At 43.1% G+C, this 288,358-nt stretch overlaps 1 protein-coding gene across 1 annotated transcript; it reads left to right on the forward strand.

Annotated features, from left to right (window-relative positions):
• Positions 1-7,980: 7,980 nt before the first annotated feature.
• On the forward strand, positions 7,981-137,862 carry LOC144824901 (uncharacterized protein CXorf65 homolog). The gene is made up of 7 exons (XM_078683873.1): positions 7,981-8,339; positions 9,149-9,186; positions 12,072-12,158; positions 124,858-124,971; positions 126,546-126,620; positions 136,138-136,242; positions 136,339-137,862. Exons 2-7 carry the CDS (start codon positions 9,162-9,164, stop codon positions 136,413-136,415), a joined length of 483 nt encoding a protein of 160 aa, XP_078539999.1. The 5' UTR covers positions 7,981-8,339; positions 9,149-9,161; the 3' UTR covers positions 136,416-137,862.
• The last annotated feature ends 150,496 nt before the right edge of the window (positions 137,863-288,358 follow it).

Below are 288,358 nucleotides of genomic sequence, written 5' to 3' on the forward strand. Positions count from 1 at the left end.
GAGTGTTGGCCCGGCAGCGAATCAGATCCCAGCGTGGTAAGAAGGGCGCTCGCCAGAGTGACTGCCCTAAGTACTGGTCTGGGGTCCCCTGGGCAGGGGGAATGGGCCTAAGTAATCATTGGGAGGCATATCCTGAGACTATTAGCAAGTCTATTAAATGTATAATGGCAATAGATATAGGCTCGAATGGCAGCGAAGGCTATGGGCGAGGCCTAGGTGAGGAGATGGGAAAGATCGTCGCAGTGGCGCCACTTTTTATTAGTCTGTTTTCTTCTCCACAAAATGGCAACGCTCCTATGGAACTCAAACCCCGAGGCAGCGATCGCTCTGGACACCACAGTAACACCACGGTGAATGGTGTTTACCCCTCTGGCCTGTTGCCCATCGCAGTCAGCTACCTGACTGAAACATCACCGAAAGAGCCTTGGAGCCGAGATCTACGCCCTTGCACCACTTTCCAACAGTGTGATTTCGATGAGTGGTGTTTAGGTCCTTTGTGGCTATAATATAATCCTTAGCTTCTACAGTGTAGAACAAAATGGTGCTCAACACATATTAATCTACTGATCTTCACCTACTACCATCATCATTGGCTTCATAAGGGCAGCAGTCTTCAAGGCTACTGAACCAATGACCTAACTCGCATTTCCCCTTTTACAGTGAGGGTCTTTCTCTACTGGCCTGACTGTTCCTAAAATGGCCTCCATAAGTGTGCCCTTGTCCAAAGCTCTTCTACTCCCCTTATTGGGGATGGATCCAGCGTTTATGCCCTGGAGTCTCAGAAACCCCTCTGCAAGAGTCCACAGCGACAAGGGAGTCACACATAGCTGGGGTCTGGGAAAGATCCCCTTACTGCTGGGAGCAGTCTCCTTCCCAGCCGGACGTTGGACACTGTGTTTCCGCTGGGTTTCCTACCCCCTCCCCCACCTCTTCCCTCCTTCATTCTTCAGTGTGCCCATGGCCAAAGCACTCCTCTTCCCTTGTTGGGGAGGGATCCAGCATGTATGCCTTGGAGTGTCAGAGACCCTGCTGAGAGAGTCCACCGCGACAAGGGAATCACACTTAACGGAGGATTGGGAATGATCCCTTTACCGCTGGGAGCCGTCACCTACCCAGCCGGACGTCAGACACTGTTACTTCCTCGTCTCCACGCAGTGTCTCCTTCCCCCTCCTCTACCTCTTCCCTCCTTCATTCTTTGTCTACCTCCCCTATTCCTTTCCTCTCTCCCCTGTATTTCTCTCCCCCTGCCTGCTTTGTTTATCATTATGCCTATGCTATGCTTTTGTAACTCATGTAACTATGCTCCAGCAACTGATGTAACTGTGTAACTATGTTCTGAAACAATGTTCTTTCTCATGTAAAGTGCTCTGATACCTCCGGGTCTAGCCAGCGCTATATAAAACTTCTCACACATATAAATAAAACAAGAGGATGGTAAAAACGGTATGATGTATGGGATGGACAAGCACATGTTGGACAAGGAAGCCATTTTAATAAGAAGCATGCACATTGGAGTGGCAATAAAGGCCCCCAATGGTAAGCATTGCATATCAATTAACCCCTTGAATGTTCTTGGTAAGAACACAATAAGTATTTTCAACTTGCTTGCACTGTCTGATTGGTTCAATGTTAAAATAACTATTCTACATGAAAGTAGAACCTGAACAGAATTCGAGAGATAAACAAAGGAACTCATGAACGTAATACCGGAATTATTAACATAAAGAGTGGTCCTCCGACTCTGAGTAATTAAACTAATGTCTTTGAAACTGATGGACGTTTCATAACTACTAACCCTGGGCGAAGTACTACGCTACGCTCGCGTAGTTTGCGAAGTTTGCGCTACTTTGCACTATGCGAATTGCACGTAGCACAGTACAAACACGCATAGTGCAGCGGTAATTTTTTGCTTGCTCGCGGTCCTCAACGTCAAGTTGGCGACTGCGAGCGAACAAAATGACATCCCGGCGAGACTTTTTCCTCGTTCGCGATCAGCAACATCAAGTTGGCGATCGCGAGCGTGGAAAATAAAACTCCCCGCGAGATTCTCAACGCGGGGAGGTCAGGTCTCTCATTGCGAGTGGTCGCGTATGCTCACGACCGCTTGCAATGAGAAACTACCAGTCCGCGTTGAGACAGCTGCCGCACGATCAGAAATCTACTTGAGCGGCAGAAAACGACCGCTTGCACTGTGCAAGAGGCGGTTTGCACTGATTACTGTCAGAAGCAAAAGTACTCTTACCGCCCAAACTTGCACAGGAACAGAAGTCGAGTAGTTCCCAACTCCCTCCACAGGATCCCTCAGAGCCCGTTAAGGAACTTGACTCTCAGTGACCCCACAGGGGAAAGGGGGCGTGGATAAAATAAGAAAGAACAGAAGAGACTGCACTGGAACTGTTCTTACTGCTTCTCTTGTTTAGTCCGTCTTGTAGACCCAACTTCATAGAAACCTTAAACATACCCAAAAGGAGAGATTAGCATAACACCTAACTACTCTGCAATCTATCTCTACTTATCTCATTGTTTTTACCTAAATTTCCAGTCTTCTTGCTCCTCTTCTTCTGTTAAGCCTTTATTGCCATTTGACCTCTTCTGATGATATATTCCTATTGAATAAGACTGTTATTACTTTGCTATTTACTTTCTATGGGATTTTATGTATTTTGTTACTGTATAGATCCTTACCATCTCTGCTTCTTCTGTTGCTTTAAACTTCTCTTGAATATTTCTCCTAGTACATTCGCTACGCTATTCTGTCCTCTAATCTATACTACACTACCTAAACGATATTCCTATTGAAAACTATCCCTACACTGTATTAGAAAACTTAAATGTACCTAACTATGTGTCCTAAACTCTAATGTATCTTTTTTCCTTTCAGGTTCTCCTTACATCAATATCTCTGGTAAGCAATAGTTAATCTTGTTTTCCTCTTGACATTTCCTTCTGAAATCATGCATTCAAAAATTAATTCTCCTCTACAGTTCAAATATCCAAATCACTTATCTCTCCTTCTTTCTGTCTTCACAGGAACCATGGAGTCATTGGAGGCCTCTGGATGCTGAGGGTAACGAGGGTATGACAGGATCGACAGAAGCGGCACGGACAGCTACAGTCCGCGGTGTTCACCTTGGTAAGTCTCTCACTCGCGCTTAATCTTTTAAATGCAGTAAGAATTCCGCTATTTGCCACCTTAAGAAACTGCAAACAACGGAGCCACTGAGGCACAAGACCGGCTCCGGAGAATCCGTTATTGAAGTGCGCAGTTTGTTTAGGTCGCGCTCCTCACCTAACGCTCTGCACCTGAGGACTGCCTGAAAACTAGACCGCTCAATTAACATTAGCTTTGGCGGCCATCTTGGAGGTCCACTCGTGGCTCCAAAACCGCCAACCATTATTTTGGGAGCAGTTAGCTTTGTCCCAACAGTTGGTTTTATTTGATATGGAAGAGACAATATGCCTTGCTTGCTTAGGGGCTCTGACAATTACACAGTGAGGAGAAGCATCCGGCACTGTGCAATCAGTGCGAAGAACATTTTGCACAGTGCACTACGTAATTCGCTTGGCTACGCGTAGCTCTGCATAGTGTGAAGTGCACTTTGCATAGGGTTAATAACTACCAGTTCACAAAGCTGATTTAAATGTGTGCAAACTGTGCTGGGTGAGCAAATGTGCATCTGCCCTTTTCACAAAATGTTAGTTTGCCCCTCTGCCTATGAGGATAATTGGAACTAAGAAACAATAACACTGCAAGCACACATATGCAGCACTGTTACAAGATGTAAGCCTGGGCAGTGAACTCTGCTCCATTTGCTGAGTTTGCAGAGTTTTCTGCACTCTGCGCTTTGCGGAGCTCGCATGGTGCAGAAAACTCCGCTTCGCGTACTGCAGCAGAGTTTTTCCCCAGCTCACACAGGCGAACAATAAGTTTGCCAGCACGACCTGCCGCTTGGGTAGAATTTCTACGCGATTGGCAGGAAGACCAGTGCATCCGCACTACACTCCACAACTTGTGGAACTTCGCTGAGTTTTTTTGTAACTTCGCAGAGTTCCACATAGCAAAACTCTGCGAACTACACCCAGGCTTAACAAGATGCTGTGCATGATTCCCTGGTGTCTTTGATACAAAGAACCTCGGTGCCACACACGGGCCATGTTGAAGTGAGACATTTGTATTATTATGCAAGAGGCAGACGTGCCTAACTCAAATTAGACTCCAGTATCTTTATTTTAGCTTCATCGATCATACGATCATTGCTTGTGGCAGTATCTTCTTGGTTGTTCTACTCTATTGTTATGTATGAAGGAAGAATTAAACATATAGGCACTTAAGTAAAAAATAAATAAATAAAGGGCAATAGAGGCGTTGCCGCTTTATGTCTAAATCAGAACAGAATTTGCACAGATGTCAGAGAGAGATCGTTATGTGTTGATAGCTAAAGGTGTTCTAATAGGTCAATGGCAGTATAACCCAAGGGACAATGCAAAGGTGATTCAAGCTCTAAATTCAGCGTATCTTTAAGTAATGGACAGGCTAGGACAGAGACGTCTCAATGATTTTGGGGGAAATGAGCCAAATGCATTTTGGGAGCCCCTATTCAGAAGAGCTTTGAATTAAGCTTGGGTGGAGCTGGCGTAGTGCCACTATGCGGAGTTCCACGGAGTTGGATAAAAACTCCATGGAACTCTGCTCACCTCCACCCTCCCTAATTTAATCAAAATAATTTTGAAAAAATGGCACTTACCAGCTGTGGCGTCTTTGGGCTGCCTCCTCCTCTCCATGGTCTCTCTTTCTTCCTCGTCCATGGAAACCCCTATGTTGTACGTCTTGCGTGCGCACGCATGCACGCACTCAAGACGTACAACGTAGGTGTTTCCATGGATGAGGACGGCGAGGACGAGGAGGAAAGAGAGACCATGGCGAGGAGGAGACAGCCCGGAGACACAACAGCAGGTAAGTTCCTTTTTTTTATAATTAAATTAGGGAGGGTGAAGAGGCTGGCTATCTACGCTCCACCACGGAGTAGTCAGAGTTTTGCCTGAACTCCGCGTTCTCAACAGAGCATGGAGTAGGCAAAACTCTGTAAACTCCACTGGCGGAGCAGAGTTCTCCGCCCGGGGTTACTTTGATGTATGATTTAGTTTCAGCTCTTTCATGCCCTCTTTGGCCAGGTCACTGACACTGCACATGTACACACGTCCAAATTTGTAATGTATTTATATATAATATTCACGGATAGTGATGTGTGTTTTCAAAATTGTAACTCAGCAGGAGATCACTAATATTACTGCAAATAATCTCAGTGACACCCTCCCATTTCTCATATGTGAAGTCCTGTTATGATCTAAAAGAAACTTTTGTATGAATATTACAGGAAAGATTAAAAAAATGATATGCAAAATGTCTGTAATAGATTCTCACACATCCACCACATTGAAGATAAATTAAAGGAAACAGTATTTTAAACAATCTGTTTAGGAATTATTAAAGGGCATCAGGGCAAGACTGCGGAACAGAGCTGCCTCTGTTAAGGGGCCCCTGGGCCACAGCCCACATTGCCCATGCCTTAAACCGTCTCTGGGATAGGCAGTGGTGTAGCAAGGTCAGGTGGTACCCAGTGCGGAAAATTTCTTGTCACCCCCCCCCCCCCCCGCGCCGATATTGAAATTATTAAAATAAGCAAAAAAAGATAGTTACACATACTTTTGCCATTTTGTCACCCCCTCAGTGATGACACCCGGGGTGGCCCGCATCCACCGCACCCCCCTTCCTACGCCACTGGGGATAGGAAGCTCATCTCATAGATGAACAGGGATACCTTACGCCCCTATGCTAATACAGAAACTGCTTCAGATTGAGCCTAAACTCGAGCCTGGACACAGAATAGGAGTGATAAAGACTACACCAGATTTACAGGTATGTTTGCAGGAAGCAGAGTCATGATAGGACCGAGCTTCTCATTGAGAGCTTGGTGGGAAGCGTGCTGGGCCATCAGAGGGGTCCGCTCACTCTCTTTAGAATTAGGTGGACCGGCATGTTTTGCCGGCGTTGATGGCTTTGCCAAGGTAGACTTACACCGATGGTCTGACAAACCTTTGGCCATCAGTGTAAGTACCTCAGTCCATCCACCCTATTTAGTGTGGACGTTCACGGGTATTTTATGTTTTGGACAATAAGCGAAAAGCCTGGTAATCACAAACAAATTACAAATAATGTCCAAATCCTTGGAGAAAATATGCACGCGTGATTCATTATTAATTATTTTACAATCGCAGGCTCTCTTTTGAAAACTATTGAAAATGTGTTTCTTTTAATTTGATTATTTTGGTAATTGCGTGCTTTCCTCTATCAAAGGATACTATTAATGATTCTCATTAGCAGGATGTTGAATGTGCTGTGCACTGATTGTCATGTTTACTTTCCTTAATCCTAACTTTTGATGTTAAAATGTTACCTGTTTTCTTATCGTCTCGGTGAAAATCGGGCCATCGGACGTAAGCTGCCACAGAACCGACCCTCACACTGATCAGATCAGCCTCTCTGGCACTACCTCGTAGCCATATAGGCAGGGCCACTGGAATTATGTGGCAGGGCAGGGCAAAATTATGCGGCAGGGTCGAGTAAATTATGCAGCAAGAACAGACAAATTATATGGCGTAATGCAGCACATCTTTGGGTATTATTGCTTCATTGCTTTGTACTTTTTACACGTCTTAACATTGCCTGGACATTGGGTGCACCTCATTAGTAACCAGTTTAATACCCAAATAGAGCAATAAACAACAGAGATGTGGCCAATAATACTTTGAAAAGGGTCTTGCACTGTGCAGCAACCCCCATTGCTGCATTTTTAGTAACTATTGAACTGTTTGAGCAGCAAACTATTTTCTGTTTGTGTAAATCTTCGGAATATGGAGCAGAGGATGGATTATGTGGCAAATGAAACAAATCTATAAGTGTGCGTACATCGCTGCTGCCACCCAATAGCATAATTCCAGTGGCCCTTCCCTTCCTGGGGCTGTACATCATCCCGCACATATGATAACAGCACCAAAATGGTACCCGGTACAGTTCACCAACAATTTATGTTCACGATTCACACAGAAAAAGATTTCGTTTTTGCAATCTTGGTGCATGCAAGGAGTGTGTATGGCATTAAATATCGTGGCGCTTTTCCTGCTGTTTTCATCGTTTCTACTCCTGTCATTCAGTAGCTCTCTATTCCAGCGTCCGGGAGAGGAGAAGCTGTGTCTGTAAGCGTAGCGGTCTGTGGGTGCACAGGTATGCTTTTCTGAAAATGTGCAGAGATGTATGTTGTTTTTTAATGTAATATTCATTCATTATATAAATCACAGGCCTATTGCATTATCAGTACGGGCTAATTTCGGCACCAGTGCTCTTATTTAAAGCATCAGGTGAGTATTTACGACCTACTTTGCAGCATATTTTGCTGTCTTCTCTCTTGCCTGACAGAACTGTTTTCGATCCACTGACTTTTTCTACCTGCCCTTTAAACCTGACTAAGCAGCCAGCTCGTTGCACCCTGATATTGCCTTTGCATGTAAAGAAGCGGCTGCGCCTGCTCTCATCATCTGCCTGTTTCATGCATTCAGCCTGCTGCATGCACTCAGCCTGCTGCACCCCAGTGCACATGTAGCCCCTTTTAACTCAGATCTACCCTGCAGTGAGAGACCAGGCTCGCCCTTTCGGGCCCGGATATTAAAGCAGTGCCCTATGGGAGCCTGGCATTTCATAGCGTCTCGAGACGTGCTTGTGGTGTGGCAACACAGTGGAATGTGATATCAACCGTCTCCAAGGAGCGACTTTCACACCTGTCGGCTCAAGTGCTCGCCTGGCTCTGCATACAGTGCAGGTAAGATCCTTAGCAACGCCTTAGCGACAAAGTGAGTTACAAGCAGGAATTTTCAATAAATAATGAGCCTTATTTACCCAGCAATCACTCAGCATGCCCTGCTGCATGAACACTGAACGGCTCCTTGTCCGAAGGAACTATTGACATCAACAACTATTCGTTGCCCCTCTCTGGGGCTTGCTTCGCCAGGGAGTGAGCAGTACAGATTGATGTACGAAGTTCGATTGCTGGGTGTGCAGATAATCCCAGAAATAGTTTTCTTAGTTTGAACAGAAATTAATCGTGGACACTATTTTGCTTCCGATACACTTTCTTGCTGCCGATTATTGTGACCTGGTGTGCCCGTGGGTGCTCCTCATTTGACAGTCTTGGTCGCCATTTTGAAACCTGTTGAATCATCGGTTTGGTAACACCTGTGCAGAAGGAGCAGATTTTCATCTTCACAGTAACTGAAGGTGGCATTGGTAAGTAAACAAAACTTGGGGTCGTAGAAGGGATCAGTAACATAATGCCACCCTGTAAACTACTCATAATTAGCTCTCCCTCTCAAATTAATTAATGTAATCTTTTCTTTTGGAAATCCCTGTTGATTGGATGATATTGACTTGCACTGATTCCAGTTGATGGCATACATGTTTTTGAATAAATGCTACGATGAAAACTCGACTCTTTTTTAAGTTGTTCCCTGGTGCTGGTTGTTGGTGTCTTCGGCGGCCACTATTGCATACAGCCTGGGTGGGGTAAAGGGTCAGTCCACTTTCGCCATTACCCAGCTTCACTGTGACTGAGGGTATTCTGCTGTTTCACAAGGACAACCCCCCCCCCCCCCCACACACACACATAGCGGATCCCTTAATGTCAGAGGCTACAAGGGTAATATTTCGTTTTGAGACAACAACGTAGTTTTGCCTTTAGACAATTCTAAAAAGGACCTGGTCTCTTCACCAACGACAAATGTTTACAAAAACCATGACAAAACATGTATTGGAGGGGCCAAAATACTCTCAGGCACGCCAGGCCTATTGTCTTAGCCCATGCTTGTTTTTTAATGTTTTAGAAAGCCCTTTTAAGTGTTTATGTGGAATTCTCAACAGTGTAATATTTGTTTCAGGGTATTCATATGTTTTTGGGGGCGGATAATTTTGCCGATTTGCTGGAATAACAGCTTTGCCATGTAAATCAGAGCAACGCCTGATGCTGGTTGTCATTGTGTGCCTGTGAATACAGAGGAACTGTTTGGCATCAGCAGAGATTTCTTTTTTTTCTGTTCCAGATCAGACTCAGAAATGTTTGTGAGGGTGCTTCATGGAGGTGAGTCATCAAGTTGTTTATGTTGCATGTTCGTCCAAAAGCCATTTTCCACATGGTGGTCACGAGGCTGTGTGGTACCTTGGGCTCTCAACCTCAGAAGTGTTACTATGCCCCCACCACCACCTGACTTATGCAGAACCATGTTCAAATATTCAGGAACAGGGATCAAGTGCTCCCAGATTGGGTTCTGTCAGATTCGTAGCAGGAAACTTCGGCCCACATCAGCATACTCACTGTCTCCCCTGATTATCGACCATGATGGCCATCCGAAGCGATTCTTTGTTTAACTGGCTGCCAAATTTCTCACCATTAAAACATGAGGTAGCAGGGGATGTGGAAACAAAGGTGAATAGACCGAAAGAGCACCCAAGAAATCTCTTACAGCAGTAGGAGGCCACCATGCAAACTGTGTAAGACTGATGGCTGAGAACACACCTTCGTTTCATTCTCATATTTATAGCTCAGTCGCGTTCCTGCTAGCTTATTCAGTTCTGAAACTGGGTTTCATATGTCAATTGATTCAAATCCATTAGTGGCCAAAACAGCGCCGCTCCAATATTCCTTGCAGTGGAAAATGTTATGTTATGTTATGATACTGTAGTTTTGTATAGCGCAAATCACCACTGGTCTCTAAGCGCTTTTCCAAAAGAAAGGAACATAACACATAGCTATCGGTAACGCCCCCTCATCCAGTTGGCCATTTACGTTGGGGATGTCGTCTTTTTAAACAGGTACATTTTTAACGCCTTTCTAAAGGGTAGCAGCATTGCCTCCTCTTGCAGGGATGCTGGAAGGTCGTTCCAGATTTGAGGGAGAAGGACCGACAGAGCTCTCCCTCCCTTCGATTTAAGATTGAATCTCAAAGGGGTTAGTTTGCAGGTTTCAGAAGAGCGCATGGTTCTGCCAGGCACGTACTTCCTCAGACGATCTTTGATGTATTTGGAGCCTCTCCATAGATAGCTTTATGGGCTATGCAGAGGCATTTGAATTGCACTCTGTGCTCAATGGGCAGCCAGTGCAGCCTCTGGAGAAGTGGTGTCGCTCGTGTGCTCCGTGGTAATGAGAAAATCAGCCTGGCCGCATCATTCTGGACCACCTGTAATTTCTTCAGGAGCTTTCGAGGGAGCCCCAGATAAAGAGCATTTCCATAGTCCTACCTCGAGATGATTGTGGCAGACACAATAGTTTGTAGAGTCGAGGTGGATAGAATGGAAACAAGTCTTCGCAGCTGCCTTAGTAGACCTACAAACGAGCCTACAACCGCGTGAAAAATTCCCCATTGAGCACTCAGTAATGGCCAACTCATCTGCATCCACTATCCCAAGACAGACTGGTTTCTTATCTTATCTTAGAAGCACTTATAGAGAGCGTGGCTACCCCTAAGAGTCCCAGCGCTAAGTACGCAAAGAGCTGATCAAAACATTAGTGGTGGGAGCAGTCAAGCAACCATGTTTTCAGGACTTTCCTGGTTGATTGTCCCTAGGGTGGGGGGCAAGGAGCTCCATAACTTGGCAACATTGTATCAAAAGGCCTGACCTCCACTTCTGGCTTTGGTTAATGGATGGGATGAGTCCAAATTGGGAATTAGTTAACCACAGATTTCTGGTAGAGGCATAGGGAGAAATCAGGGGTTGGGAAATTAAAGGGCATTTGTCCAAAAATGCCCTGTGAGCTGCTAAGAGGGATTTGAATTTGACCCTTTGGGCCACAGGGAGCCAAAAAGGGACCAAAGAGCTTCTAGGGCTGGCTCATGTCTGGGAACTTTATAGAGCAACCGAGCCACCGAATTCTGCAAAACCTCCAGTTTCCTTACTACAGACTTTGGGGCTTCTAAATACAGGGAATATCCATAGTCCAGGTGAGATAGAATCAAAGTCTGGACTACTATTCTTTTGGAAGATAGAGGGAGCAGATGAAGAATTTTCCTGAGAGTCCTAAGGATGCCATAGCATGCTGCAGCTAGTTTTGTGGCCTGAGTTTCTATGTCAGTGGCTTATCTAACCAGAAACCTAGACATTTTTGTGGCCCACTTGGAAAAAAGAGGAGTGCACAGGAGGCTCAGCCAGCCCAGGTCCAGCTGAAGGTTCGGGGAATTTCTAAGAATCATAAGTTCTGTCTTCTCTCCATTTAATTTCTGGGCAGAATTGTACATCCAATTGACCACAACCAGGGTCGGATTGGGATTGAAAATCGGCCCGGGCACACACAAAAAAATCGGCGCCTATTTGCATAATGCCTTTCCTCAAATCACTGCTTCAGCGTAATTGCATTAAAAAGAAGGGGGGGGGGCTTAAAAAAATGGATGCATTAGTTTACACTAGTGAAACACACCTGAAAACAAGTGAGGCCACTTCTACTGAGGCCTCCTGCCCCGCTCAGTATGTGAATACATTAATGGGCCGGCCAGCGAGACAAAGGGAGTGATAGCTCTGCCTGTTGCTAAACCGGGGGTGGGGTACCGGCGGTGTTGGTGGCGGGGGGTGGTGGTAATGAGCGCCCATCTGTCTGCAGAAAGGCCGCTCAGCCACCCACTGGCTGTATTCCGAAAATAGAGAAACCGCCCAAATCGACCTCAGACTGCTCAAAAAAGCAGTCCACAGTAGGAACTCAGACACCGCCCCCTCGGCATTGCCCGAGTGCCCGCGTTACCAATCTGCGGCTGACCACAACTTCTAAACCGGGGCCTAAGGCCGGGGAGCAGGGATCCTGCTTATGAGTGAGGGCAAAAACCAATTGTTTATCATCTGCATATGACAGTCCCAAATGACAGAATGATATCTTCAAGCTTTTTCATCCCATCTGGAGGTCAGTGTAGGGGCCCAACATCAACTTGATAACCTGTAATATTTCGAGGCTGCCTATGTGTGTCTTTCTCTCTTGAACAGATAACGAAGAGGCGCTTTTCAACATTCAGTGCAGAGTGCAGCTGCTGCTGGAAGGCATCAAGCGAACTTGCCACTGTGAGTCGGAAGGTAAGAGAAAAAAAAGAAAAGTAAGTGTCCCAGCCACACTGTTATCCTTCCCAGCTGGTAAGATAGTTCGATGGCTGGTCTGCTGTGGCTGAGTTATCATTCAACGTACAAGTCACAAGTTTGACTCAAGAGTCTCACTGTAATGTTCTTCTCTCTCAACTTGGATAAAACAACACGAGTACCCGTGTTATTGAATACACATGTTCATAACATCTCTTGAACACTGCAAGCCTGTATTATTTTAAACTCACTGTATCAGTGTCGAAACTTGAGGTAATAGGAAATATTTACACAATGTTAGCAACTGTAATAAGATTCTTTATGCAAGATAGAAATATACCAGTCGTCTAATTTAATTCTATGCCTCACCTCTTCTGCGATAGACTTGAGTGTTCCAGGCGCAGTTAATTACTGTTATGTCAATACAAAAGTATTATAAAAAGCTAGTAATGTGCTTGTCGTGGATTTACACCCATGATTTGACTAGATTTTTGGGTTCTTGGCCATTTACGATAATCTGCAGGGGTGGTCATGCATAATAATCAAAGTTTTTTATATGTGTACTTCCATTACATTCATCCTCACTGTAAGGGAACATTCTACAAGAGTAAATTTGGCAGAAATGTACATTGGTAAATTAGCAGATTTATTTTTTGGTGGCGATATACCTCTAATTGTTACATCCCTATGACATAGAAGAATACTTTTTGAGCTGTTAAACCTTATTGGCACATTGACTCCACAATTATGGGACTAATGTTCAACTTCTAAACGTCGTGGTAGAAACTGGGATTGTTTTCCTTACTACACCATTGGTAAATCCCCACCCGTTTGTCCTTACTCTAAAAACACATTGAAAGTTTATAAAGCAAATATTTAATACCGTCAACTCTAATAGCACACATGACAGAATGCCTGAATATTCCAAAGAGCAACAAAGCAATTGTTCTTCTTTTGGACCATGGACCATTTTTGAGCAGTGAGAACCAATCTAAACCCATCAACGAGCAGCTAACCACTATCAATTAATAAGAGTGCGTCACTGGTCATCCTAGTGTTGAGACGGACTGGACACCGATTTTGCGTAGGCCCATTAAGGCTTACACTTTTGATATCCCACAATTATGCATTTAGGTAGTTCATCTATGTCTCAATATACACCATAATACATGTCACAAAACTGAAGTCTCTGAAAAGGAATCCTAAACTTAAGGAGTCCTCTTATCTGATTCTGTAGGAGACAATAGTTCTCTTCTTAAAACACACAACTTCATTGCCTGATTTTTGTGAGCGGTCTCTCTCTCAACCTATGGGCACTAGTAGTGCATCAGCGACTTGTAGGACATATCATCACCATCATGCCGGTCTTGTGCTTGATGTCAAGCAGTGTTTCATATCAATGTAGCCCACCACAAGGGAATCCATTTCCTTTTCTGTGGCTCCTGAAATGGAGATTTGATAATGTTATGTGATTTCTGTTTTATTTGGCAATGTAATGTGAGCCGGGCAAGTGGAGGGGCAGCTTATGAATATGATGTAGGCGGATCTCGGTGCACCAGGACTCCAAAGAGCATGGCGTGTGATGTAGATTGAGACGTTCACAAGAAGGGGAGAGGAATATTAGGGCACTTAAGGTGAGGTACAGAGAGCAGTTGGAGTGATGTAGAGGAAATAATAGTTATACTATGGTAGGGATGGCTGCCATGTCACCACTTGGAAGAAGTATAGGGAAGCGTGTCAGCATCTTCCTGGGACATTGTATGGCTGAAAATGGAGAGAGTTGGATAAGGAACCTCCCTCGCATCAGAGGACTCACAGTACAGCGTCATAAGAATCTGAAGTGCTACACACTAATTTAAAATAAATGACGTACATGTGCATGTATTTTAGCATACAAATATTTTGACTATCTATTTTTGAGTTAAAAAAATCTTTTTTTACTTTTCCCTATACTTTGCCATAGGAAGGCTTCACAGTCGAAGTGGGAAGCTCCCTATGGTAAAATATAAAATATGAACAAGTTGATTTACCTTCATAATAAATTGGAAAACATATTGTTATGTTAAATATTCATGTATATTAATTTCATACACTTATTTTAAATGTAGAGCAAAGCAGAAAAAAATGCTACAGAACAATCAACTTAATATTGAATTAAAGATATAGTACATCACTTTTAACCTAATTTGGAATAATGTATTTAAATAATTGATATATATACAGTTAAATATAATCTATTTTCTGAAGTTTAATTAAAAATAAACTCCCACCTAAAGTAAAACAAATAATTATATATTATGTATTAATCATCATTGAACTTGATGTATAGAAGTAACTAAACGTTATTGAACCATGTTTCAATAAAAATGAATATTACATTAGTTTATACATTCAATAAAAGTTGTTAAAATATGTTCCAGTTAAATACCAAATGTATTATTTTTAGATGTCTGTAAACATTAAATTATATATATTATTTTATGTATTTTAAAAAAAATAATGTAATGCAATATTATTCCTAATGGGGGTTTGATTTAAAGTCCCAACCTTCATTTGTTTCAATGGGTGGGTGCTGCAGTACCAACCGGGCCGGACTGGGAACCAAAACCGGCCCTGGCAAAGTGCTCAGCCCCCCACCCCCCGGGTGGGTTGGGGTTGCCGCCGAGCTCTTTGCCAGGGCAGGGACGGTTTTCGGCCGAGTTTGTTACAGGGCCGATTTTGCAGCTATGCTGCAAAAACGGCCCTGTAACAAAAACGGCCCCCAGGTGCCCAAAACAGGCCCCCACCTGTGCGGCGCGCCGGGCGGTTGCCCGGTGCCCACTACGGCCCGTCCGGCCCTGAGTACCAATGGCTGGTAAGTAAATTACTCAAACGTGTAAGTTGCCTTTTTGAATACCCCCATGAGTTTTGGGGGAAATGCATGTGTGATTATTTCACAAGTTCCTACATAAGAAAGTTAGTGCATGTGAGATTTAAACAGTTTTGAGGGCAAGGTTTGGTGGTGATAGAACAAAGAACTTTGTCTAGGACAGTGGTCTTAAAATGTTTCTGCTAAGACCCTCCAGCGCGAAAAACAACCACCAGGAGAGAAGAAGCTGAATGTAAGGAAGGCCACGTGCCAGCAATGTGACCAAACGTTTTGCCAGGGCAGAGAAAACTCCACTCCTTTGTTACAGCAACCATGTGAGGACACCTCAAGTAGAGCATGACAAAGAATATGGGAGGTTTCCTCAGGAGCAGAAGTGAAAAGAAACTGAATTATAAGAATCAGAAGATACAGTAACATGAAAAATATTGAGGAATTACAGAAATTTTAACTATGACACACTGATAGACAATTGTTTAGCATAACAGATGAGTACAGCAAAGAACAAAACACCCTTATAGTGATGCTGAATTAGGTAAAAGGACCTAATACTCTCTGGTAATGTACCCCTTTTCCTTCTTTTAGGTTGTCTGATGGATGAAATTCGCTGCACTTTTGTTATCTGTTTAATTTTCTCATACTTTATGCATGTCATTTAAGAATACCATTTGTATGGTCTTCTTTCTAGTATGTACTTGCTGGTTTCATGATGTAGATAGCATTTATGCATCATATTTCGATCAACTATCTATACATAATAGTTGCTACTGTATTAGGTCAGAGTTTTCATAAGAAGAGCATTTTTTGGTTATATCTTTAGCTTCAATTGATGGAGCTGAATGAAACTTTCCAAAATGAATGTTCATCCACCTCAGCTCCTTCCTGAACATTTTTGGGGTGATCCGTCAAGCGACATCCAAGAAAAAGGGAGAGTTCCAAAATTTCTGATGTTAATTCCCACTGGAAATGTTGGGAAGCGATACAGAAAAAACAGCTGAACTGAATTGCTCCAAATTTGACATAAAGTTAGAACTTGATTCAGGAATCGTGCTGTTTATTAGGTTGCTGTAAATCTATTCAGCTCTTTTTGAGAAATTCGCATTCAAAGAGGTTCTTAGAAGAGGGTTAAAAATATTGGTATATCTGGTTGGTATTTTGGATGGTTGGTTGCAAAGGAGTACTGTGGTAGCGTAATTAAAAAGATTGGGGCCTCAGATTGGTTGTTAGAGCTTCTTCTCCCATTGGCCTTTTCAGTACCATCCTGTGGTACCAAAAAGCCAAATGGGTTAAATAGCTCAGTCGACCAATCAAAATTACAGAAAAGATTACGGTACTGTAGTATTGAGAGATCTGATTGGCTGGCTGCAACTCATAGAGAATTGTTGCAGCCGCAATTAGAGGACTTGGGGACTGTAAAATAAAAAGGTATTGGGAAAGGGTAGGGATACACTAACCCCGAGCATCTGTGTGGGGATGTACTGAGGGACCTCCCCGCCCACCGTCCCATGGCCCAATTTCTTTTTTTAAATTGAGTCACCAGTACTGCAATATGGCTTTGGGACCTACCTCAGCCCACGTACCACGGATCTTCATGTCCATGTGCCACGGGACTATGAGATGGCACTTGCATGGCTGTACTGCAAAAGTGTCACTGTGCTGTGAGCAATTCAAATAAATAATTAAAACATGGGGCGGGTGTCTATAGGGGATTGGCATCTGCAAAGGGGTTCGACTCAGGGCCTGTTCGGAGGCAAGGCCCTGTGGCCAACCCCTTTGCTGCTCATTTCCGAAGGGTATGTGTAGTGTGGATTGAATGGGGAAGTTAGCCACATTTAGCTGGGGGTTAGGCACAGAACCAGGCCAGAGACCAGGCCCTGCGGCCAACAACCAAAGGCTGTGCACAGTAGTACATTTACAAAAGAGTACCCTGTGAGCTAAAGGGTAAATTGCACCCTTTGCTCTTAATCAGAACACTCTATGGCATATGTGCAAGGGGAATATGCCACTGGAACGTCTCTCTTAACGACGTTCCAGTGGCGCAATGCCCTGGTCCATATTTACAAGGTGGCATCAAGCCACTTTCTGTGGCTCAATACTGCTTTGTAAATATGGCATCCTTTCATGCAGGTATCTGTTGCTTTTTGACACTGCCCCAGATTTACAAGGATCTATAAATCCAAGGCAGCACCAAAAACTAACACGATGCAAAAGCAGGCTTAGATTGGCGCAACGAGGAGAAATACTTTTGTTTCACCTCATTTTTTATTTTTCTATCTGTGCCGCATTAGCCTGTTTTAGGTGGGTATTACAGCTGTTACAGGTTCACTCCCTTGTTATAGATCTTTGAATTTAGCACAGTTCTATAGCATTTAATATTTAAGGCATTAGGGGGCATATACATACGAACAAGCCCTTTTGTGATTCCTTAATAGCGATTTTTAGCGAATGGCTATTAAGGAATCGCAAAATGCTATGTATGTAGGAATCGCAATAATAAATGCGATTTCTTAATATTCCTTAATTGCAAATCGCAATTCGCAATGAAGGAATACCTTCCCATTCATTCCCATGGGCTAGGAGGCCCATAGGAATGTGAATGGGAAGACATTCTCAATTTGCAATTCGCAATTAGATTACCGCAAATTGAGAATACAATTTCAAAGGTGCCAGGGTGTCAAAAAGACACCCTGTTGCACCCCTGAAATATGTATGTGTACACATGTGGCGCACCTACATGCCCTAAGGGCATGTAGGTGCGCCACATGGCACTTTGAAAAATGCAAAAAAGTGCATTTTTCAAAGAAATCGTAAATTACAACCACCTTGAAGTTGGTGGTAATTTGCAATTTCTTATGGCCAAATTGCACTTTTTCTGTGCTTCATACATTGCATTTAAGGAATTGCAATTTGCGATTCCTTCAATGCCATTGCAAAATAGAGAATCGCATTTTGCGATGCCCTTTTGGGATGGTACTTCCCAAAAGGCCTTTTGGGATGTAATGGGCCGATTCTGAGAATCCGCCCATTTGCGAACGGGAAAAAGGCTTAATACATATGCCCCTACTTAGCTGGAATAGCCTGGCAGGCTGGCTATAAATTTATATTAAAGCATTATGTTCCTGTGGGCCACAATGTTCTAATAATGTTAAAGTGAAAAAAACAGTGGAATCCCTTGGCGGACACAACTCGAACGTTAGCCCATATATTAGCACAGGTTTCTAACACATGTAGTACACAAACAGAAAATTTGTTTCAAAGAAAGAGTTTTCACTTTTTATTTTTTTGTTAAAAACATGTCATAAGCAATACACTTTTTAAAAAAAGATACCACAAAACTATAATTTGATTAAAAACATATACAATGTTGTCACAACAATATTCATCTAAAATTCATAAATCTACTACTAGCAAACAATTTTACAGATACAAACTGGTTTTCATACTTATCAACTAGATATAAAGAAAAGGGGGAGAGACAAACACAGACAGTACTATTTGTCATAAAGATCGCACATCTAGACAGACCAATATTGAAAACTATATCCTGGACCCGCTCAATTTATCTTGTCTGCAGGATAAGCTTGTTCACGTGATTGTGCGGGTGTAGGCGTCGACGCGTTTCGATGGCTTTTAACCATAATATACCATCTTTTTCGAGACTGATTGATGGGTCTCTCTTTATAAAGGACACTGGTTGGTTACCACTTTAGTAAAAGTCCTGTAGATAAACATATCTGTATAAGTATCATACATGGAAGCAATATCTTTATAGTCTTACAAAACACCTAGGTTTTAACTAGAAAGTTGTGTCCATCTTATCCAAGTGCATGAATGGGAGATTCTTATTTCATTGTACATTTCATTTACATGTTCTAAAACAGGTGACTGGCCATAATGAACATGCCTGAAGAATCTATAAAGGTTAGAAACTAGTCACATTTTTCATTTTATACAGTGCAAGCAGTGTTCAATTAATAACATCTCAGCATATCTGTAACCTTTTATTCATCCAGTTCTAATATATGGGCTTATTGGATCATGCTATGAGATCCTAACATGCTCCTTTCAAAATAGTCCCATCTATGAAAGCAAAAATAGGGTACCACCCCCACGAATTCACCGTGGTCTATTCACAATTTTCGCAATATATAGTTAACTAGTGCCTCCAGAGGTATATACACGACAGATTCTTGGTTTTTTACATTATTTCATGTTGCTTTTCTGCATATCTCTGGATTCTGTGTATTTTATATGTGATGGCATCCTAGTGTGCATTCAAGCTGCAACAAAAAAAGGTTTAATTGTTGCTATGATCTGTTTTATATGATGTCCACACTCATTGTGTTGTTTTAACGGCTTTATCAGGTATTTACCTTAAAGTCAGATCCTGATTATATCTGCCAATCACTTCTGCATATGTGATCTCATATTATATTGTACTCTTATCTACAAAGAAATGTACGATTAGCCTTCATCTCTATCGTACATATCTTTTTCATATGGTCTTGCTTTATAATGCTATTGCCATACCTACTTTAAAAAAAAACACTCTCTCGTTATAAAGCAAGACCATATGAAAAAGAAAGGTATATGTACGGTAGAGATGAAGGCTCATCGTACATTTCTTTATAATCAGGATCTGAAAACCAAGAATCTGTTGTGTATATACCTCTGGAGGCACTAGTTAACAATATAAGGCACAAATTGTGAATAGACCACGGTGAATTCGTGGGGGTGGTACCCTATTTTTGCTTTCATAGATGGGACTATTTTGAAAGGAGCATGTTAGGATCTCATAGCATGATCCAATAAGCCCATATATTAGAACTGGATAAATAAAAGGTTACAGATATGCTGAGATGTTATTAATTGAACACTGCTTGCACTGTATAAAATGAAAAATGTGACTAGTTTCTAACCTTTATAGATTCTTCAGGCAGGTTCATTATGGCCAGTTACCTGTTTTAGAACATGTAAATGAAATGTACAATGAAATAGGAATCTCCCATTCATGCACTTGGATAAGATGGACACAACTTTCTAGTTAAAACCTAGGTGTTTTGTAAGACTATAAAGATATTGCTTCCATGTATGATACTTATACAAATATGTTTATCTACAGGACTTTTACTAAAGTGGTAACCAACCAGTGCCCTTTATAAAGAGAGACCCATCAATCAGTCTCGAAAAAGATGGTATATTATGGTTAAAAGCCATCGAAACGCGTCGACGCCTACACCGGCACAATCACGTGACCAAGCTTATCCTGCAGACAAAAGATAAATTGAGCGGGTCCAGGATATAGTTTTCAATATTGGTCTGTCTAGATGTGCGATCTTTATGACAAATAGTACTGTCTGTGTTTGTCTTTCCCCCTTTTCTTTTTATCTAGTCAATAAGTATGAAAACCAGTTTGTATCTGTAAAATTGTTTGCTAGTAGTAGATTTATGAATTTTAGATGAATATTGTTGTAACAACATTGTATATGTTTTAATCCAATTATAATTTTGTGGTATCTTTTTAAAAAAAAGTGTATTGCTTATGACATGTTTTTAACAAAAAAATAAAAAGTGAAAACTCTTTCTTTGAAACAAATTTTCTGTTTGTGCACTACATGTGTTAGAAACCTGTGCTAATATATGGGCTAACGTTCAAGTTGTGTCCGCCAAGGGATTCCCCTGTTTTTTTCACTGTTGCAAGTATCCTATTCCCCTGGTGTGTGAAGGGGTCTCTCTCGATTATTTAACACTAATAATGTTAAAGCCTGCAGTAGGTGGCTGTTGTGGCTGTTAAAGTCCTACTCCCTAGTTATAGTCCTTTGCGGTTCAATGGGGCCTGTAACAGGGGAGTAGGACTTTAATAGTTAGTATATCGAGCTACAGTAGGCTTTAAAGGTATATTAAGATTATGAGACAGACATGACAACGAACATTAGTTCTTTTTTCAGTTTTTTAAATACTAAATTTGTCCTAAAAAGAATATTTTTGAAGTTTTTAAAGTTTTGACTTTTTTGTATTTTTACATGTTTTTCGGATTGAACTAGAAACGGTAAAGGAGGGCATAGAAACTTGGACCCAACAAGAAAAAATACTTTTTGCAGGCATGCTGGTGAGCAGCTAAGAGCTAGTCTCTGGCTTTAATACTTTGCTCTCTAATAGAGAGAAATTTCCTGCATGTTAAGCAGTGTAATACGATGTTTTGATGCAGCAGATTGACATATCGGGTCAGGTCGGCAGAATATCAGGAGAAACAGTGTCCACAGGCTGAGCACTGTGCACTAAAGCTGATGATATGGAGGCTCATTCATCTGCCTGACGTCCCCTTTGGCTGCATTCAGCTTTCTGCTATGCCAAGTAGTGTGATGCTTTAGCATTCCTTCGGTACCGAAGGAATATTTTTTCCAGTACCTCTGGAAAAGTCACACTGCAGGTGATCCTTTGACCAAGACTTTTTGTCTTTTTTCAAAATAGTAAAAATGCCCCAAACAATGGACTGTGGTGCGGTCTATGGCTCCTTCTGCTTGTTGCTGTTCTTTCTGGGACTATTATTCTGGCTGTCTTCTTGAGATCCTATCAGGGGCGTAACACAGGCCCCCGCAGCCCATGTGGTGCAGGGGGGCCCCTAGCTCCAAGGGGCCCCCTCGGCACTGAACTCCGGCCGGGAGAGCTCCTGATTGAGCCCGGAGGGGGCCCCCCTAAGTACCGTGGAGGGAGGCCCCCCATTTTTCGTTACGCCAGTGGATCCTATGTTATTGCTTCAGTCAAAACAAAGTTGACAAATACCATAAACTATTCAGCACAGTGTATAGGGTTTGAATGCTCTGTAGCTCCACTCCCTAAAACAGTAAGAAGGTAGTAACTTCATGAAAACATAAAAAAACTTTGCCTTCGCGAATGAAGAAGCCTCCAGAATTTATGCGCTTATACATGAGGAGGTCACTGATTTCGCCTCCAGTCGCACCAAAGAACATTACACACGACAGCTCCCATACTTATCCAAGAAAGAGATAAACCAGCACTTGCACGCTAGTACTATGATCAGGAACCACAAGGCTCAAAGGATCCCAAGAGGATTAAGGATACCATTAAAACCTTCTTTATGCAAGAACGTACAAACATTTAAGGACCAATGGTTTGCTATTCTAAACAAATGCTCGCTGGATTTAATCCTATTAATCATAGAGGAGCTTTCAAACATTTTGGAAGAATTAGCCAAAGAAATTTACTACGTTAAAACCGAACTCGAGAAAACCATGATGGCAGAAGAGCCTACCAAGACATTGGAAGAGATCAATAATCAACTTGCCAAACACACTGCAGAAGTCAATGAACATAAGGTATGCAAGCTCTGCAGGGACACTATTGATTATAAGATGGGGGAAGTCTACTCATAGGCGGACCTTTACGCCAAACATAGGCAAAACAAACCGTACACCCTTAATACTGATACCTCTTCTTCAGTTAGTGATGCCACTGGTCAGTCAAGAAGAACTGAAAGAACCAACAGAATTCCGACCCTCACAACAACATCAAGCCCACCCCGTGCCGCATCAACATCAGGATCAAGTTCAGTTACTGGAAGACCGCCTTTTTTAGGGGGAGGCCCAGAAGAACGGGACGACCCAGGAGGAACAATAGAAAAAGGAAAGGACAAAGACAAGGATCAACCTCAGACACGCACAGTAACCGCGAAGAAAGGCAAGAAAGGGAATCAATAGACAACTTAGTCATTAACATCTCAGACTACCAGTTCAATGACATTGAATTCAAAACACTACAAAAGGGAACTTCTTTTGTACCCACTACCGGTACCAACACCCTGGAACTTAACATCAGTTTCTTTAAATTAATGAGAAAACTCAGATTACGTCACTTTTTTGAAAACATCATGGAACCCCCCACAAGCAAAGAGGAGGATTTGTTAAAAGGACTACAACTTAAAAGCACATATATGGCGCCCATCAGCCATAAAAGGCTAGATATGTTTGAATCTCTGGTAAAAAATGATACAGCCAATCTTACCTGCCAAAAGAAGTCCAAACACAATAACCTCACGGCCAAAGAATTGGGTATACTGAAGGCAATATTATCAAGGACTGACATAATGTGTACAAAAGCAGACAAAGCGGATGCGCTAGTTATCTTAAACACCAGCTATTAAAATGAACAAGTGACAACATATTTACAAGATCTTGATACCTACATGAAACTGGATTCAAACCCCACGGAACAATTTATGGTAATTTTGCAAACCATTGTCCAAAAACCTGTTGACGAAGGTGTGATTAATAATAAGGTCAAGAAATTTCTAATACAACCCAATCCAAAGAGCCCAACGTTATTCATGGTACCGAAAATACATAAAAATCCGGTCAGACCACCATGCCGACTAATAGTTACCACTCAAGGGAGCCTACACGAACCAGTGGGGAAGTTTCTAGACCGCCATCTACAACTGTGCTTCATAGCCATGAGATCATTCATAAAAGAGACCACTGATTTCCTACATAAGCATAGTCAAGCAACCATAGTAGAGGATGAAGAAATTGTACTGTGCACAGTGGATGTCAATTCATTCTACACATCTATCCCACATCAACAAGGAATAGAAGCGGGTGAACTTGCTTTACTACACACGGATTATGAACAAGATCTAAGATTTTTCTCATGGAGCTTATGGAATTTACCCTACTACATAGTTATTTTAAGTGGAAAGAGGATTGGTTCCAACAAAAAACAGGTACTTCCATGGGAAATTGTGCCGCTCCAGCATACGCTAATATCTTCATGAACCACTTTGAGGAAGACAACTTCCTAACGATACAACCATGGATTACACACTTGAAATTATGTGTAAGATTCATAGATGACATCTTCATCGTTTGGAATGGCCCAGCTAGTTTACTATCAGAGCAACTGCACAAACTTAACCAAATCGACAAACGCATACAATTCACCTTTGAAATACAGCAACAAACAATCACATTTCTGGACGTAAATATAAGAAAGACACCCACGGGTTTTGAAACCGACTTATATGGGAAAGACACGGACAGAAACAATACCCTCCACTATCAAAGTTTCCATCCACAACTCTCAAATAACACCTACCATACTCGCAGTTATTAAGAGTCAAAAAAATAGTATCCAATCCAGTGAAAGCGGCAGAACAACTTGAAGAGATGGCACCGACATTCAAATCTAGAAAGATATCCTGACCAGGTGCTACTACAAGCGAGGGACCATTGTTCATCAAAAGTAGAAAAGAATTGCTTAGAACTCAAAAAAGACCCTCCAAGAACCAATTCACAGTTGTTTCCAAATTCTTCCTAATGAGTGCATCGAATAAATGAATAATCAAAAAGCATTGGCAAATACTCAGGCTGGAGCAGGATTTCATTTTTGAACAAGAACCTATCTTCGCTTACACCAGAAGTAAAAACATTGGCGAAAGACTACAACACTATTAATTGTTAGCATGTGTCACTTTATTGCAAATTTTGCACATGCTTTATAAAGATAAAATTGCACCTTATTATGTATTTGCACTAGTGACACCATGAACTTTAGATCTGTGCTTTAAGTTTACTTCATTATGGGCACATTATTGTAACAGTGATTTTGTATTTTAATCTTTTTAACCTGTGTTCCAATTCCTATGTATTTTATTATTGCTAGTTTTTGCACATAAACTAAAAGATGCACTTTCCAAATGCTAATTATGCACATATTTCTATTAATCGCTAGCATGTGTCACTTTAATGCAAATTTTGCACATGCTTTATAAAGATAAAATTGCTTTTTAACATGTATTTGCATTCGAAGATTTAGGAATTGTTGTTGATTCATGGGCTGAATATACTTCGTATATGTACTACTTTATGTTTTGATGTTCTGTTGCTATATGGTCATATACGTATATATACCGAATAAAGCATTTTTGAATCTGAATCGGACTACAACACTAAAGTCAATTACCAACGGAAATCACATCTGAAGGCACAATACCATGTTGGAATTGCAATAACTGCAACAGTATAATTAAAGGAGCATACATCACTCATCCCGTGAAGGGATTATAAGAACAAAGTAAACGTGACTGCCACATGTGACACGTCCAATGTAATTTACATGTTTAAGTGCCCCTACAGGAAAATCTACATCGGGCAAACCGAAATAAAAATAAAAATACGTTGAATTAACACAAATCCAATATCAGAACCAAACACATGAAATCCACTGTTGCTCAACATTTTTCAGAAGCCGGACACAACATCAGTCAATAAAAATAGTGCACTTTGGAAATAATTCACAAACACGAGGGAAGAGACAATCATAATTTCTTTATTACAACGGGAAAACTATTGGATTCACCGTTTAAATTCCATGAAGCCTTTTGGCATGAATGACCATATGGAGTTTTCGTGTTACCTCTAAAACCACACACCCGGACTGTTTTTTCACCGACATTGCCATGAAGACCTATCTCAGCTTCACTGTTTTCATGTTACCCCTAAACTACATCTCTAGACTATTTCTAGACCATTATTGTCTTCAACTTGACAACACCTCGTAGATTAATAGCTGCATTTCATTCACAGGGCCAATGTGGCATCAACATTGTCACTTTAATTTTTAATTTTATCCAGGTCACCCTTGGAGATGTTAGGGCTGATTGACTGGGTGTGCCTGATCACATGATCCATGGCTGCCCATGAGGGTAGTCAGGAGAAGCTGGAGCCTGCAAGAACTGCCCAGGTGCATGTCAAAAAGAGGACGGGCAAGGAGCGCAGGAAACCCGCTCATGAGACTCCAACGGTCCAGTAGGAGGATAACCCTGAGGGCGATGTCCTAGAGCAAGTAGGTGAGGATGTTCCCACCCTGGGGAACATACCTGGGCTGGCCAACTGGCAGCAGGAAGGGTGTCCCATAAGGGAGGAGTACTGCAAGATCTAGATAGAGTACCCTACTCTTGAAGGCCTTTGGCAGCAGGCCCAGGCAGCTGGGGACACCTCTGGTGAGCACTAGATCTACTGCGAGAATAGTCTCCTATATAGCAAGCCTAAGGTTCCTGAGCCTGTCACAACATGTGTGTTGGTGGTCTCCCAGTGCCAGGGCAGGGTCTTCCTATTGGAGTGGGCCCATGATGTAACCATGGCAGGGAATTGGGGGCAGGACAAGACCTTCGACAGGCTTGTCACCCACTTTCATTGGCCTCAAATTAGGAGGGCATTAGAGGCTTTCTGCAGGTCCTGTCCTACCTGCAGTTAGCAACTGGATATGTTGACCTTGTCCACTAAGGTTTGTGCACACAAATTAAGGTTGTGCAACTTGGTACTAGGTCATCCTACAATGCTGGTACTAATCCAAAAATTAAAACTTGACCATTTACTTAAAAAAATCCTTAAATGTGGGGTATGGTAATAAGATATTATCTTATGGTAAAATAAATCCCAGAATGAAGGGAAATAATACAGTTTGGGGTAAAGTACTTGGAATGCTGCATTAGCAACCCATGATGCAAAATAAAGTCTGAAAGAATGCCCAAAAACTACAAAAATAATTTCATGTGTAGACCGCTGTAGAGCTCTAACTTCTTTTGGCTTCCATGATGACTACAGTAGATAAGAAAAGCGGATACATAATTAAACTGAAGCCACATGCCACTGCTTTCAAATATGGGTGTCTGAAATCACTTTATGAAACAGAGCAGATCAGCACAGGATTCACCTTTGGAAAGTGCACATTGTATAAAGTTAGTATGGTTTCGACATGGGCGAGACTGCTTTAATTTGCTAGTTTACATGCTGAGAAAGAAATTGGAGCTAAATCCATATGGAAGCCTTTGGAAACACCCCTCACAAAGAGTGAGAAACGTAGGCTACTGCTAGGGGTATTGAAGTGGCGAGATTCAACTTCACAAAGTGGAGTGAACAAATACTTTGTACCTTGTCCATTCAACATGAGTAAGGTTCAAAACTGCTACCTTGGAAGAAGTATAAAGAATAGCTCAAGTCTGAGAAAGGTATGTTTAATAGTCGTTTGCTAACCCATGAAACTATGTAAATTAAAGTCTGAAAGTAGGTCAGAACATGTGAAAATTATATAATGCGTAGACAGCTGTAGAGCTTTCAATTCTTGATGTTTCTGGAATGACCACCATCAATAAGAAAGGAGAATCCTGACTGAAACTGAAATCGCTTGCTCATTCTTCCAAACATAGGTGTCTAAAACCTCATCAAACAGGACGTATCAGCACATGGTTGACTGTGGGAAAGTGTGCATTGTAGAGAGTTAGCATGGTTTGGAATTTGGTATTTGGCAGCTGCTAAATATTCCATCTACAGACATCTTTGTCTTCCTCTCTTTTGTCCTGAGAAGGAAATTGGAGCTGAAATCACAGGGAACTCTTTGTAAACACCCTTCGGAAGCCGGCCCGGGTGCAAAAGTGGGTTGCTTCTAGGCCTACCGAAGTGGTGGCATTCAGCTTTATAAAGTAGAGTGAACAGTTGTTTTGCACTTCACTCATCCACTCAATTTGAGTAAGGTGTAAAACTTCTACATATTCAGAAGTAGAAATAGTAATTTAAGTCTCATAAAGCTTGTGGAATAGTTTGTTACTAACCCATGTGAAATGAATTCTGTGTAGAGAAAAGTAGGCCCCGGCCCTCCCTCCGTTCTCCATGTGCAGGCCCCAGCACCTCCATCTTGCACTCAGTGATTTGCCTTCCATGGTTAATGTGTAGAGACAATTATGTTTAGTCCTCCCTGCCTGCTGTTATCCATTTGCATTCCCCTGCACCCTCCCTTCTGCCCTCCTTGGCTTGCTGTGCTGTTACTGCCCCTGCCCAACCTAGTCAGATTGCTACACCTGCCAAACTAGCCCCTGCTGTCTGTTTTTCATGTATATACCCCTACCCACTTTCTGCTGTCCTCTGTGGCCCATCGTGCTGCCACTGTCACTGGTGAATGGCCTCCCTAGAAAGCTTTTTGCCCATGCCGCTGCCCCCTCCTACTGCCCTCCTTTTTCTCTGTGCATGCATGCCCATGCCGCATCATGGTTCATTGTGTTGCCACTACCCCTAACACCTGCCCTCTCTGGTCAGCTTATTGCCTCTTCCTTTGCACCTGCTCCCTCCTCCCTGCCCTCCATTCTCCATGTGCATGCTTGCGCCCCTTCCTCCTGCCCTTTGTGGTCAGGTTGCTGCCCCTGGCCAATCCAGGCTGCTATCTGTGGTAAATCTGCTTCTTCTGCCCTCCGTTCTCCGTGTGCATGTACCTGCCCCCTCCCTTCTGCCATTCATGGTATGTTGTGCTGCTGCTGGCCAGTGTTTCAATGCACTGGTTATACCCTTGCATGCTATATACATTTAAAATCATAGCAGTTATAATAACACATGTCATATGAAATTACATCATTTTGTGGAACACAATGCATGATAGAGTGTTGAGTTATAGTTAATGTAGTGTGGCGATCGATGAGAGAAGAATGTCTATGGAGGTACGGGACATATACGTAATTGAAGGAGATGCGTAAATTATAAATGTATGCTCTATATAGTGGTGCATAAATTAGCAATGTCAATTATAACTAGAACTTTACAATTCCTCCAGTTTGTATAGTTTAAGTTGGGTTTGTATAACTTAGCTTTAACTTTTGCTTTTTTCATTAAATTTAAATGGTTTTTATTTTTTAATGGAATGTATTTAAAATCATAGTGTTCAGTATCACTTCATTTGTGTGGTTAAGTGCAGTGTCATTGAGTATAGTGGAGTAAAGTGTTATACAGTGGAGTGGCATGTTGTGTTGTATGTTGGAGTGCAGTATTGTAGAGTGTAGCGGCATGTTGTACAGTGGGGTGGCACGTAATGCAGTACCGTTTTATTTTATTTTCAAAAACCTTTATTAAAGCTTAGTATACAGGATTCATGTTCGTTACAATTCGTTACCAACATTGTGCAATCGTACAGCATTAAGGTGATCAAAACCGCTCCAAATAACAACCCAAACTCCCCCCTCCCATCCACCCTCACCGCAAAAGTGCAAAGTGTGTGACCGGACAAGTCTTGTACATTTTGGAACGCTGTAGTCCCATGGACATATATACCTACCCCACCCACCTCAGGGTGGGATCCATATCTAATGCCATAAGAGAATGTGCATGACCCGTATCTGCATCATGATAGCGGACAGGTGTAGACCATCTTAGGTTCTTTTCTCTCCATACTATCCCTCGGCCATTCAGTGAGAACACCTAATGACAGTAGCTTTTCCCTTAAGCGCCCGTTCCGTCCATCCCCTCCTCTGCTGCCCACTGTTCTCCTTCATTATCTGTATTCCGTGCAAGGAGGTATGCCACCAAGGGACCCCAGATGTCTTTGGGGCGGGATCTGAGGGGGAGCTGTTCCGCGTAGTTATGTAATTGTTCCTGCCAAGTGGATAAATCCCGTATCCACTCCTTAAATTTAGGTGCCGGCCCTCGCCCACATTTGCATGCCACCCTCCCTTTGGCTATCAGAAGTCCCATTGCAAGGAATTTCTTGTGTACTGTCTGTACCGTGTGTGTCAGACCTAGGAGGTCTATGAGTGGGGATGCTGCAATCTGCACACCCAACATCTCGGACATCCCTTCAAAGACCGCTGTCCAGTAAGCTTCCACTCTAGGGCATTGCCACGCCAAGTGTATGAAGTCTGCACCCTCCTTACCGCACCGCTCGAATCTATCATGCTCCCTTAGTCGGAAACGGTGTAGTTTAACAGGGGTATGGTACAGTCGGTGCAGAAATTTGTAGTGTATGAGTCATAAGCGACTGCTGCCAGTGACCGCCTCAGTCTGTATGCAGCTCCCTTCCCACTGGTCATCGGTCAACGGTTCCTCCAAATCCCTGTCCCACTCCACCCTGGCTCGCAAGGGCCCCTGTGGGGGGCCACTCCTGACCTGTCTGTATAGCAGGGAGATAACATGTGTGGGTGCATCAGTCTGCAGTAGCGTATGCAGTGGTGCAAATATATCGGGTTCTGTTGGGAATGCTTGGGTAACTGCTCTGATGTTCTGCCTAAGTCGGGTGTACAGGAACATGTCCATACTAGTGGGTGTATGGACCCGAAAAACTGCTCAACAGTGCGGAATTGCCCCTCTGTATATGGGTCACTTCAGGTGCTGTACTTCAGTGCTCGTAGCATTCTGCAGCCCAGTCCCTCACACGGTACTTGTAGCAACGGATTGCGCAACAGTGCCAATCAGGGGGAATACATTAGGAAGGTCTCCATCTTGCGCGCCATCCATCTCCATGTCGTCACTGTACAGTCTACCGTGGATGGGTCCCGACCTCGTTCCTTTACCAGCGTGAATAAGTATCCTTCCGGAGGGTGGGGGCCATACAACTGTCCTCCACAGCCAGATGCGCCATGAACGGAGGAGGGTGCAGCCAGTACACAGCAAAATGTGCTTGTGCGCAGTAATAGTATTGCTCGAAATTGGGGACATCATAGCCGCCCTGATGGTAACGCAACATCAGAGTCGCTAAAGTCAGTCTTGGCTGCTTCCCTCCACAATGTAATGCAGTACAGTTGAGTGTCATACAGTGGTGTATCATCAACTGTGATAATGTGGAGCTGATTGTCATGAAAAAGAGTGAATGTAGTCAAGCTTCATTGAGTTGAGTAGAGTGTCATAAAGTGGTATGGAGTGGGGTATAGTGTTGTATAGTGCAGTGCAGGAGCATATTGTGGCATACAGTGGACTAAAGTGTCATACAGTGTAGATGAGTAGAGCGGCATAGAGTGGATTAAAGTGTCATATAGTGGAGTGGTGTCTCGTCTAGTACAGTGCCGTGGAGTGTAGTACACTGTAGGGATATAGCATACAGTAAAGTGTTATACAGTGGAGTGGCATGTTCTACAGTGGAGTGGTATGCCATGTTGCAGAGTGTGTAAAACTGCTGTATAGTGGATTACGGTGTAATGGTATAGAGTGGAGTACAGTGTTGTACAGTGGAGTGAGGTAAAATCGACTAGTGTAGTAGTGTGCTACAGTGGAGTGGTATATAGTGTTTTAGAGTGTAGTGGAATACTGTTTCATAGAGGGGAGTAGCATAGAGGGGAGTGAAATACAGTGGAAAAGTGTAGAGATGAGTGTGGTAGAGTGGACTGGCATTTAATGGAATAGCATGCAGAGGAGTGGTGAACAGTAGAGTGACGTACACTGGAGTGTCATAAAGTGGAGTAGCGTACAGTGGAGTTACATATAGTGGAGTGTCATTGAATAAATTGGAGTACCGTGAAGTGGGAGAGAGTGGAATAATATACAGCGGAGTTGGGTAAGGTGGATTAATGTACAGTGGAGTGGTGTTCCATTTAGTGGCATATATTGGAATAGCATAGATTGGAGTGACTTACAGTGCACTGTCATAGAATAGTGTACAGAGGAGTAGTGTACAATTGAGTGGCGTACACTGTAATGGCATACAGTAGAGAAGGGTAGAATGAAATACCATAGAGTGGAGCGGTATAGAATGGAGTTGCAAATAGTGGAATATCTTAGCGGAGATTAGCAGAGAGTTGAGTGGTTTACAGTGGCATGTCATAGACTGGAGTGGTATACAATGGATTAGCATACAGTGGTGTATACAGCAGAATAGCGTACCCTGGCGTGGTGTAGTGGGGAGTGGCGTAGACTAAAGTGGCATACAGTGAAATAGCATTCAGTAGACTAGCATATATTGAAATAATGTACAGCGGAGTAGCGTACAGTGGAGTGGCATACACTAGAGTGGCAGAGATTGGAATAGGGTACAGTGGGGTGGCGCACATGGAGTAAGGTACAGTGGAGAGGCATACAGTGGAGTGGCGTAGAGTGGAGTGCGAAGAGTTGAATTACATAGATTTGAGTGGGTAGAGTGTTTTTGTGTACAGTGGAATACTGTATAGTGGAGTGAGGTACAGTGGAGCGGAATAGATTGAATTGGCATACAGTGGAGTGGCGTGCAGTAGACTAGCGTACAGTGGAATGTTGGAGAGTGTATGGCATACTGTAGAATAGCATATAGCGTAGTAGCAAAGAGTGGAGTGGAAATAGAATTGAGTGTTGTAGAGTGTCATAGTATACAGAGTATATATATATATATTGTGATGAAGGAGTAGTCTCACTCCGAAACGCGTAGGACGTTGTGTCTGGAAATTAAACCTGCACTTTGACTGAGGCCACGGCTCCTGTGTAATTCTTTCCGCGAATATTGGGAAGGAAAACGCTGGTGTAGACGTGATTGATATATATATATATATATATATATATATATATATATATATATATATATTCACTAAAAAAACATAGGTTTCGCATATGTTATAGTTAGCTGGACATTTCACTCATACGAAACCTTTGAATTTCCCCCGTTATAGGTAGTTCAGCTAACTATAACTTGTGCGCCTGCAATGCAATGCTGATGACGTCACATATTACATCACTCATGACATGGTCATTGATATCACTGATGACATCACTCATGACATCTCAAATGACATCACTGATGACATCATCCAGTGAATGTGTGTTTTTCTGAAAATTAAATATGTTTTATATATGTATATCTTAAGTATGTTTGAAGAATAAATGGGTACATAAGTGTATACATTGATCATGTTTTTGTAAAATTAATTGTTTAGCTGACTGATTAAGTGTATCTTAGTGAATGCATGGGTTAGCGAGTAATTTTTAAATATATAAATATCTGTATCAGTCTCTCACTTTGTGTATAAATGACTGCATGGGTTGGTGAGTACCTACATGAGTGTCTATATGGGTTATTAGTTGGTTTTTGAGTATCAGTATGAGTGTCTGTATAGGGGTATTACTTAGCGCATAGATGCATGAATAAGTAACTCACTGTTTGTATGTGTTTTAAAGACAGCATGTGTGCAGGACTGTATGGGTGGAGGAGTGTGTGTATGGGTGTGTTAGTGAGTGAATGACTGTCTCAATAGTGTCTTTATGAGTAACTACATATGTTTTAATCTAGTATATGTGGGTGTTGATGTATATAAGTGATAATATGTGAGAGTTAGAGATTTGAAGAGTTCCTGTTAAATAAGTATGTGTTTCTATAAGTGATTGTTTAGGAGAGTAAGTATGTGTACGTTTCTGTAAAAGTAAGTGTAGTGGCGTGTGTATAGCCGTGTATGCAAATAAATGGGTGTTTGATAGTGTATTTGCATGTGTGAGTAACTTTATGGATGAGTGTCGGTGTGTAACAGGATTTATAGGTGTATGAGTACATATGATGAGTGAGTACATGTTTGAGTGACTATATAGAACTGTTGGTGTATGAGTGGATGTGTATGTAGATGTTGGAATTACTGAATAGGTTGTTGTAACTGGTATTGGTATGTCTATTTTTTTGAACATTTTAGTTTCTATTTTTGAATGTGTGTATCAAAGGTTATATACTACGCTGAGAGGAGGTCTGCCACTCTTTCACAAGGATGATGTCATCAGTGATGTCATTTGAGATGTCATCAGTGATGTCATGAGTAATGTCACTGACCATGTCATGAGTGTTGTAATATGTGTCGTCATCAGCAGTGAATTGCGGGCGCGCGAGTTATAGTTAGCTGAACTAACTATAACCGGGGTATTTCAAAGGTTTTGTATTAGTGAAATTTCCAGCTAACTATAACATGTTTTTTTTGTGAATTTCTAAGGTTTTTTAAATACTAATTCCTAACTATAACGTGTGTGAAACCTATCGTTTTTTCAGTGAATTTCTAAGGTTTTTTAAATGCTAATTCCTAACTATAACGTGGCTGAAACCTATGTTTTTTTCAGTGAATTTCTAAGGTTTTTTAAATGATAATTCCTAACTATAACGTGGCTGAAACCTAGGGTTTTTTCAGTGAATTTCAAAGGTTTTGTAAATGATAATTTTTAAATGTATTTATTGTTATATTTTTTTATACTGATTTACTACATTATCTTAAATAATGTATTTTTAGATATTTTATTTTTTAAATTACATTACATATTTTTATATAAATTAAAAAATAAATGTTTTTAAAAATATTGAAATTGTAATATATATATATATATATATATTTTTTAATGTATATATATTTTATATCGCAGGCAATGATATTCTATGGAAGGAAATTCAAGTTACTGTTACTACGAATAGAATTACTTTTCAGGATCAGTAGTGGGCTGAAAGATGCATCACTGAGGTCTCTCCTAATAACAGGTGAGTAAATCGGAATTCGTCGTTCGGCTGATTTTTGAGGAATTTTTTAAAGTTCCAAAACTCCACACTTAGAAAAATTTCCAAGTGAAACCAGTCAATGTTAGCCTATAGAAGGAAATTCAAGTTACTGTAACTACGATTAAAATTACTTTTCAGGATCAGTAGTGGGCTGAAAAATGCAGCACCGAGATCTCTCCTGCTAACAGGTGAGTAAATCGGAATTCGTAGTTTGGCTGATTTTTGAGGAATTTTTTAAAGTTTCAAAACTCCACACTTAGAACATTTTCCAAGTGAACCCAGTCAATGTTAGCCTATGGAAGGAAATTCAAGTTACTGTAACTATGATTAGAATTACTTTTTAGGATCAGCAGTGGTGTGAAAGATGCCGCACTGAGGTCTCGCCTGATAACAGTTGAGGAAATCGTAGTTCGGCTGATTTTTGAGGAATTTTTTAAAGTTCCAAAACTCCACATTTAGAAAATTTTCCAAATGAAACCAGTGGAAGGATATTCAAGTTACTGTAACTACGACTAGAATTACTTTTCAGGCTCAGTAGTGGGCTGAAAGATGCATTACTGAGGTCTCTCCTGATAACAGGTGAGTAAATCGTAATTCGTAGTTTGGCTGATTTTTGAGGAATTTTTTAAACTTCAAAAACTCCACACTTTCAAAAATTTCCAAATGAAACCAGTGAATGTTAGCCTATAGAAGGAAATTCAAGTTACTGTAAGTATGGTTACATTTACTTTTCAGGGTCCGTCCTGGGATCAAAGATGCAGCACTGACGTCTCTCATGATTACAGGTGAGGAAATCGGAATTCCTACTTCAGCTGATTTTAGAGGAATATTTCGCTCAATAGTGAAGGAAGGGGGCGAGGTCTGAGGTGACATGTGTGCAAACACGCCCTGTAGCACGTTTTAGGTTGGGGAATATGTTCCTCTTCAATCCTGAGTTCACCTGTGAGTCAACTAGCCCACCAGGTACCTCCAGTATGCGCCAGGGAGCTGCGTTGCAGAGGTGTTCAGAGGGCACGCCCCCTTTTTACAACACTCTGCAGCGCAGCTCCGTGAAGCTTACTGGTGGTACCTGTTGGACTAGTTGGCCCCTAAGGGACCTCTGGATTGAAGAGGAATATATTCCCCAACCTAAAACGCGCCAAAGGGCGTGTTTGCACACATGTCACCTCAAGCACCGCCCCCTACCTTCACCACTGTGCAAACATGCCCCGTAACGCGTTCTAAGTTGGGAGATTAAGTCCCCTTGCATAATGGGTGTCCCTGGGGGCCAACTAGCCCACCAGGAACCTCCAGTATGCGCCAGGGTCTGCGTTGCTGAGAGGTGTAAAAAGGGGCGTTGCCTCAGAACACCTCTCTGCAATGCAGCCCCCTGGCACTTTTTCAGAGGGGGAACTAATTCCCCTTGCATATTGGGGGTCCCTGGGGGCCAACTAGCCCACCAGCAACCTCCAGTATGCGCCAAGGGGCTGCATTGCAGAGAGGTGTAATGAGGCCACGCCCCATTTTACACCTCCCTGCAACGCAGCCACCTGGCGCATTTGCAGAGGGGGAACTAATTCCCCTTCCATACTGGGAGTCCCTGTGGGCCAACTAGTCCACCAGAAACCTCCAGTATGCGCCAGGGGGCTGCATTGCAGAGAGGTGTTATGAGGCCACGCCCCTTTTTACACCCCTCTGCAACGCAGCCCCCTGGCGTGTTTTCAGAGGGGGAACTAATTCCCCTTACATACTGGGGGTCCCTGGGGGCCAACTAGCCCATCAGCAACCTCCAGTATGCGCCAGGGGGCTACGTTGCAGAGAGGTGTAAAGGGGGGGGGCGGCCTCATTACACCTCTCTGCAAGGGAGCCCCCTGGCCCACACTGGAGGCTCCTGGTGGGCTAGTTGGCCCCCAGCCCCCCCAGTATGCAAGTGGAATTAGTTCCACCTCTGCAAACGCGTCAGGGGGCGCGTTTGCAGAGAGGTGCAGGGAGGGGGCGTGGCCTCCTCCTGATCCCGTTTAAAAAAAATACTTTTAAGAAGAGGGGCTGTGTAGCCCCCCTTATTTTACTTTTTTTTTTTGGCCCTGGGGACCCCATCCCCCGGGGCCTGCCCTCAATTCTTTTTCTTTTTTTTCTTTTTTTACGGGAAGGTGCCTCGAGGCCCCCCTTTCCGTGGCCAATTCCGGCCCCGGGGACCCCTTCCCCCGGGGCATGGCCAATTATTTTTTTTGTGGAGGGGGCCCCCCTCCTATGCATACTTAAATCGTTAAGGCCCCGGGGACCCCATCCCCCGGGGCCTGCCTTCTTTTAATTTATTTAATTTTTTTAAATGTTGGTGGGGGGTCGCATGGCCCCCCTCCTGAGCAACTTATGGCCCTGGGGACCCCATCCCCCAGGACCTGCCCTCTCCGTTGGGGACGGTGGGGGGGTCCCTAAGTCCCCCACGGTCCCTGCTGGCTCCCCGCATCCTGCGGGAGCCGGTATTGCTTTTCTGCTTGGGGAGCAGCTAACATGCTAACATCCCGGGGTACGCGTACCTAGGTGTACCCCATGATTTTTTTTAAAACAATAAAACATTTTTGGGGCCTTGGGGGACCTTGTGGGACCCCCTGAGCAGGCCTAGGGGGTCAGGGTGTTTCTACCCTGCCCCCTTTTTGCGTTCTGCACGTTTGTTTTTCTGCTTTCTTGTGCTTCGGTTGTACCGAGGCACAAGATGGCTGCCAACACTTCCTGGTTTGAAGTGTTGACAGTCAATTAGCATTCAGCTCGTGCTCGGGAAGGTACGCGTACTGTAAACGTATGGTAGGCTCCTCAAGATATACTTATGATTTTACTTTTGATTTTCCCAGGAACTACTGAACGGATTTAAACCATTTAACAAAAAGGGTGATCTGCGAACCGAACTCTACCTTTTTGCCAAATTTGGTGTAATTCCGTTCAGCCGTTCGGGCTGTAGCCCCAGCTAAAGGTCCTATGGAAAATTGCATGGGGAAAACATGTTTTGTGACCCCCTTTTTTCTCGGCCCCCACTTGACGGATCAACCCCAAACTTTCAGGGAAGCACCGGTGCGGAGCACGCCATCTTCTGGGAGAATTGCGCAAAGATTCGTCCACCGGCGCCAAAGTTATTCCAAATAGAATGTTGCAGATTTCCTATGGAAACTAGGTCCTAACTATAACTACCTACTGGCGACCGCCAGTAGGTGTTATATATATATATATATATATATATATATATATATATATATATATATTCACTGAAAAAACCATAGGTTATAGACCATATATAGTTAGGAATTAGCATTTACAAAACCTTGAAAATTCACTGAAAAAACCATAGGTTATACACCATATATAGTTAGGAATTAGCATTTAAAAAACCTTATTTTACTCACACAAAACCATTGAAATTCCATATATAGTTAGTTGCACTAACTATATATCGCGCACCCGCAATCCACTGCTGATCATGTCACATATTACATCATTCATGACATGGTCAGTGACATCACTGATGACATCACTGATGACATCTCATTTGACATCAATGACCACATCACTGATGATATCATTCATGTGACAATACAATGCATCTCCTCACGTTTTAATATAACCTCTGTTTCACCCAGTGTTAAATACAGAGTATAATTTTTGAAACCATTGACACACCAATACTAGTTACTACATACGTACTCACTGATTCCTACGTCTACACACACATTCACTCATTCACCCATACAATCATTCATACATACAATCACTCATCTTTACAACACTATCATATGCACTCATACACCTATACAGACACTTACACTCTGCCACTCATCCATGGAGTTACTCACACACCTAGTCAGTCCTGTAAAGAATCAATCACACTTCCATTTTCTTGTCTATACAGTTAAACATAGAGCACCTTACATTTTCAAACATATACTAACACATACTTACTTTCTTATACAATCATTGATACAAGTACACATTGATCTGCACAGAGTCACACACCTCCCAGCCAGCCACACACACACTCAGTCTCCTATACAAATACTTGGACAATCAATCAATAACCCATATAGTTAATCATATAGCTACTGATCAACACATGCAGCAGTTTACAGAACAACAGACATAATGATGCACAAATTAAGACAGTTTAGTCACTAACCCATGCACTCAGTGAGACACATTTAATCACTCACTCATACATTCAGTCATGCACCTACTAAATCCTTCGTCCAGACACTTATACATCTACTCATTCTTCAATATGTAAAACATATTTAAACTTTACAGAAACACACAGTCACTGGATGATGTCATCAGTGATCTCATCAGTGATGTCATTTGAGATGTCATCAGTGATGTCATCAGTGATGTCACTGACCATGTCATGAATGATGTAATATGTGACATGATCAGCAGTGGATTGCGGGTGCGCGATATATAGTTAGTGCAACTAACTATATATGGAATTTCAATGGTTTTGTGTGAGTAAAATAAGGTTTTTTAAATGCTAATTCCTAACTATATATGGTGTATAACCTATGGTTTTTTCAGTGAATTTTCAAGGTTTTGTAAATGCTAATTCCTAACTATATATGGTCTATAACCTATGGTTTTTTCAGTGAATTTCAATGGTTTTTTAATAGCAAATATCATAAGCTGTCGAATGTCAAGTACGTGGTAAGTAAAAACATTTTCGTGTTTATGCACACTGATCTGCTTTGAATGCTGCCCCCCACCCCTCATTTCTATTAGGAGTACTCTCTCTTTGCAGATAGTGAAGGGTAGTTAACGCAGCCCTTTGCCCCCTTTGTAATCCGTCGTGCCTGCTTCTCTCTCCATTTGATTGATTGTTCTCTTTGGTTCATTCTCTATTTACAAACAAGCACAGAGTCGCAATACTCTGTTTAGTCTTTGCAGATAGCGAAAAATCGTGTAAAAAAACAAAAGGAATCGAGCAAAATCAGTAGGCCACTAATGGGATCTCTTTTTGACCTCGCTAAAATAGAAACATTAGGAACAACCTGTTGAAAATAGCAATGCGTATGTACATAAGCGGCGTTCATTTGTGTTCACAGTACCCCTTGTTGATTGTTTCAATCGAGCATTGAATTGTTCGAAGTTAATTCTCTTAAGGATCTTCTCTACCTGCAAACGAGGAAGAATAGGAATATTCTCTCTCCCTTTGCAGATAGTGAAGGGTAGGTAACGCAAGCCTTTAACACGTCGTACCTATTTCATTCCTCATTGATTGATTGATTGTCCGAACATTGACTGTTTGGGAATTAGTTCTTTTTGGAGGTATTCCCTGTTTGCAAATAAACGTAGGAAAATCTTTGCAAGTAGTGAAAGGGTACGTAATGCGGACCTTTCTCCCCCGTTGTAATCTGTCATGCCTATCTACTCCCCACTGATTGATGCACCTTTTTCACCCGGACCATTTACTAGAGATACGTCATCTGGCCCGACCAGAGAGCACCCCTAGTGAAAAGGACATATGCAATAATAACGAAGTGATCACTGTATCCTGTTAACAGAAACTTTACCATGAAACAACCTGGAAAGAAAAAAATAGGAAAACGAAAATCAGTAGGCCACTGATGAACATGAACTTTTATTAAACAACGAACAAAGAAACGATAACATAACGTAATGATAAAACCTATTAATGTCCTAGAAACAAGAAAACGTTAAAATATGCCAGTGGTGAGAGACCAGAAAAACAGTAAGAGAAACCAAATCACCCCTCGCTGTCCCACCGCCTGCCACGCCAAAAAAATCGATAGACTAGGGAAAATGCAAGTCAGTAGAACATCCGCCCCCACTCTGGAAACTTCCAAGGTGGGGCAGGGTTCCGGCTACGCCCAGCCGGGAGCAGCCCATATAAGGCAGGTCCTGCTGCCACGCCTCGGCCAGGAGATCCTAACGTAGGGTGTAGCCGGAGGAGAGGCCGAGGCCAGCGGGACCCGGCCAGGGGATTGCCTTTACAACGCTGAACAGTTGCAGGGGGGGGGGAAATGTCTCCTCGACCCTCCCCTCTCTCTCCCAGTCCGGCCGCGGTGGCCCTTGAGAGTTGCAGGTAGTCCCGCCACATGCTCTTCCGGTCCGGCCACCAACGGTCGGGGGGCCGAGGCCGACGGGATCCGGCTGCAGCCGATAAACCAAGAAACCCGTTCATGGGGCCAGAGCCAGGGGCGTCCGGCCGACATCCACCGGAAGCCCGGCTCGAAGACGGACGGGACACTTCTTTCTTTTATAATGGCTGCGACAACACTGGGGGGGGATGTCTTGCACATGCCTCCGACCCCCCCCCCCCTCGTCCTCATCGCCTGGTCCGGCCATAACAAATCTCAAGCGAGACGCCGTGGGGTGCACTGGGAGGGAGAGACGGTGCGAACAGGCCTCTCCCGCCTCCCCAGGTGGAGGCTTCCCAGCTGCACCCTCAGCGCTCCAGGCGCCCGGAAAAGGGTTCTTCCACTGTGGCCATGCTGCAACGTCTCGCCCGGCAGGGTGGAGCCCGTCCGCTCATGTGACCCCGCGATCGCCGGTAGCTGCCGAACTCTCAAAATGGCGGTCGACCTGGCAAGAGCGGGCCCAGCATAAAGAAATGGCCCGGTCACTGGTTGACTCCACCACCGTAGTCCTCCACGACCTTGAAGATTCTAGAGGAGCCGCGGGAGTCTCCGACCCCCGATGGGGAATGACTGCCATGATCGCCCGTGGAGTGACGAAACTGTATCCGCGGGACGTCGGCGCTCCCATGCTGGCGCCAGCCTCACTTTGAATTACTAGAATCCTGCACACCTCACTTCCGGTGAAAGCACAGTGTGACCCGGTAGGAAAAATTATTGCACCCCCTCCCCTTTTTGACTGATAGTTCAAACCACCGATCCTTTCCTTTGCCCTTTTAACGGAACTTTGGACTGCCTCCCCCTCTTTTACATTTTCTAGAGAAAACAAAACATTAACCACTACATTAGCATAGCAGTTGACACCAGAACTGTTTTCAAATTGAAAACCAACAACATCTTCAACAGAATCCTTTTTGTTTCTGCTGTGACCCTGCTACAGCACAGGCATTGTCCCCAGCAGTAATTCTGCAATGCCGGTAAGAATAGCTGTGGTGCCTACTGGACTCACTCACCCCCGCGTCGCCCCACGCCGTTTTTTGCTGGGCGGCAACTTACTAGACATCACTTTCGTGCCATCTAGATTTCAGCGCGTTCTGCTGCCTTGGAACTATTCGCACAACAGACCGCTACTGACAAGAATATTTCATTATTGGTGCTGTCAATTTCAATAAATCTATTGGATAATTCAAAAGAAATTGCCACGGTCTCTTCGTTGTTTAAATGTTTTTACTGTTTTTGTTTTCTTGTATATATTTATATGTTATTAAAGTTTTATATTCCTACTACTTTGTTGGAGTGCTATATATTTTTAATGTGACACATAATTGTAAAAACTTTGATGTACAAAGAGTCATTCCTGGAATCTTCCGCTTCAGGCTCGGTCCCCTCCCCAATCACAATACAGGATGGTTTTCAGATAGTAGGAACACGTGTGGTGTGACGGATCTCATCGGGTGTGGGCCTTGATCTACTATAACTCCTTTGAAGAGGGGTGATTCTTTACAGCTGGGGCCATAAACTACATCTGCAGGGCTAGCTGATAGCCTGGACAATCGGACACAGAGAAAGAGGAGTGTCAGAGGGTGCGGTAGTGAATAGGGCGAAAGGGAGGTGTCGGGCGGGCACAGAGTGTGATTCTCAGGGAAGAGCAGCGCAGATGGGGGGAGGTTTATTGCCCATGCATAAGACAGAGAGCGGTGGTGACCAGTGCCTAGGGAAGATGCTTGCGTGGGTGAGGAGCCATGCTACGAATCGACAGCGTGCAGAGAGTGGGTCTGGTCAAGACATCTAAAATGGCTGCCGTGCACGACAAAAGTGTGGCATTTCAAAAAAGGCAAGATGGCGCAGACAATGTTTTTCAACACTTCCTCATTTCCTTCGAATCGAACGTTAACAGACGTTGGGGCATATTACCAAAGTTAAGCGATATTTATCGCTAACGATGCTTACCAACCAATTTTTTACCACTAAGCATCGTCAGAAATTATCGAAGATAAACCTTGCTATTATCAAGGTTTATCGCAAATGCGATAATAAGCGGCCGCAATGCATGAATATCGCTAAAAACTCAGCGATATTCATGCATTACCGAGCTAATGCTCTTAGCCATGTTATCCACCTCCCATTGGATAACATGGCTAAGAACTGCTCAGGGCAGGTGTTACTTTTTGGAGATATTCGCGCTTAGCGCGAATATCTCCAAAAGTTGGTAATAGGAGATAGATATCTTGCATGTTGTAATGCAAGTTATTGTGGTATATGGAACTCATACCATAATCTCTCAGGAAAGCAGAAACTGATCCTTTTGGGACCGCCTAAAAAGGCCTAGGGGGTGAGGAGTACTCTACTTTGCCCCCTTTTCACGTTCCGAACTATTTTATTTTACTCTCTTCTGTAATTACACAAAATGGCAGCGATAAGATGCATCGGAGACACACAGTGAGAGAAAGGAGGCCGGAGATGAAGAAGAGATGTCAAATACACATTGGAGATAATATAGTGGCAGAAGGGAAGTAAATATGAGTAAACTTACCATGTAACATAAAAATGTTGCACTCTATACTATAAGTCTCATTTTATACTACAATCACTTCGCTACAACCTCATAAATTAAAAATAAAAATGAATAATGTCTCAAACAATTTTTGATTTCTAAATATAAATTTATTCTTCAGAATTTTCTAAATTTGAAAGAACTAGTAACATGTCCTCATCAGCAATGTCCTCATTAAAAGTCTCCAATGATGATTCTTGTAACTCTATGGTCTCCAAACACTCGATAAATTCGCCATCAAGAGATTGATCAAAAAAATCATTCAAGTCATCTCCTCCTTGTGACAATATTTCATTATTGGTGCTGTCAATTTCAATCAATGTAGTGGAATCATTCAAGTCATCTCCTCGTGACAATATTTCATTATTGGTGCTCTCAATTTCAATCAATGTAGTGGAATCATTCAAGTCATCTCCTCCTTGTGACAATATTTCATTATTGGTGCTGTCCATTTCAATCAATCTAATGGAATCATACAAGTCATCTCCTCCTTGTGACAATATTTCATTATTGGTGCTCTCAATTTCAATCTATGTAGTGGAATCATTCAAGTCATCTCCTTGTGACAATATTTCATTCTTGGTGCTGTCCATTTCAATCAATCTAATGGAATCATACAAGTCATGTCCTCCTTGTGACAATATTTCATTATTGGTGCTCTCAATTTCAATCAATGTAGTGGACAATTCAAAAGAAATTGCCACGGTCTCTTCATTGTGAGCCATTTTATTTTGAAATTGCTTGCTGTAAATTGCAGAAAAAAATAATCACTTTCATTTATCGTTTTTAGTAATACATAATATAAAACTAACTTTATCAAGTATTTAGTATAACAGAAGGACTGCAAATAAATAACAGAAAACATTTTTCAAATTATCTTCAAGTGTACAACATAGTTCCCCTTACAAATTAACAACTCACCTTTTTAAAAGTAGCAGAAGTGTTAGTACTGTGTAAATCAAACACCAGAAATTCACCACCAAAAATTCCTCACAAATGTACCTCAGACAGTAGTATCACAAAATGGCTGTGGTTTCCTCTCATTTGACATATATACATAACCAATTAACTTTCATCACACACAAATACAAAACCAAAGTAACATTTTAATTGGTTCTAAATTTCAACACTTTCAAATGTGTTTTCCCCATGCAATTTTCCATAGGACATTTACATACGTCTACAGCCTGAATGGCTGAACGGAATTACACCAAACTTGACAAAATGGTACATCAAACCTAAGAGGTCAGGAAGGATCTACTATGCCCCCTTATGGTCATTTCCCCCTTCGCTTTGGCCTCCTCTTGTCTCTCAATCCTACCGAGAGACAAGATGGCGGCCGCTACGGACTGTTTGGAATGTTGACAGACGCCCGAGAACCAATCAGCTTCGCAAAGCTCCGTAACGCGAAAAGTACGCGAAGCGGAGCGCTGTTACAGATATATATCTTTTTTTGAACGTTAATTTCTCAAAATCCACTGGAGCACATATATTGAGACCTAGCAAAGGCACATCGGGCTACCAGTCCCTAATATTTTGCCAAGTTTCGTGCAAATCCATTCAGCCGTTCGATTATCATTATTTTTTATTTTTTTTGCCCCGCGGAGCCCTTTTAAAACCTCCACATCAAACGTAGGGGGTCAGTGAGGATCTACTATTCCCCCTTATGGTCATTTGCCCCTTCGCTTTGGCCTCCTCTTGTCTCTCGATCCTACCGAGAGACAAGATGGCGGCCGCTACGGACTGTTTGGAATGTTGACAGACGCCGGAGAACCAATCAGCTTCGCTTCACAAAGCTCCGTTGCGCGAAAAGTACGCGTCCTGGAGCGCTGCCCGGTCCGCTGTTACAGATATATATCTTTTTTTAAACGTTAATTTCTCAAAATCCACTGTAGCACATATATTGAGACCTACAAAAGGCACATCGGGCTACCAGTCCCTACAATTTTGCCAAGTTTCGTGCAAATCCATTCAGCCGTTCGGGCTAAAAGTGAGGCCAACCGCCCTATGGAAAACTCAATGTTAAAAACACGTTTTGGGACCCCCCTTTTTTCTCAGCCCCCCCTTGACGAACCCCCCCCAAATTTTCAAGGGCTGCTCAGAAACAAAATGTTCCATTTTCCTGAAAGTTTCAGCCAATTCCGTCCACAAACGCCAAAGTTATTAGACATAGAATTTTCAAAAAACCCATAGAGAAAAAATCCTAACTATATATACCTACTGGCGACCGCCAGTAGGTAATATATATATATCCAAACCAGTGCAACCTCCCAGGCTCCAACCGTAGCGACCAGGAAAATCACGCAGTTCCAAACAGCTTTGTAATAGGCACAAGTTTATTCACGAGCTGAACCAAACAATCTGACGCGTTTCGGGCATCCGCCCTTGCTCACAGACAGTCAGTGTTGGGAATGGCCACATTTAAATATACTTAGCCCCACAGTGAAAGTGCATTTTTTTCTCTATTCAGTACCACGTGATAACTGACATAGAGGACAAACTATCAATACTGCTTTGTGTGGTCTGTTTTCCAAACATTTGCAAATTATTCAACCTAATTTAAAGGTAAAATACAGGGATAAAATCCATACAAATTGTGACATTTAAAAAGATATATACATATATAAATATATACATATATACAATTCAGAGGAATGATGGAAAAAAATGTAAAGCCTAAAATGCATACATTCCATCATAACCAATACTAGCAGATAATGCCCTAGCAAATATCAATGTGCAAACTACGCAATAGAGAGCTTGATGCATAATTTAAAATATCCATATAAAGACAATACAATAACAGATATATGTGCAACAATATGCATGTGCAAAATACGCAATTTTTGTAAACATTACTCATAGCATTCCGTCATAGTATGTGCAAATAATGCAATATGTAAACATATGACTCATAGCAGCATAATGATAGGGCAAGAACTGCATAGTATAGAAAGTCACAATTCATGATCATTGCAAATGTAGAATATATTATGGATAAACCAAACAGCCTATTGTCTAAGTCCTCAAAAATGGAAAGTGCTAATCCCAAAGAAAAATAAAAATGCAAAAAATAATACAATTATATAATGATCAATCACCATGAAACACACTAAAAAATGAAAAAAGATTTAAGTGCAGAACCCAACTAAGGAGATTTAACATACTGTGTGGGGGTGGGCGGCAGCCCAATGCAGCTCCAATGTAAAATATGTATACGGACAGAAAAAAGTACAGAATTAAATTACAGAAACACATGTAGATCGTCTGTATTATTCAGTCCATTGGGGGATCTGCTATCTAACTCAAGAATATATTGGGATTCCAACCTCCTCAACATCTTATCCCTATCTCCGCCCCTTCTTGGTTTCGCTATTGCAGAGATAACAAAGTAGAACAGGCACTCCAAATTGTTGTTATGAACGGCCTTGAAGTGCCTGGCCACCGGGTAGGCTGGGTCATTATTTACGATCGCTCGTAAATGCTGGAGGATTCTCACATGTACAGGTTGCCGTGTACTCCCGACATATCTCAATGAGCATGTACAAGTGAGAACATAGATAGCAAATTCTGTTTTACAATTGTATTGACCCTTGATCTGAATTGGGTCAGGACTGAAAGGCGTGTAATACTGCCGTGTACTTTTGCCAAATTTGCAAGCCCTGCAGGAGGTACAACGTGTAAAGCCTGATCTTAATTTCATCCATTCCTGTTTTTTCCTAAGTTCAGGAAATTCATGGCAAATATGGGACTTCAGTGAAGGGCCCTTCCTGAAGGTCACCAAAGGGACATCTGCAAGTTGAGGTTTGAGAACAGGATCAGTTTTGAGGACTGGCCATCTCTTGGTTACACTAGATCTAATCTGTCTGGCCTGCCTACTGTATGAGGTTATGAACCTGGGCGTAGTGGCATTGTCGTCCAATATTTCTGAACGTTTCCCAGTGTTGGTTGTCTCCAATAAAGAGACACGGGATCTACATTTGGTCTTATCCACTGCTGCTTTTAACACAGATTCACGATAACCCCTGTCTCGAAACCTATGTAGTGCTTCATCAGTGCAGACTTTGAAATCAGAATCTGTACTGCAGATTCTCTTAATTCTTAAAAGCTCACCCAAAGGAATGTTGTCAACTACATGTCGCGGATGTGCACTGCTGGCATGTAGAATACTGTTCCCAGCAGTGCTTTTCCGATGTAGTTTAGTAGCTAGCTGGCCATTATTAATGAAGACTTTAACATCTAAGAAGTCTGCCTCGCTATTGCTAATAGAACTCGTGAACTTAAGATTTTCCTTGTTGATGTTGATCAAATTAATGAACATTTCTGCACTGTCACGATCACCCTGCCATAACACAAAAACGTCATCAATATAACGCAACCAAAGCAAAACATGATCAGAAAAAACTCCAGCGTGTTGTCCCCTGAGGACCTGCTCCTCCCACCAGCCCACGTGTAAACACGCGTAGCTGGGAGAGAAGCAGGCCCCCATAGCAACTCCACGCTTCTGCAAATATAGATCACTGCCAAATAAAAAGAAATTGTTATTTAGACACCAAGATGTTAGTTCAATGAGGACTTTGTTGTGTTGATAACAGTTCATGGGCCTTTTGCCGAGGAAAAACTCCAGTGCCTTCAGCCCAGAGCTGTGCTCTATGCTCGTGTAGAGCGACTCAATGTCAAGTGTAATCATGAGCATATCATTATTCCATGTGGTATCTTGTATTTTAGCAAGAAAATCACCTGTGTCTCTCACATATGTTGGCAGGTCCTGGACTAAGGCTTGCAGGAAATAGTCTATGTACTCAGTGACGTGTTCAGCCACCCCTGCGATAGCCGAAATAATTGGTCGACCCGGGACCGGTCTTGTCAACTTGTGAATTTTAGGAAGTAAATACAATTTAGGTAACACAGGGAATTCTACATGGAGGAATTCGAATTCCTGTAATGAAATCATGCCCTCCCTTTTGTACTTGAACAGCAATTTTTTCAAAACATCTTTGGAGGTTTCAAAATGTTTGGCATTGGCAATGGAGTAGCAGGTATTATCACTCAATTGTCTCTTTGCTTCCTTAATATAAGCCTCCTGGGGCCAAATGACCACATTGCCACCTTTGTCGGCAGTGGTTACAATAATGTTGTGGTCAGTCCCAAGTTTTTTGACCAATGAGTAGTAATTGGTTTCTTGTTTGCTTTTGTGCCGTTTTTTATTTTCAGTCTGATGATGTAAAAGCTTCAAATCTTCCACCACCACGTCCTGGAAGACGTCAATAGAGTCTCTGGGCATGGTGGGATTAAATTTTGACTTAGGTTTAAAGGGGCTGATCTTGGCCCCTATCTGGGAAATGGATGCTGCTCTTAGTTCCTCTTGTGTGGATGCACAGTCACTGGTTGCTACATCATCAGATGCCAGATTATGTAATGTTAATAACATTCTCGTGTCTCTTGCCGGAAGTGTGGGGGCATTTGGAATAGCGCTAATTGCGCTATCCACTACTTGTATTGGTTTGCTACTCAGACCCTCCTTGATCTCAAAAAACTCTTTTAGTTTCAGTTTTCTGATATACATATATACATCCACGCGTGTCTTGGTATAGTTAAAGTCAGTAGTTGGACAGAATGAAAGTCCAAGACTTAACAGTTGTTTCTCAGCCACGGTTAAATCAATAGTGGACAGGTTGATTATGGTGTTATCACTTACTCCATCAACCCCAAACTTTCAGGGAAGCACCGGTGCGGAGCACGCCATCTTCTGGGAGAATTGCGCAAAGATTCGTCCACCGACGCCAAAGTTATTCCAAATAGAATGTTGCAGATTTCCTATGGAAACTAGGTCCTAACTATAACTACCTACTGGCGACCGCCAGTAGGTGTTATATATATATATATATATATATATATATATATATATATATATATATATATATATATGCGGTATGTAGCGCCATCAGCCAATATCTGTAACAGACGAGACGAGACCCAATTGTTGGTGTTTTCTCAGAGATTTATTTTGCCCAACACCAGTTTGCCACGACGCGTTTCGGCTCTCGAAGAGCCTTGATCACATGACGCAGTACACAGGCCAAATCACCATTTTTAAAGTGCACGAGTGCATAATGAACATAGAAGACATACTGTGTGCGTAAATGCACAACTAGTACTAACACAATTTAAGCATTTAGCAGCACTGTAACAAGAAGATAAAATTCAGTACTCATGTTGTTAAAATGTAGTGAACTTCATAATTACTGTATAAATACATAAAATAAACCTCATTTCTTGCTATAGAGGAACCATTAGTGAAATAGCTGGACACAAAAACGACTAGTCTGCATGCAGGGGGTCACCAGGTACAATATCATGCTAATACCCCAGTTTACGTTGTTCATACATCTATATCAATGACCAGCTTGAACTCATTTTGCATATGAGGGTATAACTCTTGCCTACTGTGGGCACACCTCATAATATTATCAACCGTTTGTTAGGATAAAACAACAATAAGATATGATTTTAAAACACGTATAAAAATATATATATATATTCAATATACTGTATATAAATGAGTTGGTTCAATGATTAAAAGCAATATATAAATATATAGTTTTGTTTTATAATGCCCATGTGGGCAAGACCGTCCTCTGTGCAAAATTGCTAATGGTTTCAGTGCAAATTGGTTAATTGTGCATCTACACGCATTAAAGTGCAAATAACATGAATTAAAAAACAATTGTGCCTAAGGTAAAAAGTGATTAAAAATGTGATCATAATGATCTACCTGATGGAAAATGTGGAGGATAAGGGAATTAAGTTGATCTAATGGTAAAATAGATGGTAAGTATTTGTTCAGTATAGGACTTAGAAACAAGGACCCCATAAAGTGACACAGTTAGAGGTATGTATGCCAGTCTTCACTCTTGTTGAGCCCATTTGGCATCTTACTGTCCAGTAAGATGATGTAGCGGGTCTCAAGTTTGCGTAGCAGGCCTTCCCTGTCGCCTCCCCTGCGTTGTGGTGGCACCCAATCAATAACAAAATAGGTAAGGCCCTGTGGGTTCTTTTCGTGGACCATTTCGAAATGCCTGCCACAGGATATGTGGGATCAGCATTGGTAATGGCCCTCAGGTGTTGCAATATTCTTTTGTGAACCTGGGGCCTGGTGCTGCCCACATACCTGAGCCCGCATGGACATTGCAAAACATAGACAGCAAATTCTGTTTTGCAGTTGAGCTTCTCTCTAATCTTGAGTGGGACCGGAGAGAAAGGTATTGTGTACTCAGATCTGCTGCTGCCATTTTTACAGGCCTTGCAAGTTGCGCATTTCAAAAACCCTCTGCTTCCTGCAAGCCATGTGCCAGTGGGTACCTCGGGGCTGCTGGAAACCAAACTCGTCTCCATGGACCTAGCTTTTCTGTAGGTAATGTTGGGCCTGACTGTCACCAAATTACCAATCACTGGGTCACTTCTGATGAGAAACCAATTATTTTTCACTATATTGCGAATGGTTTTATGTTGGTTGCTGAAAGTCATTATCAGTCTATATATATATATATATCCTCCCAACGTCTCCAAAGAAACAAATTAAGCCGCACTCCAGCAGACTCCTTTTCAAAGTTAATTTATTCTTAAATCCAGTGCATTATTAATTTCGTTTCTGCCAATATTTCATTCACATTTGAGAATGAAATATTGGCAAAAACGAAATTTAGAGCCCAAACAAATTCTGCAATAAACAATGAAATCATTAATAATAATTCACTGGAGCATAGAAAATCACATGCGAAAGAAAAGAACAATATTTGTTTGAAAAATGCAAAATAATGGTACTAATTAAAATTATGTTCCATTATGGTGAGGTTTAAATAATGTGTTAAATGATTGCCATGCAAAGGGTTATTTGTTAATAATGAGTCTTTTCAAGACATAAGAAATGAGTAAAAATATATCTGGTATATAGTTTTTGTAAATATCCTTGTGATAAACTACCATAACCATGATTCAATGGGGCGGGATGTTTCACAGAGAGGAAGTGATGAATGGCAGAACTTCCTGTTAAAGATTTAATAAAAAAAAGAAAATAAATGGAACAAGGGAACCGTGAACAAGGTATATGAGGATACCGGAACGCTTGGGTTGTAACCTGTGCAGTTTTATTACAATGGATTTAAGAATAAATTAACTTTGAAAAGGAGACTGCTGGAGTGCGGATTAATTTGTTTCTTTGGAGACGTTGTGAGGATTGTTGACGGTTTGGTTCAACCACGTAAGCGACGCACCTTCCAAGGCAGCGCCGTACAACCGGTAGAAAGGAACCGCCTTTGTTGATATATATATATTTTATATATATATATATATATATATATATATATATATATATATATATATATATATATATATATATATATATATATATATATATATATATATGCAACTTACTACTCTACTCCATTTAATTCATGTGAGGTACCTATTAGAGGCAACTTCAACTGCAAAACAGAATTTGCTGTATATGTTCTCACATGCACCTGTGGCTTAAATTATGTCGGAAGTACGAAGCTACAGGTGGATGTGAGAATATTATAACATCTAAGAGCCATACTTCATAGTGATCCGGCTTATCCGGTGGCTCGTCACTTCAAAGATTTTCATAACAAAGATGTGACTTGCCTAAAATACTATGTGGTTGGTGCTATTCCAAAACCCAAAAGAGGAGGTAATCGTGAGCGCTTATTAAGACAACTTGAGACCAAAATGATTTTAGAGTTTGATAGCAAATGGCCAAATGGATTGAATAATACAGAGGAAATTCATAGCTTTTTTATAATATTTTAATCTATGCAAATGGAATATCCTAAGCTATTTCGCAAACAGTTATTCACTCAATATATCTGTATACTTGCCCTACTTGTCCTACAATTTAAAACTATATAAAATCCCAATAAATAGGTTCCCTAGTATTGAGGATTAGTAATATGTAGAGACTATAACAGTAGGACAATGTAATATATTATAATTTATCAGTCTGATTTTTACTACTTTTCTAGTGTTAAATATATTTTTATATATATTTATATACTGTGCTCGTGTAATCATAATGTCTTTTTGATACCAACTTGTATATAGTATGAAATGAAATTTTACTTTTTACACTTTTTTACATAAAACATTTTTGTATATATTTATTATTCCTATTTATATTATGATCTCCTCTTCTTTTAGCGCTAATATTGCTGTTTTGATGAATTTTAGAAGGTTATTTATATGATTTTAGCAAATCCATTACAAGGCTCTGATATGGACTATTGTTATGAATATTGATACACTTCTTGAATCAAACAGTTTCTTGCACTTTATCCATACTTCTTCTTTGCACTAAATTTGAACAGCTTTCTGCACTTTAAATTGGTTGCTGCTTTGCTAAGTTTTGCACTTTTCTTGATCATACAACATAATGTATAGATATTATATCTATTATCTTTGTATAAAATACTTAGGGATGCTAGGCGAGATATATACAAATGAGTATATATAGATAAATATATACATGTATATTTTTCTACTTTATCAGGTTCTACTGTACGTATTTATACAGATATAATGAGAGCGAAATACAATGCTAACAAGGTTTGATAATCAATATAACGTTGTAACATACCTGATTAAATTAGCTATACACTATTTGCATTTATGCAGGAAGATATACAATTGTTTGAACATATTTTTTAACAAGCCAGATCACAAAATATAGGGGCCGATTATGATGGCGGACGGACCTGAGTCCGTCCGCCACCATACAGTAGGAGGGACCGTCTGCAGGGGCAGCGGCGGTCCCTCCGTGCAAATTAGGATGTGACCGCCACCCTGGCGGTCACATCCTGTATTTTTAACATTGTGGCGGGTGCTGCTTGAAGCAGCACCCGCCGCAATGTTAAAAATGTAAGTTGTGCATTTGCATGCACAGAGCGGCAGGCACCGCTTTGTGCACGCAAATGCAGGGTGGTACCATGGGTACCCCCCATGTGCATCCCCCACCCCCCCTTCACCCAGGGGGCCCGCAACGGGCCCCCGAAGTGAAGGTCCGTATGCTTTTCCACGACGGAAAAGCCGCCGCGGAAAAGCATACATCCTACGCCATCCTAATATGGCTGGCGGTGTCTGATAGACACCGCCAGCCATGTTAGTGCTTTTCCGCCGCGGACGGGAGGCGACCGCGGCGGAAAAGCTGCGGACTGAAAAACGATCCCCCAGCCATCCTAATCTGGTGGGGGGTCTTTTTCAGTCCGCTGCGGTTTTCCAGCATCCTTCGGGCCGGTGGTGGCTTCCGCCGGCCCGGAGGATGCGGGAAAACCGCCATCATAATCGGGCCCATAGTATGTTGTCTCTTTTTATGATCATGTGATTTGTGATGTAACTGTTGAGGGCGAGCACTTCTATGCATATAAAAAAAAGCAACAAAAACGTTACTGATTTGCAGTGTGAACAAGGGCTCGTGTAGCCTGAAATGCGTAGCTGTTTCTGTTTGTGCTGAATAAATCATCGCACCTGAACCTGAGGTCCGTCTCCTTTCTCGCCGGCGTTGCTGGGTTGCTTGCCGGAGGTTTTGTGGAGTACTCGTGGATATTGCAGCGGAAGTTGGTTTGCTTCGCTAAACGGACCCCCTCGCCGAGAAGCCGGCAGCAGCCATCAAACCTTTCTTCTTGCGTTTCCGTGGCGGAAAATAAAGCGGCTGCCCCCTGATCTGCTGAGACATCACTGAAGCCGAGGAAAGGAATCGTAAGACTAGTCGGGTCGCAGGACCTACGGTTGAATTGTTCCTGATACGCGGTGAGTGACAAAGAGGCATACTATCAGGTTGGGAGGTAACGGACAGGAAACATTTTACAGTCGGCATGATCAACACCGGCTTTACCAGCACAATTGCACAACAGAATGTCAGCAGAAGCTGTAAAAATGCGCGAAGAAGCAGCAGAGGAGCTGTTTAGCAGTATGTCAAGTATTTCTAAAAAAAGTAAAATGCCGAATGAAAACCCAAATGATGGAGGCATAACAAACATTAAGACTTTATTTAAAAATCTGGAAAAGAATAAAAAAAATAGAAATTACTAAATGGTGGGAGCATAGATCGTTAAGCAAATACGCCAAAGTAGGCAGAGTACCTTGTGGGTTACGTATTCTCTTGGATCCCAGCTTTGACAAACCAAACCCGCTATGTTAAAAGAGTGGGGTGAAAGCAATTTATCAGCTTCAATGAACTTGGTGCACATTTTAATAAAGTATGTGGCCATTGATCAGGACAAAATCCTGGAAGAAATTGAGGCTTTAACAACTGAAATTGATAAGAGAGGAGCCAGTGATGAAATAAAAAGGTTATCTGATGCCATGAACGATAGATTACAGAAACATGAGGAAAAAATAAAACTAAGAAAGGCGCATACATTTCCACGAGACGAAGATGACTATAATAATGGTCAAACATTTACTTTTGCATGCAAATATAATGCGACGAAACGCCAAGTATACAGCAGCAAAAAAGCAAAAGTAATGCACCACCAGAGAATGCATCCACAAGCAAAACCGTCAATACTAGAATCGAAGAAAATGAAGACAATGAAGATCCGACTAGTGTTGATTCAATTTCCCTTACAAGTGGATCAAGATGTGAATCGATTCTTTCTAGCCAGCAAACGACAACCAGATTGAATTTAGCAGAGGAGCTTGATTTTTTTAGTGGAGGAGAGACTCCAAACATTAAGACCGATTTTGACAAGGCAACAAACAAAAAAAGAAGAAACAAAAAACTAAAAGAAAGGAGACGCAATTGTAAACAAAAATCGGCCAAAAACGAAGAAAAAAAGCACTTGGGCCAACAGTCAATTGAGGATAAAACTATAATAAATGTATCTATAGTGACCCTCAGCAAAGCCGAAGAACAACTGCTGTCTCTTGGACTAAATTACTGTCCTATCCAAAGCCTCAACTATGCCATGACACGAGTTGATGTCTTTTGTTTCATTCGAAAACTAAAATTAAAGAAATATTTTGCCTTAAAAGATGCTAAGTTCACGATGGAATCTGACATAGATAAAAGTGAGAAACCACGTAAAGCAACTTTTCAATCTTCAGATGCTCAAATCGTATTAACAATGCATGGTTTAAAGATTCCACAGAACCATCTGAATTGGATATTGACTTGGCTGCACAAGCCAGACTGAATAAAATTGACATGTATCAGAAAGGAGCTGGCTTGAGTCCCTTCAAAACGAAATCAAGCTTTATACCAATGATGCCTAAAGATTCCATCAATGTATTTCATGAGTGCGTAACTAATGACATCAAGAAGTTGTATTGATCAATTAACAACAAAAAGATAAAGAAAAATCTTCATATGACGAGAGAATATGCCAAAGTGATGAAAAAACTTGCAGAAAACAACAAAATTGTAGTCAAGAATTCTGACAAAGGCGGCAATTTGGTTATTTGGCCTAAAAAAGAATATCGCGGGTTGCTGGATCTGAAAGTTAAGGCACAGTGGGCCACATACTCTATGGAGAACTATGAGTACGGAGAAAGAGCAGGGACGATCCTGGCCAGTAAGATCAGAGCAGATCGGGTGAAGAATAATATTGATAGATTAATTATTGACGATCAGGGCACTGTGTCTTGTAAACAGGAGGACATGGAAAAATGTCTTCTAACTATGTTTACTGAATTATATAATGAAGAACAATCTCCAAGCTCCACAAATACACTTCGGTGGTTGGAGAGTAAGGCCCTACCTAGATTGACTGACGAAGGTCGTGATATCCTTAATAGACCATTCACGGATGAAGAAGTCAGATTTCACATAAAAAAGATTAAAAATAATAAAGCGGCCGGCCCTGATGCCCTCCCTGGCGAGGTATATAAAGTACTCCAGGATGCCTTATCATCAAGACTATGTGAATTGTTTAATTATGTATATAGCTTGGAGGGTAAGGTCCCGCCATCTTGGAAGGAGTCCACAATTGTCCTTATATTAAAGCCAGGGAAGGCAGACTCCTTCAGGCCAATCTCCCTGCTAAATGCGGACTATAAGATCTTCACTAGTATTTTGGCAGGGAGATTGGCTAAACTGGTTCCCTTGCTCATCAATTCTGACCAGAAGGGCTTTATGCCTGGTAGGTATATCCATGAGCTGACTTCAAAGCTGATTGGCAGTATTGATTTGGCAGTGGCACGGTCAGAGCCCTTGGCAGTGGCGGCATACGATGCTGCGAAGGCCTTCGACCGTGTCAACTGGGGATTTTTGTGGGATGTTCTGAGTATCATGGGGTTTGGGACAATTTTCTCTCATGCACTGAGAAGTTGCTATGAGGGTGCCTCAGCTGCCATTTTGTTAAACGGAATATTGACATCTCGTTTCAGCATTAGGAGGGGGACCAGGCAAGGGTGCTCCATCTCGCCCCTCCTGTTCAACCTCTATATTGAGCCCCTGGCGCAGATGTTGAGGTTCGACGATGAGATAACACCGTTTAAGGTAGATGACTATAGCTGTAAACTTGCGTTATACGCAGACGACCTGATGGTTTATACAAGTAATCCGGTCGACGTATTCCCAAGAGTGGAGGAGATAATGTCTGCCTTTGGTCAGTACTCTGGCTATCAGATTAACACATTAAAAACTGAAACAATGTGTTGGGGGATTAAAAACTGGGAAAGAGCACAAAGTACTCAGTTTAGATATCTGGGTATATTAATAACTTCAGATCTAAATAGTATACCCCAGATTAATATAAAGAGAGTGGCCAAGGATATTGACCAGTTGTTCCTGAGATGGCAGAATCTCCCTCTATTGATCTATGGCCGAGTCAATCTAGTCAAGATGGTGATTTTGCCCAAATTAACATATCTATTTAATACGATACCACTGACTTTTCCGGATAAAATGCTGGGAAGAATTCAGGGGAAAATCGGAAGTTTTGTCTGGGCCAATAAAAATTCAAGGTTATCATGGAAAAAGCTGAAAAGAAGATTGTTAAAGGGCGGTCTTGCCCTTCCAGATGTTCTTTGGTATGCCCTTGCTTTCCAGCTAAAGAATATCCGTAGCCTTCTCTCTAACCCAGATGAATCCAACTGGGGGAAGATTATGGGGATTATGGCTCATCAGGAGGGGGCGGGCCCGGTTTTTTGTATAAGTTTAGGACCCCGAAGTACTATAAGAAGGTCCGCCTTAAGGTTCTGAAACTTGCTCTATTAGTTTGGAGTAGAGTAAAGGCAAGATGGGGCATAAAATATTATTCTGAACTTGCTCCAATCTGGGAATCTCCTGGTCTGCCAATATGCCTTAAAGATAGCCTGTCCATTTCTATTAGGAGAGCAGGAATAACAGTCTGGTCAGACCTGGTAACATCGGAGGGTATTCTTCCCTGGGAGGTGTTGCGGTTAAGGATTGGGGACTCCTTCTCTAGATTAAAATGTATACAACTCTGTTCCTGCCAATATTTCATTCACATTTGAGAATGAAATATTGGCAAAAACAAAATTTAGAGCCCAAACAAATTCTGCAATAAACAATGAAATCATTAATAATGATTCACTGGAGCATAGAAAATAACATGCGAAAGAAAAGAACAATATTTGTTTGAAAAATGCAAAATAATGGTACTAATTAAAATTATGTTCCATTATGGTGAGGTTTAAATATTGTGTAAAATGATTGTCATGCAAAGGGTTATTTGTTAATAATGAGTCTTTTCAAGACATAAGAAATGAGTAAAAATATATCTGGTATATAGTTTTTGTAAATATCCTTGTGATAAACTACCATAACCATGATTCATTGGGGAGGATGCTTCACAGAGAGGAAGTGATGAATGGCAGAACTTCCTGTTAAAGATTTAATAAAAAAAAGAAAAAAAATGGAACAAGGGAACCGTGAACAAGGTATATGAGGATACCGGAACGCGTGGGTTGTAACCTGTGCAGTTTTATTACAATGGATTTAAGAATAAATTAACTTTGAAAAGGAGACTGCTGGAGTGCGGATTAATTTGTTTCTTTGGAGACGTTGTGAGGATTGTTGGCGGTTTGGTTCAACCACGTAAGAGACGCACCTTCCAAGGCAGCGCCGTACAGCCGGTAAAAAGGAACAGCCTTTGTGGATATATATATATATATATATATATATATATATATATATATATATATATATATATATATTACCTACTGGCGGTCGCCAGTAGGTATATATAGTTAGGATTTTTTCTCTATGGGATTTTTGAAAATTCTATGTCTAATAACTTTGGCGTTTGTGGACGGAATTGGCTGAAATTTTCAGGAAAATGGCACATTTTGTTTCTGAGCAGCCCCTGAAAATTGGGGGGGGATCCGTCCAGGGGGGGTCGAGAAAAAAGGGGGGTCCCAAAACGTGTTTTTAACATTGAGTTTTCCATAGGGCGGTTGGCCTCACTTTTAGCCCGAACGGCTGAATGGATTTGCACGAAACTTGGCAAAATTGTAGGGACTGGTAGCCCGATGTGCCTTTTGTAGGTCTCAATATATGTGCTACAGTGGATTTTGAGAAATTAACGTTTAAAAAAAGATATATATCTGTAACAGCGGACCGGGCAGCGCTCCAGTTCGCGTACTTTTCGCGCAACGGAGCTTTGTGAAGCGAAGCTGATTGGTTCTCCGGCGTCTGTAAACATTCCAAACAGTCCGTAGCGGCCGCCATCTTGTCTCTCGGTAGGATCGAGAGACAAGAGGAGGCCAAAGCGAAGGGGCAAATGACCATAAGGGGGCATAGTAGATCCTCCCTGACCTCTTAGGTTTGATGTACCATTTTGCCAAGTTTGGTGTAATTCCGTTCAGCCATTCAGGCTGTAGACGTATCTAAATGTCAATAATCGAACGGCTGAATGGATTTGCACGAAACTTGGCAAAATATTAGGGACTGGTAGCCCGATGTGCCTTTGCTAGGTCTCAATATATGTGCTCCAGTGGATTTTGAGAAATTAACGTTCAAAAAAAGATATATATCTGTAACAGCGCTCCGCTTCGCGTACTTTTCGCGTTACGGAGCTTTGCGAAGCTGATTGGTTCTCCGGCGTCTGTCAACATTACAAACAGTCCGTAGCGGCTGCCATCTTGTCTCTCGGTAGGATCGAGAGACAAGAGGAGGCCAAAGCGAAGGGGCAAATGACCATAAGGGGGCATAGTAGATCCTTCCTGACCTCTTAGGTTTGATGTACCATTTTGCCAAGTTTGGTGTAATTCCGTTCAGCCATTCAGGCTGTAGACGTATGTAAATGTCCTATGGAAAATTGCATGGGGAAAACACATTTGAAAGTGTTGAAATTTAGAACCAATTAAAATGTTACTTTGGTTTTGTATTTGTGTGTGATGAAAGTTAATTGGTTATGTATATATCTCAAATGAGAGGAAACCACAGCCATTTTGTGATACTACTGTCTGAGGTACATTTGTGAGGAATTTTTGGTGGTGAATTTCTGGTGTTTGATTTACACAGTACTAACACTTCTCCTACTTTTAAAAAGGTGAGTTGTTAATTTGTAAGGGGAACTATGTTGTACACTTGAAGATAATTTGAAAAATGTTTTCTGTTATTTATTTGCAGTCCTTCTGTTATACTAAATACTTGATAAAGTTAGTTTTATATTATGTATTACTAAAAACGATAAATGAAAGTGATTATTTTTTTCTGCAATTTACAGCAAGCAATTTCAAAATAAAATGGCTCACAATGAAGAGACCGTGGCAATTTCTTTTGCATTGTCCACTACATTGATTGAAAATGAGAGCACCAATAATGAAATATTGTCACAAGGAGGAAATGACTTGTATGATTTCATTAGATTGATTGAAATTGACAGCACCAATAATGAAATATTGTCACAAGGAGGAGATGACTTGAATGATTCCACTACATTGATTGAAATTGAGAGCACCAATAATGAAATATTGTCACGAGGAGATGACTTGAATGATTCCACTACATTGATTGAAATTGACAGCACCAATAATGAAATATTGTCACAAGGAGGAGATGACTTGAATGATTCCACTACATTGATTGAAATTGACAGCACCAATAATGAAATATTGTCACAAGGAGGAGATGACTTGAATGATTTTTTTGATCAATCTGTTGATGGCGAATTTATCGAATGTTTGGAGACCATAGAGTTACAAGAATCATCATTTAAGGCTTTTAATGAGGAGATTCCAGATGAGATGATTGAAGAGGAAATTGCTGATGAGGACATGTTACTAGTTCTTTCAAATTTAGAAAATTCTGAAGAATAAATTTATATTTAGAAATGAAAAATTGTTTGAGACATTATTCATTTTTATTTTTAATTTATGAGGTTGTAGCGAAGTGATTGTAGTATAAAATGAGACTTATAGTATAGAGTGCAACATTTTTATGTTACATGGTAAGTTTACTCATATTTACTTCCCTTCTCCCACTATATTATCTCCAATGTGTATTTGACATCTCTTCTTCATCTCCGGCCTCCTTTCTCTCACTGTGTGTCTCTGATGCATCTTATCGCTGCTATTTTGTGTAATTACAGAAGAGAGTAAAATAAAATAGTTCGGAACGTGAAAAGGGGGCAAAGTAGAGTACCCCTCACCCCCTAGGCCTTCTCAGGCGGTCCCAAAAGGATCAGTTTCTGCTTTCCTGAGTGATTATGGTATGAGTTCCATATACCACAATAATTTGCATTACAACATGCAAGATATATATCTCCTATTACCAACTTTTGGAGATATTCGCGCTAAGCGCGAATATCTCCAAAAAGTAACACCTGCCCTGAGCAGTTCTTAGCCATGTTATCCAATGGGAGGTGGATAACATGGCTAAGAGCATTAGCTCGGTAATGCATGAATATCGCTGACTTTTTAGCGATATTCATGCATTGCGGCCGTTTTTTATCGCATTTGCGATAAACCTTGATAATAGCAAGGTTTATCTTCGATAATTTCTGACGATGCTTAGCGGTAAAAAATTCGTTGGTAAGCATCGTTAGCGATAAATATTGTTTAACTTTGGTAATATGCACCAACGTCTGTTAACGTTCGATTCGAAGGAAATGAGGAAGTGTTGAAAAACATTGTTTGCGCCATCTTGCCTTTTTTGAAATGCCACACTTTTGTCGTGCACGGCAGCCATTTTAGATGCCTTGACCAGACCCACTCTCTGCACGCTGTCGATTCGTAGCATGGCTCCCCACCCTCGCAAGCATCTTCCCCAGGCACTGGTCACCCCCGCTCTCTGTCTTATGCATGGGCAATAAACCTCCCCCCATCTGCGCTGCTCTTCCCTGAGAATCACACTCTGTGCCCGCCCGACACCTCCCTTTCGCCCTATTCACTACCGCACCCTCTGACACTCCTCTTCCTCTGTGTCCGATTGTCCAGGCTATCAGCTAGCCCTGCAGATGTAGTTTATGGCTCCAGCTGTAAAGAATCACCCCTCTTCAAAGGAGTTATAGTAGATCAAGGCCAACACCCGATGAGAAAATGTAAAAGAGGGGGAGGCAGTCCAAAGTTCCGTTAAAAGGGCAAAGGAAAGGATCGGTGGTTTGAACTATCACTTCAAAAGGGGAGGGGGTGCAACAATTTTTCCTACCGGGTCACACTGTGCTTTCACCGGAACTGAGGTCTGCAGGATTCTAGTAATTCAAAGTGAGGCTGGCGCCAGCATGGGAGCGCCGACGTCCCGCGGATACAGTTTCGTCACTCCACGGGCGATCATGGCAGTCATTCCCCATCGGGGGTCGGAGACTCCCGCGGCTCCTGTAGAATCTTCAAGGTCGTGGAGGACTACGGTGGTGGAGTCAACCAGTGACCGGGCCATTTCTTCATGCTGGGCCCGCTCTTGCCAGGTCGATCGCCATTTTGAGAGTTCGGCAGCTACCGGCGATCGCGGGGTCACATGAGCGGACGGGCTCCACCCTGCCGGGCGAGACGTTGCAGCATCGCCACAGTGGACGAACCCTTTTCGGGGCGCCTGGAGCGCTGAGGGTGCAGCTGGGAAGCCTTCACCTGAGGAGGCGGGAGAGGCCTGTTCGCACCGTCTCTCCCTCCCAGTGCACCCCACGGCGCCCCGCTTGACATTTGTTATGGCCGGTGGCGATGAGGACGGGGGGGGGGTCGGATGCATGTGCAAGACATCCCCCCCAGTGTTGTCAAAGCCATTTTTGAAGAAAGAAGTGGTGCCTGGCGTGTTGTCGCTGCTATTACGAAGGAGAAAAGAAAAAATGTCCCGTCCGTCTTTGGGCCGGGCTTCCGGTGGATGTCGGCCGGACGCCCCTGGCTCTGGCCCCATGAACGGGTTCCTTGGTTTATCGGCTGCAGCCGGATCCCATCGGCCACTGACCGTTGGTGGCCGGACCGGGGGAGCATGTGGCGGGACTACCTGCAACTCTCAAGGGCCACCGCGGCCGGACTGGGAGAGAGAGGGGAGGGTCGAGGAGACATTCCCCCCCCTGCAACTCTTCAGCGTTGTAAAGGCAATCCCCTGGCCGGGTCCCGCTGGCCTCGGCCTCTCCTCCGGCTACACCCTACGTTAGGATCTCCTGGCCGAGGCGTGGCAGCAGGACCCGCCTTATATGGGCTGCTCCCGGCTGGGCGTAGCCGCAACCCTGCCCCACCTTGGAAGTTTCCAGAGTGGGGGCGGATGTTCTACTGACTTGCATTTTCCCTAGTCTATCGATTTTTTTGGCGTGGCAGGCGGTGGGACAGCGAGGGGTGATTTGGTTTCTCTTACTGTTTTTCTGGTCTCTCACCACTGGCATATTTCTAACGTTTTCTTGTTTCTAGGACATTAATAGGTTTTATCATTACGTTATGTTATCGTTTCTTTGTTCGTTGTTTAATAAAAGTTCATGTTCATCAGTGGCCTACTGATTTTCGTTTTCCTATTCTTTTCTTTCCAGGTTGTTTCATGCTAAAGTTTCTGTTAACAGGATACAGTGATCACTTCGTTATTATTGCATATGTCCTTTTCACTAGGGGTGCTCTCTGGTCGGGCCAGATGACGTATCTCTAGTAAATGGTCCGGGTGAAACAGGTGCATCAATCAGTGGGGAGTAGATAGGCATGACAGATTACAACGGGGGAGAAAGGTCCGCATTACGTACCCTTTCACTATTTGCAAAGATTTTCCTACGTATATTTGCAAACAGGGAATACCTCCAAAAAGAACCAATTCCCAAACAGTCAATGTTTGGGGAAACAATCAATCAATGAGGAACGAAATAGGCACGACGTGTTAAAGGTTTGCGTTACCTACCCTTCACTATCTGCAAAGGGAGAGAGAATATTCCTATTCTTCCTCGTTTGCAGGCCGAGAAGATTCTTAAGAGAACCAACTTCGAACAATTCAATGCTCGATTCAAACAATCAACAAGGGGTACTGTGAACACAAATGAACGCCGCTTATGTACATACACATTGGTATTATCAACAGGTTGTTCCTAATGTTTCTATTTTAGGGAGGTCAAAAAGAGATCCCATCAGTGGCCTACTGATTTTGCTCGATTCCTTTTGTTTTTTTACACGATTTTTCGCTATCTGCAAAGACTAAACAGAGTATTGCGACTCTGTGCTTGTTTGTAAATAGAGAATGAACCAAAGAGAACAATCAATCAAATGGAGAGAGAAGCAGGCACGACGGATTACAACGGGGGCAAAGGCCTGCGTTAACTACCCTTCACTATCTGCAAAGAGAGAGTACTCCTAATAGAAATGAGGGGTGGGGGGCAGCATTCAAAGCAGATCAGTGTGCATAAACACGAAAATGTTTTTACTTACCACGTACTTGACATTCGACAGCTTATGATATTTGCTATTAAAAAACCATTGAAATTCACTGAAAAAACCATAGGTTATAGACCATATATAGTTAGGAATTAGCATTTACAAAACCTTGAAAATTCACTGAAAAAACCATAGGTTATAGACCATATATAGTTAGGAATTAGCATTTAAAAAACCTTATTTTACTCACACAAAACCATTGAAATTCCATATATAGTTAGTTGCACTAACTATATATCGCGCACCCGCAATCCACTGCTGATCATGTCACATATTACATCATTCATGACATGGTCAGTGACATCACTGATGACATCACTGATGACATCTCAAATGACATCACTGATGACATCACTGATGACGTCTCATTTGACATCATTCTTGTGCTAATACGATAAACCTCTTCAGACTCTAATATAACCTTAGATACACTCAGTGTATACAGACACTCACACACTGCCACTCATCCATGGAGTTACTCACACACCCATTCAGTCATGCAAAGAAACAATCTCACCTCCATTTCTTCAACTATACAGTTATACACACCTTACTTATTGAAACATATACTAACACATATTTACTCTCTTATACAATCCCTGATACAAGTTCACAATGATCGATACAACCACTCACTCATTCAGTGGCTCTCATGCACAGTTATTTATATATGCCAACTCTCACATGTACTGTGTTTTACATATGTACTTACTATGACATGTAGCATTGAGATATCCATTCACTCATCAATACACTCATGCACACAGTCAACTGCCCATGTAGCTGTTTCCACATGCACTCTTGAACTCATACACCTAGTGAATAAACTGCTCACACATCTATGCACAGAGTCACACACCTTCCAGCCACCCCCACACAAACTCAATCTCCCATAGAAATACTTGGGCAAACAATTAATAACACATATAGCCTCTCGTATAGTTAATGATCAACACATGCAGCAGTTTACATCACAACAGACATAATGATGCACAAATTAAGACAGTTTAGTCACTAACCCATGCATTCAGTGAGACACATTTAATCACTCACTCATACAGTCAGTCACGCACCTACTAAATCCTTCATCCAGACACTTATACATCCACTCATTCTTCAATATGTAAGACATATTTTAACTTTACAGAAACATACAGTCACTGGATGTTGTCATCAGTGATGTCATCAGTGATGTCATTTGAGATGTCATCAGTGATGTCATCAGTGATGTCACTGACCATGTCATGAATGATGTAATATGTGACATGATCAGCAGTGGATTGCGGGTGCGCGATATATAGTTAGTGCAACTAACTATATATGGAATATATTACCTACTGGCGGTCGCCAGTAGGTATATATAGTTAGGATTTTTTCCCTATGGGATTTTTGAAAATTCTATGTCTAATAACTTTGGCGTTTGTGGACGGAATTGGCTGAAATTTTCAGGAAAATGGCACATTTTGTTTCTGAGCAGCCCTTAAAAATTTGGGGGGGGTTCGTCAAGGGGGGGCCGAGAAAAAAGGGGGGTCCCAAAACGTGTTTTTAACATTGAGTTTTCCATAGGGCGGTTGGCCTCACTTTTAGCCCGAACGGCTGAATGGATTTGCACGAAACTTGGCAAAATTGTAGGGACTGGTAGCCCGATGTGCCTTTTGTAGGTCTCAATATATGTGCTTCAGTGGATTTTGAGAAATTAACGTTCAAAAAAAGATATATATCTGTAACAGCGGACCGGGCAGCGCTCCAGTTCGCGTACTTTTCGCGCAACGGAGCTTTGTGAAGCGAAGCTGATTGGTTCTCCGGCGTCTGTAAACATTCCAAACAGTCCGTAGCGGCCGCCATCTTGTCTCTCGGTAGGATCGAGAGACAAGAGGAGGCCAAAGCGAAGGGGCAAATGACCATAAGGGGGCATAGTAGATCCTCGCTGACCCCCTAGGTTTGATGTGTAGGTTTTAAAAGGGCCCCGCGGGGCAAAAAAAAAAAAAAATAATAATAATCGAACGGCTGAATGGATTTGCACGAAACTTGGTAAAATATTAGGGACTGGTAGCCCGATGTGCCTTTGCTAGGTCTCAATATATGTGCTCCAGTGGATTTTGAGAAATTAACGTTCAAAAAAAGATATATATCTGTAACAGCGCTCCGCTTCGCGTAACGGAGGTTTGCGAAGCTGATTGGTTCTCCGGCGTCTGTAAACATTGCAAACAGTCCGTAGCGGCCGCCATCTTGTCTCTCAGTAGGATCGAGAGACAAGAGGAGGCCAAAGCGAAGGGGCAAATGACCATAAGGGGGCATAGTAGATCCTCCTTGACCTCTTAGGTTTGATGTGGAGGTTTTAAAAGGGCCCCGCGAGGCAAAAAAAAAAAAAATAATAATAATCGAACGGCTGAATGGATTTGCACGAAACTTGGCAAAATTGTAGGGACTGGTAGTCCGATGTGCCTTTGCTAGGTCTCAATATATGTGCTCCAGTGGATTTTGAGAAATTAACGTTCAAAAAAAGATATATATCTGTAACAGCGCTCCGCTTCGCGGAGATAAAATTATATCTGTATTACCTAGCTGTTGCTAACACCAGTTAGCGACGGCTAGTAGGAGATAGCGACCATCTTGGGCCCCACTTTGCATGTGAGTGATATTTATCACTAATGACATGCAAAGTGGGCATGCCAAGATGTTAGCGACTGGAAACAGTCGCTAACATCGCTATCTCCTATTATCAACTTTTGGAAATATTCGCGATAAGCGCGAATATCTCCAAAAGCTAGCACCTGCCCTGAGCAGTTCTAAGGCATGTTATCCAATGGGAGGTGGATAACATGGCTAAGAGCATTAGCTCGGTAATGCATGAATATCGCTGAGTTTTCAGCGATATTAATGCATTGCGGTCGTTTTTTATCGTATTTGCGATAAACCTTGATAATAGCAAGGTTTATCTGCGATAATTTCTGACGATGCTTAGCGGTAAAAAAATCGTTGCTAAGCATCGTTAGGGATAAATATCGCTTAACTTTGGTAATATGCCCCAACGTCTGTTAACGTTCGATTCGAAGGAAATCAGGAAGTGTTGAAAAACATTGTCTGCGCCATCTTGCCTTTTTTCAAATGCCACACTTTTGTCGTGCACGGCAGTCATTTTAGATGCCTTGACCAGACCCACTCTGTGCACGCTGTCGATCCTTAGCATGACTCCCCACCCTCGCAAGCATCTCCCCCAGGCAGTGGTCACCCCCGCTCTCTGTCTTATGCATGGGTAATAAACCACCCCCCATCTGCGCTGCTCTTCCCTGAGAATCACACCCTGTGCCCGCCCGACACCTCCCTTTCGCCCTATTCACTACCGCACCCTCTGACACTCCTTTTCCTCTGTGTCCGATTGTCCAGGCCGGTCCTAGGGTATCAGCTAGCCCTGCAGATGTAGTTTATGGCCCCAGCTGTAAAGAATCACCCCTCTTCAAAGGAGTTATAGTAGATCAAGGCCCACACTCGATGAGATCCGTCACAGCAGACGCGTTCCTATTATCTGAAAACCATCCTGTATTGTGATTGGGGAGGGGACCGAGCCTGAAGCGGAAGATTCCAGGGATGACTCTTTGTACATCAAAGTTTTTACAATTATGTGTCACATTAAAAATATATAGCACTCCAACAAAGTAGTAAGATTATAAAACTTTAATAACTTATAAATATATACAAGAAAACAAAAACAGTAATAACATATAAACATTTTTAGGGAAAAACAACGAAGTAGCGGTCGGCTGTGCGAATAGTCCCAACGCAGCACAACGTCCAGATTTCTGGCGTGGGGCGTCGCGGGGGGTGGGTCATCAGTAGCAAACTGTTGTGCGAATAGTTCCAAGGCAGCAGAACGATGGCACCAAGGTGATGTCCAGTAAGTTGCCGCACTGGTTTTGGTATCCTACAATGCTGCTCCGAATAACGGCGTGGGCCGCCCCGGGGGAGGCGGCGTGAACGGGCCTCTCCAGGTGGAGTCTCATCTGTTGTAGTGGGGCGCCCCTTTACCGTTTCAGTTGCCATTCCGTCCGCTTTTGGTCCACTGTGTCAAAAGCCGCAATTCAGCTGAGTTGCGCCCACTCTTGCGGTGCAGCGATAGGCGGCTGTCACAGGACTCTCAAAATGGCGGCAGGCTGTTTCCTTTTTGGGCCTGGTCCACTGAAATGGCCCTGGGACACCTTGGAAATCTGACGCTTGTCTGCTAGGTCTTGGACCCCATTCTCGAAAGCGTCCCCTCCGCCTTGAGGATTCATCAAAAGTTTTGGGGGCCCTCGACTCCTGTACGCTTCTGGTGGGGAGCGGCTGCCATGATTGCTCGCGGAATGACCACGACGGAGCTACGAGATGGTGGTGCTCTCATGCTGACGCCAGCTTCAGTCTGAAACATCCAGAAACAAGGTGGGGCTTTCATCGTTTGGGAAAAAAAAAAGTTTTCATCCAATGAAAAGTGTTGTTTTTAGGTCATATGATCAAGCCTTCCATCATTAGGAAACCAAAAGTAAAATGAACCAATGAAAAGTTTTATAAACAAGTCACATGACCTGTTATGCGGCATAGGGTATAAAATGCGGAGAAAATACGTTGGCACGTGAGGCGGCGTCAGTAGCGGACCGATGTGCGAATAGGCCGAAGGCAGCGCAACAATATTTCCTGAATAGAAGACACCACAAGGCGCTGAGATGCCAAGATCCGGATGGCACCGAGGTGGTGTCTAGTAAGTTGCCGCACTGGTGTGGCAATCCTACAATGGTAAAAGTCGGCGTGGGGCGCCCCGTTGGCCTGTGAGATGGCGTCAGTAGCGGACCGATGTGCGAATGGGGCCAAAGGCAGCGCAACAATATTTTCGGAATAGAAGACACCACAAGGCGCTGAGATGCCAAGATCCGGATGGCACCGAGGTGGTGTCTAGCAAGTTGTGGCACTGGTGTGGCCATCCTACAATGGTAAAAGTCGGCGTGGGGCGCCCTGTTGGCCTGTGAGATGGTGTCAGTAGCGGACCGATGTGCGAATGGGGCCAAAGGCAGCGCAACAATATTTTCTGACTGACACCACAAGGCGCTGAGATGCCAAGATCCGGATGGCACCGAGGTGATGTCTAGCAAGTTGCTGTACTGGTGTGGCCATCCTACAATGGTAAAAGTCGGCGTGGGGCGCCCTGTTGGCCTGTGAGATGGTGTCAGTTGCAGACCGATGTGCGAATGGGGCCAAAGGCAGCGCAACAATATTTTCTGTATGGAAGATACCACAAGGCGCTGAGATGCCAAGATCCGGATGGCACCGAGGTGATGTCTAGCAAGTTGCTGTACTGGTGTGGTCATCCTACAATGCTGAAACTCGGCGTGGGGCGCCCCATTAGCCTGTGAGATGGCGTCAGTAGCGGACCGATGTGTGAATAGGCCGGAACCAGCACAAGGCGCCAAGATCCGGCTGTCACCGTGGTGGTTTCATAGTTGAGAGGTACTTCATCTGCAGTGGGGCGCCGAGATCCGGATGGCACCGAGGTGATGTCTAGCAAGTTGCTGTACTGGTGTGGTCATCCTACAATGCTGAAACTCGGCGTGGGGCGCCCCATTAGCCTGTGAGATGGCGTCAGTAGCGGACCGATGTGTGAATGGGGCAAAGGTAGCGCAAGAATATTTTCTGAAGAGGAGACACCACAAGGGGCTGAGATTCGGTTACCACCGAGGTGATGTCTAGCAAGTTGCCGCACTGGTGTGGCCATCCTACAATACTGCTCCGAATAACGGCGTGGGGTGCCCGAAGGGGGGGGGGGGGAGGCGGCGTGAACGGGCCTTCCTAGGTGGAGGCTCGTCTGCTGTAGTGGGGCGCCCCTTTACCGTTTCAGTTGCCATTCAGCTGAGTTTCGGCTGCTCTTGATGCTACAGCAACAGGCGGCTGCAACAGGACTCTCAAAATGGCGGCCTGTTCTTTGGATTTGGGCCTGGTCCACTAAAATGGCCCTGGGACACCTTAGAACTCGGACGCTCGATTTTTTTTTTCCTTTCCTGTACATGCAAAAAAAGGTAAATGCCCGGTACGTTACACGCTTCATCTGCCACGATGAACTCTCCAGAGGAACCGAAAAAATATATAGTTATGGTAACTATACCATGCATCGTCATATGGAGAGGTGGCACCAATTAATTATAGTGCTGCATAAAAGAGAGATTTGGAGGAGAACCCCATACCTGCTAGTACATTCATCAAAGAAGTGGCACTGACAGCATCAGAGGCAAGGGAAACGGTCCCAAATATTTAGAAGAACTTTGGAAAGATTAAAATGACATGTTTAGATTGTGGCAAATTAATTTCATGTGGACAGATGAGTGTTACTCTAATAAATACAGCATATGAACATCATCATAGTCGATGGTTGGTAGAGACATTTTGACTATATCCTGTACCTGCCCGTCCTCGCCCAAAATGGCGCCGGAATAAATGGGACTCGTAACTCCTTGTTGTGTACTGGTTGCAGAACCTTGAAATCACGAGATACGTATGCAGTTTTGAAGCACATGGCGGGCGGGGACGAGAATTGATTGAATATTTCGACATCCCTATTGATATTAAGTTCTGATGTGTTATTGATTACTGTACTATTGAAAGTTCGAATTAACGTCACCCCTGGTACTTGCCCGCAAATGTATATCTAGATAATTTTATTGTAACTGGCCCTGTCGTATTTTAATTATAAAATGTACGTCCACCGATTCCGTAACTGTTAGACACCTTAGTTCTTGCAACCTAATGGCCCGCCCGTTACGTTCCTCTACAGTGTAAATGTCTACTCATCATATACGATTACAGTTTGCTCCGTGGCCGGCCCACGTGGTTATAGGCTCGTATTTGTATAATGAAATTTTCACAATAAAGGTTTTTAAAAGAAAACATGGTAGTAGTATATACATTGGTAAAGTTTTTAATAATAGTCACTGTTTTAGAATCAGTAAAAGGCAAGTGAAATAAAGCAGACCAATTACATGAAGGGTAAGAGGTATAATTCGAAGGAACGCAGTAAAGATAAATGGTCAAGGGCTGTTGTGTTTTCTACTCCTGCAACATAAAGTGATCGATAAGAATCTCATATTCAGGCGTATCGGCGACTAAGACAGCAGGTCGACCCTCTTTTGCTCAACGGCTCCGTCATGGGACGAAGAAACGCTCTTTTTCTCGAAAAAAGAATATATTTTACTTGCAGGACAGTTGTAAATTTTCCGGGAAAGTACATTAGCCTGGAACATTATAACATATATTTAAGAAAAAATAATGTTCGGAAGTAATAAAAAGCGTAATTTTTAGGTCATATGACCAAGCCTTTCATCATTAGAATAAGAAAAGTAAAATGAACCAATGAAAAGTTTTATTAACAAGTCACATGACCTGTTATGCTTACGTTACGCGCTGCGCGCCCCGGATGACTTCCGCATGCGCTAACGCGGCGCGTCATATGACGCATTACGCGACAACGCAGGTCCAGAATATAGTCAAAATGTCTCCACCAACCAGCGGTTGGAACACAACCCCTTTCAGCAGGCTAAATAGTTCTGTTAAATGACAACAGAAGGGACAGGCAACAAGAACCATCAGTCAAAGAGGGGAGGGCTAGTTCTTCTCTACCGGGTTACATTGGGGCGCTACCGGAACTGATCGAATTGGTAGTCTACAGTGTTTCTGGATATTCAGACTGAAGCTGGGGTTAGCATGAGAGCAGCACCATTTCGTACCTCCGTCGTGGCCATTCCGCAACCAATCATGGCAGCCGCTCTTTATCATTATTTTGGGCGGGGTGGGTGGCGGAGCCAAGCTGTTTTGCAGCCATCATTGTGTGGAGTTCAGTTCATCTCACTAGTTTTGTATTTGTCATGAGGGGTTGTTCCTAATATTTCTATTTTAGCGAGGTCAAAAAGAGATCCCATTAGTGGCCTACTGATTTTGCTCGATTCCTTTTCTTTTTTTTTTACACGATTTTTCGTTATCTGCGAAGACTAAACAGAGTATTGCGACTCTGTGTTTGTTTGTAAATAGAGAATGAACCAAAGAGAACCAATTGTAAAACAGTAAATACTTGGATAACAATCAATCAAATGGAGAGAGAAGCAGGCACGACGTATTACAACGGGGGCAAAGGCCTGCGTTAACTACCCTTCACTATGTGCAAAGAGAGAGTACTCCTAATAGAAATGAGGGGGGGGCACCATTCAAAGCAGATCAGTGTGCATAAACACGAAAATGTTTTCACTTACCACGTACTTGACATTCGACAGCTTATGATATTTGCTATTAAAAAACCATTGAAATTCACTGAAAAAACCATAGGTTATAGATCATATATAGTTAGGAATTAGCATTTACAAAACCTTGAAAATTCACTGAAAAAACCATAGGTTATAGACCATATATAGTTAGGAATTAGCATTTAAAAAACCTTATTTTACTCACACAAAACCATTGAAATTCCATATATAGTTAGTTGCACTAACTATATATCGCGCACCCGCAATCCACTGCTGATGATGTCACATATTACATCATTCATGACATGGTCAGTGACATCACTGATGACATCACTGATGACATCTCAAATGACATCACTGATGACATCACTGATGACATCTGAAATGACATCACTGATAACATCTCAAATGACATCACTGATGACATCTCAAATGACATCACTGATGACATCACTGATGACATCTCATTTGACATCAATGACCACATCACTGATATCATTCATGTGACAATACAATGCATCTCCTCACACTTTAATATAACCTCTGTTACACCCAGTGTTAAATACAGAGTATAATTTTTGAAACCATTGACACACCAATACTAGTTACTACATACGCACTCAGTGATTCCTATGTTTACACACACATTCACTCATTTACCCATACAATCATTCATACATACAATCACTCATCTTTACAACACTATCATATGCACTCATACACCTATACAGACTCTCACACTCTGTCACTCATCCATGGAGTTACTCACACACCTAGTCAGTCCTGTAAATAATCAATCACACTTCCATTTTCTAATCTATACAGTTAAACATAGAGCACCTTACATTTTGAAACATATACTAACACATACTTACTCTCTTATACAATCATTGATACAAGTACACATTGATCTGCACAGAGTCACACACCTCCCAGCCAGCCACACACACACTCAGTCTCCCATACAAATACTTGGGCAATCAATCAATAACCCATATAGTTACTCATATAGCTACTGACCAACACATGCAGCAGTTTACAGAACAACAGACATAATGATGCACAAATTAAGACAGTTTAGTCACTAACCCATGCACTCAGTGAGACACATTTAATCACTCACTCATACAGTCAGTCACGCACCTACTAAATCCTTCATCCAGACACTTCTACATCTACTCATTCTTCAATATGTAAAACATATTTAAACTTTACAGAAACACACAGTCACTGGATGGTGTCATCAGTGATGTCATTTGAGATGTCATCAGTGATGTCATCAGTGATGTCACTGACCATGTCATGAATGATGTAATATGTGACATCATCAGCAGTGGATTGCGGGTGCGCGATATATAGTTAGTGCAACTAACTATATATGGAATTTCAATGGTTTTGTGTGAGTAAAATAAGGTTTTTTAAATGCTAATTCTTAACTATATATGGTCTATAACCTATGGTTTTTTCAGTGAATATATATATATATATATATATATATATATATATATATATATTTATATATGCAACTCACTACTCTACTCCATTTAATTCATGTGAGGTACCTATTAGAGGCAACTTCAACTGCAAAACAGAATTTGCTGTATATGTTCTCACATGCACCTGTGGCTTAAATTATGTCGGAAGTACGAAGCTACAGGTGCATGTGAGAATATTACAACATCTAAGAGCCATACTTCATAGTGATCCGGCTTATCCGGTGGCTCGTCACTTCAAAGATTTTCATAACAAAGATGTGACTTGCCTAAAATACTATGTGGTTGGTGCTATTCCTAAACCCAAAAGAGGAGGTAATCGTGAGCGCTTATTAAGACAACTTGAGACCAAAATGCTTTTAGAGTTTGATAGCAAATGGCCAAATGGATTGAATAATACAGAGGAAATTCATAGCTTTTTTATATTTTAATCTATGCAAATGGAATATCCTAAGCTATTTCGCAAACATTTATTCACTTAATATATCTGTATACTTGCCCTACTTGTCCTACAATTTAAAACTATATACAATTCCAATAAATAGGTTCCCTAGTATTGAGGATTAGTAATATGTAGAGACTATAACAGTAGGACAATGTAATATAATATAATTTATCAGTCTGATTTTTACTACTTTTCTAGTGTTAAATATATTTATATATATATATATATATATATTTATATACTGTGCTCGTGTAATCATAATGTCTTTTTGATACCAACTTGTATATAGTATGAAATGAAATTTAACTTTTTTCACTTTTTTACATAAAACATTTTTGTATATATTTATTATTCCTATTTATATTATGATCTCCTCTTCTTTTAGCACTAATATTGCTGTTTTGATTAATTTTAGAAGGTTATTTATATGATTTTAGAAAATCCATTACAGGGCTCTGATATGGACTATTGTTATGAATATTGATACACTTCTTGAATCAAACAGTTTCTAGCACTTTATCCATACTTCTTCTTTGCACTAAATTTGCACAGCTTTCTGCACTTTAAATTAGTTGCTGCTTTGCTAAGTTTTGCACTTTTCTTGATCATACAACATAATGTATAGATATTATATCTATTATCTTTGTATAAAATACTTAGGGATGCTAGGAGAGATATATACAAATGAGTATATATAGATAAATATATACATGTATATTTTTCTACTTTATCAGGTTCTACTGTACGTATTTATACAGATATAATGAGAGCGAAATACAATGCTAACAAGTTTTGGTAATCAATATAACGTTGTAACGTACCTGATTAAATTAGCTATACACTATTTGCATTTATGCAGGAAGATATAAAATTGTTTGAACATGTTTTTTAACAAGCGAGATCACCAAATATAGTATGTTGTCTCTTTTTATGATCATGTGATTTATGATGTCACTGTTGAGGGTGAGCACTTCTATGCATATAAAAAAAGCAACAAAAACTTTACTGATTTGCAGTGTGAACAAGGGTTCGTGTAGCCTGAAACGCGTAGCTGTTTCTGTTTGTGCTGAATAAATCATCGCACCTGAACCTGTGGTCCGTCTTCTTTCTCTCTGGCGTTGTTGGGTTGCTTGCCGGAGGTTTTGTGGAGTACTCGTGGATATATATATAAAACGCACCACGCTACACTTGAGCGCCGGCACCGACTACTGGGTCAAAACAGAGACATATATATATATATATATGTATATATATATATATATATATATATATAACCTATTTAGTTATAGTTAGGACCTTGTTTCCATAGGAAGAGCTTTTTTTTCATAAGCCAATAACTTTGGCGGAGTTTGACAAATCCTCACAAAATCTTCAGAACTATTATGGCAGTCACTGCAGCTGCTGTCTGGTGGGGTGATGTGTCAGGAGGGGGCCAAGAAAAATGGGGGTCTCCATGTTAATTTCCATATGCAGCTTTAAACATGGATACAGCCCAAACTGCTCAACGGAATTACACCAAATTTAGCAGAAAGTCCAGAAAGCGATCTTTTTGTTAAATGGTGTAAATATACTCATTAGTTGCTGAAAAATCTATAGATTTCTCCGAAATACAATTGTGGCCGCTGTGGATCTGCGACCCTGCCAATCTCATGCCTGAGATCTGATAGTCTGGCAACACTTCAAACCAGGAAGTGTTGGCAGCCATCTTGTGACTCTGTTGAACCGAGTCACAAGAAAAAACATGAAAAAAAGAAATATGGGCAGGGTAGAAATAACCAGTTCCCCTAGGCCTCTTCAGGGTGTCCCACAGGGTCCTCCAGGGCCCCAAAAATATGTTTTCCTGTTAATGCTCGATGGGAGTCGCAGTGGCTTCGTGAATCCCACCAAAAAAGCTCCTGGACTTTGTTTAAGAATGCCAGGTCCTGGGTGCAATTAAAAGTAATGACGGAGGTGTCTGCGTGGGACCCCCATTGCCTGAGCGACCCACACCTCCCTAGGGCTGATGATAAAGGAAATGTGTGTGGCCACTCTGCTGCCCCAGGGACCCCAACCTCCCAAGGGCACAAATAAAATCACTAAGGGGGTCTGTTGCGGGTCCAGGGACCACCATCCCTCCAGGGCAAATGTGATCAAAGGAGGGGGGTTATGTGGCCCCCAACACAAGACCTAGATGGCTCAGGGGACTGCCACCCCCTAAGGCTGGCTCCAGCAATGTCCCGGGATGCCCACCCCTGGGACACTGCAGTTTGATGTGGCTTAGTGGGTCTGGTTTGTGGAATCTAGAAAGCAGAGTAGAATTGCTTTTGGACAGAGGGGGCTGCCTCTGTCCAAAAGCAATTCCGGCTTCTGTAGGAGGCGGTGAGCCGGCAGGGACCACGGGGTCTTTGGAGCTCCGCACGTGGTCTGCAATGGAGAGACCAGGCCTCAGGGGATGAGGTCTCTGGGGCTGAAGTTGGGCCAGGGACTAGGGCCGCGCCGGCCCCCTCCCCATTTGTATTTTAACCGCTTCAGCGCGGCGTGAATTTTCGCGCTGTGCTGAGCGTTCTAATGAGTCAACGGGCTCATGACGGAACGGTTCGTTCATGAGCACAGGCCAACCGACGCTCATGACGGAACCGTTCCATCATGAGCATGGAAGGGGTTAAGAAGAATGAAGGCCTGGCCCTGGGGATGGGGTCCCCAAGGCCGAAATCGGCCATCCTCCCTTTAAGAAAACAAACCCCAAACATATAAAGCTCTGACACCATAGGATGAGGTCCCCAGGTCAAAACTTGGCCGCCAGGGCAGGGGGGCTGCATAGCCTCCCTCCCTTTTTGAAAAGAAAAAAAAGGCCTGGCCCAGGGGATGGGATCCTCAGGGCCAAAATCAGGCCGGAGAAGGGGGGACAAATACAAATATTTTTTTCTCACATGGTTGAAGTTGCAACCCCATTGCAGCATGTGGAGTCGTGGATCTACAAAAAATAAATACAAATTATTCCAATATTAATGTACTCAATAATGTATTGAGTCATAGAGTTATACAAATAGTTACAGATGTGCTTACAGACTAATTGATGTATTTATGTACCCATTCACAGAGCTAATGAGACACTGATACACCCACTTACAGAGCTAATCAGTCAGTGATGCAACCATTTCCACACACTGATTCATCCTTTTAGACTGTTATTGAGTAAGTGACACATGCACTCACTAACCCACACAGACAGTGACAGATGATTCACCAATCCACGCAGATACTAAAACACCTACTGACAAACCCACTCACACACTGATGCACATACTCATAGATCCACACAAACCGTGATGCATCCTTTCACAGGCCCGCTCAGTTACTGATGTTGTGAGTCTGAGTCCCACTCAGATACCAATGTACCCACATACCCACCTATACACTGACACACCCACTTCGACTATAAAGCACCCACTGACAAACCTGCTTAGATATTAATGCACCGACTCACAGATCTACATTGATGCACCCACTCAGAGACTCAGATGGTCACTAATGTACCCTCTCACAGACCCTCTTAGAGATTAACATACTTAGTTTCTGAGTGACACAGACACATGCACTTACACATTCACTTACATAGTGACGCACCCAGTCACAAACCTACGCAGACACTGATGCAATCTCTAACATAACTGGTCAGACACTGAAATTGTCATTCTCTGACCTACACAGACACACACTGATGCATCCACTTAGATATCTAGTCAGACAGTAAGTGACTTAGTTACAGAGTCAGTGAGACACTGAATCATGCACTGAGAGACCCATTTAGACAATGGTTTGTCAACTCACAAAGCCCCTTGGACACTGATGCACCCACACACATTCCCACTGACGCAGCCATTCACAGACCCATTCAGTGACAGACATGGTGAGTCACTGACTCAGTCAGATGGTGTTGCATTCATTTACAATTCCATTTAGACACTGATACACCTAGTCACAGACCCACTCAGAGACTGATGCATTCTGTCAGAGACCCACTAAGACACTTGTGAAGCTTATCATAGAGCTACCCAGAGTGAATAATACACTAATACACAGTTTGAAAACATTTTAATATGAATAGAGTTGAAATGAAAGTTAAAAATATAAAATGTGTTGTTGTTGTTGTTGTTGTTGGTCAATGGATTTCTGATTTTGTTTTGTGAATCCCAAAAACATTTATGGGTAATAAAAAAAAAATCTTCAAAGAAACTTTTCACTGTTGTGTTATAGGGTGGCTCTGAGAAGAGCTTTTCTGTTCATTATGACTGTGTTGCAGCTACATGTAAGTCTGGATGCACAGTTTGAGGTTGCTGAGAAATACCCTGTTCCTTTCATCTGTGAAGTGAATTCCACCATTTCTATAAATGTTATCCATGTAAATAAAACAGGTTGTTGTTTTAGACAGAGCTCATGTTATGGTCTCTGAGATGCTTCCTGGCTTTGTCAATCTTTGGACAGAACTGATTTGACCACTTTCATACAGCCTCAAACAAAGGTAGTCATATTATGACTAAAAGGCAGTGACACAGTCATTGAGGTCTCTAGAAAGACGCTGACACTAATAATAGTAGCATGATAGGAGTCGTCCTTTTGAGTTAGGCGTGGCATGGGAAGCTCTGTCTCAGTAATGAAACTGGTAGAGATATGTGAGGTTGAAAACATGTTCCCAAGTGTATTAGCCACTATCCTAATACATATAACTCTCTCCAAAGGTACACTGCAAGTAGGCCATAGATAGCAATATTTGTGCTCGAAACTGTAAATGTATTCTGGCAGCTTTCGATTTCTGACCTCTTCCTTATTTAGCCATGTCTGTACTTGTAGATGTAGTTTATATTTATGGTGAAGCTGCTTATCCTAATTTGAAAACTATATGGTCTAGAATAACCCTTGGCAAATATTGACAGAGCTACTCCACCTTTCAGTCCCAGACCACATACCTATTTTATAAGCAGGCTTCATGGAAGCACTTGAACACACATCTTCATACCCTTCTGCTCTGTACGATAGCCAGAAAGTGATCCCTGTAGTTTCTCCTACATACATTTACAGCCTATACAGCCTCAAATAGTAGTTTACATGTGTCATCTTATGACTAAAAGGCAGTGACACAGTCATTGATGTCTCTAGAATGATGCTGACATTAATAAGAGAGGCATGACAGGAGTCGTCCTTTGAATGAATAAATTAATGAACATCTTATAAAGCGCACAAATACCCGGAGGCGTTTTGGGGCTGTAAAGATCGTAAGAGAGCAGACAAGGGCCAAGCCTTAGGGGATCATTGGTTGAATAACCAAGTTTTGAGGTTCTTCCTAAATGCCAGGAGCATGGGTGCTAATTTCAATTCCAAACAGTTCCAGAGTAGAGCTGTGGTTCTGAAGAAGCTTCTACCTACCAAGGTAGCACATTTGAACGTTTAAAGGGAACAACTCCCAGCAAGTTAGCTGAGCTAGATCGAAGATTTCTGCTGGGGTTATAGCGCACCAGGTTTGTCTTCAAATAGGCAAGTGCTTTTCCATAAATTGTCTTGTACACTAGCCAGAGAGCCTTAAAAGAAATACGATGACAGAATGGAAGCCAGTGCAATTGTCTGATAGAGGCCCTGGCTGACTGATGTTTGGGGATTCGAAAGAGAAACCGTGCTGCTGCATTTTGAATAGTCTGACGGTTTTTAAGTGAGCCTTTGAAGAGGCCGATGTAAAGGCTATTGCAGTAGTCCAGTCGCAAAAGACCTAAGGCGATGGCCACCGATTTCAGTAAGACAGCCAGTAGACATTTTTAATTTTCTTGACAATTCTGAGCCAATAGAAGGAAGAGGAAGTAATAAGGTTGATTTGTTCTTTAAATGTTTGTTCCCTGTCCAGCATAACTCCCAGGTGTTTTGCTTTGGATGTAGGTGCCATACCCAAGGCTTAGGGCCACCAGTGGGTGAACCAGAGTGCTGGAATGTTGCTGAATTGAATGATCTCTGTTTTAGAGGAGTTAAGCTGTAAGCAATTGCTGGTCATCCAGCTACTTACTGCACTCATACGTTTGTTGAACGTATCGCCATCCCCAATTTCACTTTTAGCCAATGATGCAATGATTTGTGTATCATCGGTGTACGATGCCAAGGATAGACCAAAAGATCTAATCAGAGCTGCAAGTGGTCTACCATAAAGATTGAATAGAGTTGGCGACAGAGAAGATCCCTTAGGCACCCCACAAGGCATGCAGAAAAAAGCTATGTTAAAAGTACTGAGTGACGTGACTTGTTGGTGTCCTGAAAAAAAGGATTTGAGCAGTACCAATGCTGAATTTCTAATTCCTAGTTCCTGCAGATGGTCAACTAGTAATTCATGATTGACCGTATCGAAGGTCGATGAGAGATCAAGCAGGAGAAACACTGAGTTACCTCCCTTATCAAGGGATGATCTAATTTCCTTAGTGGCTGTGAGTAGAGCAGATTTGGTGCTGTGATTATCTCTGAAGCCGACGTGCGTATCATCTAACTGATGATTAGCCTCGAGGAAGGGGGAAAGTTGGATGTTTATACTTTTCCTCTGCTAATTTATCCAGAAAGGTTAATCCTGCAATTGGTCGATAATAATTAGGATTGAGGGGATTGAGAGCGGGTTTTTTTAAAAGAAGAAGCACTGGTCCAGCTTTCCAGCCAACAGGGAAAGTGCCAGTTTGGAACGTGATGGAAAAGGTAGCTGCAAGGTGATGTGCTATAACTTCTGGAAACCATGTGAACCACCTTGGGGGGAATGGTCGTTGGGGGATCCTGCTTTCATCTTAGGTATAAGTTCAACAATCTGCTCTGCAGAAGAGGTAGTAAAGTACCTAAGGCTGGCTGGCTTAGGGCGTGTGTTTATGGATATAGTTGATGAGCCACCGTTGTTAAAATTGTTAAAGATATTTAGGAGTTTCACCTGAAAAGTCCTAGCTAGAGAAATGAAGAACTCTAGATTAGCAGTAACCGTATGAGCTCCCCTCGGGATGGTCATTTAGGGTTAGGCCTGGCACTGGAAGATATCACAGTAATGAAACCGGTGGAGATATGTGAGGTTTGAAACATGTTCCCAAGTGTATTAAAATCTATCCTCATCCTTATAACTCTCTGCAAAGGTACTCTACAATCAAAAATAGTGATGTGTGTGCTTTTGAAAGCGTATTCTGTCTAGTTTGAATGTCTGACTGATACCATGTCTCAGGTATATCTTAATTTCTACTTGAAGTCTGACACATGTAGTGCAGCTGATAACCCTAACCTAACTATATGGTCTATTGTACCCCTGAACAAAGATTAGGAATAATGTTATATGCATAATTTAAGATGATTCATTTATATACAATACTAATAACATTATTAGCTATTTTCAGATATATAGTTTACTTGAAGCAAAGGACTTAAAGATAACAAAAAAACAACAAAAAGAAGAATTTTAAAAAACAGTGTTACATTAAGATGACTGAAAAGAAGAAATTGGGAGATGGACACAATATTAGGAAAAGAAATCTACTGGTAAGAGACCTAAACAGTTTTCTTAAAACAATATTAAGAAAACTGTAAACTGTGGAAAGTTTTGAAAAGACAAACAAAACTTTAACAAGTCACACACGAAAGAGGAACAACTTATTAAAAAACAACTCATCTACCAAAAAGCCAGACACCGTATCAAGATATAAGAAGAATAATGGTTAGAAGTAGAGTAATTCAAAATTTTTGAAAGAATTTAAAACAGTATTAGAGAAAATCTGCAGCTAACCAGCAAAAGCAACAGATAGAAAGTGTAGTAGATAACGCTTTTGAGTTGGAACAAACATTATTTATATAAATATTGAAGAGACTGAGAACAGTGGATAAAATAGTGTTGTTCATGAAGGAAAAAAGTAATGGTAAAAGACTGATAAATAAAACTAACTTTTGTAAAACTTTTCACTAGTGAATGGAAACACACTTCCCGCACTGAGTCTTTCTTTAATGAAGAAAGCTATTTTCAAGAAAGTACATTAGTACATGCAGGCAATGTTATGAGGTGAAACATGCATCTCCTATTGCAAAGGAGAAATGGTTCCTAGGAATGTAGAAGAAGTAATAGCTGAAGAAGTTCAAGGACGGCGTACACAAGCTCCTATATATAAGTGGGAATGTAGCAGTATTCGACAGGAGTCTATTGACATATTACAAATTGTTTTACGTGAATATGCAAATAAAAGTCTTAAAGAGAAGATTAACTTGTTGCAAGGATTAGACCCATGTAAAAGTACAAAATAAACAAAGTTAGAGGAATATTCTCTGGCTTGTCTTTCAAAGAAAGTGATCCAAAGTACTTTTCATAATTTAAAAATGTTAGCTGTCCACTACTCTAAAATGCATACATTAGTAAGGAGCCATTACTATTTAAAAACTCCTGCATTACATTTAAGTGAAATGAATACAGCTTTTTTGCATGGTTCTGTAGCAGATGTACAGAAAGTTTGTGATGATGTAGAGTTTAGTTTTTTTGGTTCTGAAGGGGAGTGTAGGGAAAGTGTCTGCAGGTGTGGTAGAACCGGACAGAGAGATTAGTACTGATGATTGTGCAGAAGGATTTAGAAAGTTTAACATTGTTTCCACTGAAAAATCAAAAAAAATTGTATTTGTTGTCGACACACTCACTTCAAATGTCAAATTAGGAATGTTTATTTATATTTAACAAAGTGAAAAAGAAAACAATTATAAGTGGCACCAATTAGCTGTTTATTTAACTTAGAGTTATGCAAAAAGAACAATTGATGGACAGAATGCAGAACAATGTCATGCATGCACCTCAGTACAGAGATCTGGGCCGAAATCCATATTTTTCTGCTCACCATGCCATTCCAGTTTGTACCTAGCCCTATGCAAATCAGTATTGACCTTGCAGGTCCTCCCTGGACTGGAAACAAGCATCCTAGGACTGGTATTGGGCTTTCAGTCCTCATCAGCTAGGATAGCTTGACTCTAGTGGCATGGAGAGCATGGGACCCACGTCTCGGCATACCTGTCCCACTCAGGGTGACAAATGCAAAAAGAACAATTGATGTTCTGAATGCAAAACAATGTCATACATTCACCCCAGTACAGAGATCAGGGCCTAAATCTATTGTTTTTTGCTCACCATGCCATTCCAGTTTGGACCCAGCCATATGCAAATTAGTCTTGACCCAGCACCCAATAGGAACATTCCAGCACCGAACTTGCAGGCCAGGTCCTCCTTGGATTGCAAACAAGCATCCTAGGACCGGTTTTGGGCTTTCAGCCCTCATCAACCAGGGTAGCTTGACTCCAGTGGCATGGAGAGCACAGGACCCACATCTGGGCATACCCTTCCCACTCGGTATGACAAATGCAAAAAGAACAATTGATGGACAGAATGAAGAACAATGTCATACATTCACCTCAGTAGAGAGATCTGGGCCTAAATCCATAGTTTTTTTTGTTCACCATGCCATTCCAGTTTGGACCCAGCCATATGCAAATCAGTCTTGACCCTGCACCCAATGAGAACTGTTCATCATTTGCTTGTGTAGCACTTTTCACCCTAAGTGGGATGGGTATGCGCAGACGTGGGTCCCTTGCTCACTGTGCCGCTGGATTCAAGCTAGCCTAGCTGATGAAGGGGAATACCAAACTGGCCCCAGGATGCTTGTTTCCGGTCCAGGAAAGGACTTGACCTGGCAGTTCGGTCTGGACTATTCCCATGAGGCACAGGGTCAAGCCTGATTTGCATATGGCTGGGTCTAAACAAGGGTGGCATGGTGAGCAAAAGAACAATGGATTTAACCCAGATCTCTTGACTGGGGGTGAATGTATGATGTATTCAGCCTTCCGTCTATCATCTGTTTGCATAGCACTTAACAACTTAGAGTTGGCACCCATTCCTCAGGAACTGGAAGATTTAAATGTATATCAGTCTATTTTTATACCATCTGTACACCCATTCGAAGCAATAGTTTGTATGGAGTCTACGACAGGTTAGCTGCCACCAACAGATTTACAAAGAGGTCTCAAAGGAAGAATTGTGTACTTACCTTTAGATATTAGGGAAAATATTAAAACTGTTGCTGTAGACATAGAGGAAAATTAGCGAGTAGTTATTCTAGTAAATGGTGTACCAACAAAAAGTAAAATAATCTGTCAAGAGTTTGTAGATATAAATAAACTTCGAAATGCAACATTATACCTGGTACAGAATAATATTTATTATAAGAATGTAATGTTGATGAAGAAGCAAGATGCCTACAAGATTGAAAAATCTGGAAAAATCCAGAAGTGAAGAGATTTATGAACATTATACCACACATCCTCTCCATTCGAAATAAATCATAGGAAACACTCTTGAATTATTTCAAATGAAAAAAGCAAAAGGAGCTCCTATAAGTATATGGGAAAAATGTTTAGAAGCTTGCTGTTTTCCATACCTATTCCCCACTGGAGCAAGTGGACGATTTGATGACTGAGCTCTAAGGATTTCAGCTTCAGAATACCAATCAACAAGATTGCACTCTAAAGATCCAAGATTTCGGCAGTGGATTCCATATTTATTTCATCTTCTATTTGAGACTAATTTATCTGCACATTCATATGCTGTGAGTCATATGTTAAAAACAGGAGTTGATCTTTAACATGTTTCTGCAAAAGAGTTCGTGGAGAAAGTTGAAACAAAGCGTTGAAAATTTGGAATCTCACTTAATCAATTTAATGGCATGCCAACATCGCACCAATGAATATTGGTATCACCGTCATGGTGCACTTAAATTCATGTTAAGAAACCTAGGTTCACCTACTTGGTTTATAACACTTAATTATACTGAATATACATGGAATGATTTACTTTAATTCTTACGAGAAACAAATTCAAATATAAAAAACATTGAACTGAAGACAGATGGAAAACTCTGTTCCTTGGACCCCGCAAATGTCTGCAGGTAGTTTAATCATAGGTTTGAAGCTATGAGGCCATTGATCTACAATAAAAGCATTCCACCTCTTGGAGGGGTAACTGACTTATTTCGCAAAAAGAGTACCAGGCCAGAGGTGCTCTTCATATACACATGCTATTATGGATAAAGGAAACACCAACATTTGGAACAGATAGTGATGAGGCTGTTTTGTCCTTCTTAGATCTGTATGTTGCATGTGCCATTCCAAAAGAAGGAGGAGAAAACATCTTGAGACAACAAGTTTTACAGTTTCAAAGTCATAGATGTGGAAAATACTGCAGACGGAAGTACAAATGTAAAGGAAAATGTTATACAAAATGTTGTTTTGGATTCAAATTGACCTATAATTTGTAAAGGAAGAGCAAACAGCTTTTTTGTCAGCTGTGTGACATACAATAACTAGAAAATCTCCCAAGAATACATACAACTTAAGAAGAATGGAAGCTTCAAACTATATTAATGACTATAATCCAGTCATTTTGAAAATGTGGAATGCAAACATAGATATTCAGTTTGTTGCGGACAACTCAATTGCTGTTGCTCGTTATGTCACATCGTATATTACAAAATCTGAGAAGTCAGAGATGAAAGAAATGTGAGAAGAAATCTCTGTAGAAAAGAGTCTCAGACAATATTGTACAGCTTTAGCTTGAATATGCTTTCCTATAGAGAAATTGGATCTTATGAGTCCTCGTATCTCTTGAATTCAGCTTATTTGTATTCAAAGTCAATAGGAATCATTTGGGTAAGGCTGGGCCTAGCCTCCACATGGAACAGAGTATTGAAATCTTTATCATAAATCCAATACTTAGCAGAGTATGAGTCAGAAAGCACTAATATTGTCAAAACTAATGTGTTGGATAAATACTATCCAAAAATGAGTCCACATCTTGAAAATAATTTGCAGTAATTGGATGTGATCGATGTTTAGTGAAACATGCCAAACCACAGAAAAGTCAATTGCGAAATTCCAGATAAGAGATAATTCTTCTATTTTGCACTTCTACAATTGTTCAAGCCTTGGCGTAGTAAAGCAGAATTACTTGAAGAGTTTGACTGCTACAAAGATTATTTTAATGCAACAAAAGATACAATTAAGTGTACGATATTTCCTACTTATTTAAAAATGATAATTAATGAGATTGCACAAGAAGGAACTATTGCAGCAGAAATAGCTAGAGAAAGTTCACAAAGCAGTCAGAGTGCTGGGTCATTGACTCAAGATCCACTTGGACAACCAATTATTGATAATTAAGCAGCAATAGCCATGAATATGGTAGAAACTGCAATGCAACAACCACAACAGGATATTATTGAGTTTGAACAGTTAGAAGAACTACTAAACATTGAACAAAAAATATCTGTAAGTGAAACAACAAATGGAACAAAGCTTTCTCCATGGAAAAAAAGAATGTCAGTGTTCATCATTTCAACCTATTCTTTTATACATTCATGGTCAAGCTGTGACAGGAAAAAGTTTATAAATTAAAGTTCTGACAAGTTATCTACACAGGACTAGAGAATCACATGTATCTTGATCGTAACAGCGCCAAGTGGATTAGCAGCACACAACACTAGTGGTATTACTTTATTTTGAATACTTATGCAACCTGTTGAACATGATAATACACTGGAATATCAGAACTTATTTGGAGAAGTATGTTATGAAGTCTCAGGAATACAGAAGAAACTGAAACTTTTAATCATTGATGAGGTGATGATGGGCTCAAACTTAATACTTGCCTGGAATGGAACAGATTTTAAAAACAGAGTATGATGTTCTGTTTGAAGAAAAACATTTAATTGTACTTGGGGGCCTACTACAACTTACTCCTGTTAAAGGACAACCTAATTTTAAAACAGTACTTCATGATGAAAAGAGAAAATCTTTGGGAAGTATCGAAAATGTAAATATTTGGTTAAACTTTGAATATAAAGAACTTGTTAAAATATGCGACAAGCAGCTGATGAATATTATGGAAATATTCTTAAAGACATAAGAATTGGCTCGTTGACAAAACATGGTAAACAAGCTTCAGAAAGTAGGCTAATAAGAAATGTGTTTATATCTGGAAAAACACCAGCAGAACTAACGTACAATATGCTTGTAGAAAACAAATCCATAATTTGTCCAGTGCCTACACTGTAAGAGTGTTCTACCTTTAATGAACAACTACTGAAAGTAGAAAAACAACACATTTTAGAAATTAAAGCTGTTGACAAAATGGATCACCAGGGAGTGACAATTCTACTTACTAAAAAACTACAAGCTAAATTTGATTCTTTGGACAATTCTGTATCTAAAACTACGGGATTAGAAAACTGTTTACAACTACAGGATTAGTAAATGGAGCGTTGGGAAAAGTTGTTGATTTCGTGAAATTTCTTAATAGAAATGGAATAGAATTTTGGATTGCAAAATCTGACCATATTAATGAAACAAATAAGACAGATTAGGAATTGTCATGCTTTTTTTGCTTGTAAAGGACTTGTATGTTCAAAGACAACAGTTTCTTATGCCTCCAGCATATGCAGTAACTATTCACAAATCTCAATGTTTAAGTATAAATAACTTTTATAAATATTGGAAATACTCTGTTCAAAGAGAGAATGGCATAGGTTGCATTGTCTTGAGGAAGACCATTGTCCGGTTTGTACTTAATAGAATTTTATGAGAAAAAGGATAGTGCTGATGCAAATTTTGCAAGAGAGGACAAATGCTTAAGAAGACTTTATGCTCCTCTTTTAGACGAATGCCCAATATATGAGAAAAATACACTATGTCCAAAATGGAAATATATGAAACTTTCAACTAAAGTTCAAGATAAGAAAAGCATTGAAGAGAAAGGTGAAGGCATAAAGAAAAAAAGTAGAAACAGATGGTGATAATGTAGGATTCCAGTTAGAGAACAGTTCCGGTATAAACTATTATTCTAATGTAGTTTTAACTATAATCTTTAATTTACCATGTCTTCTTAATGAAATCATGGAAAACCGTAAAAAAATTATTCTGTTCTGCACTACATCATTTACTGGTCAGTGACATTTACTCTCAACCTACAATAAGATGCACAATAATTCATAATGGTCATACTTGGAATATTAGAAAGTGAAGGAATAAATATTGGTAACTTATATGGACTAAGTTACAAATGGGACCATAAGTGAGAAGATTGTTCATTTAATTCTATCACTGAAATACCTGCAGACCGATTCCTATACTTAACAATACCAGACTGCAAAGCAGTGTCTTTTAACAAATTGATTAAAACAGCAAATTAAAAAATGACGTGTTCACATTGTAAATAAGACATGTTGTCTGCATTGCACATACAAAGATTTGGACAATATCTAATTTTAATGCTACAACGTTGTAGATCAAATGGAATAAAATTACAAGCAGTAAAAACAAACTTCAAAGCAGGTCAGATATCTATTTCAGAGAGAACTTATACGACATTGGCTATTAATTTTGATGAACGAGCTACAATAACATCTTGACACTATACTGAGTTTTTGAAATGTAACAGTGGATGGACACATTGCAATGATACCAACCTGAAATTCAAAGCTAGACTGTCTTCTCAGCTAGCTAATTCATATATGTCATTCCTGCAGCCAAAGTTTTGAGGACATCATTTGGCCTGTTAGGGTTGATGTCATTAAAAAACACAATGGATTGGATTCTACCAGCATTCATAATTAGTGTTTTCATTATTATTTTGCCTAATGGAAACATTTTTTGAAGATTAACTTTGAAAAGCAAGTTGAATATATTTTTATTTTCAGTACTGTACTGGGTATAATAGTACTAGTGAATGTTTTAAAATCTATTTATTTTAAGTAGTAGAGTTAATATAGGTGAAACAAGTGATTAGGAAATTGTAGTGAGTATAAAGCATAGTTACACATATTTATAATGAGGTACTATGCACATCTTTTGTTATAAAATCCATTTGGTTGTTTTTTCCCCACTGTTCAATGATGATGCCATGTTCAAACCACCATAAATAGTGAAGGTATATGAAATCTGGGAACAGTAAAAAAAAAAGGGAAACTGATACTGGTATCTAATTATAATACAATGACAGAAATTTTAAAAAAACATGTTAATATTAATGTTTTTTTGTAACATAACATGCTTATATATTTCATTTAATATTTCTTCTTAATAGCAGTCCCAAAAGCACTGGTCTCTTTCCTAGGCAGGCCTCATGGAAGCACTTGAAAACACAGCTTAATTTCTGGCTGCCCTGTTTAATAATCAGAATGGTGATCCAGGCAGCTTCTCCTACACATATTTACTAAGGATAAAATCTGAAATGGAGGAAGTCTAGTACCTATAGGCTACTTTATATGTTTTATCTCACCTGTAAAAGGCACTGCCACACTGATTCAGGTGTCAAGAAAGATGCTGACACTAATAGGAGTGGCATGAGAGGAGACGTCCTTTTGTTTTGGGTCAGGTCTGGCACTGTGAGCTCCATCTCTCTAATGAAACAGGTAGAGAAATGCAAGGTATAAATCATGTTGGCAAGTGTATTTACCTCTAAACTAGTCTGTATATTTCTCCACAAAGGTACACTACAAGTGGGCCATATATAAAGATGTGTCTGCTTGAAACTAAAAGCATATTCTTTCAAGTTTCAATGTGTGACTACTTCCATATCTGAGGTATGTTTGTACTTCTCTGTGTACTCTGACACTTGTCCTACACCTCATGACACTTTCTTAAAAACTGTACAGTTTATCATTCCCATGGACAAATATTGTCAGAGCTACTTCAGCATTCAGTCCCAGAAGAACAGATCCCTTAGCTAGACAATTCTCATGAAAGTACTTGAATACACAGCTTCCTACCTGGTTACAATAAGCAGAAAGTGATTTATGCAGGCTCTTCTAAACACAAGAGCATGCGGTCGGAAACAGAGGTAGTCTAGTTTCTATAGGCTACTTTACATGTTCCATCTCACCGCTAAAAGGCAATGACACACTCATTGATCATTGAGATCTCTGGAAAGTTGCTCACAGTAAGAGTGGCATGACAGAAGTTGCCCTTTCATTAGGGTTACACCTGCCACTGTCAGCTCTGTGTCACTAATAAAACTGGTTGACAAATGTGAGGTTTCAAACATGTTCCCAAGTGTATTAACCAGTATCCTAGTTCATGTAATTCTCTGCAAAGGTACATTAAATGTAGGCCATAGATAGTGAAATATGTGCTTTAAACAAAAAACCTATTGCATCACGTTTCAATGTCTGACCTCTTCTGTGTCTTACCCATGTCTGGACTAGTGCATTTAGTCTGACAAGTATGGTGCAGCAGATTATCCTAACCTGAAAACTCAACAGTCTATCATACCCATGGGCAAATATTGACAAAGCTACTTCACTTTCAGTCCCAGAAGCACACATCTCTTTTCTAAGCAGGCCTTGTGAAAGCACTTAAACACAAATAAGTACAATGTCATCCATGCAGGTTCTTCTATACAAATTTACAGAGCATGTGGTCTGAAACAGGGATCGTCTAGTGCCAATAGACTACTTTACATGTGTCTTCTCACACTTAAAAGGCACTAACACACTCATTGAGATCTCTGGAGAGATGCTGATGCTAATAAGAGTGGCAATAAAGGAGACAGCATTTCAGTTTGGGTAAGGCGCGGCACTGTGAGCTCAGTATCTCTGATCAAACTGGTAAAAACATATAAGGTTGAAACTGTATTAACCACTAGCCTACTATATATAAATCTTTGCCCAGGTAGACTGCAAATAGGCCATAGATAGCGATGCCTGTGCTTGAAACTGGAAATATATTCTGTCAAGTTTTAGTGTCTGAATACTACTATGAGTTAGGTATGACTGAACATCTACTTGTAATGTAAGACGTGTGGTGCAGCTACTACCTATCCACTCTTTCAATCACACAGGCACTAGTCATTCAGTTATAGAAATGGCTAATCACTACTCACAATCACCCTATCACTACTTGTGCGGTCATTCAACCCAAACACTACTCATGCACTCATCCAATGACCAATGCATTACTAATGCACTCATACACTATCTGTCCACTAATGCAATCACCCAGATTGTACCCATGCACTCATATAAGCAAACAGGCATGACCTAAGCTCTCTTACAATCATTCAAACACTATCTATACAGTCATACATTCACCCAAACAGTGCGAATAAGATCCTGAATGATATCAGAGCGCTTTACAATAGGACGAAGGAAGGACATAAATGCATAACTGTCAACAAATAGGGGGGAAAAAAGACAAAAACAGGATTAATCGTGAATTCCAGGACAATTGCACCATGGAGGGTAATACAAAAAAAACAGGTATAAACAGGCAATGAAGGGTGTCACAGTCTGCGGTAAAGAGGAGCAGTAACAAATGATGGTACATTGGATGTACGAAACATTGTCTTTGAGCAGATAAGCCTAGTCCAATTATGGTAAGATTTTATTCATGAGGAATCTTTTGGCTTCCAATTTAAACGCTGTTGTTGAGGAGATTCTGCGTACTTCCGTTGGAAGAGAGTTCCATATCTTTGGGGCAGCGCCGGAGAAAGCTCTTTGACAAGTTCTCTTTTTGCTGAGGATGAGTGGTTTCAAGAGGAATGTATTGGCACTTCTTGAGGCTCTTGCACCACACAATAGCTCAAGTTTTTGCGCAAGGTACCTGGGAGTATTAAAGTAAAGGACTTTGTGCACCATAACCGCAATCTTTAACTGAATTTGTGCTTCTTAGGGCAACCACTTAAGAGATTTTAGGACTGGGGTTATGTGCTCATTTTGTTTGGTGCCTGTAACCAGCTTAGCCGCTGTGTTCAATGAGGCCCTCAGTGCAGTCAGGGTGTATTTGCGAAGGCCACAGAGAATAGCGCTGCCATAGTCAATCCTCGGCAAGAGAAGCACTTGGAACACCTGCTTGAAATAATTTTGTGGAAGGAAAAGTTTGATATTTCTGAGTGTCCTCATCAAGTGGTTTGTTCCCTTACACACATTGCTGATATGATTTTTGCATATTTAGGTGCTTGCCCATGGTGACTCCGAGCGATTTGGCTGAATCTGTGATGAGAGGGGTGCAGTTGAAGGCAGTGAGGTGACTCAACCACATGTTTATCTTGGGGATGTGGTTGGGAGGGGGATGAGCAGGAATTCCATTGTGGAGTTGTTGAGCAGGAGATCGTCCTCAGTTAACCAGTTTTGAGTAGGCGTTAGGGTAGTGTTGAGGGAGATGATGTTTTCTGGGAAAGAGATTTTGAAATAGAGTTGTATATCATCCTCATACATGTGTAAGAGAATATTAGTGGAGTTTAATGAGTTAGCGAAAGGTTCCAAGAACAGGTTGAAGAAGATAGGAGATAGGGCAAACCCTTGGGGAACCCCCTTGAGAACTGGAGAGGGCTGGGAGAGTGATTTGTCTTGACTTTTTGAGATCTGTGGTGAAGGAAGGACGAGAACCATTGTAGCTTCTATCCTAACACCAAAAAACTACAATTGCAGACTTACAATCAACATGGTACTACACATTCACTAATTAAAAAAAAGAGACTATCCAAGGAGCCATGCAATCACTCAGGCAGTATCCATACACTCATCCAATCACCTAGACACAACCAATACATTCATCTAATCACCTAGACATTACTCATGCAGTGATGCAATTATGCAGGTGCGACTCTTCCACTCATCCAATCATCCAGTCAGTACTCTTGCACTTATCCAATCACCTAGGCACTTATCCAATCACCTAGGCACTGTCCATGCAGTCATTCCATCACCTAGACAGTACTCACACACTCATAAAATTACCCAGGCACTACTCATGCATACAACCAATCTCCCAGACAGTGGTCATGCACTCTTACAGTCACCCACTTCCTATCTGTGCACTCATCGAATCATCCAGGCAGTACTCATGCATTCATTCAATTACCCAGGCACTGCTCATGCACACAAACAACCTCCCAGGCAGCATTCATTCACTCTTACAATCACTTATGAACTACTCATGAACTCATCCAATCACTGAAGCAGTACTCATACATTTATAAATCAGCCAAGCAGTACTCACACATTCACCAAATCATCCAGGCACTACTCATGCACTCTTACAATCACTCACACACCACTTATACACTCATTCAATCACACAGACAGTATTTATGTACTCACACACACATTTATCCAACCAATCAGTTTCACAACATATCATTTTCAATTTTTAACCAGAATAGGTTGTTCTGTAAAAACGTTTTTTAAACTATTTTGAGCTTTTTTTTCGAACTCTTTTTAGTCTTTGGGGTGTTTTTGACAATTTTGGGATAACAACATAAAGTTCAATCTTTGTAACATAGTGCTTTCAAAAGACTGTGAAACACGAGGCTGGAAATCCAACAAAAAAATTAACATTTGCTCACCAACTCATAAAATGGCTTGGCACTTTCTACAGTACACTCCAGCATCTGCCAACTCAGGGAAGATCTGTGGCTGTGGTGCTGTGAGTACAGCTGTACCAGATGTAGAAGGCTGATCTAATTCTCCTCGTGCAGCTTGGTCCCTCTTCTCTGTAGCCACAACTTCCCTTGCAAGGCAAGTTGGGTGCATCGTCTCCAGGTGTTTTTGCATTGATGATGTCCCACAGGAATAGTTCTTCTCCGATCTTCTTGACAAGACCTTGCTGCATGGGGAGCAGGTAACCTTCATCGCATTCACCTTTTTACTACCTCTAGGGATATTGAAAAAGGTCTAAACAATAGTTTCTTTCCTTTTCTTCACTAGTTCTTCAACCTCTTCAACCTCTTCTTCTTTTTGCAGTCGTGGAGATGCCATTTCCTTTTTGAAAATCAGTTGGTCAAAACACCCAAAAAGATAAAAAAAATTAGTGCAGACAACACAAAAAGGTGTCAACAGCTGTAGACACACTCAAAAGAAGAAAGAAACGGGTGTTTAATCCTCCTTCTAACAGAATGAAAGCTTTTTAACCAATCTAAAGTTTCTTTCCATGTGAGATGACATTGCAACGTGGTCGCGTTCCCATCGCATATATGTCACGCAACAGTAAAATGTGGTAAATCCAATTTAAAAGTATAAATTACTATTAAGTAAATCAATTTTGTAAATATTTTAATGAAAAGTCTTTAACTAAAACACATATTTAAATTATGCACAAGCATATTTCAAACGTTTCAAATCCCGCCGAAGTCACGACCCACACCCGATCACGGAAATACGTGCAGGTGTGGTGCGCGACAGCGTTTTAAGGTTCTATATTATACTTAAAAATTGCTTTTAAATTAACTTTCAAACAGCTTCAATTTAATTTCACTACTCCAGCTGTAATTCAGCACAATTTAAATGTATAAAAAATATTTTAACTGTTTTCAACATTGTTAAAAATACAAGAGGTCGTGACCCCGGCACATCTGGTACTCGACGGCAACACGTCCCAAAAAAATGTGTCCTAGATGTCTTTAAACTATTTTACAAGTACACTAATACTATTTTTTTAACTTCAGTAATGAACCTTATGACTTAAAAATATATATTATTTCTATGTAAATATGTATTTTACACTTGCATTCATATATTAGATTCATGCGTAGGTCCCCAACTGGTGTGTTACGCCATTTTTAAACAAAAAATAAACTACTTATAGACACAAAATAATTTTTATAATGACACGACAATCTATCATTTACAATGCTAACAGTAACCATATAATATTGTATTTTATAGAAAACAGTAAATAAAATAATCTCAAAACACTGAACACAGATTTTCCCTTTCTAATCTTAACTTTAACATATAATAACATACTCTGCAAAATTATAAATAATACAACATATAAAATGTCAAAAAATTCTAAACTTTAGAATAAATAAGAGTAAACATATGTAATTCGCTCACATTGCATATATTTTAAATTAGTTATTATAAAAAACTTTTAATACTTTAAAAAAACTAAGAAAATATTTCAAACATTTAAGAAAGGAATGATTAGAGGAATCTTTTCATAAGTAAAAACTGTTTTCAAAAACATAGAAATTCACTGAAAGAAACATAGGTTACAGGGACATTATAGTTTGGAAATTGCTTTAAAAAACCTTAGATATTCACTGAAAAAATAAAGATTACAAGGACTTTATAGTTAGTAAATAGCATTTAAAAAACCTTAGGGAATTACAGAAAAAAACAAAGGTTACGGAGACGTTAATGTTAGGCTGACATTTCACTCACACAAAAACAGAGAAATTCAGCAGTTGTAGTTTTCTGAGCTAACTATAACTCGCACCCTCACAATGCACTGTTTATGACCTCACATAATACATCACTCATGAGATGGTCAGTGACATCACTGATGACATCTCAAATGACATCACTGAGGAAATCATCCACAGAATCCGTGACGTACCTACTCACATCCCAAAAAACCTTTTATACAGCCTCTCTAACTTCTACACTAGCATTCTCAAAACCATTGACACATCCATACCAGTACTCACACACCCACTCACTGATTCATAGGTCTACACACACACACACACACACACTTCCACTCAGTTACCCATACAACCACTTATGCACCAACTCACTCACTAATACAGTCACTGATATATCCACTCATACAGCCATACTGCCACTCACATACAGTCAGTCACTCATAGAGCTACTCACACACATACTCATATATATATATATATATATATATATATATATATATATATATATATATATATATATATATATTACCTACTGGCGGTCGCCAGTAGGTATATATAGTTAGGATTTTTTCTCTATGGGTTTTTTGAAAATTCTATGTCTAATAACTTTGGCGTTTGTGGACGGAATTGGCTGAAATTTTCAGGAAAATGGCACATTTTGTTTCTGAGCAGCCCCTGAAAATTTTGGGGGGGTTCGTCAAGGGGGGGGCCGAGAAAAAAGGGGGGTCCCAAAACGCGTTTTTCCCATGTTAATTTCCATAGGGCGGTTGGCCTCACTTTTAGCCCGAACGGCTGAATGGATTTGCACGAAACTTGGCAAAATTGTAGGGACTGGTAGCCCGATGTGCCTTTTGTAGGTCTCAATATATGTGCTTCAGTGGATTTTGAGAAATTAATGTTCAAAAAAAGATATATATCTGTAGCAGCGGACTGGGCAGCGCTCCGCTACGCGTACTTTTCGCGCAACGGAGCTTTGTGAAGCGAAGCTGATTGGTTCTCCGGCGTCTGTCAACATTCCAAACAGTCCGTAGCGGCCGCCATCTTGTCTCTCGGTAGGATCGAGAGACAAGAGGAGGCCAAAGCGAAGGGGCAAATGACCATAAGGGGGCATAGTACATTGTCGCTCACCCCCTAGGTTTGATGTGGAGGTTTTAAAAGGGCCCCGCGGGGCAAAAAAAAATAAACATAATAATAATCGAACAGCTGAATGGATTTGCACGAAACTTGGCAAAATTGTAGGGACTGGTAGCCCGATGTGCCTTTGCTAGATCTCAATATATGTGCTCCAGTGGATTTTGAGAAATTAACATTCAAAAAAAGGTATATATCTGTAACAGCGCACCGCTTCGCGTACTTTTCGCGTTACGGAGCTTTGCGAAGCGAAGCTGATTGGCTCTCCGGTGTCTGTAAACATTCCAAACAGTCCGTAGCGGCCGCCATCTTGTCTCTCGGTAGGATCGAACAGCTGAATGGATTTGCACGAAACTTGGCAAAATTGTAGGGACTGGTAGCCCGATGTGCCTTTGCTAGGTCTCAATATATGTGCTTCAGTGCATTTTGAGAAATTAACGTTCAGAAACAAGATATATATCTGTAACAGCGCTCCGCTTCGCGGAGATAAAATTATATGTGTATTACCTAGCTGTTGCTAACACCAGTTAGCGACGGCTAGTAGAAGATAGCGACCATCTTGGGCCCCACTTTGCATGTGAGTGATATTTATCACTAATGACATGCAAAGTGGGCATGCCAAGATGTTAGCGACTGGAAACAGTCGCTAACATCGCTATCTCCTATTATCAACTTTTGGAAATATTCGAGATAAGGGCGAATATCTCCAAAAGCTACCACCTGCCCTGAGCAGTTCTTAGCCATGTTATCCAATGGGAGGTGGATAACATGGCTAAGAGCATTAGCTCGGTAATGCATGAATATCGCTGAGTTTTCAGCGATATTAATGCATTGCGGTCGTTTTTTATCGTATTTCCGATAAACCTTGATAATAGCAAGGTTTATCTGCGATAATTTCTGACGGTAAAAAAATCGTTGCTAAGCATCGTTAGGGATAAATATCGCTTAACTTTGGTAATATGCCCCAACGTCTGTTAACGTTCGATTCGAAGGAAATCAGGAAGTGTTGAAAAACATTGTCTGCGCCATCTTGTCTTTTTTCAAATGCCACACTTTTGTCGTGCACGGCAGCCATTTTAGATGCCTTGACCAGACCCACTCTGTGCACGCTGTCGATCCTTAGCATGGCTCCCCACCCTCGCAAGCATCTCCCCCAGGCAGTGGTCACCCCCGCTCTCTGTCTTATGCATGGGTAATAAACCTCCCCCATCTGCGCTGCTGTTCCCTGAGAATCACACCCTGTGCCCGCCCGACACCTCCCTTTCGCCCTATTCACTACCGCACCCTCTGACACTCCTTTTCCTCTGTGTCCGATTGTCCAGGCCGGTCCTAGGCTATCAGCTAGCCCTGCAGATGTAGTTTATGGCCACAGCTGTAAAGAATCACCCCTCTTCAAAGGAGTTATAGTAGATCAAGGCCCACACTCGATGAGATCCGTCACAGCAGAAGCGTTGCTATTATCTGAAAACCATCCTGTATTGTGATTGGGGAGGGGACCGAGCCTGAAGCGGAAGATTCCAGGGATGACTGTTTGTACATCAAAGTTTTTACAATTATGTGTCACATTAAAAATATATAGCACTCCGACAAAGTAGTAAGATTATAAAACTTTAATAATTTATAAATATATACAAGAAAACAAAAATAGTAATAACATATAAACATTTTTAGGGAAAAACAACGAAGTAGCGGTCGGCTGTGCGAATAGTCCCAACGCAGCACAACGTCCAGATTTCCGGCGTGGGGCGTCGCGGGGGGTGGGTCATCAGTAGCAAACTGTTGTGCGAATAGTTCCAAGGCAGCAGAACGCGCCGAAATCTAGATGACACGAAAGTGATGTCTAGTAAGTTGCCACCCAGCAAATAACGGCATGGGGCGTCGCGGGGGGTGGGTCATCAGTAGCAAACTGTTGCGCGAATAGTAAGCATGGGCGGATTTTGCGGATCCACGATTCGCGGATTCAGCGGATTCACGGATCGTGGATCCGCAAAATCCGCGGATTCAGCGGATTTGCGGATTTGGGGGCGGGGCTTCCTCGAGCGTGTGGGCGGGGCCAAACGGACGGGGCTTCCACGCGAGCGCACATGCCTCTTGTGTGTCTAAAAGGTCAGAGACCGATCAGAGCAGCAGATTAAGAGACAGAAGCCCCTGGTCACAGGAACAGCACGGGGGTTGCGCTCGTATGCTGAATGAGTCACTGCATTTGCGCTTCAACTAGTTCCAGCGACCAAGTGTGTGTCACTATGCAATCGCGCCGAAGTGCGCAGGGGTCCCTTGAGTGAAATGTCCATCATAGTGGGTAAATGGCGGGAAGACGGTGCACACCTCGAGTGTGTGGGCGGGGCCAAACGGACGGGGCGTCCATGCGAGCATGCCTCTTGTGTGTATAAAAGGTCAGAGACCGATCAGAGCAGCAGATTAATTTTTGGGCTGATGAATGAGTCACTGAATTTAAGCTTCAACTAGGGCACATGCTTTATTGATATTTGCAAGTGTTTCCTGTTGAGGTTTATTTTTTTGTGCCAGGACCGTCGTGCCCGAATGAACCCTGCCCTTCATATTTATTCAAGAAGACACCACTGTTGAAATAATTTACGATGGCGCCGGCAAGCTGCCAGCGCCATCCTGCAAAAGTTACTTAATTAGCTTCAACAGGAAGCTCCAACTGCTAAAATAAAGCAGGCGCTCGAGCCCCTGCTGTATCTTATCTGTTAGAGCTTCCTGTTGAAGCTAATTAAGTAACTATTGCAGGATGGGCGCTGGCAGCTTGCCGGCGCCATCGTTAATTAGGCGCGCTTGAACTTTTGACCGCAAAATCCGCTCCGATCGCGGATTGCGGATTTTCGGCAAATCCGCGAGAGTTCGCGGATCGCGGATTTGCCGAAAATCCGCAAAATCCGCGATCGGAGCGGATTTTGCGCTCATGCTTAGCGAATAGTTCCAAGGCAGCAGAACGATGGCACCAAGGTGATGTCCAGTAAGTTGCCGCACTGGTTTTGGTATCCTACAATGCTGCTCCGAATAACGGCGTGGAGCGCCCCGGGGGAGGCGGCGTGAACGGGCCTCTCCAGGTGGAGTGTCATCTGTTGTAGTGGGGCGCCCCTTTACCGTTTCAGTTGCCATTCCGTCCGTTTTTGGTCCACTGTGTCAAAAGCCGCAATTCAGCTGAGTTGCGCCCACTCTTGCGGTGCAGCGATAGGCGGCTGTCACAGGACTCTCATAATGGCGGCAGGCTGTTTCCTTTTTGGGCCTGGTCCACTGAAATGGCCCTGGGACACCTTGGAAATCGGACGCTTGTCTGCTAGGTCTTGGACCCCATTCTCGAAAGCGTCCCCTCCGCCTTGAGAATTCATCAAAAGTTTTGGGGGCTCCGACTCCTGCAGGCTTCTGGTGGGGAGCGGCTGCCATGATTGCTCGCGGAATGACCACGACGGAGCTACGAGATGGTGGTGCTCTCATGCTGACGCCAGTTTCAGTCTGAAACATCCAGAAACAAGGTGGGGCTTTCATCGTTTGGGAAAAAAAAAAAGTTTTCATCCTATGAAAAGTGTTGTTTTTAGGTCACATGATCATGCCTTCCATCATTAGGAAACCAAAAGTAAAATGAACCAATGAAAAGTTTTATAAACAAGTCACATGACCTGTTATGCGGCATAGGGTATAAAATGCGGAGAAAATACGTTGGCACGTGAGGCGGCGTCAGTAGCGGACCGATGTGCGAATAGGCCGAAGGCAACACAACGCGCCAAGATCCGGATGGCACCGAGGTGGTGTCCAGCAAGTTGCAGCACTGGTGTGGCCATCCTACAATGCTGAAAGTCGGCGTGGGGCGCCCCGTTGGCCTGTGAGTTTGCGTCAGTAGCGGACCGATGTGCGAATAGGCCGAAGGCAGCACAACGCGCCAAGATCCGGATGGCACCGAGGTGGTGTCTAGTAAGTTGCCGCACTGGTGTGGCCATCCTACAATGCTGAAAGTCGGCGTGGGGCGCCCCGTTGGCCTGTGAGATGGCGTCAGTAGCGGACCGATGTGTGAATGGGGCCGAAGGCAGCGCAACAATATTTTCTACTATATTTCCGGAGTAGAAGACACCACAAGGCGCTGAGATGCCAAGATCCGGATGGCACCGAGGTGGTGTCTAGCAAGTTGTGGCACTGGTGTGGCCATCGTACAATGGTAAAAGTCGGCGTGGGGCGCCCTGTTGGCCTGTGAGATGGTGTCAGTAGCGGACTGATGTGTGAATGGGGCCAAAGGCAGCGCAACAATATTTTCTACTATATTTTCGGAGTAGAAGACACCACAAGGCGCTGAGATGCCAAGATCCGGATGGCACCGAGGTGATGTGTAAGTTGCGGACCGATGTGCGAATGGGGCCAAAGGCAGCTCAACAAAATTTTCTGAAGAGAATACACCACAAGGCGCTGAGATGCCAAGATCCGGATGGCACCGAGGTGATGTCTAAGTTGCGGACCGATGTGCGAATGGGGCCAAAGGTAGCGTAACAAGATTTTCTGTATGGAAGATACCACTAGGCGTTGAGATGCCAAGATTCGGATGGCACCGAGGTGATGTCTAGCAAGTTGTGTCACTGGTGTGGCCATCGTACAATGGTAAAAGTCGGCGTGGGGCGCCCTATTGGCCTGTGAGATGGTGTCAGTAGCGGACTGATGTGCGAATGGGGCCAAAGGCAGCGCAACAATATTTTCTGACTGACACCACAAGGCGCTGAGATGCCAAGATCCGGATGGCATCGAGGTGATGTCTAAGTTGCGGACTGATGTGCGAATGGGGCCAAAGGCAGCGTAACAATATTTTCTGTATGGAAGATACCACTAGGCGTTGAGATGCCAAGATTCGGATGGCACCGAGGTGATGTCTAGCAAGTTGGTGTGGTCATCCTACAATGCTGAAACTCGGCGTGGGTCACCCCATTAGCCTGTGAGATGGCGTCAGTAGCGGACCGATGTGCGAATAGGCCGAAGGCAGCACAACGCGCCAAGATCCGGATGTCACCGTGGTGGTTTCATAGTTGAGAGGCACTTCATCTGCAGTGGGGCGCCGAGATCCGGATGGCACCGAGGTGATGTCTAGCAAGTTGCTGTACTTGTGTGGTCATCCTACAATGCTGAAACTCGGCGTGGGTCGCCCCATTAGCCTGTGAGATAGCTGTTCTTTGGATTTGGGCCTGGTCCACTAAAATGGCCCTGGGACACCTAAGAACTCGAACGCTCGATTTTTTTTTCCTTTCCTGTACATGCAAAAAAAGGTAAATGCCCGGTATGTTACACGCTTCATCTGCCACGATGAACTCTCCAGAGGAACCGAAAAAATATATAGTTGTGGTAACTATACCATGCATCGTCATATGGAGAGGTGGCACCAATTAATTATAGTGCTGCATAAAAGAGAGATTTGGAGGAGAACCCCTGACCTGCTAGTACATTCATTAAAGAAGTGGCACTGAGAGCTTCAGAGGCAAGGGAAACGGTCCCAAATATTTAGAAGAACTTTGGAAAGATTAAAATGACATGTTTAGATTGTGGTAAATTAATTTCATGTGGGCAGATGAGTGTTACTCTAATAAATACAGCATATGAACATCATCATAGTCGATGGTTGGTAGAGACATTTTGACTATATCCTGGACCTGCCCGTCCTCGCCCAAAATGGCGCCGGAATAAATGGGACTCGTAACTCCTTGTTGTGTACTGGTTGCACAACCTTGATATCACGAGATACGTATGCAGTTTTGAAGCACATGGCGGGCGGGGACGAGAATTGATTGAATATTTCGACATCCCTATTGATATTAAGTTCTGATGTGTTATTGATTACTGTACTGTTGAAAATTCGAATTAACGTCACCCATGGTACTTGCCCGCAAATGTATATCTAGATAATTTTATTGTAACTGGCCCTGTCGTATTTTAATTATAAAATGTACGTCCACCGATTCCGTAGCTGTTAGACACCTTAGTTTTTGCAACCTAATGGCCCGCCCGTTACGTTCCTCTACAGTGTAAATGTCTATTCATCATATACGATTACAGTTTGCTCCGTGGCAGGCCCACGTGGTTATAGGCTCGTATTTGTATAATGAAATTTTCACAATAAAGGTTTTTAAAAGAAAACATGGTAGTAGTGTATACATTGGTAAAGTTTTTAATAATAGTCACTGTTTTAGAATCAGTAAAAGGCAAGTGAAATAAAGCAGACTAATTACATGAAGGGTAAAAGGTATAATACGAAGGAACGCAGTAAAGATAAATGGTCAAGGGCTGTTGTGTTTTCTATTCCTGCAACATAAAGTGATCGATAAGAATCTCATATTCAGGCGTATCGGCGACTAAGACAGCAGGTCGACCCTCTTTTGCTCAACGGCTCCGTCATGGGACGAAGAAACGCTCTTTTTCTCGAAAAAAGAATATATTTTACTTGCAGGACAGTTGTAAAATTTCCGGGAAAGTACATTAGCCTGGAACATTATAACATATATTTAAGAGAAAATAATGTTCGGAAGTAATTAAAAGCGTAATTTTTAGGTGATATGACCAAGGCTTTCATCATTAGAATAAGAAAAGTAAAATGAACCAATGAAAAGTTTTATTAACAAGTCACATGACTTGTTATGCTTACGTTACGCGCTGCGCGCCCCGGATGACTTCCGGATGCGCTAACGCGGCGCGTCATATGACGCATTACGCGACAACGCAGGTCCAGAATATAGTCAAAATGTCTCCACCAACCAGCGGTCGAAACACAACCCCTTTCAGCAGGCTAAATAGTTCTGTTAAATGACAACAGAAGGGACAGGCAACAAGAACCATCAGTCAAAGAGGGGAGGGCTAGTTCTTCTCTACCGGGTTACATTGGGGCGCTACCGGAACTGATCGAATTGGTAGTCTACAGTGTTTCTGGATGTTTCAGACCGAAGCTGGGGTTAGCATGAGAGCAGCACCATTTCGTAGCTCCGTTGTGGCCATTCCGCAACCAATCATGGCAGCCGCTCTTTATCGTTATTTTGGGCGGGGTGGGTGGCGGAGCCGAGCTGTTTTGCAGCCATCATTGTGTGGAGTTCAGTTCATCTCACTAGTTTTGTATTTGTCATGAGGGGTTGTTCCTAATGTTTCTATTTTAGCGAGGTCAAAAAGAGATCCCATTAGTGGCCTACTGATTTTGCTCGATTCCTTTTCTTTTTTTTTACACGATTTTTCGTTATCTGCAAAGACTAAACAGAGTATTGCGACTCTGTGTTTGTTTGTAAATAGAGAATGAACCAAAGAGAACTAATTCTAAAACAGTAAATACTTGGATAACAATCAATCAAATGGAGAGAGAAGCAGGCACGACGGATTACAACGGGGGCAAAGGCCTGCGTTAACTACCTTTCACTATCTGCAAAGAGAGAGTACTCCTAATAGAAATGAGGGGGGGGGGGCACCATTCAAAGCAGATCAGTGTGCATAAACACGAAAATGTTTTCACTTACCACGTACTTGACATTCGACAGCTTATGATATTTGCTATTAAAAAACCATTGAAATTCACTTAAAAAACCATAGGTTATAGACCATATATAGTTAGGAATTAGCATTTACAAAACCTTGAAAATTCACTGAAAAAACCATAGGTTATAGACCATATATAGTTAGGAATTAGCATTTAAAAAACCTTATTTTACTCACACAAAACCATTGAAATTCCATATATAGTTAGTTGCACTAACTATATATTGCGCACCCGCAATCCACTGCTGATCATGTCACATATTACATCATTCATGACATGGTCAGTGACATCACTGATGACATCACTGATGACATCTCAAATGACATCACTGATGACATCACTGATGACATCTCATTTGACATCAATGACCACATCACTGATGATATCATTCATGTGACAATACAATGCATCTCCTCACATTTTAATATAACCTCTGTTTCACCCAGTGTTAAATACAGAGTATAATTTTTTAAACCATTGACACACCAATACTAGTTACTACATACGTACTCACTGATTCCTACGTCTACACACACATTCACTCATTCACCCATACAATCATTCATACATACAATCACTCATCTTTACAACACTATCATATGCACTCATACACCTATACAGACACTCACACTCTGCCACTCATCCATGGAGTTACTCACACACCTAGTCAGTCCTGTAAAGAATCAATCACACTTCCATTTTCTTGTCTATACAGTTAAACATAGAGCACCTTACATTTTCAAACATATAGTAACACATACTTACTTTCTTATACAATCATTGATACAAGTACACATTGATCTGCACAGAGTCACACACCTCCCAGCCAGCCACACACACACTCAGTCTCCCATACAAATACTTGGACAATCAATCAATAACCCATATAGTTAATCATATAGCTACTGATCAACACATGCAGTAGTTTACAGAACAACAGACATAATGATGCACAAATTAAGACAGTTTAGTCACTAACCCATGCACTCAGTGAGACACATTTAATCACTCACTCATACATTCAATCATGCACCTACTAAATCCTTCGTCCAGACAGTTATACATCTACTCATTCTTCAATATCTAAAACATATTTAAACTTTACAGAAACACACAGTCACTGGATGATGTCATCAGTGATGTCATCAGTGATGTCATTTGAGATGTCATCAGTGATGTCATCAGTGATGTCACTGACCATGTCATGAATGATGTAATATGTGACATGATCAGCAGTGGATTGCGGGTGCGCGATATATAGTTAGTGCAACTAACTATATATGGAATTTCAATGGTTTTGTGTGAGTAAAATAAGGTTTTTTAAATGCTAATTCCTAACTATATATGGTCTATAACCTACGGTTTTTTCAGTGAATTTTCAAGGTTTTGTAAATGCTAATTCCTAACTATATATGGTCTATAACCTATGGTTTTTTCAGTGAATTTCATTGGTTTTTTAACAGCTAATATCTGTAGCTGTAAAATGTATTCTTCTTTAAATCCAAAAATATATTTTATATGTTTATTAATAACTTTTTTTTTAAATATTTTTTTTTCTTCGTTCCCGCTTCGCGAATCGGGAAGCTTCCCGTTAGCTGACCTTGATGCCGCGAAATAGACCGCGAGCCGGTAAACGTTTCTTTATCGCAACTGCCGCGTTAGAAAACAACATCGTGACGCCTCCCGTCCGCATGACGTTTCGCGTTGTCGTGTGATACGTCATATGACGTGCTACGTTAGCGAACTCGTACGCTTACCGAGTCGCAAAGCACAGGTTTCTGGAAGCAAACCGGGAGGCCCTGCAAAGCGCGTAACATACACACAGCAGGTCATGTGACTTGGTAATAACACTTTTCATTGGTTCATTTCACTTTCGGTTTCCTAATGATGTAAGACTAGGTCATATGATCTAAAATGAACACTTTTCATTGGTTGAGAACTATTTTTTTTCACAAATGGTGAAAATCCCTCCTTCTTTCCTCACTCTGACTTTCATCATTGTGAGAGAAAGACCCTTTGTTACCAGTGAGCAATGGCTTCTTTACTAGCTTCAGCTGGTGCTTCCCCACCACCTCCACCACATCCAAGGAAGAGTGGACCACCTGCTAAAGTTATAATTCAGCAAGAAGACGAAGAAGAGGAACAGGACGACCTAGATAATCTCCCTATTATGGCCAGAAGATCTATTGTACCGGAAGTAACGGGACCAGAGGGCAGGGAGATGGTGCCAAATATACAAACGAGATTTCGTGAAGTAAAACAAGTCTGCGTACATTGCAGTGGATTCATTTGCTACGGAGAAAGTAGCATCACTCTGATCAACAGAGCTATTGACAATCATGCTCATGTTTGTCCGAAACTCCCCAAACAATAAATTCTTTTTTTTTGTTTTCTTGCTCCTGTTGAGCCCTTTACAATGAATCGTTTTCGTTGCCCCCTCCGAAAAAAAAACAAAAAAAATATAAAACTGTTCAGAAAAATTCAAAAAAAGTAAAAAAATGTTCCGAAAAATAATAGAAAAAATATAAAACAACAAAAACAATAAAAAAAAAGTTCTTTTCAGAACTACCTCCCCGTTATTAAAAAATTGGTACAATATTTGCAACTGTGCCAACCTCTATTTCTCTTAGTTCGCTTCCCAGTTCGCTCCCCGGTACGCGAACCGGAAGCGAACCAAAATTTCTTTTTTTTAAAAAAGAACAGTAAGTATAAGGGAAGGAAACAGACAGTTATGTTAAAAGAAAGACAGCTATAGGGGAGTAAACTAGAGATACTATTACCCGTAATCCACTGCTGATGATGTCACATATTACATCATTCATGACATGCTCAGTGACATCATCAGCAGAGGATTGCGGGTAACAGTATCCCTAGTTTATTCCCTATAGCTGTGTTTCTTTTAACATAACTGTCTGTTTCCTTCCCTTATACTTACTGTTCTTTTAAAAAAAAATTTTTTAGATCAGTCAGAAACAGTGAAAGTAATGAAATATAAAAGACTACGTAGAATATGAGCACTGTATGCAACAACTTTGACACTTACAGAAGACTCACCTTCTCCATGCCTCCTACACAGTTCTACATGTACATCATAAATGCAAACAGAACAGAATTAATTATACATGTTAAATGGTTTATTTTTGCTGTTCTCAGAATGTATCAAATTTCACTAAAACAGTGACTTGAAGGTATTCATCATATAACAGCGGGGAAAAAAAAACACAATCAAAATGATTGTGTTTAAAAAACCCAAAAAACATTACAAATCAGAATTCAGAACTCCTTAAAGTTAACTTACTTTCCATGACGGCCAAGGATGTCCTATGAACAGCTTACACTCTGTTGTGCTGTTATTACTTTCAACCCGCCACTTTCTGAAAGAAAACCTCCATCGTTTTCAAAAACATGTTACATACAATAAATGACTTCTTGCTCTCTACCACAATTTTCCACAAGGCCAAATCTTGTCAGAGCCATGTATAACTCTTGGATTTCTTGTTAGCCAATCCCGTCTTTTCGCATTTCCGCAACTTTCAGAATTAAAATGTTGAAGATCATTTACACAATCCTGGACTAGTAATATCTTCCCCTTCTTGCTCAATCATGTTCTACATTTCCTATCACACTGATACTGCTTACTATGAAGCAGACTTACACTACCTTTATGACTAGTACAATTATTTAATTCTCTACATCACTTTTAATCACAAAGCAATGTAAAACAGTAGACAGCATTGCAGACTTACATTCCCTCTACTCCATGTTTTGATTGGCTGCTTCAATTAGCTTATAAAAAGAAACAGTTTTTCTGAACTCATTCAAAGTGCACGTATTTCTCCATAAAGTCCAGTGTTATGGTAAGAAGTTATGTCTCTGTACTACACTTATCCTCAAGGCCAAATCGTGTAGGAGCCATGAGAACTTCTTGAAATTCCTCAGAGCACATCCCGAGATTCTTTCCCTAAAATTTTGGTTTTAAAAACACCAGGTAAGAGTTTTTAAGGTCAAACGGCAATTTTTTTTTGAAAATTAAAACAGAATCATTGCAGAATGACCAGCCATTTCTACACTTTAAATAAGCTGTATAATGTCCTGATGTTATTGAAGGACCATCATGATATATAATTGCTACAGTTACAAAAGTCCTTCCTGATATTGACAACTGTGAAGCCACAAAATTTTTAATTAAAGTTGTCAATTTTGTTCCATCAGGCCTACATCGTTGGAACATTAAAATGACATACTGGCCATATGTTCGTATAAATAATGTGGACATCATTTCAGATTTACATTGGCTACACTCCATGTTGTGATCAGCTGCTTTTACTAGCTTATTAAAAGAGACTGATTTACTGTCTGGCAAAGTTAAATATATAAATCTTTCTGAGTCTACACTAGTAGTACTTGATACCCTACAGTTCTCGCAGTCATGCTGCCATTGATAAGAAAGCCCAAACAGGTGATCTACATCTACACCTTCATCATGCAATACATCAAGCATGTACATTAAAAACTCCTGACAATCTTGCTGACTATTTTGAGAGAATTGTGTTTGGCCTGAACATCTGTCTAACAGATTTCGAATTTCAGACACACTTTCTATGTTTGTTCTATCAGTGCTACATTTCTCTAACACAGAATTTAACAAACTGCAAAATCTTTGATCAGAATTGACCACAATCTCTTCTTTTACATTTTCTAGAGAAAACAAAACATTAACTACTACATTAGCATAGCAGTTGACACCAGAACTGTTTTCAAATTGAAAACCAACAACATCTTCAACAGAATCCTTTTTGTTTCTGCTTATAATTTCAGGTTCATCGACTTTTCGTCTTTTTGCTACAACCTCCCCAGTATTGGTCACATTTCTTCGTTTCCGGCCTACCACACGTTTCTCAAACAAAGGATACTGAGGCAAATGTGGCGCATACTCTCTTCTCAACCTATTGTATTCCTTAACACAATCTAGATCCGCACAAATGTTTGTGACATCACACTCAATCAAGTACAATCCCGATAAAGTCCTAACTCGTGACAATGCCACATATGCCATACCCTCCTTGAACACAGAACTGCCAATATTCACCAATGCACAGTCTACACTTAAACCTTGCGATTTATGAATTGTCACCGCATATGCCAAGCAAACAGGAAACTGCTTACGACGAACATATAAGTCTTTTACAAGCAAAAATCTAGCAGAACAACGAGCAATTAGCTGTACTTCCTCAATGCCATCAAATTTAATTTTTTAAAATTCAATTCCATCTCTATTTCTGTATTTCACAAAATCAACAACATTACCCATTGATCCATTTACCAGACCTCTTTCAACATGTAAATTCCTTCTTAAAATTATACGGCAGTTCAAGCACACATTCAGAGTCTTTTCAAAACCCGCAGTTTTAGATATACTCTTCTCTAATGAATCCAATTTTGTTTTCAGATTCTCAGACAAAATAATTGTTGATCCCATATGCTCTACTCTGTCAATAGCTTCCAATTTCACAATCTCTTGCTTTTCTAAATGCAACATTTTGTTGTTGAATTTGGCACATTCTGCAAGAGTTGGCATCAAACATATTCCAGATTTTTTCTCAGTAACTTTCTGAAAAATATTCTCAGGCACAACATCTTCGTCTGGATATAAATTTGTCAGTAATCGTGCATGTAAAGCTTCTTTCCCATGCTCGGTCACTTTTCCAATTCTAACATCTTGTAGAATAGTCTTGTAAACTTCATCCTTTGCCTGACGCATATTTTCATGCAGTTCAGCATAATTGAAGTTTAACCATATATTGACGTTGCCAATACTCCCTAAGCACTTCCTGGTATCTTCATGCGTGAGCATTTTGAACACAGGTTGCCCTTTCACTGGTGTCAGCTGCAGAAGATCTCCGAAAACAATGATGTGTTTGCCACCAAATAACACATCATACTCTGTTTTGAGAACTTCTTGCATTCTCAAATGCACAAAGGCAAGCATGACATTGGAAACCATGCTTACTTCGTCAATGATAAGAAGTTTCATTTTCCTCAAGACTCTTGAAACTTCAAAACAAGCATCTCCAGATAGCTTGTGATATTCTAATTTGTTGTCATGCTCCACTGGCAGCATCAGTAAACGATGTAAAGTAATCCCTTTAATGTTATGTGCTGCCAGTCCAGTTGGAGCGGTGACAACACAAGACAGCGATGACTCTGTCCTTTCCTGCAAATAACATGAAATTGCTTTAATAAGGAAACTTTTTCCAGTTCCCGCTTCTCCACTCACGTACAGTCGGACAGGCTTCAATGACGTACATGAGCACTCTTTCTTGTCATGACTTAATCCATGATCAATTTGCATGGTAAGTTCGTCATATATTTTCCTCTGCTCAACGTTGAGTTGTCTTTCCAACTCTTCTAAGTTAACCGCATCCTCCTGAGCATGTGCCATGGCTCTTTCCACTTCATTCATAGCAGTGGCAGCTTCATTTTCGAAAAGAGGTCCTCCTAGTGGATCCTGACTCAATGAAGCAGAACTCTGACTGTCCTGAGAACTGTCTCTGGCAATCTCGGCTGCAATCGTTGCTTCCTGCTCAATTTCCACATTCAACATTTCTACATATTTGGGAAAAGCAGGACATTCTATGGTCTCCTTGGCAGCATTGAATGAGTCTTCGTAACAAAGGAAATCTCCAAGCAGTTCCTCTTCTGCACGCCAAGGCTTAAAAAGTTGCAAAAGTGCTAAATAGAAAAACTCCTTTTTTTCAGGAGATTCGCCACTCAATTTTCGATGGTTTATCAAGTGGCATTTTCTTTGCTTGACCAGACATCACTCACTTCCTATTACAGCATACACTCCTTTCTCAGTATCTTCTTTGATGTTCCTCTTGAATATGTAATTTTGCAGAACCTCATACAGACAAACATTCTCGAGGTGACTGCTTCGATTTGGATAATATGTATCCAACATGTTGCTCTTCAAAATGTCGGTACTGTTTGGCTCCTTTTCCGCCAAATACTCAATTTCCCGCACAGGTTTCAGAACTCGATTACGCGTTGCAGCAAGACCAACACTCGCCCAAACGATACTCCTGGACTTGGCATAGAGACTTGCTGAAGACAACCGGTCAGAACATTCGTAAGCTCCGATTTCTCGATGCGACAACATCTTCAGACTGAAACTGTACAACTTCTTGCTGAGGCTCTTTTCATGGGAAATGTCCTCCCACATATCCTTCAATTCTGTCTTCTCTTTTTTGGTGATGTAAGATGTCACATACCGAGCCACAGCCATACAGTTATCAGCCACAAACTGTATATCCATGTTAGCATTCCACATGGACAAAATCACCGGGTTGTAGTCGTTAATGTACTTAGACTCTTCGTTCCTCTTCAAATTGTATGTGTTTTTAGGTGATTTCTTCATCACATTATGTCGCAGCGAAGACATCAAACTATTCACTCTTCCTTTAGAAATCAACGGTCGTGGAAAGCCGAAACGACATTTGGTGTAGAACTTGTCTTTGTTCCGGAATTTACGACGACAGTACTTTCCACATCGATGGCTTTGGAAACGTAGAACTTTTTCTCGTAGGCTTTTTTTCTCCTTTGCGTTTGGAACAGCACACGTAGAATACTGTTCTATGAAACTCATCACTGAGTCTTCTGCATCCGTTCCAAATTTAGGTGCATCCTTGATCCACAGCAACATATGTATATGAGGAGCACCTCTTGCTTGGTACTCCTTCCTCCAGAAGAAATCCAACACCTCTCCAAGAGGTGGATTCTTCTTATTCATGATGAAAGACATCATACCTTCAAATCTATGATTGAAGTACCTACATACATTGACTGGATCCAAAGAGCACAGTTCTCCGGGTGTCTTGAATTCGATGTTTTCTACGTTAGCATTTGCCTCTCGTAGAAATTCAAGTAAGTCTTCCCAGCCATACTCAGCACAGCTCAAAGTGAGGAACCATGTGGGAGTTCCTAAGTTCCTTAGCATACATTTTAAATCACCATGACGACGGTACCAGTACTCATTAGTACCACGCTGACACGCCATGAGATTAATCAGGTGAGAATCCAAAATACTGTCTTGGACATTGACTTTATCCATAAAGTCACTTGCCGAGATGTTTTGCATGTGTATACCACTTTTCAAGATGTGGTTCACTGCATATGACAGTCCAGACAGATCGCTTTCAAACAGGAGATGAAACAAATAAGGAATGCATTGTCGAAACCTAGGATCTCCTGCATACAATCGCAAAGTCCGGTATTCAGAAGCAGGAATTTGATGAGGTCGCTCATCATATCTTCCTCCCTGACCTGTTGGAAAAAGCTGTGGGAAACACCGAGCTTCCAAACTTTCCTCCCAAACACTAATGGGACTCCCTTTCGCTTGTTTCATTTGAAACAACTCAATAGCATTCCCCATGACTTCCTTGGAATGCAAAGGATGAACACTATAATGTTCATATATTTCTTCACTAGTACAGGGTTCTACTTTCTCAATTTGACCAGCACACAAATCGTTATCCTCTTCCTCACTTACTTCCTCTTCTGCAACATATACATTTTTATAGTACTTATTATATTTTTTCAAATACAATGTTGCCCTTTTGACTTTCCTAACATCTACTAAATCTTGCCATATTTTCTTATTCTTTGTCGGAACCCCATTAACTAAGATAACAAGAGGTTCCTCTTCCACTTTTTCTACTCCAATTGTGTTAATGTTTTTCTTCAAATCTAGAGGCAAATAAACAACTCTTCCCTTTAATCCTCTCTGTAAATCTGATGGAGGCAATTTCCCTGTCTTTGGCTCCATTCTTACAATAGCCTGAAAGGGATGGATACTTTGAATCAAAATAGATTCATAAGTATTTAAATCCTTCAATTCAGAAGGAATCTCAACCAATTCCAGATTATTATGAACTGCTCTAGCAGGCATCTGGTTTTGATTTAATTTGTTACAACAATAAGTACACACACGTTGATCCAATCCCAAATCAAAACAATTTTCTACCATCAAGTATGTTGTAAAATCCTTCCATTCACTATTATTTTCCCTTTCACTTTTTCCATATAAATCCACTAACTTAGTCTGATTCTTATAATAAGTGCGTCGACAACACACACAAGTGAAATTTGGCCTCTCACTTGATTTCACCTCAAACGTCGCAATTTCCCTCTGGAAATTATCTGTACTGGAAACCTGTACACTATCTTCCACATTACTCTCTTCTTCTTGGTCAATTTCAACATTCTCCTCTTTACTTCCAAAGTAACAAAACTCAATTTCTTCACATATATTCTTCACATCTATTTCAGAACCATGCAAAAGAGCAGCGCATAATTGTTTAAGCATAATTGCTGGACTCTTAGCATAATACAACATTCTAACTAATTTCCTCACTTTATTATGATGCACTGCTAGCATCCTGAAATGATGAAAAACACTCTGGCATACTCTCCTGGAAAGACAAGCCAGTGAATGACCATGCAAACCTATCACTTCTCTCACTCTGCAAGGATCTAATTCTTGCAACAACTTCATTTTCTGCTTCAAACTGTTCTTACTAAATGACCGTATAAAATCACAAAGCAAATTGATGGAATCCTGTCGTACACTGCAAATACTACTACACTTCCAGGTGTACACAGGACCCTTAGGACGTCTCCCTAAAACCTCATTACCTAACACCTCTTCTATCTCTGTTGTCACAAGTTTTTCTTTTTCAACTGGACAACCATCTTTCACTTCATAAGCTCGACCACTGGTGTCAACTGCATGCACCAAATCATTATCCTGGAAATAACTCTCCTCATTAAAAAATGCCTCAGAGCTTGAACTATGCATCCATTCTCCAGAAAAAACTTCACAAAAATTACTACGATTAACTATTCTCTTCCATCTACTATTTCTTTTGAAATCATAAATTACCTTGTTTAGCTTCCGAATTCTATTGATTGTCAAAATAAATAACTTACGTTTAATTTCAAATGCCTGATCAATAACTTTCTCAACAATTTTTTTTCTCTTATAAAAAACCACTTTCTGCTGACCTTTCTTAATATTTTTTAACAAATTCCCAATTATCCTGTTGTGGAACATTCGTTTACGAATATCCCTAAACTCTTGTTTCCTTCTACTTTCATGCATAGAGTTATCTCTTACTCTAGCAGTAACATTTCTCATTGGCCTTTCCTTACCATTTGAATTCTGTCTCCTTTTCTGGACTGAAACATTTTCTGTAGTAATATTTTTTTTACTACACATATTTCTTATGACTGTTTTTCGACTCTTACCCGGTGCTTTCTTGGTGACTTGACAAATCTTTTTGTTAGAGGACTGCTGCATTCTTCCATGGTCCTGCTGTCTTTGACGTTTTGCAGCCTTTCTTACTCTTTCTTTGCTAGGCATCCTAAAATCTTGAAATAATCTGCAGTTGAATCTGTGGTAAAATATAATAAAAAATGTTATTAACCACTATTACCCAACAGTAAATTAATAACAGTCATCAAAAACTTAACACACTACTTAAGTATATAATATACTGAAGCCTATCTCCAATTTTTCACTGAACAGGACTCATCTCTTCTTAACCTTGGATAAACCTCACCTACTCTGTGTCCCCTGCACATAATTAAATGTAAAGGGGCAGATTTATATTAACTAGCACATCCCCAGGGATGCACCAGTTAACGTGCACCGCTGCTCTGCCACCCACGGTGTGCCGCATTTACAATCAGATAGGACAAAGCTACATCAAAACCCTGCGCCTGCTTGAAGCAGGCATAGATCTTGACGCAGGTAGGCTGAAAGCTAAAGCAACAACTAAGTATCGTGTGCAGAAGTTATAAAAAAGGAAAAATGGCGTTTAAACCAGTAATGAGCCCATGCTAACGTAACACAGTGTAAAAATATCCAGGATCTACATCAGTTTGGGGTTCACGAACCTGGCAGGTACAAGGCACTGAGGCTTTCCACCGTGCATGTCTCATCCCAAATCATATGTTGTTTGTGAATGAAACAATTTCCCAGACCAAATGCTTTGGATTGGCTACTTCTAAAAAATTAAACACCCCTACTATCCCAGAGTTAGAGGAATATGATGGTTGGAGTAATTTTACTCGTTGTCCATTAAAGATTTACAGGCCCTACTCCGTAATTCTTCCTTTAACATTTCCAGTATAAATCCAAAAGGTTCACTGCTTTGGCAACGTGCCTTATCCACGGTTTAATAACGCTGCCTTTTGCTTTATATAAGTTTTCAAATTGTATGAAATATATACCAATAGGTCGTTATTAACCTTTAGGTAGTGGTTTTCTTCATGAGGTCTGGTCGCTTCCATACACATACAGATTTTCAAAGATGATCAAGACCTTTATCTGAATGGAGAGGAATGCACTGAGACGCCAGATCATTCACTAATGTGTAGGCACATACAGTTACACGGTTCATGCAACAAACACCGACCAAATATGGCTTGCGTGTTGCAAGGCACGCCAGTTCCTGCTATCATCCCCACGTTCAAGTTCTTGGAAAATGGTAGTTATTTGATGCTCAATAATGAAGATTGTTCTGGGTTAATTAAAAGTATTCATTTTATCGTAACAGTAAATGAACGGGTTATTTGCTGCAGAAATGTTCTATTTCCTCCCACACATGAACATAGGGAGTTTTCAATCTGGCCACAAATACCAACCTTGGGAGCACATTTCAACAGCATGGCAAGAATAAGAGCTCTTTTGTCTCAGAGAGAGGTGGCCTTGAGTTCGGCCCGTGAAACTTTCGTGCTTCACATAGCGAACACCCGTACAGAGCTGCAGACCCTTTTAAATACAGATTCGACTTTGCATTTCAGCAAGATTACCCATTCATTTCCATGCAGCAGGAGGCCCATAGGAATGAAGGTGCAATTTGCGATTAGCAATTACCTCATCGCAAATTACGAATTTTTCCGACGGTGCAGGGGTGTCTCAAGAACACCCTGCTGCACCCCTGAAAAAAAAATTTGGGGTCATATGGCGCACATAAATTTTGAAAACATTCCTTTACCTCAAAAACGATTTTCAACTCATAATTTGAAAACACTGCACATGGGGAAATGACTTAAAATGTCCTTAAGACACATAAAAGCATTTTTTGATTGCCTTTGCAGCATGTTTCAGTCACCTTTAACATGCCTATGTAACGGAAACATTCAAAATCTAAATTTGCCATGCACAGGTGGGAGCATATTTACAAGCAATTTGCTCCACAGACAAACTTCTTACATTGAAATGGGAAAAATAACATCAGAGACTCTCAATTACCTTATAAAGAAGCAGACACCATTATGTCCTTCTCATCAATATTAAAACCATTGCTTTTTCTCAAAAACGATTTACAAGTCATAATTTGAAAACACTCCACAGCTCCTATGCACATAAAAGCCCTGTCAGTACTAATACTTCACATTTTCTCCAATTACAATTTCTCAAAGAAACAAAATCTATTTGTGAAACACTTGAGACAAAGCAACATTTGAAAAACACAACTTTCTTCATAATTTTCTCCTTAAAGCACACTATTTTCTATCTAAATTAAAGACATTTTTTCTCACCTTAGCAAATACTTTGAGTTTCAAAACAGTCTCAGAAACACACCAATTTGTCTTCAGCAGAGCAAAAGGTATGCACTCCAGAGTCTGCAGCTATCAAAAGCACAGAAATGCTGTAATTCCTCACACAGATCTCTCATGTCACCCAATCAAAACTCTTCCCTCACTTTTTTTCAAAGCAAAACCCTTCCCCCCTCTGCCCCCTCTCTGCTTTTTCTGCATAGCAACCACCTCTTGCAAGACCTCTCACACAACAATGTTGCAATTGAACTCTGAACTCTCAGTGCACCTGCATATCCAAAGCATTCTTTCATTTAATGATTTTTTCTTCGCCACTCAAAATACATCTTTCAACGAACTCATCCATGCACACTAACTTTCTGTTTTCAACAATCAAAATCCACCAATCACTCTTACTGCTTCATTAACACAGAAACTCCTCAGTTTTTTTCATTTTACACTCTCATTTTTTCAACTGCCATTTCATTGCCACACTTCATCTGACTGCAGGAGAACCTTCTCTCGCCATGTTTTCTGTCTGGATTGTTGGACATAGCTACATCTATTGGGCTCAAAGGTACGCTGAAAACAGGAATTTACCTAACCTCAATTTACAAGATGTGGAAATTAAGTGGTTTGGCCACAGAGGATTAAAATGTCACCAATTGATACCATTGGTGAAAACCTTTATGCATTTGCCAAAACCTGACCTGTTAATTGTGCACTGTGGAGGTAATGATTTGGGCACTTTGACTGGGGTAGGTCTGGAAATGCTTTTAAAGGACACCTTTGAGCAATTGATGGCACTTTTTCCTCAGACTGCCTTGGTATATTCAAATATATGCCAAAGACAGAAATGGAGGTGGTCGAACCAATTTTGTCCACAAATTGAGAAATCGAGGAAGCATGTAAACAAATCTGTTTCAGCTTACATGAGAGACCATGGAATGGGCTCCCTGTACAACAATAACTTGCGTTACTACATGCAAGATATCTACAGAGCAGATGGAGTTCACTTCTCAGATGAGGGCAACAGAGTTTTCACTCTGAATTTAAGACTGTGCATTGGTACCTACTTATAAGTACCTAAATGTACCATAAACCCAAAAGCTCTTCTCAGAGCTACCCTACATCTGATCACTCACAATTATTATTTTACTCTAACTTTTTTCACTAATTTTCAAGAAAGTACGCTCCCCAGACCGCTTCCCGGTTCCCGAACCGGGCGCACTCCATGCAAAAAAACTAAAAAAACGGTATATATTTTTTTTGCCCTGCGAGACCCTTTCAAAGCCTCCACATCAAACCTAGGGGGTCAGGGAGGATCTACTATGCCCCCTTATGGTCATTTGCCCCTTCGCTTTGGCCTCCTCTTGTCTCTCGATCCTACCGAGAGACAAGATGGCGGCCGCTACGGACTGTTTGGAATGTTTACAGACGCCGAAAAACCAATCAGCTTCGCAAACCTCCGTAACGCGAAAAGTACGAGAAGCGGAGCGCTGTTACAGATATATATCTTTTTTTGAACGTTAATTTCTCAAAATCCACTAGAGCACATATATTGAGACCTAGCAAAGGCACATCGGGCTACCAGTCCCTACAATTTTGCCAAGTTTCGTGCAAATCCATTCAGCCGTTCGATTATTATTATTATTATTTTTTTTGCCCCGCGGGGCCCTTTTAAAACCTCCACATCAAACGTAGGGGGTCACCGACGATCTACTATTCCCCCTTATGGTCATTTGCCCCTTCGCTTTGGCCTCCTCTTGTCTCTTGATCCTACCGAGAGACAAGATGGCGGCCGCTACGGACTGTTTGGAATGTTTACAGACGCCGGAGAGCCAATCAGCTTCGCTTCGCAAAGCTCCGTAACGCGAAAAGTACGCGAAGCGGTGCGCTGTTACAGATATATATCTTTTTTTGAACGTTAATTTCTCAAAATCCACTGGAGCACATATATTGAGATCTAGCAAAGGCACATCGGGCTACCAGTCCCTACAATTTTGCCAACTTTCGTGCAAATCCATTCAGCTGTTCGATTATTATTATTTTTATTTTTTGTTGCCCCGCGGGGCCCTTTTAAAACCTCCACATCAAACCTAGGGGGTGAGCGACAATGTACTATGCCCCCTTATGGTCATTTGCCCCTTCGCTTCGGCCTCCTCTTGTCTCTCGATCCTACCGAGAGACAAGATGGCGGCCGCTACGGACTGTTTGGAATGTTGACAGACGCCGGAGAACCAATCAGCTTCGCTTCACAAAGCTCCGTTGCGCGACAAGTACGCGTCCTGGGCCGCTGCCCGGTCCGCTGTTACAGATATATATCTTTTTTTAAACGTTAATTTCTCAAAATCCACTGGAGCACATATATTGAGACCTACAAAAGGCACATCGGGCTACCAGTCCCTACAATTTTGCCAAGTTTCGTGCAAATCCATTCAGCCGTTCGATTATTATTATTATTTTTTTTTTTGCCCCGCGGGGCCCTTTTAAAACCTCCACATCAAACGTAGGGGGTCACCGACGATCTACTATTCCCCCTTATGGTCATTTGCCCCTTCGCTTTGGCCTCCTCTTGTCTCTCGATCCTACCGAGAGACAAGATGGCGGCCGCTACGGACTGTTTGGAATGTTTACAGACGCCGAAAAACCAATCAGCTTCGCAAACCTCCGTAACGCGAAAAGTACGAGAAGCGGAGCGCTGTTACAGATATATATCTTTTTTTGAACGTTAATTTCTCAAAATCCACTAGAGCACATATATTGAGACCTAGCAAAGGCACATCGGGCTACCAGTCCCTACAATTTTGCCAAGTTTCGTGCAAATCCATTCAGCCGTTCGATTATTATTATTATTATTTTTTTTGCCCCGCGGGGCCCTTTTAAAACCTACACATCAAACCTAGGGGGTGAGCGACAATGTACTATGCCCCCTTATGGTCATTTGCCCCTTCGCTTCGGCCTCCTCTTGTCTCTCGATCCTACCGAGAGACAAGATGGCGGCCGCTACGGACTGTTTGGAATGTTGACAGACGCCGGAGAACCAATCAGCTTCGCTTCACAAAGCTCCGTTGCGCGACAAGTACGCGTCCTGGGCCGCTGCCCGGTCCGCTGTTACAGATATATATCTTTTTTTAAACGTTAATTTCTCAAAATCCACTGGAGCACATATATTGAGACCTACAAAAGGCACATCGGGCTACCAGTCCCTACAATTTTGCCAAGTTTCGTGCAAATCCATTCAGCCGTTCGGGCTAAAAGTGAGGCCAACCGCCCTATGGAAAACTCAATGTTAAAAACACGTTTTGGGACCCCCCTTTTTTCTCGGCCCCCACTGGACGAACCCCCCCCCCAAATTTTCAAGGGCTGCTCAGAAACAAAATGTGCCATTTTCCTGAAAATTTCAGCCAATTCCGTCCACAAACGCCAAAGTTATTAGACATAGAATTTTCAAAAAACCCATAGAGAAAAAATCCTAACTATATATACCTACTGGCGACCGCCAGTAGGTAATATATATATATATATATATATATATATATATATATATATATATATATATATATATATATTAGTTAGCTATTTAGTTATTTTTAGGGTTACAAGATATAGGAATTCCTTGGATTTTTCACCATTAATAACTTTTTGCCTATTTGATGAATGTCCATGCATCTTTGCAGACCTATTCTAGGGGGGTCCGAAATGCATTTAGGCACCATTGCATTTCCCTTAGACTTTGTACTCACGTAGTGCGAAAACAGCTAGACCGATTTGTATTACATTTGGCAGGTTTACACATTATGGTATGCTTAGGATCCTTTTGGGTACTGGAGGTAAATTGGGTGAGAATGTTTTAAGTTATAAAGCATTTTAACCTAATTATATCTGTAGACGCTGTACTTTGTGAAATTTGACATTTCGTGGAAGGACTGTGGTACATAGCAATGACAAGTCATTATGTGATTGTCTAATGACTGTTTTTACAATTGTTAAAGGCAGCCATTTTGTTTTTAGGCACACTTTGGCTTTGTTCTGCATTACGCCTTCATATATAGATAAGTATTAGATTTCATATATTCCCCTACCTAATATTATTTTATTAAAGTAGTAATAGTTAGGATAAATTGTTAGTATGTTTCTACAATAATATTTTGTAAGTATGGAGTACCACAGTACTGCCTTGGGAGTACTGTGGTACTCAAAAGAATGAATAAGAAAATAAATATGTTAAAAATAAATAGATACTGCAATACACTATATTTTACAAATATAGTGCACTACAGTCTATTTATGTCAGATATAAATTTGCACAAAAAGTCTACGGAGTACTGCTGTAATATCAGAAAATTACTGGGCTACTTATATGGTTGTTTTTTTAAATGTGCAGTTCTCTGTAAGCTGCAGTAAAAATGTATAGAAATGTATAAATACTTTTCTCTACCTATGACCACTTTACTAAAGTGGTCATAGGTATGGAACAACAATAAAACCTACTACTTACCTATATCTATGACCGCAACCCAGAACACAGCAAAGCGCAGAGCAAAGCCAAACTGTGCTAAAAACGACATGGCTGCCTTTAACATGTGGTATACCCAGCCTTTAGTCAATCATATACTTACTTCTCACCCGTATGTACATAGGTGTACCACAAACATACTGCGGCATACCATAGTACACTATATAAGTACGTTTTTTATAATGTATAACTTTAGCACTACTTACACTATTCACAAATACTACCAGAAATGACCATTTATACCTCCTAATGTATATTCCTGCATCTGTTTCAGTTACCACTCTCCACTCTACAGACTCCACACTTTGCCACTTCTCTCTATGCCACCACACACTATGCTATTTCACTCTATGCTTATCCTCTTTACGTAACTCCCATATGCCACTCATCTCTACACTAATCCACTCCACTCTGCTCCACTTCACTCTACAATACTACACTGTATGCTATTACACTCCTCGCCACTCCATTCTATGACACCCCAGTCTATGCCACTCTACTGTATGCCTCTCCACTATACGAAATTACACTTTATGGCATTACAGTCTATGCTATTATACTCCATGCTATTCCATTGCACATCACTTCAGTGTTCACTACTGCACTATATGCTATTCCAGTGTATGCCACACCACTTTACGCCACTCCACTATATGCTACAGCACTTTATGAAAATCCACTGTATGCTACTACACTGTATACTACTATGTTCAATGCCACTCAACTCTATACCACTCCATTCTATATCACTACACTCTATGCTATTCCACTGTATGACACTGCTGTCTACGTTACGCTACTCCACTCTGTCACTACACTGATACCAGTAAACCCAATGTTATTCCACTCTACACCACTCCCCACTATGCTACTCCAGTGTATGCCACTCGACTCTACCCCACTCCATAATTTCCTATTCTGTTGTACGCCATTCTACTGTATGCTACTCAACTCTATGCCACTGCAATTTACGGTACTTCCCTGTACGCCACTATGCAGTACCTCATTCCATTCTACACCAGTGCACTCTACACCACTACACTCTTTGCCAATCCACTCTATGAAACCCCACTCTACACCCCTCCACTCTCTGCTATTCCACTGTACTTCAGTCCATTCTACCACAGTGCTCTCTGTGCCACTGAACTGTGTACCACTCTCCTGTATGCCACTACACTGTATGCCAATACACTTTACACTATTCCACTGTATGCAGCTCACTGTACAACACACCGTTCTATGCTATTCCACTCTGCCACTCCACTTTACATCACTCCACTCTATACCACTCTACTATATGCAATTCTTTTGTAAGCCAGTCCACTGTGTGCCACACTCTATACCCCACTTCACTCCACGCTACTCAACTCCATGCCACTCTACTCTTAGTCACTCCACTCTACACCACTCTATGCAACACCACTCTACCCTACTCTATCCATTGTATGCCACTCCACTCAACTGTATGCCATTCCAATGTACGCTATACCACTCTATGCCACTCCACTCTATGCCATTCCACTCTATCTCTCTCCATGCTATTCTACTGTATGCTCCTAAAATGTACCTCACTCCACTGTATACTGCACAAATCTACCCCACTGCACTTTACACTACTCCACAGTATGCTATTGCCCTTTACCAAAGTCCATTCTACGGCAATCCACCCCGCCACTCTACTTTATGCCACTCTACTCTAATCCACTCTACTGTACACTATTCCACTCACGCACTCCACTGTATCCCACTCTACTATACGTCACCCCAGTATACACTATTCCTCTTACACCATGCTATACTGCTCGCTACTCCACTACACTCTATTTCACTCTACTGTAGTCCTTTGTACTCCACTTCACTGTAAGCCACTCCATTCTACACCAATTCAATCTATGACACTCAGGTGTCTGCCACTACATGTATGCCACTCCACTCTACACTACGCCACTCTACACTTTTTCAGTGTATGCTACTCCACTGTACTCTATTCCACGGTATGGCACTCCAGTTTACACCACTCCACTCTTCGCCAGTCCACTCTACTGTATGCCACTCCACCGTACAGAGCTCCACTATACGCTATTCCATTCCACGCCACTACATTCTATGCCATCCAGCTGTATGCTACTACACTGCACCTCACTCCACTTTACGCCATTCCACTCTATGCCACTGCTCCCGTATTTGTTGTTCACGCAATAAGAAAAAATTACAATGTGACACTTTCAACTCTTAATTGGCTAACCAATGCAGTACATGGAGGAGTTAAAATCTTAGAGTCATCTTAGTATTCTAGAGTAACACATAATGTTTCTGTTTTCATTGTATGCCTCTTTTGGAGGACGAATACTCATGTACAGAGTCATGCACCAATCAATGGTTCAATCCATACACTCAAAATCTTCCTATACTGTGCATGGCTATATTTTTCCTGATTTAATCCCACCAATGACTAAATTCCTCAAAATGCGGATAGTCCATGGACCTGGAACTCACACATTTCGAGGAGTTGCAACTTTATAATTCTATACACAATAAACTACTTAAAATGTTCCCATGTTAAATAATCCCTATTGAATGTTGCTGTCAAATTGTACTAGCCCTATCCCACATGTACAGCTAACTCATCATCACTGTTAAGTCCCTCAGGAGTCTTGGTCTGTAAATTGGTGATTCATCTAGACTCCGATCTGAGTAACAGCAAAGGCCCAATGCCTCCTCATTGGGTATTACTCTAACCTGACAGTAAAGACGTATGAGTTTATAATTACTGGCATGTACCTCCTGGAAGTGTCTTGCTACAGAGTATGACTATTCTCCCTTGGTGATGGCCCACATGTGCTGTAGAATATGTTTTTGGTAGAATGCACTATACTGCCAATGTATTGCTTGTTGCTTGGACATACTAAGCAATACACCATGCATTCAGAATTACAATTAAGTCATTTAGTTATTTTGGCTGGTTTACTTTAAACTGACATCCTATATGTAGTATTATTAGAAAAAAGAAATATGTGTAATCATTTTCTTACTATTTCTGCATGCCCTACAGTGCATGCAAGGATAGAAACCTGGCTGAGCACCAGCCCTAGATGAAAAATGGCTATGTACTAGAGCGTCCTGTGTGGCTGGACCTCTCCTAAGAGTGACTTGTAGGAGTTCATTTAGCATATGACCAATCACATTTCAATATGTGCCAATTTTTCACAATATCTTAGAAATTACTGTTGTAGCCCCTGAAAAATCAGTTACAGATCTGACCTTTGTCTTCCACAGTTTTGACCTCATCTTTTAAAAAATCCTGATGTGAGTAATGTTTAAGACTTTATGGTGCTGACTGCAATACTGACAGTGGATGCCCTCTGAATTTAAATCTCTGAATCATTTCCTCCTCGACCCTGTTAAAATCTTTACCATTGCTATAGTTACGCCTGGCCCTGAGCAATTTCCCATAGTGTATTTTTCACTTTAATTTTTTACGATGTGGTCTTGTGTCATATAGGATGCTATTTCACGCAGTAAGTTTTCTGTGTAACAAGCTTTTAATGGGACTTCCACTGATGCTTAAAGTCAAGGAAATTAACTTCATGTTTGCTCACATTTGCAGTGAATCCCAAATTCAAGGCCAATGTGGTTCAAAAGGGAGATGTATTCAGATTTGTCCCAGTCACCTTCCAGATGACAAATAAGTCATATACATGGTGCACCCATAATATCAGATACTCCAGACACTCACTGAGGTGTTCTGCCCAGACCACCTTTTTCTCCCACCAACCAATCAACAAATTGGCATAGCTGTGAGTGAAGCAGGTACCCATGTCAGTCCCCTGTTTCTATATGTAGTATTGTTTGCCAAAGAGATCAGCTTCACTTCCACCCCTCTGTACTGTAGAAATTACTAATCTTTTTTGACGGCACACAATTCACTGATGCTTTCTTTGTTTCATAGAGATTGAGCTGGCAGATGAGAATGGCCAAGTAAAGAATTTATTGGAGAACCGGTACTGCTATGCTTCAGACATTTTGAGTGAACGAGAGACCTTCATCCTCCTCGCTGTTTCTCGTAAGTACAGCATCTTATGATCATCAGTGTAAGGATGTAAATGTGAATAAGGTAGTATTGGTTCAGTCAATAGCTGTCTTTTGATGACTTTTGTGAAATTCTACATATGATGTTGTGATGGGTTCTGTGTGTAATGTTACCTGTTGACTGTGATCAGCCGGGGTACAATAAATGAGTGCTTTGCAGACCTTTGTATGAGAATTTAGTCCAATGGGTTTCAATGATAGAAATCACACTGATGCTTACTGAATGTTTTAGGCTCCTATATAAAGGTTTGTGACTTGTACATTGCTTATTTGGTGACATGGAGTAATTTGATGATCTTATCTGCATGGAAGATTTCCAAATAGGTCTTCTCATTTGATAGCTGTTCTGGAGGTATCTTCCATGATGGTTGTGGTAAGAACATTCTCAATGATCTGTCCTGTGAAATCCTCTAATAAGATTGGAGCTGCACGGGTCTTTCCTATGATTTGGACTACAGTGGTATTTTCCGTGAATGGTGCTGTGATTGTTTTCCACATGATGAATTAACCCTTTACTGCATTGAGAGATATGAGGGCCTTGTTTAGGATGGGTCCAACAAAGTCCAATGACTTATGTTATAACACTGTGCACCAATGGATGCTATGAGGATCTACGCTATGATGAATAATAGAAAGTCACTCCTCTGCTGTGCACGGAGAGGTCTTTCTCATGATTTATTCTGAGTGGATCTCTACCTAGATACGTGCTGTGAGGGTGACCCTCACAAACAATGCTGTGAGAGTCTATTTTATAAAAGATACTACGACATATGTATAATTAGTACTGTTAGGTTCTCAAGTCATCTGTGAGCTGAAGGTCACTTCATGATAATTTTTTTTGCGTACTCTAACCTAACTCGAGTTGAAAGGTACTTTTTGTAGTTGGGAATGGTGATTGACTTCTATTTCAAGTTTTGTGAGGGGTCTGTCTTGTTCGCACTGTGGGGGGTCTTTTCTAATGAGGGTCCCTCCTGAAATTGGTGGTGTGAGGTGCTTTCCCATAATGATTGCTCATTCCTTTCCGTGATTGCTGTTGAGGTATGTAGCTATGGTCACATTTTGAGGCATGGGCTTTGAGGATCATATTTTTACCCGTTCATGGTGGGCGTGTAATTTACAGTGTTACTGTGACTTCCTTACCTCTTACTATTTGTTGCAGTGACTTCATCTTACAGAGTGACTCTGATGGTATTGTCTTCTCCTATTGGTGGTGACGGTCTTCACTTGCAAAAGTGGCTTAGATGGTGTCCTTTCCAGTTGTTAGTGGTCTGCTAAAGTATTGATGCTTGTCCATCCTTTTGTAAGTAGTTTAGTGGGCACTCATTCTGTTATTGACCCTTTTCTCACCTCTAGCTTTTATTGCATTCGCTGAAGAATACACACTGAGAGTGGTACCCTCAGGGAGGAGATTTCTCCATTAGGCTCATTCGATCTAGGGATTGGTAATATGGCACCTAACAATAGAATACCAAGTGCCTTCATATGTGATTGTGCACAAATTTTTTCTACCCCTGATTTGTTTTCTGATTTATTTCTCATTGCTTCTAGGGCCAGCTGGAACAACAGATGCTGTCTTTACACCTCTACTAATTGACGAAGACATTGTCAACTCCAAATTCCTTGGTAGGTTTGTAAGATTATCATATACTGGCTTGATCCATAACATTCAGTTCTTTAACACTATCATTAGAGGCTAGGAATTGCTTCTATTGTAAGGGAGGTTTCTACTGTGGAGGAAGACTGAATAATTGTTTTCAATCGGGATTGCAAATGGTGTAAGGTTACAGGTGGATCCAATTATCTGAGACTGGCTAAAGAGAGACTTGATCAAATAAATCATAAACCATTCTTACAAATGACCTCACATTGGAGAAGAACTGCAAACAATGTTCTCAAATTGTGTGACTGACCAATCCTATCGAAGGGATAAAGATGGGTATAGGCAAAAGATTACTGAAATTATATCAAGTACACCATGTGTATAAATGAAGGGACAATCCAAAGTCATGTTATATACAATACATGGGGAAACTTTCACATCATTGAGATAAATACCTCTATGGAAATATAATGCCATTTTTCTCAGAAGGTATAATTAATCTGGACTAAGTTTGGGAGCAAAGGAAGATGAAATCACAGCCCAGTCCTCCGGGATTACTTCGCTCTCCACTTCTGGAGAAAAAAGTTTTATTTTTTTAGTGCAGTCCTTGTGTGTGATACAATATTAGGTTTGAATCACTACTGCATCCCTTACACCTTTTTATGAGACCATTAATAACCCATAGCATTGAAACTACATCAACAAGTATGTTGAGCTGGGTTGCGTGGCACTATAGCAACCTGGGCTTTCACTTGCAAGCATTGTTGCTCTGAACCATGTTTGGGGGTGGGAAAGTCAACCCTTGTAGAACTAAGTCAAAGCCTTAGTTTACACAACATCCAAATGCCTGCAGTCTGTTCTAATTCATATTCTGATTCCCATACGCCAGTGAGAACACTAGGTAAATTATTATTTTGTTTCAGTCACCCTTGGACTTCAACATTTTTTGACCTTTTGCAAGGTCGTTGCCTATGCCTTCTGATTCGCAGATCACTACACTCATTGTCCTCATCTTGCTCTTGTTGTCCAAGGCCTTCAACCTTGAAATCCACTCACAGTATGCATCACTCTATCTCACTACAACTACATACACAAAGGCAAAAGCTCCTCCCATTTGCCATGCACACTCATGATCAGGAATTATGCTATTAATCGGCCACAGCGTTTTCTACATAATTATGAATTTTGATCACTTGCCACATAAAATCTGCAGATTATGCAGTAGATGTCAGATTAACAAATACATTGTTTCTAGCTCAAATGGCTCAAAAGTTACTAAAATCACAGTGACTCGTGTTACCTTGCAGTGGAAGGTCCCACACAAAGTTTGACTGGATATCTTCCCGCTTCTTATTACTTTATTTAGATGTTAAACTGGTACTAATGAGGCAAAACCTTTGCCCGAACAGTGTTAACATTGAAAACAATGGCAATATATTTTATTTATTTATTTGTATTTTCAATTTACCTGGTACAATACATTACTTGCGATTGATTGGAGATTGATGTATCAGAATATACAATTCTTCATTACTTAGCATAAGGATCAAAAACAAGATAGGTCTTCGAGGAGAAAATCATATATATAAACAAACATATATATCAGCATCAGATTAATTTAAAAATTGAGAAATCCAAAATTTCAAATGTATAATTGCTTAATATAAGGATCAAAGATAGCATAAGCCTTGGAGGAGAAATTCATATATATACAGAAATACAAATATATAATTAACCAATCAAGGAGTTTGTCTCCACAAAGAGATGGGAGCCCAGACACAAAGGCCCCACTCCCTCGCCTTCCTTCCCCTTCTTTTATAAAGACATTTTCGATGTTGTGAATGCCTAGCAGCCTGGCCAGCCACATTTGAAAAGTAGGTGCAGTATTATCCTTCCATCCAGCTGCCACCAAGATCCGAAGGACTGCTACACATATAAATACAAAGGCCTCCTTATCCCATTCTAAATAAGGATTATTACCAAGACCAGATATCATAAGTGTAGGGGATAAATTTACCTGAACATCCAGCAGCCCCAGAAACTCCTCAATCCCTGCACATATTTCCCTCATTGTTTTACATTGAGAGAACATATGAATTAGATCGGCGGTCCATCCTGGCATCTTGGACATTTGTCATCCTCCTTTATTCCCCAATTAAAGAGCTTAGCTGGAGTAAAATACAAATTAAAGAGTACTTTATAGTGTTGTGCTCTTAAATTGGTAGAGCGAAACACTTCATTCGCTTGCTGGAGAGCCTTATCTAAATCGAAATCAAGGTCCCCTAATTTCGTCATCCACGTTGATTCAACTTTATCCATATCGTCTGGTAGTGAGAGTATTAGATCTTTATAAATTATTTTAATCCGCGCTACATCTTGCAACAGATACTCGATTATTGTGATTTTCCCGCCTGGATAAATATGTGGTCTCATACCATACAGTGTTTGCTGAATCTGGAGGTATTTAAATGTGTGAGTAGAGGGGATACCAAATTTAGCTTGGATATCAGTAAAAGTAAGTAGTTTCCCTGTATCCTTATCAAAGATGTCCCCCGTTAATCTTATTCCTTGTTGTTCCCAAATAGCCCCCATCCTATCATTGCCGAATTGAGGACAATTTTTGGAATCCCACAGTGGTGTATAATAGTTTATTTTAGGAATTATTAATGCCTTTTGAATAGCTTTCCAAATTTTCCAGATTCCATCCATAATTTTATATTTAGTTCTATTGTTGTACCCTCTTTCTGTTCGGCGTAACAGCATCCCTTGTGCATCGCGACCCATTAATAATTCGAAAATAGACGGAGGATCTAAGAGCTGATTGTGATTAGGCGCAGTATCAAATAATATTGCCATCTGGCTCATAAGGCATGCCCATTGGTATAATCTGATATTGGGGGCTGCCAATCCACCCCTCTCTTGTGGAAGTGATAGATATATTAGAGACCTTCTAATTTTGTCATACGACCAGAGGAAATTTGAGAATACTGCTTCTATACTTTTTATCCATCCCTCCCCTACCGGAAGCGGAATTGAGTGGAAGAGATAAATAATTTTTGGTAGCATGGACATCTTCAAAACATTTACGCGCCCAATTAAAGACAGATGACTAGTGTCTATTCTTTTTAGCTCCTGTGTAATAGAAGCAACCAGTGGAGCAAAATTCTCTTCAATTATTAGAGTGACTACCGGAGTTATCTTGATCCCTAGATATATTGCTGACCTGACCCATCTACCATCCTGTCTTGCCATATTGTTAGTACAGAGTATTTGTGTCGTATTTTTGTTGAGACGGTAGCCAGAGTATTTGCCAAAGTCCTTAGCCATATCCGTAAGAGCTGTTATTGCAGTCTCTGGATTGGAAGTTATTACAGACAAATCATCAGCATATGCCAGGATTTTTATCTCATAGCCCCTGCATACTACTGGGTAAATTGCCTCACATCCTAAAATTCTCCGAATCATGGGGTCTATATAGAGGGCAAATAGTATTGGGGAACATGGGCACCACTGCCGGGTCCCACGAGATATGAAAAACTCTTCCGAGCTACACCCCATCATCTGGATCCGAGCCTTGGGTTCGCGATACATCGCTTTGATTGCAATGATTAATTTAGGACCAAAACCCCTTTGTACCAATATCCCCCATAAAAACTGCCAGGTAACACGGTCGAATGCCTTCTCGGCGTCGAGGAGGATCATCACCATCCGATCCCCCCCCCGGCAGCATGGATATCAAATAAAGTGATTACCCGTCTCACATGGTCCGTTGTTCCTCGACCCGGAATAAACCCATGCTGCCAAGGGGACACCAGGCCAGCGACGACCCTCCCCAGTCTATTAGCCAGAACCTTGGCGTAGATCTTTGTATCTGAATTTATGAGGGATATTGGTCTATAGGCTCCGGGGTCATCCTTAGGTTTATCTTTTTTATGGAATGCCACAATATTTGTTTCCTTCCATGAGTTAGGGATATCCATAGTATAGACTATCCCATTAAATAGATCCATTAATAGGGGAACTATTATATCCTGTAGATGTTTGTATACTTCCAACGGGACACCATCTGGACCTCCGGCTTTCCCTATAGCTAGGTCCTTTATCGCCTTGATAACTTCCTCCCTTGTTATCTCTTCCTCCAACCCAAGTCTATCCTGTTCGTTCAGTTTTGTGCCCGGATCATCCCAGCACATATTAGAGAAATCCGACCTGGCCTCTTCATTGTATAGTGCCTGATAGTAATTTTTAAAAATTTCTCGTATTTCTTCTGGCTCGGAATAATTCTGGGTCCCTTCACGAATGTTTTTAATGACATTTTGATTGTTCTTTTGTTTAATTCTAAGAGCCAATAATTTACTCGCCTGCTCCCCGGTTTCATATAATAAACCCCTATCTGTTTCATATTGATCCGCCGCTCTTTGGGGCCATTAGCTGATTTATCTCTGCTTTAATAATCATGACTTTCTGTTGCATTTCTGTGATCTCCCGGCCCCTGGCTATAGCTCTAACCAATAATTCTACTGCTTCTGCTAGTTGCATTAGGAGGACCTCATTATGAACCTTAATTTCCCTACTAAGCCTTTGCAGAAAAACGAATTACCTCCCCTCTTAAGGTCGCTTTAACTGAATCCCATACCATGTACCGTGATGCGCTATACCGATTGATATCAAAGAAGCTTTGGGCCCAATTTTTTAGGTGGTCGACAAATTTAGTGTCAGTTAGTAGCTTTCTTTCAAAAGTCCACCTTGATGCTGGTCTAATCAGGGTATCAATATGATATTGAATTATCAGAGGGTTATGGTCAGATATTAATTTTGGTAATTTCTTAATTTCCACCCTATTTGCCACCAAAGAAGATACAAGAAAATAATCTAGTTTAGAAAACTCTTTCACCGGACAGGAAAAACGATGTGTATCCAGGGTATTAGGCTTCTTCTCGCCCCAGACATCCTGCAGCCCGTGCGTTTTAATTAGTGCAGATATTGCGGAAAATACCCTGGGCTTCCGTCCAAGATATGGGGCATTTATCCCAGATTCTGCAAGGTCCGCATGGATATTGAAGTCACCACAGACTACAAGAGGTGAGGGCCAATTCAACAATTCAATCTCCAGACCATCAAAAATTACAGGATCGTCTTGGTTTGATCCATATATGGTACATAGTGTAAATCCCAGCTCCATTTCCACCACTGCCCAGCGACCTGGAGGATCTGCCAGGTGTCGTCTGCTCCCCCCCAAACCCGGTTTAGCCAGTATGGCAACTCCTCTAATATTGGTGGTTTGAGAGGAGCTAGGCAAGAGCTCATATCCTCTTATGTTCAGCAAATGTTTCTTGGCCCATGGTAAATGAGTTTCTTGTAAACAGAGTACATCTATTTGACTAGCTCTAATGTATTGACCCAACCTCTGTCTTTTACCCCAATCATTGAGACCCCCTACATTAATAAAGCAGATATTAAGTCTCCCCATTACACGTCTGTAGTTTAAAATCTAATATCAGTTTTCTCCATTTCAGACCCCTCTTGCATTTACCATCAATCCATCTGACCGACACTTTATACCAGGTCTAGTGAAACTTTTTCTGGGTTTTTTTCCCCACCCCCACTTAGTTGAACCCTTCTCCCTACCTCGATCCCTACCCCCTCCCCCACACCCACCACCCGTCCTATCCACCCTCCCCACCCAAGCACTCCCTTCCACCCCACTGGGGCGCTCAGTCACAGGTTTGAGCATGTGATGTTGACTGCGAGAGTAGGCAGTGGCTTACTTATCGTCCGCCTATAACTTTACCGTGACCCTTACTTATCATGATAGATACAGATAATTCACCGATCATGCCTCAATCAGGAGGGAGTAGTAGAGTCCTACTTAGATTCTTATGATTTACATCTTGAGATCATTACTTTATTTAGATGTTAAACTGGTACTAATGAGGCAAAACCTTTGCCCGAACAGTGTTAACATTGAAAACAATGGCAATATTTTGAAGTAATAATGTGACAGGTTTTTCCACATTAGGTCACATAATTTGCTTTTTCTTGCCCCATAATTTAGTCCACACTGCCTGCTGTATATTTTGGACCTCCCTGACACATGTTTCTAGTGGTTCACCTTATGATAAATCATTCAACCAGAACCTTTTCTTTTGCCAGGAACTAAACATCAAGCAAATAGTGGTCTAGTGAAGTGACAAGCAGACTTCTTCTCCAAATCATTGCTCTAAACTCTACCCCAAAAAACACAGCTGCAACTGTCCTTGGGTGTCTCTGAGAAGCCTACGAAAATGTAGGAATTGTAAACTGTTCTTGCATGGTCGAATGTGGCCTCTGAATATACAATGAGCAGTTGTGGTTACTCTTAATAACTACAAGGTAGGTCCTGCACAGAATGCTCCTTTTGTTACAGGGTTCTTGTTAAAAGTGTCTAAAGTGTTGAGCACACTTTTATGTTGCTATATAAAAACACTGTGTGTTTACGAGTGAAGAAAGTACACAAGTGCACACATGACTCAAAGCTAGTTATACATCTTGGTGCTCTTCCAACATTAAAAAGTTGGGAGGGAATGAATAAAGTTTTCAAGTGATTAACATATGTTTTAAATCGTTTTAAGGGGATTTAATAGTTTTTGAACCCTTTAGCTACTTGAGTCATATGCCAAATGTTGCTTGATCATGCCACCTCTTTATATCCAACTTAGAACCTTGCTTCAAAAATATGTTGACTATGTATGTATATATGTATGTACATATGTATATGTTTTTTCTACAGCGCAAACCTAGCCAGAAGGCAGTGGAGTACTATACATGGTCACAGACAAGCATAAATTCAGTGAGTAAGAGGAGAGGAAACTAGGTTGTAGACAGTATTCTGATGTAGTGGTCTTTAAAAAGATGAGTCTTGAAATTGGAACAACATTAGGGCGATACCCTTGTTAGTCTGCAGTTTGATGTTGTCCACTTTGTGCGTGTTTGGAGGCCCACCAGAGATGATGAGCTTTTCTGCAAGATAAGGAGGCTTGGGGGGTGGTTATGATAGCCTAGTAAATCATACGACTGATTTTGAATATTGTGCAGGCCCGCAACTGGAGACATTAGAGTTCCATCAAAATGGGGGTGATGTGATCATATTTCTTCAGGCCCTGAATGAGACCTGTTGCAGCATGTAGAATGGCCCTACTTGGTGCCAGTGTGGCTTCTGGGAGGCCATAAAGTAGGACATTGCCACCAGTGGCAGCTGGCAACCTATGAAAGTGGTGGGGTGAGCAAATTGCCTCACCACTTCCCAGAAAAACAAAATAAAGTAACCCTTCCCTTCAAAGCCCATAATTAAACACCCCCTCCTAAAAACCCAAAATAAAACACTCCCTCCCTCCAAAAGCCTATAATAAAACAACCCCTCTCTCCACCCAAAATTAACAGTAACATTTAAAAAAAAAAAGTTAATAAACTGTACTTACCGACCACCACACATTGTGTGGTCCTCCATGTGAAACTGCAGTCTGCTCCCCTAACCAATCCTAACAGTGCTCTCATGCTGTTAACCCTCATGTGAGAAGTGCCGGGATTGGGTGGAGTGGATAGGTCGGATGCTCCTTTAGGCCTTCTCCTCCCTAACCATCTGTTTTCTTAATGGACATTGCGATATACAACCCTTAATTTAAGTTGATTTATCAAATTATTGCGGCAGCACGACAGAATTCATAATCAAGCCAAATCGATATGACATTGCACTTTTGATTGATTAAATCATGGCAGGCAGTGCTTGCCTTATGTTTCATAGTGTGAAAAATTGTGGAACAGCTGCAATATACATACAACCTTCTTGTTCCCTGAGCATGGCTTAAATGCATACATATCGCACGTGCCTTCATCTCAATCACAGACCTGCATTTCTTCACAAAATATGTCACAACTGGAGGAAGACAAAATCTAAAGCCCAGGATATGGATTTTTGCAGGTAACCAGCAACAAGTTATATTTATAAACTGTGATTTGTGGGAGAACATTATTCAACGCAATTATGTATATATAACTTCTCGTAAGAGATTGATTTGATAAGAGTGTAAATATATTTACACTGACGCCCAGGTTTAAAATAATTCCACTGTTGATCAAATTCAAGTTTGACTGGTGGTTCAGAAGCTGTTCATCCTGGTTTGTGTTTTGTCATGCCTCACTGTTATGTTATGTTATGTTATCGGATTCTTCTATAGCGCAACGGCTACTCCAGTAGGAGTGTCCCGGCGCTTTGGCGAAGAAGTCCTTTAGGGCGAGGAGACATAACTGCAAAACATAAAGGAGCAATGAAATTAACTGGAAAAAAGCCAGGTTTTCAAGGCCTTTCTAAAAGACATCAGATTAGGGGCCTGTCTGAGAGAAATGGGAAGCTCATTCCAAGCGCACGGGGCCAGGTAATGAAAAGAGCGCCCCCCTTGTCTAGTCCGCTTAATGGACGGAACGACCATTTTGGACAAGGAGGCAGATCGCAAGGCTCTGTTCGGTTTGTACAGAACAAGACGTTTCCTAATGTACCTAGGACCAGAGTCATGAAGAGTCACTAGTTTTGCATTTCTAGTTTTGTGAACAGTAAATTGTTGTTGTTGCTATACAACATTTGGAATTTCATGGTTTACGTACAGAGGTCAGGGAGAGTAGTGATGAGACATTTATCAGCCTGCTAATAATCGTTTAATTCTGGTCTCACCCGGGAACGTGATGGCATTAATTATCTTTTCTTCTTGAAGCAAACAGTTTGTTAATACCTAACTTGGGAATATTGGCCCAGATGTGTATAGCATTTTCACTGTGATAATTGCTCTTATCCACAGTTCGCAACCCTAATTATTATTTTTTTTGCAATGTTCTAAACCTATGTTAGGACTCAGTAACTTTTTGCTAGCTCCTAAAATGGGATTAGGCATGGAAAAGGTATTGCTGTTTTCAAAAGGACATGTTGTAGGCATCCTTCCCAAATAGTGATTCAAGTCCATATGTATCAATGGGTTAGGTGCAAAATAGCAGTCGTAAACCTTGGGACCCCTTCTACTTTGTGAATGTCAAAAACATGTTTTTGGGCAGTAGACAGCAGTCCACGGGGCCACTCCCAAATCTCAACAAATGTGTTTACAAAAGTAACATTTTCTTTTTAAAGGCAGTCTCATTTCCTTTAGGGAAAACGTGCTGGATTAAAAAAAAAGTTTACTTTTCTAAAAATCACTCAGACATGGTGCCCTACTGACGCATAAAGGCCTCCGTCGCTGTAAATGTAGCCAATCGGATTGAGTCACAATTTGCACTTAGTTACTGTTAATTATGGAGGTCGAATTGCGACTCACTCTGATTCTGTTTGTTCTGAACCAAATTAGGGGTACATAGGTCTGTCTGTAAAAAATGTTACTGGTTGCAAAAATTGCGACCAGAATTTTGCAACCGGTAAATAGTACAGGAGGCCCAATGTGCTTTATATTTACTCATTGTAAAAGATTAGTTATGGATACGTTTCGCCTTTTTAAATTCTATGCCTTAAACAATATTTTGCAGCTAAACTCGGGAACTGGGGAGAGTCCAAATCCTCCAGCAGTCGAACAAAATCCAAAAGACACAACAGAAAAAGTGTGGTGATTCAATCCACGTCGCTCCACGATGGTGAGTCAAGCAGCACAAGATGCCTATTCCATTGCCGCTCCTCTTAAAACATCTCTTTAAATCCAAAACTACAATTGATCTCCTCTTTTTCTTCAGGAAAACCGAGTCCTCCACAGCCAAGCAAGAATAAATCTACAGCAACAACCCCCAAAAAACGGGCAGGGAAATCCTGACCAATGCAAATGTTTGTCTCCAGCAGCACACAATGAGGATACATCTTGCAACCATTTCTCTTGGAAATTATTCAGAGAATATTTTACGTTTTCACACGTCCTTATTGGATTATCTCCAAAGAGTGTGCACACTCAGCAGACCTGTTGCCGATTCCCCATGGTTGTCTTCACTCATTGCTGGAAACTAGCTGATCCCATGAATTGTGAAATACCTGTTTTCTACCATCATGCAACATTCTCATAATCCCAGACTTCTGACAGACCTTGCTTTGATATCATTTTAAATCAGATTCTCTGAGTCGTTATAGGGCTCTCTTCTCTGAAAACTTGAAGTAGCAGATTCGTGGGCGATTTCCTGTTTTCTCTTGGAATTTTATGTGCACAGCATTGATATGCAGCAGATTCCTGCGTGTGTCTCTACGTTCTGATATGCTTCTGGTCTCATCAGCAAAAGCAAGATAATCCTGGGGAAATGCCTTCAGTTCTGATCAACTAGTGTTTCCTTATTATATAATACCAAGCATTCTCTTGCTGTTTACTTATATTCCAATTGACTCATCTTTTCTCAGTATACAAAATAACAATGCATAGGGCAATTCTTTGATTTTTCACTACATTCCCCCACTCCCACTACAGACAGTTGTCAGATTCATGGGAGATTTGACTGAATTGTGAAGGCTTATCTTTTTACCTTGTGAGAAGCACGTGGATAACACGATAACTCCTAGTGCACCCTTTGATTTCTTTAATGTCAGACCAGTAAGCAGAGCCTTATGAGCCCCCTCCCTACAGTTCTGTCCTCTCTTTAGTATTAATGGAACTCAGAGCTGTACTTCTAGGAAACAGCAACCTTATAGAGGTGGGTGGGCACTTACATGACCCCGAAAAAACTGAATATTCTATTTGGGAGTTTGGACAATACTCGTTACAGTGAGGACTGATTTAAGTACGTTATGGGAATTTCAATGCATGACAAAAATATCAATGCAGTTTGTTGGCTAGTGCTGAAAAACTTTGAGCCCTCTGATAATATCACCAATGATTAGATACACAAAAAAGTAAGGTACATGTGGTCTTGTGATGCAAAAAAAAAGAAGGAATTTTTGTATGCAATTCATGAAAAAGTTTGATCAATGTCTCTGTTGCCTCAATATATATATATATATATATATATATATATATATATATATATATATATATACATATGCCAAAATATGCCAAACAATTCCCACCACTTCCGACCACATCCGTGCTTCGGCGAAGAAGGAACTCGGACCACCACAGCAATTCAGGCAAGATGTATATTTATTTGTGTTTCTCCCACAGCCTACAACGACGCGTTTCGGGCTTCAAGAGCCCTTGATCACATTCCATATATATATATATACACACACACATATATATACACACACACACACACATATATATATATATATATATATATATATATATATATATATATATATACATATATATATATATATATATATATATATATATATATATATATATATATATATATATATATATATATATATATCAAATCAGAAAGCGATATTGAGCAATGTAAATTGTAACTTTATATAAAGGGAGTATTGCAATTGAAACAACTCATAAAAATCAGAAATAAAATAATGACTCCTTGACTTGTCCTCTTTTTTCAAGAGAAACTCAAACTCTGCAAGCTCCTCTTGACTTGTGAGCTATAGGATTTGAATATCCAGACATCCCAGGTTTAGTTTTTATGTATTTTTACTCCTCCCATTTTTTCTGCTTCTCTTTGTTAAAATAAAACATCTGTAAGGCCTCCACTATAACATTGACTGTTTTCAGTGCATTTTAACTAAGTAGATTCTGCTCTCTGTTAACGTTTACCTTCAGAATAGAGCTTTAACATTTTTAAATCTTGATCACACTGTTTGTCAACATTGAAAAACTTGGGTCCCAATATAGAATTTGACAGACGGTATACTCCTGCACAAACACAACAGAGTACCCTTTATGGCAAATCTTTTATCTGCCCACCTCATTTAGAGATGGGCGGACCGTAAGTTTTCTATTGATGGAGCCCCTGTTTGCTCTATTGATGGATACTTCATCGTACTGCCAAACAGAGTAGAAGCCGTCAAAGGAAGGGCATTTCACCATACGCCCTTTTTAGGGTGGATGATGTAATGCCTTTTTTTCTGTCAGTCGCTGCCAGGATAATCCTGGCGATAAGGGCCAGACTACTAAATAATGACCCCACTCCCTGCAAGAAAACTCCCATAGTTCAAGGATCACTAGTTTTTGTTTTTCTGAACAAAAGACCCACTTTTTGAGTCGGACGTGTCGATGGTTCCTTTCAATTTATAGAGCTGACCACTACACCAGCAGTCATTTATAAACTTGATGGACAGTAGTCTTTCAGGATCGTAGAAGTAATCTTCTCCATCACCCCAATTGACAGAGTACCATTTTTAAAATGCTAAATCAGAACCTAAATGTGTGGAAAAAAATTCCTGCAAAATAATTTTTTTTAAAGTAGGTTATCATAAAAAGCTATTTACTTTTCTCGTTCTATCCTAAACACCATATTTTGCAGGTTTTTTTCCATACTATGGGGCCCATTAGTATGTCGGGCGGATCGCCACCGCCCGCATGGCGGCGGCGATCCGCCCGACATTTTCTCCCGTCTGCATGCAAATTCCCCCCCGCCATATTACTACGGCGGTGGGGACCCTGGCGGACGGAAAGACCATCCACCGGTTTTCTGCCCGGTCGACGAGTCGACCGGGCGGAAAAGCTGTAAATATGGTGGCGGTGTCTGGTAGATGGAAAGGCATGCAGTCTTCAACATTGGGGGCCTGTAGTGGGCCCCCATGGATTCTGGGGGGTAGGGGATGCACATGGGGGTCCCTATGGTACCCCCCTGCATTGTAATGTACAACGTGGAAGGCACCGCGCGGTGCATTGAAATGCACAACTTGCATTTTTGGCATTGCGGCGGGCTTTGCTTTCTGCACCGCCCGCCGCAATGTTAAAAATGCGGGATGCGCCCGCCAGTGTGGCGGGTGCATCCTAATTGTAGGTGCCAGATCACCGCATTCATTGTGGGCAGTCCCATATTCCGGGGACATGGTGAGCGGGCAAAGTCCGCCCGCCATACTAATGAGCCCCGTTGTTTCTTGAATTTTGCCATTTTTGCTATGAAAAAGAAAAAAATCTCTATTTCAGTGTGGGGAAATCTTTGTAACTAAGGATCTGATTTAGAATTTTGCAGACAGGGTACTCCATTAAAAAGAAACTGAGAACCCTGCCCTCCAACACTATGTCGACTCACCTCACTTAGATATGGCCAGGCGGAGTAGAGCCCATTTAAGTAAGGACATTAGACTACTCACCATATTTAGGGTGGAAGCTGTAATGTTTCTGTTTCTATCGGTCAGAGCTAGGAAAAGCCTTGGGTGAGAGAAAGAAAAAAAATAGTGACGCCCCCTACACCCAGATATAAAACTCCCGGAGCTTATGGATCATTTGTTTTTTGTTTTTCAGAAACAAACTCCTGCCTTGCAATTTCCTTTCTTAAAAACAAAAACTCCGAAAATGTTTGGTGATTAGCCATGAAATGTCATGACAGCCATCCACCAATCTTTTTGTACATTGAAAAGAACCAGCATGACAGTGGTTCCTTTCAAAGTACAGAGATGACTGCTGGGCTTGCGGTCATCTTTAAATTGATGGACGGTAGAACGTCAGGATTGTGAAGGTAATATCCTCTGTCACCCTGATGGATGGATTACAGTCTATCAAACCATAAATCAAGTCATTAGATCCAATCAACCTTATCAATGGATTTCACAATTTAAAGTAATAGCTGTGTTCCTCAATAGCCACAAACAATATGTAAATGGATCCAACATGCATAACTCTCTTGAGAACTGCATCTTTCAATAAGGATCGCCAACACACCAGACAACACCAAAAGCACGGTCTCTCCTGTTGCTTTGAAACTCTTTTGCTCTCTCAACATCAGTGAACAAGAACCACTTTCTCTATACTGATTATTCATATCAATCCAATCCACAAACCCAGACTCATCCAGCTGTCCACCTTAGAATAATCAATGAAAAATATTGGTCTCAACACTGACCTCATCCTAGGCCAAAACTCAAAAACTTTCCATATCATTTCATTTTCATTTCATATATCTTTATTTTGGCATTTTGCCATAAAAGAGTACAAACAACATGTTAGATAATTAGAAACGTAGAAACTAAAATATTACATGATCTCTAAAAACAAATCTTATCAGCTAAAAACGAATCACTATCGTGCATTTGCAATTAGATGTCTACGCTTATGCCACATAGCTGCCAGGAATTGTGAAACCACAAATACAATGGGTCTGGTCGTGTCGGTTTTTAAAACTCTAAAAGCATGCATACACTGTCCAAAACCCAAGTTCTTGCACAGGGGTACCAGCCAGTACTTCCTAGAGTTACAGTGAATGAGTACGCTCTTATATAATGAATGAGTACGCTCTTATATAGCGCATGGCTACCCTAAGGCATCCCAGCGCTGCAAGACCATGGACAGAAGAAGACACTCAGTGAAACAAAAATGTCTTCAATCGCTTCCTGAATACAAGATGGTTCACTTCCAGCTGAATGTTATCTGGGAGTTTGTTCCAGCCCTTGGCAACATGGAGGGAAAGCTGGCGGCCACCCATGCGGGCTCGCTTCACCCTGGGTACCACCAGCAAATTTTGCTGATTAGATCTCAGGGATCTAGAGGCAAGATGCCGGCGAAACAAGGGCTGGAGAATAGTAGGACCAACATTACTTATTGACTTGTGCGCCATACAGAATGTTTTAAACAAGATCCTTTCCTGGATCGGAAGCCAGTGAAGTGACCGAAGTGCCGCCTTTGCCGAGCAGCGTCTGGGAAGATTCATAAGCAGCCGAGCTGCACAATTCTGTACTGATTGGAGGATCTGGATAGAGCCAACTGGGGCTCCCAGATAAATGGCATTTGCATAATCCAGCCGCGATAAAATCAGCGACTGGACCAGCAAGCGTCTGGCCTCAAAAGGTAGGAGGGAAAGAACTTTCCTAAGGACCCTAAGTAGTCCATAACAAGTCGCCGCCACCTTCTTGGCTTAAACCTGAAACCCCAAGATGGAGTCTAGCCAGACCCCCAAACTCTTTATTTGGGTCTTTGGGGTGGGCGGGGAGCCCAGACACTGCGGCCACCAAGGGTCGAGGTTGATGGGAGCTTTGTACCCCAGGAGCATGATGTCAGTTTTTGCCCCGTTTAGCTTTAAGAAAGACGTCGTCATCCTCTCCAGAACCTTGGTGAGACAGAGGGGCAAGTTGTTATTCCCCTGATCACCGGCGTCATCTCTCGCCAGAGAGACGACCAACTGCGTGTCATCGGCATAGGTGATAAGCTGAATTCCCCAGGGAAGCACCACCTCAGCCAAAGAACTCATGTAGATGTTAAATAAGGTTGGACTGAGAGAGGAGCCCTGGGGAACGCCGTGACACAGTTGCAGTTGGTCGGAAGAAACCTCCTCCTCAAAAACTGAGAAAAATCTCTCCGCCAGAAAGGACTGTAGCCATTTAAGGGCAATTCCTGAGATCCCTGCCCGATGGAGGCGCTGAAGCAAGAGTGGGTGATTAACAGTGTCTAAGGCTGCGCTGAGGTCCAATAGGACCACCGCAGCGCAGCCCCCGGCATCCACAATACTCCTAGTCGCCTCCACCACCGCCACCAGGGCAGTCTCCGTACCCTGTCTGGCTCTAAATCCCGTCTGAGAGGAGTGAAGGGTGCCCGAAGTCTCAACAAAAGAAGAGAGGATCTGGTTGACGTATTTTTCAGCGATCTTACTCAGGCCCGGTAGCAACTAAATGGGTCTGTAGTTAGCTAAGTCTTCTGGGTCCAAGTTATTTTTTTTTTTAGGAGGGCTTTAACTTTCGCCATCTTCCAGATAGGGGGTACGATACCTGTGTTCAGGGATGAATTAATGACCTGCATGATAACAGGGCACACCGTCCCTGAAACCTGTTTAAGAGCTGCAGGAGGTGCAACATCCAGGGGTGAGCCCGATTTGAGGGCATCGAGCAAACTTTCCACAATGGCCAAGTCGAGTGGTGGAAAAGCATCAAGACTTTCGGCGACATCAGAAGAGGTCTCTTCCAGAGTCCCCACCAGGCTTTTCGTGGGGTCCAAGGTCAGTCTTGAAGACTCAATACCTGAGTAGATGACTGACACCTTAGCGGCAAAAAAAGCGGCCAGATCATCACATCTTTTCTGGGGATCAGAAGAAGCCCTAACGGCCGGGGGGGGGGGGGGGTGTAATCAGGGCTTGAAATATTTTAGAGATTTCTCTAGGCCTATTTGCTGCTTCAGTAATTTTAATCTGATAGTACGCCGACTGGGCAATTTTTAGTTGTTTTTTATATGCCCTTAACTCTGACCTGTATTCATTTTTGGAGGAAGTTGCAAAATCTTTCCTCCACTTCCTCTCCGCTCTTTTACAGAGCTGTGTTTGCTCCTTAAGTTCCCTGGAATACCAAGGCTGTTTGTTAGGGCCCATCCTATGTTGGACCACTTTTTTAGGAAGGGTGGCATCCAATGTAGAGGCAAGCCACTTATTGAAGGCCTCATTGGCAACGACAGGGTTATCGTGAGGGACCGGGGGGGACCGCAACAAGGCACCCTCCCAGTCCTCCGCCGACAGCCTCGACCACGTTCGGCTGATTTTATTAGATAGACTGGCTATGGGAAAAATTTGGTCTCCAGGGGCCCAAACAAAAGGAAGCAAGGCATGGTCTGTCCATGGGACAAAGCTAGGGTGATTGTACCTAATATTACTGAGGTTGGTGAAAAAATGATCTAGTAAATGCCCTGCTATGTGTGTATGGCCAGTCACAATTTGCTCCAGGTGTACTACTCCCAGAGTGTCCAACAGACACTGAGAGGCAGCGTCGTCCACCTCATCAAGATGCACATTGAGGTCGCCCAAAATGGAAAAATTGGGTAAACTACTAATGGACACTGAGAACTTGTCCAGTAAATTGTTACAGAAGCCGCGGTGGTCGCCTGGCGGCCTATAGGCCAGAATACCCGACATGGTGCAGGAAGGAGAGAAGGCAATTGAGAAGCCCAGACTCTCACATTCCAAAAGTGGACTCTCAGTTGTTCTACATGTAACTAGATTTTTAAAAATTATAGCTACTCCTCCTCCACGACCGATTTGACGGTCCTGCCTGATAATTGAATAACTGGGCGGTAGGGCCCTGACGACATCCGGGTCTGATGCCTCAGTAAGCCACGTCTCTGTCAAGAATAGGGCATCTAGGTCTCGTTCCTCCAAGAGCATGCGAATTTCCACCGCATGTCTTGGAAGAGAGCGACAATTTAATAATGCAAATGTGTGGTGATTCGCATTAACAACTGCGGGCCCTATCTGTGTACAATGTGAACACGGAATTCCTACCTCCTCAGAGAGGGGGCAGATAGGACAGCAGATAGTGGCCCTGTCTCTGATTGCTCTCAGCTGCTTCCCACTATAGCGTAAGGTATCCATGACAGGGAGGAGCCACCAATTATACCCCTTGGCCTCGACCTGGCCCGTCATGGCACGGACGGGCACAGACGGGCTTTCCTTGGGCGCTCCTTCAGCGCGATGAGGCGCGTCCGCTGTCGCGTTCGCTGCGCGAAGATAGGACCTCCCAATTGTATTGGCTTGAGCGCGGGACCGGCGCTTCCTGCCCCAACGACTGCAGCGTCAACCTGCCTCCTCCAATATGGCCACTCTGCCTAGCCGGCCACCTCCAAGCCCCGTCCCCAATTCAGCTCCTAACTCGGCTGAAGTAAGGGTGAGGCAGCTGAGAAGGCAGCGCTGGTATGTGAGAGTAAAATCAAGACAAACAATCAATTTTATATTTAAAAAACGGCGAAATAAAATGTTTCTTGAAACGAGTGTGCAAGGTGCAAGTAAGTGCCTCTAACTCCCGGCTTCCGCCTCAGGAGTATAATACTGTCCCTAGACAGTAAGCTGAGCAAAAGAAGAGAATGTGCAATTCATTTTCTATGTCACAATTACACCCAGGACAGTTTCTCAATGCACAGGCGGACCATTTGCTAGTGAAGGCTCTTATAGGTAGAGTAGCATGTCTCCATTGTACATAGAGTTTCCTGGCTAAAATAGGATAAATATCATCCATGAAGTGCTCGAAATAATATGAGTCTTTGATCATTAAAAAAAATTGGTTAAAGTGCCAACATCAGGATTTACCAGGGCAGCAGTTAGTTTGTTATCAGCAAATACCCTAGTAAGGAATTTGCGCGAGACCATATTACAGCTCTTCTCAGGATCATGCCATAGGGCAGGTGACCCCAGGTTCACACATTCACTCGTTATGAACATAAGCCAAGGGATTTTGACTACACTCCAGTGGGTTAGTATTTCTTTCAGTTCTAGCCTATAGTTTAGCAGCTCTGGGCTTGCCCAGAGCCTACGCCAGAACCTAAGCGGTTTAAGAGCTCGTTCATCTTCAATAGGTCTCAACTCTAAATCGAGCCTCAGAGGGAGGAGCGGGGTACTGGGTGGAAGAGCCAAAAATTGTGTCAAACATTTATTCTCCGTTTTGACAATATCAGGCCTACAAGAATATCCCCATAGCTCCCCGCCATACAGAATTGCAGCCCTTGCTTGGGTTTTATAGATCTCCAAAGGGGGGCCAACTGGTTTATATGTAGACGAATTAGAAAGCTTAAGGATTCCCCCAGAGAGCTGTGCAAGTTTCATTTGCGACGTGATTTGCTAGGGTCCCCATGACAAGTTCTCATTTATGGTTACCCCCAGATATTCGAAAGTGGACACCCTTTCCAGTCTGGTTGTACTCAGGCTGGGATTTAGGCGAGTATTTGCAGGGGGGTTGAGGATCATGAATTTGGTTTTGTTAACATTCATCTCCAAACCCCGGCCTCTGCAAAAATCCTCAAAATCATCCAGTATGCGCTGGATCCCCAAGGGAGACTTAGACAGCAGAAGGGTGTCATCTGCAAACATGATTGCCGGCACCCTGCTGCCAGTCAACTTCGGGGCGTCATTATGGTGTACCTCATCTAGATGAGCGATTACCCCGTTGACATAGAGGCAGAACAGGGTAGGTTCCAAAACGCACCCCTGCCTTACCCCCCTGTCAACGGGGAACCTAGATGACAGTGCCCCGTTCCTCCCACACCTAACCTGCGCAAAGTTTGCCTCATGTGGCCTCTTCAGAAAAGTTCGAAGATGGGCCGGTATACCCATTTCGGGGGGCACAGTCCATAGTTTTTGCCGGGGGACTAAGTCGAAAGCAGAGCGAAGGTCCACGAACACCATATAGATGCTGCCACCCTCTATCCTCACCGTTTTCCAGAATAGTAAAGCTAAACGGAAGATTTGGTCCATGCTGGAGGTGTTCTTCCTGAACCCTGCTTGATATGGACAAAGGATTTCATGCTCCTCGATCCAATCCTGGATACGATCTAAAATTAGTCGCGCAAAGATTTTTTGCGGGACATCAATAAGGCTGGTGGACCTGTAGTTGGCTGGGAGCAGAGGAGAGCCCTTCTTAAATATAGGGACAATTTCTGCCCCCAGCCAAGTACAGGGAACCGCCATACCCCTCAGGATTGCTTTAAAATGTATTTGTAAATACGGGCCCCAGATCTTCGGTTCGTGTCTGAAGAGGTCGCCGGGAAGTTTGTCAAGGCCCGGAGCTTTTCCCACAGCAAGTTTTGCGATGGCGTTGCACACCTCCTCAACAGTAAATTCTAGCTCATCAGACTGGGGAAGGAGAGCCAAAAGTACCAGTGTGCCTTTCATACCTTTCTCTATAGAGTATAGGGCCTGGAAATGATCTTCCCATACTTTGGCTTCTATGTTTGGTTCAATGGCCGATTTCGATTCCCCACAACCAGTATTAACTATAGACCAAAATTTCCGTGCATCCCTGGTTTCAAGGGCGACAGTAAGACTGGTCCACTTTTCTTGATCCCATTCTTGCTTTGCATGCTTAGTTACTTTTTTGTAGTGTGTTCTCTTGGCTTGAGTTTGGACTTAATTTTTACTTAACTTTAAGGCCTGAACTAACTCAGTCTTGGTCTTTATGCATGCTGCATTGTACCAAGAGCTTGCAGGAGCCATATTTTTCCTAATAGCCACCGGGGGGTTAAATACCTCTGCTAAATTAGATACTAGTTCCCTATGTAGACCCTGCAATTTAACATCGTGGTCGGGGGCGAGGGTTGAGTATTTAAAACATCAACCTCCACAAACAGAGGAACAATTCGTTTGTATACTTTACAAAGTTCTTCCGGGTTTGCCACTATTTTATCCCACCTAACTCTACGTCTATTATTTGATAGTATATTCCTGTCGCCCGAGACCCCCTGATTAGTCATGCCATTCTTACTGGGAGCAGGATGAACCAGCTCCAGAGTTAGCCCATTATGATCGCTCTCCGCTCTTATATTGACGTTGAAGTCGATCACCTTGGACAACAGCCGTGTCTCGACCAAAATATAATCGAGACGTTACTCGTGTCCAATTTTATTAAATGTGCACTTAGCTGGGATATCAGAGGGCGTGCGGCCGTTGCAGGCCCTAATAGAATGATTTAGAGTTAGGGCCATTATCTGTATTGCTAGAGGTGACCATGACTTTGGTGATGGAGACTGACTCGGTGGAATAGCCCAATGTTCATCCTCTGCCGCTAAAACTCCATCCTTCATCCCCAGCAGGGGCTCAAAGTGACAATTCAAGTCACCCCCTACCAGTAGGTGCATGTCGCTAGGAACGGTGTGCAGAAAATGCGACAGCACCTCAATAGTACTAGATTCGCTAGTTACACTTACAGGCCGAGAATAGACATTTACAAGGGCAAACTTGAAAGCATTTGGCCATTCAAGCACTACACACTGGACATCTTCCGAGTTCGTAATCAGAGTTTTAGCGGTACAACCCAGATGCGAGCCAACCCAGGTAGTAAGGCCACCTGAAGGAAACCCCTTTCCCCCAACGGGCGGAAACGTGGATTTCAGCATAGCCTTTACGAAATTGCTCCTCTCGCGCCCAGGTCTCTTGAAAGAGATAGATGTCATTCTTGTCCACAAATGTTCCCCACTCTGGGCAAGCTATTTTGTTTGGTAGACCTGCGACATTCCATGACAATATTGTTAAGATACCTGCATTGGGGTCCCTGCCACTGGTTTCACCACTCCCCATTGGGCCATTTTCACACAAACTTATCGGCAAGAGATCCGATGTTTGGCCTATCACAGTTCTACTAGGTGGCTGGACACTACTTTCTATGTTAATGCCTGTAATAGGCGAATGAGTATCTGGGATTTCCAGAGTTATCTGACAACTGGCAGCCTCCGTAGTTCTGCCATTAAATGCATATATCTTTTCTTGAGAGATTGCCCCAGAACCACCATTACATACATATCTCTTTTCTTGGGAGGTCGCCCCGGAACCCACCCGGCTATACTGTAGTCAGTCTACCATATCCAGGCAACTGTATCTATTTTGAGTACAAGTATAGCTGGGTGCGTTAGATTGTACCACCCTACCCCTGTCAGCCCTAACTATTCCTCGGGACTCTACCAGGGTCCAGTCCTGAGCCTTGTCTGGTTTGTAGGGCAATGGATAGAAATAGGAAAGTGGGAAAGGCCGGATAACTGACCCAGCGTTGTGATGCATCCATTCACAGATGTGTACCAAAGTCCGTGGGTCCCTAAAATTTACCAGTACACAATCACCCTTTATGTCTTAGGCCTGTGCCCCACCCAGGATACCCTACGGACCATCAGTATTTAACTAGTGATGTGACCCAGGAGTGGCCTATTTCTGTTAAGCCAATCAGAGACTTTATTTTTTAATGAAACAAAGGATTCCCTACTGGCATCACTTAGTTCAGGGACCCCTGTTAAGACCACAAGATACGGGTTCGATTCTGGGGGCAAGTCAATTCTAATCTACTTAGAAGAGCTTCTAACAGAGTGGTCTTGGCAATCCTCCTTTGGCTTTTCACTATTTGCCACCATCATTATATTATCATGAGAGCCCACTGGAACATTTTCGAGGGAGGCCGCTGGTATTAGCTGCTCTGTACTGGCCACATTATCAGAAGATGTCTCAGCTACTAATGCAAGATTTTGAGCTAACATCCCCCCTGTCCTTTGTTAAACTATGTATTACCCAAAGTCATATTATTATACTTAAGGCAGTCCGCTATTTCCGAAGTTGTTTTTTCAATATTAGACAACCGTAGCTCAATCTGCGAAAGTCTAGTTTCAAAAGGTTGGAGCAATGACCTTAAGAGAGCGCCCAGTCTTAGGAGGAATGGATCATCCGATGCGGCTAGTGCGGCGATGGAATTTGCCGTTCCTGCAATATTTGCGATTGGGGGTTGTATATGATTTTTATCCGTAACTTTCAAAACCTCTGGTGCCTGACCTGCTTTGGTGGACTCACCATTCATAGTTCGCTTTGCAAGCTTGGGCTTCCTGCCACCAGCGGCGGCCGCAGCCCCTCGCTTCCTTTTAGGTATCGCCCCCTCTCGAGTCCCCCGCAGCTGCCGAGTATTGGGCCTTTCCGGGGTACTGTCCGTTATTGACACTGCAGTAGTCTCTATCGCTGATGCTAGCTGGGACTCATCAACTGGGAAGGCAAGCCCTTGGTCGTGTGTAGTCTCTATATTATGGACAGTAACGGGCACTTCGATGGTGGCAGTTCGTGGTATCGGCTCAGGTGTACGAGCGTTTGCAAACTGGCCCATGGAGGATCTGTTTGCTGTGGCGATTTCCTGAGAGAGACAGCGCTCCATCAGAGGTATCTCATGATCAATAGCGGAATTGGCTTTAATGAAAAAATTGTCCAGTGTCCCTACAAGGTGGCCCCCCGTGGTCATAGCCTTGCTCCTGCTTTCACACCCCGACATTTTCCCTGGAAATGATAATAATTCTACAGGTACTTACAGGTGCAGGGACAGCCACAATATATAACAGGCCAGATGTAAAAGGGGTGGCCCGGTCCGGTCTCCTCCGGGCTGCAACAGGCTTTAACGGGCCCGCCCCTGGCCCGGGCTTCACAATTTAAAGTAATAGCTGTGTTTCTCAATAGCCACAAACAATATGTAAATGGGTCTAACATGCATAACTCTCTTGAGAACTGCATCTTTCAATAAGGATCGCCAACAGACCAGACAACACCAAAAGCACGGTCTCTCCTGTTGCTTTGAAACTCTTTTGCTCTTTCAACATCAGTGATTAAGAACCACTTTCTTTATACTGATTATTCACATCAACCCAATCCACAGACCCAGACTCATCCAGCTGTCCACCTTAGAATAATCAATGACAAATATTGGTCTCAACACTGACCTCATCCTAGGCCAGAACTCAAAAACTTTCCATATCAGAAACTGGGCGTAATGATGCATTAAGACCTACATATACTAACTGTAGTTGGTTTCACCTAGACTTTACCTCACTGTTCCTTGTCCGAGGTCCAGCAACCATTTATTTCCACTGCTTCTTTGCCCACCTATTTACTCAACCATCTACTAATCCTTTACATTTATTATTATTGTTAAATATCAACCTTACAACTCCTCTTCCTTTGCCCTTACCAACATTTATAAGCTTCTGGGCAGTATGGCAAAGTTTCTAACTGACTTCTTGACCCACTATCTAGTCTCTGTGATGAAGCAAACATTTCTTTTTCAAAGACACAGGATTAGCAGGTTTTATCCAGCAAGAACAGGATTCCCCACACCTTAGGAAAATGCCAAAATGTTTTCTTTCCTCTGGCCTACTCCCTTGCCACCCTCAATACACTTACTCGCTGGTCAGACTATCTACTATTCTCACTCCTAACATCTCTACTCCATCTTATAAACCACAAATATTTGTAACCCTCCTTCTGCCCTAAAACAAGAGATCATCTATTAAAACCTTTGCATTTTTCAAGGAGGCTCTACATTTGCAATCTTTTGAACCTTGAACACTATAGTCACCCCTGTAAAGACTGCTTCTGAGAGGACTTTACAAGGAGCTAGTTAAAACCTAGCTCTACTCTGACTTTCTCCTTCTGAAACCAAAACTCCAAAGGAAAGAGAACAAAGGGCAGTGTTATAATCCCAAGTGGGCTCTTGCTGTTTAAGTCTGGTGAAAAATACAATACCCTTTGGGAGAAATTGGGTTATTGGTTGAGTGGGGTGTAACCCTGCTCAAGCAACAGCCATAGTCCCCGTCAGGGTAAGCCGTGAAAGTCACAAAATTAGCCGGTGCTTAACCCTCTGGTATCTTGGCACAAAAGCAGTCAGACTTCACTAAGAGGCAATGTGTAAATTATTTATGCAGCACACAAACAGTGATAAAGTGAAAATACAACACACAAAAATCTCTCACTAGTTTTGAAAAAAAGTTCATTTTAATAAATTATGTCGCCAAATGGCAAAAATCCAATCAGTGTAACCGGAGTTATGATTTTTTAAAGTTTAAGGTAAAAACTAGCTCCCCGGGGCGCGACTACGGGCGCGCCCCGGGGCGCGTAGCATAAGCGCGTCGGGTCATGTGATCTCCTAAAAGATCAAAGCGCCAACCGCAGACATCTAGTCACATGAGATCGGGCCAAAGATGAAAAATATGGCCAACTGCTATGGAGTGGGGTTTAAGTGGAATGGGCCCGGTTGGCACTTACCTTTGAAATTAGAAGATATTCTGTGTAAAAAATGTCTAAGAAGGAAAAATTCAGCGGGGCAAGGCTGCAGGCAGTGTTCAAGGAGGAAGTGTCACCATCTTGGAGCTGCTGGATGAAGTTGCAGTGAAGATTTTTATGTTCAGAATTAGAGGCATATTTGCAAGACCCCAGCACCACAGGAAGGTCACTTTTAAAGACGTTCCTGGGGCGTTAGGGGCTTCACCTTATTTACAAGGTGGTGTTAAGACACTTAACGTGGCTTAACCAGCAGAAAGGATTTCCCTCCTGAGGCGGAAAGCCGGGAGGTCTCTTCCTATCACTTTTCTTTTAGCACCTTTGAAATTGCGTTTTACTTTGGCTTACCTTGTTTTTACCATTGCTTGATTGCGAAGCATTTTTAAAACACTGTGCAAACTGTCTGTTTCATTGTGCTTGATTCAAAAAGCACTTTAAATCGTTTCTCAGTGTGCTTGACAGCGCTGATTACTTAGCGCTTACACCAAGAGACCCCCAGCGCTCTTCAGCGCTCTGTGTCCTCCCCTTCCCTGAACCGCCCTCGGCTGAGTATTGACGCCGAGGGCTGGGATTTGGTATTGGCGGCCATATTGGGTGGGGGCCAGGCCAATCGCGCGCTCTAGCAGCGCCATAAAAAGGAAATTGAGACCATTCGCCCAGCGATAACCAGCAGAAAAGGATTTCCCTCCTGAGGCGGAAGTCGGGAGGTCTCTTCCTATCACTTTTCTTTTAGCACCTTTGAAATTGCGTTTTACTTTGGCGTACCTTGTTTTTACCATTGCTTGATTGCGAAGCATTTTTAAAACATTGTGCAAACTGTCTGTTTCATTGTGCTTGATTCAAAAAGCACTTTAAATCGTTCCTCAGTGTACTTGACAGCGCTGATTACTTAGCGCTTACACCAAGAGACCCCCCAGCGCTCTTCAGCGCTCTGTGTCCTCCCCTTCCCTGAACCGCCCTCGGCTGAGTATTGACGCCGAGGGCTGGGATTTGGTATTGGCGGCCATATTGGGTGGGGCCAGGCCAATCGCGCGCTCTAGCAGAGCCATAAAAAGGAAATTGAGACCATTCGCCCAGCGATAACCAGCAGAAAGGATTTCCCTCCTGAGGCGGAAAGCCGGGAGGTCTCTTCCTATCACTTTTCTTTTAGCACCTTTGAAATTGCGTTTTACTTTGGCTTACCTTGTTTTTACCATTGCTTGATTGCGAAGCATTTTTAAAACATTGTGCAAACTGTCTGTTTCATTGTGCTTGATTCAAAGAGCACTTTAAATCGTTTCTCAGTGTGCTTGACAGCGCTGATTACTTAGCGCTTACACCAAGAGACCCCCCAGCGCTCTTCAGCGCTCTGTGTCCTCCCCTTCCCTGAACCGCCCTCGGCTGAGTATTGACGCCGAGGGCTGGGATTTGGTATTGGCGGCCATATTGGGTGGGGGCCAGGCCAATCGCGCGCTCTAGCAGCGCCATAAAAAGGAAATTGAGACCATTCGCCCAGCGATAACCAGCAGAAAGGATTTCCCTCCTGAGGCGGAAAGCCGGGAGGTCTTGTCCTATCACTTTTCTTTTAGCACCTTTGAAATTGCGTTTTACTTTGGCTTACTTTGTTTTTACCATTGCTTGATTGCGAAGCATTTTTAAAACATTGTGCAAACTGTCTGTTTCATTGTGCTTGATTCAAAAAGCACTTTAAATCGTTTCTCAGTGTGCTTGACAGCGCTGATTACTTAGCGCTTACACCAAGAGACCGCCCAGCGCTCTTCAGCGCTCTGTGTCCTCCCCTTCCCTGAACCGCCCTCGGCTGAGTATTGACGCCGAGGGCTGGGATTTGGTATTGGCGGCCATATTGGGTGGGGGCCAGGCCAATCGCGCGCTCTAACAGCGCCATAAAAAGAATGGTCACGACTCCGCGCAGCGGACGCGTACTGCGGACGCGCCGGACCTGCGCCGGAGTCGTGCCAGAGTCATGCCCGTTTGCGCACTGTCGGGCCCAGGGCCTAAGACCCCTGGTACACCAGCCCCATGCCCTTTACGATACTCCCGCATGACACTACTCTCGCATAACAGGACATTTCCATTACCATGTAGCCATTCTATGGACCTAAAGCTCGGCCATTTCTCTTGTAGCAACTGCTCTTTTAGAACCACAGAGACCATCACAAAAACCATATCAGTCCCTAAAAATGGATCAGTAGACACTACCTTAAAAATGGCATTGGTCAACTGCCGCTCTTTACCTAAGCACTCCACGGAAATCGCACTACTGATCGGAGATCTGAATGTGGACGTTCTGTTTTTAACAGAAACATGGCTTGGCCCGTCCTCCGGCCCTGACATTGTCCAGGCCCTACCTGTCGGATATCTAATCCAACATAAAGATCGAGAACTTAAAGTTGGTGGAGGGATTGCCATCATATATAGGGAACACCTAACATGTCGCCTCATCAATAGTACCATCCCAGACTGTGAGAGTACACAATTCTCTATCGCCCACTCCTCAGAACTTTCAATTTCCGGCCTCTTAATCTATCGCCCTCCTGGCCAGATTGGCCAATTTATAGAAGGGTTAACTGAAACAATTCTCGATTCTGCCACTATGTTCTCTAATTTTATAGTGTTAGGAGACCTGAACCTTCACTTTAATAACCCTTTGGATACTATCGCTACGGAATCAACTAAAGATTTAGCCGCATGTCAACTGAATTTGATTGTACAACACCCTACTCATTCCAAAGGGAATCTTTTCGACCCAATTTTCACCAATGTAGCAGAATTGTCTACATCTGTACCACACTCAATCCCTTGGTCAGACCATATGGTAATACCCTTCTTATGGAAAATTAACAAACCGTGCGCCAATCAACCCCCCCTTAAAATCTTAGGTAGGCGTTGGACAAAATTAGAACCCAGTGAATGGATAGAAGTTCTGAAGCAGAACGAACCTATGGCCAATCAGAATATAGATAGGGCCAATACGGACTTCAATCAATGGATAGAACAATCACTAAATAATGTGCTCCCTAAAATGTACATTTCAAAGAAAAAAGGTCCGAATAAACAACCATGGTTCAACTCGGACTTAAGATCCCTTAAACAGGAATGCAAACGGGAGGAAAGACAATGGCGGAAACATTTCGATGAGGAGAAAAAATTTAAATACAAACTTACAATCAAAAAATATAAAACTGCACTTAACCTAGCCAAAACTACCTTCTATACAGAAAAAATTGAAAAATCCACTAACGCCCCCAGAGAAATGTTTAGAATAGTAAAAACTTTGACAAAGGCCCCTGATCCCCCTACACCTGTATTATCATCTGAAGAGTCTGATGCCCGCTGTAACGAACTAGCAAATTTTTTTGCTACGAAAATTGAAAAAATTCTTCTTTCTCTCCCTCCACTTCCAGTAGTTGAATCCAGCCTTTTTTCAAGGGATGAAATTGACTCTACCATATCCCTTTTGGCTTCCTTCGATCCGCTCAGTGACGATCTTTTTCCTTCCCTCTTTAATTCCATAAAGAGTGGTTCCCCCCTTGATCCCGCCCCTATGTCCATCTTGAAATTAGCCCTCCCTTATGCTAGCAGAAACATCATTGACTTGGTTAACATTTCTTTGGAATCTGGCACAGTGCCGCAGGATTGGAAATTAGCCATGGTAAAGGCTCTGTTGAAAAAGCCAAATCTCAACCCCGATGATTTCTCAAATTACCGTCCCATCTCCCTTCTCCCTGGTATCAGTAAGCTTGCTGAGAAATGGGTGAACAAACAACTAGCATCCTACCTGGAATCCCACAACCTGTTACACCCCACACAAACAGGCTTTCGAAAGGGACAGGGAACCGAAACAGCATTGTTGAGGGTGGCCGAGGTATCCAGGAGGATTCTGGACGCTGGTGGCAGCGCGGCCATTATCCTCCTGGACCTCAGTGCCGCCTTTGACACGGTTAACCACCAGGTCCTCCTAGCTCGTCTAGAGAAGACTGGAGTCACAGGTAAAGCCCTTGAGTGGCTTGAGTCCTTTCTCAGCAATAGGTTCTTTAAGGTCTTTTCAGACACCAACAGCTCCCTCCCAGTGCCATTACGGTGTGGGGTACCACAGGGCTCCTCCCTCAGCCCCACACTGTTTAATGTGTACACCCTTGGCAGAGGTAGTGGCACCCTTCGGAATCCAACTGATAAGCTATGCTGACGACACCCAGCTAGTAGTCTCCCTCACCCAGGCAGATCCCCCTTCGAACAACCTCTGTAGCTGCCTGGATGCTGTGGCAAAGTGGATGGATACATCCCACCTGAAGCTGAATGGAGGAAAAACCGAGCTGATGATGCTCGGAAAAAAGGCCAACTTTAACATCTCCTCTATGTGGCCTCCTTGCATGGGACCTGGACCTACCCCAAAAACAGAGATAAAGAGCCTTGGGTTCTGGCTCGACTAGGAATTATCTTTCAAAACCCAGGCAAGGAAAACAGTGGCCACCTGCTTCGGCATAACCAAAACCATCCGCAAAATCCTCCCCCAGTTACCTGAAATTTCCAAGAAAACCATTGTCCAGTCTCTTATCCTGTCGAGGCTGGACTATGGGAATGCACTTTACCTAGGAGCCCCCATATCAGTTATCCGTCAACTTCAGATGGCCCAAAATTCCGCAGCGAGGCTACTCACGGGTACTAGCCATCGTACCTCAGCAGCACCCTCACTAAGGACCCTACACTGGCTCCCTATAAAGGAGCGGGTCCATTTTAAAACCCTTTGTCTGGTACATAAAACTCTCCATGGGAACGGCCCCCCAATTCTAAATGATATGATCAGATCATATACTCCATCTAGGGATCTGCGCTCCAAACAGCAAAACTTCCTCATAGTACCCAGAACTAATAGAGCTCGATCTGGGGATCGCCTTTTCTCGCGAAATGCAGCAAAGATGTGGAATGCCCTTCCGCTTTCACTTCGCTTAGAACCCAACTTGCTGACTTTTCGAAAAAAACTTAAAACAGCACTGTTTCCCAAGGCAGGGAGGAATTAGCTCTCACTGCCCAGATCCTGTCTATCCCCTCTGATGAGTATCAAGCGCTGGGATGCTTTCGAGTAGCCACGCGCTATATAAAAGTCTTTCCAATTCCAATTCCAATTAATGCCACTTTGTAAATAGGGCCCTTTTCATGCTATACTTAGCGTGAAAGGAGTGGGCAATGGCTGTTGCGGTGGGTGTTCCGATGCAACACACATTGATTTTGACACTGCCATAATTAACAAGGGTGTCATAAATATGGGGAAGCACCAAAATTATGACCAGGGAAAACCTGGGCTTAACATGGTGAAATGAGGAGAAATGTTTAATTTCTTCTAGTTTTGGCTGTTTCTATGTGTGCTGCATTGTGCACCACGCATAGAAACAGCAAACCACCATAAATGATTGTTTATGTTCAGGAAGGTGTCCCTTCCTGAACATAAACAAACATTTTTAAAAAATAATGAAAGATCCTAATGGTAGTTTAAAAACTGCACACACAGGCTGCAATAGCATGTCTGAGACATGCTTAAAAGTCTAATTGTGTGAGTGGCACAATCAGTGCAGCAGGCCCATTATTAGCCTTAGATTTATAGGCCACGGGCATATGTATTGCCACTTTACTATTGACTTACAAGCAAATTAAATATGCCATTTGAGGATAAGCCAATATTACCATGTTTTAAAGAGTTAGCACATTCACTTTAGCACTGGTCAGCAGTAGTAAAGTGCACAGAGTCCTAAGGCCAGCAACAATTGAATCAGCAAAAATGGAGGAGGGAGGCAACATTTTGCAGGAAGACCACTCTAAAGCTGACAGGTCTAAAAGGAATCCACTGATGTAATCCCTCACTTCAAGTTCTGTTGAGCAGGCTGCAGCCAGGGTGGAGAGATGTAGAGGAGGCAGTGATTGGGGAAATTGTGACAGTCATCCAAGAGGCTGCCCGAAGGTACCCAAGTGTATAATGGCAGCCTTGAGAACAAGACACCTCTTCTTTTCTGCATTATGGTAGCCACAACTAAACTCAAAACTGTGCCTACACAAGCAGACAGTGGATGCGTGCTTAAGCATGGCGTTTCACAGAACGTGTGCACACAACTACCAACTTCTTGAAGAGTAGGTGATGATCAACCAAGAAATTCTGCCTCATACATTTCATTTTTATCAGTAGGAAATCTTTTGGTCACTGGACATTTCCCTAAGCTCTCACTTGCCAGTTCTAAATGCTACAAGAAAGACATCAGCGGGACCAATAGTGAGGTATTACAATCACATTTATGTAACGTTTCACATCCCTGTAAAGATCCTTATGATTATTAGTAGACATGTAGCTCACCGTAAGTGGTGCATAGCTGTAAGGATGTTGGATTGTAGTATAAACGTTGAGGGAAGGGTTTTGGTATTGTGTATGGAGACCAGAGTTATGCTCTTATCCTTCCCATGTGTGCTTACATTTGTAGTGGGAGAAAGAGGAACGAGGGCTCAAAGCATGAGATTAACATTATTAGTGTGTCTGGTTCAAAAACTGTGTTATGATTAGGGTCTATTTAGACAGTGTTTTTATGTTAGTGATGAGGAGCACACAATCCTTGCAATGTCAAGATACTGTTGTAGTTGCACATGTGCCTCAAGTGAAATGAAGTAGAGTGAGAGATGGTTGCATATGGTTATGCATATCTTCCATGTAGGGGACTACATTCAGGTACTTAGGTGGTATGATGCAGAGACATTTTATGTCCATACACTCCTCGTGATTGAATAGATTTAGATTTCATTGTCAGGATTTCTGTGCCAGAGCAATCAGTGAAAGGTTAATAGATAATCATTCAACCTGAGACCCATTGCACCTTCAATAAGCAGTTGCACTATTGTTTTGTTCCTTTCCTCATTAACCAAAGAATCCTCTGATTCAGATAGGGAAGGGACTAATCACTTTAGGAGACCTTGCAATGGCTTTTAGGATAGACTAGATGGTTAACTACTGTGTGAGTGGGAACCTCCTATGTAAAGAATCCACTTCCAATTCAATATTAGTAAAGCACCTATGCTACTGCACTTAGCCGAGTCAGCTAGCCTTGCAACAATTTGTAACTGTATAGACAATCCGCTCCTGCTTCGTTCTGTTCACTCAGCCTTGTGTTTCCTCACTTTTCCTGTTTTCTTCCTTGTCAGTTCCCTTTTGGACTAGTCCTTGCCACTAGAAATTTACTTTGCAATTTTGTCCTCGTTTGTTTGGATGTTGTTTGTCTTATGATTTGTCTGCTACTGTTCAAGAGTCTCCTGATCCTTCCCTGGCACCTTGCAGATCGCCTTTCATATCCTGATCGACATCTGGTCTCCTTATGCATTCCCCACCCTGAATCAGGGTAAGCCATTTGTTCCTGTTGTGAGTTCTCCTCACTGCAAACGTATTACTGGTATTTCATGTGTGTTTATATTTCAATCTTTAACATACTTATCTAGAACTCACTGTTCATGACACCTAGAAAACATTCAGCAAAAAGGTCCCATGACAGATGCCAGTCCATTTTATATATTCCCAAAGCTTCATCCCCACTGCAAACACTCCTGTTTTCTCTTTTCTGATTCCCTGTGTTTTCCTTATTTCAATTGTGAAATATTTCTCAACTAGCTTTCTCAGGAGGTGTACATGCTTGGCCAAAGGTTGACAGTTGGTGAAATCCTACATAATCTGATGGGAAAGCTGTTGGTCCTTACCTCCTTTCAGAATTGAAAATGATCTTAGTTATTTAGGTGTGTCTTTTTTCAGAATAGGATTTCATAATGTTGCTGCTTGTGTGGAGAATATGTTGCCACCAATGTGTCACTTCTCTTAGGGATGGATGATTAACTAAGGTGCCATTCTGTTGCTGGGTGTTCTGTTATGTGTGTAGTTTTAGAGATTTGAGTTTGATAAATGATGCGCCCTTACTGAGGCAGTGCCAAAAGTCTTGAAGGCAGAAGGTCTGGCCAAAGGGAGCACGTGACACACTTCGAGGACTGGTGTGAGACATTTCCATGAGCAGAGGGGAAGAAGATGTCTTTCTGCCACTTTTAGGATCCTTTGCACTCTTCAAAGTAGGAAGAGTGGGCGTCTTCGGTAGAAAACATTTTCATAGTCAAGATGAGGCATGATAAAGATGATGTCTGTAACTTTTGACAGAAACCTAGATGATGGAAAATCAATGCTAATGGTTATGACTGTGTTAGTGCACTGAAGCCTGCTGGCCGGGCCCTAGTGCCAGTGCTCTCTCCCTAAAACTTGTATGCATGAATTGGAAACCCCAATTGACAAGGACTTCAGCTCCTCCTTCAACTTTGCCCTCACCATGTGTGGCAAAGGCAATGCACTTTCTCTGATATACACCAGTCAAACCTAAGAAAGGCCTCCGAAAGCCCTGGAGGCAGGGTGCTTTATATCAAAGGTGTGAACATGTAAGTGCAAGCTTATATGACCCTATAGTCCCCTTTACCATAAAGAACACTATAAGTGATGGTGGTGTTGCGGGGTGACTCAAACCCTTCAAAAATTGAATAACCACACAAATTCCTCTTGGCAATGCAAATACAGTATTTGCTAACTGTTGTGACAGGGAGAAATACCTTTAACATACAACACCGACTACACCTCAGTCCTACTAAGGCTTTTACAGACTTTCTCAATTTCCTGCTTGCAGACAAAGGTTTATTGCAGACAGGAAATAATATTTGACTTGCAAGTTACAGATTTAGGATGGCAAAACACTTGAAGACGTGATCTCATCATCCCAAATTCTGACCCAAACCATTACACATTGCTTATTATACTCCCGACAAAGCTTCGCAAAAGAGCATTCTTCTGCTTGTGAATGCATGTGCGTTTTATGGTAACTGTAATTTAAGTGAAGTGTATGCTTCTAGTATTGTGCACCTTAGGACCTTGGTGTGCTCAGAACTAATTTACTTCCCTGCATCCATTGTCTAATCAGGCACCTTTGATCTCCGTGTGCTCTGGGCTAATTCAATTACCTGTTCCCATTGTTTAATTAGGCCACGATCTGTTTGAAGGCATGTGGTGCTTGCCTGTGGACTCGTGTTAGAATTGTAAATGCTTTAAGGCCTTCTAAACATGAGTTGGTCTCACCCGGGAACGTGATGGTATTGATTATCTTTTCTTCTTGAGGCGAACAGTTTGTTAATGCCTAACTTGGGAATAATGGCCCAGATGTGTAAAGCATTTTCACTGTGATAATTTCTCTTATCCACAGTTCGCAACCCTAATTATTATTTTTTTAGCAATGTCCTAAACCTATGTTAGGACTCCGTAACTTTTTGCTAGCTCCTAAAATGGGATTAGGCATGGAAAAGGTATTGCTCTTTTCGAAGGGACATGTTGTAGGCATCCTTCCCAAATAGTGATTCAAGTCCATATGTATCAATGGGTTAGGTGCAAAATAGCAGCCGTAAACCTTGGGGCCCCTTCTACTTTGTGAATGTCAAAAACATGCTTTTGGGCAGTAGACAGCAGTCCAAGGGGCCACTCCCAAGTCTCAACAAATGTGTTTACAAAAGTAACATTTTCTTTTTGAAAGGCAGTCTCATTTCATTTAGGGAAAACGTGCTGGGTTAAAAAAAAAGTTTACTTTTCTAAAAATCACTCTCAGACATGGTGCCCTACTGACGCATAAAGGCCTCCATCGCTGTAAATGTAGCCAATCGGATTGAGTCACAATTTGCACTTAGTGACTGTTAATTATGGAGGTCGAATTGCGACTCACTCTGATTCTGTTTGTTCTGAACCAAACTAGGGGTACATAGGTCTGTCTGTAAAAAAATTTACTGGTCGCAAAAATTGCGACCAGAATTTTGCGACCGGTAAATAGTACAGGAGGCCCAATGTGCTTTATATTTACTCATTGTAAAAGATTCGTTTTGGATACGTTTCGCTCTTTTTAAATTATGTGCCTTAAACAATATTTTGCAGTTAAACTCGGGAACTGGGGTGAGTCCAAATCCTCCAGCAGTCGAACAAAATCCAAAAGACACATCAGAAAAAGTGTGGTGATTCAATCCACGTTGCTCCACGATGGTAAGTCAAGCAGCATAGGATGCCTATTCCATTGCCGCTCCTCTTAAAACATCTCTTTAAATCCAAAACCACAATTGATCTCCTCTTTTTCTTCAGGAAAACCGAGTCCTCCACAGCCAAAAAACGGGCAGGGAAATCCTGACCCAGTGGCGCCACTAGGGGAGTGCGGGGGGTGCGGACTGCATCGGGTAACACCAGCACATGAGGTGACACCAATCTGTTTACGCTGTTCTAGAGGGCGAAACCCAGCGAGCACACTACAAAACCGTTTCACACAAAGAGGTCAGAGAGGCCGAGAAGAGATAAGTCCGGTAAGAGACAGGTTGCCGTGCTAGCAGGGCCAAGAGAGGTGTTCGATGCAGTACACGGAGCCGGTGGATGTATGCTGTCGGATGATAATTATACCGTCTTTTATTTAGCGCACTGGGGTCGTTTCTAGGCGCGCTACATAACATATGTTACTATTACTTAATGGTATCCAACGTATTTGACTCGGAAGGATGGGAAGATGAACCCGTCTATCCATGACTCCAATCCTTACCGTCAGCTCACTGGGGATATTAGTAATGGACGTTAACTCACTGAGCCACCATTCGCAGTCTATTAGTTTCTTTGTGGAGTATGCTGCTGTCACATGAATGCTACACCAAACAATCTTGAATGGTGAAGGCAATCGAAGCAAAACCATGTTACGAGAGAACCCCACACCTCCAGTTCATTGGTTACACGCACCATACAAAAGTGGGTAATTTTGCCTTGTCCCAATGATTAAAACCGTAATAACCGTAATCGGCTTCCTTGTACCAATAGCATCCGAGAGGCCAAGAATTGAATGAGCATAGAAATCTGAAGTGGTCTCTCCACCTGCAGTAGAGTTGGTGCATGCTAGAGAGTGGAGTCGTCTCGCCAAGGTTATATGGAGGAGGGTACATTTGCATAGTAACCTCCTACCACACACATAATTACTCATGTAGTCTACCTAAGCAAGGTGTTTCGTTTATGTCAAGAGAGGCGCACCCATCTTGGGCACTCTGAATAATTATAAGCTAAAGGAGTCTCCCTGCACATGTCTGGGTGGAGAGTGGAAGAGAAGGAGAAAGAGATCGCCTGTGACAGTGCAGGGCACCTCTACTCAAGGTGCAGCTAATTCCAATCTCTCAAAAAGATCAGTCTCTTTGTTAATGTTCGAGTCTATGGCACCTAGCCACGAAGGGATTCTGGAGTAAAATAGTACCCCTGTAGCACCCTTTTATGTACTCTTCTTACATGCCTAAATTCTGAATATTCATGTACAGTTAGTATAAATAACAAGCATTTACAATGCAATGGTCTCGGCAGTATTAAAGGCAGAGCTATTGGCATTGCTCATGACTTTTTTTAATTTTTTAAAAAAACATAAATAAATGGTATTGTCATTTACAATGGCAATAGGTGAGCATTAGAGAGTAGTAGAGAGTATTCGCGGACACAGAGCTGCGCACACACACGCACACACAGACACAGACAGAGCCACGCACACACACAGACAGAGCCACGCACATACACAGAGCCACGCACACACATACACACACACAGAGCCACACACACACACACACACAGAGCCACGCACACACAGACAGAGCCACGCACACACACACACAGAGCCACACACACAGACAGAGCCACGCACACACACACAGAGCCATGCACACACACATACAGAGCCACCCACACAGAGTCATTCACACAGAGCCACCCACACAGAGTCATTCACACAGAGCCACACACACAGAGCCACCCACAATAACCAAATATAGATGCATATACCACGTGTTGTCACCGACAACTGCCGTAACATACCCAGAATTTGCTAAAGTTCACACATATCTGTAAACAAAGGCAAAATCAAATACGATAAATTCAATGTGTCCTTTAAACACTTAGGGGGTCATTATGATGGCGGATTTTCCGCATACTCCGGGCCGGCGGAAGCCACCGCCGGCCCGGAGTATGCGGGAAATCCGCCGAGGAGGCCTGAAAGACCCACCGCCAAATCAGGATGGCTGGTGGGTCTCGCAATGTGTCCGCCGCTTTTCCGCCGCGGTCGGAAGGCGACCACGGCGGAAAAGCACTAACATGGCTGGCGGTGTCTATCAGACACCGCCAGCCATATTAGGATGTAGGGAAAGTAATGCTTTTCCGCGGCGGCTTTTCCGCCGTGGAAAAGCATACGGACAATCACTTTGGGGGCCCGTTGCGGGCCCCCTGGGTGAAGGTTGCGTGGGGGGTGCACATGGGGGGTACCTATGGTACCACCCTGCCTTTGCGTGCACGAAGCGGCAGGCACCGCGCGGTGCCTGCCGCTTTGTGCATGCAAATGCACAGCTTTCGTTTTTTACATTGCGGTGGGTGCTGCTTCAAGCAGCACCCGCCGCAATGTAAAACATACAGGATGTGACCGCCAGGGTGGCGGTCACATCCTAATTGCCATGGAGGGACCGCCGCTGCCCATGCGGACGGTCCCTCCTACTCAGGGGTGGCGGACGGACGCAAGTCCGTCCGCCATCCTAATCGGCCCCATAGTATACACCCAATCCTGACTGCTGGGCTTACCTCCAAGGTTTGAGAATGTAGACGCCAATTATGTGTGATAATAAAGACGTGAGTAAGTAAACGTGGAAACGCAGAAGATTCCCTGTGACCAACCCCACGTGAACTGTATGAAAAGCGGTTTATCTTACAAGGAGGAAACGAATGGGCACTCCAATTCTAAACAAAATGAAGCCTTAGTTAAGCGTAAGCCCCTAGAGGAACAGTTGCTTTTTACAAAATAAAACAGTAACATGAGGTTTCAGCGCTACTAACTCACCAGTGACTAGCTCTGATAGACGTTGATTCCAAGGAATCCCCGAGACCGCTTGTGGACGTACGTGCGTCGTGAAGTATGCGGTTTAAAGAGAACGCTGTTTAAAATGCAACTTTATTGATAATTCACTGCTGGTGCTCTCGTGTTACCAAGACTCGCAATACAACTACCAACCTCCAGTATTCCACACGTTACTGCGTCACCTCTATGGCAATTAAAATCTCAGAGACGCCTAAACTCATGATCACAAGACCACATAAAAAAAAAACTTTCTATGCAGCTTGATGTGTTATGTAATGTGCAGCTTCCTGCTGATAATAAAGTGGGAACAAAATATCGTACTGTAAAACGGGTGATAACGAGAAAAAAGTAGAGTGAAAAAGTGCAAATGAAAATCAGAGAGAATAAGATATAAATAGCGATTGGTTGTTATATAGGTGCAAATCCTGTACAAACATCCAAGGCATTCCATGTTTTACAAATAACATAAGTGAGTGAGTTAATTTACATAGTGTACACTACAGAACAGCCCGTCTTGCGGCGCCAGATGCCACACGCGGAGATAGCCCTGCTCTGTGCTGCTGCTCAGACGTGAGTCCCTTGTTCACTTGGCCACTGGATTCAAGACAGCCTGGGTGATGAGGATTATGAATCCGAAACCGGTCCCAGGATGCTTGTTTCCAGTCCAGGGAAGACATGGCTTGGCAGTTCGGGCTGGACTGTTCCCAGGAGGCACAGGGTCAGACTGATTTGTATATAGCCATGTCTGAATTGGGGTGGCTGAGTGAACTAAAGAATGGTGATGGATTAAACCCAGATCAGTTGACTGGGGGTGAGTGTTTGATTTGTACAAACGCTCCGTCCATCATCCCCTTTTGTATCGCTTTGTTCGCCCTAAGTGTGGCAGGGTATACTCAGACGTGAGTCCCTTGTTCACTTGGCCACTGGATTCAAGATAGCCTGGCTGATGAGGATTATGAATCCGAAACCGGTCCCAGGATGCTTGTTTCCGGTCCAGGGAAGACATGGCTTGGCAGTTCGGGCTGGACTGTTCCCAGGAGGCACAGGGTCAGACTGATTTGCATATAGCCATGCCTGAACTGGGGTGGCTGAGTGAACTAAAGAATGGTGATGGATTAAACCCAGATCAGTTGACTGGGGGTGAGTGTTTGATTTGTACAAACGCTCCGTCCATCATCCCCTTTTGTATCACTTTGTTCGCCCTAAGTGTGGCAGGGTATACTCAGACGTGAGTCCCTTGTTCACTTGGCCACTGGATTCAAGATAGCCTGGCTGTGAGGATTATGAATCCGAAACCGGTCCCAGGATGCTTGTTTCCGGTCCAGGGAAGACATGGCTTGGCAGTTCGGGCTGGACTGTTCCCAGGAGGCACAGGGTCAGACTGATTTGCATATAGCCATGTCTGAACTGGGGTGGCTGAGTGAACTAAAGAATGGTGATGGATTAAACCCAGATCAGTTGACTGGGGGTGAGTGTTTGATTTGTACAAACGCTCCGTCCATCATCCCCTTTTGTATCGCTGTGCTGCTGAGAAGGACAGCATTAGTTGTTACAAGTAAAGGTAGCGCTGCCGCTTACTTCACGGAGCAGCAATGCACAATGAAAGATCGTTCTGCTGCTTCTGAGAGGAAACACTTTAACTAGTCTAAGTGTTACCCCGACCGAGAGATAGCACTGCTGTCTAATGCGGAGTTCCGAACTGCTAAGGGGACCAGTGAAGGGCGCATTCTAAGGGTAGTGCCTCTAAGGGGCACCGAGCGGTTCTGCCAGTCACGCCAATGGAGCACACATTAATAGCGCCCGGCAGCCACTGCATGCACCCCTTGTACCACCTCTGCGAACAGCTACCCTCAAGAGATGCGTGTGCCACAACTCAGCACAAAGCGCTTGTTTGTAGAAGCGGGGGCATTGGGGAGAGAGGTGTGCAGCCTGGCGTGCATGAGTATTGCACTGATACCCACACAGCAATCAAAACAGCGGCCTGCAGCCTTGTCCTGGCGGAGGGAGAAGGCACGAAAAACGGCACAAGCAGGGTGCAGAGGCACACGCAGGGAGCAGAGGCACAAGCAGGATCACAAACTGCACAATCAGGGGGCAGAAGGCACGAAAAACGGCACAATCAGGTGGCAGAAGGCACGAAAAACTGCACAATCAGGGGGCAGAAGGCACGGGAAACTGCACTTACCTGGAGTGGCAGCGAGGCTGTTCCTGCCAACAACAACAACAACAAAAATGGCGGCCACAAACATCCGAAATTTTTCGGAATCAGGGGCGTGTTTTTTGCTGAGTGACGGATGACGTCCGAGATAGAAAGAACGCAAAAAACACGTCCTCTAATGCCGGGGGGGGGAGACCCAGGCGCGCTCGGCAGGGCGAGTGGGAGGCTACTAAGCTGATCTGCTCTCCTTGCGGACACTGTGACCCAGTGGTAACTTAGCAGTAGACAGACTGGCCACCTCATTCTACCGCCTAGGTATCTGATATAGCACTATCTTCAAGTGCAAATAATGTTTCTTTCTAAGCTCTTGCTTCCCGAAATTGCATGATAAAAATATTTTTTTTAAAGTCCTTTATATGTCTAAAATCCAGCATGAAAACGGATTTTTACTTAAAACATCGGATGTCATCTCTCCTTTCAAACGGTTCTCCTTCCTTTCCATCCACTGTATGCTTCTTCTTTCTCAGCACAACCATCTCTCACATACACCTTCTGGCTTAATCACTATTAATGCATTTCTGCAAATTGCCCCCAATTCACATATCCACCTTCCCTCATGAATGTTCGCACATAAATCATGTTACTTTGAATCTACCCCAAAGAAACTTAAATAAACGAATGGAATGATTTGTGCGAATGCATACGACTAATCCCCGTAACCAATAATTCTGGACTAACCACCACCTTTGGGCTCCGGCGCAGTGTGCTGTCTGACAGAACCTGCTTCAACACCTCGCCTGAGGTCGTAAGTGCTATATAAATGCAAATACAACACTGTGAAGCTTTTTTTACAAAAATACAGTGGTGCCCAAATAGTATTTTTTCCTCAAAATGCCTGGGGAAAGCAGAATCAGAAAGGACGCTGTTACCTCCCCTTTCCTAACCCAGATTAGGTCTTGCTTCACAGTTAAGTTATTAGCAAGATGTATTTTTACCACCTTCTTGAAATGCCTAAGTTGGCTTTGGTTCCACTGAGAAGGATAATTGAATAAACCTGTGCACCCCTCTGACTTCGTTCTTCCACAGAAATTGTAAATATATCAATGAGTTAAAAGTCTACAGACCCTCTCAAATGTTTAGTGTGATATTGACATACAGCAAGGCAAATATGGCAGATTTGGCAAAAGACCAGCATCTGCAGAGAGCTAGAGTTTCCCAAGTGCAAGCAGGAGTAACTCATCAAAAACCAGGGTTAGTCATTGCATCCTGGGATTTGTAGTCCTGGTGTTTCCCTTATAAAATACATCTCAGGGCTACAGCCCTTAAAATGCAAAGAATAAACCCGGACTGGCTGAGCGAGTCGTGCAGGTACTTGGGCTCCTAGGACACGTGAGAGCTCTGTCGATGCATCTTTTTTACTGAAGGGGATTTTCTATAGATAGTCCTTGGGTGGGAAAGTGGAATTGTCTTTGCCAGGTCCCCATCTTCCTCCCCTTGCAGATGCCGCCTACACAGCCACCGAGATAATGCGTGATGGTGTGCGTAACAATAAGGGGTTAACGAAGTAGGCACAAACATGCACGACACCGAATTATTATTGACAGACAATGCTTTGCAATTTCTGGAAACGCTTTTTCACCGCTTGTCACATGTAGAATCAAAAGCGCTTAGAAGCAAGAATGCCTGGAGCTATAGAAGTCCTAACACTAATAAGCTTACAAACTTCAAAGAACCATTAAACACGGTCAGTTGTACTCACCAGCTCCACGGTCACCGCGGAGTATATACCCCCGGCTTTGCTGAACGCCCACGGGAAGTTCAGAAGTCCTGCCCCCAGGGCAGATTTCAGCGTTTTAAAAACCGCCCCAAATGTGGACAGGTTTGGGCTCCCGGTGTCCAGCGAAGGCCTGGAAAGCAGGCCGATGCTCTCTCTGGCCAGTTCTTCCATCTCCGCGGAGCTTGCTTCACTCTCACAAACCGAAAGGACAAATGCAGGCCGGAAAATATAACAAGCCTGGTCCTTCCTCTAGACTTTATTACCAACCACATGGCTCTCACAACTTGGCTTCACGTGCACCTCAAACTTCTCTTGATCTCACCGTAACCCTGGCAATTCTTTCATTGGATTTCCAGCCCCAAAATCTCACTCCGATTATATCACCAATTACGTTTAGTCTGTGCCCATCTCCTCTCGCTTGGCAGTGAATGCCCTCTGCCTGCATGTGAAGCTATCCGCGCGCAGCTGCCTGGTGATGCATGCGGGGCTTGAGCACGGACCGTGCCCCGCTGCTGGTAAAAGTCCCCCGGCTGCCCCCGAGTCGTGGGTGCCACAGCCGAGGGTGCAGGTGAGCGGCGACGGCCCCCGGGCCAGGGCTCCCTGGCATTGTCTCCACTCCCGGCAATAGGACGGCGGAGCCCTGTGTTACTTCGGCCCGTTCCAGAAGGCGCTCCCAGCGGCCCCCGGAGCCCCATTGCCATGCCACAGGGCCCGCTCCCTGCAGGAGGCCCTTCCCGCCCGCGGGACGCCGCTCCCGGCCTCGGAGCGCGAGAGTGGACCGGGGAAAAGGGGCCCGGAGCCCGGGATTGCAGGCACGGGGGCGTCAGCCATCAGGGGAGGGCAGAAATTCACAGCGCATTACAAGCCTCTGAGGACAGGCACGGGGAGCGCGAGAGTGGACCGGGGGAAAAGGGGCCCGGAGCCCGGGATTGCAGGCATGGGGGCGTCAGCCATCCGGGGAGGGCAGAAATTCACAGCGCATTACAAGCCTCTGAGGACAGGCACGGGGAGCGCGAGAGTGGACCGTGGAAAAGGGGCCCGGAGCCCGGGATTGCAGGCACGGGGGCGTCAGCCATCGGGGGGAGGGCAGAGATTCACAGCGCATTACAAGCCTCTGAGGACGGGCACGGGGAGCGCGAGAGTGGACCGGGGAAAAGGGGCCCGGAGCCCGGGATTGCAGGCACGGGGGCGTCAGCCATCAGGGGAGGGCAGAGATTCACAGCGCATTACAAGCCTCTGAGGACGGGCACGGGGAGCGTGAGAGTGGACCGGGGAAAAGGGGCCCGGAGCCCGGGATTGCAGGCACGGGGGCGTCAGCCATCAGGGGAGGGCAGAGATTCACAGCGCATTACAAGCCTCTGAGGACGGGCACGGGAAGGGGCTGAAGCTGGGCTTCTTTTCATGTGTGCATGGAAGCGTGTGTTTGTGTTTGTGTTTTAAAACTTGATATCCCGATGGTAGGAAACACAAAAGTCCGCTCGGAGCAGGGAGCCGAGTGCGCCTCGCAAGCCTCTGAGGACGGGCACGGGAAGGGGCTGAGTTCCGGTTTCTCTTGCTGCCCCGGTTTCCACCTCTGGTCACGGTGTTTCCTGACCCTCTTAACCCGTGGTGCGCAGTCACCTTTTAAGAAAAAGACACGGACAGCGGGAGGGGGCGGGAAAAAAGACGGCGGCAACGAGGAAAGCGAGAGCAGAATACCTCAACCTTACCAGCAGCAAAATGGCGGCCCGAGCTTCCGATATTTTTCGGATTCGGGGGCGTGTTTTGCTGTCCTGAATGACGGACGACGTCACGAGCTAAAGAACAGCAAAACTTACGCCCCCGAATCCGAAAAAGACGGGGCTTGTTTGGAGTGACTCACTTCTCTTCCAATGGCTGGCCTCTGTTTAGGAAGCCAGCCAATGGAAGCGAATGGAGCTGAGAGGCGGGTCTAAACTGCCCTACTAACTAACATTAAATCTCCCGACCGGAAGCTGCTTCGCAGCTTATAGGTCCCGAGACCTAAAAGGATTGTGCCCGCTTTGCACTTTTACAAAAGAACGTTTCAGATTTTTAGGCCGATTCACAAAGCCATGTATAGTTTGAAAAAGTGAAGTCATATAGTAGTGCTTCCTGTACTCATAAATGCTTTCTTTTGTGAATCAACCCTGTGGTAGTAAACATTTACATTCTGGGACTTGGGAGCTTGATGTGTTGCAGTCTTTGTGTTGGCTGCTGGCCAAAACTTTGCAGCCTTGCCTCTGCTATTAAATGGGCCCTCCAGTCCTTTCAGTATTACCTTCTGGGTCACTCCTTTACTCTGTACACCAACCAAGCTCCCTTGATATGGCTGGAGCGACACAAGGACACAAACAGTCGCATACTAAGGTGATTTCTTGCTCTGCAACCCTTTTCCTTTCAGGTCCATCACATGCCCGGAAAGATGCTGACCAATGTGGACTTCCTCTCTCATGCTCCGTTAGACTCTTGGCCCGATCGACCAAGCCTGGTAGGGGAGAACTGTAAGGAAAAGGCCTTGGGGGCTTGTGGTGGGAGCCCTGGGGGCACCAAGGAGTCCTGCTTCCTGGTCTCTTCCTCTGTTGCCGGTGTAATACTTTCAGGGCAAGGGGAAGGAGGGACTTTATATTCCGATGGCCTGGAACTGCGTAGGGGAACTCGGATGCAAGGAGGTGAAAGCAGGAGAGCAGAGGAGGACAATACGAACGAGGCCACAGTAGCAGACGCTACGGAGGAGAAAGCAGTGGGAGAACAACCAGCGTGCCCAGAGGCCGGCGGATCTAGAAGGGACACCCTGACTAAGGACGTGGACGAATGGGAGGTCTGCAGGAGCTAGGATGACCACTGGGAAGGCGTGCCGGATGAGGCAGACTTGGCTCTGTCACAGAGGAGGTCCATGGGGTAAGTCATGAGGGGGTGACACCATGAGTTACCCGCACTGGGTGACACCAACCTTAGTGACGCCACTGTCCTGACCAATGCAAATGTTTGTCTCCAGCAGCACACAATGAGGATACATCTTGCAACAATTTCTCTTGGAAATTATTCAGAGAATATTTTACGTTTTTACACGTCCGTATTGGATTATCACCAAAGAGTGTGTACACTCAGCAGACCTGTTGCCGATTCCCCATGGTTGTCTTCACTCATTGCAGGAAACTAGCTGATCCCATAAATTGTGAAAGACCTGTTTTCTACCATCATGCAACATTCTAATAATCCCAGACTTATGACAGACCTTGTGTGATGTATTCCTATAGGTTCTGTATCGATCCCCCTATTCCTGACCCTATTCTGGTTAACAAGTTAACTAGCAGCCATCCCATGAGGCAGAAAACCCCCATGATGCAGGAACCGTTATCTGATAAAGCCACACTACGGCACAGGAACGTGTTATCTGATTAGGTCATAACGCTTGCCATCTAATTAGACAAGCGATATTCCTCCAGCCCCTGATAAGGCATACGGAGTTCTCAAAACAAATCAAACCTATGTCAACCTGGGAAAAACCCTGCGGCCATTGTTTTGATTTCTTCGAGAACTTCAGCAAAAGAATGTGCTAACGACCAAGTCGTATGACATCCTTATTGACGTATCTATGTCCATCCTTACGTCAATCTCGGCACCTTAAAGGTATAAATATTACCGATATTGCCCTATGCACACACACGCGGTGGTGACGAGATCGGAGCAGCCAGACTTGCCGAAGCCCAGAGCAGAGCAGACCCCGCTGGCGCAGCCCCGCCTTCTTGACGCGCTGAGAACGAGACGCTGTTTTCTCCTGCCGAGAAATCCAGCTCCGGCGCTTCCGGGTAGCCCTCGCAGGCAGCCTGGAATATCGAGACCAGAGACGAGAGATACCATCCCCCATCCATCCTAAATTCCAGGTACAGAACTGAATAACCCCTCCCAGAGAATTCTTTAGTCAGTCACTTGGCAAAAACAAACTTAACTTAAACTGTAACTTTCTATCCCCGCCCACGTATTAGGCTTAGGTCAGGTACACGGGGTAGGCGTAGTTAGAAACACCAGTTTAGTACGATTAGTCAAATGTATATGTGTATGTAATATATTTTATTCATTTTAAACCTTCATATGGCTTAGAAACCATATCAATGTTTTTACAGTATTATTTTATACTTCTGCTTTTAATGTATGCACTTTACTTAACTATAAGTATTGCAATAATATCGATCCATTTCTCTTGTATGAGAAAAGAGACTGATCAATAAATAACATCTTTTATTGAACACGCCCGTCTCTTCCTTTTCTCTACAATCTGATGAGACTAAGAATGCACGTACTGACTGAGTAAAATAAATTGCCTTTTGTTCACACGACTCTAGAGATACACTCTTGATTAGGGGAGAGCAAAGTTGTCATGTTCTATGGTTGTCAGAAACTAAATACCTTCTTGTCTATCCAGGGAGGTTCAACTCCTCCTTGCCTATTCGAGAAAGTTTCTAGTGAACTCTGAGCTAGCTGGCAAACCCAAAACTTTAAGTCTAATATCGACAGTAGTAGACCTAGTTAACGTCTGGTCTAGGCCTATACTATTGAAGGTATTATTCCAATGCGCAGAGCCTATTGGGATAATAGGAACTACACTACATGGCGCCCAACGCGTTTGGAAGGGCGATAAAACTAACGTAAGACATTTAGAGTAACTGAGTCGTGCTTTCTCACTCAGACCCCTTTTTCCCATAATACTCCAAAGACGTCTGGAGTGGGTGAAAGGTCATATCCGCCAGACCTCGCAGGAGGGAACTCCTATGTATGGTTCTTGGTTTAGTCAACGTTGAAGGATACACTGTTCCAAAATATTGTGCATCTAAACTTTGTTTCCATAAGAAACCTGATCTGCAAACAAACAAAGTAACCGTCCTGTCGGTAAAATGGTAGACAGTGATGATGAAAGAGAGGCAGTTAGATTAGCAGCTGAAATAGCAGCAGCTGATACTGCGCTACAAGAAGCAGACCAGGATATAATACTCATCCCGGTCATCAAAAGGAAATCTATAACCTTAAAGCTTATAGAAAACGGACTGACACCTAGAGGTGGCACAGTCATATTCGTAATTGAGGCACACGAATATCGGCAGACAGAGGTATACTATTCATGGATAAATTTTCCAGCAGCAAATGCTGTAACAAAGTACTTCCACTATTACAAAATAGAGGAACCTCCTGAAATGTACACTCCTTTCGAGGAGGTGGAAGTACCACTCAAATTTCAAGAGCACCTGCTCTTATTTGATGGCGCCCTAAAACATAATAATCACATCACCAGGCTCGGTCCCTTAGGTAGACCAGGAGCAACGTGGCCGGTCCTAGCCGGATACACACCACATCCAGACATCGAAAGAATGTCTGCAGCAGATCTTTTAATACAACTAAAACAATTAATAAAAGTACATAGACAATTAGTCCAATATGTGATGCGGACTTCAACAATTCAACCAGCAATTAAAATTCCACAGCTGACCCCTCACCAGGGGAACACAAATAAAATTACACCACAGAACATACAATCCTGCCTAGGTAAAGTACCGGCTAAACGGGAACAAATACCATTCTGGTTAGCACAGAAAATCACCCAAATAGAGGCGGTGTTTCCAGACACCACCCCGTTAGAAAAACACAGGATTCTGACTATCTGTCTTCCAATGGGAATCGCACCACACATTGAGGACTGTGACACTTGGGGTACAGTCTTTGCTTCCATTTACACAAAAACGCACGGTGTTCCATCCATTTCGGTAATACCAGATGTGCTAAAACAAATTCAAGACGAATATGGTCCAGAACCCACTTTAACTCTTGGTATGAAATTACTAAAAGACTTCAAGCAGGTCTCGGCTATATTATTAGCCAACATCAAGGGAGAAGCAGCAAACGTGACGATCCGCCAGAGGTTAAAAGAGACAGATATAGCAGACCAACCAGCTGAAATTGCCAGAATCATAGAAAAGTCCTATGAGGAACTAGGTAGAGATAGTTTAGGTGGAATACCAGTAAAACCACAACTGATTGAAAGTCCTGAAAAAATATTTTTTAATAATAATTCAATATCACAGAAAAAGAGCTGGGATGGAAACAAACAATCCAATCCTAAAGAAAAGAAATTCCAGTCCAGAGGAAGGTCTCCTAGGCGAAGAGAAAAATCTCCGAACCAAAGACACAGGTCACCCCAAAGTGACCCCTTTGGGAAAAGATATAACCTTAGAAATAGGGATAATATAAAGAAGCCTGATAGATATCAAGACATTGATACACGTCCCTCTCAATCTTTTCAGACTTCCTCGCAGAAATCGGAAAGAAGAGGACAATCAGAACAAAGAGAAGAGCACGCCAAGTCCAAAGACAAGGAACCTGCTCAGCTAAAAAAGAAATTACAATTTCCAAAAAAGAAGGTAGCCAGCATTAAAATAGTTAACAATGCCGAGAATTCTGAGGACACAACTGAAAAACGGAGAATGGGCTCAGACAGTGCTAGACAGCGCAGCAGAAGTGAGCATAGCTCGCAAAGTCCTGATGAATCATCTGGAGACAGTGGACACAAATGAATATCTTCAAGTGGAAACTGCAGACACCAGAGTTAGCAAACCTCACAAAATATATGAAATAACATTACGTATAGAAGGAGATAAGACTAGAAAAATCAGGGGACTATTTTGGGATAATCTCTCCAAGGGCTATGACATCCTTCTAGCTGAAAAAGACTGGCCACCAGAGTTTGTCAAGGAGTGCCCTCATGGCGAAGAAGTAATTATGCCTGCCTTCTCAAATCATATTCCAATTCATAAAAAATACTCACTTGCTAGAAAGTGGGCAGTAGCTCAAGCTCCTGCTTTATATAAAAATCACGTAGGATGGGATGAGGACTCTCCTCCTCACAAAATCCAGTTAAAATCACAACCTACTGCACAGAGGCAGTACCCAATTAAGCAAGAAGCTAAAAAACAGGTAAAAGAAATCCTAGATCAGCTAGAATACCAGGGGGTGATTGAAACTTGCACCTCACAAATGAACAACCCTTTGTTTCCGGTCTCCAAACCAGACAATTCATACCGTCTAGTTTTGGATTACCGACACCTTAACTCATGTTGCAAAACTTTTGCAGTGCAAAACTCGCATAGTGCTGCACTAATGAATAACATAGTGCGCAAAAAATACAAAACAACATTAGACATCTCTAATGGATTCTTTTGTCAAAACATAGCACCAGAGAGCAGATATTTGTCTGCGTTCTCAATAAATGGCACTCAAAAACAATTCTGTCGGTTAGCCCAGGGGTACAAGAACAGCCCGGGAGTATTCTCAGCGAGAGTAACAGAATTACTACAAACATATGACGACGAAGCATTATCTTATGTCGATGACATTTATTTAACAGATGATGACTTGGATACTCACTTGAAAAGAGTGAACACCATAATACTTGGGTTCGCAGCAGAGGGTTACAAATTCAAATTTAAAAAATCCAGAATTGCCCATCTGACAGTCCTGTTCTTAGGATATGAATTATCAAGTGAAGGCAAAAGCCTGGCTGACAATTTCCTAGAGAAATGTGCCGTACTCCAAGCACCTAGAACACTAAAAAACCTACAGTCAATTCTAGGCTTCCTAAATTTCGGAAGAACATACATTGCAAATTACGCAGAAAGGGTGAAACCCCTTTATGATCTGATAAAACCAGATTTTAAAAGAACTAGTTGGACTCAAATACACACAGAAATTCTGAGATCCTTACAAACAGACATGTTAATTAAAACAAAATTAGAAACACGTGACAACACACGCAATCTTGTGATTCGAGTCATCCCAGGAAGATGCGGATTCACATACCTGACCTCTAATGAGGGAGAAAAGGTACCAATTGCATTCAAATCACACTTGTACACTAAGGCTGAAATGAAATTTAGCCCAACGGAAAAAATTCTAACTGCAACACAGACAGCTATAGCAAAAGAACGAGCCCTGGCACAAGGTAAACGAATAATAATCGTGACACCGATACCAGCCCTAGAGGCTGTAACAAAAGCAAGCATTCCGAATGCTAAAGTGCTCCATCCGAGATGGATACAATGGGCTAATTCTCTTGCTGCAACAGACGTGGCATACGAATTTGATCCTAACTTAAAAACACAAGAATTTCTCCAATATGAATTCGAATGTCCTCCGCCGACCGAAATTCTGCCTCTAGAACATTACGGATGTATAATATATACAGACGGATCAGCACAACCCGCAGTAGGGGGTAAACAAGCATACAGTGCTGCGTGCGCGATCGTTAAAGGTCGCTGGCACGAGGGGAAATTTAAATCAGCCGTCACTAAAACACAATCTTTAGGGGATTGTACAGCTCAGCGAGCTGAACTACTAGCGTTCAAGATGGCGCTTGAAAATACAGATCGAGAATTCCCCACACTCATAGTGTGCGATTCGTATTATTGCGTTCAATCTTACAATGAATACTTGCAGATCTGGCTTCAGAATGGTTTCAAGGATGCAAAAGGTGGCACAATCAAGCATAAAATGCTCTGGGAACAAGTAGTTGTTTTACAAAAAGAACTACCAAAGACTCACGTGATACATACACTGAGTCATCAGCGTGATGGCGTTCACGTTGCAGGGAATTCATTGGCTGAAACAGCCGCAGCGGCAGCAACTAAATCGGCTTCCGTAGTTCGAAAAAAGCGTACAGCGAAGTATATTGACGGTGAAACAGTGCTGGCGGTGAAAACGTCATCAAAAGGCGACTGCTCAGCGCTACCGATCAATTATCCACTCAATTATACATACATAATCGATGCAAACTCCGTCCCTTTTGCTCGAATCCCTGGAGTGGGGGATAGAGTGATTCCAAACATGGACAGCAGAAACTTGTTAATCGCAGACGCACATATGGGCGAGGGTCTCAGACACCTCAAACTAAAAGATTCTCTGGAAGAACTACAATCAAGGTACTGGTGGCCAGGCATGAGCCTGCATCATACCCTGTTTGTAAAAAACTGCCCAAACTGCAACAGGAATCGCAGTGGTGAGAGAAACGGTGTAATACCGTGTCATTTCACTCCAGAAAAAATTAACAGTAAAAAGCAAGGCTTGCGATTAACATATACAGGCTAGTTTCCACTTATAATGTAGATCACCAGCACTCGGCTGACGTCTGGACTGTTATACAAAGATTTGCGAGTCTAAATGGCATATACGCTAAGAGCATGCTACGTTTGACCATTGTTTTCACTCTAGCCCTCCAGCCTGATGGGAAACATGGCCAAATGAGCATAGCACAGCGGGAATCTTCTCACTTCCTTCCTGAGGGATACGGGATGGTGTAAAGAAAAAACCAAGGCATAAAGCAATCTATAACGGAAAGGATATTAGGTTCGGGAGCTGGGTGGGTCAAACATCTAATAAGTGTCCAACGTAGTCTAAATAACTTGCCAAGAAATTCTCTGAAGGGATTCAGTCCGTACGAATTATTATTTGGAACTAGGATGTTAATCTCTGACCTTGACAGTCAAACTTCAGTGGTGAAGGAAAAAAGCTTTGATATCAAAGACCGTTTGGCTATTTTGCAGGACTTAAACGCAACAAGAAAAGACCTGAGCAACATAAAGTTGAAACAACAGCCAACAACCACTGAAGAACCACCACCTGTCCCAGCAAGACCTGTCTGGATTCCAAAAGTCGGGGATCTAGTCAGAGAAAAGATCGCGGTAAAGAAGGAATTTGGGCCTTCTTACAGAAAAGCAGTTCCTGTCTTGTCTGTCAACGGGACAAGATCAGTTGTACTACCGCCGCTTGCTGGTAAAAAGGAGAACCGAGTTGTATCCATCGACCTGGTAAAACCACAATCATGTGGCCGATAACAAATAGTAGGCCAAGAGGACTCCCAATAAGTAGCAGAACACCAAGGTTTGCTACCAGTACAGAGGTCCTAACAAAGAGGCTAATCACATTCGAAACGCCTACACAAGAACAACAAGGACTATGCAACAATGCAATGGAACTTAAACCTCTGAAAACCCAAATAAAAACATTTAGCAGAGACACACCAACCTATAATGAAGTAACAAACGAATATGCAAGAAACAGTAATCCTGAAGCAATTGGAACAATTGACAGAACCGCATCCGGCTACTTCATAAACTTCGATGATTCCTCCGAAGGCTTCACTGAATCAAAGACACAGCCACCAACAAAAACCTTTAAAGATAAAATTAAAGTACTTTTGAAACAACTGAAAGAAACATATCTAATTTCTCCATGGATTGAATTCTGGGTGGGTTTTGGTGCATTTATCCTCATACTTTGGCTCATCATGATACTAACATTGGGACGCTTCATTGAGGGAAAATATGCCAAAATGGACACAGCAAGTCAGAAAATCAACTTGATCCTCAAACCACACACATCTTCACACGTCGAGAAAAGAGAACTTTCTTCAGTCAACTTCACAGCCAATCCTATACCGGGTGGGGTAGCATGGGACAACACTGACTACGAAATCTATGGTCCGGTTGAAATCCTGAAATATCCACAACAAATTAAGATCTCATTGAGTGACTTTGTAAAACCAAGCTCATTTGCTGATGATTGGGACTTCGAAAGTATAAATAATATGATGTCTGACCTAGTAATGTCTGCTAAATTTACCAAACATGATTATTTGCAGGGTTCTACAAATTATGATAGTATGTATTGTTACAACCACTATGGTAACCATTTTTTACATAGATCTGCACAACCTAGAAATGTTTTAAATTATAATCAATGGGAACATTGTGCAACCCCTCCAAAAGGAAGCTCAAGAACCTTTTATGACAAATATCCATATTTTTCAGGTTTTAACACAAGCAATGCTGAAACATTTTATTTCAAATTGTCAAATAAGACAGGGACAAAGAACAAGATAACAAACACGAAATTGATATATTCAGACTCATTCTTTGAAAAAATGAATACTTTTGGTTTTGATTACTGGGACAAACATGTTGAAGTGAAAAGTGTTTGGGGTACAAAAGAATGGCAAGTACAGGGTATAGAATCTTTGTTTAGAGCCTGCATGATCCCAGAACAAATTATATTTTTAAATGACACGTTCAACAAACTACCTGTCTTGGCCTAGCCAAAATCAAAGACTTAAATAAACCGTCTATTCCAAAACCAACAATGTACAGCAATGGCTCTACAGATGAAGAGATAGACGTAAACTATGTATTAAACAAAAACAGAACACATCCAGATTGGGAAAAGTGGTTGATCTGGCCCACAGATACTAATAACTGTCAAGACAGATTCCTGAACAAAACACAGGGGTTCAAAATGACCAGGCCTGACCCTAGATATCCTCAAAGACAACACCCAGGGATAATAACCACCTACAGTGTGGGCAAATTATGCCTTCAATGGCTACAAACTTCCACACTGGCAGAAATTAAGCAACACCTAACTTTACTTACTGATGGTGCTGACCTGCGTGATTTCACTATGGGACCACGCAAACAGCGTCAAAAACGTTTCATAGCAGCCTCAGTATATGCAGCATACAATGAGGCCTGGAAGGTGACTCAAATTGAGACAGCAGAAAGGATACGGGAAATTGACCGTATTAATTTGGAAAAATCACTTTCTGTAGTGGACAATGGGTTAATGACTCTGTCCTCCAGAATTTTTTCTCTGGACAGCATTGTGTCTTCAGCAATCGACATATTATCGCAAGACTTACTGTTATTACAACACGGTCAGTCTCAATTGCGTTCTATTGTACAGCTTGGCTGGACGTTACAAAATCTGCGTTCAGGCTATGTGCCTTGGCGTTTAATCAACACAACGTCACTATTCCATATCTTTAACCTTACTGATAGACAAATCAGTATGGCACAAAAGGGTGCTGATTATACAATCCTGAGCATTGAGAAACTCGAAAGATTACCAGTGACAATGTCAGAACGACCTGTCAGTGAATGGATAATACATGGGATAATTAATATTCCAATTTCAACCTTCAGGTTTCAATACTGCCAAAAACATATACAGGCTGGCATGTACGAAAAATTGGGAAAGGGATACATTAAAACAACATGGAACCTGCCCTATTCACATGCATGTGTCAGTAATAAAGGACAGAAAGTGTTTCTTAGTGGCAATAATTGTGCAATGTCACTAAGCGGTACTCTTCTGTGTAATGGAATTAGTTTGCACGGAGCCTGTGAAGGGAACTCAAATAACCTTTCATGTCACCAGCAAGGCGCACCTGCAACAGAGATAGAACCATTCTTTCAAAGACTCTACAATGGGAGTTACATTCTAATTGTAGATCGCAGATGTTGTAGTCTTATGCCCGGGACTCCTTATCTCGTAACTACGACTGCGAAGGTCAAGTGCTGTGGACACTCATTGTTCCCCAGCTCCTTTCCAGACAGGGAGGCAAGGGCATGGCCCAACTTGAAAATTACTTCTATTCGAATAGACACTTTAAGCAGAATGAAAACAGTGCTTCTTCAGACGCCGACCAGGCTCACGTCATCAAAAGAAACGTATGATCTCCAAGTCGCAAGGACGACTGCAGAGATACATTCATTGTTATCAACTAATTCCCCCATACATTTCACAGAAATCCTGAATGAAATCTTAAATATTTCTGATACCAGTGGAGTCTCAAAAGTATTTAAGACAGTATTTTCGATGGCATTAACACCATTCAAAGCCATACTGGGTATTTTTCCAGATTTCGTCCATTCGATTTTTGGCGGACTTCCCCTCATTTTGGGACTAATTGCAGGAATCCTATTCCTAGTCCTTATATTTCGTTATGGCAAACCGTGTCACAGACAAAACACCTGCGACAAGGGAAGAAACAATCCGAGCCATTGGATACCGGGACCGGATATCAAAAATCCTGGGACTAACCCGGCTTAGAGACCTGAACATGACTTGGTTTCTATCATTTCGACCAATGTGGCACCAATGTGTTTTACCTGTATTAAGGTGCCTGCTATGCGGAGAAGAATGCGTGTTGGACACCTGTCTGACGCTACAATCGGATGCGCCAATGGATGCAGAAACATTGTTGAGTCCGATAAAGGCTCATGCTTTGTGCTGCCCTCAACGGCTGCCAATCCTGATGACGGCATTCGTGGAAGCTTCACCATCACGATTAAGGGGTAGTGAAGTTCAAGATGAAAGCAGCATCGATCAGGTACGACCTTCTGTCATCATTCCAAATCAAAACGCCAGTGGAGACAATCATGCGAACGAATGCATGGTTACACCTTTTTCCGAGTTAGTGGAACTCTCCCAGGAAGCTGTTGACAGCTTTTTCGAAAGCCTAAATGATATGATGTTCTCACCAGAGCAGAAATAGAGACTTTTGAGCAAGCTCGCACACGGCTTTCCCTGAATTTGGCCTTCAACTTTAATAACAGAATACCATGAACAATTTTCCCTCCAGTTCACGGACAGCAATTTTTTCAGCGGCCCCAAAATATTTTTGCATATTTTTCGGGACACTTATCTTCTGCTTAAAGTAAGAACTATTCTTAGAGAACTAAAATTTCTAATGTTAGATAGCTTATAGACATTAGCTGCCCGCTGGTATGTTCATAATCATTCTTGTTCTGTGATGAAATGGTCTCGAACCTTTTTTCTGTATTAAGAGCCATTTCATGTGTAAATTTTCATATACCAAATAGCAATAATGTATACAAATGCGTGCTTACTTTAGCAATATTCTACAGCTTGAGTGCATACTATACATATGACTGCATTTTTTCCGTATATTTGATAATTTCAAAATGCATTTATGTATTTTGGGGTGGTAAGGTATACACTATATTCTACAGTATGTTTTACTATGCATAGATTAGTAAATATGTCCATAGTTAGCGTGGAGTGGGTGTGATGTATTCCTATAGGTTCTGTATCGATCCCCCTATTCCTGACCCTATTCTGGTTAACAAGTTAACTAGCAGCCATCCCATGAGGCAGAAAACCCCCATGATGCAGGAACCGTTATCTGATAAAGCCACACTACGGCACAGGAACGTGTTATCTGATTAGGTCATAACGCTTGCCATCTAATTAGACAAGCGATATTCCTCCAGCCCCTGATAAGGCATACGGAGTTCTCAAAACAAATCAAACCTATGTCAACCTGGGAAAAACCCTGCGGCCATTGTTTTGATTTCCTCGAGAACTTCAGCAAAAGAATGTGCTAACGACCAAGTCGTATGACATCCTTATTGACGTATCTATGTCCATCCTTACGTCAATCTCGGCACCTTAAAGGTATAAATATTACCGATATTGCCCTATGCACACACACGCGGTGGTGATGAGATCGGAGCAGCCAGACTTGCCGAAGCCCAGAGCAGAGCAGACCCCGCTGGCGCAGCCCCGCCTTCTTGACGCGCTGAGAACGAGACGCTGTTTTCTCCTGCCGAGAAATCCAGCTCCGGCGCTTCCGGGTAGCCCTCGCAGGCAGCCTGGAATATCGAGACCAGAGACGAGAGATACCATCCCTCATCCATCCTAAATTCCAGGTACAGAACTGAATAACCCCTCGCAGAGAATTCTTTAGTCAGTCACTTGGCAAAAACAAACTTAACTTAAACTGTAACTTTCTATCCCCGCCCACGTATTAGGCTTAGGTCAGGTACACGGGGTAGGCGTAGTTAGAAACACCAGTTGAGTACGATTAGTCAAATGTATATGTGTATGTAATATATTTTATTCATTTTAAACCTTCATATGGCTTAGAAACCATATCAATGTTTTTACAGTATTATTTTATACTTCTGCTTTTAATGTATGCACTTTACTTAACTATAAGTATTGCAATAATATCGATCCATTTCTCTTGTATGAGAAAAGAGACTGATCAATAAATAACATCTTTTACTGAACACGCCCGTCTCTTCCTTTTCTCTACAATCTGATGAGACTAAGAATGCACGTATTGACTGAGTAAAATAAATTGCCTTTTGTTCACACGACTCTAGAGATACACTCTTGATTAGGGGAGAGCAAAGTTGTCATGTTCTATGGTTGTCAGAAACTAAATCCCTTCTTGTCTATCCAGGGAGGTTCAACTCCTCCTTGCCTATTCGAGAAAGTTTCTAGTGAACTCTGAGCTAGCTGGCAAACCCAAAACTTTAAGTCTAATATCGACAGTAGTAGACCTAGTTAACGTCTGGTCTAGGCCTATACTATTGAAGGTATTATTCCAATGCGCAGAGCCTATTGGGATAATAGGAACTACACTACACTTGCTTTGATATCATTTTAAATCAGATTCTCTGAGTCTTTATAGGGCTCTCTTCTCTGAATACTGGAAGTAGCAGATTCTTGGTCGATTTCCTGTTTTCTCTTGGAATTTTATGTGCACAGCATTGATATGCAGCAGATTCCTGCATTTTTCTCTACGTTCTGATATGCTTCTGGTCTCATCAGCGAAAGCAAGATAATCCGGGGGAAATGCTTTCAGTTCTGATCAACTAGTGTTCCCTTATTATATAATACTAGGCATTCTCTTGCTGTTTACCTATATTCCAATTGACTCATCTTTTCTCAGTAAACAAAATAACAATGCATAGGGCAATTCTTTGATTTTTCACTACATTCCCCCACTCCCACTGCAGACAGTTGTCAGATTCATGGGAGATTTGACTGAATTATGAAGGCTTATCTTTTTACCTTGTGAGAAGCACGTGGATAACGCGATAACTCCTAGTGCACCCTTTGATTCCTTTAATGTCAGAACAGTAAGCAGGGCCTTATGACACCCCCCACACACACACAGAGTTCTGTCCTCTCTTTAGTATTAATGGAACTCAGAGCTGTACCTCTAGGAAACAGCAACCTTATAGAGGTGGCTGGGCACTTACATGCATGACAAAAATATTTTCAGGGTGAATGAATTAGAGCTGGTAGTCAATGCAGTTTGTTGGCTAGTGCTGAAAAACTTTTAGCCCTCTGATAATATCACCAATGATTAGATACACAAAAAAGTAAGGTACATGTGGTCTTGTGATGCAAAAAAAAGAAGGAATTATTTTATGCAATTCATGAAAAAGTTTGATCAATGTCTCTGTTGCCAAAAAAAAAAAAAAAATATATATATATATATATATATATATATATATATATATTCACAGAAAAAACCATAGGTTATAGACCATATATAGTTAGGAATTAGCATTTACAAAACCTTGAAAATTCACTGAAAAAACCATAGGTTATAGACCATATATAGTTAGGAATTAGCATTTAGAAAACCTTATTTTACTCACACAAAACCATTGAAATTCCATATATAGTTAGTTGCACTAACTATATATCGCGCACCCGCAATCCACTGCTGATGATGTCACATATTACATCATTCATGACATGGTCAGTGACATCACTGATGACAACATCCAGTGACTGTATGTTTCTGTAAAGTTAAAATATGTCTTAGATATTGAAGAATGAGTGGATGTATAAGTGTCTGGATGAAGGATTTAGTAGGTGCGTGACTGACTGTATGAGTGAGTGATTAAATGTGTCTCACTGAATGCATGGGTTAGTGACTAAACTGTCTTAATTTGTGCATCATTATGTCTGTTGTGATGTAAACTGCTGCATGTGTTGATCATTAGCTATACGAGAGGCTATATGTGTTATTAATTGGTTGCCCAAGTATTTCTATGGGAGATTGAGTTTGTGTGGGGGTGGCTGGAAGGTGTGTGACTCTGTGCATAGATGTGTGAGCAGTTTATTCACTAGGTGTATGAGTTCAAGAGTGCATGTGGAAACAGCTACATGGGCAGTTGACTGTGTGCATGAGTGTATTGATGAGTGAATGGATATCTCAATGCTACATGTCATAGTAAGTACATATGTAAAACACAGTACATGTGAGAGTTGGCATATATAAATAACTGTGCATGAGAGCCACTGAGTGAGTGGTTGTATCGATCATTGTGAACTTGTATCAGGGATTGTATAAGAGAGTAAATATGTGTTAGTATATGTTTCAATAAGTAAGGTGTGTATAACTGTATAGTTGAAGAAATGGAGGTGAGATTGTTTCTTTGCATGACTGACTGGGTGTGTGAGTAACTCCATGGATGAGTGGCAGTGTGTGAGTGTCTGTATACACTGAGTGTATCTAAGGTTATATTAGAGTCTGAAGAGGTTTATCGTATTAGCACAAGAATGATGCCAAATGAGACGTCATCAGTGATGTCATCAGTGATGTCATTTGAGATGTCATCAGTGATGTCATCAGTGATGTCACTGACCATGTCATGAATGATGTAATATGTGACATCATCAGCAGTGGATTGCGGGTGCGCGATATATAGTTAGTGCAACTAACTATATATGGAATTTCAATGGTTTTGTGTGAGTAAAATAAGGTTTTCTAAATGCTAATTCCTAACTATATATGGTCTATAACCTATGGTTTTTTCAGTGAATTTTCAAGGTTTTGTAAATGCTAATTCCTAACTATATATGGTCTATAACCTATGGTTTTTTCTGTGAATTTCATTGGTTTTTTAACAGCTAATATCTGTAGCTGTAAAATGTATTCTTCTTTAAATCCAAAAATATATTTTATATGTTTATGAATAATTTTTTTTTTTTATATTTTTTTTTCTTCGTTCCCGCTTCGCGAATCGGGAAGCTTCCCGTTAGCTGACCTTGATGCCGCGAAATAGACCGCGAGCCGGTAAACGTTTCTTTACCGCAAGTGCCGCGTTAGAAAACAACATCGTGACGCCTCCCGTCCGCATGACGTTTCACGTTGTCGCGTGATACGTCATATGACGTGCTACGTTAGCGAACTGGTACGCGAAGCGAGTCGCAAAGCGCAGGTTTCTGGAAGCAAACCGGGAGGCCCTGCAAAGCGCTTAACGTAAACACAGCAAGTCATGTGACTTGGTAATAACACTTTTCATTGGTTCATTTCACTTTTGGTTTCCTAATGATGTAAGACTAGGTCATATAATCTAAAATGAACACTTTTGATTGGTTGAGAACTCTTGTTTTTCCCAAATGATGAAAATCCCTCCTTCTTTCCTCACTCTGACTTTCATCATTGTGAGAGAAAGACCCTTTGTGATCACTGAGCAATGGCTTCTTTAGTAGCTTCAGCTGGTGCTTCCCCACCACCTCCACCACATCCAAGGAAGAGTGGACCACCTGCTCAAGTTGTAATTCAACAAGAAGAAGAAGAAGAGGAACAGGAGGACGAGCACGAAGAGAGGCAGTTTTTGCCTGAGCAGCCCAGGACGTCTCACCGGAAAGAAAACTTCATTTGGCAATTTTTTAAAATTCCCAAAGGTCAGAAAAAAGTAAATGCAAGATACGTAACTTGCCTTATATGTCAAGATAGACTGTCCAGAGGGACCGACAAAAAATACAGTTTCGGAAACTACACAATGCATCGCCATATGACTAGGTGGCATCCTAACAACTACAGTGCTGCACAGTTTCGGAACGACCTAGATAATCTCCCTATTATGGCCAGAAGATCTGTTGTACCGGAAGTAACGGGACCAGAGGGCAGGGAGATGGTGCCAAATATACAAATGAGATTTGGTGATGTAAAACACATCTGCGCATTTTGCGATGGATTCATTTCCTACGGAGAAAAAAGCATCACTCTGATCAACAGAGCTATTGACTATCATATGCAAGTTTGTCCGAAACGCCCAAAATAATAAATACTTCTTTTTTTTGTTTTGTTGCTCCTGTTGAGCCCTTTACAATGAATCGTTTTCATTGCCCCCTCCAAGAAAAACCCCAAAAAATATAAAACTGTTCCGAAAAATTCAAAAACAATAAAAAAATGTTCAGAAAAATAAAAAAAAAAGTTCTTTTCAGAACTACCTCCCCGTTATTAAAAAATTGGTACAATATTTGGAACTGTGCCAACCTCTATTTCTCTTAGTTCGCTTCCTAGTTCGCTCGCTGGTACGCGAACCGGAAGCGAACCAAAAACAGTAAGTATAAGGGAAGGAAACAGACACTTATGTTAAAAGAAACACAGCTATAAGGGAGTAAACTAGAGATACCATTACCCGTAATCCACTGCTGATGATGTCACATATTACATCATTCATGACATGCTCAGTGACATCATCAGCAGAGGATTGCGGGTTTTTTGGCAACATGCCTTATCCACGGTTTAATAACGCTGCCTTTTGCTTTATATAAGTTTTCAAATTGTATGAAATATATACCAATAGGTCGTTATGAACCTTTAGGTAGTGCTTTTCTTCATGAGGTCTGGTCGCTTCCATACACATACAGATGTTTCAAAGATGATCAAGAAGTTTATCTGAATGGAGAGGAATGCACTGAGACGCCAGATCATTCACTAATGTGTAGGCACATACAGTTACACGGTTCATGCAACAAACACCGACCAAATATGGCTTGCGTGTTGCAAGGCACGCCAGTTCCTGCTATCATCCCCACGTTCAAGTTGTTGGAAAATGGTAGTTATTTGATGCTCAATAATGAAGATTGTTCTGAGTTAATTAAAAGTATTCCTTTTATCGTAACAGTAAGTGAACGGGTTATTTGCTGCAGAAATGTTCTATTTCCTCCCACACATGAACATAGGGAGTTTTCAATCTGGCCACAAATACCAACCTTGGGACACGTTTCAACGGCATGGCAAGAATAAGAGCTCTTTTGTCTCAGAGAGAGGTGGCCTTGAGTTCGGCCCGTGAAACTTTCGTACTTCACATAGCGAACACCCATACAGAGGTGCACACCCTTTTCAATTAAGATTTGCCGTTCAATTTCAGCAACATGTTTCCGACTATCTTTAACGCATCCTCCACAAAGTCCCTGGCACACTTTTTTAAAGTTGTTACCAGTGGTCTCGTGACTTCATTTGAGAAAATCTTTGGAGTCATCCCTGCTTCCTTTCATTGTATTTTCTGCACTCTGGTTCGTAGATTGGCATTTTTACTTGCATTACCAGCGGACGCTCTTGTGCTTTTTTACATTTTTAAATATGGATGTCCCTCCTATGCAACCTCCGACCCTGCAGCTGCTGACACTGTTCCGCAATCGCATGCTAGAATATTATGGCACAATGCCGTTGGCGATATTAAGCACGGCATATGGATTATCTTTTCGGTTCTCCTACTTCACCTGTGTCCAGCCTGTATTTCACTGCCTGACCTGTGATTTCGATTGGGCCATTGATTTGTGTCTCTGCGGACCGGTTTCTCCTGACGTCGACTTTAATCAGCTGATGACTCCTATCATTACTCACGAGTTGGTTTGTCCTGGCGAAAGGATTATGGCTGTGGCATTGATGCATGGACTACTTGGTCCCTGGAATTTACTGGCGGCAGCACAGTCTTTCTTGGAACAGAGCTTTCTTGAAAACCCACCGAGCTGTCCTCTGATGGTGATAGAGGATCCGGTGCTGGGAGAGCACGTATGTTCTTTTCCGCTTTTAAATTGGATGGCTGAACTGTTTTCGGATGAAGACGGTGACTTCCTATTGGAGGCTGTTGCAGCTTATTTTGCATACACAGTTATGTCATAGACCTTTTTCATGTTTGATATGCTGAGTACTAGCATTTCATTGACAATTCATTGACTTATTTGTCAAGTTTTTATTATTTACCTTGCCTATTGGCTTAAGACTCGATAAAGTACTTGGCTGTTTTATTTTTCTTTAGCATTAAATTTTCCTAGTTTTTAATGCTTTACCTTGCGGACCGTCCACATATAAACTTGCAATCTGCTCTCATGAGATGGCACTTCTATTATCTTATTCAGTTCGTTTCCGGATCATGAGGAGGTGTCATCTAGGTCCTGGATATCTTTACACTGTGTTAAGTTAGCATGGGCTCATTACCGGTTTAAACGCCATTTTTCCTTTTTTGCAACTTCTGCACACGACACTTAGTTGTTGCTTTAGCTTTCCACCTAGTAGTTCATCGTGGTTTACATGAGAATAATATGTTATTGGTCTACTATCTGCTTTACTTGTTAAACTATATCTGTACAGCGAGTGCTAAAGTTTCAAGAACAACACGATACAGAATTGTTATGAGGTCTGATCTCCACGACTTCATACTCATAACATAAGTGCAACTTCTGCCAATTCTGGGCATGAGGCGGGTTTTATATTGCTTTGCCGAACACACATACACAACAGTTGATGCGGTTCACATGAAGAGAGAGCTGGTGTATGCTGATGTGATTCCTTCAAATCTAAGACACTAAAGTATGGGCACGCCCTAAACCAACACAAAGAGACCTTCTTAGCAAATAATATAATATGTGTATTAGGGAGGGTGAGATATAAGCAGCCGCGGGCCGTGGAGGGAGTTACGATGGGGCAGGGAGGCGGGGAGGGGGAGAAGCAGGGTGGAGCCCTCTCTACCTTGCCCCTCCCCCTCCCCGCCTCCCTGCCCCACCGTAACTCCCTCCACGGCCCGCGGCTGCTTATAAGTGTTGCTAACTCTTATTCATTTACAGCATGTTAACATACTGTCACCATTCGCTTTTTATGTACTAGTAACTATGCTGGTAATTTTGCTACTGATAATATGTGTACTTGTATTCTCCACCCTGCTTCTCCCCCTCCCCGCCTCCCTGCCTCACCGTAACTCCCTCCACGGCCCGCGGCTGCTTATAAGTGTTGCTAACTCTTATTCATTTACAGCATGTTAACATACTATCACCATTCACTTTTTATGTACTAGTAACTATGCTGGTAATTTTGCTACTGATAATATGTGTACTTTTATTATCTAAGGTACTACGCCTGAGAAGACGGCATTAGTAAATAAACATTTCAAATACACATCTGTTCTTCTTAACTCCATGTTCTGGTTTCTAAGAAATCTATAACGACCGACTGTTCATGAGTTCCACGTATCCTGAGGTACTATAAGTTCATATTCTGGATTGTCTAAACATTGAGAGTTTGTTATATCCAATGTGACACTGTACCTAGCTTGCTAAGGAGTTTTTGATTACTAACGTGAGTTTTGGGACACCCTAATTCGCCGAGGTTCCAATCCTCTGTCCACAGTTCTGTGTGAGAACAGAAACCCTGCGACAGGGGCACCCCCGACCCTTGCTGGAGCTTCATCACACTTGCGATACAACTCCAGCAATGCGCCACCTTTACGGCACAGATACATCACGCATCTGTGCTGTTTTTGCCCCATGATGCGCCGCATTGTAAATGCAGCACACCATAGGTGACGGAACAGCGGCACAAAATGACTAACACATCCCTGGTGATGCGCCAGTCATCATAAATGTATCCCTATGCTTCTTATCTTGTTAGAGATGAACCGCCATATGTATCATCAAAGTTATTTGCATTTCCTAAATAGCGAACTTTAAGGAATAAATAGCGATTCTTTACCATTCCTAGTTTGCGATGAGCTATTTGCTAATTAGCCGAATGTAGCCCAATGAAGCCCAATGTAGCCCAATGTAGCCCAAAGATGGCCGCCAGACACACAAAAAAACAAATGTAGCCCAAATATCAGCCAGATGTAGCCCAACTATAGCCCAGTGACAGAATGACCAATCAGCTTCGCAAACCTCCGTTACGCGAAGCGGAGCGCTGTTACAGATATATATCTTTTTTTGAACGTTAATTTCTCAAAATCCACTGGAGCACATATATTGAGACCTAGCAAAGGCACATCGGGCTACCAGTCCCTAATATTTTGCCAAGTTTCGTGCAAATCCATTCAGCCGTTCAATTATTATTATTATTTTTTTTTTTTGCCCCGCGGGGCCCTTTTAAAACCTCCACATCAAACCTAGGGGGTCAGCGAGGATCTACTATGCCCCCTTATAGTTATTTCCCCCTTTGTTTTGACCTCCTCTTGTCTCTCGATCCTACCGAGAGACAAGATGGCGGCCGCTACGGACTGTTTGGAATGTTGACAGACGCCGGAGAACCAATCAGCTTCGCTTCACAAAGCTCCGTTGCGCGAAAAGTCCGCGAACCAGTGCGCTGCCCGGTCCGCTGTTACAGATATATATCTTTTTTTAAACGTTAATTTCTCAAAATCCACTGGAGCACATATATTGAGACCTACAAAAGGCACATCGGGCTACCAGTCCCTACAATTTTGCCAAGTTTCGTGCAAATCCATTCAGCCGTTCGGGCTAAAAGTGAGGCCAACCGCCCTATGGAAAACTCAATGTTAAAAACACGTTTTGGGACCCCCCTTTTTTCTCGGCCCCCACTGGACGAACCCCCCCCAAATTTTCAAGGGCTGCTCAGAAACAAAATGTGCCATTTTCCTGAAAGTTTCAGCCAATTCCGTCCACAAACGCCAAAGTTATTAGACATAGAATTTTCAAAAAACCCATAGAGAAAAAATCCTAACTATATATACCTACTGGCGACCGCCAGTAGGTAATATATATATATATATATATATATATATATATATATATATATATATATATATATATATATATATATCAAAGCTCCACTTGCACCTGCCAGACGCACTCCCAGGCTGGTGCCTGCTCGTCGGGGGTGCACCCGACCATAATATCCGCTCAGCAGTCCCTCCCCACAATTTTGGGAATTAGGTAGCAGCACTCCGGGGTTAGTTCACAGTTTCAGGTTTTATTGATCAAAACGCGCTTTCGGCACTCGGCCTTCGTCAGTGTTCAGAGTAACAGTGCGGCGCAAGGTTTCAAATACTTTACATGTAACACGTGATGTTTGTTTAGAAACAAAGATAGGGCCAGAGTAGTGATAATGGTCGCCATCTTTGAATGGGTCAAAATGAAATCAACGTGGCTTACCGCTCTATATTACCAGCAGCACACAGCCACATATATGCAAGTAAATCAGGATTAGAGCATTTAAAGAGTCAAAAATTCATCACTCATTGTCTGCCATTTACCTAATGCCCACAGATGGGCTGCATATGTACAATTTTCATAACGTCCCCATTCTCATTCGACAAAATTACGCCCTGAATGGGCTATACGAAGTTCTGAATGTAAATAAAATAACGTGTTGAGAAGTGCATCTCCAAGGCGATGCATAGTTCATACATGTAAACAGATTGGAGCAATTACAGGACAACCAAGCAATATTTACAACTATACAAATAAGTCCACCTTATGCTTATTTCAAATCAAATAAACTGCCAAGTCCTCATGTACATTCAACCCTGTTGGTATCTTGCTTTGTAGATCGATAATGTAGCGCGACTCTAGTCGCCTTAATTTATGTAACCTATCACCTCCTCTAACATGGGCAGGGACGGAATCCAGACAAAAATACTTCAACAGGTCCCTGTTGCGTTTATGCTCTTGATCAAAATGTCTGGCCACGGGGTAATTCACATCTGCATTTTGTATGGCCCTTTGATGCTCAAGTATCCTCAATTTAACAGGATTCGTTGTACTGCCAACATACCTTCTGCCACAAGGACATGTTAGACAGTACACGGCATAGGGTGTTGTGCAGGTGAGGAATTTTCCTATTTTTTTGGGTTGTTTGACCCCGGGTACAGAGTACTGTGTCACGCGTCTACTTCCTTTACAGGCCTTGCATTTCCCGCATGGGAAGAATCCTTTCAAGGGTTCAGACTTGGGTTTAGATGCTGTGCCTTCATGATGACTATGCACCAGATAGTCCTTAAGTGCTCGTGCCTTTCTAAAAGTTACTAGAGGGTAGGATGGTAAGTCTTGCTTGATTGTGTTATCAGTAAGCAAGATGCTCCAATGCCTGCGCATGATGCGTTTTAATTCAGAGGCATTGCGTGAAAAGGTGGTGATCATTCTAAACGTACCCCCACCCGACTTTGTACTCTCAGTCTTCTCAGGTTTTTCTTTTTTTAAAAGATCACCACGATCCAGGTCACAAACTTTCTTCATAGCCTGTGTGAGAATTCCCTCTTTGTAACCTCTAGTCCTAAATCTCTGGATGCTGCTTGTGGCTGCCCTTTTGAAGTCCTGTTCCTTTGTGTTGTTCCTACGTATCCTTAATAGTTCCCCATAGGGTATACTATTCACTAAGCTTTTCGGGTGACTGCTGGTCGCGTATAGAGTCGAATTCCCAGCAGTTTCCTTACGATAAAGCCTTGTGTGTAATCTGCCTTCCTCTACAAAAACTGTCAGGTCCAAATAGTTTACCTCAGTTTGGCTACAGGTGCCGGAAAACTTCAAGTTATTGCTGTTATCATTAAGCACCGTAATATACTCTTTCGCTACATCAACCGACCCTCTTATGATGATAAAGAGGTCGTCAATGTAGCGGTGCCAACATTTGACAAGATCATTCCACTTCTTATTGGCTGGAGACCAGGCCACCTGCTCCTCCCACCACCCCACGAATAAATTCGCGAAGCTGGGGGCGGAGCAGGTACCCATCGCCACGCCAGTAAGCTGTTTGTATAATTCCTGGCCGAAGAGGAAAATGTTATTGTTTAGGCAGAAACCTAGGAAATCGAGTAACATTTTGTTATGTTCAAAGAATTTGACCGGTCTTGTTTCCAGGAACCAGGCAATAGCCAACAGACCCTCCCCATGTCCTATGCACGTGTATAGGCTGGTGATATCTATCACCATCATTGTGTCTCCATCATTCCAGCATACATCCTCAATTAAGTTCAAAAAATGCTTGGTGTCCTTTAGGTACGATTTCAACCCCATAACATGGGGGGAAAGGAAAGAGTCAACATAAATAGATAAATGTTCTGTTAGGCTGCCCTGAGAGGCCACAATTGGTCTGCCAGGGGGATTCAATAAGTCCTTGTGGATTTTGGGTAAATAATAAAATGTCGGGGTAACAGGGTTAGGGCATCTCAAGAATAGATTTTCATCACTATTTAGCATATTCTTATTGTACCACCCCAAGATCATATCGTGGTAATCAATCACGCTGGTGTTATATACAGACATACTAACTTTCATATAAGTACTTTGATCATTTAATTGGCGTAAGGCCTCCTGCTCGTATTGTGCTTTAGTAAGTAAAACAATGTTCCCCCCCTTGTCCGAGGGCTTACACACCAAAGACGAGTCCTCACACAACTTCTTGAGTGCCAAATGTTGTTTATTCGTAAAGTTTTGTTGGTCCTGCTTTAATTTGGTATTGCCTCTCAACTTCCGTAGGTCCTGCAACACAGCCTCCGAGAAGGTATCTATGGCATCTGTCCCCATCACAGGCATGAAGGTTGAGGTTGGTTTGAAATCAGTCGCGCCTCCCTTTTGTTGTACTCCCATGTCCGTGATTAGCTGAGTATTACCCAGAATAGTAGTCTCATCATTTTCGGAATGTTCCATCCGTAATTCCTCCAAAGACCTAATGCCTGCCAGATCTCTGCAGGAAAGTATGCTCCCCTCCGTTTCACCAGATGCAGGTGACTTCATTCGTTGCGGCTTGGTTTTGAAATACTTGTGAAGCTTTAGTTTGCGGGTGAACTTAAATAGATCTATCCGCGTTTGGGTAAACTCAAGATCTTTTTGTGGGCAAAATGTGAGTCCCAATTTCAAAATATTTTTTTCTTCATCCGTTAGTATTTTGGGTGTCAAATTCACAATCGTCAGATTGTCTCCATCCTCATGTTCTATTTTTTGTAGAAATTCTTCCTGCTCCTTGTTAGAGGGGGCGAGCCCACGATGTTTGCGGCTCCAGCCCCCCCTCCTCATTTTCCTCTTGGTCCTCTTTTCACCTCCGGGGGTTTGCCCCTTACCCCTTGGAGTTGTTGCTTTCTCATCACATGATATTCTTTGTGAAAACCCGAGGGCTCAGGAGCATTGGATTGGCCAGCCTGGCCATCTTCACTTGATGTCTCGTCCCCTGTCACTGATGATTCGGAGGTCTCTGGTATATTTTCACTTATTGTTGGTTGTGTCTTCTTTAGATCTTTCCTCAATTTGTCATATTTTTTGGAAAAGGTTAAAACCCTTCCACTGTTGTAATCCTTTTCATCCCTTTCAAATTTCTCTTCCTTTCTCTGTTTTATTTTACCTTCATATTTAATCAATCGTTTTTTCATAGCTTCCCGTTTTTCCTCCAATTTCTCTTGATCTTCTTCTTTTGCTAGATCTTGCTCTATTTCTTTAATCTGGTTCAGGGCTTTATCCCTGTCGCTCCATGCGAAGCGCACCAATATTATCAGGCTGCCTTTGCACGATTGGGCAGTGTGTTCGGCCCATGCATCAAGCAGCAAAGGATCCGGATTCTCGTATGCTGGGATCGTGTAGATTCTGAGACCCCTAGGCACACGGTCAACGTCTATGTAGTTTTGAAGGGAAGTGGCTTCCCACCACTTTCTACATTCTCTTTCATAGAGACGTTCCAAAAGTGACAATTTTGCATTTAAATCCGTGGTGCTTTTATTTTCTGGTGCCTCAGCCTGTTTGGATCCAGCATTTTTGTTTCTATTCTTGAACATGCCTTGTTCAGCCTTGCGTCGCTCCGTTTCGCTGAACATTTTTTCTTCTGGTCACAGCCGTGACCATACAATTGCAACCTGTGTCCCCCTTATACCAGCAAAAATTCGACTCGATATTTGGTTAAAGAAGGTCGTCTCCTTACCCGGTCTAGCTCAGACGCGCTCCAGTGAAACCAGTCTAGCTGCGAGCGCCGGCGCCTTTGGAGACTCCGCTTCTTGAATCCACACTTTTTGTCGAAATCGCGGTGCGTCTGGAATACAATATCAAAGCTCCACTTGCACCTGCCAGACGCACTCCCAGGCTGGTGCCTGCTCGTCGGGGGTGCACCCGACCATAATATCCGCTCAGCAGTCCCTCCCCACAATTTTGGGAATTAGGTAGCAGCACTCCGGGGTTAGTTCACAGTTTCAGGTTTTATTGATCAAAACGCGCTTTCGCTTTCGTTTAGGTAAATGGCAGACAATGAGTGATGAATTTTTGACTCTTTAAATGCTCTAATCCTGATTTACTTGCATATATGTGGCTGTGTGCTGCTGGTAATATAGAGCGGTAAGCCACGTTGATTTCATTTTGACCCATTCAAAGATGGCGACCATTATCACTACTCTGGCCCTATCTTTGTTTCTAAACAAACATCACGTGTTACATGTAAAGTATTTGAAACCTTGCGCCGCACTGTTACTCTGAACACTGACGAAGGCCGAGTGCCGAAAGCGCGTTTTGATCAATAAAACCTGAAACTGTGAACTAACCCCGGAGTGCTGCTACCTAATTCCCAAAATTGTGGGGAGGGACTGCTGAGCGGATATTATGGTCGGGTGCACCCCCGACGAGCAGGCACCAGCCTGGGAGTGCGTCTGGCAGGTGCAATTGGAGCTTTGATATTGTATTCCAGACGCACCGCGATTTCGACAAAAAGTGTGGATTCAAGAAGCGGAGTCTCCAAAGGCGCCGGCGCTCGCAGCTAGACTGGTTTCACTGGAGCGCGTCTGAGCTAGACCGGGTAAGGAGACGACCTTCTTTAACCAAATATCGAGTCGAATTTTTGCTGGTATAAGGGGGACACAGGTTGCAATTGTATGGTCACGGCTGTGACCAGAAGAAAAAATGTTCAGCGAAACGGAGCGACGCAAGGCTGAACAAGGCATGTTCAAGAATAGAAACAAAAATGCTGGATCCAAACAGGCTGAGGCACCAGAAAATAAAAGCACCACGGATTTAAATGCAAAATTGTCACTTTTGGAACGTCTCTATGAAAGAGAATGTAGAAAGTGGTGGGAAGCCACTTCCCTTCAAAACTACATAGACGTTGACCGTGTGCCTAGGGGTCTCAGAATCTACACGATCCCAGCATACGAGAATCCGGATCCTTTGCTGCTTGATGCATGGGCCGAACACACTGCCCAATCGTGCAAAGGCAGCCTGATAATATTGGTGCGCTTCGCATGGAGCGACAGGGATAAAGCCCTGAACCAGATTAAAGAAATAGAGCAAGATCTAGCAAAAGAAGAAGATCAAGAGAAATTGGAGGAAAAACGGGAAGCTATGAAAAAACGATTGATTAAATATGAAGGTAAAATAAAACAGAGAAAGGAAGAGAAATTTGAAAGGGATGAAAAGGATTACAACAGTGGAAGGGTTTTAACCTTTTCCAAAAAATATGACAAATTGAGGAAAGATCTAAAGAAGACACAACCAACAATAAGTGAAAATATACCAGAGACCTCCGAATCATCAGTGACAGGGGACGAGACATCAAGTGAAGATGGCCAGGCTGGCCAATCCAATGCTCCTGAGCCCTCGGGTTTTCACAAAGAATATCATGTGATGAGAAAGCAACAACTCCAAGGGGTAAGGGGCAAACCCCCGGAGGTGAAAAGAGGACCAAGAGGAAAACGAGGAGGGGGGGCTGGAGCCGCAAACATCGTGGGCTCGCCCCCTCTAACAAGGAGCAGGAAGAATTTCTATCAAAAAATAGAACATGAGGATGGAGACAATCTGACGATTGTGAATTTGACACCCAAAATACTAACGGATGAAGAAAAAAATATTTTGAAATTGGGACTCACATTTTGCCCACAAAAAGATCTTGAGTTTACCCAAACGCGGATAGATCTATTTAAGTTCACCCGCAAACTAAAGCTTCACAAGTATTTCAAAACCAAGCCGCAACGAATGAAGTCACCTGCATCTGGTGAAACGGAGGGGAGCATACTTTCCTGCAGAGATCTGGCAGGCATTAGGTCTTTGGAGGAATTACGGATGGAACATTCCGAAAATGATGAGACTACTATTCTGGGTAATACTCAGCTAATCACGGACATGGGAGTACAACAAAAGGGAGGCGCGACTGATTTCAAACCAACCTCAACCTTCATGCCTGTGATGGGGACAGATGCCATAGATACCTTCTCGGAGGCTGTGTTGCAGGACCTACGGAAGTTGAGAGGCAATACCAAATTAAAGCAGGACCAACAAAACTTTACGAATAAACAACATTTGGCACTCAAGAAGTTGTGTGAGGACTCGTCTTTGGTGTGTAAGCCCTCGGACAAGGGGGGGAACATTGTTTTACTTACTAAAGCACAATACGAGCAGGAGGCCTTACGCCAATTAAATGATCAAAGTACTTATATGAAAGTTAGTATGTCTGTATATAACACCAGCGTGATTGATTACCACGATATGATCTTGGGGTGGTACAATAAGAATATGCTAAATAGTGATGAAAATCTATTCTTGAGATGCCCTAACCCTGTTACCCCGACATTTTATTATTTACCCAAAATCCACAAGGACTTATTGAATCCCCCTGGCAGACCAATTGTGGCCTCTCAGGGCAGCCTAACAGAACATTTATCTATTTATGTTGACTCTTTCCTTTCCCCCCATGTTATGGGGTTGAAATCGTACCTAAAGGACACCAAGCATTTTTTGAACTTAATTGAGGATGTATGCTGGAATGATGGAGACACAATGATGGTGATAGATATCACCAGCCTATACACGTGCATAGGACATGGGGAGGGTCTGTTGGCTATTGCCTGGTTCCTGGAAACAAGACCGGTCAAATTCTTTGAACATAACAAAATGTTACTCGATTTCCTAGGTTTCTGCCTAAACAATAACATTTTCCTCTTCGGCCAGGAATTATACAAACAGCTTACTGGCGTGGCGATGGGTACCTGCTCCGCCCCCAGCTTCGCGAATTTATTCGTGGGGTGGTGGGAGGAGCAGGTGGCCTGGTCTCCAGCCAATAAGAAGTGGAATGATCTTGTCAAATGTTGGCACCGCTACATTGACGACCTCTTTATCATCATAAGAGGGTCGGTTGATGTAGCGAAAGAGTATATTACGGTGCTTAATGATAACAGCAATAACTTGAAGTTTTCCGGCACCTGTAGCCAAACTGAGGTAAACTATTTGGACCTGACAGTTTTTGTAGAGGAAGGCAGATTACACACAAGGCTTTATCGTAAGGAAACTGCTGGGAATTCGACTCTATACGCGACCAGCAGTCACCCGAAAAGCTTAGTGAATAGTATACCCTATGGGGAACTATTAAGGATACGTAGGAACAACACAAAGGAACAGGACTTCAAAAGGGCAGCCACAAGCAGCATCCAGAGATTTAGGACTAGAGGTTACAAAGAGGGAATTCTCACACAGGCTATGAAGAAAGTTTGTGACCTGGATCGTGGTGATCTTTTAAAAAAAGAAAAACCTGAGAAGACTGAGAGTACAAAGTCGGGTGGGGGTACGTTTAGAATGATCACCACCTTTTCACGCAATGCCTCTGAATTAAAACGCATCATGCGCAGGCATTGGAGCATCTTGCTTACTGATAACACAATCAAGCAAGACTTACCATCCTACCCTCTAGTAACTTTTAGAAAGGCACGAGCACTTAAGGACTATCTGGTGCATAGTCATCATGAAGGCACAGCATCTAAACCCAAGTCTGAACCCTTGAAAGGATTCTTCCCATGCGGGAAATGCAAGGCCTGTAAAGGAAGTAGACGCGTGACACAGTACTCTGTACCCGGGGTCAAACAACCCAAAAAAATAGGAAAATTCCTCACCTGCACAACACCCTATGCCGTGTACTGTCTAACATGTCCTTGTGGCAGAAGGTATGTTGGCAGTACAACGAATCCTGTTAAATTGAGGATACTTGAGCATCAAAGGGCCATACAAAATGCAGATGTGAATTACCCCGTGGCCAGACATTTTGATCAAGAGCATAAACGCAACAGGGACCTGTTGAAGTATTTTTGTCTGGATTCCGTCCCTGCCCATGTTAGAGGAGGTGATAGGTTACATAAATTAAGGCGACTAGAGTCGCGCTAAATTATCGATCTACAAAGCAAGATACCAACAGGGTTGAATGTACATGAGGACTTGGCAGTTCATTTGATTTGAAATAAGCATAAGGTGGACTTATTTGTATAGTTGTAAATATTGCTTGGTTGTCCTGTAATTGCTCCAATCTGTTTACATGTATGAACTATGCATCGCCTTGGAGATGCACTTCTCAACACGTTATTTTATTTACATTCAGAACTTCGTATAGCCCATTCAGGGCGTAATTTTGTCGAATGAGAATGGGGACGTTATGAAAATTGTACATATGCAGCCCATCTGTGGGCATTAGGTAAATGGCAGACAATGAGTGATGAATTTTTGACTCTTTAAATGCTCTAATCCTGATTTACTTGCATATATGTGGCTGTGTGCTGCTGGTAATATAGAGCGGTAAGCCACGTTGATTTCATTTTGACCCATTCAAAGATGGCGACCATTATCACTACTCTGGCCCTATCTTTGTTTCTAAACAAACATCACGTGTTACATGTAAAGTATTTGAAACCTTGCGCCGCACTGTTACTCTGAACACTGACGAAGGCCGAGTGCCGAAAGCGCGTTTTGATCAATAAAACCTGAAACTGTGAACTAACCCCGGAGTGCTGCTACCTAATTCCCAAAATTGTGGGGAGGGACTGCTGAGCGGATATATATATATATATATATATATATATATATATATATATATATATATATATATATATATATATATATACATATATATATATATATATATATATATTCACTGAAAAAACCATAGGTTATAGACCATATATAGTTAGGAATTAGCATTTACAAAACCTTGAAAATTCACTGAAAAAACCATAGGTTATAGACCATATATAGTTAGGAATTAGCATTTAAAAAACCTTATTTTACTCACACAAAACCATTGAAATTCCATATATAGTTAGTTGCACTAACTATATATCGCGCACCCGCAATCCACTGCTGATCATGTCACATATTACATCATTCATGACATGGTCAGTGACATCACTGATGACATCTCAAATGACATCACTGATGACATCACTGATGACATCTCAAATGACATCACTGATGACATCTCAAATGACATCACTGATGACTACATCCAGTGACTGTATAATTCTCTAAAGTTAAAATATGTCTTACATATTGAAGAATGAGTGGATGTATAAGTGTCTTGATGAAGGATTTAGTAGGGGCATGGCTGACTGTATGAGTGACTGATTAAATGTGTCTCACTGAGTGCATGGGTTAGTGACTAAACTGTCTTAATTTGTGCATCATTATGTCTGTTGTTCTGTAAACTGCTGCATGTGTTGATCATTAGCTATATGATTAACTGTATGGGTTATTGATTGGTTGCCCAAGCATTTGTATGGGAGACTGAGTGTGTGTGTGGGTGGCTGGGAGGTGTATGACTCTCTGCATAGATGTGTGAGCAGTTGATTGACTAGATGTATGGGTTCAAAAGTGCATGTGGATACAGCTGTATGGGCGGTTGACTGTGTGCAGGAGTGTATTGGTGAGTGAATGGATATCTCAGTGCTACATGTCAAAGTAAGTACATATGTAAAACACAGTACATGTGAGAGTTGACATATATAAATAACTGTGCATAAGAGCCAGTGAATGTGTGAGTGGCTGTATGGATCATTGTGAACTTGTATCCAGGATTGTATAAGTGAGTAAATATGTTTTAGTATATGTTTGAATAAGTAAGGTGTGTATAACTGTATAGTTGAGGAAATGGAGGTGTGATTGATTTTCTGCATGACTGACTAAGTGTCTGAGTAACTCCATGGATGAGTGACAGTCTATGAGTGTCTGTTTACACTGAGTGTATCTAAGGTTATATTAGAGTCTGAAGAGGTTCATCGTATTATCACATGAATGATGTCATCAGTGATGTGATCAGTAATGTCAAATGAGATGTCATCAGTGATGTCATCAGTGATGTCATTTGAGATGTCATCAGTGATGTCATCAGTGATGTCATTTGAGATGTCATCAGTGATGTCATCAGTGATGTCACTGACCATGTCATGAATGATGTAATATGTGACATGATCAGCAGTGGATTGCGGGTGCGCAATATATAGTTAGTGCAACTAACTATATATGGAATTTCAATGGTTTTGTGTGAGTAAAATAAGGTTTTTTAAATGCTAATTCCTAACTAGATATGGTCTATAACCTATGGTTTTTTCAGTGAATTTTCAAGGTTTTGTAAATGCTAATTCCTAACTATATATGGTCTATAACCTATGGTTTTTTCAGTGAATTTCAATGGTTTTTTAATAGCAAATATCATAAGCTGTCGAATGTCAAGTACATGGTAAGTGAAAACATTTTCGTGTTTATGCACACTGATCTGCTTTGAATGGTGCCCCCCCCCCTCATTTCTATTAGGAGTACTCTCTCTTTGCAGATAGTGAAAGGTAGTTAACGCAGGCCTTTGCCCCCGTTGTAATCCGTCGTGCCTGCTTCTCTCTCCATTTGATTGATTGTTATCCAAGTATTTACTGTTTTAGAATTAGTTCTCTTTGGTTCATTCTCTATTTACAAACAAACACAGAGTCGCAATACTCTGTTTAGTCTTTGCAGATAACAAAAAATCGTGTAAAAAAAAAGAAAAGGAATCGAGCAAAATCAGTAGGCCACTAATGGGATCTCTTTTTGACCTCGCTAAAATAGAAACATTAGGAACAACCCCTCATGACAAATACAAAACTAGTGAGATGAACTGAACTCCACACAATGATGGCTGCAAAACAGCTCGGCTCCGCCACCCACCCCGCCCAAAATAACGATAAAGAGCGGCTGCCATGATTGGTTGCGGAATGGCCACGACGGAACTACGAAATGGTGCTGCTCTCATGCTAACCCCAGCTTCAGTCTGAAACATCCAGAAACACTGTAGACTACCAATTCGATCAGTTCCGGTAGCGCCCCAATGTAACCCGGTAGAGAAGAACTAGCCCTCCCCTCTTTGACTGATGGTTCTTGTTGCCTGTCCCTTCTGTTGTCATTTAACAGAACTATTTAGCCTGCTGAAAGGGGTTGTGTTCCGACCGCTGGTTGGTGGAGACATTTTGACTATATTCTGGACCTGCGTTGTCGCGTAATGCGTCATATGACGCGCCGCGTTAGCGCATCCGGAAGTCATCCGGGGCGCGCAGCGCGTAACGTAAGCATAACAAGTCATGTGACTTGTTAATAAAACTTTTCATTGGTTCATTTTACTTTTCTTATTGTAATGATGAAAGGCTTGGTCATATGACCTAAAAATTACGCTTTTCATTACTTCCGAACATTATTTTTTCTTAAATATATGTTATAATGTTCCAGGCTAATGTACTTTCCCGGAAATTTTACAACTGTCCTGCAAGTAAAATATATTCTTTTTTCGAGAAAAAGAGCGTTTCTTCGTCCCATGACGGAGCCGTTGAGCAAAAGAGGGTCGACCTGCTGTCTTAGTCGCCGATACGCCTGAATATGAGATTCTTATCGATCACTTTATGTTGCAGGAATAGAAAACACAACAGCCCTTGACCATTTATCTTTACTGCGTTCCTTCGTATTATACCTTTTACCCTTCATGTAATTGGTCTGCTTTATTTCACTTGCCTTTTAATGATTCTAAAACAGTGACTATTATTAAAAACTTTACCAATGTATATACTACTACCATGTTTTCTTTTAAAAACCTTTATTGTGAAAATTTCATTATACAAATACGAGCCTATAACCACGTGGGCCTGCCACGGAGCAAACTGTAATCGTATATGATGAATAGACATTTACACTGTAGAGGAACGTAACGGGCGGGCCATTAGGTTGCAAGAACTAAGGTGTCTAACAGTTACGGAATCGGTGGACGTACATTTTATAATTAAAATACGACAGGGCCAGTTACAATAAACTTATCTAGATATACATTTGCGGGTAAGTACCATGGGTGACGTTAATTCGAACTTTCAACAGTACAGTAATCAATAACACATCAGAACTTAATATCAATAGGGATGTCGAAATATTCAATCAATTCTCGTCCCCGCCCGCCATGTGCTTCAAAACTGCATACGTATCTCGTGATTTCAAGGTTCTGCAACCAGTACACAACAAGGAGTTACGAGTCCCATTTATTCCGGCGCCATTTTGGGCGAGGACGGGCAGGTCCAGGATATAGTCAAAATGTCTCTACCAACCATCGACTATGATGATGTTCATATGCTGTATTTATTAGAGTAACACTCATCTGTCCACATGAAATTAATTTGCCACAATCTAAACATGTCATTTTAATCTTTCCAAAGTTCTTCTAAATATTTGGGACCGTTTCCCTTGCCTCTGAAGCTCTCAGTGCCACTTCTTTGATGAATGTACTAGCAGGTCAGGGGTTCTCCTCCAAATCTCTCTTTTATGCAGCACTATAATTAATTGGTGCCACCTCTCCATATGACGATGCATGGTATAGTTACCACAACTATATTTTTTTTCGGTTCCTCTGGAGAGTTCATCGTGGCAGATGAAGCGTGTAACGTACCGGGCATTTACCTTTTTTTGCATGTACAGGAAAGGAAAAAAAAATCGAGCGTCCGAGTTCTAAGGTGTCCCAGGGCCATTTTAGTGGACCAGGCCCAAATCCAAAGAACAGGCCGCCATTTTGAGAGTCCTCTTGCAGCCGCCTGTCGCTGTAGCATCAAGAGCAGCCGAAACTCAGCTGAATGGCAACTGAAACGGTAAAGGGGCGCCCCACTACAGCAGACGAGCCTCCACCTAGGAAGGCCCATTCACGCCGCCTCCCCCCCCCCCCCCCCCCTTCGGGCACCCCACGCCGTTATTCGGAGCAGTATTGTAGGATGGCCACACCAGTGCGGCAACTTGCTAGACATCACCTCGGTGGTAACCGAATCTCAACGCCTTGTGGTGTCTTCTATTCAGAAAACATTGTTATGCTGCCTTCGACCTATTCGCCGCAAGTGCGCACACAACTCAACTGCATAGCTTGCTAGACACCACCTCGGTGCCATCCGGATCTTGGAATGTCAGCGCCTTTTGGTGTCTTCTCTTCAGAAAATATTGTTGCGCTGCCTTTGGCCCCATACGCACATCAGTCCGCTACTGACGCCATCTCACAGGCTAATGGGGCGCCCCACGCCGACTTTCAGCATTGTAGGATGACCACACCAGTACAGCAACTTGCTAGACATCACCTCGGTGCCATCCGGATCTCGGCGCCCCACTGCAGATGAAGTGCCTCTCAACTATGAAACCACCACGGTGACATCCGGATCTTGGCGCGTTGTGCTGCCTTCGGCCTATTCGCACATCGGTCCGCTACTGACGCCATCTCACAGGCTAATGGGGCGACCCACGCCGAGTTTCAGCATTGTAGGATGACCACACCAGTACAGCAACTTGCTAGACATCACCTCGGTGCCATCCGAATCTTGGCATCTCAACGCCTAGTGGTATCTTCCATACAGAAAATATTGTTACGCTGCCTTTGGCCCCATTCGCACATCAGTCCGCAACTTAGACATCACCTCGGTGCCATCCGGATCTTGGCATCTCAGCGCCTTGTGGTGTCAGTCAGAAAATATTGTTGCGCTGCCTTTGGCCCCATTCGCACATCAGTCCGCTACTGACACCATCTCACAGGCCAACAGGGCGCCCCACGCCGACTTTTACCATTGTACAATGGCCACACCAGTGCCACAACTTGCTAGACACCACCTCGGTGCCATCCGGATCTTGGCATCTCAGCGCCTTGTGGTGTCTTCAAATCAGAAAATATTGTTGCGCTGCCTTTGGCCCCATTCGCACATCGGTCCGCTACTGACGCCATCTCACAGGCCAACGGGGCGCCCCACGCCGACTTTCAACATTGTAGGATGGCCACAGAAGTGCGACAACTTACTAGACACCACCTCGGTGCCATCCGGATCTTGGCGCGTTGTGCTGCCTTCGGCCTATTCGCACATCGGTCCGCTACTGACGCAAACTCACAGGCCAACGGGGCGCCCCACGCCGACTTTCAGCATTGTAGGATGGCCACACCAGTGCGGCAACTTGCTACACACCACCTCGCTGCCATCCGGATCTTGGCATCTCAGCGCCTAGTGGTGTCTTCTATTCCGAAAATATTGTTGCGCTGCCTTCGGCCCCATTCACACATCGGTCCGCTACTGACGCCATCTCACAGGCCAACGGGGCGCCCCACGCCGACTTTCAGCATTGTAGGATGGCCACACCAGTGCGGCAACTTACTAGACACCACCTCGGTGCCATCCGGATCTTGGCGCGTTGTGCTGCCTTCGGCCTATTCGCACATCGGTCCGCTACTGACGCAAACTCACAGGCCAACGGGGCGCCCCACGCCGACTTTCAGCATTGTAGGATGGCCACACCAGTGCTGCAACTTGCTGGACACCACCTCGGTGCCATCCGGATCTTGGCGCGTTGTATTGCCTTCGGCCTATTCGCACATCGGTCCGCTACTGACGCCGCCTCACGTGCCAACGTATTTTCTCAGCATTTTATACCCTATGCCGCATAACAGGTCATGTGACTTGTTTATAAAACTTTTCATTGGTTCATTTTACTTTTGGTTTCCTAATGATGGAAGGCTTGATCATATGACCTAAAAACAACACTTTTCATTGGATGAAAACTTTTTTTTTCCCAAACGATGAAAGCCCCACCTTGTTTCTGGATGTTTCAGACTGAAGCTGGCGTCAGCATGAGAGCACCACCATCTCGTAGCTCCGTCGTGGTCATTCCGCGAGCAATCATGGCAGCCGCTCCCCACCAGAAGCCTGCAGGAGTCGGGGCCCCCAAAACTTTTGATGAATTCTCAAGGCGGAGGGGACGCTTTCGAGAATGGGGTCCAAGACCTAGCAGACAAGCGTCCGATTTCCAAGGTGTCCCAGGGCCATTTCAGTGGACCAGGCCCAAAAAGGAAACAGCCTGCCGCCATTTTGAGAGTCCTGTGACAGCCGCCTATCGCTGCACCGCAAGAGTGGGCGCAACTCAGCTGAATTGCGGCTTTTGACACAGTGGACCAAAAACGGACGGAATGGCAACTGAAACGGTAAAGGGGCGCCCCACTACAACAGATGACACTCCACCTGGAGAGGCCCGTTCACGCCGCCTCCCCCGGGGCGCCCCACGCCGTTATTCGGAGCAGCATTGTAGGATACCAAAACCAGTGCGGCAACTTACTGGACATCACCTTGGTGCCATCGTTCTGCTGCCTTGGAACTATTCGCACAACAGTTTGCTACTGATGACCCACCCCCCGCGACGCCCCACGCCGTTATTTGCTGGGTGGCAACTTACTAGACATCACTTTCGTGTCATCTAGATTTCAGCGCGTTCTGCTGCCTTGGAACTATTCGCACAACAGTTTGCTACTGATGACCCACCCCCCGCGACGCCCCACGCCGGAAATCTGGACGTTGTGCTGCGTTGGGACTATTCGCACAGCCGACCGCTACTTCGTTGTTTTTCCCTAAAAATGTTTATATGTTATTACTATTTTTGTTTTCTTGTATATATTTATAAATTATTAAAGTTTTATAATCTTACTACTTTGTCGGAGTGCTATATATTTTTAATGTGACACATAATTGTAAAAACTTTGATGTACAAAGAGTCATCCCTGGAATCTTCCGCTTCAGGCTCGGTCCCCTCCCCAATCACAATACAGGATGGTTTTCAGATAATAGCAACGCTTCTGCTGTGACGGATCTCATCGAGTGTGGGCCTTGATCCACTATAACTCCTTTGAAGAGGGGTGATTCTTTACAGCTGTGGCCATAAACTACATCTGCAGGGCTAGCTGATACCCTAGGACCAGCCTGGACAATCGGACACAGAGGAAAAGGAGTGTCAGAGGGTGCGGTAGTGAATAGGGCGAAAGGGAGGTGTCGGGCGGGCACAGGGTGTGATTCTCAGGGAAGAGCAGCGCAGATGGGGGGAGGTTTATTACCCATGCATAAGACAGAGAGCGGGGGTGACCACTGCCTGGGGGAGATGGTTGCGAGGGTGGGGAGCCATGCTAAGGATCGACAGCGTGCACAGAGTGGGTCTGGTCAAGGCATCTAAAATGGCTGCCGTGCACGACAAAAGTGTGGCATTTGAAAAAAGACAAGATGGCGCAGACAATGTTTTTCAACACTTCCTGATTTCCTTCGAATCGAACGTTAACAGACGTTGGGGCATATTACCAAAGTTAAGCGATATTTATCCCTAACGATGCTTAGCAACGATTTTTTTACCGTCAGAAATTATCGCAGATAAACCTTGCTATTATCAAGGTTTATCGCAAATACGATAAAAAACGACCGCAATGCATTAATATCGCTGAAAACTCAGCGATATTCATGCATTACCGAGCTAATGCTCTTAGCCATGTTATCCACCTCCCATTGGATAACATGGCTAAGAACTGCTCAGGGCAGGTGCTAGCTTTTGGAGATATTCGCGCTTATCTCGAATATTTCCAAAAGTTGATAATAGGAGATAGCGATGTTAGCGACTGTTTCCAGTCGCTAACATCTTGGCATGCCCACTTTGCATGTCATTAGTGATAAATATCACTCACATGCAAAGTGGGGCCCAAGATGGTCGCTATCTCCTACTAGCCGTCGCTAACTGGTGTTAGCAACAGCTAGGTAATACAGATATAATTTTATCTCCGCGAAGCGGAGCGCTGTTACAGATATATATCTTGTTTTTGAACGTTAATTTCTCAAAATGCACTGAAGCACATATATTGAGACCTAGCAAAGGCACATCGGGCTACCAGTCCCTAATATTTTACCAAGTTTCGTGCAAATCCATTCAGCCGTTCGATTATTATTATTATTTATTTTTTTTGCCCCGCGGGGCCCTTTTAAAACCTCCACATCAAACCTAGGGGGTCAGCGAGGATCTACTATGCCCCCTTATGGTCATTTGCCCCTTCGCTTTGGCCTCCTCTTGTCTCTCGATCCTACCGAGAGACAAGATGGCGGCCGCTACGGACTGTATGGAATGTTTACAGACACCGGAGAGCCAATCAGCTTCGCTTCGCAAAGCTCCGTAACGCGAAAAGTACGCGAAGCGGTGCGCTGTTACAGATATATATCTTTTTTTGAACGTTAATTTCTCAAAATCCACTGGAGCACATATATTGAGATCTAGCAAAGGCACATCGGGCTACCAGTCCCTACAATTTTGCCAAGTTTAGTGCACAGCTGTTCGATTATTATTATTATTTTTTTTTTTTTGCCCCGCGGGGCCCTTTTAAAACCTACACATCAAACCTAAACAGTCAGGGAGGATCTACTATGCCCCCTTATGGTCATTTGCCCCTTCGGTTTGGCCTCCGCTTGTCTCTCGATCCTACCGAGAGACAAGATGGCGGCCGCTACGTTCTGTTTGGAATGTTTACAGACGCCGGAGAACCAATCAGCTTCGCTTCACAAAGCTCCGTTGCGCGAAAAGTACGCGAACTGGAGCGCTGCCCGGTCCGCTGTTACAGATATATATCTTTTTTTAAACGTTAATTTCTCAAAGTCCACTGGAGCACATATATTGAGACCTACAAAAGGCACATCGGGCTACCAGTCTCTACAATTTTGCCAAGTTTCGTGCAAATCCATTCAGCCGTTAGGGCTAAAAGTGAGGCCAACCGCCCTATGGAAAACTCAATGTTAAAAACACGTTTTGGGACCCCCCTTTTTTCTCGACCCCCCCTGGACGAACCCCCCCCCCAATTTTCAGGGGCTGCTCAGAAACAAAATGTGCCATTTTCCTGAAAATTTCAGCCAATTCCGTCCACAAACGCCAAAGTTATTAGACATAGAATTTTCAAAAAACCCATAGAGAAAAAATCCTAACTATATATACCTACTGGCGACCGCCAGTAGGTAATATATATATATACATATATATATATAACAAATCAAAAAGGGATGTTGAGCAATGTAAATTGTGACTTTATAGATTATTGCAATTGAAACAACTCATAAAAATCAGAAATAAAATAATGAATCCTTGACTTGTCCTCTTTTTTCAAGAGACATGGGCAGATGCCAGCAAAACTCTGCAAGCTCCTCTTGACTTGTGAGCTATAGGATTTGAATATCCAGACATCCCAGGTTTAGTTTTTATGTATTTTTACTGCTCCCATTTTTTCTGCTTCTCTTTGTTAAAATAAAACATCAGTAAGGCCTCCACTATAACATTGACTGTTTTCAGTGCATTTTAACTAAATAGATTCTGCTCTCTGTTAACGTTTTACCTTCAGAATAGATCTTTAACATTTTTAAATCTTCATCACACTGTTTGTCAACATTGAAAAACTTGGGTCCCAATTTAGAATTTGACAGACGGTATACTCCTGCACAAACACAACAGAGTACCCTGTATGGCAAATCTTTTGTCTACCCACCTCATTTAGAGATGGGCGGACCGTAAGTTTTCTATTGATGGAGCCCCTGTTTGCTCTATTTATTGATATTTCATCGTACTGCCAAACAGAGTAGAAGCCGTCAAAGGAAGGGCATTACACCATACGCCCTATTTAGGGTGGATGGTTTAATGCCTTTTTTTATGTCAGTCGCTGCCAGGATAATCCTGGCGATAAGGGACAGACAACTAAATAATGACCCCACTCCCTGGAAGAAAACTCCCATAGTTCAAGGATCTTTAGTTTTTGTTTTTCTGGACAAAAGACCTGCTTTTGGAGTTGGACGTGTCGGTGGTTCCTTTCAATTTATAGAATTTATCATTTCATTTTCATTTCATATATCTTTATTTCTGCATTTTGCCATAAAAGAGTACAAACAAAAAAAAATAAGTTAAAAAAGCAGTATTCAGGGATAATAATTCATTACAATGTTACATACATGTTAGATAATTAGAAACGTAGAAACTAAAATATTACATGATCTCTAAAAACAAATCTTATCATCTAAAAACTAATCACTATCATGCATTTGCAATTAGATGTCTACGCTTATGCCACATAGCTGCTAGGAATTGTGAAACCGCAAATACAATGGGTCTGGTTGTGTCGGTTTTTAAAACTCTAAAAGCATGCATAAACTGTGCAAAACCCAAGTTCTTGCACAGGGGTACCAGCCAGTACTTCCTGGAGTTACAGTAAGCTGGGCAAAAGAAGAGAATGTGCAATTCATTTTCTATGTCACAACTACACCCAGGACAGTTTCTCAATGCACAGGCAGACCATTTGCTAGTGCTGGCTCTTATAGGTAGAGTACCATATCTCCATTGTACATAGAGTTTCCTGGCTAAAATAGGATAAATATCATCCATGAAGTGCTCGAAATAATATGAGTCTTTGATCATTAAAAAACAATTGGTTAAAGTGCCAACATCAGGATTTAACAAGGCAGCAGTTAGTTTGTTATCAGCAAATACCCTAGTAAGGAATTTGCGCGAGACCATATTACAGCTCTTCTCAGGATCATGCCATAGAACAGGTAACCCCAACCTCACACATTTACTCTTTATGAACATAAGCCAAGGGATTTTGACTACACTCCAGTGGGTTAGTATTTCTTTTAGTTCTAGCCTATAGTTTAGCAGCTCTGGGGTTGCCCAGAGCCTATGCCAGAACCTAAGCGGTTTAAGAGCTTGTTCATCTTCAATAGGTCTCAACCCTAAATCGAGCCTCAGAGGGAGGAGCGGGGTACTGGGTGGAAGAGCCAACAATTGTCTTAAAAATGTATTCTCCGTTTTGACAATATCAGGCCTACAAGAATATCCCCATAGCTCCACGCCATACAGAATTGCAGCCCTTGCTTGGGTTTTATAGATCTCCAAAGGGGGGCCAACTGGTTTATATGTAGACGAATTAGAAAGCTTAAGGATTCCCCCAGAGAGCTGTGCAAGTTTCATTTGCGACTTGATTTGCTGGGGTCCCCATGACAAGTTCTCATTTATGGTTACCCCCAGATATTCGAAAGTCGACACCCTTTCCAGTCTGGTTGTACCCAGGCTGGGATTTGGACGAGTAGTTGCAGGGGGGTTGAAGATCATGAATTTGGTTTTGTTAACATTTATCTCCAACCCCCAGCCTCTGCAAAAATCCTCAAAACCATCCAGTATGCGCTGGATCCCCATGGGAGACTTAGACAGCAGAAGGGTGTCGTCTGCAAACATGATCGCCGGCACCCTGCTGCCAGCCAACTTCGGGGCATCATTATGGTGTACCTCATCTAGAAAAGCGATTACCCTGTTGACATAGAGGCAGAACAGGGTAGGTGCCAAAACGCACCCCTGCCTTACCCCCCTGTCAACGGGGAACCTAGATGACACTGCCCCGTTCCTCCCACACCTAACTTGCGCAAAGTTTGCCTCATGTAGCCACTTCAGAATAGTTAGATGATGGGCCGGTATACCCATTTCGTGGAGCACAGCCCATAGTTTCTGCCGGGGGACTACGCCGAAAGCAGAGCGAAGGTCCACGAACACCATATAGAGGCTGCCACCCTCTATCCTCACCGTTTTCCAGAATAGTAAGGCTAAACGGAAGATTTGGTCCATGATGGAGGTGTTCTTCCTGAACCCTGCTTGATATGGACTAAGGATTTCATGCTCCCCGATCCAATCCTGGATACGATCTAAAATTAGTCGCGCAAAGATTTTTTGTGGGACATCAATAAGGCTGATGGGCCTGTAGTTGGCTGGGAGCAGAGAAGAGCCCTTCTTAAATATAGGGACAATTTCTGCCCCCAGCCAAGTACAGGGAACGGCCGTACCCCTCAGGATTGCTTTAAAAAGTATTTGTAAATACGGGCCCCAGATCTTCGGTTCGTGTCTGAAGAGGTCACCGGGAAGTTTGTCAAGGCCATGAGCTTTTCCCACAGCAAGTTTTGCGATGGCGTTGCACACCTCCTCAACAGTAAATTCTAGCTCATCAGACTGGGGGAGGAGAGCCGAAAGTACCGGTGTGCCTTTCATACCTTTCTCTATAGAGTATAGGGCCTGGAAATGATCTTCCCATACTTTGGCTTTATGTTTGATTCAATGGCCGATTTCGGTTCCCCACAACCAGTATTAACTATAGACCAAAATCTCCGTGCATCCCTGGTTTCAAGGGCGACAGTAAGACTGGTCCACTTTTCTTGATCCCATTCTTGCTTTGCATGCTTAGTTATTTTTTTGTAGTGTGTTCTCTTGGCTTGAATTTTGACTTTATTATTACTTAACTTTAAGGTCTGAACTAACTCAGTCTTGGTCTTTCTGTATGCTGCATTGTAACAAGAGCTTGCAGGAGCCATATTTTTCCTAATAGCCACCGGGGGGTTAAATATCTCTGCTAAATTAGATACTAGTTCCCTATGTAGACCCTGCAATTTAACATCGTGATCGGGGGGCGAGGGTTGAGTATTTAAAACATCAACCTCCACAAACAGAGGAACATTTCGTTTGTATACTTTACAAAGTTCTTCCGGGTTTGCCACTATTTTATCCCACTCAACTCTACGTCTATTATTCAATAGTATAATCCTGTCGCCCGAGACCCCCTGATTAGTCATGCCATTCTTACTGGGAGCAGGATGAACCAGCCCCAGAGTTAGCGCATTATGATCGCTCTCTGCTCTTCTATTGACGTTGAAGTCGATCACCTTGGACCAGAGCCGTGTCTCGACCAAAATATAATCGAGACGTGACTCGTGTCCAATTTTATTAAATGTGCACTTAGCTGGGATATCAGAGGGTGTGCGGCCGTTGCATGCCCTAATAGAATGATTTAGAGTTAGGGCCATTATCTGTATTGCTAGAGGTGACCATGACTTTGGTGATGGAGACTGACTCGGTGGAATAGCTCAATGTTTATCCTCTGCTGCTAAAACTCCATCCTTCATCCCCTGTAGGGGCTCAAAGTGACAATTCAAGTCACACCCTACCAGTATGTGCATGTCGCTAGGAAGGGTGTGCAGAAAATGCGACAGCACCTCAATAGTACTAGATTCGCTAGTTACACTTACAGGACGAGAATAGACATTTACAAGGGCAAGCTTGAAAGCATTGGCCATTCAAGCACTACACACTGGACATCTTCCGAGTTCGTAATCAGAGTTTTAGCTGTACAACCCAAATGCGAGCCAACCCAGGTAGTAAGGCCACCTGAAGGACGCCCCTTTCCCCCAACGGGCGGAAACGTGGATTTCAGCATAGCCTTTATGAAATTGCCCCTCTCGCGCCCAGGTCTCTTGAAAGAGACTGATGTCATTCTTGTCCACAAATGTTCCCCACTCTGGGCAAGCTATTTTGTTTGGTTGACCTGCGACATTCCATGACAATATTGTTAAGATACCTGCGTTGGGGTCCCTGCCACTGGTTTCACCACTCCCCATTGGGCCATTTTCACACGAACTTATCAGCAAGAGATCCGATGTTTGGCCTATCACAGTTCTAGTGGGTGGTTGGACACTACTGCCTATGTTAATGCCTGTAATAGGCGAATGAGTATCTGGGATTTCCCGAGTTATCTGACAACTGGCAGCCTCCGTAGTTCTGCCATTAAATGCATATTTATTTTCTTGAGAGATTGCCCCAGAACCACCATTAAATGCATATCTCTTTTCTTAGGCGGTCGCCCCAGAACCCACCCGGCTATACTGTAGTCAGTCTACCATATCCAGGCAACTGTATCTATTATGAGTACAAGTATAGCTGGGTGCTTAAGATTCTACCACCCTACCCCTGTCAGCCCTACCTATTCCTCGGGACTCTACCAGGGTCCAGTCCTGAGCCTTGTCTGGTTTGTAGGGCGATGGATAGACATATGAAAGTGGGAAAGGCCGGATAACTGACCCGGGGTTGTGATGCATCCATTCACAGATGTGCACCACAGTCCGTGGGTCCCTAAAATTTACCAGTACACAATCGCCCTTTATAGTCTTAGGCCGGTGCCCCACCCAGGATACCCTACAGACCATCAGTATTTCACTAGTGATGTGATCCGGGAGTGGCCTATTTCTGTTAAGCCAATCAGAGACTTTCTTTTTTAATGAAACAAAGGATTCCCTACTGGCATCACTTAGTTCGGGGACCCCTGTTAAGACCACAAGGTACGGGCTCGATTCTGGGGGCAAGTCAATTCTAATCTCCTTAGAAGAGCTTCTAAAAGAGTGGTCTTGGCGATCCTCCTTTGGCTTTTCACTATTTGCCACCATCATTATATTATCATGAGAGACCACTGGAACATTTTCAAGGTAGGCCGCTGGTATTAGCTGCTCTGTACTGGCCACATTATCAGAAGATGTCTCAGCTACTAATGCAAGATTTTGAGTTAATACCCCCCCTGTCCTTTGTTAAACTTTGTATTACCCAAAGTCATATTATTATACTTAAGGCAGTCCGCTATTTCCGAAGTTGTTTTCTCAATATTAGACAACTGTAGCTCAATCTGCGAAAGTCTAGTTTCAATAGGTTTGACCGATGACCTTAAGAGAGCGCCCAGTCTTAGGAGGAATGGATCATCGGATGCGGCTAGTGCGGCGCTGGAATATGCCGTTCCTGCAATATTTGCGATTGGGGGTTGTATATGATTTTTATCCGTAACTTTCAAAACCTCTGGTGCCTGACTTGGGTTGGTGGGCTCACCATTCATAGTTTGCTTTGCAAGCTTGGGCTTCCTGCCACCAGCGGCGGCCGCAGCCCCTCGCTTCCTTTTAGGTATCGCCCCCTCTCGTGTCCCCCGCAGCTGCCGAGTATTGGGCCTTTCCGGGGTACTGTCCGATATTGACACTGCAGTAGTCTCTATCGCTGATGCTAGCTGGGACTCATCAACTGGAAAGGCAAGCCCTTGGTTGTGGGTAGTCTCTATATTATGAACAGTAACGGGCACTTCGATGGTGGCAGTTCGTGGTATCGGCTCAGGTGTACGAGCATTTGCAAACTGGCCCATGGAGGATCTGTTTGCTGTGGCGATTTCCTGAGAGAGACGGCGCTCCATCAGAGTTATCTCATGATCAATAGCAGAATTGGCTTTAATGAAAAAATTGTCCAGTGTCCCTACAAGGTGGCCCCCGAGGTCACAGCCTTGCTCCTGCTTTCACACCCCGACATTTTCCCTGGAAATTATAATAATTCTACAGGTACTTACAGGTGCAGGGACAGCCGCAATATATAATAGGCCAGATGTAAAAGGGGTGGCCCGGTCCGGTCTCCTCCGGGCTGCAACGGGCTTTAACGGGCCCGCCCTTGGCCCGGGCTTCACAATTTAAAGTAATAGCTGTGTTTCTCAATAGCCACAAATATTATGTAAATGGGTACAACATGCATAACTCTCTTGAGAACTGCATCTTTCAATAAGGATCGCCAACAGACCACACAACACCAAAAGCACGGTATCTCCTGTTGCTTTGAAACTCTTTTGCTGTTTCAACATCAGTGAACAAGAACCACTTTCTCTATACTGATTATTCACATCAACCCAATCCACAAACCCAGACTCATCCAGCTGTCCACCTTAGAATAATCAATGAAAAATATTGGTCTCAACACTGACCTCATCCTAGGCCAGAACTCAAAAACTTTCCATATCAGAAACTGGGCTTAATGATGCATTAAGACCTACACTTTACCTCACTGTTCCTTGTCCGAGGTCCAGCAACCATTTATTTCCACTGCTTCTTTGCCCACCTATTAACTCAACCATCTACTAATCCTTTAAATTTTGTATTATTGTTAAAAATCAACCTTACAACTCCTCTTCCTTTGCCCTTACCAACATTTATAAGCTTCTGGGCAGTATGGCAAAGTTTCTAACTGACTTCTTGACCCAATATCTAGTCTCTGTGATGAAGCAACCCTTTCTTTTTCAAAGACACAGGATTAGCAGGTTTTATCCAGCAAGAACAGGATTCCCCACACCTTAGGAAAATGCCAAAATGTTTTCTTTCCTCTGGCCTACTCCCTTGCCAACCTCAATACACCTACTCGCTGGTCAGACTATCTACTATTCTCACTCCTAACATCGCTACTCCATCTTATAAACCACAAATATTTGTAACCCTCCTTCTGCCCTAAAACAAGAGATCATCTATTAAAACTTTGGCATTTTTCAAGGAGGCTCTACATTTGCAATCTTTTGAACCTTGAACACTATAGTCACCCCTTTAAAGACTGCTTCTGAAAGGACTTTACAAGGAGCTAGTTAAAACCTAGCTCTACTCTGACTTTCTCCTTCTAAAACCAAAACTCCAAAGGAAAGAGAACAAAGGGCAGTGTTATAATCCCAAGTGGGCTCTTGCTGTTTAAGTCTGGTGAAAAATACAATACCCTTTGGGAGAAATTGGGTTATTGCTTGAGTGGGATGTAACTCTGCTCAAGCAACATCCATAGTCCCTGTCAGGGTGAGCCGCGAAAGTCACAAAATTAGACGGTGCTTAACCCTCTGGTATCTTGGCACAAGAGCAGTCAGACTTCACTAAGAGGCAATGTGTAAATTATTTATGCAGCGCACAAACAGTGATAAAGTGAAAATACAACACACAAAAATCTCTCACTAATTTTGAAAAAAAGTTAATCTAAATAAATTATGACGCCAAATGGCAAAAATCCAATCAGTGTAACCGGAGTTATGATTTTTTAAACTTTAAGGTAAAAGCTAGCTCCTAAAAGATCAAAGCGCCAACCGCAGACATCTAGTCACATGAGATCGGGCCAAAGATGAAAAATATGTCAAACTGCTATGGAGCGGGGTTTAAGTTGAATGGGCCCGGTTGGCATTTACCTTTGGAATTAGGTGATATTCTGTGTAAAAATGTCTAAGAAGGAAAAATTCAGCGGGGCAAGGCTGCAGGCAGTGTTCAAGGAGGAAGTGTCATCATCTTGGAGCTGCTGGATGAAGTTGCAGTGAAGATTTTTATGTTCAGATTTAGAGGCATATTTGCAAGACCCTATCACCACAGGAAGGTCACTTTTAAAGACGTTCCTGGGGCGTTAGGGGCTTCACCTTATTTACAAGGTGGTGTTAAGACACTTAACGTGGCTTAATGCCACTTTGTAAATAGGGCCCTTTTCATGCTATACTTAGCATGAAAGGAGTGGGCAATGGCTGTTGCGGTGGGTGTTCCGATGCAACACCCATTGATTTTGACACTGCCATAATTAACAAGGGTGGCGTAAATATGGGGCAGCACCAAAATTATGACCAGGGAAAACCTGGGCTTAACATGGTGAAATGAGGAGAAATGTTTAATTTCTTCTAGTTTTGGCTGTTTCTATGTGTGCTGCATTGTGCACCACATTGTGCACAGCAAACCGCCATAAAAGATTGTTTATGTTCAGGAAGGTGTCCCTTCCTGCACATAAACAATCATTTTAAAAAAATGATGAGAGATTCTAATGGTAGTTTAAAAACTGCACACACAGGCTGCAATAGCATGTCTGAGACATGCTTAAAAGTCTAGTTGTGTGAGTGGCACATTCCGTGCAGCAGGCCCATTAGTAGCATTAAATGTATAGGCCACGGGCATATGTATTGCCACTTTACTATTGACTTACAAGCAAATTAAATATGCCATTCGAGGATAAGCCAATATTACCATGTTTTAAAGAGTTAGCACATTCACTTTAGCACTGGTCAGCAGTAGTAAAGTGCACACAGTCCTAAGGCCAGCAACAATTGGATCAGCAAAAATGGAGGAGGGAGGCAAAATTTTGCAGGTAGACCACTCTAAAGCTGACAGGTCTAAAAGGAATCCACTGATGTAATCCCTCACTTCAAGTTCTGTTGAGCAGGCTGCAGCCAGGGTGGAGAGATGTAGAGGAGGCAGTGATTGGGGAAATTGTGACAGTCATCCAAGAGGCTGCCCGAAGGTACCCAAGTGTATAATGGCAGCCTTGAGAACAAGACACCCTCTTCCTTTCTGCATTATAGTAGCCATAACTAAACCCAAAACTGTGCCTACACAAGCAGACAGTGGATGCGTGCTTAAGCATGGTGTTTCCCAGAACGTGTCCAACTTCTTGAATAGCAGGTGATGATCAACCAAGAAATTCTGCCTCATACATTTCATTTTTAACAGTAGGAAATCTTTTGGTCACTGGACATTTCCCTAAGCTCTCACTTGCCAGTTCTAACTGCTATAAGAAAGACATCAGTGGGACCAATAGTGAGGTATTACAATCACATTTATGTAACATTTCATATGCCTGTAGAGATCCTTATGGTTATTAGTAGACATGTAGCTCACAGTAAGTGGTGCATAGCTGTAAGGATGTTGGATTGTAGTATACATTTTGAGGGAATGGTTTTGGTATTGTGTATGGAGACCAGAGTTATGCTCTTATCCTTCCCATGTGTGCTTACATTTGTAGTGGGAGAAAGAGGAATGAGGGCTCAAAGCATGAGATTAACATTATTAGTGTGTCTGGTTCAAAAACTGTGTTATGATTAGGGTCTATTTAGACAGTGTTTTTATGTTAGTGATGAGGAGCACACAATCCTTGCAATGTCAAGATACTCTTGTAGTTGCACATGTGCCTCAAGTGAAATGAAGTAGAGTGAGAGATAGTTGCATATTGTTATGCATATCTTCCATGTAGGGGACTACATTCAGGTACATAGGTGGTATGATCCAGAGACATCTTATGTCCATACACTCCTCGTGATTGGATAGGTTTAGACGTCATTGTCAGGATTTCTGTGCCAGAGCAATCAGTGAAAGGTTAATAGATAATCATTCAACCGGAGACCCATTGCACCTTCAATAAGCAGTTGCACTATTGTTTTGTTCCTTTCCTCATTAACCAAAGAATCCTCTGATTCAGATAGGGAAGGGACTAATCACTTTAGAGACCTTGCAATGGCTTTTAGGATAGACTAGATGGTTAACTACTGTGTGAGTGTGAACCTCCTATGTAAAGAATCCACTTCCAATTCAATAATAGTAAAGCACCTACGCTACTGCACTTAGCCGAGTCAGCTAGCCTTGCAACAATTTGTAGCTGTATAGACAATCCGCTCCTGCTTAGTTCTGTTCACTCAGCCTTGTGTTTCCCCACTTTTCCTGTTTTCTTCCTTGTCAGTTCCCTTTTGTCAGTTCCCTTTTGGACTAGTCCTTGCCACTAGAAATTTACTTCGCAATTTTGTCCTCGTTTGTTTGAATGTTGTTTGTCTTATGATTTGTCTGCTACTGTTCAAGAGTCTCCTGATCCTTCCCTGGCACCTTGCAGATCGCCTTTCATATCCTGATCGACATCTGGTCTCCTTATGCATTCCCCACCCTGAATCAGGGTAAGCCATTTGTTCCTGTTGTGAGTTCTCCTCACTACACACTTATTACTGGTATTTCATGTGTGTTTATATTTCAATCTTTAACGTACTTATATAGAACTCACTCTTCATGACACCTAGAAAACATTCAGCAAAAAGGTCCCATGACAGATGCCAGTCCATTTTATATATTCCCAAAGCTGCATCCCCACTGCAAACACTCCTGTTTTCTCTTTTCTGCTTCCTTGTGTTTTCCTTATTTCAATTGTGAAATCTTTCTCAACTAGCTTTCTCAGGAGGTGTACATGCTTGGCCAAAGCTTGACAGTTGGTGAAATCCTACATAATCTGATGGGAAAGCTGTTGGTCTTTACCTCCTTTCAGAATTGCAAATGATCTTAGTTATTTAGGTGTATCTTTTTTCAGAATAGGATTTCATAATGTTGCTGCTTGTGTGGAGAATATGTTGCCACCAATGTGTCACTTCTCTTAGGGATGGATGATTAGTTAAGGTGCCACTCTGTTGCTGGGTGTTCTGTTTTGTGTGCAGTTTTGGAGATCTAGTTTGATGAATGATGTGCCCTTACTGAGGCAGACCCTGCAGGCAGTGCCAAAAGTTTTGAAGGCAGAAGGTCTGGCCAAAGGGAGCATGTGACACACTTGGAGGACTTGTGTGAGACAGTGCCATGAGCAAAGGGGAAGATTATGTCTTTCTGCCACTATTAGGATCCTTTGCACTCTTCAAAGTGGGAAGAGTGGGCTTCCTTGGTAGAAAACATTTTCATAGTCAAGATGAGCATGATAAAGTCTGTAACTTTTGACACAAACCTAAATGATGGAAAATCAATGCTAATGGTTATGACTGTGTTAGTGTACTGAAGCCTGCTGGCCAGGCCCTAGTGCCAGCGCTCTCTCCCTAAAACTGGTATGCTTGAATTGGAAACCCCAATTGACAAGGACTTTACCTCCTCCTTCGTATTTGCCCTCACCATGTGTGGCAAAGGCAATGCACTTTCTCTGATATACAGCAGTCACCTCTAAGAAAGTCCTCCTAAAGCCCAGGAGGCAGGGTGCTTTATATCAAATGTGTGAACATGTAAGTGCAAGCTTATATGACCCTATAGTCCCCTTTGCCATAAAGAGCACTATAAGTCATGGTGGTGTTGCGGGGTGACTCAAACCCTTAAAAAATGGAATAACCACGCAAACTCTTCCCGGCAATGCAAATACAGTATTTGCTAACTGTTGTGACAGGGAGAAAGACTTTTAACATACAACACAGACTACACCTCAGTCCTACTAAGGCTTTAACAGACTTTCTCAATTTCCTGCTCGCAAAGGTTTATTGCAGACAGGAAATAATATTTGACTTGCAAGTTACAGATTTAGGATGGAAAAACATTTGAAGACATGTGATCTCATCATCCGAAATTCTGACCCAAAGCATTACACATTGCTTAATATACTCCCGACAATGCTTGGCAAAAGAGCATTCTTCTGCTTGTGAATGCATGTGCGTTTTATGGTAACTGTAATATAAGTGAAGTGTATGCTTCTAGTATTGTGCATCTTAGGACCTCGGTGTGCTCAGAACTAATTTACTTCCCTGCATCCATTGTCTAATCAGGCACCTTAGATCTCTGTGTGCTCTGGGCTAATTCAATTACCTGTTCCCATTGTTTAATTAGGCCACAATGTGTTTGAAGGCATGTGATGCTTGCCTGTGGAATTGTGTTGGAATTGTAAATGCTTTTAGGCCTTTTAAACATGAGTTAGCCTTTAGCTGAAAATCCTTTTACATTTCCTATTTCATTGTATACTTAAGTGACCTTTTCACCTTTCTCACGTCAATGCAGGATTTGGACCTAAACTGTTTTTTAACCATGAACAGCTGTGCTGTTTCTGCTTGTCTTGTTGTTGTGCTATTTTTTTGTGTTTTATATTTTCTGCAGAGTGTTAATTTTCTCCTACAATACTCCTCCCTCTAGTTGATATTTCAACAACTTCCTTCAGACCCTGGTCTTGACTTGGCACTAGGTGTACAATGTCACCCCTGGCATCAACTACTTGTGTTGGTCTGCTAACTAAAATCCTCCCTCCCGCCTTGTCGCGTACTCTCCTACAACATGCTAGAATTAACTGCATCACAAAATATATTACAAATAGGACCACGATAGTTGGTAACAAAGTCCCCAACAGTCCTGACATCCAGGATGTTGGTGATAAAACCCAACCACTGAACCAACTATCTGGGGCACCTCCTTAATCTATCATTTTCTTTTGTTGGTTATACAGTGTCTGTATTGACTCTGACAAAGTTCCATTGTCTGCATCATTTGCTGGAATAAATGTGCATCACGCAGTCCCTATCTTCTTGCATATCCCTCCTTGCATGGCCATCATGAGATCAAATCCATATTGGTGCTGCAGTACCATCATTCTCATAGCACGCAGTTCTTCCTTCATGGCATTAAAGCCATCGTTGGTAGTGTTGATGACCTTGTGGAGCTTCCACCTCATGATTTGGAGCCAGCGAGCTGTTGCTGTACCTTGAGCAAAAGACAGGATGCTCCTGAAAAACAATTGAGCAACATTTATTAGGCGATATTCCTGGGACAGGCCATTCCAAGTGTTTTTACCTTAATACTCTGCAGTTCTTTTCCTTCGTCTGTAGTGTAGCAAGGTCTTTGGACTGCTCGTGGGGTGTTTATGTAAAGCAGCTGTATTGTTTCCAGGAATTACCAAAACCAGAACATGCAAGGTAACAATGGAACAAATTCCTTCTCAGTTTGGTGGTAACTGGGCATACAGCAGTTCTCTGTACTGCAACTAAAAATCAATGAGGCTGGTGGTGCCCCCCTGCGTGTCAGCATGGAAAATCATGGTACTACAACCAATATTCTGGCCCTCATTGATGGTGCTATTTCCCCATAAACATAAGGAAACAGAAGGTAATTGTATGACAGTTTGGGACTTGCAGTGCTATCTACCCAAGTACAACATGAAATGTTTTCATCCCAGATATGTGTACATTTTCCTATTGCATCCTGGCTGACATCAGTGCCATTCCATAAAGACATAGCGTTACAGGAAAATTCAGTTTTGGGATGCCATTTGTCATAGACAAAGGCTGACCCTGTGACTCTAAGTCCCGGCCTTCTATCACAATCTGGAGGTAAGGGGTTTACAAAATAAGGGTTACATTTGGTTGTCAGGTACTTTACTCCTGGAAATCCTAAATCCAGGACCATCTGGTTCCAATCTACAGTGGTAAGAGGGCCTGTCTTTCTCATGAGTAATATTGTTTCCCTGATATCCTGCCTATCTGTGAGAATGTATAGCACTTATGGTAATGCGTCATTTTTTGTGGCATTAACTAGGAAATGCACTATTTTGACATGTGGTAATTGCATTTGGACCTTAATCCTACAAAAGTAGAGATGTAATAAACACTGAGCTGTATCTAATGTATGTCTGACAAAATATCGACAGACAAAAATCAACCTACAAAAATATCGACACAGAAATATCGAAGACAAAAATATTGAAGTCCTATTTATATAAAGGTAAGTAAAAAAATATCAGAAAGAAAATATTGTTGTCAAAATTATCGATGTTAAAAATATCGTTTTTTAAATGTTTTAATAATAATGTAAAAATAAGTAAATAATACATATAATAAAAGAATATAGATATAAAAATTAAAACATATTTATAGAATAATACCTTATACATCTAATGTTAAAATTAATTAAACATCCACATATAAATAAATATATATACTTACTCCACATATTGCAAAATTAGGGAAAGTGTTGTATAGTGTCAGGGTAAAAGTTACTATTCCCACTCCAGAGAGTGCAACAGTAGGGAAAGCGCATGATAGCGTAGGGGTAAAAATTACAATTCCCACTCCTCCAGTGAGTGCAACAGTAGGGAAAGCATTGGATAACGTAGGGTTAAAAATTACTATTTCAACTCCAGAGAGTGCAACTGTGAGGAAACACGCTGTATAGCGTAGGGGTAAAAATTACTATTCCCACTCCTCCAGAGAGTTCAACAGTAGGGAAAGCATTGGATAGCTTAGGGGTAAAAATTACTATTTCCACTCTAGTGAGTGCAACAGTAGGGAAAGTGTTGAATAGCGTAGGGGTAAAAATTACTATTCCCACTCCAGTGAGTGCAACAGTAGGGAAAGTGTTGGATAGCGGAGGGGTTAAAATTTATATTCCCACTCCAGGGAGTGCAACAGTAGGGAAAGTGTTGGATAGCGGCGGGGTAAAAATTACTATTCCCACTCCAGTGAGTGCAACAGTAGGGAAAGTGTTGGAGAGCGTAGGAGTTAAATTAACATACTTATCAATTACATATTTTTTATCAAATAAATAACATATTAATAATTATTTAACAAAACAATTAATAAATACCTATTAAATTCATATTTACTTAAATAACATTAAATTACTTCCCACCCTAGTCCTCATCAACACACAACGCGCTACATTTAATTAACAATAACAAAAAATAAAAAGTAATTAATTAACAATAAATTAACACTCAATAACAATAAATAAAAAGATATTAATTCATTAATTATAATTAAATTACTTCCCACCCTATTCCCCTATAAACCCACAACCCGCTCTAAAACTAAAACGCAAAAAAAGTTTTACAAAACTTACTATTTACTAAACATTTAATACATATATTTAAAAATAATGAGAAAATATAAAAAAATGTTAAACATACATATAAAATACATAACACAAAAAAATCGATAATATTTACAAATATATTTTTGCTAACGATATTATTTACTTCGATGTTACTGATTTTGATATTAAATACATCGATATTACTAACCTTGCAGTCGATAATCTGGTCAACGATATTCTTGACTTCGATATTCTGTCCCTACGATAATAAAAACTTGATATTAGTGTAGGTCGATATTAAAATTTCGATATTTTGACTGCTCACCGTGTCTAGGGACACTTCTTTTGTGGAGTGCAGTCTATCTGATCCAGTAGCATGAGGAATTAGGGAGCACACAAAACAAGACTAGTTAGTGTTCTCTGAGCTTATATCTGACATTTGCTGATACCACATACTATCTGACAGTTGAGTGTGGGCATTGTAGGTCATATTGATATTAGAGAGCTCTCTTTGGAGATGTGAAACTTTACAACTAGAAGGTACATTGGTCATAAAGAGCAAGAAGAATAGAATTAAGAGATAAAAAAGAAACACATAAACAAAAATTCATATCTTTTGTGTTCTTTATGCAGAATAGTCCAAAAGCAGAGAGGAGGTTCTTCCATAAACAAAAAGAACAAATGATGGATAGAATTCTAAACAATGTGAACATTTATCACCCGGTCACAAAGCTCTGGGTTTTAATCCATTTTTCTTTTGCTCACCACGCCCCCCCATTTGAACCCAGCCATATACAAATCAGTCTTGACTCTGTTCCTCATGGGAACAGTCCAGCCCGAATGGACAAGCATCCTGGAACCGGTTTCGGGGCATCACCCTCACCAGTCAATCCAGTGGTGCAGTGAGCACATGACCCACATCTGGGCATCCCCTTCCCACTTAGGGCGACCAAAGCAAAAGGAACAGATGATGGATGGAATGCTGAACAATGCGAACATTCACCCCAGTCACAAAGATTGGGGTGCAACAGTGTTCATCCCCCCTCCATTTGCAATGCCCATGATATTTGATGAGAGGCTGGGTGGAGACACACATGGCTGCGATGAAACCAGGGCTTCCTGCCATCCACCTTGAAGGCAGTGGGAGTGACCTTGGTAACGGTGTAGGGGCCCTCAAAGAATTTGTCTCACCATTTTCAGACAAATTTTCGATGAACACTCCACATGTACGTACAGCTGGGAGGTGGACCTGGGCAGTAGCACACATCTTCTTTTTCTTGGCCACCTGTTTGGAGAATAATCTATCCCATTTCAGCAGCTTGCACAAAAACATGTGCGCCAAGAAACTGTACAGTGTATGCTGCGCTTTACAAATTCCTTTCACATCACATCACATCATTCAAGTCTTCTGACAAGTTTTCTTCCTGTATTTTACTCCTACGGCAGGGACTTGGATATTCATAGACCTCACTGTCACTATTTGATGGGGCAGAGGGAAACAGTGCTATTGGCAAACAGTATAACCATTCCTTGTTCAGTGTAGCACATAACATGCTGATCTTGCTCTTCAAGAGGCCAGTCAGGTGCTCAACTATACCATTACTCTAAGGGTGGTACACGGAGGACAATTTATGCTTTATTCATAATTGTGCTGTAATATGCTCAAATTGCATTACACAACTGAGTGCCATTGTTTGATCTTAACCCTTCTGGGATTTCCCATAGTAGAATTACTTTAAAAAAATGTAGCTGCTGGTTTGGCATCACAGAGGATGCATTATCATGCTCCAATGGATCAGGAAAATGGGCAGAACACCACAATAAGGTACATGTACTTACTGCTCCAATCTATCATAATCCACAAAGTCCAGATGTAGGGCTTTAAAAGGACCTTGTGGTCATGGAATGGTGAAATTTATCACTTTTAGTTTGGGATTTGGGGAAACTGTTGGTAGATATACAGTCATGCAGATACATGGTCTTGTTGGATCTGTACTGCCAAATACTCTCTGGAGGTGTGGGCTAGTAAATGGATCTGATCCAGAGCTATCGCAAACAAAGCCTGTGGCCTCACTGGTTTTCCCATAGATAGTTGTCTTTACACTAAGTTCTCCCCTGACTAAGTGCCTCCTCTATTTTCCTGTAACTGGTTTTCGCACGAGGGAGCAGCCTCTTGCAGTTCTCTCAGGTGTAACCTTGCTGTCTCAGTATAATAAGGTATGTCGTTGTCTGTGGTAGTCTTGGATTCAGACTCTGGTAGTGAGGCACTCTGATCCACCAGAACAGGTGCTAGTTGGGAGTCTGATGACACAGTTAGGGGTGTGCGCCTAGCTGCATCTTTAGCTGCCTGATCTGCTAGTGCATTATCCCGGGACGTAAAATCCTGTGCACTTGTGTGCGCTGCACATTTCACAACTGCCACTGCCTTTGGTATTACAGGTGCCTCTATCAGCTCCTCCAGAAGGTATCTATACATCACAGGACTACCGTCTGATTTAAGAAACCCTCTCCTGCTCTGTCTCATAATACTGTATTGTACAGTGGTTGTCGCATAAGCTGAATCTGAATATATGGTAATGACTACTGCTCCTAGTTTAAGGACTGCTATCAGTGCACTTAATTCTGCTGCTTGGGCGAAATAGTGTGCTGGTTATGTCAGCTGCTCCAATACCTGTAGTGTACCTGAGGAATCGTTCTCTTGTGCTCCGACTGTTTCCGTGCCTGTGTGTCTAATTCCTAACTCCTGATCAGTGGAAGAAGAGCCGCCAACAATGTAGACAATGCTACCTGGTATAGGATCCTCTGTTGCTAGACTATATTCGTTAGAACTATATGTTGCACAGTTGTGTGCATCCTCCTCATAGACCACTTTCTTTTGAGACTTTGTATTTAGTTTTTGCACATTTAAAGCACTACGTTGCAGTAGTGATTTAATCTGTTTAGGTCCTGATGAAAGCCCGGATTAGAGCATCCATAGGCTGAAACATGTAGACCTGCCATCCTTGTGGACTTCTTACAGTAATTTTTTTCAAACTGTACACACACTGTTCTTATGTTTGACACCAGGATAGATCTTATTACAATTGTTCAGTATCTGGGTAGTCAATTTTAAAACTTCACATCTTTACACCTTTATCTACATGCACTGCAATTATCATCATCACCTCTCATAAATAAGAATCTTATCTCATCATTTTTGGGACCACAGTGGATACTATCTTAGGCCACTGATGAAGTCATCTGTGAGCTCCTTTCCTATTTTGAGAAGGGTGTAGCCCGTGGCTGCACTAGAATTTGTAGTTAAGAGGAGATCCAAGATGATGAAATTTGCCACCACAGTGGGCTGATGGGATTCAGTCCCTTTTTAGAGTCAATCATTTTTATTATGCGGGAATGAAGTATGGTACACAGCCCAGCTGCCTACATCGACTTGCCAGCAGGGAATGAACTCAGTGCAATGACACAAGGTCTGGGCCTACATCCCGGAGGACGACCCTGCGTATTACTATGAACTTGAGAAGCAGCCCCACCAGTGCTATGACCTCCGCCTTATTTCAAATAACGAACAAGAAGAAAAAGTCTGAACCCCCCTTGCCCACCCCCTCCCCAAAACAGCCCCCCTCCCAGTCCCACCCCGGCCCGCATCAGCTTCTATCTATGCAGCTTACTTCCAGGGATCCACCAGTTCTACAAGGGAAAATTCAATCAACAGGCATAACCCCCTCGGTTCCCGCAGTATTAGAGGCTATGTGCTGTGCACCGTAAAAAAGGTGCTCCCACTCTGTTTCCCATCGGACCTGCGCAGGTGTATGCTGTCTCCTGGGTTGACTCAAAATCATCGCATATAGCTCAGAGATGAGTCTCCGGTCGTCTTTCGTGCAGACCAACCATTTTTCAAACGCCGTCAATGGCCGGGACATGGAGGCAACGTTGGCTGGTTGGGTGACCCAATGTGCCACCTGTGAGTAGTGAAAAGCATCCTCCAACGGCAATTGGAAAAACTCCGTGCATAGCTGGGGGAACGGAATCAAGCCATCTAAGTCAAAGAGGGAACCCACCCTCTAACAGCCTTCCTCTCTCCAGCGATGGAACACCGGGGACGCGCGGCCCGGTGAGAAGTCCGGGTTATCGACGATAGGGGTCATCGGGGAGGGGAACGTCATCCACCCTTTGCGTTGCGCTAGTTGATCCCATGCCTTGAGAGTCGGGGATGTCACCGGGGAAGAGTAGAGGCCCCAGGTTCTGTGCTTGTGCGGCAACCACAACTCTCGCCATATATTGCATCCCGCCACATTCTGGTCCATAAAGTTCCAATGTTTACTAGACATGGGCCTAGTCCATTCGACGATATACCTCAGGCTGGATGCCTGAAAGTAGGCTGACAACAGAGGGAAGCCCAATCCAACGGCTACCTTCGGGGTGACCGCCACGGACAATGCCTGCCACGGCCGTTTATTGTCCCATAAGAACCTATTGAGGAGCCCCTGCAGCTTCCGTAGGGTGCCCTGCGGAGGAGTCAACGGTAGCATTTGAAAAAGGTACAGTATGCGGGGGAGTACAGTCATTTTCAGAGCCGCTAGTCTCCCGCTCCAGGCCAGTTTAAGACGGGACCAATCCGAGAGAGCTTTGGTAACCTGTTCAACCAGCCTTTTATAGTTCAGGGACACCATTTTAGCAATCGAAGGGGCCAATCGGACACCCAAATACGGGATGTCGGATTGTGCCCACTGGAACTCAAAGTCCTGCCTCAGGTCCAGGAAGTCTGCCTCAGGGATGGAAAGGTTGAGGATTTGCGATTTAGTGAAGTTAACCATGAAGCCCGCCACTTTCTGAAACTCTGCCAGCTCTTTCGAGAGGTTCCGCAAGGAGGATGAGGGTGGGTGAGTGCGAGAATGGCATCATCCGCCTACAGACTGATCTTATGCGTATCAGCCCCAAATGTGATCCCGAACGCGCTGAGCAAAGGGCTCCATATAGAGCGCAAAAAGCAATGGGGATAGGGGGCACCCCTGTCGCGTTTCCCTCGTAACGGGGAAAAGAGCAGATCTGCAGCCATTGACACACACAGCTGCCTGGGGGCTGCAAAGAGGCACCGAATCCACCGTATGAAGTTATCCACTACCCCAAATGCCTTCAACACAGCGAACAAATAGTCCCAATCTACACGGTCAAAGGCTTTCTCCGCATCTATGGAGAGCAGGAAAGCCTAAGTCCATGAGGTGGAACAACCGTTTATTGTTGTCTCCTCCTTGCCGTGTAGGAATAAATCCCGCTTGATCGGGCTCGATGATTCCGTCCTTCAAGGGGCTAAGCCTAGCTGCCAGCACTCCCGCAAATAACTTGGCGTCAATGTTGAGCAGCGAAAACGGCCTATACGATCCGCACTCTTTAGGGTCTTTCCCGGATTTGAGAATGACCGTGATGGCCGCCTCTGCCATGGACGGAGCCACCGCTCCCGTGTCAAGAAAATAATTAAAAAGGCGGGTCAAGAGCGGAGCCAGCTCCCTACAGAAGGTTTTGTAAAAGATAGCAGAAAAGCCATCTGGCCAAGGTGATTTCGCCACCTTCAGTTTTGCAATGGCTGAGATGACCTCCTCAATGCGGATCGCCGAATCCAGGGCCTCTGCCGATTCCCGAAGGAGGGGCCTAACTCAGCACGATTCGAGATAGTCCGCCACTCCCGTAGAGGACACTCCCTCTTTCTGATATAGGGTCTGATAAAATTGGCGAAAAGTGTCTACAATGGCAGCATCTGTGGTATGCTCCGTCGCTTGCGGGCCCCTTATGGAGTGTAAAGTGGTTAACTGAGTGCACGCCCGCAGCCTGTGTGCAAGGATCCGCCCCGCTTTATCTCCACAGAGATAGAAATCGTGTCGTAGGCGCAGTAAGGCATGCATAGCTCTATCCATGTTGAGGTGTTTCAACATGCACCGCTTCGCCTCCAATTCCCGCCAAACCCTCGGCACCCCAGTCCTCTTATGAATCGCCTCCAGGCCACTAACCTCCCCCTCTAACTCCGCTCATTTCTCCTTGCGCAAACAGGAGTATGTCGCTGCAATCGCTTTAAATTCGCCCCGTACTACCAATTTCAGGGTCTCCCAGACCGATATGAGAGACATTTCCCCCACCTAGTTTTCGGCAAGGTAATAAACGATGGTCTCTTGGATCTTCGCCACCACCGAGTCTGAGTGGAGCAGGGAGTCGCGAAGGCGCCAGCCCGCCGACAGCGGCCTAGCACCGCAAGAAGTAAGGACTACAGAAATAAGCGCATGGTCCGATAAGGAACGCGGCACAATGTCTGCTGCTGAGAACTGAGGCATAAGGGAGGACGTGGCCAGGAAGTGATCTAAGCGCGCATAAGTCTTATGGGCCGCCGAGTAGTAGGTGTAGTCGCGCTCCTGGGGATGCTGAACGCGCCATACATCATGCAACCCTCCCTCTAACAGCCACTGCTTCCCCCCCTGTGACATTGCCCCTGTCTGGTGGGACCACTGCTCCGACCTGTCAATCCCTGCCTCCATTACAATGTTCAAATCACCACCCACCAGAATCAGGGCATCCGGTGACGCCAGTACCTGCGATAGCACTGCTTGCAAGAAGGACTCCTGGTTAGAATTTGGAGCATAAATGGACCCAACAGTGAGCTGTGTCTCACCCCATTGCACTCGTACAGCCAAAAATCTACCTTTAATGTCTGCCATTTGGGAGATAATTTTGCAATGTGTGCGTGCACTAAAAAGAATGGCCACCCCGTTCTTTTTATTAGGCCCCTAGGACCACAGCTGGAGCGGGAAGCGCTTATCTGCCATGCGCCGTGTATCTTTAGAGAGGAGATGGGTCTCCTGCAACAGGCACACACTACCCTCCGCACTTTCCAGTAAAGATAAAATAGCCCCGCGCTTCACTGGACTATTGAGGCCTCGGACATTGAGACTCACTACCTTCAGCTCCTTACTCAGCATGTCGATACGTGGGACAGATCCTCTATGCACATTCCTATTCTGAAGCTCCTATGGGACCACATTGCCCCGACTGTCCCCTGGATCCTCGCCTAGTTCCCCCCAAGCTGATGCGGAGCCTCCAAAACAACCCCAGACCCCTCAACTCCCTTTCCCCACCTCCTCCCCCACACAAATAAGGCCCAACAATACAAGATTCAACATTCACAGTAGAAAAGAGCAAACGAAAATCCTTTAAACAGGCCCCAATTAGGGGGAACATGGCGCCAACCTCCCATTCACCCAATTCCTGATACAGGACTCATCTCCATCCAAGGACATAAGATTCTCAACAATCTGTACCAAGTAAACAGTCTCCCCCGGCGCCAGCTACTGGCCCAGTTAGTGCCAAGCTAAGACCCCACACCTCAGGGACCCCCAGCCGTGTCTGTTACCAGGGCCACCGAAGCGACCGCAGCTCCTCTCTCAAGCAGGCTCGTTGATAGGTCAGGCTTTGCCACAGACGCAGGCTTACTGACCCGTTGCCACTCTGCGGAGCGCCGACGCTGTCTGCTGGGAGACTTAACTGCTCCAGACAAGGGAGTGGTCCGTTCCAGTCCCAAGATGCCGAGGGCCGGCTCCAGGGAGCGTACCTGAATCAGCTTTCCATTAAATTTAAAAATAAGCCTGAATGGGTGCCCCCATGAATAGGGAATGCCCTGCTCCCTCAGATAGTTAGTGACGGGTTTGAATTCCCTTCGTTTGACAAGCGTGGAGGCCGCAAGGTCGTGAAAAAGCGCAGGGTGATGCTCGCAGAATTGGAGGGGATTGAGGTCATGTGCTTTCCGCAGAATCCGTTCTTTGAGCTGAAAGTCGTGCACGCAGACCAATATATCAGGGAGAGGGACTTTGGGCCCCCGTGGAAGACCTACCTGGTGGACCCGGTCCAGCTGAATATCTTGCAGGTCCTCCTCGTCCAGAATCTGACAAAAAAAAGCTCCCACATAAGAGGGCACCTTCTTTCAGTGTAATCAGGAATGGTGCGGCAGTATGGATAAAACCAACATTGTGGGGACCCATGTTCCACAATATTTCTGGCACTTGGAATAGATCAGCTTCCTTGATTGAATCAAATGCTCTGCCTGGTGTGGGAATTCTTCTAAGACTATCCTTAATGGTATGTCTTCTTGTAAAGCTACAAGTGTTTTCTTGGGATCATCATCAAACACCTGGTCATCCAGTATCTCCCTAACCATCTTTCCTGGCTCAAGGAAGCTGTCAAATGCCCAGAAGACATGATTACGGTTGCTGGATATCAGAGCGCCATAAGTTGGTGTTATTACTAAAGCCTTATCTGTAATATTAATTCAGCAACTGACAGCCCAGAGTCCTGTCCTTGTTGTCAAAAAAGGAATTCTTTGCATAATTCAACCTCTTTTCCCAGTAATTCTGGTGTCTTTACTCCAATGGTATATATCACTGTAGCAAATGCCTCCAAATCAGTGGGTTGTGCTCCAATATGGTCTCTGGTGGAGGAATCTACAGCTAGTGCCATGATTCTGGAAGGAGACACTCCAGGGGTGGAACAAATCATGGTACCCTCTGATTCAAAATGAATCGTCATATTCAATTTGACCATCAAATCTCTTCCTAACAAACTAGCTGGGCAGCTGCACAGAACAGTAGATAACCATCAATGTGCCTCCCTCCTACTTCCATCTCCACGGGGTTGTTAAAAAGAACCTTTAAAACTTCCCCAGAGAATCCCTGTGTGTCTATTGATCTCTGGGAGATAAGAATGCCTCCCGCTTTAATACAGAATTTGGTTGCTCCTGTATCTATGAGGAATGCATACATCTTGTAATTGATGGCCACCGTCACAGTGGGTTTCTCATCTTGCCTGTGAGTTACTGACAAAACTGGACACATAGACCTTCATTGTGTGTATCCTCCCACAGATTTCACCTGGAAGGAATTTCCTCTCCTCACAACTACAGCTCCGTGTCCACTTTGCGGTGGACGTCCCATGCGGGGTGCTTCGTAGCTTTGCTGAGGCAGTCTGTGCTGTGCTTAGGGCATCACTGGTGGCTGTGCATTTTTCAATGGTGTCTGATGCACTATATTATTTGTGGACTTGGTTGTGGCTGTATTGTCGTATTTCCTGGTTGATTATAAGTTCCTATTCTTCCATTTTGCTCATCCCATCTTTTAGTGTTGCAGTCTGTAATAAAATTCCCAAACCTCTGACAATAATAACATGCCTGATCCCTTCTTGGAAGACCCATGGTACCTCTTCCTATTCCTCCTCATCCTCCTCTACTACTTCCCTGTGTTCTTACATCATTCTGCTGCTGTGGGTACTGTTGTAGGGTGGTCCCTGGAACCGATTCAACAGACATTGCAGTGATCTGAGTTAGTGCTGTCACTATAGCCCCTTCCATTGCCTCTTTTTGTGCCAATTTCTGCTGCACTAACTTGACCGCTGCTTTCTCTGCCACTCCTGTTTGTTCTTTTCTTTCTCTTGCTTATTCTTGCAAAAATTGATTATTTGCACTTGTATTTCTGTTGAGGGTTTGGCTTCTAGTGCCACTATATTATCTATGCTTTCCTGTACGTCAGAAGCCAACCCATTCTTAACTACATTATAAAATAATACAGCATTACCTCCTGTCACCTCCCAACCCTGACCCACTTCCTGGGTCCATTTCTGTTTCATCTTATTGATGTATTGTGCTGGATGCTCATTTGACTGCACAGACTAAGTCATCAGAGATCCGATACCTTGCCTATTGGGGTACAATTTCCTTAGCTGATCCCATACTACGGTTCTGACAAAATTAAATAGAGACCCTTCACATCTAGTTTCGTTGAGGGTAACATTCCTCACTCCAGCCTTTTTAAATCCACTATGAGGGAACTAAGCAGACTCTTTATGTCCTCTACTGCTAGGATGATACCTGTGGTTTGTTTTTCAAAAGCCGTGATCCATTTCCTTTCTATTTCTGTAAGCAGTGGTAATTGTTTTCTAAGGTTTTCCTTGTCCATGCTCTCCACATGCAGTATAGAGATTCTATCCTATCAGTTAGTCGCGCAAAACTTCTATGAGTTTGTTCTGGCAAGTCGTTATTATACTCCTCTCTTCTCATTTCACGTGTGTCTCTCCTACTCTCACTACGTGATAGCCAGCCCTGTATACTCTCTGGTGAGACTATTACATCCCGTTCTCTTTTCACCACGGCGTGAACTGTATTCAGCTCTTCTATGCTTCTGTTCTCTTCCTTGAGATACTGGTTGGTGTGTCATGCTTACAGTCCTATGCACATAGGCATTCCACCCTGCACCATACCTTCGCTGTGGTGTGGATATTTGTTCTCTAATTACCCTCACCATGGAATCTCTATTCTGCAGTAAACGTCACATTGCTGTCGATATATGTGGCTGGTCATCACTATCCCCTGGACTCTGTTCTTTGCTTTTGTCCTGCTGGGGAGAGACTGGATCTTAGTGCAGAACAAACTGAACTTCTAGTTGCCCTGAAAATTGGGAATCTGCTACCCTTGTTTTCTGCCTAGGTGTACTTGCGTGTTTTGGCCTTGTTGTTCCTGAGGTGACCTTGGGGGTGACTTTCTGGGAGTGTGGAGGGTTCCAATCTCAGGGTTCTCAAACCCCACTGTGGCTTCTTGTGGCTCCACCAGTGGTAAGATGCTAGGTACCGTGGGAGAGGGGCTTATAGGATCATATGGGATGTGGGGGAACAGACGGGATTACTCGCAGTATCTTCTTTTGAGGAGTCTTTTTGCCATTTCGCAAAAGATTCTACACAATGCTACAGTGGCTGCATCTTTTCTTTGGATGTATGAGACAACATGTTCAATTTATTATCATTGATGGTTCCTTCTTTTGGCCAGCGAAATGTACGCTTTTGGATGGCTTTAAACCACTCCAGGCTGTACTTTTGTACACATGCTCTGAGAGAGTCTCCATTATTATGCATATTTAACATTTTATTATTTTACCCTCGGTTCCTATCTGATCAGATACGTTTCTAATAGGCTTGCATGAATCTTGGAGCATTCTGTCTAGTTTTCTAACTTATGGCATTTTGTGATATAGATGCAACTTTTTACATTTTGTTTCACCAGTTATACAGGGCACATTACAATACATATTTTTCATTTATGCAGTGTATATGCAAACATAAATGTGCACGTTACATGATACTGCATAACAATGTCATACTGTGGCCACTTTTCACTCTGCTGTACTACCGGTGAAACTTGTAACGCCAGGCTGCAAGCGTGCATGCTGTCATGCCTGTGACGCCTGTGCGTTGGCTCTGCTGCTCCCCGCAGGCTTGCTGGTCCGAGCGCTGCCTCCAGAACTGACAGTAAACAGACAGTTAATGTTGTTAACTTGTGGACTGCTGCCTGCTACAATGTATCCAGGCCGAGGAAGTGCTTTGCCAGATACCGAGACACCCGGGCGGGGCCTCCTGAGCCCTCAGGAGTGGTTAATTGCAGCATACTGACTGTGGCCCCACGGGGGGGCCGATCTGACCTGACCTCACGTTCTGGAGGGAAGTGAGGTCTGATTCCGGAAGCTGGGACTAGTGGAGGCGTGCCACGCGCATAGCTGCCAAGGTTTCAGATTGCTTATGTGTGACATTTTCATAATTTCAGTGTAATTATGAGTGACATTCAACGACTATGAGTGACACTTTTTTGCAAGCAAAATCAAGCAATGAAGATGAGTGAAACATATAAATATTGGAAATTATACCCATTTCTGCAATAGTAAACTCTAAGAACATCTCAAAACTGCTGCAAAGCACCAGAAATGTAAGTGCACTAGAATGTGAAAGGCCCCAGCGTAGAGCCTGAGCCAGCTTCACTGATGATGAACTCAATATTGCGCAGATTGCAGACAGTGAGTGCCACGCTGAGCTCAGCTCAGGCGCTGTAACTTTACTTATAGGGAAGGCTACTGGCTCAGGAAGTTAGATAAAATATCTCTGTGACACTCACTCCCCCCACTATTACCTGCTGTCTCTCCTGTGCAGTCACCACAGACACAAAGGCACCTTGTTCTATTCCGCGCCAGCACCGCCCCTCAGATAGCAGTGCAGCGGAGAAATACCCAGTGGAATAAAAGGCCTTACCAGCCCTGACTACTACAAGATATGTTTTGTATGTTTTCATTACCATCCTGTTCGGTGGGTTACTGTCCTGTGGGGTGCACTGTTTCAACAGTATACCCTACAGAATTAAAACATTACAATAAACACAAATATAAAAAGGCCTCTCAAGTAACAACAACAAAAATAAGCAATTATAATACCTGTGAAACTAAAAGGGCACCACAGCTAAATAATGTTGTAAATGGTAGCAATGAGCAGGTCCAATACTAAATAAAATACAATCATGCCTCCTGACTCTTAAAAAGCAGCCATACCCACTCTGAGCCCAGGTGAGCATTCTACACGTGTCTTTCACCAACTTTCAAATAACAAAACAAACTGCCTGACATGGCCATCATTACTTTTCTAAATTAGTCCTTCAAGTATAAAATAAGCTAAGAGTGACAGAAGCGGCAGGGCTGTTGATTACCATGTCTTCATAACTCCTGAAATATGCCGTGGAACAAACCTTGGTGTTACAATACCCGCAATCATTTTAATGAATCACATTTTTTTTTGAAGTTTATATGTATATTCACGTTGGTTTACAATGGGCCCTAAATTAAAGCAATACAGTGAAGATTCAAAGAGAATCCCTAACTTACCTGGAATTGTGCTCAGAGGAGCGTTGCTTCTGTTCTGGGTGCCACAAAGCTGACCTGCCTTGAGACTGTCAGGGCTGGCAGGGCAGGAGAGTCCTTCTCCGTCATGTCCAGAGTGATGAAGTCCTGTGTGAACTGTCTGTGATGATTTGGGCTCAGCTCGACCTGTGGCAGACAGAACAGGCGGGCTAGGACAGGATCGGTCTGCTGAAAACGTGATATCCGGGGGCTGGTGCAGCAGCTTGGGCTGCCAGAGTATCAAAGTGATTTTTAGAGACTGCACCAGCAAATTATGCCCATGACTCTGTCCTCCAAGGGAGCGAGATGCGCCACTTGTTAGGCCGAGAAAATGTTGAATGCCAGTTGGAGCAGCCCTTTAGACCATTTAACTGTGGAGTGCACCGTATGCCTGTAATAATACATATTCAAAAATAACTGACAGTGCAGCTGACTCCACTTACGCTGGGCCTGGTGCGTACTTCATGCCGTTTTACACAAAGCATATAAAACGGGAAAAGAGATCCAGTCCAGACACGGACCTGCAGGCAGCTGATCGGGCCGCGCTGCCACTAAAAAAACAATTCAATTTGGATTTGCTCTCGCCAGTGGCTCTGAGTCTCACAGTGACACGGTCACTTACTTGAGAGGCTTGCCACTGCACAGTTCAGTTTATGGGCCAGCCGCCTGCCTGTGTCCTTAGACTTGCCTGCAATACTCAGATTAGTCTCTCTGTAGGGAAGTCAAATGATCAGGCAAGACAGCGGAAGAAGTCGGAGGAGCGTTTATTCATATCCTCTCATCTCTTACTCCAAGTCAATAATAATCCAACAGTCCACCCAAGCCTAACTCCCCCACATTCTACCTATTCGAAAGTCAACACTACAATCTCCATGCACGAGCTTGTCACGAGCTTCAACACACTTGAGAGCTCGTGACCGCTCCTACGAACATATGTACATCCTAACACACCTTCCCCCCTTTAAAAAAACCCAAAAAAAACAGATGTTCCTTAATTCATCACAAAATCAATGACTGTACAATTTGTTTAAATTACATAAACATTCTCTGTAAAAAAAAAACTAGTTCATCACAAAATCATTAAACCAAACAGGTAAACGATGAGAACGTATAGCTCTAGTATTGTTTAGGTTACATTCAGCATGTGTACGATCCCCATTCTCTCTTTGTTCCCCAACATCCAGAAAAACATTGCTGTCAACATCATCCACTAATTGACTAGTCCCATTAAACAAAGAAACTCTACTCAAATTCCACACGGAACCACCATCAATCCTAACCGCATTCCTAAAAACTTCAATAACTTTCCTTGGACTTGACCAAACAGGAAACCCTTTACTCACACCCTCTTTCCTTTTAATGCGAACAAAATCGCCCACCTTAATAGAACGACTAGACGTAGAACCAATCCTCTTAACCATGTTATGTTTCATCTTATCCTTGTACAACTGAACCCTATGTTGGACAGCATCAAAATCTACCTTTAAACAATTTTCAAAACCAGCTAAATTCTTTTTCAACCACCAAGGTACCAACCTTGTACTAGGTTTCCTTCCTCTTAAAAGCTCAAAAGGAGTGACCAATGTTACTGAGTTAGGTGAAGTCCTGTAGGCCAACAACATAGACTGTAACGCCACTCTCCAATTTAATTTACCTTTGATAGAAAGTTGGATGGCCTCTTTGATCACACGGTTGAATCGTTCAACCTGGCCATTTGCTTCAGGATGGAAAACTGCAATCCTTCTATGAATAATTCCACATTTGTCAAAAAACTGTTCTATTTCCTTGCTCACAAACTGCGGACCATTATCAGTCACAACTTCCTGAGGAATGCCCTCTCTGCAGAAAATTTCATCTAAAAACTCTAAAAACTCTATCACCTGATGAGAAGTAACCTCTTTAACCATCTTGACCTCTGGCCATTTGGAATAGTAGTCAATAAGGACAATACCAAAGGCTTCCTGTTTAGGCAAACAACTGAACGGGCCAATAATGTCTATCCCTAGCTTCCGCCAAAGGTAAATCAATAGGACAGGGCTCTGGACGTAAAGCAACCGCTGTTTTGTCACTATTAGAACAAAACGAACAAGAACGCACAAAATGGTCTACGCAAGAGTCAATACCTGGCCACCAGAACGATTCCTTTAAACGTCTTCTGGTAAAAGATATCCCCAAATGACCCTCATGAGCAATCTCAAGCAAGGTGTTCCTAATAGAAAAAGGAGGAATAATCTTGTCACCACGAAGAATTACATCACTCTCCACAGCCAACTCTTCCTGGACTTTAAAAAAAACCCATCATATTGCCAGATAATTTCCTCTGTTCTGGCCAACCATGTACAAGATAATTTTTAACATTACTCAACTCCAAATCTTTACCCATCTCTTCCCTCCAAACATCCTCCTGCAGAGTAAACCTTTCACCACACACCAAATTGACATCCTGAAAAGTAAAAGCAACCTCACACTCATCATCATTAATCACTTCAGGAGGATTCGTGTCAGAAATCAATCTTGACATGCAATCAGCATGTACATTCGCCTTACCCTGGATGTACTCAATACTGCACTGAAAAGATTGCAACCTTGAAGCCAACCTTGCAAGACGCGCCGACATAGTCCTTCCACCACCTGGAGCCATAAGATACACTAAGGGCTTATGATCAGTCTTTATCAAGAATCTCGTACCCCATAGGAAAGACCTAAAATGCTCAGCTCCCCAAACACAAGCCAGCAACTCTCTTTCTATGACAGAATAATTCTTTTCAGCATCTCTCAAAGCTCTCGACGCATACGCAACAACCCATTCTCTCTCACTATCCTTCTGTAAAAGCACTCCACCTAGGCCTGAGGAACTTGCATCCACCATTATAATACACTTCACACCAACCACAAAAGGTTTGAGACACGGAGCATTCACAATAAACATTTTCAAAGACTGAAAAGCTTTTGTCATTTCATCAGTCCAAACGAACTTAACATTTTTCTTCAATAGACACCTGAAAGGGTCAACTTTGACTGAAAAATTCGGAATAAATTTAGCATAAAATTCAATGAGACCTAGAAATGCTACTAGTTGTTCTTTTGATGTGGGCACAGGAGCATTCATGATACTTTTGACATGATTTTTCTTAGGTTTAATTCCCATCCCACTAATGGTATGGCCTAAATATTCCACTTCTTTCTGCTTAAATTTGCATTTGTCAAGACGTAATGTAAGGCCTTTCTCTGCTAAAGCAGCGATCACACACCTTAAATTTTTGTCGTGTTCTATGTCATCCTTTCCATGCACTAAAATATCATCTTGAAACGCTACAGCGCCACTTAGACCCTCCAAAGTTTCTTTCATGAGCCTCTGGAAAACTGAAGCCGCACTCGCTAACCCAAAAGGCATGCAACAAAATCTGTATAAACCCTCAGGTGTGATAAATGCAGTTATGTTCTTAGATTCATCAGCTAGTACCACCTGATGATAAGCACTGGCTAGGTCTACACAAGAGAAAACTTGTGCACCAGCTAAGGTTGAAACCATTTCATGAAGATTGGGTAACGGGTGTGAATCTACCCAAATGGCACCATTAACACTGCGAAGGTCAATGCATAGCCTGAGCTCACCATTAGATTTAACAGAAATTACAATAGGGGAAACCCAAGGTGACGATTCTATTGGTTCAATTATATTTTTTTTACACAAATCATTTAGCATTTCTTTAAGTTTGATCCTATAAGAAAGAGGAACATTTCTCACTCTATGTCTCACTGGAATGGCATTCTTATTCAATTTGATGACATGTTCAAACCCTTTATAACGACCCAAATTCCCACTAAAAACACTAGGAAAAGATTGGCGTAAATTTTCCACTAGCGATGAGCTATCCCCAGCTACACTTGACACATCCAAAGGTTGCACCACATAAACCGGAGGACTAGCTCTGGGATCAATTTTCATCCCTAATTGATGCTGGTGTGGCCAACTTAAAAGTGATAACCCAGACTTTGACACATACATTTTCCCAGATGTGTGTTGGTCAGAACATTGTATTTTAGCAATAAAATAACCTATCAGGTTAATCTTGTGACCTGTGTAACCACCAGGAGAAACATCAGAATCAAATAACTTCCTATTTGGAAACTTTTCTCGAAAAACACTTAGAGAAATGATGGTATACCATGCGCATGAATCCACGAAAATCTCCAGACACACATCATCAATTGTTATCATACAAGATGGAAATTTTGTGCAATCCCCATCTTCACAAACATTGATGACGGTGTTGACTTGAAAATTTTCTTCATCATCCAATTGATAATCATCACAACATTCATGTATACAATTCATCTTTCCCGATGTTGACCTACAACACCTTGTAAAATGGCCTTTCTTATGACATTTCGAACAAGTTTTACCTAAGGCTGGACAATTCTTACAATCTGCTAAGTGTGCATCACTTCCACACCTGAAACATAAAAGTTTTGAGGTTCTCCTCTCATGTTTCTGATTTCTGGATTTGTTATCATTTCTGACAGGAAATTCATTTCTCTGTGAAAAACTTTTCTTAGACTTGTCAAAGTCTTTAGACACACTAAAAACATCACTTTTGTCATTGCCCCTAATCTCCTTGACAAATTTTTCCGAATGTTCAATTGATTTTGCAATATCTATGGCATTATTAAGAGATAAATCAGAGGTTGTCCAAAGACGTTCCTGCACTTTTTTGTTATTAGTCCTCATCAAAATTTGATCTCTTAAGACTTGTTCATAGGATATGTGCTCGAAATCACATGTAACAGCCAAAGACCTTAATGCTGAGACAAAATCCTCTACAGGTTCATCTGTGCGTTGCTTCCGAGAATAAAAAATAAACCTCTCCATAACAACATTCTTTTTCTTACCATATCTTAAACTTAACTGTAATGATGCATATTCATATACATTAATATTCCCCGGATTTACTAACACTGGTAAGGTTTTGAATTCTTTCAAAGCTATTCCACCCAAACAATGTTTTAAAAGTGATAGCTTCCTTTCTGGTTCACACTCCCCTTCTTCCAATACATCTACGTAGGCTAAGAAGACAGGTTCCCAAATCTCCCAAGCCATGGGTGGTTCACCAGGTGATGACAAAAATGAAGGAGGAGGTACAATGCCAGACATATTATTTGAGTTGTTAAACAAATTTCACGTAAATAAGTCAGAATGCAAAAAAATAATAAAAAAATATATATGTATAAATATATATATTTTTTTCAATTCACAATAAGATTATTTAAATTTTTAGTCACAAAAGATAGTATTCGTGACACTCATAACCTTCGAAGTAATACATTTCCAGGCTTCTTCATTAAACTGCAAATTATTTGCGCGATGTAACTGTGGCTCTGTCACGTTTGAAACAAGCTTCTGACAAGGTAAACCAATAATAGAGGAAGAACTCCGCTCGTCTCAAATGTTCCCACAGCGCGCAGGCGTCAATTATTTCATAGACGTCAGGCAGCGTGTAGAATCAACGTCGTTCCTTGTGCACGAGCCTTTGCACACGTACGTTGGCAATAACAACACGCTCGTGAGTCGAGTCGAGAGGATTTCAAATGATGCGCACAAAAGTAAAGTAAGTAATTTCTCCACGCCTTTCTTACTGAAATGTAGATTAAAACAGCTTTCAAGCAATGGCCGTGTATCCGTGCTGCAAAGAAATTAAATCCGCTTCCGTTTCCTAATAGACAGCAGTGGTTCAACGCTGTTCGCTTCCCAATATACAGCAGTGGTTCACGCTGTTCACTTCCCAATAGACAGCAGTAGTTCAACGCTGTTCAAAGACAATTCAGCTTCCAATATAATAGCCGTGTCCAGCGCTATTCACCGTCTCAAAAAGACGTAAAAATGTGGTAACATTTTTAAAAAAAAATAAAATAAAAAAAAAATCTTCTAATCCTTGATGCAGGTGACGAATCCCGCCCGTCGCCAGTGTAGGGAAGTCAAATGATCAGGCAAGACAGCGGAAGAAGTCGGAGGAGCGTTTATTCGTATCCTCTCGTCTCTTACTCCAAGTCAATAATAATCCAACAGTCCACCCAAGCCTAACTCCCCCACATTCTACCTATTCGAAAGTCAACACTACAATCTCCATGCACGAGCTTGTCACGAGCTTCAACACACTTGAGAGCTCGTGACCGCTCCTACGAACATATGTACATCCTAACACTCTCCCTCGGCAAAACGGGCACGGACCGTGCGCCACTCCGGCATTATACTAACTAGAGCTCAGCAAGCTGCAGGCCCACTGCTGCACAGTTGGGGCTTCACATGCTCAGTCCAGTCGGGTTGGGTCTGGCGGTCAGGCCCGGACTGGCCGTTGCAGGCACCGGGCAATCCCCCGGTGCGCCGCAAGGGTGGAGGCAGTTTTTGTTACAGGGCCTTTTTTGCACGCTGCAAAAACGGCCCTGTAACAAAATCGGCCCTGGCAACGACCGCGGTCTAACCCCCAACCCCCCTAGGGGGTGGGGGGGCCAGCCGAGCACTTTCCCAGGGCCGGTTTTGGTTCTCAGTCCGGCCCTGCTGGCGGTAGCGGCTGGGGTCATGGCAGCCTCCACTAGTCCCAGCTTCCGGAATGGGACCTCACTTCCCTCCAGAATGTGAGGTCAGGTCAGATCGGCCCCCCGTGGGGCCACAGTCAGTATGCTGCAATTACCCACTCCTGAGGGCACAGCAGGCCCCGCCCGGGTGTCTCGGTATCTGGCAAAGGACTGCCTGGGCCTGGATACATTGTAGCAGGCAGCAGTCCACCAGTTAACAACATTAACTGTCTGTTTACTGTCAGTTCTGGAGGCAGCGCCCGGGCCGGCAAGCCTGCGGGGAGTAGCAGAGCCAACGCACAGGCGTCACAGTCATGACAGCACGCACGCTTTCAGCCTGGCGTTACAAGTTTTACCGGTGGTACAGCAGAGTGAGATGGAGTCATTAAAATGCCTGACAAATGCATTTCAGTGCGGTGATGCGGATCACCACACCGAAATGCGTTAGAGTCACACCTGTTGCGTGATACTTGGCAGGCCTGCGCGCGGGGGCTGGCTGCCATGACCCGGCCGCTACCGCCAGACCCAGCCCGACCGGACCGAGCATGTGAAGCCCCAACTGTGCAGCAGTGGGCCTGCAGCTTGCTGAGCTCTAGTTAGTATAATGCCAGAGTGGCGCACGGTCTGTGCCCGTTTTGCCGAGGGAGAGACTAATCTGAGTGTTGCAGGCAAGTCTGAGGACACAGGCGGGCGGCTGGCCCATAAACTGAACTGTGCAGTGGCAAGCCTCTCAAATAAGTGACCATGTCACTGTGAGAGTCGGAGCCACTGGCGAGAGCAAATCCAAATTGAATTGTTTTTTTAGTGGCAGCGCCGCCCGATCAGCTGCCTGCAGGTCCGTGTCTGGACTGGATCTCTTTTCCCGTTTTATATGCTTTGTGTAAAACGGCATGAAGTACGCACCAGGCCCAGCGTAAGTGGAGTCAGCTGCACTGTCAGTTATTTTTGAATATTTATTATTACAGGCATACGGTGCACTCCACAGTTAAATGGTCTAAAGGGCTGCTCCAACTGGCATTCAACATTTTCTCAGCCTAACAAGTGGCGCTTCTCGCTCCCTTGGAGGACAGAGTCATGGGCATCATTTGCTGGTGCAGTCTCTAAAAATCACTTTGATACTCTGGCAGCCCAAGCTGCTGCACTAGCCTCCGGATTTCATGTTTTCAGCAGACCGTTCCTGTCCTAGCCCGCCTGTTCTGTCTGCCACAGGTCGAGCTGAGCCCAAATCATCACAGACAGTTCACACAGGACTTCATCACTCTGGACATGACGGAGAAGGACTCTCCTGCCCTGCCAGCCCTGACAGTCTCAAGGCAGGTCAGCTTTGTGGCACCCAGAACAGAAGCAACACTCCTCTGAGCACAATTCCAGGGAAGTTAGGGATTCTCTTTGAATCTTCACTGTATTGCTTTTATGTAGGGCCCACTGTAAACCAACGTCAATATACATATAAACTTCAAAAAATAATGTGATTCATTAAAATGATTGCGGTTATTGTAACACCAAGGTTTGTTCCACGGCATATTTCAGGAGTTATGAAGAAGGAAGGCAGCCAGACATGGTAATCAACAGCCCTGCCGCTTCTGTCACTCTTAGCTTATTTCATACTTGAAGGACTAATTTAGAAAAGTAATGATGGCCATGTCAGGCAGTTTGTTTTGTTATTTGAAAGTTGGTGAAAGACACGTGTAGAATGCTCACCTGGGCTCAGAGTGGGTATGGCTGCTTATTAAGAGTAAGGAGGCATGATTGTATTTTATTTAGTATTGGACCTGCTCATTGCTACCATTTACCACATTATATAGCTGTGGTGCCCTTTTAGTTTCACAGGTATTGTAATTGCTTATTTTTGTTGTTTTTACTTGAGAGACCTTTTTATATTTGTGTTTTTGTAATGTTTTAGGTCTGTAGGGTATACTGTTGAAACAGTGCACCCCACAGGACAGTAACCCACCGAACAGGATGGTAATGAAAACATACAAAACATATCTTGTATTTGAATTTTTTTTTGGGAATTTTTTAAAATATTTATAGAGCGCTCTTTTACCAGAATCGGTTTCATGGCGCTAAGTAGCAAAAGGTCAGTGAAAACAGGGAAGAAGGCTAGGCAGCTGCAGATCTGGAAAACAGAAAGGTCTTAAGATGCTTGCGGAATTCCAGGTAGGAAGAAGACGTCCTAAGAGTAAGTGGGAGGGAATTCCAAAAGGACGGAGCCAGTATTGCAAATCTGGCCCCACCGGACTTCTGTTTTCTAAAGCGAGGGACGGACAAAAGAGCCAAATGAGTGGAACGGAGTTCTCTCGAAGGAAGATAGGGGGAAATGGCTTCGCACAGAAAAGCGGGGCGGTTCCTGATCTAGCCTGGTAGGTAATACATCCAAGCTTGAAAAGGGCCCTCTCCCTCACTGGGAGCCAAGTAGTAGTCAGGGCTGGTAAGGCCTTTTATTCCACTGGGTATTTCTCCGCAGCACTGCTATCTGAGGGGCGGTGCTGGCACGGAATAGAACAAGGTGCCTTTGTGTCTGTGGTGACTGCACAGGAGAGACAGCAGGTAATAGTGGGGGGAGTGAGTGTCACAGAGATATTTTATCTAACTTCCTGAGCCAGTAGCCTTCCCTATAAGTAAAGTTACAGCGCCTGAGCTGAGCTCGGCGTGGCACTCACTGTCTGCAATCTGCACAATATTGAGTTCATCGTCAGTGAGGCTGGCTCAGGCTCTACTCTGGGGCCTTTCACATTCTAGTGCACTTACATTTCTGGTGCTTTGCAGCAGTTTTGAGATGTTCTTAGAGTTTACTATTGCAGAAATGGGTATAATTTCCAATATTTATATGTTTCACTCATCTTCATTGCTTGATTTTGCTTGCAAGAAAGTGTCACTCATAGTCGTTGAATGTCACTCATAATTACACTGAAATTATGAAAATGTCACACATAAGCAATCTGAAACCTTGGCAGCTATGCTCTCAGTTCCACATTTCTAGAATCACACTCGAAAGAAGACGGGAAAACCAAAATGGCACGCATCAAAACAACATATATGCTGCAGATCTCTAAATTACCTACAAATTTCCTCTCCGAAAATGAGTCTTTTAACATGTGTCACCAGCAATGCTCTAACATGAAAAGTACCCACACTCCCTTCTAAGACTGTTCTTCTGCTTTCTGCACACTGGGCGGGTTTCTGATGTTTATTCTCGTGCTGGATCCAGAATGTGGGAGCATCGTCGAGGCAGACGGGGCAAGAATCACAATGCAGGAGGAGGATGCGAAGAACACAAGCATTTACAATGCAATAGGTCTCGCAATTGCAAGATTTTGAGCTATTGACATTGTAAATGGCAATGCCATTTATAAAATTAAAAAGCATTGCCATTTCCAATATCAATAGGTCAAACTTCCCCAAAAGCGAGACCTATAGTATTGCAGAGCGGAGTGTCCATTAGGCGGGCGCCGTGCTCACCATTAAGTAAAAAAAAAAGAAAGAGAGAGCACGGTGTCCCTGAAGCAGGCATAAAATAAGTTAATAGGGTAATTATCAAACTCCAGGTCTGTTTACTAATGTTTTCCTCTTCAGACATTTATACGCTCAGTTGCACATTAGATTGTCGAGAAAATATGTCTTTTTTTAAAGTAAAAAAAATTAACAATTGACATTGTTTTCGCATTTGTGTTTGACTACATTAAATTGATGTTTGTGTAAAATGCATATACAGTCAGGAGCTGCTTTGTATAACATATTCACAAACCTCATGCACTATGACATATTTTTCAAAATATAAATTACATTATTGACACGTGGCATCATAATAAATTCCATTATTCATCTTGTTTTTATTTATTTGAACATCACCGATATACATGTCAGTTATCACAGGTTAAACAAATGATTAAATGTTTATGAATACGCGGATAGAGCTTTAAATGTAGACTAGGTGATGGTCTCTAAACAGTCACTGCTTTGCACTCATAGACAAGTGGATGTACATTTTCGTTTTGGTTTAAGTAATAATGTGTATATTGTATAAAAATCTTCATATTCTTAAAAATCACAAAGGAAGCAGCTCCGCTTTGAAAGTAAACTTGAAGCCGTGTTACTGTACTCCAGGCTACTAGCTCTGCACACACAAACACATTGCTTTCTAAATTTGGAATACGTTTACAAATAAAGTTACTTTATTTTATGTAAATGCAAGATTCACGCAATGTGTTTTTCAACAACTACACCACATAAATGAAGATAACTTTCATCCTTAGTTCTTCCGCATAGCAGTGATAATACAAAAGGCAATAGCACAGCCTGCTGTATTGTAAATCTTCCTTATATGATCCAAAACATGTAAGACTTACGACCCAGATGGGACTCGAAATCACAATCCCAAACTCCGGAGACTGATGCCTAATCCATTTGGCCACTGGATCAATGCGTAGTTGATAGGCACGCTAACGCTTTGTATCTAGTACACATGCAGCATTATTCTTATCATGCAACGTGAAGCCTACTCGTCTATAATGTTTGCTAAAGACTCGTCTCAAAATGTTGTTTTATGCCTTGGTTTCTTGGCAAAAGCACTTGAATACAAACAGTTACACTGAAATCAATCTAATACTAACCCAGTCAGAGCAGCTGGTTGCTTACCGGATCGCAGCGCCACTAACCTCGTGGTCATCACTCAACAAGAACAGATCAGGTTTCCGGCGAGGGTACTCCCAACGCTTAATTAATGGTGATTATTTTAATACTAATTAAGTGAAACAGCAGGAAATGAAAATAGATAAGCAAAATAACATGGGCACGCAACACAAAGGGTATGGATGTGGAGAGGGGTGAACAATGAAGCGTGCAAGTAAGTGGCAACGCAGCTTTTTTATTCATCAACATGGTGCACGGGGAGAAGAGCGGAACGCGCTGAGGAAAGAAAACTCAGGCAACAAGAAGACTTTGTTAACAAGGATGCTCTTTGGGATGTGGTCTTTCCAACACATTTGCTGGTTGCAAATACTAAAAGCTAAAAATAACGAGGAGGGAAGCCGGATGGGGGTGGGAGAGCCTGGGGCGTGAATGCGAGCGAGGAGGGAAGCCGGATGGGGGTGGGAGAGCCTGGGGCGTGAATGCGAGCGAGGAGGGAAGCCGGATGGGGGTGGGAGAGCCTGGGGCGTGAATGCGAGCGAGGAGGGAAGTCGGATGGGGGAGGGAGAGCCTGGGGCGTGAATGCGAGCGAGGAGGGAAGCCGGATGGGGGTGGGAGAGCCTGGGGCATGAATGCGAGCGAGGAGGGAAGCCGGATGGGGGTGGGAGAGCCTGGGGCGTGAATGCGAGCGAGGGGAGGCAGGCAGATTAGGGAGATGCGCGTGCTTGTGTGGTCACGTGACCCGCTTTTGTGGCCACGTGACCTCACATGCACTGTGAAGAAACCGCAGTGGTTTCACTAGACGATCGAGCACTTGAATTCTCGATCCCTCAATGCGCTTGCGCGCATTGTAGGTCACGAGACCTAAAAAAGAAAGGAGGTACTGGCTGAAAGATGGCCCACAATCACACAGAGTACATACGGTATAAGATAACAGCAAAAACAGAGACAAATGGTGAACAGCGGTGGGAAGGGGCAAGATAGGAAGAAGGGGACACATACAGTAAGGGTCAGCTGGAGGGAGAGTAGATGTAAAGGTGAGAAGATGCATTATGTAAGAAGATGCACAATGGGATTATTAGAAACAGTGCTAAGGGGAGCAGGATGAGCGAAAAAGGTCGAGCAGCGCAGTGAGGAAATTGTAAAGGTCAGAGGTGGGGTGGGGGAAGTTTGAACAAGGGTGTGGAGGTAAAAGAGGCTAAATACACAAACGAAAGGGCAACGGGTGACAGAGGATGAACTTGTGTTAATGGAACAGAAACGTTGGGATTTTGTTTGGGCATACGATTTTGAGACGTCTCCTCCCTTCAGGTTTTTGCCGGCCCCCGGCATCCGCCCTTGCAACTGAATTTCTCTGACTCAGGAACTGGAATCTTTCACGAGATGCAGCTGCCAGCCACTCAGTGAACCTCTTAAGAGCAATGCCGACAGAACGCCTTCCTGTACCGGAACTAAAGCTGTTGCCATATTGGCATTCTGTCACAGTTTATGCGCTTGAAGGTACTGGAAGTGCAAAGATTGAGTAAAGAAGTAGTCCCACACACGGATGAAGGAAGGGCTCTGCCATGGGAAATGGTTCCGGGCTTCCTTGTTCATAGTGCTCCCACGTTTCGTTCCCTTATTTGATGGATGGCTTTAGACATATGGAGCGCCAAAGCCTTCTGCTGGCCCATGAGCCTCCTATAGTCTCTGCTGGTGTCTCCTGCACCGGCCCAAGTGACAACGATCAAAAACAACGTCTCCCTTCAACTGGAAATAATGTCACTGTTTATGTGTTCTATATTCAGCTTTCGCAAATTTAAAAATAGAAACTCATACACATATTTCAAATAAAGGTGAGTGAATAATAGCGTGATCCTACTTAATATGTCTAGAGGGTAACTTCATGCATCGCCATATTTAGCGGTCTGAAAGGGTGTGGCGTAACATACAGGGCTGCCGACTTTGGGACTGGGGAACTGGGTTCCAGTCTCGCGTCAGCTCTCCCCGTGCCTACAAAAACATGCCTATCTTTATAAATAAAATGAAACACTATCAAATCGTAACAAAACACAGAAGGAAAACAAAATTACCGGTGCCAGTCAATGCTACTGCAATAGTTGTATTCCTTTGCTGAACGCTTACATGATCAAATGTCTTGGGGCTAATTCAAAGACAAGACAAAGGCACGAAAGTAACGGTTCAAAACACAATAGAGCGAGCTGTTCAGAACTTAAAAACAAGCAGCGACCACAGAGGGCTGGTGGTGGGGGCGGGCAAGCAGTGTTGTGGAGAGGTCAGTGGGTTGGGGGGACAGTACATGGAGATTAGTTAACAGATGGGAACGGTGCACAAAGTAAACACAACAGAACTCTTAACTCGAGCAGAAACAGGGGTGGTCCTGAGAGAGCGCAAACTGACCTAAATGTATGAGTGCATCACACTTACCTGTAGTAAGCACAAATCATGAGGAGAAATGCCATGAGTGCTAATAGTATCTGCAATTATATTCTAAATGTATAGCTAATGTAGAGATTTAAGTAGAAGTGGAACTAATATAGAAATGTGTGACACTATATGATTTTATTAGATGTGATTATTCTTGAATCCATGTCGTGTAACTGTTAAAATGTAAGATGGTAGGTGGTTAAACGCAGAATGTGGTAGGCCTCAGGGCCAGAGCTAGAGGGAAAGGGAAGGTGTTTCTTTTCACGACACAGATTGTATTAATGTTTTGGTCATTGCATTAATGGGCCAGGTTTTATAAAAATGTTTACTGAATAATAGAATAAGAGTATTAACATGCTTTAATTACTGAAGAAGTTGAATGCTATAATCGTTATGAAATATTGTAGGCCTGAAATGTTTTAACGTTGATTTACACGTGCATGTCTGGGCTGAGAAATGTTGCAAGCCTTTTTGGAAGTCTATGAGAGTTGGGTTCTTGGCTGCAGATATCTGTCTGCAAAGGAAAGGGGGGATCCAATTATAAATGAATGAATAGAGGTCTGTTCAGTAGACGGCCCAGACATGGAGGAGGGTTCCGGAATGTTTGAGGGGTATCAGCGGGCCGGAGAAGAGTCTGAGAAGCAAGGTCAACTCTAACGTACGAGGCCCAATACAAAGCATCATGGAAAAAACCAGAAGCTACACCACGTGAGGGGCGTCTCGAGAGGGGCGTCTCAAATGTTGTTGACTGTTTTGTATTAGGGACAGCACCCCTGGGTGGAGTTAGAGCAGATACCTGAGGACCCTTTAGAGAGCGGATGGGTAGGCAGAGAGGGGTCATGACTGGAGAACTATAGGTTTTCACCAAGAGACTTAGAGTGAGTGACTTCCCTTGGGGGTCATTCACTGCTGACACCTTTGTTAGGTTGGGGCTTGGTTAAGTAGGGATACCATCTAGAGCAGGGTAGGGACAGCCTAACCTGTGCGTTTTCCTCCAACTTAAATGAAGGAGAGATATGCGTCAATGCTAATAGCTTTATTATTCTTAGAACTTGTGTTAGTGATTTCCGTTGCTCGTCTGAGGGCTTTCCGAGAGCACATGTATGTAATTGGACCTGTGTATCTCGTGAATCTCATTCTGAGATGTCTGTATTTGCAGCTTATCATTTCCTTACAATAAACTTTTGAAAGCTAGAAGTTGTCTGTGATCTTTGGGAGTAGAGTCCTTTATTGGGTGAACTAACTTGGAAATGGATGTACTTTGTACCTTAAAGACAGGCAACAAAGGTTCAGTCGACCAGATCGAGGTTTAGATCAATAGTGCTAAGGTATCGATCAAAATCTCGCCCTTCCAGTTGGTAGCTATAGAGGATGGTTGCCTTCTTGAGGACGGTAACCTAGGCCAGGTTAGCTTACCCCAAGGCCCCTAGAATTCGATGATTGGAAGAACAGCCCGCTGAAGAAGATCCGGATGACGTGAGACAGAAACAGCAGCAGTATCGGTCGAGAGTGAGTATAAAGGGTTATGCGTGTTAGATTGCGGTGTTTTGTATTGTATCTATGTTGTAATGTCTGGCGGAGTTGAATGTCTGTAGAGTGACTGTGGAACAGGTTGTGAGCGCGCGCAACCGGTGGAAATCTTAAGTTCAAGGAGAGCTTAAGTGGTTCGGGTGTATCGGACACCCAGAGTAATTGTCAACTAGTGTGAAGGGGGTCATGAGGTACCATTGATCACCCGAAAGACCGAGATAGGGGGAACGTAAGAGTGAGTGCGTGAGTAACGGACGCTGGTCGGAAGTTACTGTGTGTGTAAGCAACCTATCAGAGAGACGATAGACATTTCGTCAGTTGTGTTGACAATTACAGATAGACTGTGGACGTACAGTCGAGAGAAGTGACCGCTTGGTCGGAAGTAGTCATTTTTCGGTGTATGAATGGGACGCATGCATAACCGGGAGACGAGTTGAGAAAGGAGGGGTGCTGCTGCGAAGCGGAGAAAAGTGACGTCAGAAAGTGTCGCGACGTGATTGGCCGACCGGAGAAAGACCGCGCTGTGATAGGCCAGCTAGCAAAGACGTCAGACAGGGTCGCGACGTGATTGGCCGACCGGAGAAAGACCGCGCTGCGATAGGCCAGGTCAGCAAAGCCGCGACAGGATTGGTGGATTGTCATCAGGAAGTAAACAGAGTAGCGAGGCTGGATATTGTGCGCATAATTATGAAGTGTTTTAAATGGTTGAAAGCGGTGTTTAAAAAAGAGAAGCGGGGATCGTATGAAGGGGAAGAAGCCCCGCCGGAGGGTACGCCAGCTCGTTACATGGCAGTGAATGTTGGGTTGCATACGATCCTCTGGATATCAGAGTGGAGTAAGATTACGGAAGGAAATGAGGAACTGACGTTCCCGAAGTACGGGACGTTCAGATTAGAGGTGTTACATCGATTAAAATCAGTCATGACCTCAATAAGACCCTTGCCTAGACCGACCCAGTTTGAAGCCCTTGAAGCATGGATTAGGGCAGCGCATGAAAAGAATATGAACAGACGACAAGAAAGGGTGAAACGCTCGGTAAGGGCAGTGCAGGATGCCAGGTGGGATGCGGATGCTAAAAGATGGAGAGTGCATAACCTGGAAGTAAATAAACTGTACCCAGTGTTAGAGGTGCCCGTAAATAAAAGCCCCCTAGAAGAAGATGATGAGAGCGAAACAGAGGACAGCCTGATAACCAGATTGTTGACAGACAGGCCACCCCCGTATAATAGAGCAGGGGGAGAGGTCGAGCATACAGAAGGAGAAAAGGGGGGCAATGCAGGAGAGCATAGACCGCTCCCCAGTTCAGAGTGGGATCCTGAGCCAAAGAAAGAGCTGTCCCAGCCTAGTCAGGTGCAGCAGGTAGTCGGTAGGTTTGTGGTGCAAAGAGCGCCGGAAACGGAGAGAGCCACATCCTACACATTACCAGATGCACTACAGGTACCTGTTACCATAGGTCCTATAATATCGATATATGACCAAGAAAGAGCAAGAGGGGAAGAACGGGTACAGAAGGACAGAGAAAGAGCAGAGAAGGCAAGGAGGAACGATACGATTAATTCCCCAAGTCAGATGCCGATACCGAGAGAGTGGAGCACTCCGATGCACACAGCAGGGGACCCAGGAGGAGATCCTGGGGGCCCTAGATGGCCAGCGGATCTGAGGGGATCTGGACGAAAATCCTTTCACGAGCTAAATGAGTACATGAAGCAGTGGGATGAGGCAGTGAAGGCCCAAAAGAACATCATAGCTGCGGAAGCTGAAAGGGAAAGTCAGGACAGCCGAGCTCGGACTCACTGCGGGGCTGGGGAGAGCAGCCCGGAGTGGGACTGTAGAGAGAGAGAGAGTAGGGGAGTCACCCATTGGGCCCGGAGTGGAGATAGAACAGATCTGGAAAACGGGGGCCCCGGGAGTGGAGGGGTGGCGCGCCCAATACTCAGTGAAGGGGAGAGGAGAGCACAAGAGTACAGAAACAGCTTTAAGTGTCCACACTGTGTGCCTGGCACCAGAGAACTGAATGGGAGTTGTGAGAGGTCGCACCATAGACCCTGTGATGACGGAAATGAGCGCAGCCCAGGGAATATGGGGAACCAGGAAGGATCGTATCGGATACTGAGCGATACGAGGCAAAGGGAGAGTAGCGACCAGAGGGAAAATAACAGAGAGGTGTACGGTGAGAGGAGAGAAGAAGAAGAGAGTGGGCAGAGCAAGAGTAGGGGTAACAGGCCCGTGTTCCATCACCTTCCAAGATCGGATGGCCGAGCATGGGACCTGGAGAGATGGGAGCAAGGGAGGCCACCCATTAACTCTCCCGAGCCCAAACGCAGAGCTCGAAGTTGGGATGGTAGGGAGACCAGTGAGCCCCCTTCGAAAGACATATTGCGAGCTGAGATAAAAGCCAAGAGACTTGATGTCACCAGCTTAAGGTCAGACCTGGATGACATGGTAGATGGTACCCTGCCTTTAGAAAGAATGGAAATGTATGAGCAGGATGAAATACTGTATATGGCAAAGGACATCACTCGAAAGGCGAGAGCAGTCCATGAGAAGTTAGTCGAACTAGCAGGCAAATATATGGTGGATCTGTCAAGAACCAAAGCATTACAGGGTAACCACAGGCTACATTACACAGATCGAGACCTAGATGAGAGGAGAACGATTGGGCTGAAAACGCACATAAGGGAACTGATCGCTGGAATAAGGACATGGAGAGCACTAGATAAGTGGCAAGAGAGGTGGTCCAAGAAAGGGACCGGCAGGAGAAGCACGCTTGGTATGACACCAGGACTGCAGGGAATAGAAGCATACCCTTTGCGGGAAGTCGCAAATGGGAACTATGTGCATGTCCCTTGGAGTAGGGGAGATTTAGCTGCTTTTACCACCTCCTTCCCCAAATTGCGGGAAAACCCCGTGGAGTGGTACAAGCAAGTCGAGAGGTTTGTAAAAATCTCAAAGGTCCTATGGATAGATCTGAACACGCTGTTTGACATTGTAGTACCAGGAGATCTGTGGACAGCATGCAAGGTTAGCGCTGAGTGGCCCACAACGGAGCCAGAGAGAGATGCTAAGACTAATGGGCCGTCCGAGATTGTGATGGCAAAATTCGAGAGAGTGATGACTTGGCTGAAAGAGAAAGTGCCAATGCAAGACATAGATTGGGTCAGAATAGACCGAACCAGACAGGAACCCAAAGAGACAGTCCACGAATATTACGAGAGATTGCTGAAGGCGTTTAAACAGTATAGCGGCTTGGATGTAATGGATCCAAAGGACATAGGGCAATTTGTGTCCAAGTTCGTCCTGGGACTGAGACCGGATATTAGTTTAATGATTCAGCAACACTCGATTTGTTGGCAAAGTAAACCCCTAGACGAAATACTGAGATATGCCAGGTACTGCTGTGATGAGATAGACTCCAAGGCTAAGAAACTAAAAGAAAAGTTGATGGTGGTACAGATGCAGGCAGCAGGAAAGGGGGGACCGCAGCAACAGCAGCAAGGAACAGGTACAGGAGGAAAGAAGCAGTACAGTCAGAACAAGGGCAATGAGGAGAGTTCTACTTTTAGACCCAGAATAGACATAGCTGCCTTGAAGAAAACGACTAGGTGCCACCAGTGTAACGAGGTGGGGCATTGGAAACGCGAGTGTCCTTACAATGTAGAGATAGGAGAACAAGAGATAGAGGAGGAAGAGGTCCAGAGCGCACCTACAAGAGGGGTGACACCATACCAAGGAAAGGTGCTCAAAGGGGGGGGGGCTCCTCCCCGAGCCCAGTTCCCGCAACCTCCTCGAGTAGGGACTGTGGGTAAGACCTATAGACAAATGCCCCTGTTTGTGGAAGGTGAAGAGTGCTATTATGTGGACCCATTAACCGGACAGAGAGTGGAAAGAGAAGACTGCACCCTCGGGGCAGCCTTAGAGGTGGATCAGAGGGGACCCTATGTCGAAGCAGAAGTAGCAGGGTGCCCTACGACATTTCTGGTGGACACAGGAGCCACTAGGTCCACGATCAGATCAGCTGCAGTTCCAGACCTGCCCATGTCTGGAGAGACCATACAAGTGGTAGGGGTCGCAAATAGGAGAATAACCAGCCAATTGACAGAACCGGTGCAGGTGAAAATAGGGAAGTACAGCGATGAGCACCAATTTGTGGTTTGCGATTCAAGCCCTGTGTGTCTGCTAGGGAGAGACCTGTTGTGTAAATTAAATTGTACTATATATTGTACACCTCAGGGAGTGGAGGTATTGACCAATGATGATGACGCAGACTTCAAAGTTGCAAACTCAAGAATATGTGTGGAGCTGTACCCTACTTTGACAGTAGATGAGCTCCCCTGGGACTTGAGAGAGACAGTGGCACCAGAAGTATGGGATTTCACTGGGGAAGAGATAGGTTTGGTCAAAGGGGTGGACCCAGTGAAAATTGTAGTGAAACCGCATGCTGAGTTCCCAAGAACACCCCAATATAAATTGACTCCAGAAACGATTGCAGGCATAAAACCCGTGATCGAGTCCATGATTAAACAGGGAATACTGAAAGAAATCGTGGGTAGTCCATGCAACTCCCCGATTATGGGTCTGCAGAAACCAAATGGGAAATTTCGGATAGTACAGGACCTTCGAAAGATTAATAACATAGTCGTTTCGTGTTGTCCAGTGGTACCGAATCCATCAGTGATACTGTTTCAGATTCCATTCCAAGCAGAGTGGTTCACAGTGATCGATCTTTGTCAGGCGTTCTTTTCGATCCCTCTGGACGAAGAAAGCCATTTTCTTTTCGCATTTAAGCTGGAAAATCGCGTCCTAACATGGTGTCGTATCCCTCAGGGGTATACAGAGAGTCCATCGATCTTTAACCAGCTTTTGAAGAAAAATCTTGAAAGTCTAGTGCTGCCCCAGAAGTCAGTTCTGGTCCAGTACATAGACGACCTCCTCGTGGCGTCAGAAACAGAAGAAGCTTGCAGGGAGGACTCCATTGCTTTGTTAAATCACCTAGCTGCCAATGGGCACAAGGTGTCCCCGGGAAAATTGCAGTACTGCCTGACAGAAGTGCAGTACTTAGGACACAGAATAGAGAAAGGCAAACGAAAGGTGTCACCAGACAGGATAGAGGCGATCATGAAAATGAATGCGCCTAAGACACAGAGAGAGGTCAGGATGTTTCTAGGGATGGTGGGTTATTGCCGACAGTGGATCGCGAACTTTTCACTGAAAGCAAAACCCTTGCAAAAACTGACGCACAAGGAGGTGAGCGATCCGGTACCATGGGACAAAGACTGTTTGATGGCATTCTTACAGCTGCGAGAGGACCTGTGTCGTGCTCCGGCATTGGGAATGCCTGATTACAATAAACAATTTTTTCTTTACTGTTGTGAGAGAGAAGGTTGTGCGTTGTCTGTGTTGGTCCAAATCCATGGGAATGCCCGTAGACCAGTTGCTTATTTCTCGGCTACTTTAGACCCAGTAGCCGCAGCGTTGCCCGGATGTCTTAAATCCGTTGCTGCAACGGGTGTCAGCATTGAAAGATGTGAAAATATCGTCATGGGGCACCCGTTAGAGGTGTGCGTGCCCCATTCTGTTGAACTGTTGATGACCAGGACCAAAACACAGCATCTGACCAACAGCAGGCTCACGCGATATGAGCAAGTTATTCTTGCTGCAGAGAATGTGACCCTCAAGAGATGCTCTGTTTTGAACCCTGCCACCTTGATGCCACTTCCAAATGATATCGAGGATGATGATGAATGTACAGACCATGACTGCCTCGATGTGACTGAACTATGCACCAAACCCAGACCCGACATCGTAGATGAGCCACTGACTGACCCAGACGAAATTTTCTTTGTCGATGGCTCATGTGTAAGAGACGAAGTTGGGCAGTTGAGAGCGGCTTACGCTGTTTGTACAATTGCTGGAGTTGTGGAAGCTGGGTGCCTGGAAGGAGTACACTCCGCTCAGGTAGCCGAGATTATTGCCCTGACACGTGCTTGCTTAGCAAGCAATCAAATTCGAGTCACCATATACACCGACAGCCAATATGGTTATGGGGTAGTTCATGATTACGGGCAGTTATGGTCTCAAAGAGGGTTCATGACCTCTTCAGGCTCTCCCATTCGCAATGGAGAGTTTGTGCGCCTGTTGTTAGAGGCGTTGCAATGCCCAGCAGGTATCGCAGTTGTAAAGTGCACCGCACATACCAGAAATGAGGACTTTGTTTCGAAAGGCAATAGATATGCAGATGAAGTTGCGAGGTATTGCGCGGAGCAAGGGTACTCTTTCACAGAGGTGGAAGTGGGCGGAATAAATGTAAGAACTGAATTAGCCATGATATTGGAAACTGTTGATACTTGGGATGAACTGTCAAACATGCAAGAAAATGCTCCTGATATTGAAAAAGAAACATGGGAAAAGGCAGGATGTGTAATGGGTGAGTCCCATTTTTGGGTCTCAGCAGACGGCAGAGCAGTGTTGCCCAATGAGATGGTGAGTCCAATGGCCAGACTCATACATGGTCCCGTACACTTAGGGAGAGATGCTATGCTGAGAGTGTTTAGACAGACTTGGTACAATCCTAAGTTTAGAATAGCAGCAGAAGCAGTGTGCCAGCGTTGTGTGACCTGTCAGCAGCTGAACGTAGGAAAAAGAACACCAGTTACACTGAGTCACATAGGAAGGTCTGGAGGTCCATTCAACAGAATGCAGATAGATTTCATTGAAATGCCAAGATGCAACCGCCTCCGCTATGTCCTGGTGGTTGTTTGTGTGTTCTCCAGATGGGTTGAGGCATACCCTACACGTAGGTGCGACACCCTCACAGTGGCCAAGATACTGCTTAGAGAACTCATTCCGCGCTTCGGGGTGCCGGCCTTTTTGGAATCAGATAGGGGAACGCATTTTAACAGCGAGCTTGTGAAGATGATTTGTGTAGCACTAAACATAGATCAAAAGTTGCATTGCAGTTACCGACCAGAAGCTTCAGGGATTGTGGAGCAGATCAATGGCACAATCAAGGCCAGGATAGCGAAAGTGTGCTCCTCAACGACCCTGAGTTGGCCTGACGCCCTGCCATTGGTCCTCATGAGCCTTCGTAGTACCCCAGACAGAAGAACAGGGTTGTCACCACATGAGGTGTTAATGGGGAGAGCAATGAGGCTGCCATCTGTCCCAACTGCTGCACTGTTAAATATCACAGATGATATGATCCTGGACTATTGTAAGGGGCTGTCTGACGCCATTCGTTCTGTGTCCCTTCAGGTGCAGGCTGCCGAGGTTCCAGCGTGCCAGGGCCCGTGCCATGACCTGTATCCTGGGGACTGGGTCCTGGTGAAAAAACACGTGAGAAGAAGCTGTCTGGATGTTCGTTGGCGTGGGCCCTTCCAGATCATCCTGATCACGAACACAGCTGTGAAGGTGGGAGGCCTGCCCAATTGGATCCACGCGTCACATACGCGAAGGGTTCCAGCACCTCTGGAAGAAACAGCTCCTCTCTCGGATAGACGTCCAGCAGAGGACCGAGAAGCCATAGAGGGGGCTAGTCAAGCTGTAGAGGTGCCAGCGGAAGCAGGGGAAGAGTCTGACCAAGCTGAGGACGGTCAGTACAACAGCGAAACAGAAGACGCTACAGAAGGAGAAAGTAGCTGGGAGTACGAGTCAGACCCCGACAGGTCTGAGAGAGAGAGAGAACAGACAAGAAGGAGAAGGAGTAGAAGGGCACGTGGAGAAGCAAATTGGCCGCAAAGAAGGAGCTCTAGCCTGAGGTCAACTCCAGAAGCAACCCTTCCTCCGATATCAGAAGACTCAGATCCGGAAGAAGGTGCTCAGGGCGCTGAAGCACCAGACCGAAGAAGGTCAAGAAGAGTGCGTGTGCCTAACAGAAGATACTCCACACCTGAGTGGACATATCTGGCGACAAATGTCTGTGAAACCGGAGACAGGGAGGATCCGAGCGGTGGTGGTGTCCAGTTCTGAGCCCATTATCACCGTGGAAATACGACTGTTGGTACCCGGTGTCGAACAAGAAGGGTCACTAACATTCATGCTCCCCAGACCTCCCCGCCTCAGCAAGTTAAAACACATGTTTCTTTCAGAATTGCAATTCCCCGACTTTGGTACAACGATAACAGCACATGAAGAGCACAATCTTCGTTTGGAAATATTGAACTATGCTATTGAAGCTGCAACAACCAATCTGATAGTAGACTGTTAAGGACTTTGTAAATAAAGCAAGCAGAAAAAGAAGATTACCTAGCGCCCAGGAAGCAGAGAATATTAGGGAACTTCCCTTGAGTTGATGGAGAAGGGCTAGGGTTGTCTTTTTTTTGAACTGTTAAAGGACTTTTGCGAAGAAGGTTGTCAGCCTCCAGTTGTGTGGATTCCAAAGACAAAAGGATTAAAAAGAGACTGTAAAGGAACGAGAGGAAAAGAACTTTTTGCTAAAGATAAGAGAGAGCCATATTGTCTGACGAAATGGAGGCCGGCACCCCGAACCGCAGAGCTAAATGTATAATAGGTACACTAATAGTAGGAGTGATAATATTAATAGCTTTAGTGGTAACAATTTCTTATGTAAAGGGACATGAGGAAGAGGCAAAGGTAACTGATGTGAAATCTGTAGAAACGCTTACACCCACTGTTGCTGGTGAAAAAGGGGAAAACACTCAAGAGAAAGCGTTATTAGCTGCAGAAGCCCGCAGGTTACACGTAGATGAGTCCCAAGGAGACTTTAGGTCAAATGCTTATGCTAAACTCTTATATGAATACGTGGATGCCATGGAGGTTAAGGATTGTTATGTCTGCATGCAGTTGCCGGCATCTGTAGATGAAGGAATTCGATATCATCACCTCCCGCTGACATATGGCATTACATGTAGCTTATTGCTTAGTATATTTTATGAGAGAGATAGCTTTGAATACTATTTCTCCAATTATGATTCAGTGTTGCCAGAAGTCCCAAATTATAAGCTGATGAACAAATGGGATTACTGGAAGAGTGAAGACAGATTGGCTAAGTTCTTCATTCCTTGGATTACCTTAGATACTTCACATGCCCGTAGAAATAACCTGACATGCAAGGTGTCAGAAGTCGAGAAGAAATTCATAGGGCAGGTGGATGATCGTTACAGGAGACAAAAGATTTTGAAAAAATCAGGACAATGGAAAACAGATTGGACCGAGGAAGAGAAGGCACACAAGAGAAAGGGTAGTAGTGGTCCAATAGCTTTAGATAAAACGCAGAGAGGAAAGCTATGTCTTCACCGAGCCAAAACGTATTATGAAAATGTATACGTTGGAGAAGTCGACTGTGAACATGCTTTCAACATAGAGTACTATACTAAAGATTTCCTGAAGGGAATGCAAGTGATTCCAAATGTGTATTTTGTATGTGGAAGAAATGCTTACGTGAGACTACCTGACAACTGGTATGGATCATGTTACTTAGCAATTGTCTTCCCCAAAATATATCATGCACAAGACTTAGTGATCATTGAGGGCAAGACATCATCGAGGGGAAGGAGAGATGTAGGAGATGCCGAAATGGTAGGAGATGTCTTTGGAGCTATGTTCCCTCTTTTAGGTCTAATCCTTAATGATGTTAAAATTAGACGGCTGGCAACAGTCGTCGACAGGTTGTCTGCCAGCACTGCTCAGTCCTTAATGCTGGTAGAAGGAGAGATGCAATCGATAAGGGCTATGGTTCTTCAGAACCGTCTTGCATTAGATGTCCTACTAGCAAAAGAGGGCGGAGTCTGTAAGGCTTTGAAGGTCCAGGAATGTTGCACTTACATTCCAGACAATTCAAAACCCCTTGAGAAGGTTATTAGGAACATAACTGATATTCACAAGGAGATCGAAGACTTGAGTAGAGAAAATGTCTGGGAAAAGGTGGGCCACGGAATGAGTGCAGTTGGTGGGTGGTTTTCCACCTTAGGCAAAAGCTTTGTGTGGTATATTCTAAAACCTGTCATCATAATATTGATCTGTGGGATCATATTGTGGGGATTGGTGAGGGTATTCAAATGGTACAGAGCAAGAAGGTCAGAAAGGGCCCAAAGAGAGCAGCTGCAGAGACTGGCTGCCATACAAGATAATCAGTACAGGAGTCTGAGGGCTCTGGAAGCGCAGAGACAAGTCATGATACCAATAACTGCAGTTTAAATGTTAGTGATGACCCCGAGAGGTCATCAAAGGGGGGAACTGAGAGAGCGCAAACTGACCTAAATGTATGAGTGCATCACACTTACCTGTAGTAAGCACAAATCATGAGGAGAAATGCCATGAGTGCTAATAGTATCTGCAATTATATTCTAAATGTATAGCTAATGTAGAGATTTAAGTAGAAGTGGAACTAATATAGAAATGTGTGACACTATATGATTTTATTAGATGTGATTATTCTTGAATCCATGTCGTGTAACTGTTAAAATGTAAGATGGTAGGTGGTTAAACGCAGAATGTGGTAGGCCTCAGGGCCAGAGCTAGAGGGAAAGGGAAGGTGTTTCTTTTCACGACACAGATTGTATTAATGTTTTGGTCATTGCATTAATGGGCCAGGTTTTATAAAAATGTTTACTGAATAATAGAATAAGAGTATTAACATGCTTTAATTACTGAAGAAGTTGAATGCTATAATCGTTATGAAATATTGTAGGCCTGAAATGTTTTAACGTTGATTTACACGTGCATGTCTGGGCTGAGAAATGTTGCAAGCCTTTTTGGAAGTCTATGAGAGTTGGGTTCTTGGCTGCAGATATCTGTCTGCAAAGGAAAGGGGGGATCCAATTATAAATGAATGAATAGAGGTCTGTTCAGTAGACGGCCCAGACATGGAGGAGGGTTCCGGAATGTTTGAGGGGTATCAGCGGGCCGGAGAAGAGTCTGAGAAGCAAGGTCAACTCTAACGTACGAGGCCCAATACAAAGCATCATGGAAAAAACCAGAAGCTACACCACGTGAGGGGCGTCTCGAGAGGGGCGTCTCAAATGTTGTTGACTGTTTTGTATTAGGGACAGCACCCCTGGGTGGAGTTAGAGCAGATACCTGAGGACCCTTTAGAGAGCGGATGGGTAGGCAGAGAGGGGTCATGACTGGAGAACTATAGGTTTTCACCAAGAGACTTAGAGTGAGTGACTTCCCTTGGGGGTCATTCACTGCTGACACCTTTGTTAGGTTGGGGCTTGGTTAAGTAGGGATACCATCTAGAGCAGGGTAGGGACAGCCTAACCTGTGCGTTTTCCTCCAACTTAAATGAAGGAGAGATATGCGTCAATGCTAATAGCTTTATTATTCTTAGAACTTGTGTTAGTGATTTCCGTTGCTCGTCTGAGGGCTTTCCGAGAGCACATGTATGTAATTGGACCTGTGTATCTCGTGAATCTCATTCTGAGATGTCTGTATTTGCAGCTTATCATTTCCTTACAATAAACTTTTGAAAGCTAGAAGTTGTCTGTGATCTTTGGGAGTAGAGTCCTTTATTGGGTGAACTAACTTGGAAATGGATGTACTTTGTACCTTAAAGACAGGCAACAAAGGTTCAGTCGACCAGATCGAGGTTTAGATCAATAGTGCTAAGGTATCGATCAAAATCTCGCCCTTCCAGTCCTCATGGAAGGATACAAAAGTCCCAAAGGAGGGATTACTGAGCATATTCATCAAATAAAAGCCCACATTTGCAAAGGACAGTAAGAGGAATCAATGAAAGAGATGGGCGATGACTGAAGCCCATATTGTAGATACAGCGTGCCTCAAATAGACAGCGTGCAGGTGATTCCTAGCGAGACCTAGAAAGGATGGGGGCAAAGAACAAAGGATAGTGTTGAGTAGGCAGAGGAAGAGAGACACTAGTAAGTTGAGGTGGCCACCATCCAGTATGCCCTGCGAATAGTCCCTGGGTAGTGCTACCTGCAGCACCATAAAAGTTGAGCATCACCTAATCGAACCCAGGTACTTTTGCTCATCACATCTATTTTGGACTACAAGGCTTAACTCCATGCGTGCGGAGCATTTTCGCGCTGTGCGCTGAAGTTTTAAAAAACCCGCGGTTCATGACGAGCTCAGCTCGTCATGAGCGTACGAGAGGTGTACCTCATGACTAGCTGAGCTCGTCATGAGCGTCGAAGGGGTTAAACAATGCAGCCAGAGTATCACATCTGCTTGCTTGATAGCTCCCTGCCTGTCGGTTCGTGACCTCACTACCAATTCAAAAGTTCTAAAAACTCCAATGAAGGCCAGGGCATGCACTAAACTGAACAGCATTGACATGAAGGTGATAAGCAAACCTCTGGCTGCACCTTTAAGAGCCCAAACACCCTTGCCAAGTCAATTGAGTTCCTGCTATCCAGCTCCACTGGAACTAAGGGCTCCCATCTCTGAGAGCCTTTCTGATTCTGAAATCTTTAGTAGGTTCAATCAGACGCGGCAAACCAACAAAAATGACAATTGCTTATAGCTGCTGCCTTGCAGATGACAGTCACTTAACTACCTCCCGTTGTTTCCCCAGGAATGTAAGTATGTTAGCAGTTTGAAACAGAGCCTCCATACTACAACTGGGGAGACTGGCCTGATACCCCTGCCATTTCTTGCTTCATCCCTGGAGCCAGTGCCAATGTAATCAGTTCAGGAATAATGGGTCACCTAGCGCCCATAGCCTCAGGGATAAAGGCGTCATCTCCTTGTCTGCTTCCCGGAACTGATTCTTGAAATCTTGCAATTTAATATGAGACAGGGCATCAGATACTGTGTTTTCCACATCTGGCACATACCTCGCCTCGCAGTGAAATGTACATTTCTGGACATAACCCTCTGGTGCCAGTCGTCTGCCAGTGCTGCATACACAAACTGTTGGCTTGAATAGCTCTGATGCCCATGTTCCCTGTCACATCTGTGTACTGCTCTGTTAGAAATGGAGGTCTCTAATTGGCAGAGGTAGGTACCTTTGTCCAAATAGGGACCCTTGCTTCTAGTCAGGGCAAGGGGCATACACACTTTAGATAACCCCTTCTCACCCCCTGGGTAGCTTGGCACGAGCAGACAGACCTATGCCAAAGGCAACGTGTAAAGAATTTGTACTCAAAACATTCAATAATACAGTGATAATACCACAAATGGACACCACACCTGTTTAGAAAAATAAAGTACTCTATCTTAACTCAGCAAAACCAAAACAACTAAAATCCAACATACTTGTAATAAGAATATGCCTTTAAAAAGGTTTCAAGCAACTGGGTCCATGGAAAACTGTGGATGAGTGATTTCTCACAAAGTACCTGTAGATGCGTCCAATTTCACAAGGCAAAACAGCCGCAGAGATGGGAAGCATTGAGAAACAAAAAGATGCGTAAATACCTAAGACCATGGGGAGGCAATGAGACAGTTCTGCTGCATGCAGGAGAAGTTATGCGTCGAATCCAGTCTGTTTAGGGAAGTGATGCACCAACTCCAGGACGGTTCAGGTCCATGAGTCATGCGTCGTGAAAACCTGCCGCACAGGTGCAAAGCGTGAAAATCCAGGATGTGTCAGCGATCGGTGTCGGTTTCTTCAGCCACGATCACTCGATGCCTCTTCTCGTACAGCAGTGCTGCATCGGAAAAACAGCTGCAAGCAGAGCGATGCGTCAATTTCTTCAGTTGTTTAGGTTTCTTTCAGCTCCCAGCAGCAACCACAACCTCCAGAGGCCCAGAACTGGAACAGGCACCTCATGGCAGGTCAGAACTCTCAGCAGCAGAGTTCAGGGGAGCTGGGGTGAAGTCTTTGTGTCCCTGAGACTTCAGAACAGGAGGCCAGCACACTCAGGCCCTTGGAGATCTTCTTAAAGCCGGTTCAAAGCAAAGAACCAGTCTTTCTCCTTTCCTTGGCAGAAACAGCAACTGCAGGCCAACCCCACACAGCACATAGCACACAGCAAAGGGGCAATACTCCTCCTCACACCTCTTCAGCTCTTCTCCTTGGTAAAGGTTCCTGTTAAGTCCAGAAGTAATCTAAATTTCTGGGGTTTCAGGTGAAATATTTATACCCCAAACTGTCATTGTTCTCTTTGTGCAAGGGTCTCTGAGCCCAGTCCAAACCAGTTCTGTTCTCACTGGTGCAGTATGACCACAGGGTTGGAGACAGCATTGTGAAAGGGAGACAGGTCCTATTCAGGTGCAAGGAATTCTCCACCCACTACTTTAAATTCGGCCAAGGTCTATTCTCAGCTCTGAGTCATCCAGGAAGGGCCCGGCACGGGGAACAACCTTTACAACGCAACTTTTACAACGCACTACCATTACAACTAAACTTTTACAACGCAACATCATTACAACGCATGCATTTACAATGCAACCATTACAACGCATGACACTACAACGCACACCACTACAACGCATGGCATTACAACTCAGTCATTACAACGCATACCATTACAACGCATAACATTACCATCCAACACTTACCCTACTGTTGCACCCCCTGAAGTTAGAATAGTAATTTTTACCCCTACACTATCTAACACTTACCCTACTGTTGCACCCCCTGGAGTTAGAATAGTAATTTTTACCCCTACACTATCCAACACTTACCCTACTGTTGCACCCCCTGGATTTAGAATAGTACATTTTACCCCTACACTATCCAATACTTACCAAACATGCAATAAAATGTAATGCGTTGTAATGGTATGCATTGTAAAGTTATTATGCGTTGTAATGGAATGCGTTGTAAATGTAGTTTTTAAAATTTCGTTGTAATGGAATGCGTTGTAATGGATGTTGCGTTGTAAAAAATGCGTTGTAAAGGTGTGCGTTTTAAAAGTGTGCATTGTAACGTCATACATCCACCAGGCACACCTCATCTCCACAGTGTCTGTCTACATGTAAATGCACATCCCCAGCCCCTCTCACTCCAACACCAGACAGTCAATACCCAACAGGGAGAAGCACACAGAATGGTTAAGCAAGAAAATGCCTACATTGTAAAAGTGGCATTTTCAAACACGCAATTTAAAAATGATCTTTACTAAAAAATGTGTTATTACATTCTGAGTTCAGAGAGCCTAAACTTTATTTCTCTGTCTTGTCCCTGTGGGAAGTTATACCTGTAAGATGTTACAAAGCATTGCCCATTCTATCTTATGGGATAAGATAGCCTTTCAATAGTGAAAAAGGAAATTGCCATTATTTCACGATCAGGACATGCCACACACACCAGTACATGCCCTACCTTTCACATACACTGCACCCTGCCCAGATGGGTACCTTGGGCCTACCATAGGGGTGTCTTACATTTAAGAAAAGGGACAGTTGGGGCCTGGCAAGTGGGTCCACTTGCCAAGTCGAAATGGCAGTTAACAAACTGCGCACAGACACTGCAGTGGCAGGTCTGAGATACCTTTTCAGGACTACTCATGTGGGTGGCACAATCAGTGCTGCAGGCCCACTAGTAGCATTTGATTTACAGGCCCTGGCAAACTTAGTGCACTTTACTAGGGGCTTACCAGTAAATAAAATATGCCAATCATGGATAACCAATCATGATAACAATTTGCACGGAGAGCATATGCACGTTAGCACTGATTAGCAGTGGTAAAGTACGCAGAGTACTATACCCAACAAAAACAGGTCAGAAAAAAGTATAGGAAGAAGAAGCAAAAAGTTTGGGGATAATCCTGCAAAAATGGGCCAAGTCCAACATGCACCAACTCCGAGTTGATGGGTGCTGTCCGTGGACAAATCACTGTTCCATTGAAGTCCTACATAAAGTGATCCCAAATAAGCAGGTCCTCTCTGACTTTCCCGGATAGCTGTTTGTGGTTATGCTTGACCTGCAGGCCAGACACGGCTGTAGCAATCTTGTATTTGTATTTGTATGTGTATTTATATAGCGCATAAATCACCCGAAGGTCTCAGAGCGCTTGCAGAACCTCAAAAGCGGGGACGGTGATCAGATGATTAGAAAAGCCAAGTTTTTAGGTTTTTAGGTTTCTTCGGAATCTCAGATGGTTGGGTTCTGTCCTGATGTGTTGGGGCAGGGCATTCCAGGTTTCAGGGGCTATTTTGGAGAAGGCCTTGTCGCCGTTTCTAACTGTGCGGACTTTGGGAGTGGTTAGAAGCAGCTTGCTGAAGGATCTGAGAGTTCTGATCGAACTGTGGAATTTGAGAGTTTTTTCTAGATTTTTCTGTCCTTGTCCATAGATAGTTTTATGGACTAGGCAGCATAATTTGAATTTTATGCATTTCTTGACAGGGAGCCAGTGCAGGGTCTTGAGGCTGGAAACCGATAGGGTATGGTGGGGAAGATTAAGCACCATTCTGGCTGCTGTGTTTTGCAGTACCTGGAGTTTTGCCAGGAGGTTTTCATTTATGGAAGCCAGCAGAGCATTTCCATAATCCATACGGCTGATGATTAGGCCTTGGACTAAGGGCATGCGGGACGGAAGGGGGATTCATTTGAATATTTTCCTCAGGCTGCGCATCAGTCCAAAGCTAGTGTGCATTATTTTGTTGACATGTTCAGTCATGGACAGCCTGTTGTCAATTGTCACCCCTAGGTTCCTGACTGAGGACTTGGGAGAGGGGCAAGGTCCCAGTGTCGGTGGCCACCATCCATCTGTCCAGAGTTTGTCAGCATTTCCGAAGAGCACAATCTCCGTTTTGCCAGCATTCAGCATCAAAAAGTTGTTGGTCATCCAATCATGTATTGAAACCATGCACTTTTGGGATCTCAATTTGGTTTCATTAGGATCTGGGCCTACAGTGATCAGTAGCTGAGTGTCGTCAAAACTGTGAGCTCTGATTACTTGAGCCAGGGGGGATAAGTAGAAGTTAAAGAGCGTAGGGCTCAGTATTGATCCCTGGGGGACACCTTTGTCGTTTTCCTGGTAACTAGAGGTGTATGCTCCTAATTGGACCTTTTATCACCTTTCGGTCAGATAACTTTTGATCCAAAGTAGGGCTGAGCCTTCGACACCAATCTCTGCAAGACGTTCTAAAGGAATGTGGTGCGAGATGGTGTTGAAGGCGGCCGACAAGTCGAGAAGGAGCAATGTGGCAGATTGTCCTGACATTATCTACTATCTCAAGTAAGGCAGTCTCGGTACTATGAAATGCCCTGAATCCTGATTGAGATGGATCTAGGAGTTTGTTTGTCTCTAGATATATGCCTAGTTATTTGTTTATCAAGGATTCCATGATCTTTACAAATAGTGGCAGGAGTGAAATAGGCCGTTAATTAGAGAGTTGTTTAGGGTCGGCCGAGGGTTTCTTTAAAATTGATCTAATCGTAGCCTCCTTCCAGTGCAAGGGAACTGAAGCGTGGGATAAGGAAAGATTAAGGGTCTTAGTTAAGTCGGGAATGAGGGCAGGTGCAATTTTTGCTAAAATCTGAGAGGAGGCTGGATCACCAGGGGATCCAGATTTAATTTGTGCAAAGTGGATGCTACTTCTGTTTCTGAGAAAGGTTGAAATTCTTTGAGGGCTATGGCTAGGGGAGCGGATTCTTTGTTAACCTTTTTGAGTAGGGGCCTGGTCTTGGTAGGATGTGTTGATTGGGGGAAGAGTTTATGGATGTCGTTAATTTTCTCATGGAAATAGGATGATACAGAGTTAACCCAATCTTGGGATTCTGTGAGTGGAGGCTGACAGGCAGGGGGGTTCGTAAATTCTTTAACTATTTTGTATAGCTCTCTGTGAGAGTTGGCTGCCTGAGTTATCCTATTCCCTAGATAGGCTTTTTTTGCCAAGGCGATTTCTTTCATATAGAGTCTGTGCGCTGCTTTATATTGTTGTCTGTCTGTTAAGTCTTTAGTTTGTCTCTATTTCCTTTCTATTGCCGACAGAAAGTTTTGTTTTTTCCAGGTTCGAGGTGAACCATGGGGAGAGTTTAGTAGGGGGTCTAGATTCCTTTTTGGGTGCAATTATATCTAAGGTTGAGGTAATAGCATGTTCAAGGTCGACAGCTTCTTTATTAGGGTTGGTGGCCTTGGTGATAAGAGGGGAAGTGAAATGGGTGGTGAAGGAGTCCAGGTTGATTTTGTTCCATGGGCTACTCAGTTCTTCCTCAGATGTGAAATTTGATGACATAGTAGCCAGACCAAATGACCGGGAGTATTTGACTGATTTCTACTTTCGGGGCATTAGTGCACAATAGATCTAGTAAGTGGCCTGCAATGTGAGTAGGGCCTGTGGCTAGCATGTTTAATCCTAAGGAGTTAATGCTGGAGATCAGGTCACTGGTGTGAGGATCTAGGGTGTGTTCTGCGTCATAATTAACCCCTAATAAGAGAAAATTGATGGAGGCCAGTACATACGTGCTATTACTTCCATGAGTTTATTTACAAAGTGGGTTTTAATACCTGGGGGTCTATAGATAAGGGCAACCTTCCATGACTCCTTATTTCCAGCTGATATGGTAGCGATGCACATTTCGCCCCAATTTTCTAAGTGGGCGTCAATGATGTGGAGTTTAATCTATATGACCTATGAATGATTGCCGTGCCCCTTCCTCTTTTACTGGGTCGATCTAGGTTGTATATCTTATAGTCGTTGGGTAAGGCTATAGAAATGTCGGGTGTAGAGTATTCTTGAAGCCAGGTTTCTGTGACGAATAATAGGTCTGGTTTTTCAGTGTCAAGTAGGGGCCATATTTCTAGGGCGTGCTTAGGGAGGGACCGGGCGTTGCAGTATAGGCAGGTTAGGTTTAACGGAGAATGAAGTGAAGGCTCACTTTTGCTGTGTTTGATGTAGCCGTCGGCCTTTAAGCATTCCCGAATATGCGGGGCAAGTTCCTGGTTAGTACGGGTGTTGATCTGTAAGGATAGGGGGTTACTGTGTGGAGGGCGAGGTGCAGTGTTTAAGGAGTGAAGCTCCTGACTAGTATATTGAATAATGGCCATCAACTGTCAGGGCATCCAAGATAGGGTTTGAGACGAGCAGGGTACCTGGTGTCTGGTGTCGGACAGGCGCAGACGTGCGCAGACGGGCTTGCCTTTGGCGCGCCGCTGCGTGCGTCCGCTCGGCGCACTTGTTGATAAACAGGAAGTGGACGGGACCACAGCAGGGATGCTTTCGTGTGTGGAGCACTAACTCTATGCTCCAGTAAGTGAGTCAATCCTGATAGAAGATGGTGTTTGACCCCTCCGTACAATCGGCACACGTCGTGACAGACCAGGGGGACACCAGAAGAACAGGTGAATGCGAGCAATTTATTAAAAACAACGTGCAAAGTACAAGTATTTTAAAAATTCTGGCAGTAGGCTGCCTGACCTGGTTTCTGATGTTGCACTGTCTAGATCGGTTCTGCTGCGCGCGTCCGCTCAGCGCACCTGCTGATAAACAGGAAGTGGGCTGTGGAAAAGTGAATTTTGCCTTGTTATATGTGCCTACGTGTTCCCCATCCTATGTTATATGTGCATGATCGATATGCATATATCCCCTATGATCGATTAAAGACGCAATTATAGTTGTGTCCAACTCTAGTATGCCAGTCTCCAGTTCTCCAGCCCACAGTACATGCACCCGTTTTTCCAGTCACTCTACCAGCCCGTACAGTATTCACCGACGACTCTAGTTTAGGAGCCGCGGGGGGAGGTTCTCCTCGCACCCCGCCTCAACCGAAACGTCTGACGCTACATGAGCTAGCGTTACAGCGCACGCCAAAAGTGGCGACATACACAGATCTCAAGCGACTTCTTACTGATTGTATATATGATCCAGTTCCAGGCGAAGATCACATGATCTTATATTCAGTACGTTTAAGACGGGTGGCCAGCTTTTTGGTCACCCTGCCCGATATGAAGGAACATCTAAACAGAATATATAGTTTTATCCGTACAGGAGTGAATCCAGGAAGTATTCACGAAGCCATGGTTCAAAGAAAAGTCGAGACTCAGCTCATGATTTTAAAGTTCCTGATTAACTGTTTAATAAGAGAGCAAGATTGTCCAGAAAAAGATCAAGAAGAACTGAAAGTCCTGACTAGGTGGAGTGACAATATAGCTGATGGAAAACACAAGACACAAGGTTGTATAGAGAGTATGTACAAGAAAATTCGTAAAGAAATAATACGTATACACCAGAAAGAGGAAGAAAAACGAGCAACCGAGAAAGAGAATGACTCTTCTAGTGAAGAGGTAGACAGCGAGAATCCCTCCAGAATAGCGTATGTAGGTAGAACTAGACTTTCCGACCGACATTCACGCCCAGATTACAAGAAAGTTTTTCCTCCTCCAGTACCAGAACAGTGTTCTCTTGAGCAAGTATTCCAGGCCACCGATCACATTCTGAAATCACGAATAGGGTATAGCGAGCTTAGTACCATGCATGAACAAGAACTAGCCCGATCAGCAGTCCGATGGACTAGTGATTCTACCACGTTTCCAGATGAAATAGTGGCTCAAACGTTTCTGAAACTGCCCCCAGCCGAGCAGCGACTGGTGGGTATGTATATGATCCAGCACCTCATTACATTGTATGAGGGTCAGCATTCTGATCCAGGTCCTTTACATGATGTACTGAACGAGTTACTCCAATACAGATGGAAAGGTCTAGGTACCGATTTAATTAGTGTCATACTAGAACAGCGCCACAAATACAGAACGTTCCTGAATCCGCATTTTGTTCCTGTCCCACCCCCAGAAAGTAAATCATTCTACATAGACAGACAGAATCCGTTACGAGAAGTGCATCCAGTCAAGAAAGAGGGTGGTGGTCTAGAACGAGTGTTTGTTTACACCCCTATCACAAAAATAGAACTCTTAGAAATGAAAAAGTTAATTCCCTGTCATGATAAGGATCCAGCAGGGTTCCACCGTGAATTAAAGGACATGCTCCGTATGGGAGAATACACGTATCCTGATATCATTAAAATGCTAAAGGTCTTGTTGCCTGCGGGCATATATGAAAAACTTAAAGAAAAAGAATGGGAGGTGGGAGAGAAAAAGATAGATTGGACAGCATTAGAAACTGAAGATAATACACGAGTACCAGGTACCGGTCTTGGGGATAAAGCTAAAGCTTTGCCCGAACTGTTAATACAAGTCTTGCCAAGATTACTAGCCACGAAAAAGGAAGACTGGGATGCTATGAAGACACTAGTGATTTTTATTCTAGATTTGAGAAATGTTTCATTATAAATAGTGGTCTGAAAACAAGTAGTGAATCATACCCACATCTTTTTGTTACTAAACTAGTCGAGAATTCAAGCCCACAAGTTAAAAATCGAGTCCTGAAAGTCGAAAGTACCTGGCAAGCTAATACCCCATCACAGATGCTCCAGATGCTACAGTATCACCAGAACAGAATCAGGGAAGAGCAGGAACATGAAAGGAGACGCATGAAAGACACGAAAATGAAAGTACTAGTTGCACAGTCTGTTCCGCAAGACAATCAGAAGAGGAGTCCGAATCAAGCCAGTCATCCTGCATCTCCCGTTAAAGGGACATGCAATTACTGTAAACAGCCAGGTCATTATATAAACGAATGTGCAGTTCTGAAACACAACATAGCTACTGGTAAAACGAAAGAGAGACCACGTCCGCCTAGACAAGAACAAGTTTCACAGGCTTCACAGCTACCGCAGAACGCACAACAGACAGTTACAGTACCGCAGCCTATAGCTGCAACGCAACACGTTACACAGCAGATGTACCAGTATGCACAGTCAGAGTATCCAGACTATCAGCCATATTCATGAAACAGCCTAGAGAGGGAGGTAGGCTTGCCTCTCATCGAGATTCCTGTAAATCAAGAGGGTCCCTATGTACACAGTCAAGTATTAGGGAAAGACAGAAAGTTTCTGATTGATACAGGGGCAAGTAGGACTACCATCAGTCATGACGAGGTTCCAGGGGCTCCGCTCTCAGGCTCTAGAAATGTTTCCCTTGGATTTTCAGGAAAGCCTATTGTTAATGAAATATCGAAACCAGTTACTCTAGAAGTTGGTCCATTGTCCCGAACTACAGACTTGTTACTAACGAAATCCTGTCCAGAGAACTTACTTGGTATAAAGACTCTGAAAGAATTAGGGGCAGTCATATGCTGCTCCCCAGAAGGGGTACGTTTGTTTCTGCGTGATTTTAAAGGTCATTTTGTATTACGTGATTTTGATCCAAGATTATTGAATGTACCACAGCATTTATGGGCGCAAGGCCCAACTGATGTAGGTTGTATGCATATCTCACCCCATCGTGTCACTCTAAAGAAAGGTGTTGTTTTACCACGAATCCGACAGTACAAATTACCATCTGAGGCTGTAGCAGCCTTATCCAAAATTATTGACGAGCTTATTGTTCAAGGAGTAGTTGTAGAAACTGACTCCAATGTATGTAATTCTCCTATCATTCCGATTCTGAAACGTACTGATCCAAATGCACCTCCAGTTTATCGATTAGTGATTGACCTTCGAGAACTTAATAAATGTATTATACCCCAATACCCAGTGGTCCCAGATATTTCCTCCCTATTGACAGCCATTGATTCTGAAGCTACGTTCTTCACAGTTATTGATCTCAAGAACGCATTCTTTAGTGTCCCCATTCATCCAGATAGCCAGTTCCTTTTCGGATTCTGTTTAAATGGAAGAAGCTATAAATTTACACGAGCTCCTCAAGGTTTCACAGAAAGTCCTAGCATTTACAGTCAAGCACTTAAAAGACAACTAGACAATATTCACATGCCAACTGACACTGCTCTGCTCCAGTATGTCGATGATCTATTGATCACAGCCCGTTCTGAACGTGACTGCGAGCGTGCGTCACTTACTGTATTTTCTGGCCGAGATGGGGCACAAGGTGTCCCCTTCCAAATTACAATTCTGTGTCCAGCAAGTGGTCTACTTAGGACACTTACTGTCCAAGAGGGGTAGGCAGTTGACACCAGACCGTATCCAGTTAATAGCACATCTTCCACAACCCAAGACACAGAAGGAGGTACGAGCTTTTATCGGCCTCACTTCTTGCTGCAGACAATGGATTCCTCAGTACGCATATCTAGCTAAGCCACTGATACAGTTAACGACACAGGAGGCAGCCGTATCGACTGTCCTCCCTTGGACCCAAGAACACACACTTGTTTTCAATGAGTTAAAGAAAGCTTTATGCCAAGCACCTGTTCTAGCAACACCGAACTACAGTAAGCCTTTCACACTTTTTGTTACTGAACGTGATGGTACTGCATTATCTGTTCTTACACAAGATCAAGCAGGACAATACAAGCCCTGTGCTTATTTTTCTAGCACACTAGATCCAGTGGCCCAGGCTCTGCCTGCGTGCCTCAAGTCAGTTGCAGCCACAGCTCTAGCTATCAGACAAAGTGATTCCATAGTGTTAGGACACTCCCTGACAGTACAAGTCCCACACTCGGTGGAAGTTCTTTTAAACCGAACACAGACTCAGCACTTGACAATTGCACGTTTAACAGGTTATGAACTGACACTGTTTCAGCCACACATAGAAATCAGACGCTGCAACATTTTAAATCCAGCTACACTGTTACCTTCAGTTACTTCAAATCCTGCCACACATGACTGTGTGGAAGTTGTTAACACCATGACAAAGCCAAGACAAGACTTGACAGACATTGCATTACCTAATCCCGACCTGACACTTTATGTGGATGGTTCATGTATGAGAACAAGTACAGGAGAACTAGTAGCCGCGTATGCAGTGACTACTGACACTGAAGTTATAGAAACACATCGTATAGACACCCTGTCTGCTCAAGCAGCAGAGCTCGTCGCTCTGACACAAGCCTGCATACGAGCTAAGAACCTTAAAGTTAACATATACACAGATTCACGTTATGCATTCGGAGTCGTACACGACTTTGGAGTGCTCTGGCAAGAAAGAGGTTTTATGACTTCTCATGGAACCAAGATTCAGCATGGCCCCCTTATTCAAGCTCTGTTAGATGCAATACATTTACCGACAGCTATCGCCATCATGAAGTGCAAGGCACATACGAAAGCCACTGATATCATTTCCCAGGGTAACGACCTAGCAGACCGAACAGCCAAGTTTACAGCTCAGACTCCAGACATTCCAGTTAACACGACACAGACACTCACTCCAGATCAGACTACTTGTATGACAGTTAAGGACCCTACACAAGATGTAATAGACATACAGTCACATGCTACTCCCGATGAAATAAAGAAATGGTCTGAACAAGGAGGGGTCCAGACAGATCAAGGATGGTTAACGAAGGGAAAAGCCACATGGTTTCTCCCCGACTCTATGGTTCAAGTCATTATTAACACCGCACATAGTCCAGTACACTTAGGAGAAAAAGCCATGTTAGACAGCATCCAGAACCTCTGGTTTAACAAGCATTTACGAGCAGCAGCCAAACAGAAAGTGCGTACCTGCATGATCTGTTGTCAGTTCAATCCAGGTAAAGGTGTCCCGGTGGAACAAGGTGGATTCCATCCTCCTGACCACCCTTTTGAAGTCCTCCAGATGGATTATATTCAGATGGAGCGATGTCGAGGTTTCAAGTATGTCCTCGTAGTTGTATGCGCTTTGTCCAGGTGGACAGAAGCATATCCAGTTCCAGATTACACAGCTGCGACCACTGCCAGGCAGTTGGTTCGTGAGTATTTTCCCCGCTATGGATTACCTAGGGTCGTGTATTCAGATAACGGCCAGCCATTCTCATCCGAGCGTATGAAACAAGTTTCCCTTCTGTTAGGGTACCAGTGGAAGTTCCACTGTGTACGACATCCTGAAGCAGCCGGTCTCGTAGAGAGACATAACCAGACTCTGAAAATCCGAATCGCCAAAGTATGCGCAGAGAAAAGCGTAGATTGGATAGTACCACTGCCAGTTGCCCTTTTCTATATGAGAATGGTTGCTCATTCCCGTTCAGGTCTATCTCCATATGAGATAGTGTTCGGTCGTCCCCCCAATATGTGGGGTACACCTAGACCCCGTACCATTACCGATGTTGACAGTAATATGCTGACAGATTACCTTGCCTCCTTGATGTCTGCACTACAATCTTGTCGTTCACAGGTTGCCGCTGCATTTCCAGACAACACCGAAGTAAAACCGCATGAAGTCGTTCCAGGTGACCTGGTTCTTATAAGAAATTTTGATCGTTCAAGTCCGCTGGAGCCCCATTGGAAGGAACCCCGTCTCGTCCTCCTCACCACCCGGACTGCGGTGAAAGTCGAAAACAGAAAAGGGTGGCTACACGCGAGCCACGTCAAGAAATTTCATGGACTTAAATCAAAGACTTTTTTCAAGGACTGCCCCGTTCTCAAGGACTGCCCAGACAATGAATCTAAAATTCCCCTGTTAGAGAAAACTCCGCAGCAGGAGTATAAATCCAAGTTGAGGTCTAGTAAGTCAGCCAGTTTAATTGTCTAAGTCCCTCTCGGGTGAAACGGTTAGACAGGTTCCTGACATGTATGAGATAGACCCACACAGTGAGAGAGTTAGTCAAAACTCTAAGAGATGTATCATTACTCTGTTCTTTCTAATGTTTCTGAGTCTTATGGTTACTTGCATAAGTTATGCTTTACATTTATGTTTTCCTATTTCACGTGTACATATGTTCTCTAATGTTACAGTAGAGCACACATTTAGTGACCTGCCTCCTCACGAGTTATCCTATCGTCTTGCTATGCGTAATAATACTTTTATCCGTATGTTACACTATTCACACCAGACCAGTAATGCCACTAATTGTTGGGTGTGTGGTCGACTCCCCCCTTTCCAGACACCGAAGGGAGTCCTGCCACTCTTTCCTTATCCGTTCTCACATAATGGTTCGTGTGGAGCATGGTCCACGTTAACGTCGTCCTCAAATGATATGTCCCTTCTGAATAGAACATGTTTCCCAGACAAGGAAGGACTTTCCCATAGAATAGGGTTAGATCTAGAAAATGAAGTATATGATCTAGGTAATTATTCTTCAAATTTCATGGTTTTGAATGTCCAGTCCGAAACTACTCCAGATTTGCCTGCTATTTCGGTTCTACCAGTAAAAGGCGAATTATGTGTCAGAAAGAATGGTTCCGCACATGTAGGACATAGTGATTGTACTACTATGGTCGAGTATAGTGACAGTGGGAAATCTATTTTCAAAGCCTCACGTCATTCTTATTTTGTATGTGGTCAGACCGCATATGTTCGTCTACCCCTAGATTGGGATGGAACATGTTATATTGCCTTCCTACTGCCACCAGTTTTTCTAGCCCCATCCGATTATCACAGAAACACACATCTAGTACACGTTAGACATAGAAGGGAGACTGAGTCCCCAATTGTCGATCAAACTGAAACTGCTCTAGAACAGTACCAAGACTTCAATAAAGGATTCTTTTTCTTTATAGGCCCTGTCCAGAATAGTAAGTTAATACGTAGGTTAACCAGAACCCTTGAAGCAGTAGTGAATGAGACTACTTCCGCTCTAGGTAACTTAACCGAAGAGCAATCTGCTATGAGATTTGTCGTGCTCCAAAATCGTCTCGTCCTTGACGTCATACTGGCCGATAGGGGAGGAGCTTGTAGAGTCATCGGATCTAGTTGCTGCATTTTCATTCCTAATAACGCACCGTCTGTTTATTCAGCTATAACCAGACTTCATAAAATTGCCCATCAGTTACACCAGAATCCAGGCACCTGGACATGGTCCGGTTGGCTCTGGAGTATAATATCTGCCTGGGGATGGAAAGTATTGTCATTCCTGGGTATAGCAGTAATGATCATATTCAGTTGCTGCCTCTGTTTACAATGTGGCCCTGCGATTTGCGGCTTGTGTGCTACCTCTTGTATTCCTAGTCCTAGTCCTAAGTCCCGTTCCAAGACAATTCGAGACGAACAAATGATGCTCTATGAACAGATAGATGGTATCATGAATATTGATGTTTCCTGATGGAAACGTAGGGCACAAGGAGGGAATGTGGAAAAGTGAATTTTGCCTTGTTATATGTGCCTACGTGTTCCCCATCCTATGTTATATGTGCATGATCGATATGCATATATCCCCTATGATCGATTAAAGACGCAATTATAGTTGTGTCCAACTCTAGTATGCCAGTCTCCAGTTCTCGTGAAAAACAACGAGTATTAGGCCTATGTTGCCACGTTTTATATTATGCCCGTTATTCCATTGAATTGTCCCCGTTTCTGGGCCTCAAAAGGGCCCGGACACCAGATTCAAGTTCCAGTCTCCTGAACCCACTCCGAGGAGCGAAGCAGCCCCCACCTGCATCCCTGACCCTTCACTTACTTCCTGCCACGCAGCGCGGTGCCCGGCCTGGCTCTGCCTGCCTGTCTGCCAAGAATATGTTATGCTTCCAGTTATCAGTTCAACTCTTCGTCTTCGCATTCCTAAGCTACTGAACCGCATAAACATTTTCAGCTATAGTCTAGTCTTTCTGTCTCCATGTTAGAGAGTTACCGTATTAGTATTCATGGAAGATTCATAGCACACGCAATACATGTAGAATTTATGCATGCACCAGCCTTAGTGTCAAGTAGCCTTTGCCCTGATAACTTTTAGATTCTATCAACATGTACTCCAAACACCAGATACCAGATATGCTATAGGTACATGTCGTCCTGACACCGCAGACTTTAGTCTCCTCTTCTAGTGCAGAAGTCATAGCCCCCAGTTCTCCCCGGTAACACGTCATAGTCCATTTGCGCGCACCACTAGGTTAAAGGTTCCAGCTGCTCAGGTAGCCCCCTCCATGTTTCCGCCCATTCATGACACTTCTGTGACGTTCTCATCACATGTCTACGTGCACGCCCTGTGCACGCCTTCTTTTCCGCCCATGTCTCCTTATCTTACGCTTGTCACAAGTTACGCCTACTGTATGTAATGTAATTGAAATGTCTTACTATATATACACTGCACTGTTAATGAAATGGTGCAGCTGCCTTCCTTCCTTCCTGTTTTATTTCAGGCTGTCCCGTTCCAGTCCCTTCCCTTTTGCCTGAATAAAGCCTGTTCAACTCGGATACATCGGATCCTGCCTCTTATTTATTGAGCTATCTGTTATTGTTAATATATTCAAAAATAGTACCGGTAATTAATTATTTATTTACCACAGGGCGGGACCGCAGCAGGGATGCTGTTGTGTGTGAAGCGCTAAATCTATGCTCCAGGAAGTGAGTCAATCCTGATAGAAGATGGTGTTTGACCCCTCTGTACAATCGGCACACGCAGTGACGGACCAGGGGGATACCCGAAGAACAGGTGAATGCGAGCAATTTATTAAAAACAACGTGCAAAGTACAACTATTTTAAAAATTCTGGCAGTAGGCTGCCTGACCTGGTTTCTGATGTCGCGCTGTCTAGATCGGTCTGTTCTTCTTTGAGAATACTCTGCCCATGGGTTTGACTCTGAGTAGAAAAGCTGAATTAACCTTTTAGCAGTGAAAGTTGTTGAAGGGTCACTTAGTGAGACTAGAGTCAGAATTCTAAGGATTCACAAAAGGCATCAACCTTGGCTGGAGGAAGTCTGCAAACTCGTTCTACAGAATCAATCTCAATACTTTTTTGTTTTTTAAGGATTGATTATATTATTGTTGGAAATTTGGTTTTTGGTTGGCACAGGTATGCACCCTGTTCAAGCAGCAACCACAATACTAGTCATTGTCAGTCACAAACACGCCGAAAAATAACCTGTGCTCCCCCTCAGGTAGCTTGGCACAGAGCAGTCAAGCTTAACTTAATGTGTAAAGAATTTGTGCAGCATTTCAAACAGCAAAACAGTGAAAACACCACACAAAAAGATAACTCACCGAGTTGGACCAATAAAGCTCATTTAATGAACAAAACAAGACCAAAATGACAAAAATCCAATAGATATAAACAGAGTTATGAATTTTTAGAGAATAAACTGAAATCTAATGCTTAAAAGCGAAAAGCGCTAACCACGGCTATCTCGTCACGCTAGACTGGGTCAGATCCAAAGATTCAGGCCCACAGCAATGGAGCGTGGATCAGATACAGAGACCAGCCTTGGCCTGCTGAAACAGTACATTGATTTGTGGTTGCGTCAAGGACGAGATGCCAGGAGAAAAGGATGCGATGTGTCACCATTGATTCCTAGGATATAGGTGGTGTGTCAGCTCCGAGCCACGCAAAGTTTGAGATGCTCTGGGAATGAACGCAATGCTCTGCTCCATTGGGGTTTGTGATGTCCTCGATCCTCGAACCAGAAGTGATGTGGCGACTTTATGGAGATGTGATGTCCTCAAACCTCACAGCAGTGGCGAGGCATCGATGGAGATGCGCTGGTCTTGAGCAGCGCAACCACAGCAATGAATAGATTTTGGAAGTTGCAGCACTTTATTCCCACTTCCATGGGCCCAGAACTTGATTGGCACTATTTGGCAGGGCAAGACTATCAGAGGGCAGAGCCTAGGTGCTGTAGGTGGGTGGCTGGAAGTCATTGATGTCCCTGAGACTTCAAACAAGAGGCAAACCAGCAAGCCCTTGTAGCCACTTTGGTTCTGGGTTCCGGAGAGATGCAGGTCCAACCCTTCTCACTACCAGGCACGAGGGCAGTAGGCAGCAGGACAGCACAGTATGGCAGAAGTGCAGTAGAGTAGCAGTCCAGCAGAGTGGCAGTCATTTCAGAAGCACAGCAGTCCTTCCTGGGAGGGTATCCACAGGTCCAAAAGGGCACTGGGTTGGTGGTGTTAGAGGTCCAGTAGTTATACCCAGTTGTGCCTTTGAAGTGGGAGAAACTTCAAAGATAGGCCCTTGAAGTGCCTAGAATCCCTGCCCTGGCTCCAGACTCACTACAAGGGGGTATGCAGTCCTTTGTGTGAGCACAGGACACAGTCTATTCAAGTGTAAGTGTCAACTCCTCCCTCCTATCTTGTGACATTATTTTTATATGTGAGGGCAATAAGGAAGGCCTCGAGGATTTTATTAAATGCCTGAACTTAGGAGACCCACATTTGAAGTTCACAGCAGAATACAGTGAGGATAGAGTCAATTTTCTTGATATCTGCATCAAGGACAATGAAGGTCTTTTGGCGGTCGAACTTTATGCGAAACCGACCAACAAAAACACCTTATTACATTACGGTGGTTATCACCCCAGGGCCCAAAAGGATAATATTCCCTCTGGGCAATTTCTGTGACTTCCAAGAAATTCTTCCTCTATTGCTGATTTTAATATACACTCAGATGCCCTCAAATTAAATTTGAAATATCGTGGTTATCCTAAAACACTGATTGACCCTCGTATAAGCGGGTGAAGTATTATGATCGTGACTACATGCTGGACACCAATAGGGTTAGGAGCAATAACACCAAGAATGACAAAATAGTGTTTGTTAGTCAATTTTCAGATATCAGTAAGTAATCAGATAAAAAATATCATTAATAAGAATTGGAAGATTTTGAATGATGCACAAGATATTTATCTACAGAAACAACTTTTTGTATTTAGGCGGAATAGAAACATCAGGAAATCCTTGGTCAAAACATATAGGAATCCGACAGTTGAGTTTTATAGTACTCTAGAAAAAACCAAAGCCACAGTTAATTACAAGTGTGTTAATTGTTCCATATGTGACCACTGTATTGTCGCTAAAATTTTAAAATGCAATGGTTATGAGATAAGATGTAACACTCTTAACAACTGCCGCATTAAGAATGTTGTTTATTTGCTTTGTGCCCATGTGGGTTTGGCTACGTGGGCGAGACAGGCCGCGAATTAAGAATAAGACTGCTGGAACACAAATCTGCATTGAGAACAATGAAAGACAATGCCCCACTAACTAAACATTTTGCAAAATGTAATCATAACTGTAGTGATTTCAAGTGGTTTATCTTGGGAAAGATTGAAGGAGACCCTAGAGGAGGCGATCTCGAAAAGAAAAGGAAACTGAGAGAGCAATGTTTTATCTGCAAATTAGGGACAGTTCAGAAGGGTTTAACTCGAGCGAGGATTGGATGACTATAATTAATGGATAGTGGTTATTATCTGAACATATACTGAGCATTTGAGTGGCTTTTGTCATTTTTAGGTCTTGCCTAGGCAGCGCATGCGCTATCTCTCCGAGACATCAAGTAATCTATATATGTGTTAAAACTTCACCTACTCCACCCTCTTTGCTTTTAATTGGTTTCTTCAGTTGTCTGCTTTAATTTCTTTGTTTTCACAGGCCAAAGCACTTTGTAGTTTGTCCTCTATTTCTTTGGGAATGCCTATGCACACCTCCTAACTACAGTATATATGCTGCTAGTGGAATGAGGTGTTTGTCTTGGATTTTTTGTTTCCATTGCTTGCTTTTTCCTCTGTATTGCAGTGTTTGATGCACGTCGGTTGTGCTCCCACCATCATCACCCCTACTGTTACCCACTTTCGTTGTCCACCACCGCTACCCGCCTTTTCTTGTTTAATGATGCTTCCTGCCTTGATCATTGCGATATTAACCGCATGCGCGCTAGCGGTTTTCCCGCTGCATGCTGCGTTTTTCGAAAAGCCGCGTTACATGACGAGCTGAGCTCGTCATAAGCGTGCGAGCGGCGTAACTCATGACGAGCTCAGCTCGTCATGATCGCGGAAGGGGTTAAGCATTTGAGGGTTGCCAGTGCCGTGTTAATGTTATTCTTTGTAATTTAATATCACATGGAGAGCAGTTTTGCGATGCGCATGATGTACAGTGTTTCATAACACACTCAAGAGCGTTTCTGTGATGCGCATGGTGTTTTATTGGTATTGTCTCCTGCCTTACCTCGGTTTCAGTTGGACTGAAAAGCAGAGGGTGCCTTTGAGAGCTTCACTGGGTGTGAGCTTCAGACCCCCACCAAATGGGCAGCAGCTGTAAAAAGAGTCACTGGGAGCTTTTTATGTGAGGTCTGGCAGTCAAGGGATGCTGCTGTTGGTGGCAAGGGTAAGGAGGTGTTGCATGCTGTAAGTACATGCTTTTGTTCTAATGCATGCGTCATAATAAGTCCAAAGGAGCTGTACAGGTCACGCCTCAAATAGAATTGTATTTTGGCACATGTTATTTTTAGTATGGGCTAATAAACCACTATTTCTTTCTGGTCTCGGGAAGATGAGGAACTAAGTTGTCGCTGCAGTATTTCACATCTCTGCTGCATTTAGCCAACCCACCGAGCTGTCTATCTTGGTGGCTATTTGCAAGTGCTGTGTTAAATGTGGTTTCTCTGTGTTTCCTCTAAACTGGAACAATTTGTACCAAAAGTGGTGCAGGAGGTTACCTTTCTTAGCTCCATTATAAAGCCTGGAGGAGCTGTACAGGCCACGCCACAAATGCAATTGTATTTTGGCACATGTTATATATTCAGTATGTGGCTGACAAATGACTCTTTCTGGACTCAGGAGGATGAGGAACTGAGTTGTCCCTGCAGTATTTCGCTTCTTTGCTGTGTTTTGCCAACCCAGCGATCTATCTCTCTCTCTGGCTATTTGCCAGTGCTGTGTTAAATGTGGTTTCTCTGTGCTTCCTCTAAGAAGGGACAATTTGTACCAAAAGTGGTGCAGGGGGTTACCTTTCTTATCATTATCACAAAGGCCGGAGGAGCTGTACAGGCCACGCCACAAATAGAATTGCATTCTGGCACATGTTATATATTCAGTATGTGGCTGACAAACCCCTATTTCTTTCTAGTCACGGGAGGATGAGGAACTGAGGTGTCCCTGCAGTATTTTGCATCTCTGCTGTATTTAGCCACCTACTGAGCTATCTCTCTCTGTGGCTGTTTGCAAGTACTGTGTAAAAACTGGTTTCTTTGTGCTTCCTTAAAACAGGAACGTTTAAAGTTTTGGTGTTGTATTTAAACGTTAATGCTGTTTAGCATTTGTACTTTCTTATCACCTGTTTAGAAAGTGCTTAATGATTGCGCACCGATGCGCTCTAAAATAATACCATCTGTTTTGAAGGCTGTCAGGCTCCATATAAATTGTTATTATGCAAATTAGCTGTATAAATGTTAATAAGATGTATATGAAGTGCTCATGATAGCAGTATAGCAATATCCATTTAATGATATTCCACATATTCTATGAGCAGATTGATGTTTGGTTACTGCTGCTTTTGTAGTGCTTAATTTGTACCAGAAGAGGTGCCGGGGGTAACCTTTCTTAGCGTCATTCCAAAGCCCAGAGGAGCTGTACAGGCCACACCACAAATATAATTGTATTTTTGCACATGTTATTTTTAGTATGCGGCTAACAAACCCCTATGGGGGATATTCACAAGAACGTGTGCTAAACATCGCAAAATTAGCTTAACACAACTTTGCACATCGCAGTTTATCGCAACAAAATAACACAGTTTTAACATTGTATTCACAACCTGGTTGCCCCATGCGATACTATCAGGATAACGTGCCAAATGACCGCGTAAAAATCAAAGCAATGCAGAGAAAATGCAAAACACGAACGCGAAAAAGTTGCGATGACCCAAAGCGCGATACAAAAATCAGCGACAACCAGCGACTAGCCTGCAATTCCCATTCATCATGCGGGAAAATACACTATAAAAGCAACAAAAAAACACACCAAAACCAAATCAAACTGCTTAGCACCATGGATGCACCTGGACCGAGTGCAAGGGACAACCCGAACCCGAACCCCACAAGCCCCATGGAGGACCAGCCAGCCCGTGTTCAGGGAAGGGCAAGGAGAAGAGGAAGAGGAAGACTGGGTTCAGTCCGCAGGAAGACCGGGTCATCGTTGCTGAGGTGATAGGACACTACCAAAAACTGTTCGTCACCTCCACTGTGTCATTGGCAACACAAACGGAAAAATGGCAGTCCATCGTCAACAACGTGAATGCAGTCGGATTGTCGAGGAGGTCAATGGAGGAGGTCAAGAGGCGCTGGCATGATGTGTAAAGGCAAACCAAACAGAAACTTGCTACCAACAGGAGGGCAGCAAAGGTGACTGGAGGTGGGAGTCCTGCGCCATAGGCGGAGCTGGATGAGCTGGAGGAAATGGTGGCCTTAGTCATCAGTGTGGAGACGGTGCAGGGAGTCGGGAGCCCAGACACAGCTCAACATTACCTGACGCAACAGCAACAGGGTGAGTAACCACCAGTGACTGGGGTGACAGGGGAAATGGGCACAATGGCACACATGCACAATCAAGTGTAGCACACTGCACACCCACAATGATTGTGGAACATGTCCCTGATACCCTTGTCACGTTGCAGCACACATAGAAACACCAAGTAGGCCCCCGTCCACTATGTGCACCCTATCACCAATCCAACAACCTACCCATTCACATGTGCTGAATCCAGCAAAACCGTAGCTCTGTGAACCACACTGACACTGCAAGTGACACTGCATGACCGATAGCATGGCTGTAGCCACAATACAGGACATGGTGCACGACACGACACTGAGGTGGCCCAGTGTGGACAACATCCTCAAAGTAGCAGGTCACACTCTGACACATCCACATGCACATACAACCCCTGACATCAACAACACATCTGCAGACAAGCAATGCACAAGAGTACAAAAACCATCCAAGAGCACTAATGACCCAAGTTGTCCACACCTCAACACCCGAAAAGCACACAAATCAAAGGCACACCGCCTCAAAGGGATAAGGGGATGCTAAATCAGAGTGGCAGGGTGGACTCACCCACAATGCAGCACACACACATAGCAATCACAGCACATCAACATTGTTGACAATGTGTCACAAAGTGCAACACTTACCCAACAGGACAGAGGACACAGCTGGTGCCGCTTGTGCATAGAAACTGGCCAATCACATTTGGCATTGCATGAAACTATGAGATGATAATGTACGAGTGCAACCGCATATCCGTCATGTAGTCGAAATATCCACTAATGTACTGCAGACCAGACATATCTTCAATGACGATGAAGAGGACACCCTGGTCATCTGCACCGACACCCTCCAATGTATCGTAGACAGCCTCTGCACCCCACCTCCAGGAGCAGGGCAGCCAAGCTTCATAGAGGTGACCCGCCCCTGCACACACCACACAGCGAGAAGCGCACACCACCACGTCTGGCTCACAGGACCCCCACAACCAACACATTGCTTTCCAACTCTGTGTGTTAGGGTGCCAGGAGAAGATCGCTGATCAGCTCTGGGTGGGGTTCAACCTCATGGCAACCAAACTAGATGCCATACGTGGGTGTCTAAGTCCCATCAGGGACCACTTACAGTCCCTAACGGACACCCACTGTCCACTCCATACTCTCCAACAATCCTTGGATGACATTGCTGGGGCCATTACTCGGATACAAGAACTGTATAGTCAGACAGGCTCCAGCAATGACAGCACAGAGGTGGCACAGATGCGGAGGACAATGGAGACCATGGAGCCGATGCAGGCTGGAAGTGTGGCTGCCACGGCTGAACACCATCCATGGATCTTCCATGGCCTGCAGATCCTCATCTTGCCATTGCTGCCACAGAGCCAGTACCAGATAACTGCTGCAGGAACTTCAAAACACACATCTTCGCCCCTGATGTGTCATTGGCACACAATGATGCAGCCCTACCATCTTCGCCCCCTGATGTGTCAGTGGCACACAGTGATGCAGCCATAACACCACCGCACACACGTGACACACCGGACACAGAAGACATATCAGAGGAGTAAGATGTGGATGGTAAAGATTGTGTGAGGAAGGAGGTAGTAGCAGCCATCCCCACCATATGGCCTGTCCCTTCCTGCTTCAGCCCTATGCATCATGCCCTGGAACAACACCTCCCACTATCCCCCGAAACACTCTGCGACATTCACCTGGACCCCGACATGGACTGCCAT

This window comes from Lissotriton helveticus, chromosome 3_1 (assembly GCF_964261635.1).
Source record: "Lissotriton helveticus chromosome 3_1, aLisHel1.1, whole genome shotgun sequence".
NCBI classification, from domain to species: Eukaryota; Metazoa; Chordata; class Amphibia; order Caudata; family Salamandridae; genus Lissotriton; species Lissotriton helveticus.

Excerpts from the sequence above, each read along its gene's own strand:
- LOC144824901 (XM_078683873.1), top strand. The coding sequence starts at position 9,162 with ATGTTTGTGAGGGTGCTTCATGGAG. Across the intron at positions 9,187-12,071 it reads TGTGAGGGTGCTTCATGGAG|ATAACGAAGAGGCGCTTTTC; the intron begins GTGAGTCATCAA and ends TCTCTTGAACAG. Across the intron at positions 124,972-126,545 it reads CATCCTCCTCGCTGTTTCTC|GGCCAGCTGGAACAACAGAT; the intron begins GTAAGTACAGCA and ends CATTGCTTCTAG.